Genomic DNA, 288,358 nt, shown 5'->3' with positions numbered 1-288,358 from the left:
ACATCCTCTCCATATCTCTATCCAGGCCTTTATATCTGACAGGTATAAAGGACACGTGGCCAAGTGGTTAAGGCATTCGACTAGCGATCTGAAGGTCGTGAGTTCGAGACCCAGTCGAGGCTGCGTGTTGTGTCCTTGAGCAAGGAACTTAACCACATAGTGCTCTGCAATGACACTGGTGCCAAGCTGTATTGGCCCTTGCTCTTCCCTTGGACAACATCGGTGTCGTGGAGAGGGGTGACTTGCAGCATGGGCAACTGCAGGTCTTCCATATAACCTTGCCTAGACCTGCACCCTGGAGAGTGAGGACTTTCCAGGCGCAGATCCATGGTCTCGCAAGACTAACGGATGCCTTTATTTATTATATCTGACAGATAGTGATCAAACATCCTCTCCATATCTCTATCCAGGTCTTTATATCTGACAGATTAATGATCAGGAAACGGATTCTAACTCATCATGGCCAAATGGGGAAATCTGCACCAGAGTCCTCAGCATCAAAACTTAAATGTGGACAATGGCTTGGTTTTTATTCTTTTGCTCTTGAACCATGGCCTTGTCTATTTGGAAGCACAGAGAGCCAGTGATAGGCTTGTGATGAGCGATGGAGGAAAAGTAAACCATGAGTGCTGCCAGGAGTGAGGGGCGAGGGGTGAGGGTCAGGAATTGATACTCCACCTTATGTTATACACTGAAAACAACCAAGGAGGCTACTTGGTCCATTTGGGCCCATTCCAGCTCCTAGAGGAGAGTAACCTCATCAGTTCCACCCATTCACTTTATTCTCTCCCACACAGAGAACTGCACTCATACAACACCTTATATTCCATCTGGGTAGCCTCCAACCTGATGGCATGAACATCGACTTCTCTAACTTCCGCTAGGCCCCACCTCCCCCTCGTACCCCATCTGTTACTTATTTTTATGCACACATTCTTTCTCTCACTCTCCTTTTTCTCCCTTTGTCCCTCTGAATATACCTCTTGCCCATCCTCTGGGTCCCCCCCACTTGTCTTTCTTCCCGGACCTCCTGTCCCATGATCCTCTCGTATCCCCTTTTGCCTATCACCTGTCCAGCTCTCGGCTCTATCCCTCCCCCTCCTGTCTTCTCCTATCATTTTGGATCTCCCCCTCCCCCTCCAACTTTCAAATCTCTTACTCACTCTTCCTTCAGTTAGTCCTGACGAAGGGTCTCGGCCTGAAACGTCGACTGTACCTCTTCCTAGAGATGCTGCCTGGCCTGCTGCGTTCACCAGCAACTTTGATGTGTGTTGCACTCATACATATAGCTAGGGTGCTTAAAACTTTTGCACAATACTGTAGTAATTTTGTGTATTGCATACTGCCGCCACAAAAAAAAAACAGATTTCATGCCATATGTGAGTTATGATAAGCCTGATCCTGATATGGGTCTCTGCTGCTGACCGAAAGTAGGAAGGGGGCAGGGAGAAGGGAATCGTGGTTGGGAAAAGGTGAAGGGAGACGGGAGGGAGTGAGAAGCATTCTCTAATGATCAATAAAGCAATTGTTTGGAATCAAATGGCCTTGTCTGATGTCTCATGGCTGGGTGTGTCTGTACTCGCTCCTCCCTGCCACCCCGGCACTCCTTTTCGTCTACATGCCTCACGCCACTCCCATGGCACTCCACCATCGCTATTCCCAGCTTCCTTTGCTCCCACCAGGTTTATGGACTCGCTGTCTGCTCCATGTTCATAAATACAGTTCTGTGTAAAAGTTATAAGCTATATATATGTGCCTAAGTGTTTTGTACAGTACTGCAGGCCCACCAGCTCCCTTTGTTTTCTTTTTGCCTTTGACCTGTGGACCTGTGGTGTGTCATTGGGACAGAGGAGGAAACTGGAAGTTCCAAAGGAAGCCCAAACACTGATATACAAACCTCACACAGACAGCACCCAAGGTCAGAATTGAATCTGAGTCACTGGAACTGTGAGGGAACATCACCAACTGCTGTTCCAACATGCCTTTCTAGATGCCCTTAGATACAAAGGTATCAGCCCCACACCAGTCATGGGCATAAAACTCAATGGCAAATATTGTCTCTTTCCAAGGGTTTAAATTTATGAAGCAACATACACAAATTGCTGGAAGAACTCAGCAGGTCAGGCAGCATCTATGGAAATGAATAGATAGTTGATGATTTGGGGTGAGGCTCTTCAACAGTACTGGAAAGGAAGGGGGAAGATGCCAGAATAAAAAAGTGGGGGAAGAGGAAGAAAGATTCGCTAGAAGTTGATAGGTGAAGTCAGGTGGGTAGGAAAGATAAGGGCTGGAAGTAGGAGGGGACCCAGAGGGAAATGTGATAGGCTGGTGAGAAGAAGTACGAGGCCAGAGTGGGGAATAGAAGAGGTGGGTGGGTGGGGGGGGGGGGGAGAAAGGACATTTTCTTTTGCTGCAAGAGGAAATCCATATTCATGCCATCAGGTTAGAGGTTACCCAGACAGAATATACAATGTTACTTCTCCACCCTGAGGGTGGCCTCACCTCGGCACAAGAGGAGGCCATGGGCTGACATGTTGGAACTGGAATGGAAATAAAATGTTTGGCCACCAGGAAGTTTGGCTTTTGCCAGATGGAGCGGAGGTGCCTATACAATGAGTTACAGTAGGTGGCTACTGACACTGTTGTGTGTTGCTAAAAGGACAGAGAGAGAGAGAGAGGGGGAAGTGATCATCATGGTTTGAGAGAAGAGTTTGACACAGTTTAATTGCCAGTTCCATGTGAAAGCTCTGAGATGTGGCTGGAAGCCTTGGAGCAGTGGGGAGTGAATGACCCATCCAGACTAAGAAGATATTGGTAGGGAGTGTTGGGATGTGGAGCAGTAGACAGTGACTGGTGGGAGTGCCACCAGTAGGTGGGATATATCATTCCTAGGAGCACTCATTGACTTTGATCACATGAGTGAGGTCAATTGACTTCTTGTGGCACTCTGTTCAAGACCTTGCTTTCTTTCAAATGGTTCAAATGGTTCAATTTAATATCAGAGAACATATAAAGCATACAACCTGAAATTCTTCTCTTCACAGACATGCACGAAACAAGAAACCCCACAGAATGAAGGATAACAACATCAGAACCATGAAGCTCCCCTCCCCCTCCTATTGCACAAGCATCGACTCTCCCCCTTTCCCTCCCACCACTTGTGCCAGCAGAAGCACTGACCCCCACCACACTGCTAACGTAATTGTCTGTCTGTAGAAGCAATGTTTGGGTTATGGTTAGAGATAACGGGTGCTTTGGAATGTGAGGTGTCCAATGAGGGGAGTGTGTTTTTCTGTTATGTGCCCGATACCGGTGTGAGCTGTGTCCTTTCGTTTGGCAGGAGATGAAGAAAGAAGACACTGGAGAGAACCGGTCATAGGATTGGACCCGGTGGGGGCCGTGATTCAATGGTGTGAGGGTCTACTGAAGATTTGTAAATATGACTTTTGGAAGAATTGAGCTCCAACGTGCACATTGACTGCTTAATTATAATGAGTCCTTTTTGTTTTTTTTTCCTTTCTTTTCTTTACTAACCCTTTAGTTAAGATTCATATTTATAATTCCTTTAATCTTATGCAGTGTGTTGTCTGTTATTTCTGAGCTCTGAGTTGTAACAGGGTACCAGGTTACCCAGCATTCACATAAAAAGGGGTTTAGGGGCGGGAGAGCCGTTTCAATCTCATGAGTTTAGTGGGCCTGGGCTGTGTATTCACTAGACTTACGCAGCCAAGGAAAACAGGTGGTTTCGTAAGCAACAGCAAAAGCCCCCCCAAAGAGACCTTGATCTAGAGTCCATCAAAAACTACAGTCCATAACCCAGCACCGGCATCTCAGACAGGTTCTCTTTCAGCTTCTTAGCTGTTTCTTTTCATTGTTTTCCCCCTGTGCACATATAGGGCAGCTCACTTCTTCTCTGGTACAGAAACTAGGGGGGGCCTGCACTGTCCCCTGTTCAAGTCCAGCTGCAGTCAACTCAGCCATAAGCACCCTCCATTTAAGCGGGGCAAGGAGTCAGCCAGCCTGCACAGGTACCAGGTAAAGTGTCAGCACTTCATAAAGGTGCCAGGTCAAAGCACCAAGCAACTCTAAATGGTACCAGGGTAAGGCATCAACAAGTGGCACCACTCACCAGTCTGGAAGTGTTATGGTAATCAGTGCCTACAGGACAATATAACCACGGCAATAAGCAGACAACACAAGCTCCTATGCATCAACTCCAGAAGGATGCAGATGCTTGGTACATTGTGAATCGACCTCCCATTCCACAGCCCTGCTCGTATTAACCATCAGGTCTTTCCATTATTCCTGCACCTGGGGCAACATTTTGAATTAAATTGTCACTCTACTTCCACATTAAACTGCAAAAAAAATAATGTTTTCTTCATTTGTTTTATAATTTCCTTTCAGTGACTGTTCCGAATGCACTGATGCGTACTTGTACTGCCAGATCCTCCAGCCGCATAATCTGTTTTTGATGCATGTTTAAGTGAAATGTGCCGAAAATATCGACCTTTTAAAAGAACGACTTTATAGATGACTGAGTTCATTTCAAAATAATACAAACAAACTCTCGTGTAGGGAAGAGCAATTCCATTTAACAAATAAATAAGTGGGAAACTGATTTTGTCATCAGTTAATTCTTGCATTTAGAGTTCATTTGTTTGGCACCAATCTCTCTAATTATTGACTGAGTCACTTGAAGGCACATTGAACACTCAGTAAACTAAGCAACAGCATTTCTTTCCAGGTTATTAGTGTAGGTGACTTTTCTCCTGGTTGCCCACTGTCAAGTCTTCCCAGCTGTTGAGCATATCTACACAGAGCATTGTCGCAGGAAAGCAGTATCCATCATCAGGGACCCCTACCACCCAGGGCATGGTTTCTTCTCACTGCTGTCATCAGGAAAAAGTTACAGGAGCCTCAGGACTCACACACCACCATGTTTAGGAAAAGCTATTACCCCTCAACCATCAGGCTCTTGGACCAAAGGGGTTAGCATCACTCAACTTCACTTGCCCCATCATTGAGATGTTCCCACGACCTATGAACGCACTTTCAAGGACTCTTCATCTCATGTTCTTGATTTGTATCGCTTATTTATTTATTTATTATTATTCCTTTCCTTTTGTATTTGCAGAGTTTGTTGTCTTCTGCACTCTGGTTAAACGCCCAAGTTAGTGCGGTCTTTCATTGATTCTGCTATGGTTATTATTCTAAAGATTTAGTTTGAGTATGCCCACAGGAAAATAAACTTCAGTGTTGTATATGGTGACATATAGTACTTTGATAATAAAATTTATTTTGAACTTTGAACTTTGTTAAATTAGTGAAATATGATGGTGATTTCTCACCACTCATAGCTTTCATCCTTTAGATGTTCTCATTTGTACTCCTACAGTAAGATCAGTAATTGTGGCCAATTAGAAAAGTAGTGTAAGAATTATTCCATCGCCTTTTTCACAACCACTTGCAATTAAAATGTGAAGAACCAGCTGCATATGGCATGCATACATATGTGAATGGAATCTGCCTGCTAAACATGGTAGAACAGTAGTGGATAACGGTGCCAACAAACGATGGGGCTTCAGTCTGTTTGAGGCACATTTAACAGCTTTGTGAGAAAGTGATCAGAAGAACTTCAATTCCTACAGTCAGGCCGACAAGTCCCCCAGACAGAGGTAAAATTATATTTGCATTTCCATTCCTCACAGGCTGATATGAAGATCCTGGCTGAAGCAATCTCAGGTCTGCAGCGTTTCATCGGAGCAACACACACAAAATGCTGGAGGAACTCAGCTGGCCAGGCAGCATCGATGGAAAAAAAGTGCTGTCGACATTTTGGGCTGAGACCCTTTGGCCGGACTGGAGAAATAAAGCTGAGGAGCAGATTTAAAAGGTGGGGGGAGGATTGAGAGGAACACAAAGTGATCGGTGAAACCTGGAGGGGGAGGGATGAAGCAAAGAGCTGGGAGGTTGATTGGTGAAAGAGACAGAAGGCCATGGAAGAAAGGAAAGGGGGGAAGAGCACCAGAGGGAGGCAATGGGTGGGCAAACAGAGGGAAAAGGGGATGGGAAATGGGGAAGGGGGATGGGGGGCATTACTGGAGAAATCAATGTTCATGCCATCAGGTTGAAGGCTACCCAAATGGAATATAAAGTGTTTTGAATCCAACCTAAGTGTGGCCTCATCACAATGAAGGATAGACATATTGGAATGGGAATGGGAAGTGGAATTAAAATGGGCGGCCACTGGGAAATCCCGCTTGTTTTGCAAGACTGAGTGTAGGTGATCAGGCGAAGCGACCTCCCAATCTACGTCGGGTCTTACCAATATACAGGAGGCTACACCAGGAGCACCAGATACAGTTTATGACCCCAACAGACTCACAGGTGAAGTGTTGCCTCATCAGACACACAGAGCCTCTCATGCTGAACCCATTTTCAGAATGAAAGACTAAAGTAGATTATAAACACAAGAAATTCTATAGATGCTGGAAATCCTAAGCAATACATACATAATGCTGAAGGAACTCATGCCATCATGTTGCCAGAGAAAGCAGGATCTCCCACTGGCCACACATTTTAATTCCACGTCCCATTCCCATTCTGATATGTCTATCCACAGCCTCCTCTACTGTAAAGATGAAGCCACACTCAGGTTGGAGGAACAAACTCTCAAACTTCCACTAATGCCCCACCTCCCCCTCGTTCCCCATCCGTTATTCATTTATATACATGCGCTCTTTTTCTCTCTCTCCTTTTTCTCCCTCTGTCCCCCTCGCTATACCCTTTGCCCATCCTCTGGGTTTTCCCCCCACTCCCCCTTTTCTTTCTCCCTAGGCCTCCTGTCCCATGATCCTCTCATATCCCCTTTGCCAATCACCTGTCCAGCTCTTGGCTCCATCCCTCCCCCTCCTGTCTTCTCCTATCATTTTGGATCTCCCCCTCCCCCTCCCACTTTCAAATCCCTTACTAGCTCTTCCTTGAGTTAGTCCTGACGAAGTGTCTCGGCCCGAAATGTCGACTGTACCTCTTCCTAGAGATGCTGCCTGGCCTGCTGCATTCACTGGCAACTTTTATGTGTGTTGCTTGAAATTCCAGCATCTGCAGATTTCCTCGTGATTGTGTTTTTAAACTTATTTCACTGTATGTTTCAATGTTTGGATGTATGCATGACAATTAAAGCACATCTTTATTTTAGATGGAAGATCACTGTCTTTTTCCCAGAGTAAAGGGGGGGAACTAGAGCGCATAGGTTTCAGGTGAGAGGGGAAAGATTTAAGAGGCAATTTTTCCACACGGAGTGTGGTGGATATAAATGAAGCGATGGAAATGGGTACAATTACATTTAAAAGAAATTTATTCACAGACAGAAGGGTATGGGTCAAATGCAGACAAATGAGAATTACTCTGGGTGATTTGAGCAGAAGGATCTGCTTTTGTGCTGTGTCTCTATTATGCCATCATAACTCCGTGGCTAGCAGGCTCCCTGTCAAGCTTTTATTCCACTTGATTCTGATAGTTAAAGGAAATAAATCCATTCAAGCCAATTGGATTGGCAGTCATTAACAATTACTACACTGTTAAACCGTCCTAACACTGTTAGACTGAACAATTCATGGTGGATTTAACGAGCAATTAATGTGCAAATGTAACAAATGAATGGAAATTCGAGAGGTTAAGAGAATAACACCATTCACTTCCACATAGACCGGATAATTTTGAAAACGCCGGTTTCACGTAAAAACAATAGGGGTCCACACCAGACATTTTTCAAAATACCTTCATCCATATTAGAATGGATATTTGGGCGAATCTCCTCCTACTGGGCATGCGCAGGACACACAGAAAACAAGCGAAGAGGAAACAGTATACTTGGTGCACACTTGTCCAGTTGCAGACTAGAAAAACTTAAAAGGAAATTGCCAATCGAAAGACTTGGTGCACATTTGTCCTGAAACATCTTCTACAGCCATAGTCTCTTCACTGATGAAAGGGACAACAGCTACAACTAAACGCAATAAGGCCTGTTACTGGGCAAAAGTGAAATTTGCTGTTACCTCATGTATTTGCCTTTACTTTTGCCATGTCTTTGCGTATTATTTTGCTGTACTTAACATGTGCAATAAAACGAGTTACTGGGCAAAAGTGACAATTGCAACTATTGAATATTTGCACAAACAATACATTAATAATGTTACACGAGCCTGGCGGTGGACGAACCCAAGTGCTGAACACGGGTGCGGGGGCAGAGTCGGGCGTGGAATCGGTTTCCAGGAGAGACTTTACCCAAAGTCTTGGGTTTGGAGAGAATCCAGGAGCGATGCAAGACTTAGAACTAACAGTCCTAAGAACCATGAAATGAGGTTTACGCACACTGGAGTCAACCAACAAATAGGCAGCTCCTTGTTGTGATCTCAGGGTCTTTATCCTGCATTTTCAGAGTAGTAGTTCGTAGAACCTGGGAATGATTGGAAATTAAACAAGGGGGTTGAATCCCAATTCTTGAGGTACATAGTAAAGTGGGGGATTGCCAGAAGGGACCATGACAAATAAAGCGCCTTGTTAAATGTATAAGTCATGTCTGTATCAGTGTTACCTTGTATTTCCATACAATGTTACATTAGGCTGTTACACATCTATTGTCAGTTATTGTTGTTGTGGTGTTGGAGGTTGCATTCAAGAAAACAATGAAATGCCACACTGCCACTACCATTTGCTCTGGCACGTCATGACAGCGTTTTTAAAATTAGCCGGTTACTCCATACACACTACAATGGCCAACCGGTGTTTTCAGTTTTATACACTCTGGAGAGTGTTTTAGAAAAGCTCCGTTTTCAGGGGAGGAAAACACCGTTTCAGTGTGGACAGAGGGTCAAAACAAAGAGAAAAAGCTTCGGTTACGGATTTATCCGGTCTAGTGTGGACGTGGCCTAAGTGCAGAGTGTCTAAATCTTGTACCAATTTACGATTCATTGATTCTTCACTATGTCTTCAGCCAATTCTTTTGTGAGTGGTTCCATGTGTCATTCATACACCATTACATTTCCAGTAAAATCTGCTTATACAAAAGTAAACTGAACACACCCAAATGTTAAACACGAGAGAGACCCTGCAGATGCTGGAAATCCACAGCGACACACACATAATGCTGGAGGAACTCAGCAGGTCAGGCAGCATCTATGGAAATGAATGAACAGTTGACGTTTCGGGCCGAGACCCTTCATCGGGAGTGCAGACATCCCACCATGCAAAAACTCATTTCAGGGAGGTAGATAGCAACACCACCCCCGCCCCCTGCAACCCCATATCCCCTCTGCCGGTCGACCTCCAAGGGTGTGTGTATACAGGACATTTGATTAAGAAAGAACACCATAATTTTGTTGGCATTCTCAATGCTAATACCTAAATGCTAATGCAAATAGCTTTTCTATTTCTTTTGCAAACTTTTCTTGTACTGTGATGTGGCTTGCTTGGCAGATTTGAGCATTTTGACAGAAGTCTCAACCTCAGCCATCTGTGTCAATGAATTTGTTAATTTTGCAAGACATCAGATTCACAAGTGTTTTTTGAGACAGATGACTTCTGAATTCTGTCTTAATGTGACGCACCATGCTGAATGCCCTTTCTATATCACAAATAGAATTTGGCAGCACCGAAAACAGCTTCATCAATTGTCAGAGCTCACTAGTTTAAATAATGTTAGCTATGCTAATGAACAAATGACATCTGTTAAACTCACCTCAACATGTCTTTTACAGTCATTTAACCCACCATGGGTAAACAGTGCAGCGAGCAACACTGTCATTATTTTTGACCCCTATTAGGCAGGGGTACACTTTAGTGTAGTCTGGGGGTGAGGTACGTCATATATTTTCTTTTTTTGGAATACTCTGCCACGGCGTTGCAGGATACTAAACTGAACTGATGGACAACAAAAGAGAGAGAGAGGTCAACTGTAAAGCCCACCCACAGAGAAAACTGATAGGTCTACTTAGCACAAAGAGAGACCAATCAAGATGTTCTCTCTGTCACTCGCTACATCTGTCACTCGCTCTCTCTGTCTGTCTCTCTCCCTCTCTCCCTCTCGCTCGCTATCAAAAAAATCCATTTCTGGGATATTGTATATAATTTGCGGGTGTCAGGGAGCCGCTAACAATATGAAGGAGACTCCCGGAACTTCCAAGAGGGTGGGATGTCTGGGAGTGGGTGTATCTGAATGTTACTATTTTGAGATATTGTCCTGCAATATAAACACAATTAGAGAGTGTCTTCAAGCAAAAATGTATTTCCAAGTGTACAGTATATCCAACCGCCTTCAAATTTTATAAGATCCATTGAATCGTCTTCTCTGATTGCATCACTGCCATATCAGCCTCTGACTTTAGCCAGATATCATAAATCTGTGCCCGTTGATTACGATTTCATCTGCCACTGGGAACAGTTCCTCTTTGCGCATTCTGTCAAATTATGTATAAAGTGAAGCAACCCATCTGGCTTTTAAGTGCTCCATCAGCTTGTACCATTAAGGTCAATAAATCTATGGATTCCTCCCCTCCTGCACCAACTTTTCTCTTTTCTCTCCATAGCTGCCACATTATATTCTATTCTGCATTCTGTTTTCCTTTTTATACCTCGATGTACTTAAGTATGGCATGATCTGCTTGAACGGCAGTCAAACAGAAGTTTTCCACCACATCTAGGTGTAGGTGACAATAATAAACCAATTCCAATGCCAACTTCAACATGAACTTGGGAAATTATTTTAAAATATCAAGAGAAAGCATACTGATTGGAAAAAATAATACTGCCCATGTCACCTGTCCCACACCCCTTCCATGGTACTCCACACTCACCATCCCCAATATCCTTTGCTCCTGCCAGACTTACGAACTTGCTCTCCATTCCAAGCTGACAAATGCAGTACTATGCAAAAGTCTAAGGTACCCTCGATATATATATGTGACCTAGACTTTTACACAGTTCTGTGCATGTAGACCAAATGATTTGCTTTCAGATGACTTCGCCATCTATACTTGCATGACTATAAAATTTTATGGATTCATTTCTCTGACAAACACTAACCTTTTTCTGTGTATTTTGTCAGCATGGATCACTGTGCAGTGAGTTCCACTCACAAAGGATCTTAACCCTAGCTTCATTTAAAGTACACTTTGCAGTGGATATTTTCAGAATCTAATATAAACAGTACTTGTAAGCACTTATGGAGTCCTGAACAGAATATATTGAGTTTGCTGCTCAATCATGCACTTTACAGAGAGATGAATCTTTTCTCTCAGACTGCTTGGTTTCCTAGTGTTCTCCACTGCCATGGTTTATTGAAGACAGCAGTGGAAAGAGTACAGGGAAGTGTGCGACCATTAAACAACTTTGCTTTAACCCAGGCGACCTGTTCGTATTCTATACCTTCACAGTATGGTCCGGGTCAATTTTGATCCAACCCAAGAATCCCCTCGTAACAAGTGTCTATACCAAATTTTGAACCACAGATCTATTTAGAATGTATAAATAGCCTAAGTGACATTAATAAATGGGTGATTAATCCTTAATTAATGTTTCAGAGATCTAAAATCCATTTCAATAGATATGGGTCAAATTTGACCCAGAACAGCCTCAATTTACAAAAATTTGTAGCACCTGTACAAAAGTATAAAATTTTAAAATATTTTTATTTTTGCGCATTTTGGGTCACTTTATGAAAAGTCATCACACTTCGGCTAAAAACATGGCATTTAGGGTGTTTTTACTGCTGTCAAATGTCAAAACAGGTCAAATTTAACCTGAACAATATGTAAGGGTTAGGCTACAATGAACCCAGCACACTTGTCCCCTGCGCTGTGTTAGGATATCAAAGGCTTGCTGTACTCTGCCTTGGATATCGTTGGGTGAAAGGAGGGCAGCAGAAGGACTTGTAGAGTAAGATTTGTGAGATGACGAAAACAAGCACCTCAAGAGGATAAGTAGCTCCTGGTACAGATATAGGTTGTGCTGGTGGGACATCGCAGACTTCAATATCAATGCATAAACGGTTGAAATATTTGAAGTATTTATAAGACCAGAATTGGAGTACTGTTTGTTGTTTTGGAATCAGACCACAGGGAAAATAGAGAGGGCCTAATGCAGATCCACACTGCAGGAAATGGCTATTCTGCCCATTACCTTCCTAGTGCCATTCAATAAAGACATGGATGACTAATTACCACTTTCATACCATTATCATATCTATAAATAAAATAGAACAAGCTTCCAGAGGAACTCAACAGGGGGTCAGGCAGCATCTGTGGAGGGAAATGGACAGTCAACAGTTCCGGTTAACTGTTCATCTCCGCAGATGCTGCCTGGCCCGGTGAAACCTCCAGCAGATCATTTTTTGCTCCAATTTACAGCACCTGCAATCCCTTGTGTCTCCAAAAATCTGCCCTTCTTAGCCCTTAATTGATTAAGCATCTGAGCCTCCTCCACCCACGTGAGAGAGAACTCTAAAGACTCAGTACACTGTGGGTGAAGACATTTCCTTTCATCCATTCTTACCCTTTATTCTGATACCTTGACTTCTAGCTGCAGACAAACTAGCCAGAAGAACTATCGTCCCACACCTGTTGTCATAGTGTGCACTGACAGATAACTGAACCCAGGTGTGGAGGAACGACAGACTCCCATGTTGAGACAGAAACAAGAGTTTATTCATAGGGATTCCAGCTTGTTTGTGGGTTTGACTGAGTGACACTGCGAGATGAATCATTCTCCAAACACATAAACAAGGACCCCGCAATCAGCACTAACTGGGAGTCTGCTTTAAATAATCACAGTACGTTGACAATTCATGATAGTCAAAATAAATTTGACAAGATTAAACAGAAAGCATGTGCTTAACAACTCTCAAGGAGCCAACAATTAACAAGTACAGGAGCACAGCTCCCCAGGGCTCATGTCACCTATCTCATCAAGCCTCTTAACCATTTTGTTTTAAATTATTCTTCAATACCCCAAAAAAAGATAGAGGGCTATGCTACTTAATATCTCCTCAAAGGACATAGTTCTCCTTTCCTAGGAATGAAACTGGTAAATTGTTAATAAATCCCCTCTTTTTTGTGTTATTTCCCTCCTTACGCTACATGCAGTATATATATCATAGCCAGGAGGCGTAAGACTTTTGCACAGTACTGTAATAATTTTATGAATTGCATTGTACAGCTGCTGCAATAATAAAAAAAAAACAAATTTCATGACATATGTGAGTGATGATAAATCTGACTCTGATATGGGTCTCTGTTGTGGACTAAGAGTGGGAAGGGGGCAGGGAGAGGGGATTCATGGTTGGGAAAAGGGGAAGGGAGAGGGGAGGGAACAGGAAGCACCAGAGAGACATCCTGTAATGATCAATAAAGCAATTGATTGGAATCAGATCAAATAACCTTGCTTGGTGTCTCAGGACTGGGTGTGTCTGCACTTGCACCACCTTCCCCTCCCCCCCCCGCCCCCCACCAATCCTGGCCTCCATTTCTGCCACCTATCCCATACTCCCCCTGCAGTGTTTCATCCTCACGTTTCCCCATATCCTTTCCTCCCAAGAGATTTTAAATGAGTCTGTCATTTCCTTAGTACCCAATATGATACCTCCATTCTCAGTGACCACATCATTTCTGTTCATTTTTTCTGGTGAAACTATCTACAGAAACTCTTATGTTTCTCTCTCCTCTCATCTTCTACTTTCAATTTTTTCATCAATGCCTTGATATGCCTTATTTAAAAAAGCTGAAGAAGAAACTGCTTTGATAAATTCTGAAATATTCCCAGTCTTTTTAGTACTATTGTAAGTTTTTTTTCCATTGATCAAGAGCAATCTTTAACTTCTCTTATCAGCTGTGACTGAACCTACTTTCCCATTATTTGCTGTAAACTGCATTCATTCTTTAAACATTCACCATTGATCATTTTCTGTCAATTTTTGTAATGCACTTTCCAAACCACCGCAGTTAATCCATGTCTCATCACTTCACATTTAATTTGTTTAGATTTAAGATCCTGATTTCATATTTTCCTCTATCACTTTCAATTTCTCTGTAAAGATTGTCACATCATTATTCTTTTCCAAAAACCTCTCAAGTGCTACATTATAAATTAAAATTTCTCATTGCACAATATTAAATCTAAAATAGTCAGTTAATCTTTTGCCTCCTCAACATGTTGATCATCTCCTGTACACTTCATAAATTCATATCCTAAACTATTAATAATTTTAATCTTCTGGTCCATTTGTAGATAAATATCACAGAGCTCACCAAGTCCATGCAGACCATTACATTTTACATTTTACATTAATCCTAAATGTTTGCTTTCCTGACATTCTCATTAACTTGTCCAACCCCTTCCTCCCCGCCCCCCTTCCCACCCAGCATTCTCCTAAACACGAAGAGCTACTAACCTGCACATCACTGGGATGGGAGAGGCAACTGGACTACCTGAAAGGAACCGATGCAATCACAGGAAGAACATGCAAACTCCACACAGACAGTCAGTGAGGTCAGGTCTGAAGCCAGGTCTCAAGTCCTGTGAGGTAGTGGTATACTCGATGTGCCACTCTGTTGCACAATGACTAATGCAGTTCCCTCATCACTAACACCATTCACTGAGGCCTCCGTCATCTTGGCTGTCTAGATACCCAAGCCTGGGCAGTACGGTAGGGAGAGCAAGCTGTTGTCCATTTAGCATGCTCCCCCTCTCCACGCATCTGGTGAACCCAACGGAACAGCAGAGACCGATAGAGTTTGATACCATCAGCATTGCAGGAGCTGTCAGTCAGTGTTGAATATGTTAGGGACTCCAGCTTTGAATTTTTCCCTTGGAGTTTACTCCTGAAGCCTTCCCCGTGAGTGGGTATAGCTGCAAGTCAGCGGAAGATTATCGATTTCTCAGTCCCTTCTTTTAAACATTCTAAGTGTCTCCTCTGCTGCATTTCCTCCCAGCTCTACCAGGAATACAAGTTATTGGCTCCTCTGGATACCCCGTTTCTATGGAACAGATCCCCTTTTCCACAGTACAGGTCCCAATGTACCATGAATGGAAACTCATTCATCCCACATCAATCTTGAAGCCATACATTACCTACCACACCATCACCCACACCCTCCTTTTTCTTGACTGATCTACTTCCTTTCACTGCCTCCTGGAACAAAAACATCCAGCTGAACCTCTCCCTCCCCGATGCACTACAGTCTCTCATCCTCAAGCTCCAGGTCACTCGAGCAATGTTCCTCAGGCTGCAATCACTTACTGCCAACCTGATTGCATGGACCACAATGGAGCACCTTCAGCTGCTATGTACTGAAACCACAATTCCATTTACTCTAGCATGTGTCCACGAGAGACTGCAGATGCAGGAGGTCAGCCAGCATCCGTGGAGGAAAATGGACCGTCACAGTTTTGGGTTAAGATTCAATCTGTACAGATGAAGGTTCTCAACCTGAAATGTTGTCTTGTCTATTTCTCTCCATAGATGCTGCCTAATCTATCTTGGCACATAGGCCTTGATTTAATTAATTTACGTAATGAATTTATTTTAAAATATAAAACTGCCTTGTTGTTCCTATCTTACCAAAGTGCCCTATTCCACAGACACAATTTCATGGTCATTGCATACAGCTCTTCTAGAAATTCAGACCCACAACCATATTTTCCCTTTTCTCACACATTCTGAATTAAATGTCAATTAGTTGAAAGGCTGGTAATCATAGAACAACTTTTTTGATCAGTGTAGATTGAAAAGTGATCTAACAGCAGTACTTAAAAAGACAGTAATGCAAAATACAATAGGATTATAATTCGATTGTATTTTACAAAAGAAGCAGAGGCAGCAGTGTAAACTGTTGAATTTCTGCCAAACAGTTTGGAGATTATTTAACAACAGGTTCATTCCAATGATTGATGTAATTACACTGACCGCTTTATTAGGTAAACCTGTACACTTGCTCATTACTTGCTCATTAATGTAAATATCTAATCAGCCAATCACATGGAAGCAACTCAATGAATACAAGCATACAAATATGGTCAAGAGGTTCAGTTGTCCAGATCTAAGTGACTTGGATTGTGGAGCGGTTGCTGGTGCCAGACAGGGGGGTTTAAGTATCTCAGAAATGGCTACTCTGAGATTTTCAAGCACAACAGTCTCCAGAGTTTACAGAGAATGGTGTGAAAAACAAAATGCACCCAGTGATGCCCTGTTCTGCCTGAAAAAATGCCTTGCTAATGGGAGAAGACGGATGAAAATGGCCAGACTGGTTCAAGCTGATAGGAAGATAACAGTAACTCAAATGACCATGCATAACCGTAGTAGTGTGCAGAAGAGCATCTCTGAATGCACACCATGTTGAACTTAGAAGTGGATGGGCTATGACAGCAACAGGTACTCCTATACCTAAGAAATTGGCCACTGAGTCTTTATGAAAAATTTAGAACAAGTGAGATGAACAATTCGCAACAGTATGATGTGGAGGATCTAAATCAGGAATGTGAGTGAGTAGTTAATTTTGATCTGGAGGATTTAAGTCAGGAACATGAGTGATTCATTTAGTTCCAGAGGGTCTAAATTGGGAACATCAGTAATTTATTTAGCCATTCAATATCATCAATTAGATTTTCTTTCCTCGCCTGTTGCAAAGCATCTTTCCTCAATAATATGGCTCCTTATCCTTCAAGTTTCCAAAGAGTATCAGCCTGGTATATCCTACAAGCCTCAAAAGTTTTGAGTAATTCTGCAAGAGAATACATCCCTCCAATGCTGTGTTCAACCATTGCTGCTCAAAGTATTCCAGCTGTGGTTAAAGCATAGACTTCATAGAGTTGTGTTAGGGGATCTAACGCCCAGATGGGAGGCTTTGACCTAAAACATCAACAGTTCCTCTCTTACCCTGCTTACCCTGCTTCCTCCAGTGGTTTATTGTTCCAGATTCCAGCGCTTGCTGTCTCTTGTGTCTCCATATCCAGTCTTCTGGGCATAAAGCCCACTTTCCATTAGCCTTTTCTGATTATTTTCTGCTAATCTGTGTACATACAATGAAATTGTCAGGATAGATCAATAGAAGGCATGAATCAAATGAGCAGAGATGGGAAGAAATTGTGCAGTAATGGTGCAAGTACATGAAATAAGAAATGGAATATTTTGCTTCACATCGGAAACAGATAATGAAATGTTAAGTCTATTTCTCTCTCAATAGAAACTGCTTGAGTATTTCCAAAATGTTTTGTTTTATTTCACATTTCTAGGACATGCAATATTTTGTTTTTGGCATGTAACTATGAGGCATGAATCTCTCTTCACATTAAATATAGGACCAGCTCTGTAAACCGTCTGGTTTAGCCTCAGGCCAGAGTAAGGGACATAATTGATTGCCAGGGAATGGGGTTACAGTGGGGACCATAGTTAATCATTTCCAGTATTTAATTGAAAGAAATTTCTGCTCATCTGATATCAAATATGTGAGAAGCACAGGGAAAATCTAGAAGCAGAGAATGTGATAACAGAACTGATAATGGCTGTCTTCAGCATGTGTGTACAGTGTGACAGATTGCTGAGAGGCAGTGTGTCATCGGGAACCAAGAGGGAGCCAAGGACAAATCCTGGGGGACAGCTGCAGTAAAACTGCGGCTATGAATAGATGTTAAAGACGTCCTCAACCTGCAAGGGGATGAAATGATGTCCAATCAATAGTCTCAAATGCTCAATGTCATTGGAGATACAATGAAGGAAGAACTTGTGGGCAGGAGATGTCTTCTGTGCATATGATGACATTTGGGATTTCTGCAAAAATCATTTTAGTAACCTGAAAGCTGATCCGTGAAATTTCAACAGGTTCAATGCATCCATACATAGACCATGCTCATCAGCCACAATAGCAATGGTTACTCTCCATTCGTAGATGTTCCTGAACTCAAGAGCCAGCCAATGTTAACCATGTTGGTAAGTAACAAGGGCTAGGCAAGGAGGGCACATTTCCATCCCAAAGGACATCAGTGAACCAGGTGGGTTTAGAGAATGATCTACTTGCACTCACAATATATCAAACAACCTATACTGCACACACACAAAATGCTGGAGGAACTCAACAGGCCAGGCAGCATCTATGGAAAAAGTACAGTTGACGTTTTGGGCCGAGACCCTTCATCAGGACTGCAGAAAATAAAAGATGAGGTCAGGATAAGAATCTGAGGGAAGAGGTGGAAGAAATACAAGACAAATACAAGTGGAAGAAACCAGGATGGGGGTATGTGAAGAGCTGGAATTTGATTGGTGCAAGAGATAAAGGGCTGGAGAAGGGGAAATCTAATAGGAGAGGACAGAAGGCCTTGGAAAAAAGAAAAGGAGGAGGAGCACCAGAGGGAGGTGATGGGCAGGTAAGGAGATAAAGCAAGAGAGGGAAATGGGAATGGGGAATGGTGAATGGTGAGGGGCATTACCAGAAGTTTTAGAAATCTATGTTCAATCCATCAGGGTGGAGACTACTCAGACAGAATATAGGGTGCTGCTACTCCAACCTGAGTGTGGCCCCATGGCGACAGTAGAGTAGGCCGTGGATGAACATGTCGGAATGGGAAGTGGAGTTAAAATGGCTGCCCACTGGAAGATCCCACTTTTTCTGGCGGTTGGAGCATAGGTGCTTAGTGAAGCAGTCTCCCAATCTACGTCGAGTCTCACCGATATACAGGAGGCCACACTGGGAGCACCGGATACAGTGGATGACCCCTACAGACTCACAGGTGAAGTGTCAGCTCACCTGGAAGAACTGTTTGGGGTTCTGAATGGTAATGAGGGGGGAGGTATAGGGGAAGCATAGCACTTGCTCCACTTGCAAGGATATGTGCCAGGAGGGAGATCAGTGGGGAGGGACGAATGGACAAGGGAGTCTCATAGGGAGCGAATCCTGTGAAAAGCTGAGAGCAGAGGAGGGAGAAAGATGAGTTTTGTGGTGGGATCACATTGGAGATGGCAGAAGTATCAGAGAATTCTATGCAGGACGTGGAGGCTGGTGGGGCGGTAGGTGAGGACAAGAGGAACTCTATCCCTGGTGGGGTGGTAGGAAGATGGGGTGAGGATAGATGTGCGTGAAATGGATCTCCAACAGGATCACACCACCAAGTACATTTTTCCTTGCCCCCACCCTCTGCTTTCCACAGGGATCGCTCCCTATGCGATGCCCTTGTCCATTGATCTGCCCGCCAGAAGAAGTGGGATATTGCAGTAGCCACCATTTTTAATTCCACTTCCCATTCCCACTCTGACATGTCAGTCCATGGGCTCCTCTACTGCTGTGATGAGGCCACACTCAGGTTGGAGGAGCAACACCTTATATTCCATCTGGGTAGCCTCCAACCTGACGGCATGAACATTGACTCCTCAAACTTCCAGTAATGCCCCCCCACTTCACCATTCCCCATTCCCATTTCCCTCTCCCACCTTACCTCCTTACCTGCCCATCAGCTCTCTCTCATGCTTTTCCTCCTTTTCTTTCTTCCACGTCCTTTTGTCCTCTCCTATCAAATTCCCCTTTCTCCAGCCCTGTATCTCTATCACTGATCAACTTCCCAGCTCTTTACTTCACCCTCCCCCCCCAGTTTCACTTATCACCTTGTGTTTCTTCCTCTCCTCTCCCCACCTTTTTACTCCGATTTCTCATCTTTTTTTTCCCTGCTTACCTCTTTCTATAGATGCTGCCTGGCCTGTTGAGTTCCTACAACATATTGAGTGTGTTGAGTGGACTTCCAGCATCTGCTGATTATCTCTTGTTTGTGATTGACTATACTACACTCCCACTGTAATTGTAACATTATATTCTGTATTCCTTTTTTCCTTTTGCGCTATCTTGCCATACCTGGGGCAAGCACAGGCAGAGGTCTTACGTAAGTTCTAGAATTTTTTTTTTGAGTACTACGTCGCTAGTGCACGGAGTATGGGTCTGGAGGTCTTTTCTTGTCTGAGATGTGGGGACTCACATCAGGCTGAAGCTCCTTAGGTACTGTGCTGAGGAACTGGAACTGCAGCTCGTTGACCTTCGCCTCATATAGGAGAATGAGGAGGTGACAGATAGGAGCTACAGGGACATAGTCACCACTAAGCCGCAGGAGGCAGGTATCTGAGTGACTGCCAGGAGAGAGAAAGGGAAAAGGAATCCTGTGTAGAGTATCCCTGTGGCCGTTCACCTCAATCATAGACATACTGCTTTTGATATTGTTGGTGTGCGGACAACCTGGCACTGAGCCTGGCTCTGTTGTTCAGAAGGGAATTGGGTGAAGAGGATTGCAGCAGTGATAGGGTATTGAACAGTTAGAAGATGAAAGAGACACCCAAGTACTAAGTTCAAGGATGTTTCTGGTTGGGTCCATGGCAGAGTCAAGGGATATGGGGAGAAGGCAGGAACGGGGTACTGATTGTAGATGATCAGCCATGATCACAGCGAATGGCAGTGCTGGCTCGAAGGACTGAATGGCCTACTCCTGCACCTATTGTCTATTGTCTATTGTCTATTGCCTTCTAAAGGGATAAGGAGAACAGCCAGAAGATTATAGCTGGGACCTTAATGTCCCAGGATACACATTGTATCGAAAGGACAGGCAAGTAGGCAGAGGAAGTGACATGGCTCTGCTGGTAACAAGTGAAATCAAATCATTGGACAGTGATGTCGGAAAGAAGGTGTTGAATCATTGTGGGTAGAGCTAAGGAACTGAAAGGATAAAAAGACCCCAATGGGAATTATTTACAGACCGCAAACATAATAAGGATGTATTCTACAAATTACAATAGGAGATAGAAAATTCATGCTAAAAGGGCAATGTTACAATAGTCATGGGTGATTTCAATATGCAAGTAGATTGGGAAAATCACTTTGGTGCTGGAATCCAAGAGGGTGAATATCTAGAATGTCTACAAGATACCTTTTTAGAGTAGCTAAAGGTTGAATCCACTAGGGGATCAACTATTCTGGATTAGGTATTGTGCAATGAACAGGAATTGACTAGAGAGCTTAAGGTAAAGGAATGCTTAGGGAAAGTGATCATAATGTGAACAGGCAGAGCAAAAGAGAGGGCATATAAAATAGAAAAAATTGTGTGAAGTTAGAGGTTTGAGAAACTTTTAAAAACCAACAGGAGGCAACTAAAAGAACCCTAAAGAGAAACGAGTTGAAATATAAAGGTTAGCTAGCCAATAGTATAAAAGAGGATACAAAAGGTTTTTTCAGATATATAAAGAGTAAAAGGAAATTAAGAGTGGATAACAGACCGTTGGAAAAGGATGTTGGAGAAGTAGTATTGGGGGACAAAGAAATGGCAGATGAACTGAATAAGTATTTTGTGTCAGTCTTCACTGTGGAAGACACTAGCAGGATGCCAGAAATATGGGAGTGTCAGAAGTGAGTGTCATTGTTATTAATACAGAGAAGGTGCTTGGGAAGCTGAAAAGTCTGAAGGTAGAAAAATCACGGGGACCAGAAGCACAGTGTTCCGCAAGGGGTAGCTAAAGAGATTGTGCAGGCATTATTAATGATCTTTCAAGAATCACTAGCTTCTAGGATGGTTCGTGAAATTGCAAATGTCACTCCACTCTTTAAGAAGGGAAGGAGGCAGGAATAAAGAAATTGCAGGTCAGTTAGCCTGACTTTAGTTGTTGGGAAGAGGTAGGGGTCCATTATTAAAGATGAGGTTTCAGGGCACTTGGAGATACATAATAAAACAGGCAAAGTCAACATGGTTTTTTCAAGGGGAAATCTTGGTTGACAAGTCTGTTGGAATTCTTTGAGGAAATAACAGGCCAGATAGCCAAAGGAGCGTTAGTGGATGTTGCCTATTTGGATATTCAGAAGGTGTTTGACAAAGGGCCGCACATGAGACTGCTTCACAAGATAAGAGCCCATGGTATTACAGGGAAATTTCTTGCATGGAGAGAAGATTGGCCAACAAGCATGAGGTAAAGAATGGGAACAAAGGAGGCCTATTCCGTTTGGCTGCTGATTGACTAGTGGTGTGCCTTTGAGGTCGGTTTTGGATCCATTTCTTTTCACATTATATTTCAATGATTTGGATGAAAAAATTGATGGCTTTGTGGCCAAGTTTGTGGATGATAAGAAGATAGCTGGAGGAGCAGGTGGCGTTGAGGAAGCAGTGTGTCTGCAGAACAAGTTGGACAGGTTGAGGAATGGGCAGAGAAGTGGCAGATGGAATATAGTGGGGGAAGTGAATGGTCATGCACTTTGACAGAAGAAATAACGGCGTAGATTACTTTCTATTTGGGGAAAAAATTCCAAAATCAGAGGTGCAGAGGGGGACTTGGGAGTCCTCGTGCAGGATTTCCTAAAGGTTAATTTATAAGTTCAGTTGGTAGTAAGGAGGTCAAATGAAATGTTAGAATTCATTTCGAGTGGACTAGAATATAAAAGCAAGGCTGTAATGTTAAGGCTTGATAAGGCATTGGTCAGACAGCACTTGGAGTATTGTGAGCAGTTTTGGGCCCCTTATCGAAGAAAAGATGTGCTGGCACTGGAGTCAGTCCTGAGGCAGTTCACAAGAATGATATCAGGAGTGAAACGGTTAACATATGATGAGCTTTTGATAGCTGTGGGCCTGTACTCGCTGGAGTTTAGAAGAATAAAGAGGTATCTCATTGAAACCTATCGGATGTTGAAAAGCCTAGCTGGAGGAGATGTGGAGGGAATGTTTTCTTTTGTGAGGGAGTCTAGGAACAGAGGACACAGCCTTAGAATTGAGAGATATCTGTTTGGAACAGAGATGAGGAAAAAATTGCTTTGGCTACAGGGTGGTGAACCAGTGGAAATCATCGCCTCAGACAGGAGTGCATGCCAAATCATTAGGTATATTTAAGGTGGAGATTCATAGGTTCTTGATTATCAGGGCATCAAAAAGTTATGGTGAAAAGGCAGGAGAATGGGTTTGAAAGGGATAATAATTCAGCTAAGATGAAATGGCAGAGCAGACTCAATAGACCAAATGGCCTAATTCTGCCCCTATTTCTTATGGTCTGGTCTTATGGAATTATCTGTCTAGATAGCATGCAAACATAAGCTTGTTACTATATCTTAGTATACATAGCAATAATAAACCAATAGTGTTCTATAAAATCCATCGATATTTATTGGGGATCACTACTGCCATTTCTTCACCCTATCCATTCAAGTCACCTCCCTTGGTTTTGTGAGCACCAACATGATAAACCCTGATCAGAATAGGAGAGAGTTAAAAGTTTTAATGGGAGCCAATACACTGGAGGAGATGTGATGTAGTAGATCAAAGTTTGCAAAATAAGATGGTGAGTGGGAGGTCAGGCATCCAATAATGACAATCACCGTCAATGAACAAATTACCATCTATTCCTATCACATCTGACATCTTTACTGATGTATTTGCCTTGCATTATGCAATTCATTTCTTTTTCCCTAAAGCTTGAAAAAATTCATTGCCACTTGGCATGAAGTTAAATCAGCTATGAAGAAGACAATGTTTTTTCTCTTTCTCTATCATTTGCCGCTTATTTTATGCATTGTCGTGATTTCTCAAATCAGAGTGCAAGCCAGAAACTGTGCTCCAATGTATACATAATTGTAAATATTCCTTTACTTCAATAAAGAAAGGACAATACACCCTTTTCAAAACCTCGGGACACTTGAAAAACATGTCTTAATCACCTACAGTACTGTGCAAAAGTCTTACGTGTGTATTTTCTAGCTAGGTTGTCAAAGACTTTTGCACAGTTCTGTAGTAATTTTATGGATCTCATTGTACTGCTGTCGCAAAAAAAGAGGCAATTACAACATGTGTGAGTGATGATAAACCCTATCCTGTCATGGGTCTCTACTGTGGGCTGAGAGTTGGAAGGGGACAAGGAGAGGGGAATCATGGTTGGGAATAGGGGAAGGGAGAGGGGAGGGAGCAGGAAGCATTAGAGAGACATTCTGTAATGATCAAGAAACCAAATGCTTAGAATCAAATGACCTTGCCTGGTGTCTCAGGGCTGGGTGTGTCTGCACCTGCACCACCCCCCACCCCCCCCAACACTCCTTCTCTGCCACCTGTCCCAGACCCATCCCACAGCGCTCCACCCTCACCATTCCCAACGTTTTTTGCTCCTGCCAGATTTACAAACCTGCTCTCCACTGCACGTTTCCAAATGCAGTACTGTGCAAAGAGCTGGTAGGTTAACTGACCGTTTAATATGTTGGTGAAGGGCAAAATCGCTGTGGGCAGTTGATGAGTATTTCGGGAAAATAAAAAATGATGTTAACATTAATAAAATTAGGATTGATGGTTGGACAATGATCAGCGTGGACTCAGTGAGCACAAGGGTTGTATCTCCTCGTGACGTTACTGTAATGCCTGGATCTAATTTTAGAGCAATGACCCCCCCACCCCCACACTTAGCAAGTATAATTGAAGTATATTACAGTATCATCTGGAATACAATAGATCTGTCCAGAGTAAAACTGAAAATGGAGCTGGATTCAGGGTCAGCTTTGTCCATAACTCCAGAGGCTGACTACAACAGACTGTTTTCTAAGTTTTCTAAGTGATGCTAAAGACCTACAGAGGTGAAGAAGTGTCTCGCAAAGGCAAACTGACAGTAAGTGAGATGTATGGAGGCCAGACACAACAGTTGGAGCTTTATGTATTCAAAAGTGGAGGGCCAGTGCTATTCAGGTGTGAATGGTTGAGGAAAGTCCAACTAGATTGGTACTCAAACCTCTCAATGTGTCATTAACAGGCAACTACAGTCCAAATGGTAGCACTAACCTGAGTCTGTCACAGTTGCTTAATGTTAACAAGAAGATGTCTGAGGAGGGGATTGGTAAACTCAAAGGAATCAAGGCCAGAATTGAACTGGATGAAACAGCAACACCAATATTCCATAAGGTGCATCCAGTGCCTTACGCACTATGTCCTAAAGTAGATGCTGATCTGCAGAGCTTGAAAGCATCTGGAATTCTCTTCAAGGTTGAGTGGAGCAATTGGGCCACACTCATTGTCCCCGTGCTGAAGAAAGGGAAGGCTAGATTTGTTTGCATATGTGGGAACTTCAATGTGAGCATCAACCCTGTGCTGCCTACTGTGCAGTATCCCCTGCTGTGCATCTTTGGCAGGCGGGGAAAGGTTTTCAAAGATTGACTTGTAACAAGTCTATCTGCAAATGGAGATTGAGGAGTCAATCAGGAAGTTCCTCACAATCAACACTCACAAAGGATTGTTCCAGTATAATCATCTCGTCTTTGGCATTGCATCAGCTCCAGAGCAATGGACCAATTGCTCCAATGTATCCCAGGAATACAATGTTACCTTGAAGACATCATTGTGACTGGCAAAAATGATGAAGAGCAACCTCCAGAATGTTGGCAAAGTGCTTACCAGGCTGAGTGAGTATGGTCTGGATGCAAAGAGAGAGAAACATGAGTTTTTCCAGAATGGAATCTGATATTGTGGACATGTCATTGACAAGCATAGTTTATATAAATCACAAGAGAAAACTGAAGCAGTGCTACAGGTACCCAAACTAAAAAATGTGTCACAACTCAGGTTATACATGGGCCTTGTAAACTACTCCCACTGGTTTCTCCCAAACATTGCTGGAGTACTGCACCCATTGAATGCATTGTTATAGCAGGAGCCAAGTGGAATAGTCAGAATGATGTGAAAAAGCATTCAGGGAAAGAAAGAGACTAATTACAGCTGATCAACTGTTCACCCATTATGACCCATCCCTGCCCATCAGACAGGTGTACAATGTGTCCCTTAAGGCATTGGAGCTGTTTTGTCACATATTATGAAAGATGGATCTGAATGTCCAATTGTGTTTGCTTCAAGACCTCTGACGAGTGCAGAATGCAGCTATGCCCAGATCGTCTGCGAGGCCCTTAGTCTAGTATGGGGAGTAAAGAAGTTCCACCACTACCTCTACAGACAAAAGTTTAAGCTAGTGACAGATCACCAGCCCCTTGTGTCTATTTTCAATCCCAGGAAGGGAATTCCAGTGATGTCTGCCACATGGTTACAATGTTGGGCACTATTCCTAGGAGCCCGTTCTTATGACATAGAGTTCAAGGGTACCAAACAACACAGCAACGCTGATGGCTTGTTGTGTCTTCCACTACTGGCAACTGAAGAAGGAAAGTCTTCATACCCTGACCCAGCAGAAATGTTCCACACCACAATGGTGGACCAGTCAGCGGTAACAAATTCTGAAACACAAAGGGAAACATGGAATGACTCAACATTGTCAAAAGTCTATGAAATCACCATGCAGGGATGGCCTGCTCATGGTAACCCTATGTTTCCAGAGTTCTCAGCAAGACAAGATCAGCTGTCAATATGTTAAAGAACACTGATGTGTGGATCTCGTGCTGTAGTTCCCTCTAAACTTCACACCAGAATGTTAGAAAATCTGCATGAAGGGCACGTGGGTACAATCAAGATGGAGGATCTTGCCTGGAGCTACATGTGGTGGCCAGGAATACGTAAACAGATTGAAGGCTTGGCCAAAAGCTGTTCAGGGTGCCAAAAAGTTCAAAATGCATCCCCAGTGGCAGCGTTACACCCATGGGAGTGGTTGTCTTCACTATCACAAAGGGTACATATTGACTTTTCTGGGGCATTCATGGACTCCATGTTTCTGATTGCTGTGGATGCTCATTCAAAGTGGCCAGAGGTTATACAAATGAAGTCAACAAACTCAGCAAAGACTGTCTCTGCTCTGAGGACTACCTTCACCAGAAACAGTTTACCAGAACAAACTGTGAGTGACAACGGACCACAATACACAGCAGAAAAATTCCGACTGTTCATGAAGGAAAATAGCATCAGATATTTCAAGTCAGTTCCTCACCACCCAGCAACAACTGAGTTAGCTGAAAGGTTTAACCGAACCTTCAAGAAGCCCATTAAAGTGATGGACAAGGTGGACAATTCTCTACAGCACAAGGTGGACAACTTACTCTTTGTATATCGGAACTCTACTCAAGCAATGACAGATCAAACAGGAATCTAAATTTCGCATAGACCTCCTGAAACCATACCTACAGAAGGAAGTTACAGAATAAACATTTCAGTGAGTTGCCAAGTGAATCAGCGAGGACCTTCAAAGTTGGACAGGAAGTACGAGTGTGTGTATACTAAGAGGACAAGTGGACACCCGGTAGGATAGCTACAAGAACTGAACCACTGATGTACACAGTGGATGTTGGAGATCAGACATGGAGATGTCATGTGGATCAGATACTGGATGCTCAACCAAAGAACACACCTGAGTCAACTGCATCCAACAAGACGGACACATTACAGTCACCGACTTACCTTTCAGTGATGATCATGTCACTGACAGCAACGTGACATGGGAAACTGAGAGCGTTGTCTTAGACACCAATTCAGGAGGGTGACAAGAACGTTGTCATTGACAAGGTACCTGCCAAACCTGATGCCACTCCGCAGGTCCAGAGGCGCTATCCTGAAAGAAACAGAGAGCCACCCAAAAAGACTGAACCTTTAGAACTGTGAAGTTAGTTATGGACTGTGATTGTGAAAGCATGTTTATTTGAAATGTGAGTTTCTGAAAGGGAAATTGAATGTTTTGTACATATAGTTTTATGTCACATTAATCTAAAGGGAAGGAAGCGTAAGCATGGATCTATTTCTTTTAGAGCAATGACCACCCCCCCCCCAGCACTGCATTTTGATCTGTTGTCTGTGCATGCACATTGTTCTCTCTCTCTCTCACTGCAATGTGAATACATCAGTTTAAGCCATCTATTGTGTGCGTGCTTTTATTTAATTGATATGTAGTTGTGCAAAAACACAGCAGTTATGATCATGATAAGATTCTAATCTCATAATCCATCATCAGTACAGAAAGAAAATCAACATGTTAGTGACAAGAAACAGCACGGGAACTACAGCATTGCAGAGTATTTTGCACTGGAAGTGACTGACCATCTCGCCAGCAACATTAGCACATTTCTATGCATTCAGATGCCCGTGGTAATGACATAGATAAATCTTACTGGCCTCCGAGCAGAGCGTTTAATATCTTGTTTGCAATTTTCTGTGCACCATAACATGTTCAATTTAATTACCTGCCAACGTCATTTTAACTGGCCAGACCCTATTAGAAACAATTGTGTTAAATTGCACAAGCTGGAATTTAAAATGAACGTGCTCATTAATCGTGACAAATGCTATGTTTTCCTCAATGGTTAGAACTTTATATAATGAGGGAATTAGACAAGGATAGTGTCTGCTTTGAAAACATATTTCCTCCCACCATCCCAGAGTTGAAATCTTGACATAGTGCCCTGTTTCCCTTTCCAAAAATGCTCAAGTGGATATTGAGAATCAGAATTAAAATCAGCATAAGTTTTAATATCACTGGCATATATGTCATGAAATTTGTTGTTTTGCAGTAGCAGTATATTGCAATACAAAATAATAACACAACACAAAATAAAAAAACTATCAATTACAATGTATGTATGTGTGTGTATGTATATATATATATATATATATATATATATATATACACACACACACACATATATATATAGAGAGAGAGAGAGTAAAAAGAGAGCAAAAAGTAATGAGTTTATTGTCAATTTAGAAATATGACAATGGAGAGGAAGAAGCTTTTGCTGAACGTTATGTGTGCGTTTTCAGTCCCATGTACCACTTTTTTTGATGGTACCAATGAGAAGAAGTCATGTCCTGGATAACGGGCATCCTTAATGATGGATACAGCCTTTTGGAGGCATCGCATTTTGAAGGAGTCTTTGATGCTGGGGAGGCTAGTGTCTAGAATGGAACTGACTGAGTTAACAATTTTCTGCAGCTTTTTCCTGTCCTGTGAGGTGGCCCCTCCATAGCAGATGGTGATCCAACCATGAGAATGCCCTCCACAGTACATCTGCAGAGATTTGCAAGAGTCTTTGATGACATGCAAAGTCTCTCAAATTCCTCATGAAACATAGCCATTGTCGTGCCTTCTTTGTAATTGCACAAGTATGCTGCGCCAAGGATAGATCTTCAGCGATGTTGACACCAAACAGCTTGAAATGGCTCACCCTTTCCACTGCTGATCCCTCACTGAAGACTGATGTGGTTTCCCTGACTTCCACAATAAATGGTTGTTGATGGAACACCAATCACCCAGTAGATCTATTTCACTCCTGTGTGCCTCCTTGTCACGATCCAAAATTCCTGCCAACAATAGTTGTGTTGCTGGTAAATTTCTACTGTAGATGGCATTGAGACAGTTCACCCTGCTCTTCTTGGACTTTGGTATCATTGATGCTTTTGAAGCAGGTGGGAACTTTTGACTATAGCAGTGAGAGATTGAAGATGTCCTTGTACACTCTCACCAGTCTGTTGGCACAGGTTTTCAGAGTTCTACCAGATATACCATCAGAGCCTGATGCCATGCGAATGTTTAACTTTTTGAAAGATGTTCATACGTTGGCTTCTAAGACAGAGATCACTGGGTCACCAGATGCTGCATGGATTCACACAGGTGTAGTTTTATTCTCTCTTTCAAAGGGTGTATAAAAGGCATTGAGCTCGTTTGGTAGTGAAGGATCACGACCATTCATGATGTTAGCTTTCTCTTTATAGGAAGTGATTGCCTGCAAACCCTCCCAGAGTTGCTCTGCATCTGATTCTATCTCTAACTTCAATCAGAATTGTTTTTCACTCTTAATATTGCCTACTATAGGCCATATCTGGACTTCTTTTACAGTTCTGGATCAGCAGTCTTGAATGCCACAGATCTAGCCCTCAGCAGAATGTTAATCTCTGGTACATCCACAGCTTTTGGTTTGGGTTTGTCTAGTATGTTCACAAAGGTACATACTCATTTACACAGGTCTTGATGAAGCCAGTGACAACTGTGACATATTCCACGATAACCATTATAATAGTCCAGATCCAAAATTGGTACCCGTAGTTAGAGATTCTAAAACCCTCATGTCTACACAAACTGCTCGGCAACATTTTGGCAATATAGTTATTCCCTCCTTGTCTGGCATTGGGAGAAAATCAGAAATTGCTATCCTAGGTGTTCTGCACTATAATCTAGAATTTAACTCCATAAATTCTCTAACTAATCTCTATTGGATCTCCAGAGCTACCATAGCATCTGTCCCATCTTCCTGTTCCTTGACTGATCTACTTGAACTTAAGGAGTACAGCTGTCTCTTGGAACAAAGCATGTCCAGGTAAACTTTTCCTTCCCAGATGCCCCACGGGATCTGAGCCTCGAACCCCAGGTCACACAAGCAATGTTCCTTGGGCTACAGTCCCTTACTGAAAATGTGGATGTATGGATCACAATGGTCTCCATCAGCTCCAATGTACTGCAGTCACAACACACCAGCTACCCTGCCACATAGAGACAAGGTGCTGCATATGCTGAAACCTGAAAGAACACACAAAATGCTGGAGAAACTCAACAGGTCAGGCAGCATCTGTGGAGAAAAATGAATGGGCACGGTTTGGGTTGGGATTCATTCTGTCTAGAACATTAAGAAAGGATACAAGTAAGCAGTATGGAAATGTATTTAATTGGGTGAGGTCAAATTATGATGCTATGGGGCAGGAACTTGGGAGCGTAAATGGGGAAAGAATGCACTCAGAGAAATGCACAATGAAAACACGGAGGCTGTTTCGGGAGTGCTTGCATAGGGTTTTGGATAAGTTCGTCCCACTGACTGAGGCATGGAAAGGATGATAAGGTGAAGGAACCACAGTTTAAAAGAGATGTGGAACATCTTGAAAAGAGGAAGAAAGAAGCTTACTTAGGTTTAGGAAATAAGGATCAGAAAAGGTGCTTGAGATTTAAAAGGTAGCCAGGAATGAGCTTCAGGAGGGACTTAGACAGCTAAAAGAGGATATGAGAAGAGTTTTCTGGGTAGTATTTAGAAAAACAGAGGAGTCAGAGGAGATAGGGGAGGCCTTTATGAATACATTGCTTCAGTATTCAGTAGTGAGAGGGACCTAGACAAATATGAGGACAGTGTAGAAGAGACTAATATGCAGGAAATGTCGACGTTAACAAAGAGGATGTGCTGGAACTTCTGAAAATCATTAGGATAGATTTGTCCCTAGGGCCAGATGGGATATAGCCTAGGTTACTACAGAGAGAGAAAGAAGAGATTGTTGTGCCTTTGGCAATGATCTTTGCCTCCACACTTGCCACAGGAGTAACACCAAATGATTGGAAGGTAGAAAATGCTATTCCTTTATTCAAAAAAGGGAATAGAGGTAATCCTGGGAATTATGGGAAAGAAAGCCTTATGTCAGTGGTGGGCAAACTATTGGAGAGGATTCTTAGAAGAAGGATTCATGAGCTTTTGGAGATGCATATTCTGATTAGGGTTAGTCAGCATGGCTTTGTGAAGGGCAGGTCATGCCTCATAAGCCTGATTAAGTTCTTTGAGGAAGTGACAAAGCAAAATGGATTTTAGTAAGATGGCAACAAGGATCCCTGTGGTAGGCTCATTCAGTAGGTCAGGAAGCATGGGATACAGGGAATTAGCTGTGTGTGCTTAGAATTGACTTACTCACAGAAGGCAAAGGGTAGTAGCAGATGGAGCATATTCTGCCTGGAGCTCAGTGACCAATGGTGCTCCATGAGGATGTGTTCTGGGACCCATGCTCTTTCTTATTTATATAAATGACTTAGATGAGGAAGTGGAGGGGTGAGTAATAAGTTTACAGATGACACAAAGATTGATGGTATTGTGAATAGTGTAGAAGATTGACATAGGATACAATGGGACGTTGATAGTTTGTAGAGCTGGCTGAGAGGTGCCAGATGGAGTTTAATCTGGGAAACTGTGATGTGATTCACTTTGGAAGATTGAACTTGAAGGCAGAGTACAGGGTTACTGACAGGACTCTTAGAAATGTGGAGGAACAGACGGATCTTGGGCTTCATGCCAATAGACCCTCAAAGTTGCCACACAAGTTGATAGGGTGATTAAGAGGGCATCTGGTGTGTTGGCCTTCCTTAGTCAGGGCATTGAGTTCAAGAGGCCTGATGTAATGTTGCAGCTCTATAAAACTCTGGTTAGACCACACTTAGAATATTGTGTTCAGTTCTGATCACCTCATTACAGGAAGAATGTGAAAGCTTCAGAATGATTGCAGAGGAGATTTACCAAGATGCTGCCTTGATAAGAAAGCATATTTTATATGGAAAGGTTGAGCGATTTCAGGCTTTTTCCTTTGAAGTGAAGGAGTATCAGATGTGACTTGATAGAGGTGTATAAGATGATAGAAGCAGAGACAGAGTCGACAACCAGCACCTTTTTGCCAGGGTAGAAATGGATAACACAAGATGGCATCATTTTAAGGTGATTAGAGGAAAGTATAGGGAGGAGTGTTATTTGAGATAGTTTTTTTTTCTTTACACAGAAAGTGATAGGAACATGTTGCAGGGGTAATGATAGAGGAAAATACATTAAGGACATTTTAGAGACTCTTAGATAGGCATATGGATGAAATGAAAATAGAAGGCTTCATTGGAAGAAAGTGTTAGAATGATCTTGGAGTAGGTTAAAAGCCCAGCACAACATCATGGGCTAAAAGGGTTACATTATGCTGTATTGTTGTATGTTGGATGTTCTAATAAGTCCATTCGATGTTATTGGCTCTCACACAAACCTTGGCCTCTGGTTGCTTGCATTCCTTTCTAAAATCTTTTGCATTCACATTGTGTATGTCTAGATACTTGTCTCTTGGAAGGCATCCAACCTATGGATCAAGCCTCATTTCCCCCTCCAGTTCCCCCTGCATCAACATTCTAACTACTTATTCCCCAGCCTAGACCCAGTGTAAAGGACTTTGAGCTAGGAATAGAAATGCACTTGCATCAAGGATTTTCTCAGGAAACACTGTCGAAAGTGCATTAAACCTCTACACCTCCAACCATCCAAAAACGTTGTAATTCTGAAACGTAGAAAACCATGTACTAAATTAAATAAACTTTCACCTGGCTGACTTGTTTCTTTTGGGTTAGTTTGCATTTCAGTGCCCTATGTATTGTCGGAAGTATTGTAACTACTCCAGCTACAGCGTATTCAGTGAAGGTAACAGACTGGCATCTTTATTGCTCACCTATGGGCTGATAACTGAATTACTGTCTGTTATACAGAAATCCTGTCTTGGAAATTGATGAATATCAAGAGACAAGAAATCTTTATTGTGCAGTGAAATATTTTCTCTCGAGATTGAAGATTCCGATAGACTTAAAATAAAAAGACACCACCATAGCTCTTTTCTCATCTGTACTATAAATGAAGCCTTGTGTACTCAGATCACTCTTCCACTCAGTGCTACAAACAGAGTCCTGTGCGTGCAGGCATTAAATGAAACCGAAGGGATAAGGCACAACCTCTGGTGACTAACTAGATCACCTTTCCCCCAGCTGCTGCACTATTATAGCTGAGGGATTTCATTTCTAAAGTTAAAACCGCACCAGGCATTCACAGTTGTTAATTGCAAATGTCCTTTTGATCTAATGCTGATTTTGCACTCCCCCTTCCTTCCTGAGTTCAGTAAATAGGACTGAAACACCTTCCTCCTCTCCAAGCTAATATATGTATCAACTATTTGATGCAATTTTAAACAGTCACAATGTCATGATTTTGAAATGTATTCCAGTTGCTTGAGCACAATTTGTCATGAGCTCTTTGACCTTCTGCAGGATGCTGAAGAGCATAGCTCTCCAAGGCTTTTAGAACACATAAATTGGTTAATTGTTGTTTACTGAGAGTCTTTAATGGTCTGGAGTGCCTTGTGTTTTTCTGGAGCAGTTCGTTCTTGGTGCTCTCTATTTAAACTTGTTAAGTTTATTTTGATTGGCTCAGGAATTCTATGTCACCTGTATTATTTAAGAGGACACCCAATTAGTGATAATCGCAGGGTCCTAGTTTTGGGAATGTTACTTCTTGTGGTGTTGCTCAGCTGAGTCAGCGATGTTCTTTTGGATTATTATGAATAAACTCTGATGGCTGTCTTTACATTGGAGTCTGTCTTTCCTCCATACTTTGGGTTATGATTTTGCCAGTGCAGTTCGTGGCACAATTTCAATAATTACAATGCATTTGCACTTACAGTCCAAAATGTAACCCAAAAATTTTGGGGATATCAACATGTCAGCAGCATTAGTGAAAATAAAAACAGGTACCTGAAGACATAAATGCAGTAGATTTACAGTCAAGAATCTGGTTGTAGTGAAACTAGTTATTCACATTTGGGCTGTATTTTAAATGGAAAACGAAAACTTCCGAATTTCTCTACATGCATCTCTGTTGGAGGACCCAGCTAAACAAATCCTGACATAAAATGCTACCAGCAAACAATGAAGTCCTTTGATTGAATTAATTTCCAATTGCCACCACTATACTTGTCTACCTAGCTGAAAAGCTCCTTCTGGAGGTTTTGTAATTCAATGCTTTGACTATGCGTATGATGGATATTCACTAACCAGGGGTCTTGATTTCTGCCAAGTTCAGCTTTCCGAACACAACAGCTGACACCTGTGAAGATTAGAGTATTTGTTTTTAGATAAGTTAAGCTGCCAACCAATATATTTTGATTAGCTTCTGGTCGTAAACAGGAAGAGCCAGTCTTCAGTTCTTAATGTAAATGGAAAGCACAATCACTTTGGAGTTAAAAAGACAGCTTTGCAAATAGAAGCACTGTTTATAAAACAGGATTCTGGCCACAACATCTGGTCTAACTGTTGAAGAGTTGTAGTGTAAGACAATGGCTTATTTAAATTGGCTTATTTCAACCAGACAGTACCAGCTAAGTTATTTAGTTCAAGGAAGCTTGCAGACCAGATGGATAACATCACTTAGCATGTCAATTGCTGATCTTTTAATAGTTGGAAGATTTATGTTGTCATGGAAACTGCTTCACAGCATGAATTGTTGGAATATGGGAACTGTGTTTCCAAGAAGCTTTTAGACTGTTCGTGTTAAAAGGTATCTGAAAAATATATCACCTGTGTGAAGTCATCCAAGTAGCAGAGAAAGTCAGTATAAATGTAGACAGAAGTTCAGGCTTAATAGGAACTCCATTCCGTTCTCACAGCTTGCACGTTGACAGCACCTTTGCCATCCTTGTGGAAAGGCCTCAGTCTATTCCATCAGATTTTCAATGACGTTAGGAGGCATTTCTCTCACAGCAAAGCAGCACAAGTTAATGCTGAACACTACAAAAAAAATCGAGATTTGACACTATTCTTTGCCAGATACACTCTGCAGAACATAACTCACTCATAACGAGGAATGCACAACAGATCATTAGTGAGGTCCTGTTTGGATTATTCTGTGAAGTTTTGGCTCCTGCCTATAGGAAGGATGTCAATAACGTTGAAAGAGTACAGAGAAAATTTATAAGGATGTTGCTGGGTCTAGAAGACCTGAGATATAAAGAAAGAATGAAAAGTTTAGGACTTTATCCCTTGGAATGTAGAACAGTGGCCCCCAACCACCGGGCCGCGGACCGGTAGCGGGCTGCAAAGCATGTGCTACCGGGCCATGAGGAAACGATATGATTTGGTGATATGAGTCAGCTGCACCTTTCCTCATTCTCTGTCACGCCCACTGTTGAGCTTGAACGCACGCTAGGTCATTACCCGCGCGTCATCCATGTCAGTGCGGGAAGGAGATCAACTCCTCGAGCTTGCAAATGACGGCAGGCTGAAAAGTATGTTTGACATAACATCTCTGCTGGCATTCTGGATCAAAGTCAAGGCTGAATATCTTAAGATAGCCACGAAAGCACTGAAAACATTGCTTCCATTTCCAACATATCTCTGCAATGAATGCAACAAAAAATAAATTGCGGAATAGACTGGACATAAGGAACCCCCTTCGAGTATTGCTGTCTCCCATCACCCCTCGATAGGACCATCTTTCTGCAGAGAAACAAGCCCAGGGCTCCCACTGATTAAGCGATATTGGTGTGTTCCAATGATTTTATATGTTCATACGGGGAAAATATGTGCTGTGTGTTTAATATCCAAACGTTACTTTAACTGTTATGATGCTATTGACTTATAAGTGACTTATATAACCATATAACAATTACAGCACGGAAACAGGCCATCTCTGCCCTTCTAGTCCGTGCCGAACGCTACTCTCACCTAGTCCCACCGACCTGCACTCAGCCCATAACCCTCCATTCCTTTCCTGTCCATAAACCTATCCAATTTTTCTTTAAATGATAATATTGAAGCTGCCTCTGCCACTTCTACTGGAAGTTCGTTCAATACTTACTTCAAGCTCCCCTGTCCTCCCCGATAATTGACTTATCACTATATTCATGCGAGGAAAATATGCGTTGTGTGTTTAATATTAAATTCGTTAGATAAACACTTTTAGAAACAATATTGAGTGTATTAGCCACTTATCACAGATATTCCGGTTGTGATTAACACCACACCCCCCACCCCTCCGAACAGAATCGCCAAAAAGGATTTGTAGGAAAAAAATGGGCACATACACACATGCACAGGTCACGCATGTGCACACAGGTGCCCGTGCAAGGCTTCATGGTCACTGTAGTCTTTCTAGGGGTAAACACAACGTATTTGACTGCTACTCTTGTCCGGTGGCAACCCTACCCCTGCCCTCTCCCCCCACCACCACCAGGTCCGCAAGAATATTGTCAATGTGAAACCGGTCCACAGTGCTAAAAAGGTTGGGGACCTCTGATGTAGAAGATTGAGAGGAGATTTGATAGAGGTATACTAAATTATGAGGGGTATAGATAAGCTAAACGCAAGCTGACTTTTTCCATTGAGGTTGAGTGGGACTACAAGTAGAGGTTATGGTTTAAGGGTGAAAGGTCAACAGTTAAGGGGGAACATGATGGAAAACATCAGCACTCAGAGGGTCGTGGGAGTGTGGAATGAACTACCAGCACAAGTGGTGCATGTGAGCTCGATTTCAACGTTTAAGGATAGGTACATGGATATTAGGAGTATGGAGGGCTATGTTCTGGGTGCAGGTGGATGGGACTAGGCAGTTTAAATGATTCAGCACGGACTAGATGGGCCGAAGGACCTGTAGCTGCTTCAGTAGAAAAACAAATGGTAGACTCAAGATTTACACTGGAACTGTATGAGAAGAAGGGTTTATATCACTAACTATAATAAACAAAATAATGACAGCACAACACTGCTCACTGGTCAAGAACTTCATTGTGCAACTAAGATGTGATGAATGGATTTAATCATATGTTGTGGGATTCACAGATTCACAACACAAGACTCAGTGGTGTCATTAAAGGATCCATATGATATGAAGATAATCCTGAGAAAGTCTTAGTGGAGACACAGAAGATACAAACTGAAGCATGTGAATGCCAGATCCAGTAGCAAATCTGTGGAGGTGGCAGAAGTCAGAAATCATCAGTGTTATTGTTCAGATTTGAGTTATTTATAAATCCTCAGCCCAGGAACTAATCTGTTTTTCAACGTGAGCATGCATCCATTGTCAAATTTGTATTGACATAACCAAGTATGACTTTTTCAGATTTATCTTTCGCAGACCTATTGAAGCTCTCCAGACCTTTCCGTTTCTAACTTGTATATTATTATCTTCATCCCAGCCCCTTTGTGCTCATAAGCATGCTGATTGGTAGGGCAAGCAATCGGATTGCATTTATAAGCAATGGTAGCATAAACCTCTGTCAGTATTTGAGCATCAGAGCCAGGTCACCATTACCTTGACAACTTCACTCCAGGTTATCAGTTGCCCAGTGATGGGGCTCCAGAGTTAAAGGGAGTCATAGATTCTGCCACTGGCAATAGACCAGACCGACAGCAATTTGTTTTTTTCAGGCTTTCAGCAAAAGTTAATGAGCTTTACAAAAAAAAATCTAAGCAATTTCTTCTTCACGGTTATCTGCTGCAAACAAATCTCACCAGTTAAAACAAAGCCTTACTCTCCAGCTCTTACTCACCTTTAACTCTAAACCTGGCTAGAGTCTTGACTGTCAGTGTTAAACAATGTTTCTGTGTGTGAAGAGTGATTTAAAAAGCACATCTGGTTGTTTTTGTTTGCTGGAAATCTGGACCAAGCATTCATGGATGTAAACCCCAGCAGGACTCGAGATGACCCTGCTCCTGAGCAAATCCTCTGTTGAAATACTGCAAGTGTATTTGAAAATTATTGTCTTAAATACGTCTGTCATTCCCTACTCTGGGAAAGACAGTCTTTACTACTACAGTAAATCCTGCTCCTTAATCCAAGTGCAGCAACCCCATCCAACAAAATACTCTGCAATCCTCAGCTCCACAAATCCACAATCAATGTCCGTCCCCTCTCATCTGCAAACCAATGACAACATCCAATGCCTCATACCTTTCCCCTACACAGGAAATTACACTTAACTCTCTATTGCTTCTTATCTGCCCACTGTTAAAATTGAATTGAATTAAATTGAATTGAATGATCTTTATTGTCATTATACATGGGTACAATGAAACTCTATTTGGCTTCCTCTCAGGCAATTAAATAAAGTGGTAGATGAAAACAAGACAGTAATAGAAAAACAGTATTAAATAGATAAGTAGCACAAAATAAGTTGCAGCAGCACCAGAATATCACAGTAATGCACAAAGTGCCATTAGTGCAAGTATTTGAGTCCTTGTGTCTGCATGTGTGTGCTCACTGTTTCAGTCATTGTTCTGTGGGAGTGGTGTGATGGAGGCCACAGCTCTGGGATAGAAGCCGTTCCTCGGTCTATTTGTTCTGGCTTTCAGTGTCCTGAACCTTTTGCTGGACGGCAGCGGGTCAAACAGGGAGTGGCTGGGGTGTGTGGTGTCTCTGGTTATGCTGATTGCTTTCCTCCTGAGTCTGCTGGAGTAGATGGTGTCCAGTCCTGGGAGCTCCATCCTGACAATTCGCTGGGCCGCCTCCACCACGCGTTGCAGGTCTTGTCGCTCAGCGGCTGTGCAGCTGGCATACCACACTGTGGCACTATTGGTCAGGATGGTTTCAATTGAGCTTCTGTAGAAGTTAAGCAACAGCTTTTGTGGGAGTTTGGCCTGTTTCAGCTTTCTGAGGAAGAAGAGTCTTTGTTCTGCCTTTTTTGCAAGCAGTGAGGTGTTGGTGGTCCATGTCAACTGTTTTGACAACATAACTCCAAAGAACTTTAGGTTTTCCACACTTTCCACTACCTCTCCATGTATATGGGGGAGGGGGTGCACTCTCTCCTTTGGTCCTTTGACCTCCTGAAGTCAATGATCATCTCTTTTGTTATAGAAGTGTTAAGGACCAGGTCATTGTCCTTACACCACTCCGTCAGATGATCCACCTCAAGCCTGTAAGCTTTTTCATCCTCGTCCGAGATCAGGCCAACCACTGTGGTATCGTCCGCAAATTTAATTATGGAGTTGCAGGTGTAGATGAGGGTGCAGTCATGTGTGAAGAGTGTGTAAAGCATAGGGCTCAGCACACAGCCCTGCGGGGTGCCTATTTTTAAGATAAGGGTGGTGGAGGTGTGCTGACCAATTCTGACTTGCTGTGGTCGGTCTGTGAGGAAGTCCATGACCCATGAGCACAGGGAGGAACCAAAGCCAAGAGAGTTCAGTTTGCTGACCAGTTTATGGGGGATGACTGTGTTAGATGCAGAACTGAAGTCCACAGATAACATCCTCACATAAGTGTTCGGTTCCTCTAAGTGAGTCAGAGCAATATGGAGGGCTGTTGTGATTGCATCCTCTGTGGAGTGGTTTGCCCGGTAGGCAGACTGGTGTTTGTCCAGATCAGGTGGGATTATAGCCTTAATGTGTGAGAGCACAAGTCTCTCAAAGCGCCTCATGGCTATGGGTGTCAGCGCTACAGGGCCATAGTCATTCAGGCACTTCACAGCTGATTTTTTGGGCACTGGGATGATGGTGGAGGTGTTAAGGCATGTTGGAACAACAGCTTGTTGCAGTGAGAGGTTAAATATACTTGTAAACACCTCAGCAAGCTGGTCGGCCCATGCTTTCAATACCTGGCCGGGCACTCCGTCTGGGCCAGCTGCCTTACTCGCATTCTCTTTCCTCGGGGTGGATCTCACCTGATGTTGCTTAAGGACCAGTGTGGACTCATCGTCAGGTGGGTTGATGAGTGGAGCAGCCTCCTCTCTCTGAGTATCAAAGCGGGCAAAGAACTGGTTTAGGACATCAGGCAGTGTGGCCTCATCATCTGGCAGCAGATTGTTGGTTTTGTAGTCTGTCAGCGCCTTGATGCCTTTCCACATACTGTGGGGGTTTTTGTTATCAAACCAATTTTCAATGCGCAATTTGTATTTGTGCTTTGCATCCCTGATGCGCCTGCGGAGATTCCCCTGTGCTTCACTGCAGGCTTGTTTGTCTCCTGACCCGAAGGCTGTATCGCGCTCCCTGAGTAGTGCCTTCACATTGCTGTTAATCCATGGCTTTTGATTGGGAAACAACTTAATTGTCTTTTGTGTTATTACATCTACTGTGCAAAACTTAATATATCCTAGGACTCTACCAGCATATTCCTCCAGGTCTGCTCCCTTTGCAAACAAGCCCCAATCTGTGTTGTCAAAACAGTCCTGTAGCATTGAGGTGGCTTCTTCAGACCACACATGTACTGTCTTGATAGTTGGTTTTACTCTGCAGATCCGTGGTTTGTAAGCTGGAGTCAGTGTGAGGGAGATATGGTCTGATTGTCCTAGGTGTGCAGATGGGGTCACTTTGAATGCTCCTGGAATATTTGTGTAGACCTGGTCTAGTATGTTATTTTTCTCGTGTTGAGAAATACATGTTTTTGTAAAATTTGGGCATGACCAGTTTAAGATCTGTGTGATTGAAGTCCCCTGCTACAATGATTACTCCATCCGGGTGAGCCATGAGCTGTTCGTTGGCGCTATCATGTCGCTTTTCCAATGCTAACTTAGCTTTAGCTTGCAGGGGGACATATACAGCCATAATTATTATCGTCGTGAATTCCCTTGGGAGAAAGAACAGTCTACATCTTACCGCGAGGAGCTCCAAGTCTGTGCAGCAGTGTTTATCCACAGTGTTCACAGCTGTGCACCAATTACTGTTTACATAGACATAGACTCCTCCCGGAGTCCTTCGTGCAGTCGGCCCTGTGAACAGAGCAGCCGGCCAGCTCGATAACAGCGTCAGGTACGTTTGTGTTCAGCCAGGTCTCCGTGATGATAGTCACACAGTGAGGAATGGTTCTCACTCTGATCTCATCCATCTTGTTAGAGAGGGATCTGGCGTTAGCGAGAAACAGGCTTGGTAGTGCTGGTCTGTACAGGTTAGCCTTTAGCCTAGCCCATAGCCCAGCCCGCTTTCCCCGCTTCTGTTTCCTCTCCCTCCACCGCCTGCGCCGCCTCGCCGACGGGCTGGTAATTCCAAAGGGCTTCAGGGTGCGTAGAATCTCCAGCGGGAAAAGAGTTGTGTTAACTGTGTAGTGTTCTCCAATGAACAGTAGCTGGGATTGATCGTAACTGGTGAGAGCTGCTACTATACTTAGGGTACTTAGCAGAAAAATAAAAGGTGGAGAGTGAGCTGAGTTGCTACTGCATTCGCAAGTGCTGCCAACCAGCGAGATAAATGGAAACAATAGGCTTTAATCATAATTCAGCAAGAAATTTTATCTTCTGAGCTTTAGTACTTCACGCTATATGTGTTTCTGGTTTCTAGCTACTCCTTTTATATTGCTATTTGGTGTGATTTTGATCAGGGCCGACTGGCTCTGCGGCCTACACTCAATGAACGATACAGTGATAAATTGAACTGAGCTGAACATGCCTAGACTGCTTCAATGTGGTTTGATGTTTTATATTCTGTGTTTTTTGCTCGTTTTTTTACCATTTGTGCAATTTGTTCCTTTTTTTACACGTTGGGTGTTTGGTGTTTTTCTTTAAACAGGTTCCATGGTGTTTCTTTGATTCGTGGTTGCCGGGGAAAAGACAAATAAGCAAATATCAAGGTTATACACTGCATACGTATTTTGATTATAAATGTGCTTTGAATCTTTGAATCTATAAGTATTGATAAGACACACTAGGACCATCTGCAAATGGAAAAAGTGATCAACACGGATTGGAATTGGAAGCATAAAAGAGGAAGGTTTGTTTCATTCAAGTAAAAAATCTCAGTGTCACTGAAGAAGCTAAGCTTATGTCATCATTGAATCATCTAATGAGCCTCATAACCTCTCAAAGAAAAAGTATCACTACCACTGAGAAAATGTGAGATGGTTTGAGTGAGAAAGCTGACTTAAAGTTTAAATTGTTTTAATTAACAAAAGCAGATAGATCTAGTGATTGAGCTGAGAACTGAATTCTGGTCACTGTTCATTCTGGAGGTATATCAGCTCCAAGTTACGACATCAAAAGTTTCAACATTTCAAAGTACGTTGACTATCTAAGTATATATGTAATGCCCAACCCTGGGATTCGTCTTCCCACAGACAGCCACGAGACAAAGAAAAAAAACCATGCAGCACATTCAAAGAAAAACATCAAATTCCCAAAGCACAATAAAAGAACAAATCATGCAAATGGCTACAATATGGTCTCATTGCTGAGAACTGTAAGCTAATTGTAAGTCATAAAAGTACAGGAAGAGCAGGAGGGCAGCCATGACAGGAGAGAAAGCAGGCATGGCGGTATTGGCTGCCAATGAGCCTCGATGGCTCCAGGAGGAAGTAGGTGAGACTGCTCAGCACTCCCAGCTCAATCTGGCTCAACAATAGACACTGGTTTTTGCAGTTTAGTTGGTGGGGAGTGTGGAGAGAAGGTGCATGGAAGAGCACCCCCTTTCGACTGGATGTCTGCAGCCAGCCCGCAGCTGGAAAATCCATCTCCAACCTTTCCGCTGGTCCCTCAAACACTCATGTGTATGCCCTAGATGTTGATAAGTCAGGGGTTTCTAACATAGGTAAATGTATAATAGTAAATCACATGAGACCATAAGACCCTAAGGCATATGAGCAGACTTTGGCCTTCAAGTCTGATCCACCATCCCATGATCTAGGCACGAATAGACCAAAGTGTAGAGAGCAATGAAAATTCTGGCACACTGCAGAAGAGCAAAGAATTCAACATATTGGAAGGAGCTGAGATTGCAAACTGAGCCAACCTTGAAGCATTTTCCCCTTTTGCTTTCATTTTTAGTGTCCGCTCTAAGCCTAGAATAACCTGCATTTTATTTGTTAAACTATGTCTCAAAGCTTCTGAATCCATAATGACTTTATTACAGTTTGAGCTTTCCACAGACAAGGGAGAACTGGCTTTCAGTCTGCACAGCAGCAAACATGTCCTGATTGATGGAAGCAGGCTTCTATATTCTGTTGTCTTGGTGATAATTACTTTACGCACTAGCTACTGGTACAGACTCATAAAAGATTTATTGCTGTTAGGAAATGCATCGCTTTTATCAGAATATTGCAGTACTGCTTCAGGTAAATGCAGCTCACATTAGTCCAGTTATCTCACAGTCAACAGCAAACTCAAGGCTTTTGGAATTACCCATTTAAGTAATTCATCAAAAGTGGTCCTGTTTGAGGGAAGGGGAGACGATGTTAGCCCTAGCAAGTAACATTTTAAAATTCAGGCCTCTGTGGCTGACAGAAGGGGAATGTCCCAGAAGTGTAAGCCTTGAACTAGATTTGTAGACCCCAGATTCAGAATCAAAATCAGATTTATTATCACTCGAATATGTCATGAAATTTATTGTTTTCCCAGCAGCGGTACGTTGCAACACGTACAGAAATTACTATAAGTTACAATGAGAAATATAAACAATCAATAAGTAGTGCAAAGAAAAAGAGAAAAATAGTGTGGTAGTGTTCATGGGTTCATTGTCCATTCAGGAATTGGATGGTGGAGAGGAAGAAGCTGTTCCTAAAACACTGAGTGTACATCTTCAGGCTCCTGACACTCTTACATGATCACAGTAGTGAGAAGGTGATATGCCCTGGTGGTGAGGGTCCTTAACGATGGATGCGATATTCTTGAGGTATTGTCTTTTGAGTAGGCCCTCGATGGTGGGAGGACCAGTGCCCAGGATGGAGCTAGCTCAGTTTACAATCTTTTCCAGCTTTTTCTGATCCTGACAACTTCTGCAACCATTTCCAATCTTAACAATTCTCTTCGGCTATTTCCAGCACTAGAGAATTAGACCATAAGTTACAGGACACAGCAGAACTAGGCTGTTCATCCCATGCAGTCTACTCTGACATTTCAACATGGCTGCTTCATTTCCCTCTCAACCCCTTTATCCTTCCTCTTCCGCATAACCTTCCACGTCCTGACTAATCAAGAAACCAGCAACCAAAACCTTAAATGCACGCAATGACCTGGTTTCCACCTGTGGCAACAATTCACCACCCTCTGGCTGAAGAAATTCCTCCTCATCTCCATTCTAAATAGACGTCCCCCTACTCTGAAGCTGTGCTCTCTGTTTCAAGACTACCCCACCAAAGGAAACATCCTTTCTACATCCACTCTATCTAGGCCCTTCAATATTCAATAGGTTTCTACGAGATCCTCCCACATTCTTCTAAATTTCAATGAGTACAGTCCCAGAACCATCAATAGCTCCTCATATGATAACCCTTTCATTTCTGGAATCATTCTCGAGAACCTCCTCTGAACCCTCTTCAATGTCAGAATGTCCTTTCTTAAATAAGAGGCCAAAAACTGCTCTCAATATTCTTGTGAGGCCTTATCAGTGCTATAAAAAGGTTGGCAGGTGGCCAAGTGGTTAAGGCATTCTTCTAGTGATCTGAAGGTCACTAGTTCGAGCCTTGGCTGAGGCAGCGTGTGTTCCTTAAGCAAGGCACTTAATCACACATTGCTCTGCAATGACACCGGTGTCAAGCTGTATCGGCCCTAGTGCCCTTCCCTTGGACAACATCGGTGGAGTAGAGAGCGGAGACTTGCAGCATGGGCATCTGCTGGTCTTCCATACAACCTCACCCAGGTCTGTGCCCTGGAAATCTTCCAAAGCGCAAATCCATGAGACTACTGGATGCCTATAAATAAAGCCTCAGAATTACATCTTTGCTTTTATATTCTAGTCCTCTTGCAACAAATGCTGACATTGCATTTGCCTCCCTCGCCACAGACTCAACCTGCAAATTAACCTTCAGCGTGTTCTGCACAAAGACTCCCAAGTCACTTTGTACCTCAGATTTTTGAATTTTCTCCCCACTTAGGAAATAGACTAGGCTTTTATTCCTTCTACCAAAGTGCAGGATGTACACTTCCCAACACTGTATCCCATCTGCCACTTCTTTGCCCAATCTCCTAAACTGTCTAAGTCCTTCTGCAGCCTTCATGCTTTCTCAACACTACCTGCACCTCCACTGATCTTCATATTGTTCATAATCTTGGCAACAAAACCATCAATTCCATCATCCACATCATTGACATACATCATAAAAAGTATCTGTCCCAACATAGACCCCCAGCGGAACCCCACTAGTCACCAGCAGCCAATCAGAAAACGCTCCCTTTATTCCCAACCTTTGCCTCCTGCCAATCAGCCAATGCTCAATCCATGTTAGTGTCTTTCCTGTAATACCATGGGCTCTTACCTTGTGAAGCAGCCTCGTATGCGGCACCTTGTCAAAGGCTTTCTGAAAATCCAAGTACACAACTTCCATCAATTTTCCTTTGTCTATCCTGCTTGTTATTTCCTCAGAGAGTTCCAACAGGTTTGACAGGCAAGATTTACCCTTAAGGAAACCATGCTGGCTTTGGCCTATTTTATTATGTGCCTCCAAGTATCCCGAAGCCATATCCTTAACAATGATTTCCAACATCTTCACAACCACTGAGGTCAGGCTAACTGGCCTATAATTTCCTTTCTTCTGCCTCTCTCTCTTCTTGAAGAGTGGAGTGATAATTACAATTTTCCAGTGCTCTGGAACGATGCCAGAATCTATTGATTCTTGAAAGATCTTTATTAATGCCTCAACAATCTTTTCAGCTACCTCTTTGAGAACCATGAGGTGTAGTCTATATGGTCCATGTGACTTACCTTCAGACCTTTCGGTTTCCCAAGCACCTTCTCCTTGAGTGCAACTGCACTCAATTCTTCCCCCCAAACACTTTCAAACTTCCGGCATACTGCTAGTGCCTTCCACAGTGAAGGCTGTTGCAAAATACTTATTCAGTTCTTTTGCCATTTACCCCTCTCCCGTGACTATCTTTCCAGCATCATTTTCCAGTGGTCCAATGCCTACTTTCACCTCTCTTTTATTCTTTATATATCTGAGAAAAAACATTTGGTATCCTCTTTGATATTATTGGCTAGCTTACCTTTATATGTCATTTTTTTAACCTTATGGCTTTCTAGTTGCCTTCTGTTTGGTTTCGATTGGAACCTCCAGTTAGCCCTCTTGTAACCAAATGCACATGCCTTTTAAACATTCTTAATGTATCTGCCTCAACCACTTTCTACAGCAGACAATTCCATATCCTCTGGGTGAAAAAGTATCCAGAATTTAAAGTTTCACAATGATCAGAGGGGATAAAGTCTGAGCAGTAACTCCCTTACTTTGAAGCCCTGCCCAGTAAAATGAAGGCCTTTATTTGCCATTTAGAAATAGACCAAAGAGGGTTACTAACTGAGCTTAATCAAGCTGGCTTTAATTTTACTTTACACAATAAGTGAAGATTTTAATAAGAATTGAAGACTAAGAATCAGCCTTTCAAGTCTTGAAATAGACACATCTTTAAATTAACACTTTAATATACTTTTGACCACACAATTGTGTCACAGCCTCGGGTTGTTACTGGAGTATTCTGAGGGCTCTGAGTTTTTTGCTGTTTTTTTTTCTGTATTCTCTGTATTTTATTAATTATGTTTATCTGTAATGTTGCACTTTGGTTTTTTTTAATGTATTATTAGGTCTTCTTCTAGTTTACACTTACAGTGCCTATAAAAGGTATTCACCCTCCCTTGGAAGTTTTCATGATTTTTATTTTACAACGTTGAATCACAGGTGGATTAAATTTAGCTTTTTTAACACTGATCAACAGAAAAACACTCTTTTGTGTCATAGTGAAAACAGATGACTACAAAGTGATCTAAGTTAATTACAAATATGAAAAACAAAGTAAATGCTTGCATAAGTATTCAACCCCCTTTAATATGACACACCAAATCATCACTGGTACAGCCAATTGGTTTTAGAAGTCACATTATTAGTTAAATGGAGATCATCGGTGTGCAGTCAAGGTGTATGGAATGATTGTAGTAAAAATATTCCGGTATCTGGAAGGCCTAGCTGCCAGCAAGTCAGTATCCTGGCAAAAACTACACCATGAAGACAAAATAATACTCCAAACAATTCTACAAAAAGGGTTATTGAGAAGCACAAGTCAGAAAATGGATACAAGAACATTTCCAGGTCACTGACTATCCCTTGGAGTACTGTTAAGTCAATCATCAAGAAATGGAAGGAAAATGGCACGGCTGTAAATCTGTCCAGGGCAGACCATGCTCAAAAACTGAGTGACCGTGCAAGATGGACTGGCGAGGGGGGCCACCAAAGACCTATGACAGCTCTGGAGGAGTTACAAGCTTCACTGGCTGAGATGGGAGAGACTGTGCATACAGCAGCTGTTGCCTGGTTGCTTCACCAGTCACAGCTTTATGGGAGAGTAGCAAAGAGAAAGCTACTATTGGGGAAAAAAAACCTCATGAGATCTTGGCTAGAGTTTGCCAGAAGGTACGTGGGAGACTCTGAAGTCAACTGGGTGAAGGTTCCGTGGTGTGATGAAACCAAAATTGAGCTTTTTAGCCATAAGACTAAACGTTATGTTTGGCTTAAGCCAAACACCGCACATCAAAAACACACCAAACTACTGTGAAGCATGGTAGTGGCTGTATCATGCTGTGGGTGTGCTTCACTGCAGCAGGCCCTGGAAGGCTTATGAAGGTAGAGGGTAAAATGAATGCAGCAAAGTACAGGGAAATCCAGAAGGAAAACCTGATGCAGTCTGCAAGAGAACTGTGACTCGGAAGAAGATTTGATTTCCAGCAAAACAATGACCCCAAGCATAAAGTCAAAGCTGCAGAGGAATGGCTTGAAAACAAAGTTAATGTCCTGGAGTGGCCAAGTCAGACTCCAGACCTCAATCCATTTGAGAATTTGTGGCTGGACTTGAAAAGGGCTGTTCACTCACAATCCTCCTGCAGTCTGACAGAGTTTGAGTAATTTTGTAATTGCTGCCAAAGGTGCATTTACTAAATACTGACTTGAAGCAGATGAACACTTATGGAATCAATTAGTTGTGTTTTATATTTGTAAGTAATTAGTTACACTTTGTAGAGATCTGTTTGCACTTTGACATGAAAGAGTCTTTTTCTATTGATCAGTGTTAAAAAAGCCAAACTAAATCCATTGTGATTAAATGCTGTAAAAACAATAAAACATGAAAACTTCCAAGGGGATGAATACTTTTTATAAACACTGTAAGTTGCAATTGTCCTTGAACACTTCCAATTAATTCTCTGAGAATGTCCGTGCTCTGTATTGTTGCAATTCAGGTTTTTTATCTGTTATTGTTGGGTCTCCTCTATTTTACATTTAAGTTGCAATTGTCCTTGATACATTCATTTAAGACTATACAGGTGTTCAATTAAGTATCCCTGGATTGTTTTCTCTTGTTAGAATAGTTAATTGTTAGCTTGTAATTAGTCTGGAGTATAATGAAAGGGGCAGTACTAGTTCGTATCGGCCTATAGCTTTAACGTCAGTGCTTTGTAAAATTATGGAATAAATGGTCACCAACAGACTTGTTTATTTTTTTGGAAAATGAGGGACATTTTGCTGCCTATCAAAATGGTTTTAGAACTGGAAGACCAACAATGGAATCTGTTGCCCTTTTAGACCATGATATTAAAAAAGCGTTTCAAAATAGAGAAGTAATGGTAAGTGTATTTCTAGATATTGAAAGAGCATATGACTCACTATGGAAGGATGGCTTATTAATTAAACTCTATGATGCAGGAATTAGAGGTAGAATGTTTAATTGGATCAAAGATTTCCTTAAGGAAAGGACAATTCAAGTAAGAATAGGCGGAACAAGCTCCAAGTCAGTTAAAATAGGTAATAGTGCTCCTCAAGGAAGTGTCATTAGTGTCATGTCATGATAAATGATATCTTTGATCAGGTAGGGACAGGATTTGGCAAATCATTATTTGCAGATGATGGTGCAATCTGGAAAAGAGGAAGAAACATCAAATATATATTAAGGCAGGTACAAAAGGCTTTAAGATCAGTTGAAAACTGGGCTAATAAATGGGGTTTCAGGATTTCTGCTTCTAAGTCCAAATATATGATTTTTGGCTTTCGAAGAAAGATTCCTGGTTGTGAATTGTGTCTATATGATTCTCCACTAGAAAAAGTCAAGGTATTCAAGTTTTTAGGTGTCTGGTTTGATGAAAGACTTACTTGGAGGGTTCATATAGATAAAACAATTGAAAGTGTGAGAAAGTTTTAAATGTTATGAGAAGTATTGCTGGATGCGACTGGGGAGCAGGGCGGGAAACTATGCACTTAATATATCTAGCTATGATTAGATCAGTTATAGATTATGGTTGTATTGCTTATGGTTCCGCTGCTATGGCAGTGCTTGGAAAACTAGACACTGTGCAGTCCAAAGCACTTAGACTCTGTTGTGGAGCTTTTAGAACAACATCAGTCCCGGCATTATGTGTAGAGATGGGAGAAGTGCCTCTACATTTAAGACAAATTCATTTGGGCCTGCAGTATTGGGCAAAACTAAATGGCTTCAATCACAGCTATCTGCTGTGACAAAAGTGTCTTTTGCAGGGGAAGTCAGAGCGCCAAAGTAAAATTAAAAGATATCCATTTTTAGATTTGGTTAATAACTGGGCTGTGAAATAGAAACTGACTGAGGAAGACATAGTTGACCAAATTTGCTTGCCACCTGTCCCCCTTTGGCTCTTGTCAGAACCAGAAGTAGACCTATTCCTCCTTTTTCAGCTTCAAGGAAGCAGTGCAATTTCATCACCATTGATCACAAATAAATATTTAAATAATAAATAGGGATCTTATCTGAAGATTTTTACTGATGGCTCAGTGGACCCAGAGAGCAGTGGGACAGGATTTAGGATGTATGTGTCTCAGCTTGGAGTTAAGATTGGTCATCAGGTTTCAGATGGTGTTTCTGTCTTTGCAACAGAATTATTAGCAATCCACTGGGCCTTATGGTGGATAGAAGACTCTCGACCATGTAGGGTTATCATCTATTCAGATTTTGCTGCTGCCTTAGAGTTTATAAAAGGGAATAAATCAAAAGCTCATCCTGACATAGTTATTGAGATTCTCTTAGTGTTGTTTAGAGTGGGGAAGATGGGTTGTGCAGTTAGATTTTCATGGATACCTGGGCATGCTGGGGTGGAGGGAAATGAAATTGTGGATGACATTGCAAAGTCTTCCTTACAGAGCAGGCAAGTAGAAATTAGAGTTCCCCTAGGCAGAGCAGAATTGAGAAGTAGGATTAAAAAAGGTATAGAGAAGAAGTGGCAGGAGGATTGGAAAAATGAATTAAGGGGCAGGCATTATCTTTCTAGTCACTCACTAGATAAAAAGGTCTCAGACTGTTACCTTTTAAATCGTAGAGATATGGTGAAATTAACAAGACTTAGGCTGGGGCATTGTGGGCTAAACTATTATTTAAAGATAATAGGAAAACATCCTACTGGATTATGTGACTGTGGTAGTCCAGAGACAGTCCAGCATGTTTTGCTGAGCTGTAATCGATACAAAATTGAAAGAAGCATGTTGTTCAAGAAGCTATCTGGCTTAAATGTATTTTGGTTTTCTATTAAATCTTGTTTGGCCATCAAGAGAACCAACATCTGATTGAAAAGTTTATTATTCAGTTTAAATGTGAGACTAGGTTGTATTCGAGAATTTGAGTTCCTTGAAGTTCTATAATTAATTATACGTCCTGAAGAGGGCAGTGATACGCCTAGTTGCATCTAAACTAGAAGAAGAAGAGGAAGAAGAAGAAGAAGAAGAAACCCTTCTTCTGCTTGGTTGTTCTGATCCTTACCTGGTGAGTTTCTGGCTGAGTTACCCAAGACCTTGTAAATTCAACTGGTTGTTAATTTAAAACTCCTAGTTTTGTTTAACCCTTCCAAGTCTCTGTGTGATCCTGTGCTCGGGTCTGAAGGTACAGCATGACACAATTGTATGTTTCATTTCGGACAGCTCTTTCCCCAACTGATGTATTGTGCTTACATAGGAAGAACACCACCCTGGAAGAGTACCATGATTTTGCCACTGCTTAGATCCACACTTCTGAGAATTGCATGAAGGCTTGATTTATATGAATGGTTGTATTACTTATCATGGAGTACAACATCATTGACAGAGTCTTGTGAAACACCAACAGTGCTGAAGTGCTGAGCTGGACGTGTCATCTTCAGAAGCTCCACAACTAATGCTGTGAGATGATGCAATGCAGAAGGCAGTGGTGGAGTAATGTGGAATGAACATTAGCTCGCAGAGCAGGCTGGTGAAAGCAGCTAAGATTTTTTTTAAATTCATTATTCAAAATAAATTTGTGATCAAAGTACATGTACTTCACTATATACGATCTTCGGAAAGATTTTCTTGGGGGCATACTCAATAAATCTACAGAAAATAAACATAACAAAATCAGTGAAAGACTGCATCAACTTCACCATTCAACCAGTGTGCAAAAGACAACAAACTGTAAGTACTAAAATAAAGAAGTGATACTAATAAATAAATAAGCAATAAATATTGAGAACATGAGATGAAGAAAGGGAGTCTATTGGTTATGGGAACATTTCAATGATGGGGCAAGTGAAGTTATCTCCTTTAGTTCAGAGCCTGATAGTTGGGGGGTAACAACTGTTCCTGAACCTTTTCATGTGAGTCCTGAGGTTCCTGTACCGCCTTCCTGATGGCAGCAGCAAGAAGAGAGCATGTCCTGGATGGTGGGGGTCCCTGATGATAGATATTGCTTTCCTGCAACAATGTTTCATGTAGATGTGCTCAATGAGGGCTTTACCGGTAATGGACTGGGCTGTATCTACTATTTTTTCTAGGACCTTTGGAGCGGCCTCAGGTGAGATCTGCTATAACCTTAGTAGGAAAGGAATCACCTGAAGAAGTTAATTACAGTGGGCATTCTCTCAAACAAATTAGCTACTTAGAAGTGAAGATATTGTTCACATCTGGATCTCCATCAGCATAGGTGCACCACAAGGCAGTGTGCTTAGTCTCCTGTTCTACTCATTTTATAGTTGTGTGGCTAAGCACAGCTCCAATGCCATATTCACGTTTGCTGATGACATTGCTGTCACAAGAAGGGGGCATGAGAAGGCCTTGGCGAGTAGGATAAAGGAAAACCCCAAGGCATTCTTCAATTACGTGAAGAAAAAAAGGATGACAGGAGTGAAGGTAGGACCGATTAGAGATAAAGGTGGGAAGATGTGCCTGGAGGCTGTGGATGTGAGCGAGGTCCTCAATGAATACTTCTCTTCGGTATTCACCAATGAGAGGGAACTTGATGACGGTGAGGACAATATGAGTGAGGTTGATGTTCTGGAGCATGTTAATATTAAGGGAGAGGAGGTGGTGGAGTTGTTAAAATACATCAGGATGGATAAGTCCCCGGGGCCTGACGGTATACTCCCCAGGCTGCTCCAAAGGGCGAGAGAAGAGATTGCTGAGCCTCTGGCTAGGATCTTTATGTCCTCGTTGTCCACTGGAATGGTACCGGAGGATTGGAGGGAGGCGAATGTTGTCCCCTTGTACAAAAAAGGTAGTAGGGATAGTCCGGGTAATTATAGACCAGTGAGCCTTATGTCTGTGGTGGGAAAGCTGTTGGAAAAGATTCTTAGAGATAGGATCTATGGGCATTTAGAGAATCATGGTCTGATCAGGGACAGTCAGCATGGCTTTGTGAAGGGCAGATCATGTCTAACAAGCCTGATAGAGTTTTTTGAGGAGCAGTCCAGGCATATAGATGAGGGTAGTGCAGTGGATGTGATCTACATGGATTTTAGGCATTTGACAAGGTTGCACACGGTAGGCTTATTCAGAAAGTCAGAAGGCGTGGGATCCAGGGAAGCTTGGCCAGGTGGATTCGGAATTGGCTTGCCTGCAGAAAGCAGAGGCTCATGGTGGAGGGAGTACATTCAGATTGGAGGATTGTGACTAGTGGTGTCCCACAAGAATCTGTTCTGGGACCTCCACTTTTCATGACTTTTATTAACGACCTGGATGTGGGGGTAGACAGGTGGGTTGGCAAGTTTGCAGATGACACAAAGGTTGGTGATGTTGTGGATAGTGTAGGGGATTGTCGAGGATTGCAGGGAGGCATTGATAGGATGCAGAAGTGGGCTGAGAAGTGGCAGATGGAGTTCAACTCGGAGAAGTGTGAGGTGGTATACTTCAGAAGGACAAACTCCAAGGCAGAGTACAAAGTAAATGTCAGGATACTTGGTAGTGTGGAGGAGCAGAGGGATCTGGGGGTAGTTGTCCACAGATCCTTGAAAATTGCCTCACAGGTAGATAGGGTAGTTAAGAAAGCTTATGAGGTGTTAGCTTTCATAAGGCGAGGTATAGAGTTTAAGAGTCGCGAGGTAATGATGCAGCTCTATAAAACTCTGGTTAGGCCACACTTGGAGTACTGTCTCCAGTTCTGGTCGCCTCACTATAGGAAGGATGTGGAAGCATTGGAAAGGGTACAGAGGAGATTTACCAGGATGCTGCCTGGTTTAGAGAGTATGTATTATGATCAGAGATTAAGGGAGCTAGGGCTTTACTCTTTGGAGAGAAGGAGGATGAGAGGAGACATGATAGAGGTATACAAGATATTAAGAGCAATAGATAGAGTTGTCAGCCAGTGCCCCTTCCACTGCTCAGTACAAGAAGACATGGCTATAAGGTAAGGGGTGGGAAGTTCAAGGGGGATATTGAACAAAGGGGCGGGAGGACAAGATGACAGCACGACGCAGCTCACAGCGGCTACTCCGGCGGTGATGTCTGTTATTTGTCAAGTAGGGTGCCATGCGCAATCCTGATTTGATGGAGACGGACGTGAGAGCACGGTGGAACATCTGGTGAAACTTCCAAAATACCTGCTTTTCTGCAGCTGCTGCTGTGTGGTCCAGAATCTCCAGAGGAAAAGGCCCCGAGTCCTCGGCTTTGCTTGTTGCTCAGTGACCGGGATGGGGTTGAAGCGGTCGGCAGAGGATGGTACTCAGAGAGGCTGGTCGGAGGCTCTAAGTTTTTGGATGAACTCAGGGTCCGCTGCAGTCGGGTGCTTCCAGTGGTGCTGCATCGGCAAGTTGGCGGCGCTTGGAGGTTCATGGCGGGGAGAGTTTCTCCTTTCGGCCGCCTGCGTGAGATGATGAGTCTATCAGGACTTTGAGACTTTTTTTTACCGTGCCCATCGTCTGCTCTTTATCAAATTTTGGTATTGCTTTGCACTGTTGTAACTATATGTTATATTTCTGTGGTTTTGTCAGTTTTAGTCTTGGTTTGTCCTGTGTTTTCTTGTGATATTATTCTGGAGGAACGCTGTATCATTTTTTAATGCATGCATTTCTAAATGACAATAAACGAGGACTGAGAGTCCTCATGGTCTAATCTAATCTAATCTAATATTAGGGGAAGGTTTTTTACTCAGAGAGTGGTTGGTGTGTGGAATTCACTGCCTGAGTCAGTGGTGGAGGCAGATACAGTAGTGAAATTTAAGAGACTACTAGACAGGTATATGGAGGAAGTTAAAGTGGGGGGGTTATATGGGAGACAGGGTTTAAGGGTCAGCATAACATTGTGGGCTGAAGGGCCTGTACTGTGCTGTACTATTCTATGTTCTATGCCAAATTAAAGGTGGTGATGAATCAGAGGGAGGTTGAAAATCTGGCAGAGTGGTGCCATAACAACAACCTCTTACTCAATATCAGCAAGACCAAGGAGCTGATTATTGACTTCAGAAGAAGGAAACCAGAGGTCCATGAGCCAATCTCTTATGAGGACCAGAGGTGGAAGGAGCCTACAACTTCAAATTCCTAGGTGTTATTTCGGAGGACTTGTCCTGGGCCCAGCACATAAATGTAATTACAAAGAAAGCAAAGCCACACCTCAACTTCCTTAGGAGATTGCAGAGTTTTGTCATGACATATGAAACTTTGACAAACTTCTATAGTGTGTAGTGGACAGTATATTGATTGTCTGCAGTGACAGCCTGGTATGGGAACAGCATATCAGGAAAATCCAACAAAAAGTAGTGGATATGGCCCAGTCCATCATGGGTAAAGCCCTCCCCACCATTGAGCACATCTACATGACACGCTGTCACAGGAAAGCAACATCCATCATCTGGGACCCTCCACTATCCAGGACATATTCCCTTTTTGCTGCTACCATTAGGAAGAAGGTACCAGAGCCTCAGGACTCACATTATCAAGTTCAGGAACAGTTATTACCCCTCATCTATCTGGTTCTTGAACCAGAGGAGATAATTTCTCTCAACATCACTTGCCCCGTTATTGAAATGTTTTCACAACCAATGTTCTATATATTATTGCTCATTTATTTATTATTATTACTGTTTCGTCTTTTTGTATTTGCAGTTTTTTTTCTTCCGCACTCTTGATGAATGCCCAAGCTGGGTGGTCTTTCATTGATTTTATTATGGCTATTAATCTATAGATTTATTGAGTATTCCCACAATAAAATGAAACTCAGACTTGTAGATGGTGACGTATATGTGCTTTCATAATAAAATTTACTTTGAACTTTGAACATTTGACTTAAAAAGCAGAGAAAATTAGAAGGATCTTGATGTGCTAGTAAGTCACATTGTCACATGGTGGGGCACTGTAGCACAGCTACTGTGCTGTGTTTCAAAGTTCCTGTGAGCCATGTTTAATCTCAAGCTCCAGTTCATCTGTGTGGAGTTCGCAGGCTCTTCTTGTGACAACGTGGGCTTCCACCGGATGCCTGTTTCCTCCTACACTCCATAAGCAAGCAGATAGTAGGTTCATTGGCCTCTGTAAATTGCTCAAGGTGTGAATGTGCATGGTAAGATGTGGGCAGAGATGTTAGGAACCTGGGGAACTAAAACAGAACGGGCATAGGATTAGTGTGAATGGTTGCTTAACGGGCAGTACATACTCAATGTGTCAAAGAGCCTGTTACCATGTGTGTGCCTCTAGAGCTCTATAACTACACAACTCTAATCTGGAATGAGATCCTTTATGAATGTCTCCCATCTACCTATTCTGACATTTGCTTCCCAATCACAGACTTTGACATTTAATGCTGAAATCTCCCACTCCTGAAAATAAAGAGCACCCTGCCCTTATCGAAGTAGCCGAGAGGCTTTGGCAAACATGCTGTCCTTGTCTGTAAGGAGCACATATTAATTGATTTCTAAATAGTCCGTTTGCAATGGAACTAATAAATCTGTTGTTATCAGATTTCCTCCATGGTTACTGTCAACACCAAGTGCTGTTATCCCAGTGACCTTATCTCTGCCCTCAATCACATAGAAGTGTATTTTTAATAACCAGGTTCTTCACATTGGCTAGGAGTGACAGTTCTACTCTGTAACATTAAACAGGAAGATAATGCGTGACATGATTTCTATGCTTTGATCACCTGAAGAAAACTCAACCTCTCATCTTAACTCCTCCCATCCCAAGGGTACAGCAAAACCCCGGTTCCAAAACAGAGAACCATTATCTCCAGCTCTCTTGCCGGCCTCACGATTATATGGTTCCTAAACAGTTTGAGAAATTCCTTAAAGTTGTTTTAGCTGTGGGTGGTAACAGAGACAAGCTCCTTCTACCTATTAAATGCTTCCAGTGGCGTGCACCTCAAACAACCTCTGACAACCAAGTCCAGCTCCTGGACTTCATGTGTGGCTTAGCTACTAAACCCGGTGGAACTGTTACTACTGACAGCAGAAGGGGCAAAGGTGGGTTACTGGTGCCTTAAAAGCAGTCACTTCAGGCAGATGGAGCACATTAGTCGTAGTTGGCAGCTCATCTAGGAGAAGGAAAACTCTGAGCTCAAACCTCTGCTGCCTTGCGGCTGTACCCACTGATGGGGAAGTCTTTGGGGGTAAACCGCGTGTGGAAATTCCTGAGCTGGGGTCCTTAAGGCACTCCTGCACTGAGTTCAACGCTGACTGCCAACTCCTGCGATGCTCTAGAGCCAAACTGTATCGGTCTCTGCCGTTCCTTTGAGTTCATCAGATGTGTGGAGAGAGGGAGCTTGCTACATGGGCAACAGCTCCATATCTAGACAGCTAGGACACAACATCCATGGTCGACTGTGACTAATGGAGGCCTCGAAATAATTGGAGAATACTTGACCACAAACAGGAATGGGGGTGGGGGGATGGGGGAAAAGGGCACATTCTGAAACTCTAACATTATCTTAGCCTGAGCATATCAACTACAGAGGGTTTTTTTTAGATGCATGTTCCAATAAATTTTTATGCCTTTTGGCTCTGTTCCAGAAGGCTTGTTGTAAATCTGTAAGTATTCTTTGTTGTAAATCTGTAAATATTCATGCCAATATTGTTATGTAGGTATCTTAGCAACAAGTCTCTTATCAGTCTGTATCTTGACCTGCGTATTTACTAAGCATAAATTTTCAAAGTTCAAGGTGCAGAGTAGATCTATTGTCAAAGTACATATATGTCACCATATACAACTCTGAGATTCATTTTCTTGCAAGCATACTCAATAAATCCATAATAGAATAATAACCATGCTAGAATCAATGAAAGGCAACACCGACTTGGGCATTCAACCAGTGTGCAAAAGACAACAAAGTGTACAAACACAAAAAGAAAGAAATAATAATAATAAATAAATCAGCAATAGATATTAAGAAAGTGAGATGAAGAATCGTGAAAGTGAGTCCATAGGTTGTGGGAACACTTCAATAATGGGGCAAGTGAAGTTGAGTGAAGTTATCCCCTTTGGTTCAAGAGCCTGATGGCTGAGGAGTAATAACTGTTCCTGAACCTGATGGTGTGTGTCGTATGGCTCCTGTACCTTCTTCCTGATGGCAGCAGTGAGAAGAGAGCATAGCCTGGTTGGAGGGGTCACTGATGATCGATGCTACTTTCCTGTGACAACACTTTATGTAGATGTGCTCCATGGTGGAGAGGGCTTCTATTTGCAAAGAGGAACTAATGAGGTAATAAGGACTGAAGTATACTGGAAAAGCTTGGTATATTTTATGCATGATATGTTCCTTGTCTAGACACATTCAGCTAAGCACAATCAAGATTAGTTTCTTCAAATTTAGTTGATAGTTTTAATGTGTATTCTTGACTAGAAATCACTGAACAGCACCTATTCTCTTTGGTATCTGCCACCTCCACTAATGAAAATATGACAAAGCTGGAAGCATAAAGAGGAATTATTCCCATCAGAGAATTAGTTCTTCAAACTCTTTAATCTCTGGCAATCAGGTAGAAATTATAACACTTTTTGAATAATAACTGAGTTACAAAAAGTACTATGGTTGTGTTTTAGGTAGCTCATGATAAATTCCATGCCATGCCTGCACACTCTCAACAGGAAGAAGTCACGGTAGTTTTCATGGATGTAACAGTATCCTTTCTTTCCAGCAAGATGGCAGAACATGCAGTTGCAGTGGCTTCTACAGAGTGCTACCATCGTATCTGAATGTATTTTTAATGATTGCAAGATCCTGCTGAATATTAAAAACTTAATGACCTGCAGGTCCACCTCACTAGTGAGCTGCTAGCCGACGGAGAGAATGATGGAGCTGTGCAATGTGGTCACACTTGCTTCATATTTACTTGCACAAACATCGGGTGTGCACAATGGCTGCCATCACAGTCTCCACAATGGAAATAATTCACTACATCTGAAAAATAACACATTTTATCAAAACGATGAGAAGCTGATGGGAGCAAATCTTTCCTTCAAGTCATTGTCCAGGTGCATTGTGCAATTGGGAATACCCTTGGGCAGTTGTCAGTCTTATAAAACTCTGATGAATTGAGATGTAACATGGAAACAGGTTCAAGGATCCAGTGAGTGGAACAGAAGACACTGATTACAAGTACGTACATTAAACATTTATTTACAGACAAACAGTAAAACTTTTGACCAAACATCCAAGTCAAATAAATATTCATCAAAGCCACCCTAAGTTACAAAAATGATGACACTGAGCATTCAGTACCACTTCAAACTCGACAGGTACTTCTTTAAGTCTCTCCAAGTTACACAGCTCCAGAACAAAACATTCAACAAACAGCTATTTAGCTAAGTGTGCATGTGGGGACTCCTATATCTGCAGCATGCTTTCCCAGTGGTTCTTCAGCACTTGTCGTGATCTCAGTGTGAAGGGGAGCCCCTGGAGACAAAGGAAAGCCCACAAGTCTCTTGCATGTGCTATTCTTATAGCACTGAGGTACCCGGAACTGGAAACTGGTGCCATGGTATGCATTGGGAAAGATCTGCTGCATCCCGCGAATGGATCAATAAATGACTAGCACGGCAGAAGTGACTTTCGACCAGCAAGTAAATTAACCCTTCACATTACATAAGATTGTGTCTCTCACCTCTGGAGCACAAGAAATACTATATTGTTAGGGCTTGGCAGCAGAAAGACTTGATTTCATGTACACTGTAAGGTAACAGCATACGTGGCAATCAATTTCAAAGAGACTGCGCCAATTATGTGTTGCATGAGAACAAAAGCTGTTCTACATGCACTGAGCATCTGGTTCATCGGTGTGATTAAAAGTCAAATGTGATCAATTTTACACAGTAATTCAATCGCATTACATAGAAAAATATTTTAGATGATTGAATTTCTTCACCAGTGAGAGTAATAGTGCACAGACGAAAGATCAATGGCTTGATTAGAACTCCATCCAGCACCCAAACAATTTTCTCTCTCTTTCACACTGCTTTTGCATTGTTGCAGTGCGTGCCAAAGTGTACTTCGGAAACTCACCAGGGCGGTCATCGGCAAGTTCAGGAACTCCACCAACTGGAACAAAAAGAGCAGTGGATGCATGTCACTGCCACCTCCCACGGGTTCCGCTCCAAGCTGCACACTATCCTGACTGGGAAATGGATTGCTAGTCCTTCATCACGACTGGGTACTGGGTCAAAACCCTGCAAGCCTCTGCATCATGACGTTGTTGAACACAAGAACACTCGTGGCTCCAGAGAGGTGCTTTGCCTTCACAAAGGCTGCCGGGAATAGGCAATAAATTAGCCCATGTCCACATCCCGTAAATGAAATGCATCTCTTAGAGCAATCCATTGATTAAAACATTGATTAAAGTTGAAATATGGAAGATCCCCAACTGCAGAGATAAGAACCAGGTTAATGTTTCAAGTCAGTGACACTTTTATTAGAATTGGAAGAGTGATATTACAGAAGAATAGGAGGTCTAGAGACAAGAGAGAGAATCAAAACATTTTTGTTCTTTCCACCTCTGCCCTTCAAATTAAAACATAATTTCCCTAAATTTGAAAAACCCCTGAACCATTAACTCATTTTCTTCCAGTGGTAAATGTATATTTACCTGCATATGGTTCAATGCTTCAATTTGATATCAGAGAGTGTATACAGTATACAACCTGAAATTCTTACTCTTTGCAGACATCCACGAAGCAGGAAAAAAAAACAAAGAATGAATGACAGAAAACATTAGAACCACAAATTTTCCCACCCCTCCCACGCACAAGGTCTCCCTCCCCTCCCATGCACAAGCAGCAGCAGAAACATCAACCCTCCCCCCTTCCCCTCCCCCTCTCCCAACAGTCACCAACCCCCCACCACCTATCACGAAGAAATAGCAAAGCCCCCAGAGACCATGATCTGGAGACTATCAAAAACTACTGTCCATCCCAACATTTTGACATCTCAGACAGACGCTCTGTCTCACTAGCGAGGGAGAGAGAGAGATATACCTCCTGAAACAATGACAGGGGAGACTAACAGCTCACTGTTTTGATGTTACAATCTGCCGCGATGCTCTTCCAAGTTCCCCGACTCAAGGACCAGCAGACTATCACTCACGAGAGAGACAAACAGAGAGGTAGCAGAGAGAGAGAGAGAGAGAGAGAGAGCCTTCTTTCAACAATCAATGACATTGGTGGGGAATCGAGGTGTTCACAGGGCTGCATGTCTTGCAGGCAGCTGGATACCAAACCACCAGGCCACTTGGAGTGTCCAAGAGTGATAACCCACCTCTGTGAAGAACTGTGGTTTAAGTTGCAGCTGCCGATCACGGACTCCAACAGGACCCCAGCCACCTTGAAAAGAAAAGACAGACTTGAGAAAAAAAGAATAAGCTATTTCGTGGACAAACTGGAAGAGGTCGCCTGGGTCTACAAAAACCTCTGGCGCCATGAAAAGTTAAGAATTTAGGATGATAAAAGATGGTTTAAGGTACACGTTGGAGTTTAGTGTTGAATAAAGAAATAAACATTGGCAGGATATGTCTCTAACTCTTCCATGAAAAGTTGCAAGGTATCCTTAACATTTGCCTGAGGCATGTTAATATCTTCCCCACATGATGGCACGTTCAATAATGCAGTGCACCTTTCAACCAGGAGTTCACAGTGAAATGTCAGAGACAGAGGGTTAAAGTCCCACAACTAATGAGTCCTGGTCTGGCAAGTTGTGCCACTGTCCGGAGGATTTGGACAGCAGAGGATGGCAGGCAACATCAGTGAAGCTGGTTGTTTCTGAACATAAAAGGATGGTTTCTTAAATGAACAATTTTCTTTATGGTGCCATGTTCGACAGCAATTCATTTGGGAATTCAGTGCTTCAAAACACACGGTATCTTTAAAAGGTGTTGCAATAAGTTAACCAAGAATAACTTAGGTTCTACTCTCTTTGCATTAAATCAGCCCGTCTTTTATTCAGCACTCACTAATCAACCCCATCCAGGACAGACAGGTATGTTTAAATCCTCCTGAGATCATGGCCCATCATCAGCCTCATATCATGAACAGCCCAATTTTACCTGTTCCAAGGTTCTAACCTTCAGGACGGAAAGCAAGTTAGTTTTTCAGTCAGTTTTGTAACTTTCCTTAGCGGAATTTCCTGAGGCACACTATCTAAATATGCCTTGTTAATTAAATAATATTAATAGGAATCTAAATTCCAGTCAGAAAATCTCTAAAGATTTGAATTTTGAAACCATTTTATACATGCTTTTTTATTGTGTGTCAGTACACTTCTGTACATCTGTACAGGTTGAATATGCCTGATCTGAAAATCCAACAACACAGATCCTCCAAAATCTGATTTTTTTTTAGTGCTGATGTAATGCCACAAGACACTGGGAAGATTCCCAGCTGATGTGCAGGTCTCTGCACACCACAGACAGTTCTGAGCAGTGACTGGTGGTGTGGGTCCTGAGTCTCCTGTACCTTTTTCCTGATGCCAGCAATCTGGGCAGTGGGGGTCTCTGATGATGGATGTTGCTTTCCAGCAACAATGCTTTATGCAGATATTCTCCATGGTGCGGTGGGCTTTATTTGTGATGGACTGCCGTATCCACTCCGAAGTTACCGAGTGTTTTGTGCTCATTCTCTGCTCAGTGCTGTGAAGATGTTGTAGAAAATGTCAAAAAAGAAGTTGCAGTTACCCCTACAAGTAATTGTGAAATTCAAGCAATGAAGCATTTTTGTTCATCTGTAATGCTGAAAGTGAAATTGTTGAAAAAACTTGAGAGCGGTGTAAGAGTGAAGCTTCTGACAGAGGGGAATGGTGTTGGAACAACCATCATCTATGACCTAAAGAAACAGAAGGACAAATTGTTTAAGTCCTGTGCTGAAAGTAATGAACAGAAGCTAATAAAAAAAATTGAAAAACACTGCATAAAGTGAAAAATGAAGATCTCAAACTTGTTTTGAAAGATTGGCTTCGTTGGCATCAGAGTGAACATATGCCACTTAGCAGTATACTGATCATGAAACAAAGATCGATCACAATGAACTGAAAACTGAAGATAACTGTGAATACTCAGCAGGCTGGTTGCAGAAATTTAAGAAAAGTCACAGCATTAAATTTTTAAAGATTTGTTGTGATAAAGCATCTGCAGATCAAGAAGCAGCAGAGAAATTCATTTGTGAGTTTACCAAGATAGCCGCTGATGAAAATCTAACACCAGCACAAGTCTGCAATGCTGATGAAACATTGTTGTTCTGGTGTTAATACCCAGGGTGGCACTGACTACAGCTGATGAGAAAGAGCCCACAGGAATTAAGGATGCCAAGGAGAGAATAACTGTGACGTGCTAATACAGCTGCTATTGACAACGGTGATGCACCCTCTCCCTTACGTTTCTCAGACCTGATGTGGTTGTAATGTTTGGTGCTGTATTCATCTTCTTTTGTAAGCAGAGATCATCATGGTTGTTTGGGTAACTACAAAACATATTATTTTTGCATGAAATCAGAATTTCATCTCCAGCTAAAATCCTTTGTTTGAGTGCAACATGACCTGCATCATTATTGCGTTCACAGAATTCATTACATTTACCTGTAATTAAATTCGATCTTTATTTTTATACCTTGCATAAAACCGAAAGAAAGGAGAAAGAAACAAATAGTAACCTTTTAATCAAAACACGGTAATGTAAGTGGAGACTGGAGCCATGTCATTGTTCATTGTCATTCAATAACATATTCAGATATTCTTCTCTCTGAGGCAGCTGTGCTACCTTTGTTACCCTGCACACATCATATCTTCAATATATTCATGGTTTGTAATGATTTTTACTGATAAGTACACATATATCGGTGATGTGGAGGGGGGAACCTGCTGCATGGGTAACAGCCAGTTCCTCAAATCTTTCCACCCAGGCTTGCACCCTGGAGAGGACACAGTCCACCAGAGGTGTAAACCCATGATTCCCAGGAATCCACAGCTGCCATATGTGTTGAATAAGCGTAAGACAGGAACAGCTTACTGATAGCACTTCAGGTCAGAGTTGTACATGATAGTGATCAGAATCAGATTTAATATCACTGGCATATGTCATGAAATATTTTAAGTTAGCAATGGCAGTACAAGGCTAGTACCCATGAAGCAGCTGATTAAGTTTACAATATTCTGTAGCTTCCTTCGATCCTGCGCAGTTGCAACAACCCACTGCCCCCCAAACCAGATGGTGATGCAGCCTGTCAGAACGCTCTTCACGGTACATTTGTAGAAGTTTGAGTGTTTCAGGTGACAAACCAAATCTCCTCATAGTCCTAATGCAATACAACTGCTGTCTTGCCCAGCAGCCACTGACTGTCCACCCGGGTGGCTGAGGTACTGGTAGCTTGCCTATCTTATAGTTTCATGTACAAAATTATTTCTAAAAATATATATAACTTGCTTTAGAGTATATGTATCAGCTGTATATGTAATGTGAATGGATTTTGTGTTTAGACTTGGCTCCCATCTGAAGATGTAAATATTTCAAAGTCCAAAAATTCTGAAATTCAAAATACTTCCAGCCCCAAGTATTTCAGATAAGGGGTGCTCACTGTTAAAATATCCCAAATGTACATCCACAGTTAATAGTCTTCAGTTGGGAAAACAATTTGAAAATTGACAAAGAAAAAAGACATTGAGAAAAACTGCTCGGAGGAGCAAAGAAGAACAGAATATTTGGTTCAACAATTTTTTTTTTAGCTTTCTGCAGTGTGGACAGACTGCAGTGTGACTCTTCAGCCAAATAAACCAAATAGAATTATTCTACTGAAGCATTCATAAGTGAATGCATTTTCCCTCTCTGTTATATGAGATCTATTTCTTTCACCCTCCAGTCCTGTGGTCTGTGTGTGAAATTGCCCATCAGCTCAACTAAGTCCTATAGAGTCATACCTGTTATTAACCTTTAAGATTGATTAGTGGCCTTCCATGTTGTGTCTTCTGTAAATAAACTCATTCAAAGTCTGCTGCCTGTATCCTAATTTATACAAACTCCTATCACCTAAGTTAGTTCCTGGCCCACCAATGATTCAGTTTTAAGATCTTTGCATTTACATATCTTCCTTTGTCTCACCCAAATTTCTATGATAACCCCAACCATCATCCAAAGATCTCTGCAGTCCACCATTTCAAAGCTTTCATGTAACAACAAACTCGTGTACCTTTGAGAATGTACTGGATATATCCAAACTAAAAACAGTGGACCAACCAGGAGATTCTTCATCTGCTGAGGGCTAGATCAGTGGCATTCAAAGATCCAGAACTATACAAGAAGTTCAGACACAACCCATGGAGGCTATATTAAAAGCCAAGGAACAATTACAGTTGAAATTAGAGATGGAAACGGATGCATTTTAGCTCCAGTAGGGTTTACAGGCCATTACTTCCTACAAGGTAAAACCGAACTTCATAACTGGCTGTGATGCTTCACTCCTAGATGAGCTCAACGTCTCTTATACTGTACACGCTTTGAAAGGGAGAATAAAACTACACCCGTGCGAATCCCTGCAGCATCTGGTGACCCTGTAATCTCCATCTTGGAGGCTGACGTCAGAACATCTTTCAAGGAGATGAGGCCTCGCAAGACATCAGACCCCGATGGTGTGCCTTGTAGGGCACTGAAAACCTGTGCCAACCAAATGGCTGGAGTGCTCAAGGATATCTGCAATCTCTCAGTGATGCAGTCGGAGGTTCCCACTTGCTTCAAAATGGCAACAGTCATACCAGTGCCCAAGAAGAGCAGGGTGAGTCCCCTCAGTGACTATCGCCCAGTTGCGTTCACATCCGTCGGTCTTGGGTGGAATCGTTTCCTGCCTAAACAAGTACTTGGATCCTCTGCAGTTTGCCTATCACCACAATAGGTCTACAGTGAATGCAATCTCACTGGCTCTCCGTTCAGCCTTGGGTCACCTGGATAATCCCAATACCTACATCAGGCTGTTGTTTATTGATTACAGCTCAGCGTTCAACACAATCATACCCCCAGTACCAATGTCCAAAACCTGGGCCTCTGTACTTCTCACTGCAAATGGATCCTTGACTTCCTCACTGGGAGACCGCAGTCAGTGCAGATCAGAAATAACTTCTCCTCCTCGCTGCCAATCAACACTGGTGCACCTCAAGGATGGGTGCTTAGCCCATTGCACTACTGTCTTGACACCCATGACTGTGCGGCTAGGCACAACTCAAACACCATCTATAAATTTGCCAATGACAAAATTACGAGTGGCAAAACTTCAGATGGTGACAAGGAGGTGCACAGGAGCTGGTTGAGTGGTGTTGAAACGACAGTCTTGCACTCAACATCTTTAAGACCAAGAAATTAATTGTGGACTTCAGGAAGAGGAAGTCAAGGGAGCACACATCTGTCTTCATTGAGGAATCAGTGGTGGAAATAGTGAGCAGTTTCAAGTTCCCTGGTGTCAAGATCTCTGAGGATCTACCTTGGACCCAACATATTGATGTAATTACAAAGAAGCCATGACTGCTGCTATATTTCATTAGGAGTTTGATAAAGCTTAGTATGTATGCCATCAAAGATTGGGAAAAGCTGCAGAGAGCTGTGAACTCAGCCAGCTCCATCATGAGCACTAGCCTCCCCAGCATCGAGGACATCTTCATAAAGTGATGCCTCAGAAAGGCGGCATCCATCATTAAGCACCACACTCACCCAGAGCATGAACTCTTCTCATTGACTACCACCAAAGAGGACGTACAGGAGCCTGAAGACACTTACACAATGTTTTAAGAGCAGCTTCTCCCCACCACCAAGGAATTTATGAATGGACAATGAGCCTAGGTACACCAACTCAATGTTTTATCTTTTTGCTCTCTTGTTGCACTACTATGTATTTCTTATTGTCATTTATTATTCATCGTCATTATGTGGACTGTCATGTGACATCATCATTCTCATTACGTCCCGTGTCGTATGACGTGGCTGATCATGGCTTTATCGCCATGATTGTTCTGGAAAATTCTTCTACAAAACTGTTTTGCCATTGCCTTCTTCTGGGCAGTGTCTTTACAAGAAGGGTGACCGCAGCCATTATCAATTCTCTTCAGAGATTATCTGCTTGGCATCAGTGGTCGCATGACCAGGACCTGTGCTGTGCACCAGCTAATCATACAAACATCCACCTCCTGCTCCCACGGCTTCACGTGACCCTGATCAGGAGGGGAGAGCGGTGCTAAGCAGGTGCTACATCTTGCCCAAGGGTGGCCTGCAGGCTACCGGTGGGAAGGAGCACCTTACACCTCGTTTTGTAGAGATGCCCCGACATCCAATTTTTAATATTATGTATTGCAATGTACTGCAAAACAAGATATTTCCTGACATATGCCAGTGATATTAAACCTGATTCTGATTCTCCTTCCCTGGCAGCTCTGCCTACCATTCCATGGGACTCAAGTCTGAAATTCCCTCCATATAATTTTCCATCTCTCTACCTCTTTAGGATGTTTGATAAAACTTCTCTCATCGGTCAGCCTTTGGTCACATGTACTACTTCCAAATCTAGTTTGAAAATAATCCTCTGCTTTGAGTCAAAGGTGTTATTTAAATGCAAGATACCGTTGCTCAGATGGCATAAAATTTTTTTTCACGTCAGGTTCTTATTCTTGGATGGAAGATGTTTCTGACATGTTAACTTTCACTAAGTCCTAGCTGTAAAAGGAGAACAAGAGTTTCTTTACAAGCCAGTGGTGCATGTTGTGTTACAGAGCAAATATTAAACTACCTCTCATATGTCCACCTATTCTACACTTAATCTATTTGTTTCAGAACTAAGGGCTGCAGTTTAAATGGTTTTATCTCTGATGACTGATGCATTTGTTTGAATAAATCTCTCATTTTCAGATACTCCTAAAGGGGATAATATCCCTACAGAAATATTTTATAAAGATGAAAGCATAATGACACAAAGTCTTCATTATTTCTGCAATTTAGATTATTCCCAGAGATCTGCTGGAATAAGTGATTAAGTGGAAAAAAGTCACAGCTTGCTTCGTCAACAAAATCTAAAAGTATCTGAGCAAGTGTTAATCCTCACAGATTGTTAATGTTAAGTGTCATTTGAAGTGGAAACATTGCAGTATTTATCATAAAAGTAATGGGAGAAAGCTTGTTTGATAATTTAAAAAGTCTATGGCTGAAATTCAACCTAATTGCATAGAATACTAGCTTTTCATCAATCCTTCAATATTCTGGTCAGCTGAAATCTATCAATCGCAAAAATAAAATTATGAATTAAGCAAGCATCAAGTGACATTCAGGGAGGAGATTTCCAACAATCTGCCATCTTCCTAATGTCATCATAGAAGTCCAGCAGTGTCCACTGTACATGACACCAGAGAAAAGGGGCTGAGCTCGCTTCAGGGACTGACTGCTGAGGTCATGCACACAAAGTGCTGAAGGAACTCAGCAGGCCAGGCAGCACCTAAGCAGGGAAATGAACAACTGACATTTCGGGCTGAGATCCTCCATCGGAATTCAATATCATGTTGAGGTGTCCTCGGGACACAATCAACTGCATCCTCATCTCTTAAAGGAAGTATCTGCACAGATCGCGGGTGCACTGGCTGTCTTCTTCCAAAGTTCCTAAGATTCCAATGTATTGCAAAGGTCCAAAGAGATTTAAAACCCTCCCAGCGAAGGCAGAAAGCCAGAACCTGCATGCTGGCTGGCTGGCCTGGTATTCATCACTTGGAAAATGCTGGCAACCATAATTAAGAAAGCAGTAGGAGACCCATAATACAATCAGACCAGGTTGTGCTTCATTAAAGGAAAATGGTGATGGACAAATTTGTTAAGGGCCTCTCCAGGACATAAGGAGAATGGTAGAGAGGAACCAACGCATGCAGTTCTTCTGATTTCTAGGAAGCATTTAAGTAAAGTGTTATATAAAATACTACTGTATGGTATTCCAGTTTTGGGGTGGAGATACGTCTCGACCAAAAGAGGCGTAAGGTGCTCCTTCCCTCTGCCAGCCTGCAGGTCACCCTTGGGCAAGGTGTAATGCCAGCTTCACCCCCCATCAGCGTCACATGAAGTCAGGGGAGCAGGTGGTGGGTGGTCGTATGAGCAGCTGGTGCACAAGTCCTGGCTATGCGACAACTAACACCAGACTCTGAGGAATATTGAGAATGACTGGGGTCACCGGTCTTTCAAAGACACTGCCAAGAAGAAGGAAAGACCATGATCGCTCATGTCATATGACACAGCGTATAATGATGGTGATGATGACTGCAACCTGCAACCTGGCCATCTCTGAGGCTAAGGTACGCGGATGTTTCCAACAGGTGGACAGCCGCAAGTCTGATCCAGACAGAATCCCAGGGCGGGTATTCAGGATGTGCACAGCACAACTGGCAGGTGTGTTTACAGTTATTTTTAATCTCTTCCTCTCCCAGTGTAGAGTGCCCTCCTGCTTCAAAGCATCCACCATTGTCCCTGTACCAAAAAAGACCAAGGCAACATGTCTGAATGACTGACATCCTGTCGCACTCACCTCAATAACAAGAAATGCTTTGAGAGGCTGGTCAAGGACTACATCTGCAGCTTGCTCCCACCCACACTGGACCCCTACAATTCACCTATAGACACAAACAGTCGACAGACGACACAGTGGCCACTGCTTTACATACCATTCTTACACATCTGGAGAAGAAGGATGTTTATGTTCTTAGACTGCAGTTCAGCATTCAACATCATAATTTCATCCAGGTTCGACAGGTAGCTCAGAGACCTGGCCTTCACCCTGCCTTGTGCAGCTGGATCCTGGACTTCCTGTCAGATCACCAGCAGGTAGTAAGAGTGGGTTCCTTCAACTCTAACTCTCTGACTCTCAATACAGGTGCCCCTCAGGACTGTGTACTAAGTCCCCTCCTTTACTCCCTGTACACTCATGACTGTGTCGCCACCCACAGCTATAATCTGCTAATTAAATTTTGCCAACAACACTACATTGATTGGCCTAATCTCAAACAATAACAAGGTGGACAACAGGGAAGAAGTAATCTCTCTGACACAGTGGTGTCAAGAAAACAACCTCTCCCTCAATGTCACAAAAACAAAGGAGCTATTTGTAGATTACAGGAGGAACGGAGACAGGTTAACCCCTATTGACATCAATGGATCTGGGGTTGAGAGGGTAAACAGCTTTAAGTTCCTCAACATCCACATCACTGAGGACCTCATGTGATCTGTACACACCAGTTGTGTGGTGGAAAAGGCACAACTGCGCCTCTTTCACCTCAGACAGTTGAGGAGGTTTGGTATGGGCCTCCAGACCCTAAAAACTTTCAACAGGGGCACAATTGAGAGCATCCTGACTGGCTGCATCACTGCCTGGTATGGGAACTGTACCTCCCTTAATCACAGCATTCTGCAGAGAGTGGTGCGGACAGCCCAGAGCATCTGTAGTTGTGAACTTCCCATGATCCAGGACATTTACAAAGACAGGTGTGAGAAAAGTGCACGAAGGATCATTAGGACGTAAGTCACCCCCAACCACAATCTATTCCAGCTGCTACCATCCGGGAAACGGTACCGAAGCATAAAAGCCAGGACCAACAGGCTCTGGACCAGCTTCTTCCACTGGGCCGTCAGACTGATTAACTCACGCTGATTTGAGTGTATTTCTATGTTACATTGACTGTTCTATTTATTATAAATTATTATGATTGCTCATTGCACATTTAGAAGGAGAATGTAACATGAAGATTTTTACTCCTTATGTATGTGAAGGATGTGAGAAATAAAATGAATTGAATTCAATTCATAATATAAGAGTTCCTGATACTAATAGAAAACAAAAAGTTGGGATAGATAGATAGATAGTTTCCAAATTGTCTACTTCTAATGAGCAATTTGCCACAGAGATCAGTGCTGAGACTTCAACTATTCATAATCTAAATATATTGCAGCCAAATTTGAAGAAAATATGAAGTTACAGGATGTGGAGAGGGAATTTGTGATGAAGATGCAAAGAGACAACAATGACTAACAAACGTACATATAGGATTTTAAATAGGCAAAATATGGACCCTATTAGCTTATTTATCACCTTTGGTAGGAAGAAAAGAAAAGCAGAATATTATACAAATAATCAGAGACTACAGAATTCTGCAATACAGCCTTATTTGCACCCAGAGTTAACATGCTGGTATGGTGTAATTGAGAAGTTATCTGGAATGTGGACAGTTATTTCAAAGGGAATGGGGTATAAAATGAGGGAAGTCTTGCTTCAACAATGCATTGTATTGATAAAGGTATCACTTTTAACATTTTATAACTTGAGTAACATTTTAGACTTCTCTTGTAAAAAGGGATATACTGGTGTTGGAGGTTTCACAGGGAATATGGACAAGGTTGAATCCTAAGATGAAAAGTTGGTTTTCCAATGAAAAGTTGAGTGAATTGGACATACTATATGTTACGTGAAGTTTAAAAAGAACAAGAAGTGATTGGATTGGAAGATATAAGATTTTGAGAGGATTGACAAGGCAGATAATGAGAGGATGATTCTCCTCACTGAGAAATCTAGAAGCCGGGAAGGGGTCAGTGTTTGAAAACAAAACTGATGAGAAGGAATTTCTTCCTGTGATATGTTGTAACTCTGTAGAATTGTTTACCCCACACAGATGTTGAGCTAAAATCATTGAACATATTCAAGATTTGTAGAACTAATTTTGTCCTTAAGATCCACGTGGGGAGGCAAGGGTTATGGGAATCTGAAACTGAGGTCAGATTATCTTGAAACTATTTAAAGAGAGCACAAGCTTGAGGGGCTGAATGGCCGACTCCACTCCTATTCCTCACACTCTGTTTCACATCAGACACTTGACATCACAGCCACCTCCCTCTGACTGAATAAAAAATGCACAGATGTTGAGAAAAAATTATTCTGCCAAAGGCATGCTAATCACAACCTCAAAGAAGCACCTCCTGATGTTCCACCAGGGTTCTCAGCAAGTGTTGAATTAAGCACATTTCATGATGCACAGATTCACCCTTTAAAATTGATGTAAGGGACAAATTCTTTTGATGCAAAAGACAGCTAACAGGGAGACTTTCATCTGCTAAGTTTAATGCAGATTTTGGAACTAGTTCTCAAGATCTCCATTTTCCTTCTCCTGTATCCCAGATCTGAGGAACACATCTATAAAACAGGAGTCCATACCATTAGCAGAATGAATGCAAGGAACTCGCATGTTAAAAATGTAAATAAATACTGCTTCATGCTAACAAAGGAGCTGGTTGTGGACTACAGGAGGATTGGAGACAGGTTCACCCTTATTGACATCAATGGATCTGAGGTTGAGAGGGTGAACAGTTTTAAATTCCTCTGCATACACATCACCGAGGACCTCACGTGGTCTGTACATACTGGCTGTGTGGTGAGAAAAGCACAACAGCGTCTCTTTCACCTCAGACGGTTGAAGAAGTTTGGCACAAGTCCCCAAATCCTAAGGACTTTCTACAGGAGCACAATTGAGAGCATCCTGACTGGCTGTATCACTGCCTGGTATGGGAACTACTTCAGGAGATTTACAGCGACAGGTGCGTAAAAAGGGTCCAAAGGATTATTGGGGACCCAAGTCACCCCAACCACAAACTGTTCCAGCTTCTACCATCCAGGAAACGGTACCACAGCATAAAAGCCAGAACCAACAGGCTCCAGGACAGCTTCTTCCACCAGGCTATCAGACTGATTAATTCACGCTGACAAAATTATATCTCTAAGCTATATTGACCGTCCTGCTGTACATATGATTTATTACAAACTACTATAAATTGCACATTGCACAATTAGACGGAGACATAATGTAAAGATTTTTGCTCCTCGGGTATGTGAAGGATATAAGAATTAAAGTCAATTCAATTCTATTCAATCTCTCACAAGCTGAATAGCAGCTAATTAAAAAATGACAAGAGCTTATTCTATAGTGTTGGTGCTTGTCCATCGTGCCCAATGATGACAGGAAACCTCTGTGGGAGAGTTTTTAAAGTGGAAATGCTGATGATCTGGGGCAGTTCCACTCTCTTGACCGCAGAAGTCCAGGCCCAGTTGTGCGAATAGGCATCTCAGCTGGGGTCTTCCTGGGTTGCAATGGATGATCATTGCATCTTCCGTGCCTTGCCGTGCCCTTCACTCTCCACAGAGCATCACACTACCTCCGTCCTGGCCACTGGAACTCACTGTAATCTCATCTGCCCAGACGGCTGGGACAGGCATGTCCCTGCCTCACTGGGGAATGAGGCATCTGGCTGCCCTCACCTGGTTAGCCCGCCTATCCAAGCGGTGCACCAGGGTGCAGCCGCTGTTGTGTGCAAGCTGCTAACTGGAGCCACAGGTGAGATCTGAGAATCCGGTGGGGACCAAAGGTGAGCCAGCAGTCCCGGAATGGGCACAACAAGCCTCTTCACCAGGACTGCTACCTTCTCCTGGACACCCCATACACCCCAATCTATAGTAAGGCTATAGATATGTTTTAAAGATGGGTTTCACTCAAATGCATGCCCTGAGTGACAATTTTATATCTCGGTCATGAATGCAATAATTAGTTGTCTGGCTGACAGCCAATAAAACTTTATACAAGATAATTACTTACTGGTAGTTGAATAAATGTGTGTTAAATGCCTGTTCATGTCAAAAACTGATTCTGTTTGCTGTCAAATGTCAAAAGCAAACAGATCGTTGAGTGGCAGAGAGGTATACAGATCTCATCGTATGCACTTAAGTGATGGCTTGTTAATGCAGCAATTAGTACGGCTGACTCACCATTCCAGGAACCTTGGTTCAATCCTCTCTTACGATGATATCTGTGGAGTTTGTATATTCTCGCCCTGACAGTGTCACTTCTTCCAGATTCCAAAAGTGCTCTGGAGGATTGAATGCTTGCAGCTATGTATCCATTTAGATAGTGGAGATTAGAGACAGAGGAATTAAAAGAGATCTCCAGGAATAAATTGGTTAATTATCAAGCGGGGAATTTTATCACAAGTAACTGCAGCCATGCAGTTGAGGACCATGTTCCATTCCTCCCGTTCCTCCACTTTCCAGGGTCCAGACAGAAGAAGTCATCTTCTTCTAATACTGACGTGTTGGGAGCAAAGGAGTAGTAGAGTCAGACAACACCTCGGTTATAAAATCTCACGTATTAAAATGCCTCATAGTCCATAAGATCGTAAGATATAGGAGCAGCATTAAGCCATTTGGTCCATCGAGTCTGTTCCACCATTTTATCATCATTGATCCATTTCTCTCTCTCAGCCCCAATCTCCTACCTTCTCCCCATATCCCTTCATGTCCTGACTAATCAAGAATCTATCAACCACACCTTAAATACACCCTATATACTGGGCGTATCTATTATGGCCCTGAGGGAATGCCCGCAGAAATATCAATGACAAAAGCCCAAAAAGGACGATTTGAAATGGGTGAGTCAGCACCTCATATCACTACTGCGGTAAAGTCAACACTAACCCCAAGTTGCTTGGGCCTATACTAAAGGCATTGCAAGCTAAAAAAAAAACCTATACAGTATGTTCTCCTACCTAATAGTAATATGGCTTTACAGCTCTTTACTGACCAGACAGGGTGCTTGCTTGGTACCTCATTTTCTAGTCCAGCTTAATTGCTATATACTCCTCCTCCTTCCTCAAAATACTCAATTCCACTTTTGTTAACTAGGGTACGCTCTTCCCTCTAGGCATTGCATAGGAATTATATTGGCCTTGTTCACTCTGCCCTGCTGCATAAAGTCTATCTAAAAAATAATTCAGTATTACCATTCACAAGGCAAAGTAATTGTCACCTGATGCTGTGGAAGGTACTCGGCCAGTTATAGAAGCCCGCTTAGAATGAGGAGTTCTGGTCTCTACTAGTGGCCTCTGTAGCATTCCTATATTACCAATTGCAAAAACGAGAAGGAATAATTGAAAGGAGGTTTGTGCAGGATCTCCAAGCCATCAATAAGATAGTTGCTCCTCTTTTCCCATGGTTCCAGATACCAATGTTATTCTTTCCAGCCTGTCCCCCGCCAAATGCTAATCTGTAATAGACCTCTGTTTTCCATCCTTCTCCATTCCATTAAATGAATACAGTCAGTGATTGCATTTACAGTACGTACAGCGGCAGACAATATACCTGGACCAGGCTACACTGACAGCCCCTCGGTTTATGCCACTGCTGTGAGACAAGACTTAAATACACTCCAGCTACCAGGAAGCAGCCGGATCCTGCAATATGCAGATGATTTGCTTGTTGCAGCCCCCACGATTATTGACTGTGAAGAACACGACACCGTCGCTCTGATGGTACACCCGGGCGAGAAAGGACATAAAGTGTCCCGTAGTAAGTTGCCACTTGGCCAATCTACAATGTGGCATTTGGGGCGGATACTTTCATGAGGGACATAGAAGTTGGGCCAGGACACCCTCAATGCTCCCCGGCCACAAACATAACTGAAATGTTATCCTTTTGAGCATTAGATCCCTGAATATCGAATGACGGACTAGCCATTAAGATAAGCCTCATTGCCAAGTATGCCTAATGAAACACAGTGGTCACGAGAAATGCAGACTGCCTTTACAGATCTGAAAACTGCTCATGCATTGGCCATGCCGGACTATCCAGTACCTTTTCAGCTCTTTGTAAATGAAAAACAAATGTGCAAGCGGCATCTTGACTGGAGAGCATGGGGGTCCCAGCAGACCTGGTGCCCATTATTCGGTACGATTACCGCCAGTTGCAAGGGCAAGCCTGGATGCCTACAATCTGTTGCTGCCACTGCAATTATGGTCGAAAAATCCCACCTATCGTGTTAGATCACCCTTGTACCATTCTGGCTCCCCATGCAGTCTTACTGCTTCTAAATTCAGCTGCCACACAGCACTTTATGGCAGTGAGAAGAACGAGATGTGAGGTCACGTTACTCTCTAAGCCCAATCTCTCTTTCCAGAGAACCCCTGCCTTAAACCCTATCTCCCTAATGTCCCTTACAGACCCTGGCAGTATTTCTGTTCATGAATGTGTAGATAACCCTGACTTAGTGCTATTTACTGATGGCTCCTCCTTCTACTCGTTAGATGCTCAATTCCTTTCTGGTTATGCTACTGTATCTCCATCTGAAACTTTGGAAACTTATGTGCTCCCTCCTGGAACACCTGCATGGGCAGCAGAGCTGTTTGCACTTACATGGGCTTGTATTTTAGAAATCGGTCACTGTTTATACCGATTCTCCTTATCCCTTTGAAGTAACCTATGATTTTGGTACCCTATGGAAATGGTTTTATTACCTCTTCCAAAATTAGGAGAGCCAGAAGCGGCCATGAGAAGGTCTTCGTGGACAGGATTAAGGAAAACCCCAAGGCAATCTACAAGTATGTGAAGAGCAAGAGGATAAGACGTGAGAGAATAGGACCAATCAAGTGTGACAGTGGAAAAGTGTGTATGGAACTGGAGGAGATAGCAGAGGTACTTAATGAATACTTTGCTTCAGTACTCACTATGGAAAAGGATCTTGCCGATTGTAGGGATGACTTGCAGCAGACTGAAAAGCTTGAGATGTAGATATTAAGGAAGAGGATGTGCTGGAGCTTTTGGAAAGCATCAAGTTGGATAAGTCACCGGGACTGGATGAGATGTACCACAGGCTACTGTGGGAGGAGATTGCTGAGCCTCTGGCGATTATCTTTTCATCATCAATGGGGACAGGAGAGGTTCCAGAGGATTGGAGGGTTTCTGATGTTGTTCCCTTATTCAAGAAAGGGAAGAGAGATGGCCCAGGAAATTATAGATCAGTGAGTCTTACTTCAGTGGTTGGTAAAATGATGGAAAAGACCCTGAGAAGGCAGGAATTATGAACATTTGGACAGGCATAACATGATTAGAAATAGTCAGCATGGCTTTGTCAAAGGCAAGTCATGCTTTATGAGCCTGATTGAATTTTTTGAGGATGTGACTGAACACATTGATGAAGGAAGAGCAGTAGATGTAGTGTATATGGATTTCAGTAAGGCAATTAATAAAGTACCCCATGCCAGGCTTATGGAGAAAGTAAGAAGGCATGGGGTCCAAGAGGACATTGCTTTGTGGATCCAGAATTTGCTTGCCCACAGAAGGCAAACAGTGATTGTAGAAGGGTCATATTCTACATGGAGGTCAGCGACCAGTGGTGTGCCTCGGGAATCCGTTCTGGGACCCTTACTCTTCATGATTTTTGAAAATGACCTGGATGAGGAAGTGGAGGGATGGGTTAGTAAATTTGCTGATGACACAGCATTTGGGGGAGTTGTGGATAGTGTGGAGAGCTGTCAAAGGTTACAGCGGGACATCAAAATGATGCAAAACAGGGCTGAGAAGTGGCAGATGGAGTTCAACCCAGTTAAGTATGAGGTGGTTCATTTTGGTAGGTCATATGATGGCAGAATATAGTATTAATGGTAAGACTCTTGGCAGTGTGGAAGATCAGAGGGATCTTGGAGTCCGAGTCCATAGGATACTCAAAGCTGCTACGCAGGTTGACTCTACGGTTAAGAAGGAATACAATGCATTGGCCTTTATCAATCGGGGGATTGAGTTTAGGAGCTGAGAGGTAATGTTGCAACTATGTAGGACCTTTGTCAGACTCCACTTGGAGTTCTGTGCTCCGTTCTGGTTGCCTCACTACAAGAAGAATGTGGAAACCATAGAGAAGGTGCAGAGGAGATTTACACAAGGATGTTGCCTGGATTGGGGAGCATGCCTGATGAGAATAGATTGACTGAACTCAGCCATTTCTCCTTTGAGCGACGGAGTATGTGAGGTGACCTGATAGAGGTGTATAACATGATGAGAAGCATTGATCATGTGGATAGTCAGAGGCTTTTCCCCAGGGATGAAATGGCTAACGTGAGAGGGCACAGTTTTAAGGTGCTTGGTAGTAGGTACAGAAGAGATGTCAGGGGCATGTTTTTACATAGAGAGTGGTGAGTGCGTGGAATGGGCTGCTGGCAGCAGTGATGGAGGAAGATACGATAGGGTCTTTTGAGAGACTCCTGGATGGGTACATGGAGGTTAGAAAAATAGAGGGCTATGGGTAACCCTAGGTAATTTCTATAGTAAGGACATGTTCGGCACAGCTTTGTGGGAATTGTATATTGTGCTGTAGGCTTTCTATGTTTCTAAAACCTGTCCGGCACTCCCAAAGGATTATTAATCTGTTACAGGCTGTTCTCCTGCCCTCTCGCCTTGCTATTGTCAAATGCAGGAGAAGAGGATGCTATTTCCCGTGCCTATGCAGCAACAAACACTGTTGCAAAACAAACAGCAATGGCTCAGGAGGCTGTAGTTAAAATTATGACCTGGCAATGGCCACACTAATGTGCCTTTCCATTTGAAGATCTCCGTGCAGCCCAGGCCCAGGCAAACACTGCAGAATGCGGCCAATGGGTTTGTCATGGCTGCCATCAAAGGGAGTCTGGGTTGCAGATACACGTGTAGTGTGACCAAAGGAGTTCCTGTATGCCCTCACCAAGTTGGGCAAAGCAAGGCCATGCGGAAGAAGAATGATCACCCACGCCACCACAGGGCAATGGGTTACCTTGGGATTGTCAGCGGCTGCCCAGCTGTGTAAAACCTGTCCGATTTGTTTGCAGAACAATAGAGGTAAAAGAGCAGCTGAAGTTTGACCATTTGGTAATTGTGGACATCTTCTCCAAATGGGTTGAGGCATTTGCTACTAGAAAGGAGAATGTCTGAACTGTGGTAAAATGTCTTGGGAGAGATATCATCCCCAAATTTGGAGTTCTCAGTAATATCAACAGTGATAGAGGAACTCATTTCACAGCCCAAGTCATTAAAGCACTTAGTCAGGCGTTAGGATTCAATTGGTAATTACAAATCCCATACCAGCCTCAGTCATCTAGAGTAGTGGAATGCATGAATGCGGCATTAAAAAAAACATTTATGAAGGTCTGCCAGGAGATGGGATTATAATAACCTGAGGCATTTCCTATAGCACTGTATAACCTACAAAATCACGGCCCCCACTGGCACCCACTCAGAGTGGGCTCATCTGGATTGGTAAGAATACTTCACAGTACACCCAAGCTCCTTGTGAGGCAATGTGGACTGATCATGGGAAGGTGGTACAGGTGCTGCCCAGGCCAGGGCTAAGTAATACTCACCCTTTTACAATAGGAGGTTATATGTTTGTTAAATCACCAGAAAAAAGACACTTCCTCCTCGGTGGAAAGGCCCTTACCAAGTGCTGTTGATCACCAGAACAGTGCTGAAGGTGGCTGGCAAATCTGATTTAGTGCAAGCTGGGAACACCGCCCCTCCTGAAGGCCGAACACGAAAGCAAAAAGAAGAAGCTACAAGAAGAAGAATTTAGTGAATGTTGTGATGGGACAAATCCTTATCCTCACTTTAGTAAGGAAGGGAAACAAACAAATACCATCTTGAAAATGGTTTATAAGCATGCTAATCACACTAATGTGTTTTGCTGATGGATATGCTTAGGCATTTTCCATCATGGAGAAGGAGGAATCTCTTTGATCGCTGTACTCTTTCATAGAGCTGAATTTACCTGCTGGAGAAACCTTACACACCCGGGTTCAGTAAGAGATGAAGCAGTGGCAAGAAGCAAATATTTTACAGGATGCTACTTCCACATTTACAGCAGATCTCACCAACTTAATCCCAAATTTGAAGTCTGAGGGCCATTGGGCAGAGGTCCTGAATGTTGGGAAAGAATAACAATTGACAGAAAAAGCCCTGCAGAACAGAGCTCCTGTGATCAGGTGTTAATTTCAGGATAGTATAAGGGAATGAATGAACGAAGAAAAATCTGCAGATGCTGGAAATCCACGTAACACATACAAAATGCTGGAGAAACTCAACAGCATCTATGGAAAAGAGTACAGTGATGTTTTGGGCCGAAGAGTGTTTGTGTTATGTATAACCATTTATGCATCATACTCACAATTTGGATCATGAGCTTCATCATAAAAGAGACTTTGGATGACTTGGATTGCAACCTTTCCTATGTATGGAGTGGGGTGGATAAAGGGAGAATTGATTATAATAGCTTCTGCATTAGAGAAAGTAGCAAATGAAACATCATACGCTTTTGGTGAAACTAGAGAACCCTTTTCAGAACTATCAGCCGAGTTAGTAGCAGTAAGAACTGTAGCATAACAAAACAGAATGGCCCTAGACTTTATGTTGTCTGAAAAAAGAGGTACTTGTGCCATAATAGGACAAGAATGTTGCACTTTTACCCCCAATAACTCATCTAACTGATCACATTAGGCAAGCTGTGAAAAAAAAAATCAAGGAAGTAGGGGATCAGTTTCATAATTACATCCCTCTCTGAGGATGGTGGCCTTTGGAAACCTGAGGGGATGGTGGGCTATACTCGTTCTCTTTGGTATAATACTGGGCAGAATACTTATATTGGTAATCATACTTCAATGCAATACCCACGCAGGGAGTCAATGGGCCTCTTATTTCTGTATATTGTGGAGAAGGAAGAGCTCTGGAGGATAAGGAAAATAAAGAGGAGGATTATTTAGCTATGAGCCCTTTACCTCCAGGGTATGAAGCCCCTTGTACTGACATGGACCTTCAAAGGCTGATCTTTCAATCAAAATGGAGTGAATTGTGGAAGAAGAGTCAGCTTGTATTTTTCTATTTGAACTTTGTAACCTAATGAACTTTTGAAACTTAATGTCCTCAGCTTATTCTTACAGCAATCTTTCATAATCAGAAGGCAACAGAGAGTGCAGAAAAGAGGAACATATGACTTTGTTGCTGTCTGGTCTACTTGCTACTGGTTACATATATATTCTTGTGTAACAGAATAACTTGCATGCCAGTAGTAGTTTATATGTTTAGAGTATAACTACAGTATATGGCAAAATTTGTCTGTAACTTAGACCCTTGCACTCTGCTGCAGGCTCTCCATGACATTATGCTGAATAAAAATATCACTGCTTGGTCTGGTCTCTAGAGTTGTTTTTTTTTTACGCTGGATTGGATAATAATCCTGTGAATTGTCTTTGGAGTCTTTGCTATGTTAAAGCGCAAATCAGAGGTTTCCAAGCTGGGGTCCATGGACCCCTCAGTTAATGGTAAGGCTCCATGGCATTAAAAGGGTAGAGAACGCCTGCACTAAACAAACTCACGGAGAGGAACAGACTATTTAACCCTTGACCTTGTACCATCTCTCAGTACCATTCTGGCAGGACTATAACAGTTGCCTTTTCCCATCTTTCTTAAAACAGTTCATTGGTATAATCATTTATGAGTCCTCATTTTAAGTTCAACAACAAATGTGCATGAATCACCAAATGCAAAAGTTACAAATCTCTACCACTCTTTGCAGGTATACATTCCCTGAAATCATATCATCAATCCTAGGGCTAATTCCTAAACTTTGTCCCACTGGGATATGCCAACCAGCAGAAATAATTTATTGATCATATAAGTCTCTTTAATGATTTTGAATCCCTCTTTAAACTTTTAACCGGGAACTGGAGGGTGGCAGCAATGGCAGCATGGATGCCATGCCCAGTACTGACTCCGACACCTCTCTCCTTGACAGCTGCAGGCAGGTGACATCACAGCCTGAGGCCTAGTCATCACGATGACCAAAGCCGTGCAGCTGCCCCACCATCAGCCCTGCCAATAAACCAGTGAAATAGACTTGCAACATCCACATTACTAATGTTCAACAGGGTCTTGCAGTCACAGGAACAGCAACTAAGACAATCACTTACTGTTAGACTATACAACACCTTTGTACACTGCCTCCTCTGACGCCTCTCTGATGCAGGCAGCAGCATGATCCACACCAAGTCTAGAACCTTCTGATTCACCGCCAACAAGCAACTCTCTGATGTGATAGACCTGCAGTACGTTAAGTCCAGCAAGGTCCTCTCATCATAAAAATTACATTTAAAAAAGACAATAACACCTTTGGTTTGTCCCACAGAAGACATTGGGTCTGAGTGCCTGCCATCTTACTGAGTGCACGTCCATCTAGATTGGTTTATTTTTTTATATGTGAGAACAATAAACCAATGGCAATATTGTAGGGAGAAAACGAAAAGGAGTTAGTGTAGGATTGGTGTTCATGGGTGTTTAATGGTCAGCTGTGGAACTATCTCCATTGTTACTCAATAGCTCCATGTTTATTGTCCTGTGCTCAGATCCTGTTCCTGGTGGAATTGAACAGGGATCTGTATAGCTTTTGGATACAGTTCATATCTCTTACTCTCAGCTTTCTTTAGCTAAGGCCAACATTCTACCAGCTTTTCTGATTATATTCTGCACTTAATATTAAAACTAACCATGTTCAAACTCTGATTTATCTTTGGAACTCTACTCACTTTACTTTCACACCAGTAAGTAATGTGCAGGCCTTTTCCATTCAAAGTGATCCATGTTCAATTATTTTGCCGACTCACATATCATGTTGTGATCAATGCTTCCACCTATATTTTTTCTGATAATGTGTTTTGCCAAACATGGATATATGTTTATGTCTTTTAGAGTTACTTACAAGTGAATAGCTATATCCCCTCACACAGTTCCCTTTGGAACATTGCCAGTCATGAATCTCCTCTTTATCCTTGCACATCTTTTCCCGCTTTTGATTCAATTCCCCAGCTATGTCAATAAGTTGATATTATCTCCATGAATGTGAAATTTACCTATTGATATGTTCTTCTCAATTTCACCCAATGAATGACACAAACAGTCCCCTTTCCACACCTGCCTCTGAAAACCGTTGCACCAGTTAGTCAGAGATGACCTCACTTTTACAAATGCATGCTGGCTCTGTCTGATCAGCTGATATACTCTCAAGATTTCCCATCATGCTATTCTTTAATATATTGTTGTTTATTCTGAATTTGCTCCTTTACCTGAAAGTAGTGTATAATTTAAAGTAAAAACATTATATTGTTCTATAACTTCAGGGTGAATCAAAGCACAATAAGTTCTTCTGAAGTGCACCAGATATTGTTACAGAAGCAATATTTCTTGAAGCCTATTTTCCTCTTCAATTATCAGTTATCACAAATGCTTTTCTCTGTCGAACATGCTCTTACTGAGAGAGGGAGAGAGAATGAGAGAGGGTGAGGAAGGGAGGGAGAGGGAGTGAAAGGGTAAGTGGGAGGGAAGAGAGTGGAGAAAGGGAGGAGGAGAGAGGGGAGAGGGAGAGGGAGGAAGAGGATGAGAGAGAAAGGGAGGGAGAAAGGGAGAGAGGGAGAGAGAAAGGGAGAAAGGGGGAGAGGGAGGACTTACTAGCACTAAAGTTTGCTACAAGTAGTTTTCACTTCTAAATATGTACTGTGCGTGTCACATTCTGTATAAAGCGTACTTACGCATTTCCTTGCATTCTACTAAAATACAGTTTTCTTTCTCCTTTACCTGTACTGGACATTTTTTCTTCATTACCTGATGATATATAGAATGCAATGGCTCAAAACTGGCTGCGTTATGAGATTGGCTAGAATTAAACAAGGCAAAATAATTCAATTGTAGGGTGCATGACTTCAAAGCTCTACCCCCCCTCCCACCCACCAATGCGTTAGTTAACTTAATAGAACATGACCACAGTTGCTGCTCTTATTGCATAAACCGTACTCAGATTCAGCTGTTTTTATGGGTTTCCTCTGCTCCACTGTTTCATGCTTCACTTGTCTACTGTAGAAGCGATATTTTGGTAATAGTTCAAGATTTAGCAGTCCAGTTTGCCTCTTTTCATTTGACCTAGTTCTTACAGGTGAGCATCTATCTGTAGATTATTACTAAAATGAGGTTCATCCAAGCGTCAGTCAACCTCACTCACTTCACATCATGGATGCAGATCAACATTGTAATGTTATGGTCACATTTAAAAACATTATAAACACCATTTAAAAATCATTTGAGTTTAATATTCAGTCCTTTTGCTCAGACCCATATCCTTTCTTTGCTCCATTGTTAACTCCATCCCAAATGCTACCTAAGCTCCTTTAATTCCTGGATACAATGAGTTGCCTCGATGTCCTTCTCTGAGTTGGACTAGCAATCAATCACTTGTTTGCAATCTTAGATGACTTGAATCAACAATGGTAAATACTAGTTGCATCACGGTAAAATATGATAAATTGTAAAATCAGACTTGAAAAATAAGTGTGGCATTATGACAAAAAGTAAGGTGATAAATGAATCTGCATCCTATCATTTGCACTGCTCTCAATTGTTTTCTGTAATGCCAACCAGCTGACATTTTATAAGCATTTAGGAAGAAAAAACCTATTTACTGTACATTTAATCAGAACTATCTTTCATGTTTCAAATGAACCAAAATCACTTTAACCTTTTGTGGATGATAGGTTGTACTTCTGGATTTCTGAGAAACAAAATCTTGCTTTCCATCAGTTCAAAAAATTGAATAGCAAATCGTCTGTGATATTCCAGAACATAATGGCATCAAGTAGTGACGAATATGCCTTTTATTTCTCCTCCCTCCCCACCCCTCGAATGCTCGTAGCACATCAGCAGATGATGTTTAATGGTAAATAGACCTTTGTATTTCCATGGGAAAGCAAATGCTTATCCAGAGTAGATGTTGACCATAGACACCATCCATCAAAGTACTATAATCCAAGCACTCCACGGGAGCATTATCAAACAAAGTTCATGCACATTTAACTGCAGATCAGGTAGTTGCTTAAAGCATGTTGGAAATGCATAAGACACCTCATTGTATTCAGGTCTGCAAGGACACTAGACAGCATTTGGGATAGGGTTGAACATGGAAGACAAGGGCCTGAGCAAAAGGACCGAGTATTAAACAAAGCATTTCTCGGTCAGAAGCCAATGTACAGGGCATGAGTTGAGAGCATCCTGAGCAGCTGCATCACGGCCTGGTTCGGAAGCTGTACCATTTCAGATCGCAAGACCCTGCAGCGGATAGTGATGTCAGCTGAGAAGATCATCGGGATCTCTCTTCCCGCCATCTCAGATACTTACACCACACGCTGCATCCGCAAAGCAAAGAGTATTATGAAGGACCCCACGCACCCCTCATATAAACTCTTCTTCCTCCTGCCACCTGCAAAAAGGCACCAAAGCATTTGGGCTTTCACGACCAGACTATGTAACAGTTTCTTCCCCCAAGCCATCAGACTCCTCAATACCCAGAGCCTGGACTGACACCAGCCTACTGCCCTCTACTGTGGTAGTACTGTCTTGTTTATTATTTATTGTAATGCCTGCACTGTTTTGTGCACTTTATGCAGTCCTGGGTAGGTCTGTAGTCTAGTGTAGTTTTTGTGTTCTTACTTACATAGTTCAGTGTAGTTTTTGTATTGTCTCATATAGCACCATGGTCCTGGAAAACGTTGTCTCATTTTTATTATGTTCTGTACCAGCAGTTATGGTTGAAATGACAATAAAAAGTGACGACTTGATAAAAGCAGAAGGATACTTTGATGACCTTCAGTAAAGGAGAAGCTGGCTAAGCACCTGAGGAGAAACGTGGTTCATAAGGAACACAAAGAGCAAAATACACTGTCTCAATGAATGTCTTGTTACAGTGCTATGAATTCCAGTTAATTCTATCCAGGTATACAGAAGATGAGCAGAGAGCAATCATACCACAGCTCATTACTGTAGCTTGACAGATCGTCATGCTTGTAAGTCATGATTTTGGGGTCTCTCTCTGGAGACATGAATAAAAAAACTGGGACTGATACTCCAAGGCAATTTTAGAGCCTGCTATACTGAAGAAGGAGCTGTAAGTTAGGTGATCTCTCAGGCAGACCTAGAGATTCCATCAGACTACCTAGTAGAAGAGCAAGGTCCCGTCCTCGGGGGTTTGCTTTCTAGTTATCTCTTATTCAACATTTCTAAAAAAAAAATTGTCACAAAATATATGTACAATGATGGTTATGTGCACTATATTACTAAACACAAATACCACTGGTAGGTACTTTTCTGAAATCTGATCCAAATTCGTTGCATCCAACTTCTTATTCATCTCCCCTTCCCCACCTTTTTAAGGGACCGTGCTCCCTCCATTCAAGGCCCCTAAGAGTCCTTGCAGATGAGACAACATTTCATCTGCAAATCTGCTGGGGTTGTCCATTGTGTCCAGTGCTCCCAATGTGGTGTCCTCAATCCTGAGGGTGGTCTCATCTTGGCACAAAAGGAGGAGTACTGCTTTTGGTGGCCGGAGCAGCGGTGTTTGATGAAGCTGTCCCCCAATTTGCATCATTTGCACCCGTCATAAGTTGGAGGGCCGCTTCACCGAGCACCTCCACTCCATCCGCCAAAACCAGAACTCCTCCTCTTGTGCCAAGATGAGACCATCCTAAGGCTGGAGGAGAAACACTTTATATTGTGCCTAGGTAGGCTCCAACCCGATGGCATGAAGATTGATTTCTCCTCCCGCTTAAAAGAAATTCCTTCCCCCCTCCTCTTTCCTTCTATTTCCCACTCTGGCCTTTTATCCCTTCTCACCTGCCTATCACCTCACCCTGGGTCCCCTGCTCCTTCCCTTTCTCCTATGGTCCACTATCCTCTCCTATCAGATTCCCTCTTCTCCAGCCCTTTTATCTTTCCCATTGACCTGGCTTCACCAATCACCTTCTAGCTATCCTCCTTCGCCTCCCCCACCTTTTCACTCTGGCATCTTTCTCCTTCCTTTCTAGTCCTGAAGAAAAGTCTTGGCTGGAATTGTCAACTGTTGATTCATTTCTATAGATGCTGCCAGACCTGCTGAGCTCCTCCAGCATTTTGTATGTGTTGCCATGCTCTATTTTCTTTCCTATAGCTTTGACACTTTAGCTGAGGTCCTAAGTAAAGTAAAGGTTTGCAATGTTTAATCACTTCTGTTGCTTGGAATAGATAAATCTAAAATGGCAGCACAGTACATTGCCGCAGTTAGCTGTTACTTCCTGTATGCTTGTACTGCCTCCCAGTGGCCAAAGGTACTTTATGAAATTTCCACTTACACTCTGTGTTTGGGGCAAGCATTGTGTCTATTTTACAACATTTTCCATACAGTTTGTTTTTGTGACTATTCTTGATAACAGAGATAATCTTTAAACAAGTAAAATATTAGGAAAATTAAGTGTGGCGTTTGCGAGCATAGATCTAGGGTTCCCTGGCAAGTAATAATCAAAATGGTCAGTGGAATAAGGGAAGTTATTTGAGAAAACATTAAGGAAGTTGCTGAAGAATGGCAAGTAATATTCACATCCGATTCGTATTAGGAAATGACCATCTCCAGCAATAATCTAATATTCAATGGTATTAACAATGTTGCATATTTGAGCATCAATATTCTAGGAGTTGTGGGTGGTCATAATCAATGAGAAATTCAAGTGGGTTATCCACATAAATTCTGTGGTTCCTAGAGCATGTTAAAGGCTGTTCATCTTGTGATACATATATCCTTCCTGATATCCGAAGTCCTTTCCTCCATTGGAAAACTCTCCGCTTACCAGGATGAGCACAGTGCCAACAGCTCTCAAGAAGTTTAGTGGCACCCTGGACAAGGCATGATCACCAGCAGGTACCTTTTCTAGTCACACATCAGTCCAACCTGGAAAATTGTCATCTGTCTTTCAGCATTGCTGGGTTTAAATCCTGGAACACCACCTCCAAAATCACTTGGCAGAATCATCACCACTGGATTAGGAAGGTCAATCACCTCCACCTTCCTAAAGCCATTTAGGGCTAGGAAATAACTGTCAGCTTTCATCCAGATCCTGTATATCAGAACAATAGCATCTGCAACGAAGGCGTTGAGATCTCTTGCTGGTATTTGATTAATAATGCGAACAAGCACCACATTAACTTGACAAAAGCTTGCATTATCTTTATTTCTTGTCCATTATTTTTAACATGACTTCCCTGTTGTCACCACATAACACTGAAGAGGGAGAAAAGGATACTTACAAGGATGTTGCCGAGACGTGTAGTTGTGGTGAAAGACTGGATAAGTTATGGCTATTAACCTGGAACAACAGAAGATTAGGGGAGACTTAATTGACAGGCTTGGACGGAATAAATAGGAGGGCCCTATTTCAATCAGCAGGAAGATCAAAAATAGTGGACATGAATTTAAAGTAATTGGTAGAAGGATTGTAGAGACAAGAAAAGATATTTTTTTCGCAGGAGGTGGCAGAGATGTGGTACTCATTGCATGAAAGAGTGACTGAGGTAGAAACCCTCTTCACATTTAAATAATACTTGAAGACATGTGACCTGCAGAGCTGAAATATTATACTGTGTAAATCTCTCTGAACTAACACAGATTCCATCGACCAAATGGGCTCCTGTACTGTGCCATTTCTGTGGTTTCTTGTTGCTAATCCAGTGTCAGTTAAAAGTATGAAGGAGACAGGAAAACTGGGAAATTAAAATGGAGCCCTTGCAGGAAGCAAATTTGGAGGATGTATAGTCAAGGTCTCTGTGTGACTCTGCATTCGAGAGAATATCATTCACTAATCTATTAAGGTTGTTAAAGCTAGTGGAGGTAATAGGGATAAGTTCACACTAGCTATTAAATACTCCCAATGGCATGCACCTCAATAGCCTCTGACAACCAACTCCAGCTCCTGGCCTTTACCTGTGGCTTAGCTACTAGGCCCGGCACAACCACTTCTACTGATAAGAGAAGGGGTAAAGGCGCGTCACTGACAACTTAAAACCAGCCATTTTGGGCAGATGGGGCTTATCAGCCATGATTGGCAGCTCACCTAGGCGAAGGAAAACTCTGATCTCAAACCTTCGCTGCCTTGCAGTTATACCCACTCATGGGGAAGGCTTCGGGAGCAAACCCCAAGAGAAAATCCAGAGTTGGCATCCCTTAAGGCAGTCACACATTAAGTTCAACACTGACTGGCAACACCTGTAATACTGTATCAGTCTCTGCGTTCCTTTGGGTTCATCAGATGCGTGGAGAGAGGGGCTTGCTACATGGGCCAACAGCATCCTTTCCATATTGTATGGCTTGCATATCTAGACAGCTAGGACACAACATCCATGGTCGACCCTGACCAGTGGAGGTCTACCTCTAATCTATCACCTGAAATGTAGAGAAGACGAGGAAATAAAGCAAAGAGTTAGAGATAGACTTTGTAGATTGCTAAAACAATCAAATGTCTAATTCAAAAATTGAGTTTCATGCTTGCACCAGATATTTCAGATGGAGCTGAAGATTAGTAAACAACAGTGAATGGAACCCATTTCAGTGACAGACTATGACCAGTGCTGGTTGTCCTGCAAAGGAGGAGGTGAGGTTTTATTACCTGTTATGTGGGCTCTCTCGCACAATTATTGGTGGACTATGTTGGTGCTAGGATTTAAGGGTGAATAAGAAATTGTCAGACATTCTAATGGAAACAGTGCAGAGAAATGCATGATCCAATTTCCTATTTTCTATATTTTGTACTGACATTGAGGAACACCATTTATCTTCCCAGGTCTGTACGGGATCAGCAAGCAATTCTATTCCCCCACTAATTATCCCTGCACACATTCTCCTCACAGTCTTAACAGTTCTACCAATTGCCACCACACTAGGGATAGCAAGGTAGCATCACAGTTAGCACAGCACTTCACAGTACAGGCAACCAGAGTTCAATTCCCACCACTGCCTGTAAGGAGTTTGTATGTTCTTCCCATGGGTTTCCTCCAGGTGCTTCGGTTTCCTCCTACAGTCCAGAGACATACTGGGCATTAGGTTAATTGGTTATTGTGAATTGTCCCGTGATTAGGCAACAGTTTAAATCAAGGGATTGCTGGGCAGTGTAGCTCGAGGGGCCGGACGAGCCTATCCTGAGCTGTATCTCAATCAATCAATGAATAAATAAATAAATAAATACATACATACATAAGAACATGGAATTGTTCAGTAATTAAATAATCTATGAATCTGCGTGTCTTTGGGATGTGGGAGGAAACTAGAACACCTGAGGTCATGGAGGGAATGTGCCTACTCCCACAGACACTCCTGAAGATTTCACTGGGGCTGTGAGGGAACAACTGTATGAGCTTCATCACTGGGCACACCCCACTGTGTACTCATTGTCTAGATGCATAATGGATAAAAATAGATCGAAATCTTCTCAGATTAGATATGGAAAATAGATGTAAATCCCCTCAAGGAAAAAAACATACAAAGAAGATCTATTTCCCATTCTTGTGGTTGGTTCCTTACTAATGCATTTGTAACTTATTTATTTATTGAGATAAAGCATGGAATAGGCCCTTCTGCGTTGGGGCGTGGCCAGGTGGTTAAGGCGTTGGTCTAGTGATCTGAAGGTCACTAGTTCGAGCCTCAGCTGAGGCAACGTGTTGTGTCCTTGAGCAAGGCACTTAACCACACATCGCTCTGCGACGACACTGGTGCCAAGCTGTATCGGCCCTTGCCCTTCCCTTGGACAACATCGGTGGCGTGGAGAGGAGAGACTTGCAGTATGGGAAACTGCCGGTCTTCCATACAATCTTGCCCAGGCCTGCACCCTGGAAACTTTCCAAGGCGCAAATCCATGGTCTCACGAGACTAATGGATGCCTATAAAAAAAAAGGCCCTTCTGGCCTTTCAAGCCACGGCGCCCACAATCTGTGATTTAACCCTAGCCTAATCATGAGACAATTTATAATGACCAATTAACCTACCGACCAGCTTGTCTTTCGACTGTGGGAGGAAACCAGAATGCTCGGAGGAAACCCACGTGGTCAAGGGGAGAACAAACAAACTTTTTACAGATGGCAGTGGACTATTTGAGGGACTATCTGCTGAAAACTAACAAATTTATTTGAGATTTTAATGGTATTATGACATGAAGCAGACAGTGTCTAGTTAGCACTTTGTTTTGTATCTCGATTTTTTTCTCTTTAATGTAATTAAAATTTATGAAGAATCATAAACTGGCCATTGATTTACTGCTGACCATTTCACATTACCCACAAGCAAAATCTACCCCATTCCTTCCGCTGATTTCACTAACCGATGGTTCTGAATTGTTATTCTGAGATCTAACTAAATTTAAAGGTTCTTGATATTAATTTATAGATTTTATTAAGATGTAATAATCTTTCACACCTATTTGACTTTTGAGAATTTCTTAAAGGATGCTTGAATTTAAAGTCTAAAATAATTAAAGGCAGTGGAAAAAAAAACCTCGGTAGACTTTTTGTTTTCTTTATTGCATCAACAATCATGCTGAAAATAAATTTGTCCTCAAGAAGGCTGTAAGGAGTTTGTATGTTCTCCCATTGACCGTGTGAGTTTCTTCCAGGTGCTCTAGTTGCCTGCCACCATCCAAAGATGTATGTAAGTAGGTTAACTGGTCATTGTAAATTGTCCTGTGATTAGGCTAGGATTAAATCGAGGGTTGATAGGCAGCACAGCTCGAAGGGACAGAAGGGCCAATTGCACGCTGTATCTCTAAATAACTAATAAGTAAATTAAAAAAATGGCTTCATCAAAAATTAATTTGCTGAAGGATCAAGATATTTGATGCCTCAAAGTATTTAATTTATTCTTAAAAGATTTTCTTTACTCCTTATATTGTTAGGATGTCAAAGACCAGGATTTATAAAGGGATGAGGTTATTAGCATTTATTAACACCTCAGAATACAAGGATATCCCTTTAGAATAGAAGTAAGGAGGAATTTCTTCAGCCAGAAGGTAGTCAAATCGTGGAATCCAGTGTCATGGGCCGCAGTGGAGCCCAAGTCATTGAATATATTTAAAGTGGAGGTTGACAGGTTCTTGTTTAGTAAGGGGGCCAAAGGTTCCAGGGAGAAGGCAACAGAATGGGGTTGAAGGGGATAATAAATCAGCCGTGATCAAATGATGGAGCAGATTTAATAAGACGAATGGCCTAATTCTGTTCCTCTGACATGTTCTTATGATTTATATTTGTCAGCTTTGAGCTGCAAAGCCATCAAGGTTAGTTTTGTACAAGTAGGGGATTAGTGGATGCAGACAGTTGTGGGATTAGGACAGCGAGGTGTGATGAGTGTGATTCGGTGGCAGAACCAGATAAGTAGCAGCTCTGGGAATGCCTAAGGCGATGAAAGCAGAAATGATAGACCACCAAGGGCTTCTTTTACAGTTCATCATGTCGAAATATTACAAGCTTATTGAAAAATAAGAGTTCCAGATACAAAGATAACATAATGCAATCCTGAACTTCCTGTGTCAATCCATTATCCTGACATTTACAACTGCATTAAGTAGTTATTCAAAGAGGTTTATATATGAGCAATAATTCCAAATCAAAAAGGGCCTGTGACACATTCTTCCAATTTTTGTTGAATTTATTGATGACTTTGCAGAATTGCTCACCAAATGTAATAAACTGAAAGATATCCTTGTTGCTTTTAAAGGATGTTTTATAAGGTGATTCACAAAACAATCCATTCTGATAAAAAGAATATTGTAAATAGCATTATACATTGACTAAGAGTGAGACACAGTGAAGCAGCAAATGTTATTGGTTTCATAGAATAGAGGGAACATGAGCGCTCATCCCTAACCCACAAGTCCAGGTGAGTTATTGTTGATCAAGTAGGAAACCACATTGTAGGTGTAACACCCTGGGAAAGGATTCACTGCTAACATCATGTTCTTTCTGTAGAAGCAGTGTTTGGGTTATGGTTAGAGATAACGGGTGCTTTGGAATGTGAGCTTTCCAATGAAGGGAGTGTGCTTTTCGTGTTGTGTGCCTGACACTGGTGTGAGCGGAGTCTTTCGTTCGGTGTGAGATGAAGGGAGAAGACGCCGGAGAGAAGAGGCTCATAGGAATCGACCCGGAGCGGGGCCATGATTCGATGAAGCTCAGGGAGATCAAAGGAGGATCAGCGAATGAGAAACCATGAGCTCCAACTTGTGCACATTAGACTGTTTCATTAAAATGGTCCTTTATCATTTTTTGCTCTTTCTTTACGAACACTTTAGTCAAATTAGTCAAGTACTGTCTGTTTTTTCATGGTACTGTTTTGTAACAGGGTAACAAATCACACAGCATCCACACAAACAGGGGGTTTCGGGGGTGGGGGGCTTATATCTGAATCTCACACATTTGGCGGGGCTGGAGATTGTCTTCCCTCGACTTGCACAGCTGACGGAACCAGGGTGTTTCATAGGATTTGGTGAATAAAGCACACGAGAGTCAATTTATATGCTTTACAAAAGTCACATCCCTTAACTCCCATTACAGGCAAACCAAAAGTAGTTACCTTAATAAACCTGATTTTGATTCTGATGTAATTATGTCAGGTACCACCTCTTTAAGTGAACACAATGACTCAGCGATGGTGTTTGTGAAATATATAGAAGTTTCCAATATGAATGACATATGTCATCTGTCACCTATTTCAGTACCCTATGTTACGTACCCCGTAACTGGGTTGCCAAACCAGCAGAAATGGATCACTCAGTTGGAGTCTGGATTACTAGAACTAAGAAAGTTTTATTAAAGAAACAAGCAACACAGTAATCGAAAGGATAATAAATGCAACAGTTCAGCAATGATAAACACACATGTGCACAGAATTAAGATAACAGGATCAACCAAGCTCTATCGTTGTCTAGGAGTAAACAACCAATTTCAAAGTGACACAAAGTCCAGTTCAATTTAGTTCAGTTCGCAGTAATCGTTGCCATGGCGATGGACAACGTGGGGGGAGGGAGAGAGAGAACGGGAACGACTGATCATTCAGAAACGGCTTCCACTCACAGACCGGCGATATTGTTCACCAGCAGCTTTCAGGCGAGTCCTTTGTGATGTCACCTGGGGTCACCGACTGTGACCCCTCCTCCAGATGCGGTCGATCCCCTGCAGTGAACCCGGCACCCAAGCAAGGGTGGACACACACCGGGTTCCCGCTGATCGTACCTTTCCACCCTGTGTGTTTATGGCCCGATACTTTCCACCGACTTGTGAGAGGCGCACTGCTTCCAGGGTCTTGTTACCTCGGGTGTCGTGTGTGTCCTGCCTTAGCGAACCTGTCCCTTTTTATCCCCCTGCTGGGGTATCGTCTGTCCATCACTTCAAACAGTTCAGGGTTCAAAGGGGGAGCCGCTCTAGACAATACCCAGACTGATGGCTCCTTCATTAACACCTCCAAATGCTGCTTCGTTGTGTGCCTTATCTCTCCCTCCCCTGAGGACAGGTGGCAGACCAACTGCTGATGCCACTGGTGCTAGCCCAGGCCAGCAAACATCTTAATTTATGTGTATTCTCGTCACACCTACAATATCCCTTCAACTTGGCCCATTCTATACTCTAAAGATGGGAGGCATCCAGTCTCAATCCTGTAAGTCCTTGAATCGAGCAGGCCTTTCAATATCACAACAGGGATAACCAAGTCTCCTAGCTGGGTCAGCTGCTCGAAGTTCTGACATTCTACCAACCATTCAACAAGATGCCAATAGAGAGCTGATAATATAAAGCCATAAGACAATAAGTTACAGGAGCAGATTTAGGCCGTTTGGTTCATCGAGACTGCTCCACCATTCCATTATGGCTGACCTAATTCTCCATTCAGCCCCAATCTCCCTGCCTTCCCCCTGTATTCCTACATGACCTGACCAATCAAGAATCCATCAATCTATGTCTTAAATATATATAAAGACTTGGCCTCCACAGCTGCCTGCGGCAAAGAATTCCACAGATTCGCTCTGGCTAAATAAATTCCTCCTCCTCTCCAGTCTAAAAGGACACTCCTCTATTCTAAGGCTGTGTCCTCTGGTTTTAGACTCTCCCACCACAGGAAACATCTCTCCACAACTACTCTATCAAGGCCTTTCAATATTTGATATGTTTTAATGAGGTCACCATTCATTCTTCTGAATTGCAGTGAATACAGACATAAAGCCATCAAACATTCTTCATAGGGCAAGACATTCATTCCTGGAATCACTTTCATGAACTTCCTTTGAATCCTCTCCAGTTTCAGCACATCTTCTCTAAGATAAAGGGCCCCAAAATGCTCACAATACTCTAGGTATTTAAAAAGTCTTAAATTACATACTTTCATATTCTAGTTTTCTTGAAATGAATACTAACATTGCATTTTCCTTCCTCACCACAGACTCAACCTGCAAATTAACCTTTAGGGAATCCTGCACAAGGACTCTCAAGTCCCTTCGCACTTCAGTTTTTTGAATTTTCTCTTCATTTATGATTTCTTCAACTAAAGTGGATGACCATACATTTCCCAAGACTGTACTCCATCTATCATTTCTTTGCTGATTCTCCTAATCTGTCTAAGTTCTTCTGCAGCCTCTCTACCTCTTCAAAACTTCCTGCCCCTCCACCTATCTTCATATTGTCTGCAAACTTTGCAACAAGGCCATCAATTCCATCATCTAAATTATTGACATCTAACATTAAAAGAATCGGTCCCAATACAGACCCCTGTGGAATACCACTAGTCACCGACAATCAACTAGAAAAGGTTCCTTTTATTTCCACTCTTTGCCTCCTGCCAATCAACCAATGCTTTATCTATGCAAGAAACTTTCCTGTAATACCCTGGGCCCATAGCTTGGTAAGCAGCCTCATGTGTGGCACCTTGTCAAAAGCCCTCTGAAAATCCAAGTACACAACATCAATTCATTGCCCTTTGTTTATCCTGCGTGCTATTTCTTCAAAGAATTTCAACAGATTTGTCAGGCAAGGTTTTCTCTTGAGGAAACCATGCTACTACAACCCATTTTTTCATGTGCCTCCAAGTATCCTGAGCACTCATCCTTAATAGTCAACTCCAACATCTTCCCAAACGTTGAGGGTCAGACTTACTGGCCTGTAGTTTCCTTTCTTCTGCTTCTCTCCCTCCTTGAAGAGTGGAGTGACATTGCAATTTTCCAGAGTTTCAGAACCATTCCAGAATCTAGCGATTCTTGAAAGGTCATTACTAATGGCTCCATGATCTCTTCATCCACCTCTTTCAGAACTCTGGTGGGTACACCATCTGGTCCAGGTGACTTATCTACCTTCAGACCATTCGGTTTCCCAAGAACTTTCTCTCTAGTTATGATAACTTCACACAATTCATGCCCCCAGGCACCGGGAGCTTCCTCCATACTGCTAGTGTCTTCCACAGTGAAGACCGATGTAAAACACTTATTCAGTTCACCTTCTCGTTCATTGTACCCCCCTTACTACTTCTCCAGAATCGTTTTCCAGTAGTCTGATATCCACTCTCACCTCTCTTTTGCACTTTATGTATCTGAAGAAACTTTTAGTATCCTTTTTAAAGATTATTGGCTAGCTTAATTTCATATTCCATTTTTACCTTCTGAATGACTTTTTAGTTGGCTTCTGTTGCCTTTTAAAAGCTTCCCAATCCTCTAGCTTCCCACTAATTTTTGCTCTATTATATGCTTTTTCCTTGGCTTTTATGTTGAATTTGACTTCTCTTGTTTGCCACAGTTGTGTCATCTTTCCTTTAGACTACTTCTTCCTCTTTGGGATGTATATATCCCGGCCCAAATTGCTCCAGAAATTCCAGCCATTGCTGCTCTGTTGTTATCCCTGCCAGCATTCTCTTACAATCAATTCTGGCCAACTCCTCCCTCGTGCCTCTGTAATTCCCTTTACTCCACTGTAATACTGATACATCTGATTTTAGCTTCTCCTTCTCAAATTTCAGGGGAATTCAATCATGTTATAATCACTTGCCTTTAAGGGTTCTTTACCCTTGAGCTCTCCAATCAATTCTGGTTCATTGCACAACACCCAATTCAGAATAGCTGATCCCCTAGTGGGCTCAACCATAAACTGCTCTGAAAAGCCATCCCATAGGCATTCTAGAAACTCCCCCTTCTGTAGTTCGGCACCAACTTGAATTTTCCCAATCTACCTTCAAGTCCCCATGACTACTGTGACATTGATCTTTTGGTATGCATTTTCTACCTCCCATTGTGGATTGTAGGTCACATCTTTACTACTGTTTGGGGAGGGTCTGTATACAACTCCCATCAGGGTCTTTTCACCCTTGCAGTTCCTTAGCTCTATTCACAATTATTCAACACCTTCCGATCCTATGTCACCTCTTTCTAATGATTTGAGTTTATTTTTTTAGCAACAGAGCAACACCGCCCCCTCTGCCTTTCTGCCTGTCCTTTTGATACAATGTGCATCTCTGGACATGAAGCTCCCAGCTATCATGTTCTTTCAGCTATGATTCAGTGTTGCCTACAACATCATACCTGCCAATCTGTAACTGTGCTGCAAATTTACCTGACTTATTCCATATACTGCACGCATTCAGATATAACATCTTCAGCCGTGTATTCACATTTTTTGATTTTGTCTGCCTTTTACATTGCAACTCATTTTGTTGACTGCAATTTTGCCCTAGCAACAGATTCTCCTCACTACACATTGTCTCTGTTTGCAAACCAGCAATCTCATTCTCACCCATGTAATCTTCTGTCCGTTTCCCTAACTAATGAATCCCCTATCACCATAGCACGCCTCTTCTCTCCCCTTCCCTTCTCAGTCACAGAGGCAGTTTTATTGCCAGAAACCCAAGCAATGTGACTTTCCTCTGCTAGGTCATTCCACCCCACCCCCAACAGTATCCAACCTGGTGTTGATGAGAATGGCCACAGAGGTACTGGACACTAGCTCCTCGACCCCTTTCCCTTCCTGTCACCCAGTTTCTTGTGTCCTGCACCTTGGGTGTAACTACCTCTCTATTTGTCCTATCTATCACCCCTTCAGACTCCCGAATGATCCGGAGTTCAACCAGTTCCAGCTCCAACTCCTGAATGTGGTTTGTTTGAAGCTGTGGCTGCACTTCTCACAGTTGTAGTTGTCAAGGACACTGGAGGTCTCCCTGCCTTCCCACATCCCGCAAGAGGGGCATTCCACTATCCTGCCTGGCATCTCTACTGCCCTAGCTGAGCAGATATAGAGACAAGAAGGAAAAAGCTTGAGCTTTTCTTTCCTTTGCTTCCTCTGAGTGAAGCCTCTCTTCACGGAAGCCTTGAAGAGCTAAAGCCTTAAGAATCACCGTTCTGTGTCCACTCAGACAATGGCCGCTGTGCTAGCCCCACCTTCCTTTAAATTTCTGGTACTAATCAATCCCAAATGCCGATTGGTCACTGGCCAAAGCTGTATTATGCTCCTGCGACCAGCTCCTGCCTTATATCCCTGGGCAGTGGACATGATTAAAGTCCTCTCCAAACTTCCAATATCCCTGTAAATATGACGTGCTATCAATAAAGTATTAGAAAATAGCATGGAAAAGGAAATAACAGAATATCTAAGAATAAGGTCCAATCTAGAAAACCTATTGGAACATTTGAAGAGATAAAGAGAATGAGATGCATTAATCCACAGATCTATTGGCTCATTAAAATACAGTGAAGGTTTTGAAATGCTGTGACTGGGTTTGCAATTGGATAAATTTACATCAGAAACCAAAACAATGCATTGGGATTGCTGCTAATGCTGTTATTATTTGTATCAGGCTTTATTGGTTAAACAAGAGTAAAACTGGTTCAATTTATTTTCAATACAAATGTGCAGGAGGTTCAGATGCAGGGAAGTGTGAATGCATTGACCTGTGAGAACATATTTAATTTGACCAAACGTTAGTGAAAACAATGAAGATGACAAACAAGAACAAATAGGCAGTCAAGTCTATTACCCTCTACATTCTGACTGCAACAGGGACAGGAGCCAAACGTTCGTTCCTTGAGACTGCTCTGCCAATCAGTTGGGCTATCACTGATCTCTGTCTCAGATTTGGTAAGTGTGATGAGCTCCTGACTTATCCTTATGAACTGTGCTTTTCAAAAAGAGAGAGTATTGTGCAACACAAACACCTTGTTATTAAGAGAGAGAGAGGCGAAGACTGCTTTGAGATGGTGTTATGGTTTCTCTGCAGTGTGCTTACTTTTTACAAGGACAGTGACAGACACAGAGAAACACATGCTCAGAGTGAGGTCTGGTTTAAACTTTCAGTAGCCGAAAAGGGGTGAGTTGCACCCCTGTGGCAAATCACTTTTGGAGTTATTTCGTATGTCATGGAACTGGCTAAGTGGCTATCACGTTGTGTATTTGGGGTTGGTTCCCTTGAAGAGGGTCCCCTTAGTGATAAGCTACTGTTGGTGATAATCCATATGTGGGTTCTGTTTGAGTATCCTGTGGCCACCACTTTGGAATGACCCGGAGCTGAATTCAGGTGTGGTACCACTTGTGTTGAAAGGACATTCATTGAAGATCACTATCGGTGATACTTCGTATGTGGAGTGGAACAACTTTAGAGATAAAACCTACTACTATTGTTACTTTGTATTACTGTCGTGGAATCTGTGGAATATCGACGTAATTGCCTTCTTTTGACATTTACCCTGGATTACAAATATCTCTCTCTCCATCACTACCCAACTCAATACCACGAATTGAACTGAACTTTACTTATCACCGTAAGACTGTATCCATTTACCCCTAGGCTTGAAGAAGCTTAGTTTTCATATTTCCACACTTATATATATTTAATCATTGCTAACCTGTTTGATTTATCTGAATTATATTACTGAATTGCATAGCTACTAATAAATACCATTAGTTAATAGCAATACCAGACTCCAAAGGTGTCTTCCATTTCTGCTGGTTCTTTAACCCGTGACAGTGAGAATCTGCAGGAGCAATCAAATCCAACTGCAGATGCAACAACCTGCATTTACGTGTTAAGAAGTACCCATATTGCTTGACATGAACATTGTCAGACAAAGACTGGCACCAAGAGAGTGCCACATTAGCAGAACTCTCTGCTATGGTTGAATATTGTGTGATGATAAATCACACAGAGTAGCGTAGCAGCCAGCACAATGCTTTACAGTACCAGCAGCCCAGGTTTATTTCCTGCCTTTGACTGTAAGGAGTTTGCATGTTCTCCCCAAGATCACGTGCGTTTCCTCCACTCTGGTTTCCTCCCACAGCCCAAAGACCTACCGCTTGATCATTGTAAGTTGTCCCATGACTGGGCTAGGATTAAATCAGGGGATCGCTGGGGTGGCACGGCTTGAAGGTCCAGAAAGGCCTATTCCATGCTGTATCTAAATGATAAATGAAAATCAAAATTATTTGTACACATCGTATGATTAATGTCACATTGCAAATATAGAACCAAAGCAATTTATGATACCTCACACATTTGAGACACCCATGTTCAATCGCAAACAAGAAAATCAGCAGATGCTGGAAATGCAAGAAACTTGCTCAGAATACTGGAGACACTCAGCTGGCCAGGCAGCATATATGGAAAAGGGTAAACAGTTGACATTTCAGGCCAAGAATGATGAATGGTCTTAGCCTGAAGTATCGACTGTTTACTCTTTTCCATAGATGCTGCCTGGCCTGCTGATTTCCTCTAGCATTTTGTGTGCGTTACATCTAGGTTCAATATTTGTTTTTTTCTGAGATTTTGTCATTTATCCTTTAAATAGCCTTCAGTTTTAATTCCTGCTTGGAGATATAGTTTTAGAATAACAAAAATTGTACTTTATCTTCAACAAGTGCAACTGGGTTTTTACTGTAAGTCATCATAAATACAATGTGGCAAGAATGCTATATTACTATTACAACATAAAGCCCAAAATAAATAAGATCTTGTCAAGCACTTTATTAAAACAATACATCATTCCCAATATAATCAATCATATTTAGCTATGTGGAATATTATTGAGATAACTAGCATTTCAATCTGTTTAAGCGTGTGTGTTTTAAATTAGATAACTACTAATTGAGGGTAGTTGTGCATCTTTAACCCACAGTACAATGCATTGCATACAGCATATAAAAATAGTTCTTAATGCTCCTTGCATTGTCCAGTGTCCAATGTTCCCTCTAAATTGTCATGACCAGTGTGCGCAAAAATCTTGAGCAATTTTTTCCCCTGTAACAACAAAATATATGCACTGAATAATTCCTTCAATAAAAACAGTATAAGTAAGCCAGTTCTAAAATCTCCAGACAAATCATCACAAACTCCATGTTGTCAACACGGTCTGCATCAGAAACCGGAAAAGGAAATGTGATTGTGTGTGATCGTGAAATATACTTAACATGCCAACGAGGTAGAGGGTGACAACCTTTTGTGTGCAGTTTAAATTCCTCCGTGCACTAGTAGCAAAAGATACATGTGCGTGCACACGCACACACCTTAGAGGAAACATTGCCCGTGTCCAAAAGCAGCTGTAGTTATCTATGTGCAACTTGGCTGCAGTATGTTCTGTTTATAGTGGAGTGCATATAAGACTGATTTAGATGACAATGCATGTGACGTGATTAGTACAGTTTGTTTACAGATGAATCCAACATCAGTAGTGTGGCAGACAATGAAGAGGATTTGCCTAAGGTTACAACAGGATTTAAACCAACTGGGAAAGCAGGCAAGGGAATTGCAGATAGATTTAACTTGGATAAATGTAAAGTAATATATTTTGAGAAGTTAAACCAAGGCAGAACATACATAGTGAATGACAGAGCTCTGGAGACAGTTGTAGAACCAAGACAGGACATACACAGTGAATGATAGGGCTCTGGAGACAGTTATAGAACAAAGGGTACTAGGAAGGTACAAGTGCCTGGACTTCTAAACTATCTATCCAGTCTTTCCTTCTATTCCAAGCTCTCCAGGACAATTCAATTGTTTGTCTACATAAGTAAACGAGGTAGTGAAGGAGGCAAATAGCATGCTTGCTTTTATTGGTCAGGGCACTGAGTGTAAGAGTTGTGACATCATGTTACTATTGTACAATACTTTGGTGGGACTAGATCTGCAACATTGTGAAGTTCTAGTTGCAATACTATCGGAACGACGTGATTAAGCTGGAGGGATTGCAGGAAAGATTCATAAGGAATTCACAAGAAAGATTCACAAAGATTCACAAAGAATCTTGATTAGTCAGGGTGTGGAAGTTCGCAGGGAGAAGGGAGGAGAATGGAGTTGAGCGAAAAATGGATCATCCATTTTCGAACAATTGCAGCAGTGTGTACTATATACAAGATGTACTGCAGCAACACACCAAAGTTCCTAAGGTAAAGCCTTCCAGACCCATGACCACTACCATCTAGAAGGACGAGAACAGCAGATACCTGGGAACACCACCGCTTGGATATCCCCCTCCAAGTCACTCACCATCCTGACTTGGAAACATATCACCGTTCCTTCGTTGTCACTGAGTCAGTCATGGAATTCCCTCCCTAACAGCACTGTGGGTGTACCTACACCTCAAGTACTGCAGCCATTCAAGAAGGCAGCTCATCACCATCTGCTCAAGGGCAACTAGGGATGGGCAATAAATGCTGGCTTAGTTGGCAACGCCCGCATCCCGTAAATGAATAAATTTTTAAAAATCTATGATGAAATGGCAGAGCCAAATGGCCTAATTCAGCTCCTGTGTCTTATGAACTTATGGAATTGGATGGACCTGGAAGGCTTGCGTTAAAGGAAATACTGGATAAATTGGAACTGTTTTCCCTGGAGTGAAGGAGGCTGAGTTGTGACCTTATGGAAGCTTATGGAATTTTTTAGGGGGCTAGGTTAGATGAATTCTCACAACTTTTTCCCCCAGATATGAGAAGGCGTTGGTTTTCAATGAGAGGGGAAAAATCTTAATGGGGACCTGAGGGGAAGTTTTTCACAGAGCAGGTGATAGGTATATGGAATGAAGTGCCAGAGGAAGTGGTTAAGGCATGTACAATTCCAATGTTTAAAATACATCTTGGACAGGTTTGTAGATAGAAAATGTTTATAGGGATATGGGCCCAATACAGGTAGATGGCGCTAGCTCAGGAAGGTACCTTGGTAGGCATGGCAAAATTGGACCAAGGTGCCGGTTTCCATGTTGCGACTCCTTGTGACTGGCATCAGCAGGGAAATTATTTCAAAAGTAGATCTGTGATATGATATTTAACAGGCTTATTAATCAGCCAGGTTTCTTTTATCAGGCATGGAATAAATTGCCTTTTTAAGCTCCTCTTGGTCATATCTTTGCTTCTTTCTGCCTGGAGCATTTGGAAACATGTTAAATATAAAATAGAGCATGCACAGTTGTACATGACATGTCTTGGTGCCAAACACAGAACATGGAGACATCTTCTATACATAAAAGACAGAAGGCACACCAAGCAGATAATCAAGAGGCAATGAGAAAAATGAGCAGCAGAAGGTAATGTCAGTGATGATGTGCGAGAGACATGGATACAGTTGGGAAGACCAGACAAAAACATCAAGGTCAGTGAGAAAAATGTCAAAGCACAATTTGAATTGAATTGACTTTATTACTTACATTCCTCATATCCATGAGGAATAAACATCTTTATGTTACACCCCTGTCTAAATGTACAATGTGCAATTTATAGCAATTTATAATAAATAGCATGTTCAACAGGACAGACAATATAACATTTAAATACAATGGTTTTGGGGTGAATTAATCAGTCTGATGACCTGGTGCAAGAAGCTGCGATACCGTTTCCGGGATGGGAGCAGCTGGAACAGCTTGTGGTTGAGGTGACTTGGGTCCCCAATGATCCTTTGAGCCCTTTTTACGCACCTGTCTTTGTAAATGTCCTGAATAGTGGGAAGTTCACACCTACAGATGTGCTGGGCTGACCGCACCACTCTCTGCAAAGTCATGTGATTGTGGGAAGTATGGTTCCCATACCAATTTGCAACTTTACCAGCATTCACAGTTCAAATCACTACATGGCTAGCACCCATCGACCAACTAGTTCTCATACTGGTGTACTCATGCCTTGAATTTGAACCACGAATTCACAGAAATAACCCATCAGCACATCAATTCTGCACTAACCCTTAACCACCCATTTCTACTGATCCCACATTAATCACATGTTTCACACATCAAAGTTGCTGGTGAACGCAGCAGGCCAGGCAGCATCTCTAGGAAGAGGTGCAGTCGACGTTTCAGGCCGAGACCCTTCGTCAGGACTAACTGAAGGAAGAGTGATTAGCGGAAGTTAGAGAAGTCGATGTTCATGCCATCAGGTTGGAGACTACCCAGACGGAATATAAGGTGTTGTTCCTCCAACCTGAGTGTGGCTTCATCTTTACAGTAGAGGAGGCCGTGGATAGACATGTCAGAATGGGAATGGGATGTGGAATTAAAATGTGTGGCCACTGGGAGATCCTGCTTTCTCTGGCGGACAGAGCATAGATGTTCAGCAAAGCGATCTCCCAGTCTGCGTCGGGTCTCGCCAATATATAAAAGGCCACATCGGGAGCACCGGACGCAGTATATCACCCCAGTCGACTCACAGGTGAAGTGTTGCCTCACCTGGAAGGACTGTTTGGGGCCCTGAATGGTGGTAAGGGAGGAAGTGTAAGGGCATGTGTAGCACTTGTTCCGCTTACACGGATAAGTGCCAGGAGGGAGATCAGTGAGGAGGGATGGGGGGGACGAATGGACAAGGGAGTTGCGTAGGGAGCGATCCCTGTGGAATGCAGAGAGAGGGGGGGAGGGAAAGACGTGCTTAGTGGTGGGATCCCGTTGGAGGTGGCGGAAGTTACGGAGAATAATATGTTGGACCCGGAGGCTGGTGGGGTGGTAGGTGAGGACCAGGGGAACCCTATTCCTAGTGGGGTGGCGGGAGGATGGAGTGAGAGCAGATGTACGTGAAATGGGGGAGATGCGTTTAAGAGCAGAGTTGATAGTGGAGGAAGGGAAGCCCCTTTCTTTAAAAAAGGAAGACATCTCCCTCGTCCTATAATGAAAAGCCTCATCCCGAGAGCAGATGCGGCGGAGACAGAGGAATTGCGAGAAGGGGATGGCGTTTTTGCAAGAGACAGGGTGAGAAGAGGAATAGTCCAGATAGCTGTGAGAGTCAGTAGGCTTATAGTAGACATCAGTGGATAAGCTGTCTCCAGAGGCAGAGACAGAAAGATCCAGAAAGGGGAGGGAGGTGTCGGAAATGGACCAGGTAAACTTGAGGGCAGGGTGAAAGTTGGAGGCAAAGTTAATAAAGGCAACGAGCTCAGCATGCGTGCAGGAAGCAGCGCCAATGCAGTCGTCGATGTAGCGAAGGAAAAGTGGGGGACAGATACCAGAATAGGCACGGAACATAGATTGTTCCACAAAGCCAACAAAACGGCAGGCATAGCTTGGACCCATACGGGTGCCCATAGCTACACCTTTAGTTTGGAGGAAGTGGGAGGAGCCAAAGGAGAAATTATGAAGAGTAAGGACTAATTCCGCTAGACGGAGCAGAGTGGTGGTAGAGGGGAACTGATTAGGTCTGGAATCCAAAAAGAAGCGTAGAGCTTTGAGACCTTCCTGATGGGGGATGGAAGTATATAGGGACTGGACATCCATGGTGAAAATAAAGTGGTGGGGGCCAGGGAACTTAAAATCATCGAAAAGTTTAAGAGCGTGAGAAGTGTCACGAACATAGGTCCGAAGGGATTGAACAAGGGGGAATAAAACCGTGTAGAGGTATGCAGAAACGAGTTCGGTGGGGCAGGAGCAAGCTGAGACAATAGGTCGGCCAGGACAGGCAGGTTTGTGGATCTTGGGTAGGAGGTAGAAACGGGGAGTGCGAGGTGTGGGAACTATCAGGTTGGTAGCAGTGGATGAGAGATCCCCTGAGCGGATAAAGTCGGAGATGGTGTGGGAGACAATGGCCTGGTGCTCCTTAGTGGGGTCACGATCGAGGGGTAAATAAGAGGAGGTATCCTCGAGTTGTCGCTGTGCCTCGGCAAGGTAGAGTCAGTACGCCAGACTACAACAGCACCCCCCTTATCGGCGGGTTTAATAATGTTAGGATTAGTGCGGAGGGAGTGGAGAGCAGAGCGTTCGGAAGGAGTGAGGTTGGAATGGGGACAAGGTGTGGTGAATTCGAGACGGTTGATGTCCCGTCGGCAGTTAGCGATAAAGAGATCCAGAGCAGGCAGAAGACCAGAGCGGGGCATCCATGAAGAAGAGGAGAGTTGAAGACGGGAGAAGGGGTCATCGGTGGGGGTGGGAGAGTCCTTGCCGAAGAAGTAGGCTCGGAGACGGAGACGGCGGAAGAAAAGTTCCGCATCATGGCGAACACGGAACTCGCTGAGGTGTGGGCGAAGGGGGACAAACGTGAGGCCCTTACTGAGAACAGAGCGTTCTGCCTCCAACAGTTGAAGGTCGGAGGGGATGGTAAAGACCCGGTACGGATGAGAGCTGGGATCAGAGGAGGGAGGGGGGAGGCTGGGGGTGTCAGTGGAGAGGGGAGTGTTGGGGTGGGAGGAAGATGGAGCCTCTGAGGGCCCAGGAGCTGACGGTGGGATCTGAGGAAGACGGGGCTGCGGAGTGGTGGTGGGGGAAGGGGAGACGGGAGTCACAACAGCAGCACATAAAGACCCGGCCTGGAGTTCAAGGCTGGAGTCGCAGTTGGTGGTTGCGTAATCACTTCGAATGTGTCCATGGTCGTTGCTGGAGTCCAGGTTTTGAATATGTCCTGAGGTGTTGGAGCCGCCGAGATCAATGGCAGGGCCGCAATTGAAAGTTCATGCCTGCTAGCGTCGGGGCCGGCAGGCTCTGGAGTCCGTAGATGTAGGATCTTGCGATCTTTGCCTAACATGACAAAGTCAAAAAAACGGCGATTGCAGGCGTGAATCCGACGGAGGATGAAATAACGGGTAGGACCATTACAGACGGCGAAGAAAGTATCCCGAAGGTGTGGAAGGGTCTGGGATAGGGACACCAAGTACCTCCTCATGGCGGAGAGAGCCGCTTTCAGAGCTTGACGGGAGAAGCGGCGAGAGGCAGAGTCAATCAAATGTGAGTACCTGGGATCCTCAGAAGGTCCAAATTGAGAGGCTTGGAAACGAATCCTAAAGCCAACTGGAGTAAGTTGGCGACGGAGGCACGTTCCAAGAAAGGATATATGGCTGTGATGGCGAGTCTGAGTCAAAGTGTGGTCGAAAAGTTGAAGAGCCGAAGAAATTACAGATGGCGAGCAGTGAGAGGTGGTTTCACTGAACTCCCGTCGAAGAGAGGATCTAAACTTCTTCGGTGTAGGCATCACCGGAAGAGGCTTCGCAGTAGTGAATTTAAAAACGCAAACAACAGGAAATTCAAGCAACACACATCAAAGTTGCTGGTGAATGCAGCAGGCCAGGCAGCATCTCTAGGAAGAGGTGCAGTCGACGTTTCAGGCCGAGACCCTTTTTAATCACATGTTTACTCTCCCCTCGTTGTTATTAACTCTCCCCAGATTCTACACCTCACACATGGCCTGATATCTGGCCATTCTGCATCTTTGCATCTCTTTGGGACGTCAGGGTGGAGGGGGGAGGTTGGTGGAATGGGAACCAGACCACTCAGATATGCCCAACACTCTCACATCACTCCTGGGATTCAGATCCTCACTCCATGATTGCTCCAACTCTGTAATCTGACCAGGAGCCAGATGATCTTGATGCGGGGGTTCCCAACCATGTTTATGTCACGGACCCCTACCATAAACTGAATGGATGTGTTATGGCATTTTTTTTGCTGCCCTTGATGGTTTAGTCAGATCTTCCCAAGTTACATCCATGTTCTTTGAGCAACATTCCTAGTATTAACTTGTGCTGCTCATCTTCCTCGTTGACCCTTGATTATACCTTCTGTCTCATATGGATAGAGGATGTCTCTGTGTTCTGTGTTTGGCACCAAGATGTGTAATGTACTGTCCTGGTGGAATTTTAGGGAGCGTTGGCACATAATTTTTTGATTAGTCTCATTGCATAGCATTGTTCATGAATACGGATATTTTGACAAGGAAACAGGTGACTCGTCCTGTTAAGTTTTGACCAGAGTCTGCTAGACAATCCACAACTTTGTTGGATAGATACTGGAATTGCAGTTGTACTGAGGTAACTTGGCTAAAGTTATAATGGGTTCTAGAATGCAATTCTTCAGCACTTCAGTTAGTCTGCTATTGGAATCAATTGATACCACATCTAATGCACAGTTATTTCTTAAAAAAACATTTAGAACAGGGGTTCCCAATCTTTTTATACCATGGATCAGTATCATTAAGGAAGGGGACTGTGGGCCTCAAGTTGTGAACCCCTGACATAGAAGGTTAGCCGTTTAGGACCGAGATTAGGAAAAACCTCTTCACACAGAGAGTGGTGAATCTGTGGAATTCTCTGCCACAGGAAACAGTTGAGGCCAGTTCATTGGCTATATTTAAGAGGGAGTTAGATATGGCCCTTGTGGCTAAAGGGATCAGGGGGTATGGAGAGAAGGCAGGTACAGGGTTCTGAGTTGGATGATCAGCCATGATCATACTGAATGGCGGTGCAGGCTCGAAGGGCCGAATGGCCTACTCCTGCACCTATTTTCTATGTTTCTATGTTCCTATGTATGAATTGCCTGCCAACTGTTCTGATTTGTTGAATTTTTCTTGCTGAATGTGATTGTAGAAATGTTGGTCATACACCTTGCACCACATACAGGGTCTGTCAGTATTCATTAAGCCTCCTTCTCTCATGAGTTATTGAATTGTTGACCACTGTTCTCAACTGAATGTAATAAAACTGGGGAGCTTTGATCTGATCATTCAGTTTTGAGATTGTTTGGCTCTGCCTATGATTCTGCTCTCTAACATGTTTCTTGTGTTAGCTTCAGGAGTAAATGACAAGGAAAAAATCCAGAGCTGGAGACTCTAAAGCAGTCCTACATTAAGTTCAATGCTGACTGGCAACTCCTGCAATGCTGCTGGTGCCAAACTGTATCAGTCTCTGCTGTTCTTTTAGGTTCATCAGGTGCATGGAGAGGGGGAGCTTGCTACATGGACAATGGCTTCCTCTCCATGTTTTACTACCCTGGCTTGTACTTCTAGACAGCTAGGACACAACATCCATGGTCGATCCTGACTGACAGAGGCCGATGCTGATGATGTATTAGTTTCAGCAGGATGGTGTTTCATTTTAATATGTGTTCTGCTCTTGGCATGTTCTTATTCCTTACTGCACAGTAGATGGAGCAGAGGACAATACAATACAGGAACAGGCCCTGCAGCTCACAATGTGTGCACCAAACATGATACTGGATTAAGCTAAATCTCTTCAGCCTCTATATGATCCATACCCACATTCTGTAAATGTCCATCTGTCTATCTAAAAGAACCTTAAACACCACAATGACAGAGTCATCAAGCACAGAAACAGGGCATTCAGCCCGTCTGGTCAATATGAACAGGGTGCCCACCCAAGCTAGGCCATTTACCATATAACCTTCTAAACATTTCCTATCCAGGTACATAACTGTTCAGAAGTCTAATGTGCACACACGCGCGCACGCGCGCGCACACACACACACACACACACACCCATATAGCTAGGGGGCCTAAGACTTTTGCACAGTACTGCATTTGTCAACATGGAGTGGAGAGCGAGTTTGTAAATCTGGCGGATGCAAAAAGTGCCGGGGTAGGGGGTCGGGGTGGATGAATGCAGACAGATCCTGCTCTGAGACACCAGGCAAGGTCATTAGATTCCAAACAATAAGTTTATTGATTATTGCAGAATGTCTCTCTGGTGTTTCCCGCTCCGTCCCTCTCCCTTCCCCTTTTTCCAGCCATGATTCCCCTCTCCCTGTCCACAATAGAGTCCCTTATTACACTTTTTTACGGCAGTACAGTGCAATACATAGCTATATACATGTGCCGAAGACTGTTATGCAATACTCCACATGTCCATTTGACCATTAAAAGTTTATGTTGTACCTGCCTCAGTCATTTCCCAGGCAGCTCATTCCACATAACTCCACACTGGTGTAAGAAGCGTGTCCCTCAAATTCCTATTATTTCCATTTCAGCTTAAACATCCCCCTCTTGATTTTCCTATCCTGGGGAAAAAAAAATAAGTGCAGTCACCCTATCTGTACCCCTCATCCTTTTATAAGATCACTACTCTGTCAGAAGGTGGTGGCTGGGAACGGACCCAAGTGCAAGACACAGACACTGAAGTACTAGGGACAGGACTAGGATACAGGGTGAGGGCAAGGACATGGATACAAAAACTGGGAATCTGGAACAGGACTGAACAAGAGAGCTAGGAGCCCCGGCTTGGACTCCGAGCCAGAGACTGAACAAGGACCCAGAACCTGGGTCTTGCCTCTAGTTCAGACCCCAGAACTAGGCAAGGACGTGACTTGGCTAGCAGGCAGGATGAGGCTGGAGTCTTCAGACTTGAGGCGAGGCTTGAGACCAGAGACTTGAAGCGAGGCTTGAGACCAGAGATTTGAGGCAAGGCTTGAGACCAGGCACTTGAGGCTTAGGGTCTTGAAGCTTAGCTTGGGGTGAGGCTAAAGGCTTGGGGTCTTGAAGCTTGGCTTGGGGTGAGGCTAAAGGCTTGGGTTGGATTGAGGCTTGAGGCTTGGGGTCTTGCAGCTTGGCTTGGGGTGAGTCTTGAGTCTTGGGGACGTGAAGCTTCTCCTGGGCAGGGCATGGTACTCCCGGGCAGGACGCGGATCTCCACCTGATGGAGGCGAGGGACAGGAAGGGACAAAACCCACCGCAGGGTAACGGCAATCTGGCCTGGCTTACCCGACCGAGGCAAGGGACAGGACCTACTACAGAGTAATGGCAATCTGGCCTGGCTTACCCGACCGAGGCAAGGGACAGGACCTACTACAGAGTAATGGCAATCTGGCCTGGCTTACCCGACAGAGGCAAGGGACAGGAAGGGAGCTAGGTCCAGGGTGGCTCCAAGACAAGATTTCAGGTGAGACAGGGCGAGAGTTACCAACAAGAGAAGGCAAGGCTTCAAGCAATGCAAGGCAAGACAAGAACTTCAGGCAAGGCGAGAGTTACTGGCAAGGCAAGGCAAGGCTTCAGGCGAGGAAACAGAAGGCAAGGGAAGAGATACAAAGGAGTAAGGACAAGAACAATCCAGCAGCCACGCCCTGGTCTCTGAAGGTATTTATGCAGCCAGCCCCAACCAGCATCAGCTGCCTCAATTAGCTCAACAAGAACAGAAACAGGGTAGACAGGAAAGCCCGGAGCAAGGGTTGATGGACCGGACCATGAACCAGAATGCAGACTTCACGGACCGGACCATGACAGTAACCCCCTCTCCTACAGGATCCTCCTGCCGACCAAACAGCGTATCCAAACTATGGACAACCCTGGCGGGTGGGAGCGTATTTAACAGAAGGGAACCCCGGTGGCAAGAGGAAAACAACAGTGTCTGTGTGGCTGGGTCCATGGTTGGCTGGATTGTTCTGTCATAAGGCGGTGTCTGGGAACAGACCCAAGTGCAAGACACATACACTGAAGTACTAGGGACAGGACTAGGATACAGGATGAGGGCTAGGACATGGACATGAAAACCGGGAACCCGGAACAGGACTGGACAAGAGAGCTAGGAGCCCCGGCTTGGACTCCGATTCAGAGACTGGACAAGGACCCAGAACTTGGGTCTTGCCTCTGGCTCGGACCCCAGAACTAGGCAAGGACGTGACTTAGCTGGCAGGCAGTATGAGGCTGGAGTATTCAAACTTGAGGCAAGGCTTGAGACCAGAGACTTGAGGCTTGGAGTGTTGAAGCTTGGCTTGGGGTGAGGCTTGAGGTCTTGAAGCTCCTCCTGAGCATGGCACGGTACTCCTGGGCAGGGCGCGGATCGCCTGGGCAGGGCGCGGATCTCCACCCGATGGAGGCAAGGGACAGGAAGGGACAGAACCCACCACAGGGTAATGGCAATCTAGACTGGCTTACCTGACTGAAGCAAGGGACAGGAAGGGACAGGATCCATTGCAGGGTAACGGCAATCTGGCCTGGCTTACCCGACAAAGGCAAGGGACAGGACAGGTTCAGGGTGACTCCAAGACAAGACTTCAGACGAGACGAGGCGAGAGTTACCAGCAAGAGAAGGCAAGGCTTCAGGCAATGCAAGGCAAGACAAGAACTTCAGGTGAGGCGAGAGTTACTGGCAAGACAAGGCGAGGCGTCAGGCAAGGAAACGGAAGGCAGGGGAAAGGATACAAGGAGTAAAGACAAGAACAATCTAGCAGCCATGCCCTGGTCTCTGGAGGTATTTATGCAGCCAGCCCGAACGAGAATCAGCTGTCTCAATTAGTGCTCAACAGGAACAGAAACAGGGTAGACAGGAAAACCTGGAGCAAGGGTCGTTGGACCAGACCGTGAAACAGAATGCGGATTTCACGGACCGGACTATGACATACTCAGCCTCGTTTGCTACAAGGAGTGTAGTCCTAGCCTGTCCAGCCTCCCCTGATAAGTCAATCCCTCAGGTCCTGGCAACATCCTTGAAAATCTTTTCCATCTGCTTCCACTGCTACTGCTGGCAGTTCATTCCAGGCATGTCCTCTAGTATTCAATGTCTCTACTCTGGAATAAAGATGCTGGCTCTCTACTTCATCTATGCCTCCTTATAATTTTATAAGCTTCTGTCAGGTCTACCCTCAGCCTCTCCTGCTACAGAGAAAAACACACATTTGTCCTACCACCCCTTATAGCTCATAATATCTAATCCAGAGAGTATCCTGGTAAACCTCTTCTTCACTCCTTCCAAATCCTCCACATTCTTTGTGTAATGGGGCAATCAGAAGTGTGCATCATTAGGGCCTCCATCACCCTTGACATGACCACTTCTCACTGCTACCAGCAGGAAGGAGGAGCCTGAAGGCACACACTCAGCGATCCAGGAACAGCTTCTTCCCCTCTGCCATCCGATTTCTGAATGGACATTGAACCCATTAACATCACCTCACTTTTTTATCTTTTTGCACTATTTATTTATCTTTTTTTAAATATATACTTACTGTAATTTACAGATTTTGTTATTGTGTATTGCAATGTATTGCTGCTGCATAACAACATATTTCATGACATCTTCCATTCATGATAAACCTGATTCTGATTCTGATTCCAGAACAGCTGATCAAAGACTTATTAATTAGATAATTATCACTTAAAATGCCTGGCTACTAAAAATATTGTAAGGCAAGTTGGTGGCTAACATTCCTGATGTTGTTTCTAAACAGTGAGCAGACTAATATAGGGCCTCTTCCTTCTCTTCCTTCCCCTCTAACCTCTACCAGCTGGTTAGGCTGTGTACAGACTCTATCAGTCTCCCAATTAGACTTAAACCCCATTAACTGCAGTACCAGGTAACCCATGCCTGGAAACAAATTCCTTCTGCACAGTTTGATGAAGGAGAATGAAAGAAGTGTTTCAAATCCAGTTAGCAAACATCCTATAGAGTAAAGAGCCAATTAAAGGATGGCTCCAACCATGTAAACAGTTGCAATGCCAGACAGATAAGAAAATCCAAACAGTGATTTGTCTGCCAAATTGTGCAAGGAGGTCAAGTTTATTCACTTCACTTAACTTAAAATTCGCTGAGTAAATTTAAGGCAGGAAGTGGCCTAGAGTGTTGAGCTGTAAGGTGGTGAAAACAATATACAAATGAAGGAAACACACAATAGATCTGGTGGCATATGATGAAAAAGGAAGAATTAACCCTTTGTTCAAAGCTCTATAGTCAAAGCAAACTGGCACACAAATTCGTTTTAGAATGGCGTTTAGCACACTGCTTGTTGAAAATATCCATGTGCATCCAGCCCAATATAGCTAAGTGACATCTGGAAATTTTATGTTACTGACCAATTGGTGTTTTAAGGAAACACACAGCTACATGACAAATTAACCGGTACGTCTTTGGACTGTGGGAAGAAACCAGAGCACCCAGAGGAAACTTACATAGAGATGGAAGAATGTACAAACTCCTTACAGGAGTGATGGGAATTGAATCCGGGTCAAGTGTTGTGGTTACCACTATACTACCATGATGTCCTAACCTGCATTTTACAGCAAGAGACCCAGATAAATGTAAAATGCTTTATGAATTATTATGAGCTGCTATTCAAAATCAACATTGGAAGTAAACTATTCACTCTAATGAGTGCTCAGTGTCTTAGAGATTTTCCGAAGGAAGGATAGCTAAGCCTAATTTTCTATGCAGTACCTCATGTCAATTTTCGAGCTTAACTGCTGAAACACATTATTTTCTTCTCATCAACATTGTAAAGCATGCCAATCAAAAGATAATCCACCACTGAGTCAAATAAACTTTGTATCTTTCCATAGCTGCTTTCAATATCCTATGTAAAATTTCTTCCCATTTTTACCCTTCCATTTTGCAATTTAATCCACTTTAAACAACTACTGTTAAAGTGCAGACTATCTTTCCACACTCCCATGATGAGGCTCAATTAGATCATTATTCTGGTTTCTTCTTTATTACATTGCTTTTGAACTGTAAATATGTAATTCCCATAACCCAAACTTGGATATTTAAGCTGCTGAAAATAGATCTGAATGCAAACTAGCTCTTTAACAGAAAGCAGTAAATGGGAACAGTTTACATTTATTGTTTGGTCTCATAATTTTCTTCTTATTTGGAAGTCAGAATTTATTACAGGATCTGATAATTTAGCAGATATATTAGCAGCTATTGTTTCAAAAATGAATGGAAATTTATTCAGTGGTAAATGCATGAGCATAAACTATGATTAATGGATAGAAATGAATATTCAATGATACATAAATAAATATATATGGAAGTGATATTTCTTTACTACAACCAGGTATAAACATATATATTTACTAATGAATAGAATTGAATTATTATACGATGAAAAACAATGTGTAATATAAAACTAAATGCTGATTTCTAATGAATGAAAATAGTAATAGTTTAATTTATTGAGGAGAAAGCTTGACTTCTTATTCAATATTGTCCAGTATACAAAAATAAGGCCATAGCTGGATATCAATGAACAAAGTTCATTGAACACCCCAGCCCTCATCCCCACCATCTACAATCTGATAACACTCATGTGAAGATGGATTACTTGTGCTGTCCCACCCCTGGAACTGGAATGCAAGGGTTGCAAGAGGGAAAGGAAGGAGACTGAAGTGGGAAAAATACTGGGAAAGCATGAAACAAGCTGGAATGAACATAACAAACTGCACAGCGGTTTGCTGTATGAGAAAGCTAAGCATGAGTGGCTGAGTCGAATGTCCTTCAAAGTGTCGTACAGAATTCATCGTCTAAGCAAATTAAAATTACTTTCCAGTGATGACGGGAGCATTGTTATCATATTGTTGCATTCAAACTTTCTTCTCATTTGGAAGTCTGTATCCGTTACAAGTACTGATTCCATAAGCATTGTCTCCAAGTCCATCTATACCTACCCCAGCTCCAATCCCAAATAATTAATGGCCAACCTGCCCATTCTTGCAAAGTTTCTATCTATACCCCTCAATCCTCATTAATAATCTGATAATATATCCATGATTTCAATTAAAATGATAAATTCAAATGTGAGTTCGTTATTGAATGCACAGGTATTTTATTGTATATATTGGACTGGTACATAAATAAGTCTTAAGAGGATATGGGCCAAATGCAAGAAAATGGGACAAGCTCCGGTAGGGACCTTGGTCAACATCAATGGGTTGGGCTGAAGAGCCCACTTCCAATCTGGATAACTCCATGAATCTATATTTGAGCTCCTTGGGCTTTCAACAAATAGTGTACAGTATATGGAATTGTCCAAGGTGCTGAAATACATAGCTCTGTCTTCCATGGTGTTCCAATGCTGTGAACAGATAGTAATCTAAACCGTTTGCAATGTGAAATGTGGTCATAAGCAAAGTGCCTACATGGCAGAAATTGCCCATAACCCCTCAGCAGCCAGCAAATACTCCCAGTCTCCCAAACACTCACTCCTATCTACGGGTGATGTTTATGTTAGATTTTCATCAGCTGGGGAGGATCTGTAAATATTTTATACAATGCCCAGAAATCTGTTTTATTTTAACTGGCAAGGCAGCAATTTTTTTATATATAGGCATCCGTTAGTCTCATGAGACCATGGATTTGCGCCTTGGAAAGTTTCCAAGATGCAGGCTTGGGCAAGGTTGTATGGAAGACCAACAGTTGCCTATGCTGCAAGTCTCCCCTCTCCATGCCACCAATGTTGTCCAAGGGAAGGGCATTAGGACCCATACAGCTTGGCACCGACGTTGTCACAGAGCAATGTGTGGTAAAGTGCCTTGCTCAAGGTCACACACGCTGCCTCAGGCAAGGTTCGAATTAACAACCTTTGAATCACTAGATGAACACCTTAACCACTTGGCCACGCGCCAACACAAGGCAGCAATAGATACTCTGCAAAAGACCTGATGAAAGACTGTAGGATGTGAAGGTAAAACTGCAGGCCTTTTTGATACTTTTTGGCTATCTTTTCTCAGTTTCACCTGACAGTTCACAATCAGGCTCATCATTGCTACTCTCTCATAAACTGATGATCCATTGAAACCCAAGGTTATACTTTACCAATCCCCACCTCCCACTATGATCTGGATGTTCTGAGTCAGTGGAGACATTTCAATTAAATGTGGAAATAATTAAGTATTAATTGCATGTCCAAAAATAATTTTGAAATGATTGAATTAAATTCAAAGAAGTTGTTCAGGATGATTGCTTTCCTCCTGCACACTGCATCAAGTAAGCATAAAGTAATTTGTCCCTCTGACACTACTATGTACCTATCACTATACAATTGTCGGTAGCCTAATCTTCTCGTCTCTCTTTTCCCTTTCTCACTCGAGGGCACTGACACCTGATCCATAGATGCCAACATCCTTCTTCCACCTTGTAAGGGAAGCCATTGATTCTGTCAGACCATGTCTGTCATTCACGTGTACATTCTCCAACCTGACAGCATGTCCCATCATTGTCTATTGATCACAGTCACATTACAGTAGGACTTTAGGTGGAGAGATGGAATGACTGACAGTGAATGAGGCAGAGCAGATGTATCCCCAGATATTAGAAACAAGACCTAATTATTTCCCATCATCCTAGATGAGCTTACTCTAAATAAGAGCTGACATATCCAAGAACATTGTGACACCATGGTAAAGTAGCTGTTAGCATGATGTTATTACAACTTGGTGCATCGGAGTTCAGAGTTCAATTCTGGTGCCATCTGTAAAGAGTTTGTATGTTCCTCCCCTTGACCATGTAAGTTTCGTCCAAGTGCTTCAGTTTCTTCCCATTTTCCAAAGACATGCCCATTAGTAGATTTGGCTGGTGATTAGGCTGGTGCTAAATAGGTGTATCTCTGTGTGGTGCAGCTCGTTGGGCTGGAAAGGCCTGCTCTGAGCTGTATCCCTAATTTTTAAAAATATGAACATTCAACCTTTCCCAAAATGTCTTTCAAATACTGACACACTTTTTTTTACTAGGTTGACCTGGCACAATGAAAATAATGGAGACGTTTAGTTACCCACGTTTTTAGAATGCCTCAGATCTAGGCACTACTAAAATATTATTTGTCACAACGTTTTCATATTTCGTGTTTTCATATAGTGCATATTTTCATGGTCTTTAAGAAAGTAATTTTCAGAAACAGAAAGTAGAGAACATTTTCCTTTCACTCTTCTCAAAAGTTATCCGATATTGAATACTTTCAGGTCAGTCACTAGAAACTAGGAGGAGCATTCCCTCCTATCTGATTACAGAAATTAAAGGATGTGCCAATGATAGTGAAGTCTGATGTCCTTCCCCATCAGGCTCCAGAGTACTATTGACTCAGCCTTTAATTTCTGTGATTGTGGCTCCAATTAAAAATTCATCATTTGCATAGAATCCAATCAAAACATTCCTCATGAAGGACATAATAGAACAAAAGCCATTTCACCACAAGAACAAAAAACATATGACAGAACTAACAACATTCAAGTTATTAAATTATTCATCCTGGAACTTATCCCCAGTGTATTTCCTGTGAGCGTTTTTTCCTATCTCTGAAGTTTCTCCAGTGTAATTCATGTAGCTTCAGCACATGAGGTGGACGTCTGATGAGAATCTAAAGTTCCTGAGAATTCACTAAGAGGCTGTGAGCTGGAATCACTCTGGACCATCCAAATGATGGAAAACTGCAAGGGCAATGGTGGAGTAGCAAAGGGACCAGGAAATCTGGCATCCAGCCAGATGCTAACAGATTCATGCTTTAATTTTGCCAGATCCATAATTGTGGGATCTACTTATCCCACTGAGTAATCTGTTGGATGAATAGATAGAACTAGGAAAGTCAGCAAACCCCTTTCATCTAGAACCACAGATCTACCATGCCAACACTTTGCAGTTTGCATTATAAGTTGTCATGACTGCAGGGCAAGTTGTGACTTCAGTTATTTGATATGATCCACAGGTTATTGCTGTTCCTTTCCATGCTTTGAGGTGCATCAGGCAGCAACTTTGCCATTTCCTTAGCATTTTTGCCCATTTTTTATGAGGCCAATTTGCTAGCTCGATACTGAACGCAGCACAGATGAATAGCTTATAAGGAGCTGGCTGGATTCAAACCTGGGACCACTCACCTCGAAGTCCTGTGTGGATGACACTACGTCACCGGCCAGCTAATGCCGTTGGCCTGCGGGGGGATCTGTCTTGTCTTGTCCTCGCCTTCGTGGGTAGGTCAGGCCATTCTGCCGTTGCCCTGCAGGGGGACCTGTCTTGTCTTGTCTTTGCCTCTGTTGGGTAAGTCCGGCCATTCTGCCGTTACCCGACGGATAGACCTGTCCCACCTTGGTGTGGAGATAAAATTGAGTCCCGGCTTGTCTAAGGATAAGTCCTGGCTCATTGCTGATGTACAGTTCCCAGCCTGTCTCTAAGCTCAAGCCTCAAGACCCCAGCCTGTCTCCAAGCTCAAGCCTCAAGACCCCAGCCTGTCTCCAAGCTCAAGCCTCAAGACTCCAGCCTGTCTCCAAGCTCAAGACCCAAGACCCCAGCCTGTCTCCAAACTCAAGACCCAAGACCATAGCCTGTCTCCAAGCTCAAGACCCAAGACCCCAGCCTCATCCTATCCTTTACTCATGTCATGTCCTTGCCTAGTTCTGGGGTCCGAGCCCAAGGCAAGACCCAAGTTCTGCGTCCCTGTCCAGTCTTTGGCTCGGAGTCCAAGCACAGGCTCCTAGTTCATGGTTCCTAGTCCTGGTCCCGCTTCCTCCGAGCCCAGGCTCCTAGTTTATGGTTCCTTGTCCAGTTTCCCTGTTTCTTGTCCATGTCCTAGCCCAAGTATGCCTTCTTGTCCCTGCTCCTTGTCTGTATCCAGTCACGTCCCTACTCTAGTCAAGTCCTGGTCCTTGTACTTCAGTGCCTGTGTCTTGCATTTGGGTCCATTCCCAAATCCCCCAATGTGACAAATAGATATAGTGAAAGAGGATTCATTGCTTAGGGGAACAGACAGGAGTTTCTGTAGATGAAAAAGACTCGTGGATGGTATGTTGCCACTCAAGTGCCAGGGTCAGGGACATCTCAGATCCAGTCCATAGCAACACTAAAGGGGGAAGGTGAATAGCTGGAAGTCATGGCACACATTGAGAGAGAGAGAGACTGTATGTCACAGGTGTATGTTAGTACCTGACCTTTTTCACCAGTAATGTGATACCAATCGTGTAGCCACTAATGTCTGGAGTGTCTCAGTGTGTGGACCTTAGGACCATAAGGCATATGAGCAGAATTAGGCCATAGAGTCTGCTGTACCATTTGATTTTGGCTGATGTACTTTCCCTCTCAATCCCATTATCCTACCTTCTCCCCATAACCTTTGACACAAATCAAGTATCTATCAATCTCTGTTTTAATTATACCCAATGACTTTGGCTCCACAGCCACCTGTGGCAATGAATTCCACAGATGCACCACCTTCTGGCTGGAGAAGTTGCTCCTCTCCTCCATTCTATTCTGAAGGTCCAAGATTCTCTTTCTATTGAAAACATTCTCCCCATATCCACTCTAAAGTTTGTTTAATGTTTGGTAGGTTTCAATAAGATCCTCCCTTATTCTTATAAACCCAAGTGAGTACAAGTCAAAAGTCATCAAATACCCCTCATATGTTAACCCTTTCGTTCCTAGGGTTATTCTTGCAATCTTTCACTGGACCCTCTCCAATGCCAAAACATCCTTTCTTAGATATGGGCCCAAAACTTCTCACGATACTTCAAATGTGTTTTGACCAATGCCTTGAACAGCCTGAGCATTACCTCCTTCCTTTATACTCTAGCCCTCTCAAAATGAATGCTAATATTGCATTTGCTTTCCTTTCTATCGACACAACCCGCAGAAGTCCTCCTCTTTCTCTACAAAGTGAAGTGATGTTATGCTTTGGTCTGACCACCTGGATGCGCCAGAGTCCTCCAGGCTCTGATGCTTCTCCTCCCCTATTACTAGTTGAATATTTTCATCTGTGTCTCATTTTAGTTATCAGTGTATTTATACCTTGTTTTGTTTCTCTAAGTTTCCTCTGTTTTGTTTGTCTTTGCTCTGTCTTGAAACCTACCCCGTGTGTAGTCCTAGCATGTGTTCTCTACAAACCAATCCTCAAATAAAGATTCTTTGTTCATCTCCATCCTCATCTTCTGGTCTCCTCTGTACTTGGGTCCACTTGGTCTAATGCTCTTCTAGTAGTCCATTGGTTGAAGATACAGAATTTCACCATAATGACTCCAGATCAAACACAGCCTAGCAAACAGCCCTGTTACAAATGACTTGACTTTGTCTTTCATTTCCTCCAGATGATGAGGTTGAGTACATGGAGCTTGGAAGTATGTTAATGTTGAGGAAATAACCTTAAGAATATGTGTGGATATGCAACGAAGCTGGAGTAGCCAAGTAACAGATGATTAGTCCTTAGCTCTGCATTTTAGCCACGGTGATAGCTATTCCCCCAAGAGGTGTGATGGTATGAAGTCTAGATTCCCTGTGTCCAATTAGGTCTTGGTGGAGCCTTTCATGTGCTAGCCTGGCTTAGGAGACAAAGAGATGTAAAGATGGTAGCTTTAGTGGTTATATTTATTTATTGTTTATTTACCTCGTGATACAGCATGTAGTAGGCCCTTCTGGCCCTTCGAAACTTGCCATCACAACAACTCCCAAAAATCCAATTAACCTTAACTTAAACACAAGACCATTTACAGTGACCAATTAACCTACTCGGATGTCTTTAGTCTGCCGGAGGAAACGGGAGACTCTAGGGAAAACCTGTCTGTTCCACGGAGAGGGCATACAGAAGCTCTTTACAGAACAGCACCTGCATTGAACTCTGAACACTGGAATGCCCCACGTGTCATGCTAACCACTATGCTGCCATGGGACCCAATAGTGAATAGACTCTGCTGAGGTTTTGTCCCAGTGAAGATATAGTTATTCAATTCTGAGCAGATGTTTAACCTTGACCTTTTGCAGAAAACTGTTACTTACTTGGCACCTAAATAATTCCTCGGACCTAACTCTCCTGGTTGTACCCTCCTCAAAAATGTTTTCCTATATATGCTGCATTTGTTGTCTTCTTCACCTTTTTTGTGTGGCCTTCTTCACTCTTTTTGGCTCCAGAGTTTCCCATATCCACATTACGTCCTATACTAAGATCTTCATGCCACATCCTATGACTCTTGCTCCCCCTCTATCCCCAAACCACTGTCCTGCCAGTATACCACACCTTCTGCAGAGCAGGGTATGTGAAAGTCCCATGATAAAAAGCTTAAGCAGTACTTGAATGCAGAACTTGCAGCTCTGCATTTTAGAACCTCCAGGATGTTAAAATTGTGGTTATTACCAATAAGTCCCAAAACTCTGGGCTAAAACCAAAGTTTTCAATAGGTGTATTTTATTAACACAATATCCACAGGGCCTTTTTGTATTGAAGTACAGGCAGGTAGACGGAGGGGGTGAAGTGGCTCTGTTGGTAAAAAATGAAATCAAATCCTTAGAAAGAGGCAACATTGGACTGGAAGATGTATAGTGCTTGTGGGTAGAGTTAAGAAACTGCAAGGGTAAGAAGACCCTGACAGGAGTTATATACAGGCTTCCAAACAGTTGCCAGGATGTGGGGTAAAAATTACAATGGGAGATAGAAAAGGCATGTAAAAAGATCAATGTTATGATAGTTATGGGGGATAGATTGGGAAAATCAGGTTGGTGCTGGACCCCAAGAGAATGAAATTGTAGAATGCATATGAGTGCTTTAGAGCAGTTTATGGTTGAGCCCACTGGAGAAAAAGGTAATCCTGGACTGGGTGTTCTGTAATTAACCTCAGTTAATTAAGGAGCTTAAGGTAAAGTAACTCTTAGGAAGAAGTGAACATAATATGATAGAATTCACCCTGCAGTCTGAAAGGAAGATTAGATTAGATTATGAGGACACGCAGTCCTCTTTTATTGTCATTTAGTAATGCATGCATTAAGAAATGATACAATGCTTTTCCAGAATGATATCATGGAAACACATGACAAACCGACTTAAAGACTAACAAAAACCATATAATTATAACATATACAACAGGAATTCTGCAGATGCTGGAAATTCAAGCAACACACATCAAAGTTGCTGGTGAACGCAGCAGGTCAGGCAGCATCTCTAGGAAGAGGTGCAGTCGACGTTTCAGGCCAAGACCCTTCGTCAGGACTAACTGAAGGAAGAGTGAGTAAGGGATTTGAAAGTTGGTGGGGGGGGAGATCCAAAATGATAGGAGAAGACAGGAGGGGGAGGGATGGAGCCGAGAGCTGGACAGGTGATTGGCAAAAGGGGATACGAGAGGATCATGGGACAGGAGGTCCGGGAAGAAAGACAAGGGGGGGGGACCCAGAGGATGGGCAAGAGGTATATTCAGAGGGACAGAGGGAGAAAAAGGAGAGTGAGAGGAAGAATGTGTGCATAAAAATAAGTAACAGATGGGGTACGAGGGGGAGGTGGGGCCTTAGCGGAACTTAGAGAAGTCGATATTCATGCCATCAGGTTGGAGGCTACCCAGATGGAATATAAGGTGTTGTTCCTCCAACCTGAGTGTGGCTTCATCTTTACAGTAGAGGAGGCCGTGGATAGACATGTCAGAATGGATGTGGAATTAAAATGTGTGGCCACTGAGAGATCCTGCTTTCTCTGGCGGGCAGAGCGTAGATGTTCAGCAAAGCGGTCTCCCAGTCTGTGTCGGGTCTCGCCAATATATAAAAGGCCACATCGGGAGCACCGGACGCAGTATATCACCCCAGTCGACTCACAGGTGAAGTGTTGCCTCACCTGGAAGGACTGCTTGGGGCCCTGAATGGTGGTAAGGGAGGAAGTTTAAGGGCATGTGTAGCACTTGTTCCGCTTACACGGATAAGTGCCAGGAGGGAGATCAGTGGGGAGGGATGGGGGGGACGAATGGACAAGGGAGTTGCGTAGGGAGCGATCCCTGCAGAATGCAGAGGGGGGGGGAGGGAAAAATGTGCTTAGTGGTGGGATCCCGTTGGAGGTGGCGGAAGTTACAGAGAATAATATGTTGGACCCGGAGGCTGGTGGGGTGGTAGGTGAGGACCAGGGGAACCCTATTCCTAGTGGGGTGGCGGGAGGATGGAGTGAGAACAGATGTACGTGAAATGGGAGAGATGCGTTTAAGAGCAGAGTTGATAGTGGAGGAAGGGAAGCCCCTTTCTTTAAAAAAGGAAGACATCTCCCTCGTCCTAGAATGAAAAGCCTCATCCTGAGAGCAGATGCGGCGGAGACGGAGGAATTGCGAGAAGGGGATGGCGTTTTTGCAAGAGACAGGGTGAGAAGAGGAATAGTCCAGATAGCTGTGAGAGTCAGTAGGCTTATCGTAGACATCAGTGGATAAGCTGTCTCCAGAGACAGAAACAGAAAGATCTAGAAAGGGGAGGGAGGTGTCGGAAATGGACCAGGTAAACTTGAGGGCAGGGTGAAAGTTGGAGGCAAAGTTAATAAAGTCAACGAGTTCTGCATGCGTGCAGGAAGCAGCGCCAATGCAGTCTCCCTCCTGGCACTTATCCGTGTAAGCAGAACAAGTACTACACATGCCCTTACACTTCCTCCCTTACCACCATTCAGGGCCCCAAACAATCCTTCCAGGTGAGGCAACACTTCACCTGTGAGTCGACTGGGGTGATATACTGCGTCCGGTGCTCCCGATGTGACCTTTTATATATTGGCGAGACCCGATGCAGACTGGGAGACCGCTTTGCTGAACATCTACACTCTGTCCGCCAGAGAAAGCAGGATCTCCCAGTGGCCACACATTTTAATTCCACATCCCATTCCCATTCTGACATGTCTATCCACAGCCTCCTCTACTGTAAAGATGAAGCCACACTCAGGTTGGAGGAACAACACCTTATATTCCGTCTGGGTAGCCTCCAACCTGATGGCATGAACATCGACTTCTCTAAGTTCCGCTAAGGCCCCACCTCCCCCTCGTACCCCATCTGTTACTTATTTTTATGCACACATTCTTTCTCTCACTCTCCTTTTTCTCCCTCTGTCCCTCTGAATATACCTCTTGCCCATCCTCTGGGTCCCCCCCCCCGTCTTTCTTCCCGGACCTCCTGTCCCATGATCCTCTCGTATCTTCTTTTGCCTATCACCTGTCCAGCTCTTGGCTCTATCCCTCCCACTCCTGTCTTCTCAAATTATAACATATAGTTACAACAGTGCAAAGCAATACCGTAATTTAATAAGAACAGACCATGGCACGGTAAAAGGCTTAAAGTCCCTCAAAAGTCCCATCATCTCACGCAGACGGTGAACCTCCAGCGCCGCCAACTTGCCGATGCAGCATACTGGAAGCCTCCGACCACAGTCCAACTCCGAGTCCGTCCGAAAACTCCAAGCCTCCGACCAGCTCTCCACACCGAGCACCGAGCACCATCTCTGCCGAGTTCTTCGACCCCGGCCCCGGCAACAGGCAATAGGCAGAGCCGAGGATTTGGGGCCTTCCCCTCCAGAGATTCTCGATCGCACAGTAGCAGCGGCAGCGAAGCGGGCATTTCAGAAGTTACTTCAGGTGTTCCTCCGTGCTTCTCACGGCTGTCTCCATCAAATCCGGTTGTGCACGACCCCCTAGTTAACACAGACAATATTCATTCGGAACGGCTGCGCGCGCTGCGTCGCGCCGCCATCTTCTCAGGCTACAATCATCAGTACTACAGTGGAATAAAGGGAATTGCAGAGGCATGAGAGCGGAGCTGGCCAAAGTTGATTGGAGTGGAATGCTAGCAGGGATGACAGCAGAGCAGCAAATGCTGTAATCTCTGGGAAAAATTCAGAAGGTGCAGGATAAATACATCCCAAAGAAGTATTCTAAAGGGAGGATAAGGCAACCATGGGTGACAAGGGAAGTCAAAGGCAACATGAATGGCTGACTGACAGAAGGCAAGGGATAGGAATAAAGGGTGTGGGGAGCTTTTCTGGTGGGCTGCCAGTGACTAGTAGTGTTATGCAAGTGTCTGCTCATTTTCATGTTATATGTCAGTGATTTGGATGAAAAAATTGATTCCTTTGTGGCCAAATTTGCGAACAATACAAAGATAGGTGGAGCAGCAGATAGTATTGAGGAAGCAGAGAGTCTGCAGAAAGACTTATACAAATTAGGCGAATTGTATGGTCGTGCTCGTTGGTAGAAGGAATGGACTATTTTCTAACTAAGGAGAAAATTCAGAAATCGGAGGTGCAAAGGAGTTGTTGTGCAGTATTCCCTAAAGTTAACTTACAAGTTGAATCGGTGGTAAGGAAGGCAAATGCAATGTTAGCATTCATTTTGGGAGGACTGAAATATATAAAGCCTTAACATTACATCCTTGCTTTTAAGGCATTATACAGTGCTTGAAGTATTGTGAGCAGTTTTGGACACCTTATCTGAGAATGAATATCCTGGTATTGGAGAGAGTCCAGAGGAGGTTCGCGAGAATGATCCTGGGAATGAAATTGTTAACATATGAAAAGTGTTTGATGGCTCTGGCCCATTACTCATTCACATTTAGAAGAATGATGGGAAGATCTCATTGAAGCCTACTGACCATTGAAAGGTCCAGACAGAGTGGAGAGGATGTTTCCTATAAGTAGAAGGACATCCATTGAGAACAGAGATGAGGAGCAGTTTCTCGAGCCAGAGGATGATGAATATATGGAATTCATTGTCACAGCCAGCTGTGGAGGCCATCATTGGAGGTGGAGGTTGATAGGGTTTTGATTAGTTAGGGTTTCCAAGATTACAGGTTGAAAGCAGGAGAAGGGAGTTGAGAGGGATAATAAATCAGCCATGATTGAAATGGCGAAGCAGACATGATGGGCCAAATGGCCTAATTCAGCTCCTATGTCTTATGGTCCATTGAATGATATTTATGCAAGTCCATGTCTCACTAAACTCCCTTGTGTTATACTCCAGAGCAGTGCTAATTCTTCAGACTGCCTCTTATCAGATATCCTAGAATGCCCCCAGGAACCTCACTGGTTAATATGCAGTCACTGATAGTTCTGCAGAATCCATCACACAGAAACTAACATTTGGAAAACCAAGGTTTGTCATGTATAATTACATCATTGCGTAATTTATGCATGAACCTCTCTCCTTCCTTAACATTTATTCAGATGAATTTAAGATTAATCTATGTATCATAATAGCTACTAATACTAAGTGATGACCACTTCGCTTCAGTAATCATTGTAAATTGATCTTTTGGCTCAATGTATTTGGCATAACACATTTAAGAGTACATATGACTGGGCACTGCATAATAATTTATTTATTTCAAAATTGTTGGTTTTGCTATTGAGTCAAAAAATTATTGGTACCAGGAGAGTCATTAAAAATGATTGTTGAGTGTGTCACCTCTTATTGTCCACTCTGGAGCCCATTGCAGCAAGGGCTAGGATGGCAATGTGGACTAGGAAACAATATAAGTATCACAGATAACTCATACAACATGCTTAGCAACTTAGATGCTAAAAAACATCCGCTGAAAATTGGATTCTCGGCATCTGCAGAAAAATGGATTTCCATCATCTGCAGAAAACTCTTGTGTTTATGATATGGATATATATCAGGATATCGCCAAGATGCTAGAGGATCTCAGCAAATCGGGCAGCATCTGTCCAAGAACATTGACAGTTGATAATTAATATCTGCACTGAAAGATAGAGGCGAACTAGCCGGTATAAAGAGGTGAAGGGAAGGGGCGGAGCAAGAGCTAGCAAGCAATGGAAAGGTAGGAGGAGCAGATAGGAACAGTGGGGAAGAGGAACCAATGGAAATTACGTATTGGTGATGGACAGATGGAGTAGGTGTTGGGACGTGGGGGGGTGAAGAAACAGGACAATGAAATTGAATTCAAAGGGAAACAGGACATTAATAACACACACAAAATGCTGGAGGGACTCAGCAAGTCAGGCAGTATCTATGAAGGGAGAAAGACAGTTGATGTTTCAGGCCGAGACCTTTCATTGGGATTTGGTTGATGACTCAGTTCCTCCAGCATTTTGTGTGGTTTGCTCGAGGTTAACATCACACACAGAATCGCTTGTGTCCATGATATTGGCAGATGGGAGAGGAGGTTAACACTGTGACTGGCATTTGGGCAATGTCAGTGTTAATGAAGAGGAGGGTGTAAGTAAAGGAACTGTGTTAATCGGCCTTCCAACTTTAGGCTGGAAGCTGATGGGGACCAGAACAGCAGCAGAGGGGTCGATACATAAAAGCTATGTTCTCCAGTGTGAAATGGAGGACAGTGTATATAATCTTCAAATCCACCTACGCTGGTATTTTTACCATACCTTTCTGCTTGTTGGCATCAGTTACTTTGTTACCTGAGGTATTGACAATGAAATGGAATATCGTACATTCTTCTGAGCACAGATTGCAATTCAAGGTGTGTGACAAAGAGGAGCTCATTAGTGGTTGAGCCTTGGGATACAATCCTGGCAAACATCTGCAGCATTGCCCATAACCACAGCCTCTTTCTTGTGATAGCTATGACTTTGATATGACTATCAATAGTTTTCCTATCGATGTGTCTGACTTCTGTTTTCCCAGTGTTCTTTGATGCTAAATGCCTTCAGTTAAACGCCTTCAAGGTGAAGAGTCACATCTACCTCATTTCTAAACCATGTTTTGTATATGGCTGCAATAAAGCTGGAGCTGAAAGATATTGGGCAAACCCAAATACTTCAGTGGGATTTAGTGAATAGATTCTGCCTGGTGGCGTAGTTGAAACCACTTTCTATCACTTTTACGTGATTAAGAACAGACTGTTCATAATTGGGATATTACTAAGTAGATTTGTTCTGCTGTTACTTTTGTGGACAGGGTGTATGTAGCTTTTCAGCTTTTGCACTGTAAGATAGCTACCAGTTTTGCAATGGACTTGGATAACTTGACTGGAGCTAAGACTAGTTTGAAAGTGTTACGTACCCCATAACTGGGTTGCCAAACCAGCAGAAATGGAACGCTCATTGGAGTCTGCAATTACTAGGAACTAATAAAGTTTTATTAAAGAAATAAGTAATACAGTACTCTAATCATAAGGATATAACTGTAACAGGTTAGCAACGATAATACACACATATACACAGAACTAGGGTAATAGGAATCAATCAAGCTCTGTCGCAGTCTAGGGGTAAAATGACCAGTCTTAAGTGAAGCAGAGTTCAGTTCAGTTTAGTGCAGTTCGAAGTAATCGCTGTTGTTGTACCGTTGGAGAGAGAGATAGTGGGAGATGCAATTGGTTCCAGGCAGACCTTTTGATGTCTTCGCAGTTGGTTTCGGGCAGACCTTTTGATGTCTTCTAATCCCGCTGTGGTCACCGAATGTGACCCCTCCATTCTGGATACGATCGTTCTTCCACAGTGAACCCGGCACCCAGGCAAGGGCGGACACACACCCCAGGTTCCCACCGATCGTACCTTTACACCCTATGAGCCTCTGATCGGTTCCCGTGAACCGGTCCTCCAAACTCTCACCACTTGTGGGGGCGCACTGCTCTTTCCAGGGTCTCGTGGTGTGTCTCGTGCCTTAGCAAACCTGCTCCTTTTATCCCCCTGCTGGGGTATCACCTGTCCATCAAACTTCAAACAGTTCAGGTTCAAAGCAACTGGTCTGTCAATATCTGAATTGTGTTTCCTTCCCGTTAATCCCTCTCTTCTCTCTCATTAGCATTTTGAATGTTTCTCCATTGTCTTACGTTATCTCTCTCATTAGCATCATCCGTCCGATAACTCTGCTTGGCGTCACTCATGACAAAAGCATAAGCCCACAACTATACAGTTAGCATGTTATAGGTCTCAAAGTCTTTGCTGTACTCAATAGTTACTGGATAATGCATGAGGCAATTAGTTTGGTGGGGATGAAGAGCTCAAGAGAAGTCATAAGCTTATTCACTGGTATCTCCTGCCAAAGATGACTACAAACACTTTTGGCACTTATGTGCTGGGGACTGGTGGAGACTCCTTTTCCTACTTATTGTCTTTTTGTCCATTGCCAATGGGAGATGGTAGAGATATAAATCTTTGAACTAAGTCTTTGTTGCTAATTTCTATCTATTTGGCTCTTACATGCTGCTCCCACTATTGACTATGCGCATAGTCCTGGGTTCTAACTTGGCTAAGTTAACATCTAAAATTTTTAGGTACATCTGCTGTTGCAGCCATTCTTAACTGGCATTCTGCACTCCATAATACACTGGCATTTGTTTCTTGCTTCAAGAGTGAAGGAAATGAGAAGTGGGTGACAAGGCAGTGTATTAGTAAGCGTAACACTATTGCAGTACCTGTGATCACCAATCAGTTCAATTCCTGCCACTTTCTGGAATGAGTTTGTATGATCTCACCATGATTGCATGGGTTTCCTCCGGGTGCTCCAGTGTCCTCCCACTTTCCATAGACATACGGTAAGGTTAGTGGATTGTGGGCATGCTATTTTGGCACTAGATGCATTGTGTCACTTCCAGGTTGCCCAGCACAATTCTCAATTTCTTAATACAAATAATGCATTTCACAGCTTGTTTTGATGTTCATGTGACTGCTGAACGAAGTCACCAGAGAAACTCAGCTGGTAGATATACAATAGTGTTTTATTGGACTAAAATGAAACACTCCCTGAAGGAAGAGGTGTCCTCAACCCAATATTACGTGATGTTCTATATGCTAAGGATCAAAGGACAGTTCTATCTTTGCAATGTACCTATAATGCTTCCTATGAATTACACATAACTTTTAGACCCACATTTCAAACACCCAAAATGAATGTTAATCAGCATGGTCCGATTTTTTTAATTAACTGCTGTCCACAGCTCCAGGGTTGCATTTTAAATTTAATCTACAATTCACATTCAGGTCTAAAGATTGATTGCTGGAGGTAATATTTTGCTATATAACCGAACTCCAGAATACTCCCTAATAGTGACAAATAAAGCTGATCTCTTTAATCTGTCTTTGAAATGCTAAACCTTGAGGTTACCATGCAGTTGAATGCTGAGAGCTGGATAACCCACAGTAATCTGACGTCCTTTCTCCTTTAGATTGCTGCTGTCAGGTCTATTTCTGTCAAGTTCTTTACCTCTGACTCTTTCACCTGGATTGTGATTAGTTGGTGCCGATTGCTCGTGCGGATGAGTTCTGCTAATGGCTTGCAATGGACTCTCATTCAGCGGGTCAAATCCAGAAAGTTTACTCAAATATCTGTGTGCATCGTTTTCTTCATTCTGGTTTGTGCAAACTTCTTCTGCCTTGTTTCATTAAGTGCATTACATAGCCCAGTTTGTCAGGAAGAACATCAAATCAATGCAATACAAGAATAATGCCAGCAACTCTCCTGTCTTCGTACTTTCAGCAACGGTGCATGTACATTCACAAGTAGCACAGGAGACAAGAGTGTTGCAATCCTAATCCACAATCAAGGTTCTGACCAATTCAGGAACTGTAATTTTGATAAAACTACTGCACAAAGCTAAATTACAAAGCCATTCTGCATATGCTTCAATACATTCCGGTTTACTCATGAACACATTTGAGCGCAAATGAAATTTCAATTTATCCATCTGAATTTTACTGTAAACCACACCCAAGACTTTTGCCATATAATGCACAGTCCAATAAGTAGTATTCTTCTAAGTATCCAAAATTCCAATTACTCTATTAAATTTAAGTTATTTTAGTGGAATGGGCAGGCCAGCAATATCATGAAAGATCCCACCAACTCTCCTCATGGACCACTTGTCTCACTGCCTTCATGGACGAGGCTATACAACATCTACACCAGGACCTCCAGACTCAAAAGCACTTACTTCCCACAAGCTGTCAGGCTGATCAACACCTCCGCCCTCTAACATATCCCTCCACATTACTTTATCATTTCCTGTCAGAGTTACCTTGCGTATAGATGCTCCTGTACCTAGCATCGCTGTAGGTTCATACAGTTAGTCTATGTGTAATGTGAATAAGATCAAAAATTTAAAAGAATGTTGCCAAGACTGGAGAACCTGAGTTATGAGGAAAGATTGAAAAGGATAGAAATTTATTTCCTAGACTGTTGAAGATTGAAGGGAGATTTGATAAAGTGTCTTTACAAGATGGGTGCCCCCAGCCATTATCAATACTCTTCAGAGACTGTCTGCCTGGCATCAGTGGTCACATAACCAGGACTTGTGATCTGCACCAGCTGCTCATACGACCGTCCACCACCTGCTCCCATGGTCACGTGACCCTGATCAGGGGGGCTAAGCAGGTGCTGCACCTCGCCCAAGGGTGACCTGCAGGCTAATGGAGGGAAGGAGTGCCTTACACCTCCTTTAATAGAGACATATCTTCAACCCACCACCCAATAGATTTATGGTGTACATAATTTTGTGTTGGTGAGACATGGCGATGCTTTGCAGCTAGCCAATAAAGCTAATAATTCTACTAAATATACTTTTTCAGGACTATGGTCACTGCAGTCCGCAGCCTGTAATTTCCTGCTGGGAGGTGTGCTTTAGAACTATCTGTTGGATCGGGTGTTTTTGTAGTATCCTAAAATATGTGACAAATTGGACTCTCGAGAATGCAGGTGTGAGCACGGCAACACCACTGGAGCAGACATGGGGTCAGACTGCATCTTGAAGCTGGAATGAAGCGGCTGGACTCGGGTGCGAGAGCGGATAACAAACGGATGTTTGGACAATTCAAGCGCCAAGCCAGTTTTAAAAGATTAAGGCAATGACATTGAGATTGGAAGACGAACCAGTATTCAGCTCACTACCCTGAAAGGCTTTACTCTCCTCAGGACTGGACTGACTCTACAACCGAAGCCATCAGCACTTACCCTACCATTGGGCTCCTTGACCGGCCACAGTGCTGAACTGGCTACGTGGCTCTGGTCAATGGTGTGCACCTCAAATAGCCTCTGACAGCCAAGTCCAGCTCCTGGTCTTCACATGTGGCTTAGCTACTAAGCCTGGAAGAACTGTTTGGATGACCGAAGAAAGGGCAAATGTGGGTTTCTGGTACCTTATAACCAGTTGTTTCAGGTAGCTGGAGCTGGTCTGCCATGGTTGGCAGCTGATCTAAGAGAAAGAAAAGTCTGATCTCAAACTTCCTCTGTCTTGCAGCTATACCCACGCATGGGAAAGGCTTTGGGAGTAAACCCCAAGGGAAAGTTCCGGAGCTGCAGTCCTACGCTGACTGGCAGCTCCTGTGACCCTGCTGGTACCAAACTGTAACAGTCTCTGCCATTCCTTTGGGTTCATCAGATGCATGGAAAGGGGGATCTTGCTACATGGACAACAGCTCACTCTCCATACCGTACTGCCCAGGACTGCGTATCTAGACAGCAAAGACACAACATCCATGATTGACCCTGACCAACTGAGGCCTTTGAGAAGAGACAAAACAAAGCTCTGTTGTAACCAGAATGGGCTCCTTGACATCTCTGCTTAAGGCCAGGAAGTATCCGAAGGAAAGCAGCACAGTGAATGAGCAGAAATGTCACAACACTACATGCTGTGGTTAATCCATAGCCATGAGTCAATATGCTGATTACCTTCTACAATTGAAAACCCAAGGCCATTTTATTTGGACATTGCTCTTCCGATTTGATTGAACTGTCTCCTTGCATTAATCACACCTCGTCAGGATTTCATTGCTCAGGCCTCTGTTAAAATTGACCTGCTGAAGCAGAACCCCAAACAAGTGTCCTGTGTATGTGAGCACCTCAGTTCAACGCAGGGTCTAATTAGCTAAAGTTGGAAATACAATAAAATGGTTGAGTGGATAATCAACTTGGCCCATATTCATTAAGCTTGACAGAATTACAAATGAATCTTAAATATTTCTTGTAAGTGGATACAAGTGCCCACCTGTCCACCTACGGTATGTTGCGGTAAAGAGGTAACCCCACATAGGCAGTGTAGCTGAACTTTGTCTTTCTTTGCAATAGATTTCATGTACATTTAGGTCAAGTTCCTGAAGGTGTCATCTCTCAGATGATCACATTTCCTCCTAAGCGGCATCCAGGTAGACCTAAAGATTCTGTGCTTGCTAGTTTCCCTGTGGAAGTGCATCTCAGGCTCTGTGAGCCCACCTTAGCTGAGCCTTTCTCCACTTGATGCCATGTATATTTATTTGAATGAGTCCTGATTACTGTTTATTCATTTCTTACTTTTTCTAGGTCACTTCTCATTCAGGCCAAGAGTGAGTGGCTCCCAGCGTTGCATGACACTGATTTCAGAGTGTCAAGGAACAATAGTTGGTGTGGTACAAATATTTCCAGAGACATTGTAACCTAACAAACTTGTGGTATTTGAACCAAATCCATCTTGTAAATGAAGATGCACTGTAATCAAATATAAGCATTAAAAGTGTACAAGATGGCCCTAAAGTGCTGTCATAAAGTAGTTCGAAAAGGCCTTCTTTCACACCCCACAAGTCACCGTGGCTTTAGAAATGAGCAGACTGCCTTAGATCATGTATTTTTATAGCTGTCACTATCTATTTTCAGTCAAGCAGCAGGAAACTGGATTGTGTTCCTTCATATTGTCAAATAGACCAGCAAAGTTACAAATCAATGCTTGTTTTAGCTCACAGTTCTAAGGAATCAGGTTCTGTCCTGAATTTGGAAGTAGTCAATGTAGAATTCACACGATCACCTTCTTAATCTGTGGGTCCTCTGGTTCTGTCAGATATCGCAAAGAGCTGATAGGTTAATTGGCAACTGAAAGTTGCCCTTGATGGGGGAGTGTCTGTGAGAGAGGATCTGTGGTAGGTGTGGTAAAGGGGAGTTAATGGGTGTGTGTGTGTATGTGTGTTAGAGAGAGAGGATCTGTGGTAGGTGTGAAGGGGAGTTAATGGGGGTGTGTGTTTGTGTGTGTGAGAGAGGATCTGTGGTAAGTGTGAAGGGGTGCCAGAGCTGACAGTGTGGCTGGGGTGAAAATAAATTATGTTGAAAGTTTAAGCAAATCCGCTGATAGAAAGGTTGTGAGTGGTGGTAAAAATCTTCTGAGGTGTATATATTTCAATGCTAGGAGTATTGCGGGGAAGGCGGATGAGTTGAGGGCGTGGATTGACACGTGGAATTATGATGTTGTAGCAATTAGTGAAACTTGCCTACAAGAGGGGCAGGACTGGCAGCTTAATATTCCAGAGTTCCGATGTTTCAGATGTGATCGAGGCAGAGGAATGGTGAGGGAGTAGCATTGCTTGTTAGGGATAATTTTACAGCAGTGCTCAGGCAGGACAGATTAGAGGGCTTGTCTACTGAGTCCTTGTGGGTGGAGTTGAGAAACAGGAAAGGTACGGCCACATTAGTGGGATTGTATTACAGACCACCCAATAGTCAACGAGACTTGGAAGAGCAAATCTGCAGAGAGATAGCAGACAACTGCAGGAAACATAAAGTTGTGGTGGTAGGGGATTTTAATTTTCCATACGTTGATTGGGACTCCCATACTGTTAGGGGTCTAGATGGTTTAGAGTTTGTAAAATGTGTTCAGGAAAGTTTTCTAAATCAGTTTATAGAGGGACCAACGAGAGGGGATGCAATATTGGATCTCCTGTTAGGGAACGAATTAGGGCAAGTGACGGAAGTCTGTGTAGGGGAGCACTTTGGTTCCAGTGATCATAACGCCATTAGTTTCAATTTGATCATGGACAAGGATAGATCTGGTCCTAGGGTTGAGGTTCTGAACTGGAAGAAGGCCAAATTTGAAGAAATGAGAAAGGATCTAAAAAGCGTGGATTGGGACAGGTTGTTCTCTGGCAGAGATGTGATTGGTAGGTGGGAAGCCTTCAAAGGGGAAATTTTGAGAGTGCACAGTTTGTATGTTCCTGTCAGGATTAAAGGCAAATTGAATAGGAATAAGGAACCTTGGTTCTCAAGGGATATTGCAACTCTGATAAAGAAGAAGAGGGAGTTGTATGAAATGTATAGGAAACAGGGGGTAAATCAGGTGCTTGAGGAGTATAAGAAGTGCAAGAAAATACTTAAGAAAGAAATCAGGAGGGCAAAAAGAAGACATGAGGTTGCCTTGGCAGTCAAAGTGAAGGATAATCCAAAGAGCTTTTACAAGTATATTAAGAGCAAAAGGATTGTAAGGGATAAAATTGGTCCTCTTGAAGATCAGAGTGGTCGGCTTTGTGCGGAACCAAAGGAAATGGGGGAGATCTTAAATAGGTTTTTTGCGTCTGTATTTACTAAGGAAGTTGGCATGAAATCTATGGAATTGAGGGAATCAAGTAGTGAGACCATGGCAACTGTACAGATTGAAAAGGAGGAGGTGCTTGCTGTCTTGAGGAAAATTAAAGTGGATAAATCCCCGGGACCTGACAGGATGTTCCCTCAGACCTTGAAGGAGACTAGTGTTGAAATTGCGGGGGCCCTGGCAGAAATATTTAAAATGTCGCTGTCTACGGGTGAAGTGCCGGAGGATTGGAGAGTGGCTCATGTTGTTCCGTTTTTTAAAAAAGGATCGAAAAGTAATCCGGGAAATTATAGGCCGGTGAGTTTAACGTCAGTAGTAGGTAAGTTATTGGAGGGAGTACTAAGAGACAGAATCTACAAGCATTTGGATAGGCAGTGGCTTATTAGGGAGAGTCAACATGGCTTTGTGCGTGGTATGTCATGTTTGACCAATCTGTTGGAGTTTTTAGAGGAGGTTACCAGGAAAGTGGATGAAGGGAAGGCAGTGGATATTGTCTACATGGACTTCAGTAAGGCCTTTGACAACGTCCCGCAGAGGAGGTTAGTTAGGAAAATTCAGTCGCTAGGTATACATGGAGAGGTGGTAAATTGGATTGGACATTGGCTCGATGGAAGAAGCCAGAGAGTGGTGGTAGAAAGTTGCTTCTCTGAGTGGAGGCCTGTGACTAGTGGTGTGCCACAGGGATCAGTGCTGGTTCCATTGTTATTTGTCATCTATATCAATGATCTGGATGATAATGTGGTAAATTGGATCAGCAAGTTTGCTGATGATACAAAGATTGGAGGTGTAGTAGACAGTGAGGAAGGTTTTCAGAGCCTGCAGAGGGACTTGGACCAGCTGAAAAAATGGGCTGAAAAATGGCAGATGGAGTTTAATACTGACAAGTGTGAGGTATTACACGTTGGAAGGACAAACCAAGGTAGAACATACAGGGTTAATGGTAAGGCACTGAGGAGTGCAATGGAACAGAGGGATCTGGGAATACAGATACAAAATTCCCTAGAAGTGTCGTCACAGGTAGATAGGGTCGTAAAGAGAGCTTTTGATACATTGGCCTTTATTAATCAAAGTATTGAGTATAAGAGCTGGAATGTTATGATGAGGTTGTATAAGGCATTGGTGAGGCCGAATCTGGAGTATTGTGTTCAGTTTTGGTCACCAAATTACAGGAAGGATATAAATAAGGTTGAAAGAGTGCAGAGAAGGTTTACACGGATGTTGCCGGGACTTGAGAAACTCAGTTACAGAGAAAGGTTGAATAGGTTAGGACTTTATTCCCTGGAGCGTAGAAGAATGAGGGGAGATTTGATAGAGGTATATAAAATTATGATAGGTATAGATAGAGTGAATGCAAGCAGGCTTTTTCCACTGAGGCAAGGGGAGGGAAAAACCGGAGGACATGGTTTAAGGGTGAGGGGGGAAAAGTTTAAAGGGAACATTAGGCGGGGCTTCTTCACACAGAGAGTGGTGGGAGTATGGAATGAGCTGCCAGACGAGGTGGTAAATGTGGGTTCTTTTTTAACATTTAAGAATAAATTGGACAGATACATGGATGGGAGGTGTATGGAGGGATATGGTCCGTGTGCAGGTCAGTGGGACTAGGCAGAAAATGGTTCAGCACAGCCAAGAAAGGCCAAAGGGCCTGTTTCTGTGCTGTAGTTTCTATGGTTCTATGGGAGTTAATGGGTGTGTGTGTATGTGTGAGAGAGGATCTGTGGTAGGTGTGGTAAAGGGGAGTTAATGGGTGTGTGTGTGTGTGTGTGTGTGTGTGTGTGTGTGTGAGAGAGGATCTGTGGTAGGTGTGAAGGGGAGTTAATGGGTGTGTGTGTGTGTGTGTGTGAGAGAGAGAGAGGATCTGTGGTAGGTGTGGTAAAGGGGAGTTAATGGGTGTGTGTGTGTGTGAGAGCGGATCTGTGGTTGGTGTGAAGGGGAGTTAATGGGTGTGTGTGTGTGTGTGAGAGAGAGGATCTGTGGTGGGTGTGAAGGGGAGTTAATGGGTGTGTGTGTGAGAGAGGATCTGTGGTGGGTGTGGTAAAGGGGAGTTAATGGAAGTGTGTGAGAAAGGAACTGTTGTAAGACCAGCAAGATAAGGAGTGGAGAATGAGAATAACTGGATTGCTCCAGGAAATAGCATGGGCTTGATGACCTGAATGGCCTCCTTCTGTGTTATAAATAAAGACAGGTATATGGGAGTTGATAAGAGAAATCGATACATGTCAAGAAAAATAATTGCAACTTAACAGCAATACCTGACACCTTTTTCGTGAAATCTAAATATAGTGAGAAGCTGGCAGTTAGATAATTTTGTTTTGAAAAAGCCTTGTTCTTGAGCCCACTGTGGTCCGTGTGTATATTTCCCTGAAATGCGATTCCACCTGCAAAAATTCCCTCCATCTTGGGATCATTTGCTCTATTTGTAAATTACAGCTTTTCCCCCACTCAGTGACATGCTGTTTTCAGCAGTATCGTATATTTCAACATTTTAGTGCAGAGTGTACCGTTTAAGCTGATTAACCAAAGATAACAAACACAAGAGGTAGATTTATTGAAGTACTTGCATCATGGTTACCAGCTTTAAATTAATGATCATTCCGACCAAGCAGCTGTCTTGTCCGACGGAGCTGGAGCCTTTGGCAATATGCACAATCTTGGAAAGAACGACGGGCTACATGACAGTAGATCTGAACTGCTCTCTAATCTTATTCCTAGGCCAGTTCCATGGCCACATGAGCATTTTGTAGCCACAGGGCTGAAATTGCTGGCCTGTTCTGTAAACATCCTGGCCGCAGTGGCAACCGGACTTCCTGAGACAGCCCCCGAGCATTGCCCTGACAGGCTGTCAAAAGCTTGCTTCACTGTTCTTATATTTCTTTGGTTATCATACAAAAAGAGTGAAAGAACTGGTAACAGCACAAAGGAGACCATTTTGTCCATTGAAACCAGACTGCATTCTTTGTAAAGAAAAGCCACAACACTTTTCCCAAAGTACTCACCTATCCAATTCTCTTTCGAAAGCCCTCTTTGATTCACTTTCAATCAAAGTTCAAAGCAAAAGTAAACTTAATACCTACATACATACATGTCACCATGTACAACCCTGAGATTCATTTTCTTGAAAGCACACTCAATAAATCCATAACGAAATAATAAGCACGATAGAATCAATGAAAGACCGCATCAACTTCCGCGTACAAGACAACAAACTGTGCAAATACAAAAGAAAGAAAGAACGATAAGGTATACATTGTTCCAATGGTGATATCTACATTTTATCATCCCAAAGTCACTACACAGTAGCATTGAACAATTAGGGCTACAAAGCAATACCTATGTAAATTTTCAGGATGTCACGATACTAAACATCACTAGAATAGTCTATAAGTTCCAAGCAATTGACAAAAGAGTGTGCTTAGCTCAGGTTTTACCAGCTTGAGCTGAGAAAAAAACAAATAATGATAATAATAATAATAATAAATAAGGAATAACTATTGAGAACTTGAGATGAAGAGTCCTTGAAAGTGAGTCCATAAATTATGGGAACACTTCAATGATGTGGTAACTAAAGTTGAGTGAAGTTATCCCATTTGGTTCAAGGGTCTGATGGTTGAGGTACAATTCCAAACGAAATGAATTCTTAATCATAAACATGTGAAATTCTGCAGATGCTGGTTATCTAGAGTATACACACAAAATGCTGAAGGAACTCAGCAGGTCAGATACCATCTATGGAAATGAATAAACAGTCAACATTTCAAGACAAGACCCTTCTTCAGGATTGTTAATCATAATCACTTTCTGTATATAATAGATTCCTTTCCAGCAGTTTTCCTGACATCTTTGGCCTATCACTATAAAGTTATGCCTTTGGTTCTTTAACCATAAGCACATGGAAACAGCTTCACCATTTCCACTTTGCCTAAGCCCCAAATGATCCTATAAAGTTTGTCTTCTGGCTCTTTAACTGTAAGAGGGAGAGCCAGAATTCTATTCTGCATGTCTAAGACTACAATGATGCTGAGCTATTACTGAAAACCTTGGGTTTTTTAGTTTAACTTTGCAGCTGAAATCCCTTACCAATCTAGACAACATTTTCTGTAATCTCTGTAGGATCCTCTTGTGCGTTCTAAACTCCTAAAGTCAAGTTTGGACAAAATAATCTGGATAAAACCTGTGAGTTTTTTCATAAAAATTCAGCATAACCTCCTGAGTTTCTTCTGCTCAGTGCCTCTGATTATAAATTATGAAATCCCTAAAGTATCATAATTCATCTTTCAATATGACTAGCCTGTCTCAAGGATCACTGCACTTGTACAACTGGGTGTTTCTGTTCCCACACACCCATTATATTTGTGCTCTTTAGTTTATTCTTGTTCTTATTAAATTACATTACTTCTTTGCTTTAAATTGTCTGGCCAGTCATCTATACTTTCTAAACCCCTTGCAGTGCATTAGCATCCTCCTCAAATTACCCCTTACCTGAATTTGTTAATATACATTGCCCCCACAATTCACCCTTCAACTCAAATTTAAAATTCAAAATCTAATCCTTGTTTAAATCCAAATGTTAATCTCTCTCTTTGCCCTTCTCCACCTAGGCAAACCTCTTCCTCAGCCGTTTGCTTTCCACTATCTCCATTCTGTTATTACTTTACTTTATACTTTATACTTTATTGTCGCCAAACAATTGGTACTAGAACGCACAATCATCACAGCGATATTGGATTCTGTGCATCCCACTCCCTGGATTACAAATATTAAATATTAAAAATAGTAAAAATTAGTAAATATTAAAAATTTAAATTATAAATCATAAATAGAAAATAGAAAAATGGAAAGCAAGGTAGTGCAAAAAAACTGAGAGGCAGGTCCGGATATTTGGAGGGTATGGCCCAGATCCGGGTCAGGAACCGTTCAGCAGTCTTATCATAGTTGGAAAGAAGCTGTTCCTAAATCTGGCCATATGAGTCTTCAAGCTCCTGAGCCTTCTCCCGGAGGGAAGAGGGACTAAAAGTGTGTTGGCTGGTGGGTCATGTCCTTGATTATACTGGCAGCACTGCTCCGACAGCGTGTGGTGTAAAATGAGTCCACGGATGGAAGATTGGTTTGTGTGATGTGCTGCGCCGTGTTCAAGATCTTCTGCAGTTTCTTTCGGTCTTGGACAGGACAACTTCCATACCAGGTTGTGATGCACCCCAGAAGAATGCTTTCCACGGTGCATCTATAAAAATTAGTGAGGGTTTTAGGGGACAGGCCAAATTTCTTTAGTTTTCTCAGGAAGTAAAGGTGCTGTTGGGCCTTCTTGGCAGTGAACTCTGCTTGGTAGGACCAAGTCAGGTCAGTTGTGATATTGACCCTGTGGAACTTAAAGTTTTTAACCTGTTCCACTAGCGCACCACCGATGTAAATTGGGTCGTGCGGTCTGCTACTCCTTCTGAAGTCAACAACCAATTCTTTCGTCTTTCTGACGTTGAGGGATAGGTTATTGTCTTTGACCATGCCACCAGTTTCTTAATTTCCTCTGTACTCAAACTCATCATTACCCGAGATACGACCTATAATTGTTGTGTCATCAGCAAATTTATATATTGAGTTTGATGGAAACTTGGCTACACAGTCATGGGTGTACAGTAAATACAGCAGGGGGCTGAGTACACAGCCTTGTGGGGCACCGGTGCTCAGAGTGATTGCAGAGGAGAGCTTGTCCCCTATTTTTACAGCCTGGGTCCTGTCTGTAAGAGACTATTGCAGTCTCTCTTCTTTTGCCTCATCATTATGGGCATGGTCTCTTCTCTCTGGGATTCCTTTCCAAGTCTCTATGGCAGCCCACCCTGCTCAGTTTGACCATCCTTAAAAACCCCCAGTTTGACCAGCTTTTGATTATATTCAGTATTTCCTTCTCAGATTGGACATCCGTTCATGTAAGGAACTAGAAAAGATAAAAAAATTGGCAAGATTGAATCAAAACAGATATAGTTCAACATCATTATCATCATCAGTATAGAAACATAGAAACATAGAAAATAGGTGCAGGAGTAGGCCATTCGACCCTTCAAGCCTGCACCGCCATTTATTATGATCATGGCTGATCATCCAACTCAGAACCCCGCCCCAGCCTTCCCTCCATACCCCCTGACCCCCCGTAGCCACAAGGGCCATATCTAACTCCCTCTTAAATATAGCCAATGAACTGGCCTCAACTGTTTCCTGTGGCAGAGAATTCCACAGATTCACCACTCTCTGTGTGAAGAAGTTTTTCCTAATCTCGGTCCTAAAAGGCTTCCCCTCTATCCTCAAACTGTGGCCCCTCGTTCTGGACTTCCCCAACATCGGGAACAATCTTCCTGCATCTAACCTGTCCAATCCCTTTAGGATCTTATACGTTTCAATCAGATCCCCCCTCAATCTTCTAAATTCCAATGAGTACAAGCCCAGTTCATCCAGTCTTTCTTCATATGAAAGTCCTGCCATCCCAGGAATCAATCTGGTGAACCTTCTTTGTACTCCCTCTATGGCAAGGATGTCTTTCCTCAGATTAGGGGACCAAAACTGCACACAATACTCCAGGTGTGGTCTCACCAAGGCCTTGTACAACTGCAGTAGTACCTCCCTGCTCCTGTACTCGAATCCTCTCGATATAAATGCCAGCATACCATTCGCCTTTTTCACCGCCTGCTGTACCTGCATGCCCACTTTCAATGACTGGTGTATAATGACACCCAGGTCTCGTTGCACCTCCCCTTTTCCTAATCAGCCACCATTCAGATAATAATCTGTTTTCCTATTTTTGCCACCAAAGTGGATAACTTCACATTTATCCACATTAAATTGCATCTGCCATGAATTTGCCCACTCACCCAACCTATCCAAGTCACCCTGCATCCTCTTAGCATCCTCCTCACAGCTAACACTGCCACCCAGCTTCGTGTCATCCGCAAACTTGGAGATGCTGCATTTAATTCCCTCATCCAAGTCATTAATATATATTGTAAACAACTGGAGTCCCAGCACTGAGCCTTGCGGTACCCCACTAGTCACCGCCTGCCATTCTGAAAAGGTTCCGTTTATTCCCACTCTTTGCTTCCTGTCTGCTAACCAATTCTCCACCCACACCAATACCTTACCCCCAATACTGTGTGCTTTAAGTTTGCACACTAATCTCCTGTGTGGGACCTTGTCAAAAGCCTTTTGAAAATCCAAATATACCACATCCACTGGTTCTCCCCTATCCACTCTACTAGTTACATCCTCAAAAAATTCTATGAGATTCGTCAGACATGACTTTCCTTTCACAAATCCATGCTGACTTTGTCCAATGATTTCACCGCTTTCCAAATGTGCTGTTATCACATCCTTGATAACTGACTCCAGCAGTTTCCCCACCACCGACGTCAGGCTAACCGGTCTATAATTCCCCGGTTTCTCTCTCCCTCCTTTTTTAAAAAGTGGAGTTACATTAGCCACCCTCCAATCCTCAGGAACTAGTCCGGAATCTAACGAGTTTTGAAAAATTATCACTAATGCATCCACTATTTCTTGGGCTACTTCCTTAAGCACTCTAGAATGCAGACCATCTGGCCCTGGGAATTTATCTGCCTTCAATCCCTTCAATTTACCTAACACCACTTCCCTACTTACATGTATTTCGCTCAGTTCCTCCATCTCACTGGATCCTCTGTCCCCTACTATTTCTGGAAGATTATTTATGTCCTCCTTAGTGAAGACAGAACCAAAGTAATTATTCAATTGGTCTGCCATGTCCTTGCTCCCCATAATCAATTCACCTGTTTCTGTCTGCAGGGGACCTACATTTGTCTTTACCAGTCTTTTCCTTTTTACATATCTATAAAAGCTTTTACAGTCTGTTTTTATGTTCCCTGCCAGTTTTCTCTCATAATCTTTTTTCCCCTCCCTAATTAAGCCCTTTGTCCTCCTCTGCTGAACTCTGAATTTCTCCCAGTCCTCAGGTGAGCCACTTTCTCTGGCTAATTTGTATGCTTCTTCTTTGGAATTGATACTATCCCTAATTTCTCTTGTCAGCCACGGGTGCACTACCTTCCTTGATTTATTCTTTTGCCAAACTGGGATGAACAATTGTTGTAGTTCATCCATGCAACCTTTAAATGCTTGCCATTGCATATCCACCGTCAATCCTTTAAGTGTCATTTGCCAGTCTATCTTAGCTAATTCACGTCTCATACCTTCAAAGTTACCCCTCTTCAAGTTCAGAACTTTTGTTTCTGAATTAACTATGTCACTCTCCATCTTAATGAAGAATTCCACCATATTATGGTCACTCTTACCCAAGGGGCCTCTCACGACAAGATCGCTAATTAACCCTTCCTCATTGCTCAAAACCCAGTCCAGAATAGCCTGCTCGCTAGTTGGTTCCTCGACATGTTGGTTCAAAAAACCATCCCGCATACATTCCAAGAAATCCTCTTCCTCAGCACCTTTACCAATTTGGTTCACCCAATCTACATGTAGATTGAAGTCACCCATTATAACTGCTGTTCCTTTATTGCACACATTTCTAATTTCCTGTTTAATACCATCTCCGACCTCACTACTACTGTTAGGTGGCCTGTACACAACTCCCACCAGCGTCTTCTGCCCCTTAGTGTTACGCAGCTCTGCCCATATCGATTCCACATCTTCCCGGCTTATGTCCTTCCTTTCTATTGCATTAATCTCTTCTTTAACCAACAACGCCACCCCACCTCCCCTTCCTTCATGTCTATCCCTCCTGAATATTGAATATCCCTGAACGTTGAGCTCCCATCCCTGGTCAACCTGGAGCCATGTCTCTGTGATCCCAACTATATCATAATCATTAATAACAATCTGCACTTTCAATTCATCCACCTTATTACGAATGCTCCTTGCATTGACACACAAAGCCTTCAGGCGCTCTTTTACAACTCTCTTAGCCCTTATACAATTATGTTAAAAAGTGGCCCTTTTTAATGATTGCCCTGGATTTGTCGGCCTGCCACTTTTACTTTTCTCCTTAGTACTTTTTGCTTCTACCCTCACTTTACACCCCTCTGTCTCTCTGCACTGGTTCCCATCCCCCTGTTGTGAACTAACCTCCTCATGCCTAGCCTCTTTAATTTGATTCCCACCCCCCAACCATTCTAGTTTAAAGTCACCTCAGTAGCCCCTGCTAATCTCCCTGCCAGGATATTGGTCCCCCTAGGATTCAAGTGTAACCCGTCCTTTTTGTACAGGTTACACCTGCGCCAAAAGAGGTCCCAGTGATCCAAAAACTTGAATCCCTGCCCCCTCTTCCAATCCCTCAGCCACGCATTTATCCTCCACCTCATCGCATCCCTACTCTCACTGTCGCGTGGCACAGGCGGTAATCCCGAGATTACTACCTTTGCGGTCCTTTTTCTCAACTCCCTTCCTAGCTCCCTATATTCTCCTTTCAGGTCCTCATCCCTTTTCCTACCTATGTCATTGGTACCTATATGTACCACGACCTCTGGCTCCTCACCCTCCCACTTCAGGATATCTTGGACACGATCAGAAATATCCCGGACCCTGGCACCAGGGAGGCAAACTACCATCCGGGTCTCTGGACTACGTCCACAGAATCACCTATCTGACCCCCTTACTATCGAGTCCCCTATCACAACTACCCTCCTCTTCCTTGCCCTACCCTTCTGAGCTACAGGGCCAGACTCTGTGCCGGAGGCACGGCCACTGTCGCTTCCCCTGGGTAAGCTGTCCCCCCCAACAGTACTCAAACAGGAGTACCTATTGTTAAGGGGCACAGCCACCAGGGTACTCCCTATTACCTGACTCTTCCCCTTCCCCCTCCTAACCGTGACCCACATGTATGTGCCACATTGTATTACATTGGCGATCATGGTCTTTCCATGGCCATGGTTGTTCTTGGCAAAATTTTCTACAGAAGTGGTTTGCCAAGTGGTTGTAGAAATGTAGTGTCTTTACAAGATAGGTAACCCCAGACATTATCAATACTCTTCAGAGATTGTCTACCTGGTGTCAGTGGTGACAAACCAGGACTTGTGATCTGCACCAGCTACTCATACGACCATCCACCACCTGCTCCCATGGCTTCACATGAACTTGATCGGGGGCTAAGCAGGTGCTACACCTTGCCCAAGGGTGACCTGCAGGTGGGCGGAGTGAAGGGGTGCATTACATCTTCTTTGGTGGAGATGTATCTCCACCTTGGCACCCAAATATAACTTGTGTAAATGCACTCAGCTGGTAATTCTGCTCTCTAGAGGTGCAACACGAGCTACAGATAAGAACATAAGGAACAAGCAAAAAAGACTCATAAACTGGTTCTACCATTTAATGCTAGCATTATCAAGGCAGGTCCCTGTATCTGTATCTTGACCACATCCTGACAATCCTATACTCTCAAATGTCTTAGTTCCCAATCTCATCCTTAAGTATATTCAGTAACCTGACTACCCACAGCCCGGAATGTACAGAATTTTGAATTTTTCTTATTTGCTAACCAATGAAATGTTTCCATATTTTTACACAGAATGTGGTAAGGGCCTGGAACTTTGAAGAGACCTTAAGATAGGCATATGTATGAGAGAAATATGGAGGGATATAGGCTGTTTAGGAAGGAAGGATTAGATTGATCATGGAGTAGGTTTAAAAGTCAGTATAACATCTTGGGCAGAAGGGCCTGAACTGTGGTGTTCTCTTCTATCTTCATACTTCATCCTAAAATGCCAATCTATTATCCAGGGTCCATGCTGTCATTAATGAATACATTGGCCTCTGAGTCGCTACCCTATCAATCTCTCTCATTACCTTCTATGTTCTGCTGAGATTTCCTTCCTCTTCTTTACCCCAGTGAGAACAATTCAATGATCTCTGTACATGGAGCAGCTCTACATCTTGCACTGACTTTAGGGGAAGGAAATCCTTTATTAAAATTAAAAACATGTCTTCTGCCATGGTCCTACCATACCCAGTATGACTGCAGAAAGAATTTCATAGCATTACACGCCAATGTCTTGCAACGAACTTTAAGTTTTTCAAGTTTAATAGTCATTCAACCATGCATGAATATAGTCAAACAAAACAGTGTTCATCCAGGGACAAGGTGCCAAACACAGGACCAACAGTCATACACACCACAAGGCACATATAAGATAGCAGTAAACATATGATATATATACAGTACATTTATATATAGCCCAAGTCCTTGAGTGACATATCCTGCAAACTGATGGTGCATGGGTGATATTGTGAAAGACAAATTGTTCTCAGCAGTTCGCAGATGAACATACACATGCACATATGCAGTCCAGATTGTCTGCCACCAAAAGAGCAGCATACCACTTTCTAATTGCATGTTGTACTTGTAGACTTACTTCTTTCATTTCACAAAGCAGTTTATTAAGATTCTGCTGTGGACCAACATTTGCTAAACTCTCAGCATTGAAAAAATACAAACAACAGGAATTCTGCAGATGCTGGAAATTCAAGCAACACACATCAAAGTTGCTGGTGAACACAGCAGGTCAGGCAGCATCTGTAGGAAGAGGTACAGTCGACGTTTCAGGCCGAGACCCTTCGTCAGGACTAACTGAAGGAAGAGTGAGTAAGGGATTTGAAAGTTGGAGGGGGAGGGGGAGATCCAAAATGATAGGAGAAGACAAGAGGGGGAGGGATAGAGCCAAGAGCTGGACAGGTGATAGGCAAAAGGGGATACGAGAGGATCATGGGACAGGAGGTCCAGGAATTAAGACGGGGAGGGGGGACCCAGAGGATGGGCAAGAGGTATATTCAGAGGGACAGAGGGAGAAAAAGGAGAGTGAGAGAAAGAATGTGTGCATAAAAATAAGTAACAGATGGGGTACGAGGGGGAGGTGGGGCCTTAGTGGAAGTTAGAGAAGTCGATGTTCATGCCATCAGGTTGGAGACTACCCAGACGGAATATAAGGTGTTGTTCCTCCAACCTGAGTGTGGCTTCATCTTTACAGCAGAGGAGGCCGTGGATAGGCATGTCAGAATGGGAATGGGATGTGGAATTAAAATGTGTGGCCACTGGGAGATCCTGCTTTCTCTGGTGGACAGAGCGTAGATGTTCAGCAAAGCGGTCTCCCAGTCTGCGTCGGGTCTCGCCAATATATAAAAGGCCACATCGGGAGCACTGGACGCAGTATATCACCCCAGTTGACTCACAGGTAAAGTGTTGCCTCACTTGGAAGGACTGTTTGGGGCCCTGAATGGTGGTAAGGGAGGAAGTGTAAGGGCATGTGTAGCACTTGTTCCGCTTACACGGATAAGTGCCAGGAGGGAGATCAGTGGGGAGGGATGGGGGGGACGAATGGACAAGGCAGTTGCGTAGGGAGCGATCCCTGCGAAATGCAGAGAGAGTGGGGGAGGGAAAGATGTGCTTAGTGGTGGGATCCCGTTGGAGGTGGCGGAAGTTATGGAGAATAATATGTTGGACCCGGAGGCTGGTGGGGTGGTAGGTGAGGACCAGGGGAACCCTATTCCTAGTGGGGTGGCGGGAGGATGGAGTGAGAGCAGATGTACGTGAAATGGGGGAGATGCGTTTAAGAGCAGAGTTGATAGTGGAGGAAGGGAAGCCCCTTTCTTTAAAAAAGGAAGACATCTCCCTCGTCCTAGAATGAAAAGCCTCATCCTGAGAGCAGATGTGGCGGAGACGGAGGAATTGCGAGAAGGGGATGGCGTTTTTGCAAGAGACAGGGTGAGAAGAGGAATAGTCCAGATAGCTGTGAGAGTCAGTAGGCTTATAGTAGACATCAGTGGATAAGCTGTCTCCAGAGACAGAGACAGAAAGATCTAGAAAGGGGAGGGAGGTGTCGGAAATGGACCAGGTAAACTTGAGGGCAGGGTGAAAGTTGGAGGCAAAGTTAATAAAGTCAACGAGTTCTGCATGCGTGCAGGAAGCAGCGCCAATGCAGTCGTTGATGTAGCGAAGGAAAAGTGGGGGACAGATACCAGAATAGGCACGGAACATAGATTGTTCCACAAAGCCAACAAAAAGGCAGGCATAGCTAGGACCCATACGGGTGCCCATAGCTACACCTTTAGTTTGGAGGAAGTGGGAGGAGCCAAAGGAGAAATTATTAAGAGTAAGGACTAATTCCGCTAGATGGAGCAGAGCGGTGGTAGAGGGGAACTGATTAGGTCTGGAATCCAAAAAGAAGCGTAGAGCTTTGAGACCTTCCTGATGGGGGATGGAAGTATATAAGGACTGGACATCCATGATGAAAATAAAGCGGTGGGGGCCAGGGAACTTAAAATCATCGAAAAGTTTAAGAGCGTGAGAAGTGTCACGAACATAGGTCGGAAGGGATTGAACAAGGGGTGAAAAAACCGTGTCGAGGTATGCAGAAATGAGTTCGGTGGGGCAGGAGCAAGCTGAGACAATAGGTCGGCCAGGACAGGCAGGTTTGTGGATCTTGGGTAGGAGGTAGAAACGGGAAGTGCGAGGTGTGGGAACTATAAGGTTGGTAGCAGTGTATGGGAGATCCCCTGAGCGGATAAAGTCGGTGATGGTGTGGGAGACAATGGCAGGGTGCTTCTTAGTGGGGTCACAATCGAGAGGTAAATAAGAGGAGGTATCCGCGAGTTGTCGCTGTGCCTTGGCAAGGTAGAGGTCAGTACGCCAGACTACAACAGCACCCCCCTTATCGGCGGGTTTAATAATAAGGTTAGGATTAGTGCGGAGGGAGTGGAGAGCACAGTGTTCCGTAGGAGTGAGGTTGGAATGGGGACAAGGTGTGTTGAAGTTGAGACGATTTAAAAAATACCCTGTGTTTCCCCACACTGTGCATAGTTATGCAGTTTCAGAATCAGGTTTAGTATGTATCACTGAAATAGAGTATGTCTTGAAATTTGTTGTTTTGCTGCACTATTACATTGCAATGCATACAAGTAAAAAGACTGTAAATTACAATCAGAAATTGTCAGGAAATATAGTGGAGGCTTGACCCAAAAGCAGAGCAGCAGAGGTAACGTAGCAAGAAATGATAATACCAATAATGAACTACAAAGTAGCATGCCAGGAGGGAGCACAAAACAAGAGAAAACAGGTACTAAACATCACAAGCAACAAGATATCTGAAGGTCAACTTGAGGCTGACTTGCCCATTGAGTGACAGGGCTGTGAATGAGAGATGGGTTTAAATAGGCTGCAGGTGATGAGTTGAAAATGAATGGCAGGTGGTTCCCATTAGCTGGGTGGAGACTGGGAGGTGCCTGCCTGTGCAGCCCTGACAGGACCCCCTCCAATTGTCAGCACCCAACAGCCCAGGGAAATCCGGATGGTTCTAGTGGAAATCCTCAATGAGTAAAGAATCGAAGATGAAACAGGACAGCATCAAAGAATTTTCCTCTAGACCGTACCCTTCCCAGTTGACCAGGTACTGAACACTCTGTCCATGATGATGTGAGTCCCTCAAATAGTGAACTGTGAATGCAAGACCATCTTCTACCATTGTATGTTCCAGAAGTGTAGACACAGGTGGGTTGAGTTGTCCAGGGGCAGCAGACTTGAGGCAGGGCATATGAAGGTAGATGTGATCCTGAAGGATGGCGGCTGCTGTAGTTGGTAAGTGACTGGGTTGATGCAATGAGCAATCTTGAAGGGATCAATGCAGGAGTCAATGTGCAAAGGCAGATCTCGGGTGGATAACCAGACACGGTCCCCATCTTGGAGCAGTTTAGCTAGGCACCATCAGCAGCTCACCTGGCAACAGTAGGCACAGTTGGCAGCTGGAAGGTGGTCTGTGCCCTCTTCCAAGCATTTTGTCAGCAGTAAACCAGAGCCCTGGTGAACAGGACCTCCACCGTTGACTCCTCTGTGAAAACAAGTGGAGCTGTTGGCCATGAAGTATTTCAAAGCGTGACATATCCGTGTCAGAGGAGGTGTGTAGACTGTGGGACAGCTCAGCCCAGAGCAGATACCTCTTCCATGTGGAAGGGTTAGAGGTGGCAAAGCATTGTAGAAACTTCTCCACTTGCTGATTGGCTCCTCCTCACTGCCCATCGGTCTGCGGAGGATAACTCAAGGACAAACTCTCTGAGGTGCAAGGGAGGGAACAGAAGGCTTGCCAGAAACGGGAAATGAAATGTGGACCCTGGTCTGGCACGATGTCCCGAGGGAAGTTGTGGAGGCGAACTACATGTTGGAGAAACAGATCTGCCATCTCAGCCGCTGACGGAAGTTTGGAGAGAGCAATGAAGTAGATTGCCTTGAAGTACTGGTGCACTATTGTCATGATCACCAAGGCCCAATTGGAAGGTGGAAAACCCCATGATGATATCCATGGCAGTATGGGACCACAGGTGTCAAGGGACCGGTAGGGTCTGCAGGAGCCCAGATGACCTCTGGCTGGAGGAATTGGACTGGGCACATTGACAGCAAGCAGCAACAAACTGACCTATATCTGACCACGGTGGGCCAGCAGAAGTGGCATCACAGAAAATTCAGAGTCTGTCATGAGCCTGGATGGCCACAAAGGGTGAGTAGTGGGCCCACTGGAGTGGCTCAGAGCACATGGCCACCAGTACATACATTCAGTAGTCAGGGGTGTTGGCCAGAGCAGGCTCATTCGGGTTCTCAAGGTCCCAGCAGATCTGGTTCTCAAGGTCCCAGACGATCACAGCAAGGATCTGGGAGGATAGTCTGAGGGTTGAACTGTCATGACATTTAGTGTTCTTGGAGCTGGTCAGTGGGAGACGGTGAAGTTGAATCGCCCGGCGAGCCTGACGTGGCTTGAGTTGAGGGGTTTATTGTCTGGATATAAGATCCTGGTGGTCAGTCCAGACCAGGAAGGGGTCAGTGTTTCCCATCAGCCAATGTCTCTATTCCTCCAAGGCCCACTTACTGGTGAGCAGCTCCTTGTCGGCACTGTGTAGAGCTGAACTTGCGTGAGAAGAAGGCTCGAGGGGGTATCTTCCCGTCCGGTCCTCACTGGAAGAGAATGGCCCAAGTGCTCACTGATGCATCCACCTCTACCACAAAAGATCCAGTCTGATTCTGCTAGCAGAGAATGAGGACGGTGATAAAGTGCCTCTTGAGCTTCTGAAAAGCATGGTGCATGACAGCAGACCAGGTTATCCGCGAGGGGAGGTGATTTGGTGAGGGAGGTGAGAGGAGTGGCGATTTGTCTGTAATTCCTGAAGAAACGGGTAGAAGTTAGAGAAGCCCAAGAAGTGCTTTTGCTCTTTCAGGGAGTCCAGTTGGGGCCATTCAACAATGCCACACATTTTCTCTGGGTCCATGGTTATGCCTTGGGGTAAATGGGCATAACGCAGGAAGGAAATTACTGGGGCGTGGAAATGGCATTTCTCTAACTTGCAGTACATTTGGTTTATAAGGAGACACTACAGGACTGAATGGATGTGACAGATGTGATCTTGGGGGTCCTTGGAAAAGGTGAGGATGTCATCGAGGTAGATGAACACATAGCTGTGCAGCATGTCTTGGAGAATCTCATAAGTGAAGGTTTGGAAATGGCTGGACTGTTGGAAAGTCCGAATGTGGTATCACCAAGTATTCATAGTGGGCAGTGAGTGTTATGAACACTGTCTTCCTTTCATCCCCCGGTGGATGCAGATCAAGTTGTACGCACTCTGTAGATCCAATTTGGTGAAGGTAGGGACCCTGCAGACTGTTTTAAGGGTACACTCCATCAAGGGAAAAGTGTAGTGGTTCTTAACAGTGATTTTTTTGAGTCCATGGTAGTCAAAGCAGGGGCGAAGATCCCCTCTTCCCTGTTGACAAAGAAGAATCCTCCACTGGCCGGGAACTGGGATGGTTGAATGAAGCCATGGTGTAGTGCTTCAGCGATGTAGTCATTCATGGCTTGGGTTTCAGGAGGGGAGAGAAAATCAGGGAAGGGATGTGCCCGGGAGGAGGTCGATGGCACAGTCTTGTTGTCTGTCAGGTTTCAGGCTGCTAGCATTCCACTTAATGAAGGTGATGGCAAGGTTCTGGTATACCTGTGAGTGTCTGGTAGGTCAAAGGTTCAGCATGCAATCTGCCAAGGACCAGGTCAAATCATTCATATCTGCCAACCAAGAAGGTTACAAGAGGGCTAGGTACGATCTCTAAAAAACCATCTCATTGGTGAAGAGGCAATTCCAGACTAAGCTTGAATCAATGAAGGATGCTGGACAGTTGTGGCAAGCTGCAATACTATTACCTCTTATAAGGTTAGATCAAGTGACATAAGCGACAACAGAGCTTCACTTCCAGATAAGTTCAATGCCTTCTATGGTCGCTTTGAGTGTCAAATCATGGAGGAATCATCATAAACTCCCACAGCATACTGTGATGTCAGTCTCTGAGGCCGACGTGAGAGCATCCTCAGAAAGGTGAACCCACGGAAAGAAACCAGTTCGGGTGGGGTACTTGGCCAAGTACTAGAGACCTGTGCAGACCAACTGGCTAAGGTATCACTGATACCTTTAACCTCTTAGTCTGGCAGTCTGAGGTACCCACCTGCTTCAAGCAGGCTTCAAGTGACTAAGGAGAATGTGGTAACTTGCCTCAAAGTTTATTTTCCGGTAGCACTTAAATCTACAGCAATGAAGTGTTTTGAAAGATTGATGATGAAATATCTCAATGACTGCATGAGAAGTAACTTGGATCCACCTCAATTTGCCCACCAGCCCAACAGGTCCACAGCAGATGGCATTCCATTACCTTTCCACTCAACCCTGGAATATCTAGACAGCAAAGACGCATACATCAGGGTGCTCTTTATCAACTGCAACTTGGCATTCAATACTATCGTCTCCTCAAAACTAATCAATAACCTTCAAATTCTTTGCCTCAATACCTCTTTGTGCAATTGTATCCTCGATTTTCATGAGTGATAATAAACCTGATTTTGATTTTGATTTTAATTCAATGGGAGATGGGATTAGCTGAATGGCATCATGGTGGGGGCAGGCATGATAGGCTGATGGGATTGTTCCTAGGCCGCTCTGTTCTAATAATTTCTAATGCCCTAGCAGTTACATAATTTAAAAAAAACTCCATGACATTTTTTCAAAATAATTTTTTTTTGTGATACCATGTTGACTCTGTCAAATCACATTATGACTTTTTAAGCATTCTTGTTAATATAGTCGAACATTTTGCTGCCAACAGATGTCACATTAACTGGCCCTAAATTGCCTATTTTCACTCTACCTCCTTTCTTATGTTGCAGACTTACCTCTGCTACCTTCTACCCTGCTGGTTGTGCTTCAAAATTTAGGGAATCTTGGAAGGACGTCATTAATTTCTGCAGTCATTACTTCTATAACATGTCCAGGGGGGATTATTAGATTTTAGACATTAATTTCTCCAATGCTCCAGTACTTACACTAAATGTTATTAATTACATTATATTCCATTATTGTTATATCCTTGACTTATTTCTATTTCTCGTAAGTTTATTTTGTCATCCACACTAAAGAAAGACATTAAATAATTATTTTATGCTTCAGATATTTCTTTATTCCGTATCATAATTTCACTATTCTTCACCTCTAGGAGATGCTTTAATTTTATCTTAAAGTAAAACTATATACAATATATTTTTTTATTCTTCTTTATATTTTGCTAATTTGTCCTCATCAGAAAGTTTATGGTTCAGACCATGGCTTGTGCTGAGACAACTAATACCAATGAGAATAAATTAGCTAACTATAGAATTGCTAAGGTGAGACAGTGAACAGATCAATAAGATATTCTAAACTTGGTGTGAAATTACTTTACTTAATTGTCACCAAACAATTGATGCTAGAGCACACAATCATCACAGCGATATTTGATTCTGTGCTTCGCGCTCCCTGGATTACAAATCAATAGTACATATTAAAAATTTAAATTATAAATCATAAATAGAAAATAGAAAAGGGAAAGTAAGGTAGTGCAAAAAAAAACCGAGAGGCAGGTCCGGGTAGTTGGAGGGTACAGCCCAGATCCGGGTCAGGATCCGTTCAGCAGTCTTATCACAGTTGGAAAGAAGCTGTTCCCAAATCTGGCCGTACAAGTTTTCAAGCTCCTGAGTCTTCTCCCCGAGGGAAGAGGGACGAAAAGTGTGTTGGCTGGGTGGGTCGTGTCCTTGATTATCCTGGCAGCACTGCTCCAACAGCGTGCGGTGTAAAGTGAGTCCACGGACGGAAGATTGGTTTGTGTGATGTGCTGCGCCGTGTTCACGATCTTCTGCAGCTTCTTCCAGTCTTGGACAGGACAACTTCCATACCAGGTTGTGATGCACCCTAGAAGAATGCTTTCTACGGTGCATCTATAAAAATTAGTGAGGGTTTTAGGGGACAGGCCAAATTTCTTTAGTTTTCTCAGGAAGTAAAGGCGCTGGTGGGCCTTCTTGGCAGTGGACTCTGCTTGGTTGGACCAAGTCAAGTCATTTGTGATATTGACCCCGAGGAACTTAAAGCTTTTGACCTGTTCTACTTGCGCACCACTGATGTAAATTGGGTCATGCGGAACGCTACTCTTTCTGAAGTCAACAACCAATTCCTTCATCTTGCTGACGTTGACGGATAGGTTATTGTCTTCACACCATGTCACCAGTTTCTTAATTTCCTCTCTGTACTCAAACTCATCATCGCCCGAGATACGGCCTACAATTGTTGTGTCATCAGCAAACATATATATTGAGTTTGATGGAAACTTGGCTACACAATCATGGGTGTACAGCGAGTACAGCAGGGGGCTGAGTATACAGCCTTGTGGGGCACCGGTGCTCAGAGTGATTGTAGAGGAGAACTTGTTCCCTATTTTTACAGCCTGGGTCCTGTCTGTGAGGAAGTTGAAGATCCAGCTGCAGATTTGAGTGCTAAGGCCCATGTTCCGGAGCTTAGGAATCAGTTTATGTGGAATGATGGTATTAAAGGCTGAGTTGTAGTCAATGAAAAGGAGCCTTACATATACGTCTTTATTCTCCAGGTGTTCTAAGGAGGAAAGTAGGGCCAGAGAGATGGCATCTGCCGTTGATCTGTTGCTCCGGTAGGTGAATTGCAAAACATCGAGGTTGACCGGTAGGCTGTGGTTGATGTGTGCCATAACCAATCGCTCGAGGCACTTCATAGCAATTGATGTCAGAGCCACACGTCAATAGTCATTCAGGCATGCCACCTTGCTCTTCTTCGGCATCGGGATTATCGTTGCCTTCTTAAAACACGAGAGGATCTTAGACTGAAGCAAGGAGCAGTTGAAAATGTCAGCAAACACTCCAACTAGCTCGCTTGCACAGGCCGGAGAACCCGTCCCGGGACGCCATCTGGGTCCGTCGCCTTCCTTGGATTTATCTTCAGGAAGGCCCTTCTAACATCCTCCTCGGTGACGATGAATCTCGATGCCACCAGGTCTGGTTCATCTGGAGGGAACTGGATGCTCCTCTTCTGTTCGAATCTTGCGTAGAATACGTTAAGTTCGTCAGGAAGAGAAGCGTCACAGTTATTGATACTCCCAGCCTTTTCTTTGCGCCCAGTGATCTCATTTAGACCCTGCCATAGTCTACTGGCATCCCTTTGGTTAGCCTGGGCTTCCAACTTGGCTCGATATTGCCTCTTGGTGCCCTTAATGGCTTTCCGGAGTTCACGCCTGGATTCCATGTAGTGACTGGTATCCCCAGGCCTAAAAGCCACAGCTCTAGCCTTCAAAAGGGACTTGAACTCATAATGCATCCAAGGTTTCCGGTTAGGGAATACTCGGATTGTCTAGCAAGACACACAGTCCTCTGTGCATTTCCAAATAAAGTCCGTGACAGCTGAGGCATACTCATTGAGGTTAGCTGCCGAGTCCTTGAATACTAACCAGTCCACTGATTCAAAGCAGTCACGGAGGACCTCATCCGTTTCCTCCATCCAACGCGACACCACTTTTGACACCGTGACCTCCTGCTTCAGTTTCTGTTTGTAAGTGGGGAGAAGGAGTATGGCTTGATGGTCCGATTTTCCGAAGTGAGGTCATGGGACAGAACGGTAGGCATCCTTGACTGCAGTGGTCAAGTATATTCGGGCCTCTAGTAGGGCAGGAGACATGTTGGTATAACTTTGGCAGCACCTTTCTGAGGTTGGCCTGGTTAAAGTCCCTGGCTGTAATGAGCAAAGCCTCTGGATACCTGGTCTCAAGTTCACTGATGTTGACATACAGTATGTCCACCTGGTGGGGAATGTAGACCGCTGTCAGTATGACCGAGGTGAATTCCCGTGGCAGATAGTATGGACGACACTTCACCGACAGGTGTACCAGGTCCGGGCTGCAGGAGCTTGTCAGTGCCATTGTGTCCGAGCACCACGCAGTGTTGATCAGTAGGCAGACACCATCTCCCCTCGTCTTGCCCGAAGACGCCGTGCAGTCCATCCAATGGATCGCAAATCTCTCCAGTCAGATGGCACAGTCAGGGGTGACAGGGGAGATCCAGGTCTCGGTGAAACAGAATACACAGCTGTTCTGCATCTCCCTACAGTAGGTGAGTCTCCCTTTAAGATCATCCACCTTGTTCTCTATGGCTTGCACATTAGCTAGTAGGATGGTGGGCATAGGGACCCTGAAGCCCCTCAGCTTCAATCTGACCAGCAGCCCAGCTCTTTTCCCACACTTCCTTGGTAAATAGTGCATCTTTCCAGGTTTCCATTGAAATTGTTTATTTGTAGACACCAGAGGCTGGAAATCTAAAATTATAGTGAGGACCAGCAATACATGGAGAGAACTTCAACATTTTCAGGGTTATGTTTTATTATCTTTCCTACCATATGTGGGTAGCTGGGTGGAGATACGTCTCTACCAAAGGAGGTGTAAGGCGCTCCTTCCCTCTGCCAGCCTGCAGGTCACCCTTGGGCAAAGTTTAGCACCTGCTAAGCCCCACCAACGCCACCACTCCCACCCGATCAGGGTCACGTGAAACCCTGGGCGCAGGTGGTGGATGTTCATATAAGCTGACCACTGATTCCAGGCAGACAATTTCTAAAGAGTTTTGATATTGACTGGGGTCACCCATCTTGTAAAGACACTGCCAAGAAGAAGGCAATGGCAAACCATGTATGAAGAAAAATTTGCCAAGAACAATTATGGTCACAGAAAGACCATGATTGCCCATGTCATACAACACGGCACATGACGAATAAACAAAATGCAGTCTGTTAAAAGAGGTAAATGGAAAGAAGATACACAGATAACGGAATTGTGGAGATAATAGGGTACAGGGAGTATTAATAGAGAATGGGATTGGTCTGTCTGGATGGGATTGTAGAGAGAATAGGATACAAGGAGTATTAGTCGGGAATGGGACTGGTCTAAGTGCAGACATAGACTTTGGTGAGCTAACGTTGCCTCCTGTTTGGTAAGGAAATGTGGGAAAATTCAGTGTGTAGTGATTCGAAGAGATCAGCTTGTTATTTGAATTATAAAGTTGCATTAAAGATCCTGCAGGTGAGTAGGAAGTCAAATAATATTGACCTTTGTGACAACTTAATCATAATAATACAGAAATAGACCATTTGGCCTATCAGACCCATGCTATTTCTCATTGGTACTAACCCATCAGTCCCATCTCTTCTCTCCTTAGTTCCCTAAACTTCTTCTCTCTCACACTTACCTATTAGTTCTCCTCCTTTGATTCTTTTTTTTGACTCCATTTGCCATTAACCTGCACCAGGGGCAATCTTTGGAATGTGGGAAGAAGACAGAGCACGTTGAGAAGGACAGACAGTCATTGAGAGAAACTGCAAACATTAGACAAAAAAACACCCAAGGTCAGGATCGAACCTTTGCCACTGGCACTTATAAACAGCAGAGTTACTGGTATACCACATTGCTGATTTATTTATTGCAAAGGAGGTGGAGTAGAACGTTCAAAATTTGTTGCTATACTGTATGTTGTTTTGGGGTACTTGGAGGCACATGATAAAATAGGTTTGGTCAGCATGGTTTCCTCAAAGGAAAATCTTGCTTGACAAATCTATTGGAATTCTTTAAAGAAATAACAAGCCAGATAGACAAAGGAGAATCAGTTGATATTGTGTACTTGGATTTTCAGAAGGTCTTTGCCTGTTGCTTCGCGGCCGGGGCCAGGGTCGAAGCACTTGGCAGAGATGGTGCTCAGTGCTCGGTGTCGGAGGCTCGAAGTTTTCGGACAGACTCAGAGTCGGACTGTGGTCAGGTGCTTCCAGGATGCTGCATCGGCAAGTTTGCGGCGCTGGAAGCTCATGGCAGAGAGAGTTTCTCCCTTCAACCGTCTGCGTGAGATGATGGGGCTAGCGGGTCTTTGAGACTTTTTTTACCGTGCCCATGGTCTGCTCTTCATCAAATTACGGTATTGTTTTGCACTGTTGTAACTATATGTTATAATTATGTGGATTTTGTCAGTTTTAGTCTTGGTCTGTCTTGTGTTTCTGTGATATCATACCGGAAGAACATTGTATAATTTTTTAATGCATGTATTTCTAAATGACAATAAATGAGGACTGAGTGTCCTCATAACCTAATCTAATCTTTGACAAGGTACCACAGATGAGGATGCTTAACAAGCTATGACCCTATGGTATTACAGGAAAGATTTTGGCATAGATAAAGCAGTGGCCGATTGGAAGGAGGCAAATAGTGAACCTTTTCTGGTTGGCTGCAGGTGACTGGTAGTGTTCCACAGGGGTCTGTGTTGGGACTGGTTCTTCTTACATTACAAGTCAATAACTTGGATGATGGAATTGATGGCTTTGTTGCAAAGTTTGAAAACAATATGAAAATAAGTGGAGGGGCAGGTAGTTTTGAGGAAGTAGAGAGGCTGCAGGAGGGCTTAGACAGCTTAGGCAAATGGAGAAAGAAGAGAGAAAATACAAAAATCAGAGGTGTGAAGGGACTTGCGCAGGATTTCCTAAAGGTTAATTTGCAGATTGAGTCTGTGGTGAGGAAGGCAAATGTGATATTACCATTCCTTTCAAGAGGACTAAAATAAAAAAAGCAAGTATGTAATGTTGAGACTCTGTAGTTCAGAAGGCCTTCATCAACCATGGGATTGAGTTCAAGAGCTGAGACGTAATGTTGCAGCTATATAGAAACCTGGTCAGACCCCACTTGGAGTACTGTGCTCAGTTCTGGTCACCTCACTACAGGAAAGATGTGGAAACTATAGTAAGGGTGCAGAGGAGATTTACAAGGATGTTGCCTGGATTGGGAAGCATGCCTGATGAGAATAGGTTGGGTGAACTCGGCCTTTTCTCCTTGGAGCGGTGGAGGATAAGAGGTGACCCAATAGAGGTGCATAAGATGATGAGAGGCATTGATCATGTAGATAGTTAGAGGCTTTTCCCCAGGGCTGAAATAGCTGGCACGAGAGGGCACAGTTTTAAGGTGCTTGGAAGAAGGTATAGAGGAGATGTCAGGGGTAAGTGAGAGTGGTGAGTGTGTGGAATGGGCTGCTGGTGGTGGTGGTGGAGGCGGGTATGATAGGGTCTTTTAAGAGACTCCTGGATAGATACATGGAGCTTAGAAAAATAGAGGGCTAGGGTAATCCTAGGTAATTTCTAAGTAAGTACATGTTCGGAACAGTATTGTGGGCCAAAGGGCCTCTAGGGTGCTGTAGGTTTTCTATGTTTCTATGTTTCTATGAGACGTTATAAAGCGCTGGTGCAACCTCACTTGGAGAATCGGGAGCAGTTTTGGGCCCCCTATCTTAGAAACGATGTGTTGGAACTGGAGAGCCTTCAAAAGAGGTTCACGAAAATGATTCCAGGATTAAACAGCTTGCCATATGAAGAATGTTATATGAAGATAGCTCTGGGCCTGTACTCATTGGATTTCAGAAGAATGAGTGGTGACCTCATTGAAACCTATCAAATAGTGAATGAGTTTGATAGAGTAGATGTAAGGAGGGTGTTTCCTACGGAGGGAGTGTCTAAGACCAATGGACATAGCCACAAATAGAGGGGTGTCCTTTTGGAATGGAGAGGAGGAGGAATTTCTTTAGATGACAGTGGTGAATCTGTGGAATTTGTTGCCACAGTCAGCAGTCGGGGCCAAGTCTTTATGTATAGGCCAAGGCTGATAGATCCTTGATGGGTCAGGACATGAAGGGATAAGAAGGGAAGGCAGGGGTTGGGGCTGAGACGACAAATGGATCAGCCATGATGAAATGGCTGAGCAGACTAGATGGGCCAAATGGCCTGATTCTGCTCCTATATCTTATGGTCTTACACAATTTCCAGGGTCTAATGAGATTACACCCGCAGTACAGCATTCTGTCTTGGTCTCTTTATTTACAGAGAAATATATTTATGTTGGAAACAGTTCAGAGAATCTTCATTCGGATGCTTCCTAGTATGAATGAATTGTCTCAAGTAAAATACAGGTCAGAAAGACACTACCATCGTTGGAGTACAGAAGAATGGAAGACAATTTTCCCAAAGCACATACAATTCAGAGGAACTTGATAGGGTAGATGCTAAAAGGACTATCTTCTTGCCGAGGAATCAAACACTAGGGATCGTAGTTTCAGAAAAAGAATTCCACCGTTAATGATGGTGATGGGAAATTTCTTCTCTCAGAGCTGTGACATTTTGGAATTTACTTTCCTAGAGATTGTGAAAGTTGAACTGCTGAATATATTTAAGGCAGAGACAGGCAGAATTTTGAAATGGGGAGTCAAGGTTTGTGACAAAGAGGCAGGAGAATGGTGCTGAGGTCAAGATGAGATCACCTTGATCTTGACTGTGTTGCTAGACACCGTTCACATAGTATCAATAAATTTGCCAATAACATAACGATTATTGGCAGAATTTCAGATGGTGGTGAGCAGGCATATGGAAGCAAGATAGAAGATCGGTCAACCGGTTGAGTGGTGTCGTAGCAACCATTCTTTAGGGTTAGGGTTAACCCGTACCTTAATCTTGTACTCACCATCTCCCCTCTCACTGAGAAACGGGGACACCTCTTTTTTGCTTATTAGGGAGAGAGAGCTTGCAGTATGTCAAATGAGTGGGTGAATGAGTAGTTTTTGGGGTACTGCAAGTCTGTGTCTTTATTGATGCTTTGCTGCATGCTTGAGTGCCTGATAGGGGGTGCTAATGCTTTTTTACTGGTGGGGGAGAGTGTCGTTGCCTTGCTGTTGCTTGTGCATGGAGGGGGGAGCTGGGGGGAGGCTTTGGGGTTCTAATGTTTAACTGTCATTCATTCTTTGGAACATTCCTCTATTTTCATGGATGTTTGCGAAGAAAAAGAATTTCAGGGTGTATATTGTATATATTTCTCTGACATTAAATGTACCTATTGAATCATCAGTAAGACCAAGGAATTGATTGTGTACTTCAGGAAGGGGAAGTTGAGGGAACAAACACCAGTGGAATCAGTAGTGGAAAGGGTGAGCAGTTCCAAATTCCTGGATGTCAACGTCTCTGAAGATCTATCCTGTGAGCAATATATTGGTGCAGTTACAAAGAAGGTAAAACAGCAACCTCATTAGGCATCTGAGGAGTTATTGTACGTCACCAAAGACCCTCACAAGTTTCTACAGATGTACCGTGGAGAGCATTTTAATTGGCTTCATCACCGTTTGGTATGGAGGGGGAGAAAGTTGTAAACTCTTCTAGATCCATCATGCACACTAGCATCCCAAGTATCCGAGGACATCTTCAAAAGGCGGTATCCATCATTAAGGACCCCTATCATCCATGAAATGCCTTCTTCTCATTGCTACCATCAAGGAGGTACAGGAGCTGGAAGACACACATTCAATTTTTCAGGAACAGTTTCTTCCCCTCCACCATCAGGTTTCTGAATGAAACCACTTCCCTATTATTTTTATTCTCTTTTTGCACTAATTATTTAAGTTTTATATATACATCTTTCTGTAATTTATAGTTATTATTATGTATTGTAATGAGCTGCTGCCACTAAACAACAGATTTCATGACATCTACCAGTGATGTTAAAGCTGATTCTGATTCTGATTATAATGTCACATAACTGAAGAGCAGGTCTTAGAGACTGGCCTCCTCACGCTCACTGTACTAAACTTTATTGGACGCTTGGTTGCATTCGTCACCATCAGTGGATATGGTAGTCTGCATTAGTAATCCAGACATCAGCAGTTCAAACCACTGCAAAACAGTATGAGAATTTAAATTCGGCTGGAGGAATCTATAGGTATAAAAGTCAGAAATGTTGAAGCCTGTCCCTCTCATCTAGTCCGTCTCATTTGTCATCCCAGTGCTACAAGCGTTTGAAATAGTCATGGAAACCATTCCATTTCAAAACAATCTCCTCAACGAAACTGGGAATGGATAGTCATCATCATCATTATGTGCCGTACGACGTGGCTGCCCCATGCCCATGCTTGTTCTGGGTGAATATTTCTGCAGAAGTGGTTTACCATTGCCTTCTTATGGGCAGTGTCTTTACAAGATGGGTGACCCCAGCCATTATCAGTCCACTTCAGAGATTGTCTGTCTGGTGTCAGTGGTGGAAATATTAGGGCTTGTGATATACATTAGCTGCTCATACGACCATCGACCTCCTGCTCCCATGGCTTCACACAACCCTGATCAGGGTGCTAAGCAGGTGCTACACCTTGCTTAAGGGTGCCCTGCGCGCTAGTGGTGTTATGAGACACTCCCAACCATGCCAGCTTCTGAGATTTAAAACGCTCTAATTCTCTGGAGTACGGATAGCTGGCAGGACCTTTTTAAAGGCTTAGGACATTCTGTTAATTGATAATCATGTTTTGGGCACCAAGAATTGATTACTTAAGGAACGTAGACAAACAGGAGAAAATCTGCAGATGCTGGAAATCCAAGATTGTTGAAGGGTCTCGGCCCAAAACGTCGACTGTACTTTTTTCCAGAGATGCTGCCTGGCCTGCTAGGTTCCTCCAGCATTTTGTGTGTGTTACCTGAACATAGATTCAGTGCTCAGTCGTAGGCCTACCAGTGACTTTGTCTAGCATTTTCTTCATGCTCAAATTCTTGATCCCATTTGAGAATGTGTCTTATTCTATAAGGTGAAATTAAAGGTACCTTGATTAAGCTCAGTTAGTGACCCTTTTTGGCCTATTTCTAAATGGCAAATAGAGGCCTTCATTTTACTGAGGCAGGGCTTCAAAGTAAGGGAGTTACTGCTCTGCCCTGATCTCCCCTGATCATTGTGAAACTTTAAATTCTGGATACTTTTTCACCCAAATGATATGGAATTGGCTGCTGTATAAAGTGGTTGAGGCAGATACATTAAGAATGCTTAAAAGGCATGTGCATTTGCTCACAAACGGAATATGCAACCTGGAGAATCCAATGAAAACCAAGCTGCAGAAACTGTGAGACACCTGAACTACCTGGAGCAACTCACCAGATTCAGTAAGGGGCAGCAATATCTCCACTCTTATAGTACGTGTTGGTAATGCCTTCACCTTGAGATCGAATCAGATAAAAGACGACCAAGAGCAAAAGAATGACAGCTTCCAGCTTTGCTTTGTTAAGCAGATGAAGCACACCGCTGTCAGAATCTGGCTGGACTTGCACTCTATGGGAGGTACTCATCATCATACAAAACCTGCCATCGCTTTGGCTTACTGACCTCCGGTGGATTGTACAGCAAGCCGTCCACTGTCATTAAGAAGACAGCTTCTCACAGAAGTGACAGGAAGATTGCGGCATTTCATTTTGAAATACAAATTGTATGAAGACTTACTCAGGCATCTAGAGATTGTATTGCTGTGGATCTCGCGCTTCACTGGACCCAATTATACTTTAGGGCCTCTTGTTTTCTCAGAGCCTTCATCTGCTAAAAAATGTTACAGGTTACAGGACGCTGGATGACAAACAGACAACTCTGATCAATACGTTTCTTTTGTCTGACTTCTGTTGAGAAGCTGCATGGATTGAGCTAGTTGTGATTATTAGATGAAACAACAATATGAGTAGCATGTGGAGAATGTATGAGCACCTCTCACAGAGGCTTATCCTGAATTACTATTGCTTTGGGACATGTTTCAGCTGGCTGGCATTCCCAGTAACCTGGGTTTCACATTATCTAAAGGCCGAATCAGGTTCAGGGGGAATTGCTCCTGCACTCCCATAACAGCATCACAAGAATGGGCAGTACATTAGGCACCTGAACTGCCCTGCCGCACACTGACTACACCTCAGGTTCAATCCTCACCTCAGATGTTCTCTGTGTGGAGTTTGGACATTCTCCCTATGACTGAGTGAGCTTCCCGTTCTCTGTGGATTTGAACGTTGTCCCTGGGACTGCGTGACCTTCACGTTCTATGGATTTGAATGTTGTCCCTGGGACTGGGTGAGCTTCCCATTCTCTGTGTGGAGTTTGGACATTCTCCCTATGACTGAGTGAGCTTCCCATTCTCTGTGGATTTGAACGTTGTCCCTGGGACTGGATGAGCTTCCCATTCTCTGTGGATTTGAAGGTTGTCCCTGGGACTGGGTGAGCTTCCCGTTCTCTTTGTGGAGTTTGGACATTCTCCCTATGACTGAGTGAGCTTCCCGTTCTCTGTGGATTTGAACAGTGTCCCTGGGACTGGGTGAGCTTCCCATTCTCTGTGTGGAGTTTGGACATTCTCCCTATGACTGAGTGAGCTTCCCGTTCTCTGTGGATTTGAACAGTGTCCCTGGGACTGTGTGACCTTCCCGTTCTGTGGATTTGAACGTTGTCCCTGGGACTGGATGAGCTTCCCATTCTCTGTGGATTTGAACGTTGTCCCTGGGACTGGATGAGCTTCCCATTCTCTGTGGATTTGAACGTTGTCCCTGGGACTGGATGAGCTTCCCATTCTCTGTGGATTTGAAGGTTGTCCCTGGGACTGGGTGAGCTTCCCGTTCTCTTTGTGGAGTTTGGACATTCTCCCTATGACTGAGTGAGCTTCCCGTTCTCTGTGGATTTGAACAGTGTCCCTGGGACTGAGTGAGCTTCCCGTTCTCTGTGGATTTGAACGTTGTCCCTGGGACTGGATGAGCTTCCCATTCTCTGTGTGGAGTTTGGACATTCTCCCTATGACTGAGTGAGCTTCCCGTTCTCTGTGGATTTGAAGGTTGTCCCTGGGACTGGGTGAGCTTCCCGTTCTCTTTGTGGAGTTTGGACATTCTCCCTATGACTGAGTGAGCTTCCCGTTCTCTGTGGATTTGAACAGTGTCCCTGGGACTGTGTGACCTTCCCGTTCCCTGTGGATTTGAACGTTGTCCCTGGAACTGGGTGAGCTTCCCGTTCTCTGTGGATTTGAACGTTGTCCCTGGAACTGGGTGAGCTTCCCATTCTCTGTGGATTTGAACGTCATCCCTGGGACTGGGTGACCTTCCTGGTCTCTGTGGACTTGAACGTTGTCCCTGGGACTGGGTGACTTTCCCGTTCTGTGTGGATTTGAACGTTGTCCCTGGGACTGGGTGACCTTCCCGTGGTTCCTCTGGTTTCCTCCCACTGGTGTGCTTGTTGTCAGGCTATTTGCCTGCTCTAGCATATCCCAGTGTAGATGGTCGCAGCTGAATCCATGGGGGACTGATGGCTGAATGAGAGAGAGCAAGCTACAAGGAGATGTGGAGGTATGGAGTTGAGACCTTGCATTCACTTGATGGGCTGAATGGCATCCAATGTTTCAATGGAATCACATCTTATTCTTTTAAACTGCAAAAAACGGGGCCATTCTACTTATCTTTTGCCATTAAACATTCCATAAATCCATCTAATGAACCTTCACTGTGCCCACTTTGAAGCACTCACATCCATTTTAAATACCAACTGACCATTGAATACAGTCCGATGCACATGGTTACAATGAAGCCCATTACAGCTGTAGCAAGACTCCCCTCACCCTTATGCTGAATTTTTCTTGTAATGAAGACCAACATTCCATTACTTAACCAAACAAGAAGTTTTATTTCTGTGTTTCTTGTCAGAGACCCTCAAGTCTCTCTGAAAAGTAGTATCTAATAAACCTATAGTATTTAAGTAATTCACCACTTTTCTATTTCTATGCACCAATCACCTCATTATGTTCCATCTGCATTCCTTTTCTTTAGTGATAGGCCCTCTGACCAATGAGCCCAAGGCGCTCATTTACAATTGAAACTCCTTCTCATTGGGTGTCTTTAGAAATGTATCTCATTAGCCCCTCATTAATAGCTGCTAGACTCCACGGCGAGAAACCCTCCTTTCTCAGGCTTTGTATGTCTAGGGTATAGACAACTTTGGTCCACGCCAAATCCCTGAGGTTGCAATGTCTCGCCCATCCAAACCCTGGTTTGTGTGAATGCTGTGTGATTTACTGCTCCTGGCAACTGCCGATCAGCAAGAAATAACAGATTGTACACTGCATACAATTATGAAGAAGTATATTTAAGAATGTTAACTAGGCAAATAGTTATTAAAGGAAAGAAAGAAAAAAAATCAAAAATGGTCCATTATTCTTCAGGAGTTAAATGTGCACTTCAGTTGGAGCTCATCTTGAACTTGCCGACCCTCGGTCTGGGTGAAAGCACTCACCAGCTTCCGAATGTCACTCAAAATCCATCTCGAACAAATGGGTCTCCCACGGGAGTACTGGTCCTTCCCTCTGAAAGTCACTCATCTGCACAAAGCACTTCATACAACAGGGACAGCATCCTCAGCCACATTCCCTTCTGTCTTCTCCCAGCTCCCAGCAAAAAAAGACCTTGGCCCACACCAGTACCCCACAAAAAAAAACTTCTCTGCCCAGCGTTCTCCAGAACCTTCTCCCAAGTCCACTACATTCCTAAATTGAACAACAAAGTCTCTTAGCTCAGCTCAAACCCAAACAGGGTGAAGCAGAACAGACTGTTCTTATAAAACTGTTAAAACGAAATACCTACAGCACAGCAATAAAAATCTTCACCAAGGCATTACACAATTAACCTATTAACTTGTACACCTTTAGAACTGGGGAGGAAACCGAGCACCTGGAGGAAGCCCACACAATCACATGGACAACTTACCAACTCCTTACAGACAGTGGTGGGAATTGAACTCATGTCGCTGTTGCTGTAATAGGTTACTGTGACTACTTTGCTACTGTACTGCCCAATTTATGGCCACTTAACTTGCAGACAGCTGTCCTCCTGAACTCCAACAAGCCTCCCACATTCAAAACATATGTTCTGGAGTAATAGGCAAATACCTGTGCATGATATTATGAACTATGTTTCCTCATTGTAATCTCTAGATCTGATGGTTCTCCATCATGTCCAATGATGACAGGAAACCAAGGTAGGAGAGTTTTTAAAGTGGAAAAGCCGTTGCGCAGAGCAGTTCCAATCTCTCAACCTCAGAGGTCTGGGTCCAGTGGTATGAGCAAGCATTACAAAAATGGGGTCTTCTTTGGTTGCAGAGGATGACCATAACGCCTTCTATGCCTTGCCATGCCTTTCGCTCTCCATGGATCACTACAGTGCTGCCTTCTTGGCCATTGGATCTCACCGTCCGCCCATTACACTGGAGTTAACTTCACATGCTAGGACAGGCATGTCTCTAACTCTCCGGGGTATAAGGCTACCCTTACCTGTGAAAGGGGAGTACCGAGGTGTAGCTGCTGTCCCATGTAAATGGCTGCTTAGAGCCACAGGTGAGAGCTGAGTGTCCAGTGGGGACCAAAGGTGAGCGAGCTGCCCCAGAATGGACACGACAAGCCCCTTCAACAGAGATGCTACCTTTCCCTGGAGACTCTATACACCTCACCTTCTCTAGATCTACACTAAACAGAGTTTATTGAATTTTCCTTCAATGTTTCTTCTCTCTCTCCCTTGTTCCATAAATATAGAGATCCTGCATTTTATTAGCAGACCAGAGGGATAGAATGGAATCGAAGTATGAGGACATGAGTTCAGTAGGGCAAGAGCAGGCAAAGACAATGGGCCTAGCCGGACAGTCTGGTTTTTGGATTTTGGGTAGGAAGTAGAAGCTAGCAGTGTGGGGTAAGGGAATTATGAGTCCGGTGACAGTGGTTGGGAGTTCTCCATAGTGGATGGGGTCAGTGATTGTATTTGAAGCAATTTTCTGATGGTGTGGAGGCCCTCCTCAAGGGATAGATATGAGGAGGTGTCCAAGAGTTGTCACTTGGTACCTGTCACAATACAACAGCACTCATTTTGACTGCAGGTTTGATGGTAGGGTTGGGACTGGTGCAGAGGGGGTAAAGGGTGGTGAGTTGGCAAAGGGTAATGTTCGAGGAGGACATAAGAGAGTTGAAATCGAGCTGTTTACTATCTCATCGGCAATTCAAGATGAAAATATCCAGAGCAGGCAGAGAACCAAAAAATGGAGTGTTGAAGAAGAGGAGGAGGGTTGGAGATCGGAAAAGAGGCCATCAGCGCAGGGTGTGGAATCCTTATCGAAGAAGTGCGCTTGGAGATGGCGACGACAAAAGAAGAGCTCAACGTAGCAAAGGGTATGGAACTCACTGAGGTGTGTGTGAAGGGGGACAAAGGTAAGGCCATTGCTAAGGACAGAACTTTCTGCCTCAGAGAGGAGGAGATCAGAAGAAATAGTGAAGACCTGGTGTGTATGAGAGCTGGGGTCAGAGGGGAGAAGAGGGGAGAGGAATGTTGGGGTATTCAGGGAAAGCGAGGAGGGAGGAATATGGAGGCCCTGAGGACCCATGAACTGAGGAGGGGGGGCTTGAGAGACACAGGATTGCAGAGTGGTGCTGGGGAAAAGGGAGACTGGGGGTCCACCAGGCAGTAGGGTAAAGTTTCAGCCTGAAGGTGCTGATGATCACTGTAGGAACTTCTCAGCAAACTGTCCTACACCCTGTGATTATCAATTGCCTTTTCAATGACCTACCCTCCAAGATAACATTAAAAGTGGATGAATATTCAATACCAATATACAGTACAAGATCCTGATTATTGGTATTTTTGCGAATATGGAAGAATCTGGAATGAGGGAGTTGCAAGTATGAGCCCTCAACAATAATGATCAGTTAGCCACAGATAAAATCTGTATTTATTAATAAGTACATTTATTGGCTCAGTTCACACTCAGTAAGCACGTGAACTTACAAAACTAAGTACTGTATGCTCACTCACTAGGATTCCCTGACCCTCCATAAACAGCCAAAGAATAGAAAGGTAATTCCCAAGAAAATGGTCTCGGTCTCAGTGTTAGCAGTTTATCAGCAGAAAGTTCATTGTGTTTGTGTCAAGATGCTCTGACTAAGTTATCCGTGAGCAAGAGCCAGTTCATCAAACAGTTCACAAAATGGTGGCTGCAAGAACAATCTCACAAAATGGCCTCCTCTATTCCTGCAACCACATGGTAAGAACTAAAGCATTCATTTGTTTTTTTTTTGTTGTTTCCACTGCCTTTTCCTCATTCTTGTTCCCTGATTTGCAGCTTGTAGCTCTTTCTGGCCAAATGAGAATGCAGAGTTGCAATTATAATGTAATCAGACATGATCTTATTAAATGGCAGAGCAGACAAGAAGATGTCTTCTCCTGCTTATAATGTGTGTTCATATTCTCGGAAAACGAAACAGCTTCTCAGCAAGACCGGGACAATGACCAGACAAAGACTGAGAAGCAGCAGGTAATACTTGTCAGAATCAGAATCAGGTTTAACATCACCAGCATATGCCATGAAACCTGTGCGACTAAAGAGTCAGACAATGTCCGTCTCCATCAAGGAAGACAACACAAGAAAATAGGAGTTGGAGTAGATCACTAGGTTCCTTGATCTTGCCCTGCTATTCAAAGCAACACACACACAAAATGCTGGAGGAACTCAGCAGATCAGGTAGCATTTATGGAAATGAATAAACAGTTGGCATTTTGGGCTCAGGCTTTTCTTCTGGACTAAGAAGGAAGGAGGAAGACACCAGAATAGAAGGGTGATGGAGGAGAAGGAGGAGAGCTGGAGGTGATAGGTGAAGCCAGGTGGGTAGGAAAGGTAAAGGGTTGGCGAGGAAGGAATCTGATAAGAGAGGATAGTGGACCATAGGGGAAAGGGAAGGAGGAGGAGTCCCTGGGGAAAGTGATAGGCAGATGAGAAGAGGTAAAAGGCCAGAATGGGAAATAGAAGGGAGGGGGAAGGATTTTTTTAACTGGTAGGAGAAATTGATATTCATTTAATCAGGCTGGAGGCTACCCAAATGGAAAATGAGATGTTGCTCCTCATCTTGGCAGAAGAGGAGACCATGGAAGGGGAATGTGAATTGGAATTTAAATATTTGCCGACCAGGAAGCCCCACCTGTGGCAGATGCTGCGGAAGTGCTCGATGAAGCTGTCCCCCAATTTACAATAGGTCTCACCAATGTAGAGGAGATGCATCAGGAGCATCAGAACTACTTGTGGCCCTAAATGGAGGTGAGGGAGGAGGTGAATGGGCAGATGTAGCACTTGGGCTGCTTGTAGGGGAAAGTGCCAGGAGGGACAAATGGGCAAACGGATCACAACTGGCGCGAACCTAGCAGAAAGCAGAGATGGAATCCTTTCGGAGATAGCGGAAGTTGCGGAGGATGATGTGTTGGATGCGGAGGCTCATGTGGTGGGAGGTAAAGACAAGAGGAATTCTATCACTGTAAACACTGTAAAGGCAGTGGGAAGATGGGAAATGGAGGGGCGAGGGCAGCATCAATGGTGGAGTGAGGGAAACTCCTTTTCTTTGAAGGAGGACATCTCTGATGTTCTGGAACAGAAAACCACGTCCTGGGAACAGATGCAGCAGAGGTGAAGGAACTGAGAAAGGGGAATAGCATTTTTACAGGAGATAGGGTGGCAAGAGGTATAGTTTAGATAACTGTGGAAATCAGTAGGTTTATAAATGATGTTTGTTGGCGGACTGTCTCCAAAAATGAAGACAGAGAAATCAAGGAAGGGGACAGAGGTGTCAAAGATCGACCAAGTGAGTTTAAGGGCAGGGTGGAAGTTAGAGGCAAAGTTGGTGAAAATGGTGAGATCAGCGTTGGTGCATGAAGCAGCATCAATGCAGTTATCGATGTAGTGGAGGAAGAACTGGTGGGCATTACTGTGAAAAGTTTGGAACATGGACTGATCTACATAGCCAACGAAGAGGCAAGTCTAGCTGGAGCCCATGCAGGTGCCCATGGCTACCCTTCAACTCTGGAAAAATGATTGTTCTAATCCGGCCTCAACTCATTTTCTGTGCCAATTCTCCATAACCATCAATTCCTCAATTTTTTTTAAATGCTTACCTATCTCCACCTTAAATATATCCAAGGATCTGACCTCATGTGCCCTAAGAGACAGGGAATTCCGAGATTCACTGCCCTCTCAGTGGACAAACTAACCACCTACTCTTGACATTCAATCTCATTACCAAAACCAAATTCCCCACAGTTAACATCTGAGGAGTCACCATCAACAAGGCCAGTCATATTAATTTTGTGCCTACACCAGCAAGGTCAGAACCAGATATTGTAAGGCAAAGTGACTCGATGTCTGACTCCCCCACATTTTTCGGCCACCTACGAGGTCAAATCAGGAACATGCTGGAATACTCTCCATTTGTCTGGATGACTGCAGCTCAAACATCACTTGAGAAGCCCAGCAACATCCAAGTTGTCTGACCCTCTCCCCTGTCCACCAGCCAAAACATTCCACCCCCCCCCCCCCATCACCAGCACACTGTAACTGCAGTGTGTACAATCTACAAAATCCATTACAGTTCCGCGTCCTGGTTACTCGAACAACACCTATCAAACTACAGTCCCTACCAGCAAATGGAACCAGGGCAACAAACAAACAAGAACATCAGTGCGTCCACATCTCCACTGTAATAATAGAACTGCATTTAGCCTGAACACATGGATATAATTGAATATGTTCACCATCATCATTATGTGCCGTGTTGTATGGAGTAGGCTGTCATGATGTCATGATCATGATTGGTCTTGAGAACTTTTGCTACAGAATTAGTTTGCAATTGGCTTCTTCTGGGCCGTACTTTTACAAGACGGGTGACCCCAGCCATTATCAATACTCATCAAAGATTGTCTGCCTGTCGTCAGTGGTCGCATAACAAAGATGTGATATGCACCAACTGCTCATATGACCTTCCACCACCTGCTCCCGTGGCTTAACGTGACCCTGATCGGGGGGCTAAGCAGGTGCTATACCTTGCCCAAGGGTAACCTACAGGCTAGTGGAGGGAAGGAGCACCTTACATCTCCTTTAGTAGAGACCTTACCTCGTATGTTCGTATTGTTTAGCATGGTATTTACATCAATTGTTTTAACACCAGTTACTGACAGAAGAGCAGTATATTGTTTAATCAAGGAGTGGTCTAGGTAATGACTATTTGAAGGAGAAACAGAGGAGTCAGTGGAGCTGAACTGAACAATCATTGAAATGTTTCCACAGCCAGTGAGCTCACTTTCAAGGACTCTTCATCTCATGTTCTTGTTATTTATTGCTACTTACCTATAATAGCACTTGCACAGTTTGTTGTTTTCTGCACTCTGGTTGGGCAATCTTTCATTGATACTGTTATAGTTATACTCTTCCATAGATTTGTTGAGTATACCACAAGAAAATAATCCTCAGGGTTGTATATGGTGACATGTATGTACTTTGAGAGTAAAATTTACTTTGAACTTTGAACAATGAGTACTGAGAGAAGATAAAGTTGATGCATTTAGTGGTAAAATGATTGAATTTGTCAAGTGGTGGCCAAATTGATTTAATTGCTTAAAGGTAAAGAACATTTGCGAAAAGTGAAGTGTATTGAAATCGAGCATAGAACATCACGACACAGTATAGGCCTTCAGCCTGCAATGTTGTGCTGTCCCAACAGCCTACTTTACGGTCAATCTTACCTTTTTCTCCCACATAACCCTCCATTTTTCTATCATCCTTGTGCTTATCTAAGAGTTTTTTAAATGTCCCTAATGTATCTGTCGCTGCACCACCTTTGGCAGAGCGTTCCATACACTCACCACTCTCTGTGTAAAAAAACGTACCTCTGATATCCCCTGTATTTTCCTCCAATCATCTTAAAATTATGCCCACTATATTAGCCATTTCTACATGGGAAAATGTCTCTGTCTGTCCTCTCTATCTATGCCTCTTATCATATTGTACACCTCTATCATGTCACCTCTCATCCTCCTTCACTCCAAAGAGAAAAGCCTTAGTTCGTTCAACCTATCCTCATAAGACACGCAGCAGCAGCCTGGTAAATCTCCTCTGCACCCTCTCTAAAGCTTCCACATCCTTGAAGCGAGCAGAAATGAACAGATTATGCCAAATGAGGTCTAACCAGGGTTTTATAAGAGCTGCAATATAACCTCGCAGAATAGTTGAAACTTTGCTTCACTGAAGATTTCAAAACAAAGAAGCAGGGACAGACGGAGCTTGGAGCCACTTGCTTCTTTGCACTAGCCCATCTGTCTGTAAATAAGGTGCCGGAAATCCCTCAAGGTCAGAGCTTCTATCAGCACCATGATGTACCTTCCAGCAAATACCTGTGAGGACTGCCATCCAGGATCAGAAAATATCTGTAACCTCAGGTAACCTGGGGTGATAACTATAAGGTCAGTTAGGTTGATATAACTTTGCTATAACTTGATTTGAAAACAGCATTTCCCTTGGGAATTTGTTACGCAATTAAGTCAAAAACCATCCTGACTTGGAAGTGCTTCACCATGCTGCTGTGTCTAAATCCTGGGATTCCCTTCCCAGCAGAACTATTAGAATACCTTCACCATTTGGAGTGGCATGGTAGCGTTATTGGTTAGCACAATGCTTTGCGGTACAACGACCTGGGTTCAATTCTTGCCACTGCCTGAAAGGAACTTGTGTCTTCTCCCCGTGACTGCATGGCCTTTCTCCGGGTGCTCTGGTTTCTATCACGGTCCAAAGTCATCCTGGTCAGTAGGTTAATTGCTCTTTGTAAATTGTCCCGTGATCACTTAGGGTTGAATCAGGGGATTGCTGGGCAGTGTAGCTCAAAGGGCCAGAAGAACCTATTCTGCGCTGTATCTCAATAACTGAAATATGAACGGTATCATTTGAGGAGGTGTCTTTCTCAAGAGCAGTAATAGATGGACAACGTACGTTGGCTTTGCCAGTGATGCCCACATCATAGCGCGGTGCCAGCCATCATCCAGTGGTGTTTATGCGTTCTCACCGTGACGGCATGGGTTTCCTCAGGATCCTCTGGCTTCCTCCCACATTTCCAAAAGATGTATGGTTAGGATTAGTGTGTTGTGGTCATACAACATTGCTGCCTGAAGTGAAATGGCCCTTGTGGTCTACCCAGCACAATCTTCGCTACACACATCAAAGTTGCTGGTGAACGCAGCAGACCAGGCAGCATCTCTAGGAAGAGGTACAGTCGACGTTTCAGGCCGAGACCATTCCTGTTGTTTGCGTTTTACAATCCTCGCTAATTGATTTGATGCAAATGTTGCATTTCACTGTGTGGGTTGATGTTTCAATGCATCAAAGCTAATCTTTATCGTTAAAGAAAACAGTTAGTTATTGACTGATGCAGACCTTGTCAAACTGAGCAGGCAGCATGAAAGTAGCACTTGCCCACCTTTGTCAACTAACACAGCTTCACTGTGTGTTGTTGCATTCAGCCTGCCCGTTTTCTAGGGCCTTTCTGAAAGATTTTATTCTGAGTTTGGGTAATAAGCTGACAGAGAATTTCCTCATTAAACAAGTGTTTACAGAAACACCATGTCAGCATTTCCAATAAAGGTCAGATGAACTGAGCCCTGGGTAAGATTCATTTGCTATTGATCTGTCTGTAATGAAAATTCCTGTTGCTAGATTAAAAGACCGATCACAGAATGAGAAGCCATGACTGATGTATAATTGATCGGCTGAAATCATCAGATAATAGCGGGCTGCGGCATGCTTTGAGAACTAAAGGCAAAGTAATTATTTTCATGACCATGGCAGAGAAAGGCATAGAAACAAACTACACTTTTATTGCCTTAACACTCCCCCTCCTTTAAAATATCTGAAGGTCATTTCAGAGAAACATGGATTTAATTGTTTTATCTGTCTCTGGGGGTGTTGGGGTGGTTGGGTCCTGACTAAATATCAGGAAATGCCAACAGCAATTATATAGCTTCTACCACCCAGGAAAACTCTGTCTTCATGTAGGACTTGGGTGTGGGTGCACCCTGTCTCACTGAAGGAGCTCTGTCTACAGCGAGTGTTTGGTGCCAGAAAAATACCCAGACCACTGGCGGTGCTGTCACCTAATATCACTGAAGTCTCCGGCAGCAGGGAGATGGACTCCAAGCTTTGGTGGAGGATTGTCTTTGTACAACAACGGCAAAGGTTGGGCGACGTCTAGTGTATGATTCCCAATTGGGAGCACCAGTAGAGGTCAAATGCTCTAGTTAGATGAGCACTACGGCAACAGAAGGCAACGGCAAACCACTGTTGAAATTTCTGCCTCGTCAATCATGGAAAGAAACAAAAGAAGGAAACCAGACAACAGCGTAAATGGGGTTGATTCTAATCAACAGAACAACACCTCGCTCGGTAGGGGTAGTCATGTGCTGCAGGTGACACCAGACCGTCATCCAGAGACTGTAAGCAATAGGGAAAGGCTAAGGGGAGCAACATGGAACATCCGTACACTTTACCAGAAAGGAAAGTTGGACAACACATTAAATGAAATGAAAAGGTTGGAAGTTGATAACTCAGGCATGTCAGAAATTAGGTGGACTGACAGTGGCAAATTCACTAAGAATAGTTCTCTGATAATGTATTTTGGAGGTCAACAGCATATGTATGGAGTTGGAATTATTTTAAAGAAACAAGTATCAAAATGTCTTATGGGATATTGGGCGATATCCGACCGGCTGCTTTCAGTTAAATTAAGGGGGACGCCTTTTAATATTAGCATAATCCAAGCCAATGCGCCAACAAATGATGCAGATGAAGAGGATATCAACAAGTTTTATGAAGATTTCAACAGTGCTTATGAGCAATGTAAATCTCAGGATATAAAACAAGTCATGGGAGATTTTAACTCCGAAGTTGGACAGGAAAGGGTTGATAACATCAGAGGACCTTTTGGATTAGGAGAGAAAAATGAAAATAGAGTACGGTTTACTGATTGGTGTGTCAGAAACAACCAAGTGATCACAATACTTGCTATAAAAACCATCCACGTAGATTGTGTACTTGGATTAGCCCTGGAGATAGAACACGGAATCAAATAGATTTCATTACCATCAATGAACGCTTTAGAAATAATATCACAAATTCTAAAGCCTACCCAGGAGCAGACGGTGGTTCAGATCACCATCCAGTAATAGCTACCATCAAAACAAAATTAAAGAAACTGAAAAGTGGAAGAAAGAGAAGGAAGTATATGTTGGGAGAACTTAAAAATGATAGCGTACTTAAGCAACAATTCAAAACAGCTGTAGAAGAACACCTCAATGAAAACAAAACAACACCTATTTGGGACAGATTTAAATATGCTATACAGCAATCAGCAGAGGAGATAATCCCAGTACAAGAAATCCAACACACCAACAAGGGGTGGATATCCCAAGAAATTCTAGATCTGATGGAACAAAGACGGTTAGTGAAGAATAATGAAGTGCAATACAGAGAGCTAGACAGACAGATCAGACAGTTGTGCAATTTTGCAAAGGAAGAATGGCTGAATCAAAAATGCAATGAAGTGGAAGGCCATATTATCAACAGCAAAGAAATGCACAAGAAAATTAAGGAAATCACTGGAATTAAGAAAACCTTCTCTACAGGATGCATAAGATCAGCAGACGGATCCATACTAACTGATCCAGATAAAGTATGTGAGAGGTGGATTCAGTATATAGAGCAGCTTTTTGAAGATAATAGAGGGGAACCCCCAGGTACTAAACACCCTAATTCTGACCCACCTATTACCAAAGAAGAAATAACTAAAACAATGAGAAGCATGAAACACGGTAAAGCCACTGGACCTGATGAAATTTCAGTGGAAATGATACAAGCCCTAGAAGATCTGGGCATAGATATTCTTTCTGAACCGTTTAAAGGCATATATGAGTCTGGTGTATTGCCTGACGATCTCGTGAAATCAGTATTTATGACTCTGCCAAAAATTCCTGGAACTATTGACTGTGAAAATTATAGAACAATCAGTCGTATGAGTCACATAATAAAGATTTTGTTGAGAATTTTAGAAAATGTTAAGGCCAGAAACTTCTAAACTGCAATATGGGTTTATTGAGGATAGAGGAACTAGGAATGCAATTTTCATAGTATGACTGCTTTCAGAAAGGGCCATTGAATATCAAAATGATGCCTTTTTATGTTTTATTGATTTCACTAAAGCATTCGACAAAGTGCAACATGAAAAGTTATTTCAAATTCTCGCTAAACTAAACATTGATGGAAGGGACCAACAACTGCTTCAAAATTTATATTGGAATCAAATGGCAACAGTAAAAATTGATGATAATATAAGCAGTTGGACTAAAATTCAAAGAGGATTTAGACAGGGATGCGTTGCCTCACTGGAATTATTCAATATCGATAGTAAAATGCTTCTCAGAGAAATAGAAGACCTAGATGGGATAAAAATTGGAGGTGTTAAGTCATAGTCATAGTCATACTTTATTGATCCCGGGGGAAATTGGTTTTCGTTACAGTTGCACCATAAATAATAAGTAGTAATAGAATCATAAATAGTTAAATAGTAATATGTAAATTACGGCCATAAATTATGAAATAAGTCCAGGACCAGCCTATTGGCTCAGGGTGTCTGACCCTCCAAGGGAGGAGTTGTAAAGTTTGATGGCCACAGGCAGGAATGACTTCCTATGACGCTCTGTGTTGCATCTCGGTGGAATGAGCCTCTGGCTGATTGTACCCCTGTGCCCAACCAGTACATTATGTAGTGGATGGGAGACATTGTCCAAGATGGCATGAAACTTAGACAGCATCCTCTTTTCAGACACCACCGTGAGAGAGTCCAGTTCCATCCCCACAACATCACTGGCCTTCCGAATGAGTTTGTTGATTCTATTGGCGTCTGCTACCCTCAGCCTGCTGCCCCAGCACACAACAGCAAACATGATAGCACTGGCCACCACAGACTCGTAGAACATCCTCAGCATCGTCTGGCAATATAAGATATGCAGACGATACCACCCTAATAGCAAGTGCTGCAGAAGGCCTACAAATCCTCCTAGACAAAGTAGTACAAACAAGTGCAGATTTTGGTCTAGCCATCAACTGTAAAAAAACAAAATGTATAGTAACATCAAAACAGCAGGATACTCCGAACTGCCAATTGTACATCAGTAACCAAGAGATTGAATAAAAGACCAGCTTTAACTGTTGTAACTATATGTTATGATTATGTGGTTTTTGTCAGTTCTTTTAGTCTTGGTTTGTCTTGTGTTTCTGAGATATCATTTTGGAGGAACATTGTATCATTTCTTAATGCATGCATTACTAAATGACAATAAAAGAGAACTGTGTGTCCTCATGATCTAATTTAATCTAATTACCTTAGTAGTTTTATATCACAAGATGCTAGAGGTAAAGTAGAAATAAAAAGAAGAATTGCCACTGCCAAAACCAACTTCCAAAAACTGAAATCTATTTTTACCAACAACCACATTTCTATGACAACAAAGCTTAGGCTACTAAAATGTTACATCTAGTCAATCTTGCTGTATGTTTCCGAAACATGGACTATAACACCAGAACTGCAAAGAAACTTAGAAGCAACAAAAATGTGGTTTCTTGGAAGAATGCTGAAAATATCATATAGAGATAGGGTAACTAATGAGACAGTACTCCAACGTGCCCATATAAAGAGATCTTTAATGAGAACATTAACTGAGAGGAAACTTAAATTCCTGGGCCATATTATCAGAAAGGGAGAAATAGAATGCCTTACGTTACAAGGCCGTATGCCTGGGAAACGCTGTAGAGGAAGGCAAAGAAGAAAATATATGGACACTGTGTAGAACAGATCTAAATATGTGAGATACCAATGACGCTGCAAGGGATCGTTTGATGTGGAGAGCCATGATTATCCAAGCGTGTGACGCGCAAGGCACATGAAGAGAGAGAGATCTGTCTCTGATGAAAATGTATTGTTGCACTAAGAGAATGGGAGGTATTGAGCTGGATTCCATACCATACATCAAAGTGTTAAACTTCCTGCAAAATTTGCGTTAAACAGATTCTTCACTTAAACTGATGCCTTCATCCTTTGCAATCATTCTAGCTAATAAATTACCAATGGACATGGTAGAGCATCCAGTGTAAGATGGTATTCTATTCACCTTCATTGAAACTGTTCCACTGATCTTGGAAATTAAATCTGTTACAAATTTCAAAGTCAAAATAATTAGTTAGTATTTAAAAACATTATATAAATGTATAGATCTGAAGTTCCCAAACTTCTGTTCTGCCATGGACTGATACCATTAAGCAAAAGGGGTCTGTGGACCCCGGGATGGGAACCCCTGCTTTATATGATCAACTTTCTTTAATTAAGAATCGAAATTGAAATGGGTGTTAATTTTATTCTGTCATAAGTTGGATCCAATTATTTTGGATTCAGCATCATCAGTTGGTCTGTATATAAAATGATGACTTTACTATTATGAAGCACTTCCAGGAAGATGGCGGCACTTTCAGACCCAATTGCCTTTTGGGGGCTAACCAAAGGTGCTTTTATGTTTTTTAAATGTCTTTTTATGATTACAGGACAATGTTGAACATAAAGAACTTTGGGTACTATGGGTGTACCTCATCAGCGAGCTGCTCATTAGCAGAGTAACTGGAGGCAATGGCCTTGGTGCGGACTGCAACAGGAAAGCTTCAGGATCAGTGCACAAAGGTGGTGGTCAGATTAACAGCGAATGATTAGTTTCTCTTGTGATTGCAAAACTCTGTTTGACATTCATAATGTAAAATGCGGCAATCTATTTCCCTTGCTTGTTGATGAAACAGATGGTGGGGAGCCACTTGCCCTCGGCCTCAAACCGCAGGCTTGCCTGTTGCAGCAGTGTTCAGGAGAGGAGATGGCAGAGGCTGTGTAGCACAGCGTCCATCTTAGGTTGAGGGCTGGCCTCTTCTGTCAGTGCTGCCTGGGTTCCATCAGTGGAATGAGGAGCCGGATTGCGTGCACACATATGTTTGCCCGCGGACTGCTGAGAACTGCTTGTTCTTGCCGATAACACCCATGCACCATTAACTTACAGGACATGTCACTCAGGGACTTGGGCTATATATTTTTTTATGTGACTATATGTTTATGTGCTATCTTACAGTATATGTGCTATTTGCACCTGTGTATGACTATTGGCAATGTGTTATGCACTTGACCCTGGAAGAACACTTCTCCGTTTGGCCGTATTCGTGGGCATTCATGCACCGTTGAGTGGCAATTAACTTGAACTTGAACTTGAAAATCAGATCTCATTGGTAGAATTTCAACAGAGTGGTCTGTAGATGTAATAACACCATCCACTTGTGACCTTAACTGGACATTCAAAGATCCAAAAGATTCAAAGATTTAAAGTATCTATGCAGTATACAGCCCTAAGATTCATCTTCTCACAGAAAGCCATAAAACAAAGAGAGAAACATCATGGAACCCCACCTCCTTCCCCTCTCCATACAAGGATAACATCCCATTCCTGCTAAGCAACAAACTGTCAGATTTTCAGGGTGAAGGGTAATAACTGCTGGAAGTCCCACACCACCTGGTTCAGTAACAGTTATTACTCTGCAAAGATCAAGCTCCTGAACCAAAGTCACAGACCCAGAGTACATTTAATATCAAAGTATGTATGCAGTATACAACCCTGAGATTTGTCACCCTACAGACAGCCACAAAACAAAGGAAGAAAAACCACAGAAACTATACATAGAAAAACATCAATATCATTACTATTGGACATGAATTTCTGAACTTTCAATGAAGGTAACCCAATCAAGTGCCTGATGAGGCATGGTTTGATTTAAATCATTGAACTTATTAACTTCATACTGTGTGAAGGTATGAAAACTCCTTTACACAACTCCAAATAAAACAATTTTGCACAGCGGAACATTGATTTTGAGTACAGCAACATTGTATGAGTCTCCAAGTTTATTAGAACTCATCAGATGCAGTTTATTCTGCTGTTGTTTTAGCTTGTACACGCTCAATGCACTGTTTAATGAATCAATCTGTACAAATGGTAGGTAGTGACAATCTTTTCCGTGTATTTCAGTACATGTGACAATAATAAACCAATTCCAATTCTAATAGTAAACCGATTTTAATTCTTTTGTTTTTTTTGGCACTGATCGCAGAGCGATAATGGGTGACTGCAAGCAGGGAATATTTCAGGTCTTTATCCATGCATCCAGAGATGGGAATGTTGATTTTTTAAAAAATAATATGGATTCAGGGGAACCGGGACTAGTGAAAGCTGGAGACGCAAGGGTCTGCTGATGCTAGAACCTGGAGGAAAAAATAAACTGCTGGACTAAGTTTGTACCTAGGCAGTGTCTGTGGAGGCAGAGTAGATGATGTTTTAAGTCAGGACCCTTCAACCATAGATGCTACCTGAACCATTGAGTTCATCCAGTATTTTTTTTTCACTAGTAAAAACTGGCAGTTGAATTTGAATTGACTTTATTACTTACGTCCTTCATATATATGAGGAGTAAAAATCTTTATGTTACATCTCCATCTAAATGTGCAATGTGCAATTTACAGTAATTTATAATAAATAGTATGTACAGCAGGACAGACAATATAACGTATAAATGCAATTGTATCAGTATGAGTTAATCAGTCTGATGGCCTGGTGGAAGAAGTTGTCGCAGAGCCTGTTGGTCCTGGCTTTTCTGCTGAAGTACCATTTCCCAGATGGTAACAGTTGGAACAGTTTGTGGTTGGGGTGACTCGGGTCCCCAATGATCCTTTGGGCCCTTTTTACACACCTGTCTTTGTAAATGTCCTGAATAGTGGGAAATTCACATCGACAGACACATTGAGCTGTCCACACCACTCTCTGCAGAGTCCAGTGATTGAGGAAAGTACAGTTCCCGTACCTGGCAGAGATGTAGCCAGTCAAGATGCTCTCAATTGTGCGCCTGTAGAAAGTTCTTAGGAATTGAAGTCCCATACCAAACTTCTTCAACCATCTGAGGTGAAAGAGGCACTGTTGTGCCTTTATCACCACACAGCCCGTATGTACAGTCCACGTGAGATCCTCCGTGATATGTACGCTGAGGAATTTAAAGCTGTTCACCTTCTCAGTCCCAGATCCATTGATGTCAATCGGGGTTAGCCCGTCTCTATTCCTCCTGTAATCCACAACCAGAACCTTTGTTTATGCCATGTTGAGGGAGAGGTAATTTTCTTGACACCACTGTGCCATGCTAATGACCTCTTCTCTGTAGGCTGCCTCATTTTTATTTGAGATTAGGCCAATCAGTGTGATGTCATCAGCAAATTTAATTAACAGATTGGAGCTGTGGGTTGCGACATAGTTGTGGGTATACAGAGAGTAAAGGCGGGGTCTTAGGAGGCCGCCCTGAGGGACACCTGTGTCAAGGGTCAGAGGGGCAGAGGTGAGGGAGCCCACTCTTACCATCTGCCAGCAATCTAACAGAATGTTACCTGGGTTTCATCACCTAAGTTACAGAGAAAGGTTGAACAAGTGGGGTCTTTATTCTTTGGAACGTAGAAGGTTGAGGGGAGACTTGATAGAGGTATTTAAAATTATGAGGGGGATAGATAGAGTTGATGTGGATAGGCTTTTTCCATTGAGAGTGGGGGAGATTCAAACAAGAGGACATGAGTTGAGAGTTAAAGGGCGAAAGTTTAGGTAACATGAGGGGGAACTTCTTTACTCAGAGAGTGGTAGCTGTGTGGAACGAGCTTCCAGCAGAAGTGGTTGAGGCAGGTTCGATGTTGTCATTTAAAGTTAAATTGGACAGCTACATGGACAGGAAAGGAATGGAGGGTTATGGTCTGAGTGCAGGTCAGTGGGACTAAGTGAGAGTAAGAGTTCGGCATGGACTAGAAGGGCCGAGATGGCCTGTTTCCATGCTTGTAATTGTTATATGGGTTATACCTGTTCCTCAATGTCCCATTGGCTATTGGGGGAGGGGGTCCTATTAGTGCGACTACACACTTCCTATTCCTGAGTTCTACCTAAGCAGACTCAGTGTCTGACCCCTCCATTGTGTCTACCTTCAGTGCAGCTGTGATATTGTCCCTGATTAAGAGTGTAACTTCCCCACCCCCACCTCTTTTACCTCCTTCTCTATCTCTTCTAAAACTTCAGAAACCTGGTACACTAATCACCTATTCCTGCCCCTCTTTCAACCGAGTTTCAGTGATGGCTACAACATCGTAGTTCCATGTACTAATCCATCCTCTTAAGTTCATACTTCAAACTGTCCGACCTATCATACTTGTTATTTTCATTTTGCCTTTCAGTACTTACCCTGACATTTACCTTCCTGTCCGATCCTTCCCTTACTGACCTGCAGCCCCAATTCCCAGTTCTCTGCAAAACTAGCTTAAAGTCTCCCGAGTTCCATTAGCAAGCCTCTCGGCCAGGATATTGGTTCTTCTCCAGATCAGGTGCAACCTGTCCCTCTTGTACAGATCACCTCTTCCCCAGAAAAAGGTTCCAATGATCCAAGAACTTGAAACCCTGTCCCCTGCACCACCTCCTCAGCCACTCATTCATCCATGCTATCACCCCATTCCTACCTGAACTAGTTCATGGCACAGGGAGTAATCCCTAGATTACAATCTTGGAGGTCCTTCTCTTCAGCATCTTTCCTAACTCTATATTCTCACTGTGTAGGACCTCTTCCCTTTTTCTGCCTATGTCATTGGTGCCAATCTGCACCATGACCTCTAGCTGTTCCCCCTCCCCCTTGCCGTTGCTTGGATACATCATGGACGCTTGCACCCAGGAGGCAACACTCCACCCTGATGTCTCTTTTTGCAGCCACAGAATCCCTTTTCTGTCCCCCTAACTATCGAGTCCCCTATAACTACTGCACTGCCTGACCTTATCCTTTCTTGTTGAGTGTATTCAACTTCCTATCAAGATGCCTGGCTGCTCACAGACAGTCATCATTACACATGCTCCATTGCTGTTCACTCTCTTCATCAGGGGCTGTGGATGTAGATTTTGTGATTCCAGACATTAGACTTTCTCTTATCATTCTGCTTTGCCTGAATCAGGTATGTACCATTGAATAAAGATGACTTTGGTCTGTGCTACAAGATTGTAGTTAGAATATATTAAGTCAGTGGAGGATAAAAGCACAGCCAATGGATGTTTAAGTTACAAGATTCTCGTCTTTTCTTACACCTTTAGAGTAATGGAAGAGCTTTAGGACTACTTAGCTAACTTCACTATTTTACATTTAACCAATCCCAACAGGAATAATTGGTCAGGAATGCAAAACTGCATCGAGGTCCATTTTTGTGACATAAGCAACAGGTCTCAGAATGAATGGACGGCCCACAGCTTGAATTTTGAACAAGTTCCAGCATAAATACCCCTATGAAGAGTGTTTCATGCAGGGCTAATGCCAGGTAGGGGACAACCTGTTATCATAGGCTGCTTGCCCTGACTCTGCCATCCTTAAACACCATGCTAACCAGCTGTTTATAATCTGCAGATATGTTCAATTAGTCTCTTGAACTGCGTGCTGTTCCAGCTTATTTCAAGAATCCTGTTTTCCTTCCAAACCCCAAAAAGATCAAAGATCTTTTGACTACAGGCCAGTTGCTCTCATATCAGTCATTATGAAGACTTCTGAAAGGCTGGTCATGTCATTTCTCAAATCCATAACTCACATTTTCTTGATCTGCCTGCAGAGCTAACAGATCTGTAGATGATGCAGTTAACATTGAAATGTCGAGGAGGTAAAGATGGCTCCAGAGAGCGACTATTTCCAGTTTATCTACAAAACAGTTTAATCTCTTCTCTTTAATGCCCTTCCTTTTCAAAGTGACTGGGCTCCTGTTGGAGTCCGTGATCTACAGCTGCACTCAAACTCTGGTTCCTCAGGGTGGTGGGTTCTCACTCTCAGAGCTTACCGGGCTGCCTAGGGTCTTCAAAATCTCCAGAAGTGGTCTGGAAGAGATACGCTTCAGGGTGCAGCACTATGAATGGCCTGATTCCTCACCAGTGTCGCAGGAGATTGAAACATCAAGACAGCAGTATATGCTGCTGTCTATAAAAGCGACACTCAGATTGTAACCGTGGAAACAGCGAGCTGTTGCTCTCCCCTCTCGCTGTGGCAGGAGCAATACCTCACACTCCCCCTAAAGAGACAGCCTGTGGGATGTCAAAGTGGTGGGATAGATGGTGTTTTTTTTGGTGGACTATATCATGTTCTCTGAGGGGTTTGCTATTGTATGGTGGTGGATGCTTTTGCTGAAGCAAGTGGGGGGAGGAGGGATGGAGGAGGGTTGATACTTTAGCTGTTGCGTGAGTGTGGGATGGGAGGAGGTGGCTTTCGGGTTCTAACATTCTCCTGTCATTCATTCTTTGGGGATTTTATTTTGTTTCGTGGATGTCTGTGAAGAGTAAGGATTTCAGGTTGTGTGCTGTACACATTCTCAAATGTTAAATTGAACTATTGGACATCAGTCTGGACTTCATAGTACAGTACCTCTACTCCTCGGGTACATATGTCAGGATTCTCTTTGTAGATTTCAGTTCAGCCTTCAATGCCAACATCCCTGGGCTTCTCCAGGAGACACTGTCCAAACTCAACATGCCAGGTGCTGTCTGTAGGTGGATCACAAACTTCCTGTCTGAGACTAGACAGGCACATCTCCACATGCTGCACACTCAGTGCTGGTGCGCCAGAGGGCTGTGTTCTCTCCGCTCTCCTCTTTTCTCTCTACACCAATGACTACATCTCCAGTGATCCATTGGTTAAACTGATAAAGTTTGCAGACAAATCACCAGAGGTGACAAATACAAGTACCACCGTGTCCTGGTGGAATCACGGCAGCTTGGAGCTGAATACCCTCAAAACCATGGAGATGCATATCAACTGGAGCAGAAATGAGTCAGCTCTCCACTCACTCATCATTAACAACTCTAAAGTTAGCACTGGTTCAACATTGGGCAGCACTTCATGTGGGAGAACCATAGCTCCTTCATTAACAAAAAAAAAAGCTCGGTGGAGGATGTACTTCTTGACGCAGTTGGTAAAATTCTATCTTACCCAAGCATACTGGTGCAGTTCCATACTGTCATCCTAGAGAGCATCCTCACATCAGCCATTACTGTCTAGTTCAGTGATTTCATTTTCTCCAGAACACAGCAGTGCAATTCTACATTGCTATCATAGACAGCATCCTCGCATCAGCCTTCTCTTCAGCTACTTCCTTCAGAACCTGAGGGTGCATTCCATCAGGTCTAGGAGATATATCTACCCTCAGATCATTAAGCTTCCTGATCACCTTCTCAGTTGTAATTTTCACTGCACATACTTCATTTCCCTGACACTCTTGAATGTCTGGTATACTGCAGATGTCTTCCACTGTGATGACTGATGCAAAATATGCATTCAGTTCCTCTGCCATCTTTGTGTCTCTCATTACAATAGCTCCACTGTCATTTTCTATTGGTCCTGTATCTACCCTCAACTCTCTTTTATCCTTTATATACTTAAAAAAGCTTTTAGTATCTTCTTTGATATTAGTTGCCAGTTTCCTTGCATAATTCATCTTTTCCTTCCTAATGACCTTCTTAGTTTCCTTCTGCAGGTTTCTGAAAGCTTCCCAATGCTCTATCTTCTCACAAGCTTTGGCTTCCTTGTATGCCCTTTCTTTTGGAATTTACGTAATGTATTTCCCTCCATGACCGTACCAAGCAGCGCATTCAGCCATCCACCACTGAGTAAAAAACTTACCCCTCATATCCCCTTTGAACCTACACCCTCTCACCATCAATGCATGCCATCTGGTAGCAAACATTTCTACCTTGGGGAAAAAGATACTCCCTCTCTACTCTATCTGTGCTTCTCATAATCTTATAAAGCTCTATCAGATCTCCCCTCAGCCTCCAATGCCTCCAGAGAAAATCTTCCTGTTCATCAGTTCAAGTCTCTGATATGGGACTTTATTCCATAATCTTCTGATACAGAAACTACACTCCTAGTCCTCATTAGCACCTATTGCCTCCTTGCAGTCCTTTCTTGCCTCTACCTATCATCCCTCAGCCTCCATCACTATTCCTACCCTTCCCTCCTCTATCTGCCAAACAATCCTCCTCATCTGTATCTACCTATAACTTGATAGCTTTTTTCCCCACCCTTACCCTCTCATCACTTTATACTGGGTATCCCCAATGCTCCCCTCAACTCGTTTAGCATAGATGAAGGGTCTCAACCCAAAACATCAACTATGCATTTCTCTTTACAGATGTGGCCTGACCTGTTGAGTTCCTTCCTGGATAGTTTTTAGTGCCTCTTGTAGGTCAGATCTCAAACAGCCTAAGGCATAACTCTATTCTGCCATGATAAACTTAATGTCCATTTTCCAGAATGCCTAATGTCAAGTACAAAAAAAGGACACTCATGATCAATCGAAGATTTGAGCATGAATCTTGGTAGAAGATTTCTTTGCTGAAATCTAAGATATTTTGCAGGAATCCTCTCGAGAGTTTTTTTTCAATATGGGATTGTCTTGTCACCAATACAGCTCTGATAGCAGCCTTCAGCAGGTATCTTGCAATCCACCCGTTGATGTATCACACCTTTACTCTGTACTCATCATGTTAATAGCAATGTTTCCTTTTAGTCCAGAGGTTATGAGTTCATATCTACCCTGAGGAGCATAAGCAAGTAATCCAGGCCAAGGTTCCATGGGTTTATTCCGGAGTTGGAATTCTGTTCTACAAAAAAGCTTGCCATTGATGAAAACAAAATACCCCATCATGTGGTTTTAATGATGAGAAGTATTCCATGTTGGATGGCAGGGTGGAGACATGTCTCTAGCAAAGGAGGTGTAAGGCACTCCGTCCCTTTGCTAGCCTGCAGATCATCCTGGGGCAAGGTGTATCACCTGCTTAGCTACCCTCCCCCCCCCCCCACAGATCAGGGTCACGTGAAACCATGGGAGCAGGCGGTGGATGGTCACAAGTACTGGCGCAGATCACAAGTACTGGTTATGTGACCACTAACGCCAGGCAGACAGTCTCTGAAGAATATTGATAATGGCTGCAGTCCCCTGTTTTGTACAGGCACTGTGCAGAAGAAGGCAATAGCAAACCGCTTTGTAGAAAAATTTGCCTTGTACAATCATGGTCATGGAAAGACCATGATCGCCCACATCATACAACATGGCACACACTGACGCCAATGATTCCACATTTGGGATTTGCAGTTGGGCCGATGCTGCCTACAAATTATTATTATTTAACTTTTGCAATTATGACAACAATTCAAAGCTTTGCATTGGCTACCTCACTTTAAGGCTTACTGAGATTGTTTAGATCATTTTATAAATGTAAGTTCATTTTTATTGCATAATGATAAGTAAGATGTAAAATATCCATCGTGTGTTCTTAAAAAAACATCTACATGATGCTAAGCTAGGGCACATCATCAGTGATGTTACCTGGGGTCGTCAGGTGTTTCAGGTCTTTCAACATCATACACCCTCGCCCAGGCAACCTGACCGGGGTTGATCAGACCCCGGCCTGTGCCCTAGCAGCAACCCACTGATCTGCCCTCTTTATCCAGAGCCATTTTGCCACTTTCTCTGCTGCATCTGTGGTGGTAGAAATGGCTCTCCTTTTTCGCTCTGCCATGATTCCAAGTGCAATGTATACTTTTCAGAGCGACTGGCCTACAAAGCCATGACACCCGACCTCCACGGGCCAACACCGTGCTCTCCAGCCTCTTCTTTGGCAGTTGTTCTTCAGATCTTCATACTTGGTTCTTCTCCGCTCGTAGGCCTCCTCCATGCATTCTTCCCATGACACAGTAAGCTCAAGCATAAGAACGTGCTTCGATGAGTCGGACCACAACACAATGTCAGGCCGTAATGCAGTCTCCATGATGTGGGGAGGAAACTGCAGCTGTTTTCCCAGGTCTGCTTTTAGCTTCCAGTCCTGTTCAGTGAAGAGCAACCCGTTTGCTTTCTGGTGTTCTGTTGGTCTTTCCCCCCTTTGACAAAGCAGATGGTATTCTTGTCCAGACTTGTTGTCCAGCAGATGTTAAGCGTGCTTCAGATTGTCTCAGCAATTGCCTGGAGGACCTGGTCATGCCGTCATCGATAACAACCATCGGCAAGAGCTCTGGGGCAGCAGCTCAGAATATACTCGAGCGGACCGGTCTTCTCACAGAGGGGGCCAGGTGGTCATTCTGCAAGGCCCCAGCATTGCAGGTTGGATAGGCTAGGAAGGACGTCATAAACAGCCTGGTTAACGAACTTGATGCGGTGTGGATCCACCTTCCAGAGATCGTTCCACGTGATCTTTTGCTTGATCGCCTGCTCCCATTTGGTCCAGGCTCCTTGCTGTTTCATTGCCACCGCTCTGCTGGTCCTCTCCTCCTCCATAGCTGTCCTTACTTCATTCTGGACCAGTTCTCGTCGCTCTTTCCCTTGTACTTTGTCAAAGGCTTCCAAGTCCAACTCTTCCGTTGGCGACTGCCCCCACCAGCACTTTGTGGTGCAGACGTGCCTCAGCTTCTTCCACTGCAGCCTCTGCTCTCCACTCTCTTCCAGTTCTCACTGCCACTCTTGCTCCAGCAACCTTTGGATCTGAAGATTTCTGGAACTGCAACACCTCTCTTGCTTGCAAAACTTTGAGCCTCAGTTTTCAGTTATTCCCGTACAGAACGATGCTGCTGATGTAAGTAAATTGGCAAATCTGTTTATCGTGGTCACATGTCCCAATGTGCAGTGAAAAGCTTGCCTTGCTGGCTATTCATATGGATCAATTCTTTACAACAGTGTATAGAGGTAGTGCAATAACAGGATGCAGAATAAAATGTTACAATTACAGACAAAGTACACTGCAGGGAGATTATAAGCTGAAGTAGACTGTGAGGCCAAATGTCCATATCATTGAACCAGTGAACTGTTCACTAGTCTTACAACTGCAGGATAAAAGCTGTCCCTGAGTCTGGGAGTAAGTATTTGCTTTCAGGCTTTTGTATCTGCTGTCCAAGTGATTGGTGGAATCTGAGAATAAAATTGAGTTCAAGGTTCAAATTAAATTTTATTATCGAAGTGCATATATGACACCATATACTGGTCTGAGATTTATCTTCTTCTGGGCATACTCAACAAATCTGCAGAATATTAAGCATAAAAATGAAAGACCGTCCAACTAGGGCATTCAACCAGAATGCAGAAGGTAACAAACTGTGCAAATACAGAAATAAAGAAATAATAATAATAAATAAATAAGCAATAAATATTGAGAACATGAGATGAAGAGTCCTTGAAAGTGAGTCCATAGCTTGAGGGAACATTTCAGTGATGGGGCAAGTGAAGTGAGTGAAGCTTTGGTTCACTCATTGGTTCACTTTGGTTCAAGAGCCTGATGGTTGACGAGTAATAACTGTTCCTGAAGCTGGTGGTGTGACTCCTCAGGCTCCTGCACCTTTTTCCTGATGGTAGCAGTGTTGGCGCGTGGCCAAATGGTTAAGGCATTCATCTAGTGATCTGAAGTTCGTTAGTTTGAGCCTTGGCTGAGGCAGCGTGTTGTGTCCTTGAGCAAGGCACTTAACCACTCATTGCTCTCCGACAACACTGGTGCCAAGCTGTATGAGACCTAATGCCCTTCCCTTGGACAACAACTGTGGCGTGGAGAAGGGAGACTTGCAGCATGGGCAACTGCCAGTTTTCCATACAACTTTGCCCAGGCCTGCACCTGGAAACCTTCCAAGGCAGAAATCCATGGTCTCACGAGACTAACAGATGCCTAGCAGTGAAAAGAGAGCAAGTTGTGGGTGGCGGGGCCTCCCAGCACCCAGTTAACATGGGACCAATGTCTGTACCTGCTTGATGGTCAGTGCAGACTCGATGAGTTCATGGGCCCGTTTTCCTGCACCATGGCAATGACTTTAATCTTATTAAAGTTCAGATAAAACCATTTCAATTGTCTTTTCACTAACAGAAAATTAGGTGGACTCGCTGCTCAGATTTCAGAATGGGAGTAATAACTGAATTTTCTATGAAAGTAACCACATGGAACAGAATGATGAATGGGACTATACACACAAAATGCTGGAGCAACTCAGTAAGTCAGGCAGCATCTATGGAAATTAATAGGTAGTCAACATTTCGGGCTGAGATCCCTCTTCAGGACTGAGATGGAAGGGGAAAATCCCAGAATAAATAGGCAAGGGGAGGGGAAGGAGGAAAGCTGGAAGATGATCAGTGAAGCCAGGCGGATAGGAAAGGTAAAGGGCTGGAGAAGAAGGAATCTGACAGGAGAGGAGAGTGGACCTTAGGAGAATGGGAAGCAGAAGGGGAAGTGATAGGCAGGTGGGAAGAAGCAAAAGGTCAGAGCGGGTAATAGAGGAAGAGGGGGGATTTGTTTACTGGAAAGAGAAATCGATGTTCATGCCACCAAGTCGGAGGCTTCCCAGACGGAATATAAGGTGTTGATCCTCCATCCTGAGGGTAGACTCATCTTGGCACGAGAGGAGGCTATGGGCTGACAGGTCAGAATGAGAATAGGAATCCAAATTAAATTGTTTGGGCACTGGAAAGTTCCATTTGTGGTGGATGGAGCGGAGAAGCTCAACAAAGCAATCCCCCAATTTACGACGAGTCTCATCAGTGTGGAGGAGGCCACATCAAAAGCACCATACATAACAGGAAATGCCAGCAGATTGGCAGGTGAAATAGGCCAAATGATCAATGAAGTTATCAAGGGCGAATATTACTAAACAGACGCATGTTATTGATGTGAAGTTACGAGGGAAGTTTTTACTTGTCATTCATGCTCATTGGCATTAATTGAATCTTTACAGAGCCTGAACTACAGCAAGATCTGGGGAGATTTAATGTTAATCTGAATATTAATAACTAATTGATAATAAAACTAAAGACAGCACATTGTTAAACTGTAAGAAATATCTTACAGAAATGAGCAGAGCAGAGAATTGCAAGTACTGACATTTGAATTATAATCTATTTTGGATGATTATTTCATGGATAGAAAAATTGAAAAATCATGTATTTTAATGAATGCAGGAGACTGCAGATGCTGAAAATCCACACACATAACGCTGGAGGATCTAACCAGGACAGGCAGTATCTATAGAGAAGAATAAAACACTTCATCGGGACTGGAAAGGAAGGGGAAAGGAGCCAGAATAAGAAGGTGGTGGAGGGGAAGGATTTCAAGCAGGTGGAATCAGGTGAGGGAGAAGGTAGGAGGGTCAGGGAGAGGTGTGAGGTGAAAAGCTGGGAGGTGATAGGTGGAGGAGGCAAAGGGCTGAAGAAGGGATCTGATAGGAGAGTTGACAATAGGAGAAAAGTGAAGGAGACAGGACACCAGAGGGAGGTGATGTGCAGGTGAGGAAAAGAAAAGGGAAAAGAGGGAATCCAGATTGTGGACTCAACAAAGACATAAAAGGGAGGGGGCAGAAATGACCAGAAGTTAGAGAAATCGATGTTCTAGCTGTTATGTTGAAGGCTACCCAGACAGAATGAGGTGTTGCTCCACATACCTGAGAGAAGCCTTACTGTGGCAATGGAGGAGACTGCACTGCACTGCGAGCAGCAGATACAGTAGACTTTCAGAGACTATTGTGATAGTGTTTCCTAGCTCTGTAATAAGTCTGACAGGACACTAAAGAAGGCTGGAAGAAGTGAAATATTTTAAGCCTGGCAGAAGGGAAATGACTCAATTGTGTCTTAAAATATACCAGCATTAAGTCCTAATTTCCCTGATGTACAAAGCATCAGTTGTCAGGATGTGCACTGACAATATCGAAATCTAAGTGCGAAGGAAAGACAGACTCTGATGTAGAGCCAGTGATGAGGGTTTATTCACAATAATTCCAAAAGAACATCAATGGCTCGGCTGAGTGACACCACAAGAAGTAACATTCTCAAAACCCCGACCCCGAGGTTAGGACTAATAAGGTATCTGCTTAAATAATACAAGTAGCACAGAATCCCTGAGTCAATCAAAATAAATTTAACATGTTTAAACAGAAGGCATCAGCAGACCACATTACAAAGAGAGAGTCACTCGAGAAGAACACAAACCTAGATGATTAAGACCATAGGACCATAAGACCATAAGACATAGGAGCAGAAGTAGGCCTTTCGGCCCATTGAGTCTGCTCCACCATTCAATCATAGGCTGATTCAATTCTTCCAGTCATCCCCAGTCCCCTGCCTTCTCCCCATACCCTTTAATGCCCTGGCTAATCAAGAAGCTATCTATATCTGCCTTAAATACACCTAATGACTTGGCCTCCACAGACTTACCACCCTCTGACTAAAGTAATTTCTCTACATCTCTGTTCTAAATGGACGTCCTTCAATTCTGATGTCGTTCCCTCTTGGCCTAGACTCCTCCACCATGGAAATAACTTTGCCATATTTAATCTGTCCAGGTTTTTAACATTCAGAATGTTTCTATGAGATCCCCCCTCATTCTCCTGAACTCCAGGGAATACAGCCCAAGAGCTGCCAGACGTTCCTCATACGGTAACCCTTTCATTCCTGGAATAATTCTCGTGAATCTTCTCTGAACCCTCTCCAATGTCAGTATATCCTTTCTAAAATAATGAGCCCAAAACTGCACACAATAATAAAACAATGATTAATTGAGCCCAGGAGAAATATACTTCTCCAAAAACTCCAAGTGGAGTCTCACAAGTGCCTTATAGAGCCTCAACATCACATTCCTGCACTTATATTCTAAACCTCTAGGAATTAATGCCAACATTGCATTCGCCTTCTTCACCACCGACTCAACCTGGAGTTTAACCTTTAGGGTATCCTGCAAAAGGGCTCCCAAGTGCCTTTGCACCTCCGCATTTTGAATTTTCTCCACATCTAAATAATAGTCTGCCCGTTTATTTCTTCCACCAAAGTGCATGACCATACACTTTCTAACATTGTATTTCATTTGCTACGTCTTTGCCCATTCCCCTAAACTATCTAATTCTCTCTGCAGCCTCTCTTTTTCCTCAACACTACTGCTCCTCAACCTATCTTTGTATTATCGGCAAATTTAGCCAGGGATCTGTTAATCCCATAGTCCAAATCAAGAACATACATTGTAAAAGGCAGTAGTCCCAACACTCCACTGGTAACCGGCAGCCAGCCAGGAATAGGATCTCTTTATTCCCACTCTCTGTTTTCTGCTGATCAGCCAATGCTCCACTCATGCCAGTAACTCCCCTGTAATTCCATGAGATCTTATCTTGCTAAGCAGCCTCACGTGTGGCACCTTGTCAAAAGCCTTATGATAATCCAAGTACACCACATCTACTACATCTCCTTTATCTACCCTGCTTGTAATTTCCTCAAAAAATTGCAGTAGATTAGTCAAGTAGGATTTTCCTTTCAGAAAACCATGCTGGCTTTGGCCTATCTTGTCATGTGCATCCAGGTACTCCGTAATCTCATCCCTAACAATCGATTCCAACAACTTCCCAACCACTGATGTCAGGCTAACAGGTCTATAGTTCATTTACTGCTGCCTCTCAACCTTCTTAATTAGTAGAGTAACATTTGCAATTTTCCAGTCATCCAGTACAATGCCAGAACCTATCAATTCTTGAAGAATCATTGTTAATGCCTCCACAATCTCTCCAGCTACTTCCTTCAGAACCCGAGGGTGAATTCCATCAGGTCCAGGAGATTTATCGAGCCTCAGACCATTAAGCTTCCTGAGCACCTTCTCAGTCGTAATTTTCACTGCATACACTTCACTTCCTGACACTCTAGAATGTCTGGTATACAGCAGATGTCTTCCACTGTGAAGACCGATGTAAAATACGCATTCAGTTCCTCTGCAATCTTTGCGTTCTCCATTAGAATACCTCCAGCATCATTTTCAATTGGTCCTATATCTACCTTCATCTCTCTTTTACCATTCATATAATTAAAAACCTTCTAGCATCTTCTTTGATATTAGTCCCCAGCTTCCTTTCATAATTCATCTTTTCCTTCCTCATGACCTTTTTAGTTTCCTTCTGCAAGTTTTTAAAAGCTTCCCAATCTTCTACCTTCCCACTAGCCTTTTCTTCCTTATATGCTCTTTTCTTTGCTTTTACTTTGGCTCTGACTGCACTTGTCAGTGATGGTTGTGTCCTTCTTCCATTTGAAAATTTCTTCTTATTTGGAATATATCTGTCTTGCACTTCGCTCATTTTTCACAGAAACTCCAGCCATTGCTGCTCTGCTGTCCTTCCTGTTAGTGCCCCTTTCCAGTCAACTTTGGTCAGCCCCTCTCTCATACTATTGTGTCACATGATCGGCAACAATGAATATATCAAGTCAGAATTTATAAACATACCAGCATTTATTAAACTCTGATAAACAATGAAATAAAAAACGAAAACCCTAACCAGAAGTAAACTGCTAGGCGGCCATTCATTAAATCGCTACTCAGTACTAGTTCTTAAAGCAATAAATGCGAAATCAGTTCTTAAAGTGATAAACTCAAACAGAGTTCCTCGAATGGTGAATTTTAAAGTCCAAGAGATTTATATAGTCAATTAGGAGAGACTTTCATGAAGTAACAAATTCCTCGAAGACTCGACGTCACTGCCACTTCCAGCTGGATCCTGCCTTGTCCACAGAATTCACGACAACGGAAATAAAACTGTTTTAAAGGCACTGAACTTCCTCCTCCATAGAATAGATCCTGTACAGCCTATTCTACCACTTTTAGCAGAGGTATCTCATGTAGATCACTCTTTCTTCAACAAATTCAATAATGGTCGATCCTTTCCAAACCTGTTGAACATCTCCTTCAGGGTCCCATCTTCACTCTCCAATGTTACTGAAAAGATACATTAACAAACTGGCAGCGATTGGTCAAACTGCCGGCCCAGACTTCCTTACCTTACAATAGAACATAAAACTCTGTTTAAAAATCATAACTGTGTCATAATGCAAATAAGCAGCGGAGCGGAGTATCTCACTGACGTTCTAACTGGAAAACTAACTGCGTCACCAGTGGTCTTCCCTTTTATACCCGTGGTGAACATGTCACCACGTGACCTCACATCGGCAGGAAAATTACAACAGGTGACCTCCAAAAGACCATTACATCATTCTCACAAGAAAGTCACAAGATCTCCATGAGGTATGTAACAATTGTCATTTCCTTAATTCCACTGAAATACCGACACATTGGAATTTAGTTTCTGCTTCTCAAATTTCAAAGTGAACTTGATCATATTGTGATCACTATTCCCTAAGGTTTCCTTAACCTTAAGCTCTCTTATCACCTCCGGATCATTGCACAACACCAAATCCAGCACAGCCGATCCCCTAGTGGGCTCAACAACAAGTTGTTCTAAAAAGCCATCCCTTAGACATTCTACAAATTCTCTCTCTTGAGGTCCAGTACTGGCTTGGTTTTCCCAACCCACTTTCATGTTAAAATCCCCAACAATTATCATGAGATTACCCGTCTGACATGCCTTTTCTATCTCCTGCTGTAATTTGTAATCCACATTCTGGCTGCTGTTTGGAGCCCCACATATAACTGCCATTAGGGTCTTTTTACCCTTGCCATTTCTTAACTCAACCCATAGAGGCTCTATGCCTTCTGATCCTATGTCGTCCCTTTCTAATGATATATTATTATTTGTTATACACAGGGCCGCACCACTTCCTCTGCCTACTAATCTATATTTCCAATTCATCACATATCCTTGAATGTTCAGCTCCCAATGGCAGCCATCCTTTAGCCAAGTTTCAGAAATGGCCACAGCATCATAACTTGCCAATCTGCAGTTGAATTTCAAGATCGTCAATTTTATTTCTTATGCTGTGTGCCTTCAAATAGAACACTTTTAGTCCAGTATTTGTTGCTTTCTGTTTCAACTGCACCATGCCTCTATTGCTCTGTAACTCATCCCACTGGCTGTGATTATGCCTCATCTCCTACCTGTCCTTTCTATCATCTCTGTTGCATGCTATCTTTGATTTATTTCTGTTTTCACCTTCCTCAGCCCTATCACTCCAGTTCCCATCACCCTGCTAAATTAGTTTAAACCCTCCCTAACAGCTCTATTAAATCTGCCTGCTCGGATATTGGACCCTTTTGGGTTCAGGTGTAACCCCCCCTTTTTGTACAGATCATACCTCCCCCAGAAGAGGCCCCAATGATCCAGGCACCTGAAGCCCTGTCCCATACACCAGTCTCTCAGCCACACATTTATATGCCAGATCATGATATTCTTGTGCTCGTTAGCACGTGGCACAGGCAGCAATCCTGAAATGACTACCCTGGAGGTCCTGCTTTTCACCTTCCTACCCAACTCCCTGAATTTTCTTTTCAGGACCTCCTCCCTTTTTCTACCTACGTCATCGCTACCAATGTGTACCAAGACTTCTGGCATGTCACCCTCTTCCTTCAGAATACCCTGCACCCGATCTGAGATATCCCGTACCCTGGCACCTGGGAGGCAACACAACATGCAGCTATCTCTATCAAGCTGATAGAACCTCCTTTCTGTTCCCCTCACTATGGAATCCCCTATGACTACCGCATTCCTCATTTTTTTCTCTCCTTTCTGCACCACGGATCCAGGCTCAGTGCCGGAGACCCGATCGCCCTGGTCATCTTCTGTCAGGTCAATTCCCTCAACAGCACCTAAAACAAAATAACGATTACTGAGGGGGATGGCCACAGGGGTGCTATCTGAGCTCTTCCCTTCCCTGACAGTCACTCACATATCTAACTCCTGCAGCCTTGGGGTGACTAACTCCTTGTAGCTCCTCGCTATCTCCCACTCACTCTCCCGAATAAGTTGTAGGTCATCGAGCCGCAGCTGCAGATCCCTAACACAGTCTCTCAGGAGCTGCATCTCGGTGCACCTGGCACAGATGTGGCCATCTGGGAGATTGGAAGATTCCCAGGACTCCCACATCTGACACCCAGAGAAAAATACTAACCCTAAAGACATGCTCTCTATTCCTCAAAAAAAAATGCAAGAAAAAGAAACAAAGTCCACTTACCCACTTACCTCGCCAAAGCCCTACCACTCTGCCTCAGATCACTCCGTCGATGACCGCTGCTGTGACTGCTCCTTTGATGACCCGACCTCTAGGCAGTGTCTCCCATTTATGCCTGAACCTCCCCTGCTCTCCAACTCATGATTGGTGCTCCAGTTATAGCCGAGTTCCCGTTTTTTCCTTTAAAACTTCGCCCTGGGCCGGTGCACCGCCTCCTCTCTCGTAGCTCTCCAATTCACAATCGGTGCTCCAGTTATTAATGACTTTCGTTAAACAGTAATTAAACAATTCAGATTCTCTAAACACCTCAGAGTTCCTCCAGTATTTTGTGTGTGTTGTTGTGGTGGCTAACGTTGTGTGGGGATGCACCCAGCTCTCCACCCCAACTGTGAGTCCACTCATTCCTGGGAGGTTTATGAAGATCACTTTGGGATGAATACAAACCAGTAACTAGATTGAATATGTTGAGATTCAGCAATCAGACATCCAAGGAGACTGGACTGTCTGGCCAACGTTCATCCATACTAAGGTGCACAATGTAACACATAAAGTTCAAGTACATTGATTATCAAAGATTATAAATTATACAACCTTGAGATTTGCTTGCTCACAGGCAGCCACAAAGCAAGAAACCTGAAAGAACCCAATTAAAAGGAAAAAAAAGAGTAACGATGAAAATAAAAGACCAACCCTTGATGTGCAAGAGAAAGAAAAAAAATTACAAGTCATGCCAACATTTGAAGCAAACAGCAACATTCCAAACCAAAATAAAGTCCTCAGATCTGAACCCTGGAGCAGCCCAGAGCAGGCCCAAAGCCTCAGTTATCAGTTCATCATATTAGCGGGCACGTAGCGCAGCAGTCAGGGCAGTCTTCATAGCTTCAGCGCTATAAAGATGACCATCATGGAGAATGAGCGTAACTGGCTGTCATCTCGACCAACTACTGTCTTTTCAGTCTATCTGGACCGGTGTTTAAATTGACCCATTGACGGAACAGCGAAAAGCTCCACTCCCTGAAGAGTGGAGTGAAGGTTGCGGCGACCAGGCTAAATTGGCTCTCACCTCTGATCTGGGCCAATGTTTAAATTGTCTGAACAGGTCCATTGTACCTCACACTAGGGCCCAAGTACCACTGCTGTGAGAGGCCCCGGGCCTAGACCACGCTCCCCAGTGACTCGCTCCAGCCCAGATCTTGTCACCCAGCCCAAAGCTGCTCTCAAGCTCTTCAAATCAGCTCAGCGCCCAGAGAGGTCAACTTTGCACCCAGGCCTGTTGTATGAGCATTGAAATCAAATTTCCTCTGACCAGGCATTGACTTCTTACAGTGCCAAGGGAGATCCACCCAGACCACTTGTACAGGCATCCGAACTCCATCAGCATCGATTCAGCCCCGGAAATCACTTTGCCATCGTTTGTTCCTTCACTGCCTACAGCAATAATTTAACACAATTAACCTCAGAATAGATAACTTTAGTGTAGTTTATGGTCAAATTTCCTAGATTTTTGACTACCAGGAAGCAGTTGCACACGTTCTAGTGCCATCTTAACCAGAAGTAATATTACCATAAATAAGTTGACAAATAATAGGTTGCATATATGATACAAGGTAGAAAGTAAGTTAGCAAGTAAGCACGAAGTATCATAGGAGAGAGGGATGAGCTCAAGGCATGGGTCAACTCCTGAAATTACAACATTGTGGCCATTAGTGAGACTTGGTTGCAGGAGGAACAGGACTGGCAGCTCAATATTCTGGGCTTCCATTGTTATAGACGTGACAGAGTGGGAAGGATTGAAGGAGTAGGGGTGGCGTAACTAGTCAGGGAAAATGTCACAGCAGTGCTCCATCAGGACAGACTGGAGAACTCGACTAGTGAGACATTATAGGTGGAACTGAGAAATAAGAATGGTATGACCATGTCAGTGGGGCTATATTACAGACCATCCGACAGTCCTAGGGATTTAGAGGAACAAATTTATAAACAGATTGCAGAGTGCTGCAAGGAAACATAAGGCTGTTATCGTAAATGATTTTAACTTTCCACATATTGACTGGAGCTCCCTTACTATAAAAGGACTATATGGGATAGAGTTTGTCAAATGTGTTCCGGAAAGTTACCTTCATCGGTACTTAGAAGTACCAATGAGAGAGCATGCAATATTGGATTTACTATTAGGGAATGTGACAGGGCAGGTGACAGAAGTTTGTGTCAGGGAACACTTTGCATCCTGCGACCACAATGCCATTAGCTTCAAAGTACATATGCAAGGAGATAGGACTGGTCCCAGGGTTGAGATTGTAAACTGCAGAAAGGCCAATTTTGATGGTTTCAGCACTGATCTGGCAAGTGTGGATTGGGACGGGCTGTTCTCTGGCAAAGGTGTACTTGGAAAGTGGGAGGCCTTCAAAAATGAAATTTTGGGAGTACAAAGCTTGCATGTGCCTATCAGAATAAAAAGTAAAAATAACAAGAGTAGGAAACCTTGGTTTTCTAGAGATATTGAGGCCATGGTTAAGAGAAAGAAGGAGGTGCAAGGTAAGAAAACAGGAACAAATGAGGTACTTATGGAGTACAAGAAATGCAAGAGATCACTCAGGAAAGAAATCAGGAAACCTAAAAGAAGGCATGGAGCTGCTTTAGCAGACAAGGTGAAAGAGAATCACAAGGAATTCTACAGGTATGTTAAGAGCAAAAGGACTGTTAGGAACAAGATCGGTCCTCTGGAAGACTAGAATGGTAATCCATGTGTGGATCCAAAACAGATGGAGAGATCGTGAGTGCATTCTTTGCATCTGTACTTACTCAGGAAATGGATAGAGAGTCTATAGAACTGAAGCAAAGCAGCATCATTGACCCTATACAGATTACAGAAGAGAAGGAAGTGTTTGCTACCCTGAAGCAAATCAAGCTGGACAAACCCCCAGGGCCTGACAAGATGCTCTCTCCCTCCGGGAGGCATGTACAGAAATCACCGGGCCCCAGCAGAGATATTTAAAGCATCATTTGCGACAGGAAAGGTATCGGAGGATTGGAGGAGAGCAAATGTCGTTCTGCTGTTTAAAAAAGGCTCTAAACTGAAACTAAGAAATTTTCAGCCAGTCTGACATCAGTTGTGGGAAGTTTATTGGAAGGTATTCTAAAGGACCAGATATATATGTATTTGGATAGACATGGGTTGTCTAAGGATAGTCAGCATGGCTTCGTGCATGGGTAGATTATGTCTAACCAATCTTATAGAGGCTTTCGAGGAAGTTACCAGGAAAGTGGATGAAGGCAAGGCAGTGGATGTTGTCTACATGGACTTTAGCAAGGCATTTGACAAGGTCCCACATGGGAGGCTGGTCAAGATGGTTCAGTTGCTTGGCATTGTGGATGAGGTAATAAATTGGATTAGACATTGGCTTTGTGGGAGAGGTCAAAGAGTGGTAGTAGATGGTTGCCTCTCTGACCGGAGGCCTGTGACTAGTGGTGTGCCACAGGAACTGGTGCTGGGTGTGTTGTTGTTTGTCATCTATATCAATGATCTGGAAGATAATGTGGTTAATTGGATCAGCAAATTTGCATATGACCCCAAAATTGGGGGTGTAGTGGTCAGTGAGGAAGACTGTCATGCCTTGCAGAGGGATCTGCATCAGTTGGAAAAATAGGCTGAAAAATGGCAGATGGGATGTAATGCAAACAAGTGTGAGGTTTCGCACATCAGTGGGACCAACCAGTGAGCCCTAGGGCACTGAGGAGTGTGGTAGAAAAAATGCATCTGGGAATACAGGTACATAATTCATTGAAGATGGTGTCACAGGTAGATTGGATCATGACAAAAGCTTTTGCTGCATTGACCTTCATAAATCAGTATATGGAGTACAGAAGATGGGATGTCATGGTGAAATTGTATAAGATATTGATGAGGCCTAATTTGGAGTATAGTGTGTAGGTTTGGTCACCTACCTACAGGAAAGATGTAAACAAGGTTGAAAGCGTGCAGAGAAACTTACAAGGATGTTGCTGGGTCTGGAGGACCTGACTTATAAGGAAAGATTGAATAGCTTCGTACTTCATTCCTTAGAACATAGAAGACCGAGAGGAGATTCAAAAGTTATACAAAACTCTGAGAGGTATAGGTAGTCATGGGCTAAGGGTGAAAAGTGAGAAGTTTAGCGGAAACATGAGGGGAAACATTTGCACTCAGAGGGTCATGAGAGTGTGGAATGAGCTGCCAGAACATGGTCCATGCAAGCTCGATTTCAACGTTTAAGAGAAGTTTGGATAGGTACAAAGATAGCAGGGATATGAATGGCTATGGTCCTGGTGCAGGTCGATGGGAGTAAGCAGTTTAAATGGTTTCTGCATGAACTAGATGGGTCAAAGTGCCTGATTCTGTGCTGTACGTCTCTGTGACTCTATGACTAAACATTATGATGCTTCATACATGATAAAACCTGGGAGGTGGCAGGGTGTTCAGTAGTCTTATGGCCTGGGGGAAAGAAGATATTTCCCATCCCCACAGTTCTTGTCCTAATACTATGTTATCTCATGCTGATGGTAAGGGAGTCAAAGAGATTGTTAGGTTGACCGGAGGGATCATTGACAATGCCAAGGGCCCTGCATATACAGTGCTCCTAATACTGTAAATATCTCAAATGGGTGGAAGAAAGACCCCGCTCATCCTCTCAGTAGTCCTCACAATCCTTTTTTTAGGGTCTTGTGGTCAGAGGAGGCACCTTACTGCTTCTCCTTCCTAAGGTTCACATCCAGTCACATTACTCACATTTCTACTGTATCGAACCCTGACACACAGTGCTGTGCAAAATGTGTATTAGGCACACATATATATATTTATAGCTGGGGTGCCTAAGACTTTTGCACAATACCATATTTGTCAACTTGGAGCGAAGGAGTGAGTTTATAAATCTGGCAGGAGCAAAGGATGTTGGGAATGGTGAGGGTGGAGCACCATGGGAGGGGTGTGGGACAGATGGCAGAGAAGGAGTGCCAGGGGCAGGAGGTGGAGCAGGTACAGGCACACCCAGCCCTGAGACTTCAGACAAGGGTCATTTGATTCCAAACGATTGGTTTATTGATCATTACAGAATGTCTCTCCGGAGCTTCTTGCTCCTTCCCCTCTCCCTTCCCCTTTTCCCAAACACCAGTCCACTCTCCTTGTCCCCATCTTATTCTCAGTTCACAATAGAGACCCATATCAGAAACAAATTTATCATCACTCACATCGGCCATGAAGTTTGTTTTTTTATTGCGGCAGTACTGTGCAATACTACAGTACAGTACTGTGCAAAAGTCTTAGGTACCCTAGTTATATATATGTGCCTAACAATTTTGCACAGTACTGTATGTACTCCACCATTATTTCATTCCCAGGTTTAAAAAAAACTAAGAGCTCATAGTTTCCAAAGTCCTTATCCTATCACTGCTTAATTTTGAGGTCTCAACCCAATCGCATTTTGAAGTACATCCCCCAATCACCTTTCCCTGCTGGGATATTAATTCAATTACTTCTCACTTTGGTGGTGTAAACCTGTGTGACAAGGTGACTAGATTTGGTATGTGTATCATGCATCATTGTACAACTAAATCAATCCGCTCTCTTCAAGAAACTAATGCAGTTTGATTAAATTATCAATTCAAACTGAATCTGATTTTGAAAACTAACATGCAGATACACTTGTTTGTTTTCTTATTAAAAATAATTGATGGCATTTGAAATTAGATGGAAGCTTCAATCCAATTAGACAAAATTTGGGGCAATATTAAGAAACATCTTCTTACATTCTGCTTCCATATGCTATAAAAACAATACCTGTGTTTGCTTGGTGAAATTAGGTTTGAAAGCAGCTCACAAAGCTATCAGGTGGTGGGATGGTGATGCGTCTCTACCAAAGGAGGTGTAAGGTGCTCCTTCGCTCCGCTAGCCTGCAGGTCACCCTTGGGCAAGCTGTAGCACCTACTTAGTCCCCCACCCCGATTAGGGTCAAGTCCTGGTTATGTGACAATCTCTGAAGAGTATTGATAATGGCTGGGGTCACCATCTTCTAAGAAACTGCCCAGAAGGCAGCAATGGCAAACTGCTTCTGTAGAAAATTTTCCAAATACCAATCATGGTCATGGAAAGGTCATGATCGCTCTTGTCAAAATGACATGGCACGTAACGAAAGACCGAACAGAAAGCAAAGAGAGTAAATGTACTGCTAAGGAGCACTTCCTGATTAGTGTTCGCTAATAGTTCTATCCTCTTTTGGCAATGATCACAGGGAAGAAAATGTTGGTTATGGGTGCCAGGTTGGGGAGTGAATGAGATGCTGTGAGCCAGGATCTGTACCACAGAGGCACAGAGCCCAGAGCAACTGAGAGCAGGATGTCAGAGCCCAGCTTTTAGTGTGTTCGGACTGTCAAATCTAGAGGTAACAAGGATGCAGATAGGTCATCAAATTTCTCAGAGTGCTGTACACCACCCTGAGATTGGCATTACCCTGTCCTTCCAAAATCCAGTCCACCTGCAGTTTCTGCTGACTTTCCTTTGATGTTGCAGTGGTCGAACAGGAAAAATCCCAGAAAATGACACCGGGTGACCCAGCCTGGACACACCTATCGGAGGGTTCCAGTTGAAACTAAAATCCCCTGCCTCGTTTCTGAACATTATAGCACTAAGTTAAAAGCAGAAAGTTGTGGAAATGCAAATGTTTAGAAATTAAAAGAGACCTTTTAGCAAGAATTAAACAGTCAGCCCAAGGAGTACAGTACTGTGCAAAAGTCTTTGGCACCCTAAGTGTTTGATATGGTTTCAGACAATATGGCTTCCACAGAGCCCTGAAATTAACATCATCAAGGCTGTCCGGAATTACCTGGAGAGACAGAATGAAACAAGGCAGCCAAAGTCTGCAGAAGAACCATGCCAAGTTTGCCAAGATGCTTGGAACATTCTACCAGCTGATATTCTTATAAAACTGCACAACACTGAACTTCTGCAGTTTTAAAGGCAAAGGGCAGTCACAATAAATACTGATTTGATATAGTTTTTTACTGTTTATTGCTCATGACAGTAAATTTTTGATATCCCCTATTACTTTCTCTCCAGTGTCATTTTCTTGGGATCAAGTATCTACTCTTGCCTCTCTTTTAATCTTTATATATCTGAAAAAAACTTCTGTATCATTTTTGGTATTATTACCTAGCTTACCCTCATATTTCATCTTTCATTCCGTATGTTTTTTTAGTTAATTTCAGTCGGCTTTTAAACATTTCCCAATCCTCTAACTTCCCACTAATTTTTGCTCTATTATATGCCTTAACCTTTTCTTTTATTCTGCTTTGACTTCCCTTGTCAGCCACGATTACATCATCCAGCATAGAATACTTCCTGTTCTTTGGGATATATCTATTTTGTCCCTAAATTGCTCCCAGAAACTCCAGCAGCACTGCCCTCATCCTTGCTAGTGTCCCCTTCTAATCAGCTTTGGCCAGCATCTCTCTATATGTCAGTAATTCCCTTAACTCCACTGTAATACTGATACACCTGAATTTAGCTCCTATCTCTCAAATTGCAGGGTGAATTCTAACATATTATGATCACTGTTTCCAAGGGTTCCTTTACCTTAAGCTCCCTAATCATATCTGGTTCATTGCACAACACCCAATCCAGAATTGCTGATCCCCTAGTGGGCTCAACTACAACCTGCTCCAGAAGTCCATCTCAGAGGCTTTCCACAAATTCTCTCTTAGGGTCCAGTCTGATTTTCCCAATCTGATTTTCCCAATCTTTCTGCATATTGGAATCCCCCATAATTAACATAATATTGCCTTTTGACATGCTTTTTCTCGCTCCTGTTGTAATTTGAAGACCACATCCTGGCTACCTTTTGGAGGCCTGTAAATAACTCTCACCAGGTCCTTCTTACCCTTGCAATTTCTAAACAAGGATTTTACATCTTCTGATCTTCTGTCACCTCTTTCTAAAGATTTGATTTCATACTTTTACAAGCAGAGCTATTCCTCCTACTCAGCCCACCTGCCTGTCCTTTCAAGAATTGTGTGTCCTTGGATATTAAGCTCCCAACTACAATCATCTTTCAGCCATGACTCTGTTATACCCACAACATCATACCTGCCAATCTCAAACTACACTACCAGATCATCTACCTTTTTTTCACATACTGTGTGCATTCAAATATAACACCTTCAGTCACGCTTTTCAATTTTGTCTCCCTTTTACATTCCACTGACTGCAATTTTGCCCTATCATCTGCCTGTCCTTCAAACTACACACACAAAATGCTGGAGGAATTCAGCAGGCCAGGCAGCATCTATGGAAAAGAGTAAACAGTAGAAGTTATGGGCCAAGACCCTTCACTAGGTACCTCATGTACACCTGCTTGCTAGTGAAATATCTAATCAGCAACTCAATGCGTAAAAGTATGCAGACATGGTCAAGAGGATCAGTTTTTGTTCAGACCGAATATCAGAATGGAGAAGAGATTTGATCTAAGTGACTTTGACTGTGGAATGATTGTTGGTGCCAGATGGGGTGGTTTGACTACCTCAGAAACTGCTGATCTCCTGGGATTTTTACACACAACGGTCTCTGGAGATTACAGAGAATGGTGCAAAAATAAAAAAAATCCAGTGAGTGGCAATTCTGTGGCAAAAACAGCTCGTTAATGAGAGACGTCAGAGGGGAATGGCCAGAGACTGGTTCAAGCTGTCAGGAAGGTGTCAGTAACTCTAGACACACAAAAAAACAAACCTTGAAGCAGATGGGCTACAGCAGCTGAAGACCATGAACATACACTCAGTGGCCAATTTTTTAACTACAGAGCTACAGAATAAAGTTACCACTATTGGTATATTCTTCTTTTGAAGAAGGGATTCCAAAGAAAACTCTTTCAGAGATAGAAAAATGTCATCCCTCTCTTAATTAGGTGATGCCTTTTGTTAATTCAGTAATTCTTGGTTCTGTATTCTCCCACATCTGGAAACTTCCTCTTCATATCCGCCCACTGCCCAACACCTTGTCTCCCTGAGATCATGAATGTTTCAATCAAGTCCCATCTCACTCCACTAAACTTCAGTGGATGCAAGTATAGCTTGTGCAACTTCTCCTCTCAAGTCAACTTATTATTCAAAATCGTTAAAATAAGCTGGTTCCTTAAGGTTTTCAGAGCCAGGGGAGGTAGTAGGGATAAGCTCTTACTACTTACTAAATGCTCCCAATAGTATCTCAAATAGTCTCTCACAACCAAGTTCAGCTCCTGGCCTTCATGTGTGGTTTAGCTACAAAGCCCGACAGAACTATTTCTACTGACAGGAGAAGAGGCAAAGGTATGTTACTGGCACTTTAAAACCAGTCACCTTGGGAAGATGGGGCTCGTCAGCTGTGGTTGTCAGCTCTTCCAGGACAAGGAAATCTCTGATCTCAAACCCCCACTGCCTTGCTGTACCCACTCTTGGGGAAGGCTTCAAGAATAAATCCCAAGGGAAAACCCAGAGCTTGAGTCTCTAAGACAGTCCAATGTTCAGTTCAACACTGACTGGCAGCTCCTGCAATGCTGCTGGTGCCAAACTCTATCTGTCTCTGCCGTTTCTTTGGTTTCATCAGCTGCATGGAGAAGAGGAGCCTGCTACACAGGCAACAGCTTACTCTCCAGATGACATTGTCCTGGCTTGCGTACCAGCTTCGGTATCATAAAGACAGCTAGACCCCAAACAATGGAGTGCCTCATGAAATAAGAGGACCCTGACTAGCTGTGACAGATGCAGGCAAGAACTCTGAAAGTTTACCTCACTGCCTTTCAGTATTATTCACCTCTCCTATTCTCACTGGGTAGCAGGATTGTAAAATCAGTTGTTTAAACACCTGCTGAGCAAACTGCATTGCACTGACTCTCTGATGTTATGGACAAAACTGTGAATATGCTCCCATTGGTAAATTTGGACAAAAGGGTATTATTTTGTCTAGAGAAATCTCATTATACTTCTTCCTTGGCTGTACCTCTGAATTATATACCTTGTACATTTAGCTAACTGTGCAAAATAACCTATTTAACTCCAGCAGCCATGAAATGTAAAAATATTCTCAATGCAATTCCCTCCAAAAGAGGGGAAGCCTTTTAGGACCGAGGTTAGGAAAAACTTCTTCACACAGAGAGTGGTGAATCTGTGGAATTCTCTGCCACAGGAAACAGTTGAGGCCAGTTCATTGGCTATGTTTAAGAGGGAGTTAGATATGGCCCTTGTGGCTACGGGGGTCAGGGGGTATGGAGGGAAGGCTGGGGCGGGGTTCTGAGTTGGATGATCAGCCATGATCATAATAGATGGCGGTGCAGGCTCGAAGGGCCGAATGGCCTACTCCTGCACCTATTTTCTATGTTTCTATGTTTCTAAAAGCCTGTGAGATTAACATCCTAATAGGAAAATCACAATAGGAGTTGTCAAATTTGACAGCACAGCATGAGATGAGGGGTAGCACCTCTGGTGAAGGGCTCGTCCTGTCCGTTCCAGGGCAGCTCACTCTCCTTTAGTCCTCTCTGGACACTCAGCTCTCACCTGTGGCTCCAAGTAGCTGTTTGTATGTGACAGCGGCCACACCCTGGTACACCGTCCCTACAGGCGTCCCTACAAGTGAGGGTAGCTGGCAGCCTCATACCCCAGTGAGATGGCGTCAAGCCTGTCCTTGTATGCAAAGTCATCTCCAGCGGACTGGCTGGATGAGATCTACAGTGAGATCCAATGATCAGATGGGTGGTTCTTCAACACTCGGGGGAGAGCAAAGGGCATGACAAGGCGGAGATTACATTGTCATCCACTGCAACCGAGGGAGGCACCCGTTTATGACGCTTGTTTGTACAACTACACCTGGACTTCTGAGGTTGAGAGAGTGGAACCACCCCAGGACAATGGCTTTTCTACTTTAAAAGCTCTCCCACACAGCTCTCCTGTCATCGTCGGACACGATGGGCAATCACCAGATGGGAGATGCTATAAGACCTTTCCTTTTAACATTCTTTCTTGTTTAGTAGTTTAATATTTTTAAACTCACGAAGAGAAATACAGGAGCAACATACAAAGTGTTGGAGGAACTCAACGGGTCAGTCAGCAGCTTTGGAAGGAAATGGACAGCCGACATTATGGGTCGAGACCCTTCATCTGGAATGAAAGGGAGACAACCAGTATGAAAATTTGGAGGGAAGGAATTGCAACATAGTAATAGTTTCTGAAGAATGGTCACACTGCACATGCCAGCCCTCCCTTGGTATGAACTGGAGGGCCAGTTATGAAGTCTTTTCACCCTAACTTTGGGACACTATGATACCCTTCCTGATTTCTCTTTTGCCATACACGATATGTATATCAGAAGTGAGCTGACTCTGAAATGGGACAGGCTGGCAGCTCTCCATGGAACCGCTGGCAAAAGTTGAGTTGGTTTCAGGACATTACAGATATTCTTATATTTCCAGACCTAACCTTGAAATTTTCTATACTCGGTCTATTGCATAACAGGGATTCAGAATTTTAAAAAGCCATGTCTAATCTCCAATATTTCAATCATTCCGTTTTATATCAAAGAATGTATACAATATACAAGTTGCTGGAACAACTCATCGAGGGGCGCTGGCAACCCCTGGCGTTCTTCAGCAGGCACCTACGGCCACCCGAACTCAAGTACAGTGCCTTCGACCGGGAGCTGTTGGCGCTATATATGGCAATTCGGCATTTCAGGTACTTCTTAGAAGGCAGGCCGTTCACCACGTTCATGGACCACAAACCATTGACCTTCACGTTCACGAAGGTGCCTGATCCCTGGTCGGCCCGCCAGCAGCGACATCTGTCCTACGTCTCCGAGTACACGACGGAAATCCAGCATGTCTCGGGAAAGGACAACATCGTCGCGGAAGCACTATCCAGACCAGCTATCCAGGCCTTGTCCCAAGGGGTGGACTATGCAGCACTGGCGGAGGTGCAGCAGGCAAATGACGAGATGCCCAGCTACAGAACCGTAGTCTCGGGTTTGCAGCTGCAAGACTTCCTCGTAGGCCCAGGTGAGAGGACCCTCCTGTGTGACGCGGCTACCGGCCAACCTCGCCCCATCATCCCGGCAGCCTGGCGGTGGCGAGTTTTCGACTCCATACATGGCTTGGCGCACCCATCTATCAGGTCAGCCTTCCGGATGGTCTCCAGCAAGTCTGTGTGGCACAGACTTCGCAAACAGGTCAGCGAATGGGCCAAAACGTGCAGGCAGTGCCAAACAGCCAAGGTGCAGCGGCACACCAAAGTCCCGCCACAGCAGTTCGAACCCACCCGCCGGAGGTTCGCCCACATTCATGTGGATATCGTGGGGCCCCTGCCAGTGTCGCGAGGAGCGCGGTACCTCCTAACTATGGTAGACCAGTTCACGACATGGCCAGAGGCAGTCCTGCTCACCGACACCACCGCCGATTCCTGCACCCGAGCGCTGATTGCAAACTGGGTAGCCCGCTTCGGGATACCGGCCCACATTACCTCCGACAGAAGCGTCCAGTTCACCTCCAGCCTGTGGTCAGCTGTGGCCAGCCTGTTGGGAACACAGCTACACCACACAACTGCCTACCACCCACAGTCAAACGGACTAGTGGAACACTTCCAACATCACTTGACGTCGGTTCTCATGGCCCGCCTGAAAGGGCCTAACTGGGTGGACGAACTTCCCTGGGTCCTGCTTAGAATTTGCACAGCACCCAAAGAGGATCTGCACACCTCGTCGGCCAAGCTGGAGTACGGCGCACCCCTGGTCGTCCCAGGAGAGTTCATACCGGCCTCAAGGGGGCAAGAGGAAGAACCCGCAGCAGTCCTGGACAGACTACGCGAAAGGCTCAGCAAACTAGCCCCCATACTGACTTCACAGCACGGACAGATCCCAAACTGCGTACCCAAAGACCTGCAGAACTGTAAGTTTGTATTCGTACATAGGGGCGCACACTGGGCACCGCTACAGCGGCCACACGAGGGGCCGTTCGAGGTGATCAGGAACAACGGGTCCACGTTCGTGCTGGACATTGGGGGGAAAGACGAGGTTTTCACGGTGGACCGACTCAAACCGGCCCATGTGGACTTGGTGCAGCCAGTCGAGGTTCAGGCACCGCGGCGCAGAGGCAGACCACCCAAACGGAGACTGATCCAGACTGTGGACATTAGGGGTTGTATTGCTGGTTCTGGGGGGCGGGGGGGGTCGTTATGTGGCAACCCCCTTTCTACACAAGCAAACCGGCTCACAAAATGATGTGCGAACGGGTAGAGACTTTTATAATGCACCTCTGACGTCATTTCCGCCCTGAGAGGGCTGAAAGAGAACTGCTTAAAAGCCAGTGCTGCGAAGTTTGAATAAATTAGTCTCGAGTATGACTTACAGACTGTGTGTCGTTATTTCTAGCTCTGTGTGTAGCACATCGCTACAACGTATGAATAACTGTTACAATAAATACATTGAAGCAAAAGTCTTGTCTCCCCTCCGGAGATCAAGTTTGTTTCAAATATTTTTGGATACCAAAACCACCTCACCTGAACTCTCAACACGTCATTCTAACCCACCGTCCTGCACTGGCAGCAGCTTGTGAAGTAAATGAAAATCAACAGAACTACAAATACTACAAATTGAAAATAAAAACAGGAAGTGCTGTAAGTAGCCCGCAAGTCAGGAGCACAGGTGCAGCCTGGCCTGCTGTGTATTTGGTTTTTACCTTGTGAAGTGATTGTGCTGTCTAAATGCCTTCACTTGACATTTTTCCTCATCTTTTTTACTGTAACTGGCATGAAATCAATGAATATATTTCTTCAAAATAACAAATCAATCAGTGATACTGTGTGTAGTTCCAATCTGCCCCCACAGACTGTTCTATGGGCATAAAGCTGATGAAGGACGTTTTTATGCCTTTGTCTAACATATTGATTGCTTTTCTTTACATTCAGGCAATGAGGTGAAAATCTGATATTTTCATCACATTTGTTATTAATAACTATAATAACAAAGATACTAGAATAGTCCGAAAGTTCCTAGCAATTGAGAAATGAGTGTACTTGGCTATGCCCGTACATTGGGTTTTACCAGCCTGAGCTGAGAAAAAATAAAAATACAACAATGATAATAATAATAATTTAGAAACAGAATCAAAATCAGGTTTAAAATTACTGTCATATGTAGTGAAATTTGTTGACTTTATGGAAGCGGTACATTGCAATGTATAATAATAGAGAAAAAAGCACATGAGTTACAGTAAATATATATATTAAACAGTTAAATTAAATAATAGTGTACTAATGGAAATTAACGAGTAGTGGTGGGTTCAATGTCCATTTGGAAATTGGACAGCTGAGGGGAAGAATTTGTTCCTGAATCATTGAATGAGGTTTTTCTACCTCCTTCTTGGTGGTAGCAATGACAACAAATCATGACCTGGGTGTTGGGGGTTCTTAATGATGGATGCCCCCTTTTTGAGGCATCGCTCCTTGAAGATGTCCTGAATACTATGGAGGCTAGTGCCCATGATGGAGCTGACTAAGTTTACAACTCTCTGCAGCTTACTTCGATCCTATGCAGTAGCTCCCCACAATCCGCCCTCCCACACCATACCAGACTGTGATGCAACCTGTCAGAATGCTCTCCACAATATATCTGTAGAAATTTGTGAGCGTTTTTGTGACATACCAAATCTCCTCAAACTCATAATGAAATATAGCCACTATCATGCCCTCTTGGTAGTTGCGTCGATATATTGGGTCCAGGTTAGATCCTCAGAGATATTGACACCCAACAACCTGAAATTTCTCTCTCTCACCACTTCTGATCCCTCAGTGAGGACTGGTGTTGTTCGCTTGTCCTACTCTTTATGAGCTCCACAATCAGTTCTTTGGTTTTAGTGACGTTGAGAATGATAATTTACAATGGGATAAAGTCCAAACATGAAAATAAAATAAAATTTAAAAATAAAAATGAACATGAAAATAAAAGACAAGGGGATGTCAGTTAAAAGCAAGGATAAATAAATATGTTTTGAGTTGATGTTTAAAACTAAGATTATAAAACAAAAATAATTCTGTGATGTACTCTGGTCCCAAGACATTGAGAGATTTAAAAACAAGTAAAAAAACCTTTAAAATCAATTCTAAGAGATACAGGAAGCCAATGGAGAGAAGCTATTATGGGAGAGACATGTTCCCTCATCTTGGTTTTAGTGAACAGTCTAGCAGCAACATTCTGAATGAGTTGAAGTTTGCCAATAGACTGCTTTGGGAAGCCAGTAAAAAGTGCATTGCAGTAATCTACTCTATTCGATATAAATACAGTATATTGTATACATTTCTCTGACATTCAATGTACCTATTGAAACCTACTAAAATAATATTTAACCCTTTTGTCATCCCTAAGTCAAGTGTATTTTCAAGTCAATGGACGGGCTCAGTGACATGCTAGGTAAGAACTAGATTGTCTGGTCAGCTCATAAATTCAACTGGCATAGAGTTTGCATTTGAGAGACAATAAGTGATAATGCAGACAGCAGGATCTGTACCACAAATTTTAAACATACGTACCTCAAAACATGAAAAATTGTTGACAGACCGGAGGTAATACCTAAAATCTTTCTGCACACAATAGCAAGATGTGCTACCTCATCCACTAGGCCTTGGTACACTGAAATTGTCCAAGTCAGTGGGGGCACAGTACAGATAACTGGCTGTATTCATTTAAATTTAACCAGGTCTCTGTTAAGAACATAAAATCAAGGTTTGAAGGTTTGGAGCTTGATTTGAAAGGGATTTACAAGGAATATGTAATTGTTCAGAGCTAACCACTTGCTTTCAAGCTACATGCACTATCATATTGAATCCAGTCCTCATGAATTAGTGCTCATTTCTTAGAAGAGATTTTCCCTTTTCTGTTTTGGAATAGATCAGACCATAAGACCATAAGAGATAGGAGAAGAATTAGGCCATTTAGCCCATTGAGTCTGCTCCATCATTCCACCATGGCTGATCCCAGATCCCATTCAACCCTATACACCTGCCTTCTCAGCATATCCTTTGATGCGCTGACTGATTAAGAAACTATCAACATCCACCTTAAATATACACACGCACTTGGCCTCCACCACAGTCTAAGGCAGAGCATTCCACAGATTCACTACTCTCTGGCTAAACAAATTCCTTCTTACCTCTGTTCTAAAAGGTTGCCCCTCAATTTTGAGCTGTGTCCTCTAGATCTAGATAACCCTACCATAGGAAACATTGTCTTCACATCCACCCAATCTAGTCCTTTTAACATTCAGCAGGTTTCAATGAGATCCCCATGGCATTCTTCTAAATTCCAGTGAGTACAGGCCCAAAGCCGCCAAATGTTCTTCATATGTTATCCCTTTATTCCCAGAATCATCCTTGTGAACCTCCTCTGGACTCTGTGCAATGAAAACTCATCCGTTCTGAGGTATGGGGAACAGAACTGTTGACAATACTCTAAGTGCGGCCTGACTAGTGTCTTATAAAAGCTCAGCATTATCTTGTTTTTATATTCTACTCCTCTTGAAATGAATGCCAACGTTGCATTTGCCTTCTTTACCACAGACTCAACCTGTAAATTAATCTTCTGGGAGCCTTGCACGAGGACTCCTAAGTTTCTCTGCACCTCTGATGTTTGAATCTGCACTCCATTTAGATAATAGTTCGCACTATTGTTCCTTGTACTATCATTATCATACATTTTCCAACACTGTATTCCATCTGCCACCTTTTTTGTCCATTCTTTCAATTTGTCTAAGTCCTGCTACAATCACATTGCTTCCTCAGCACCACCTACCCCTCCACTTATCTTTATGTCATGCACAAACTTTGCCACAAAGCCATCAATTCAATTATCCAAATTATTGACAAACAATGTGAATAGCAGCGGTCCCAATACTGACCTCTGAGGAATACAAGTAGTTACTGGCAGCCAACCAGAAAAGGCCTCTTTTAATCCCACTCACGGCCTCCTGCCTGTCAGTCATTCCACTATCTATGCCAGTATATTTCCTGTAACACCACAGGACTTTATCTTGTTAAGCAGCTTCATGTATGGCACCTTATCAAATGCCTTCTGAAGATCCAAGTAAGTGACAGTCACTGCCTCTCCTTTGTCCACCCTGCTTGTTACTTCCTCGAAGAACTCTAGCAGATTTGCCAGGCAACATTTCCCTTTACAGAAACCATGCTGACTTTGACTTATTTTGTCATTAGTCTCCAAGAACCCCGAAACTTTATCCTTAATAATAGTCTCCAAAACTTTCCCAACCACTGTGACGTTAGGCTAACTGGCTAATAATTTCATTTCTTTTGCCTTCCCCTTCTTAAAGAGTGGAGTGACATTTGCAGTCTTCCAGTCCTCTGGGACCATGCTAGAATCAAGTGATTCTTGAAAGATCATGACCAATGCATCCATTATCTCTTCAGCAACCTCTCTCAGGACTCTGGGATGTAGTCGATCTGGTCCAGGTGACTTATCCACATTAAGGCCTTTGAGTTTTCCTTGCACTTTTTCCTTTGTAATAGGAAGAATGCTCACTCCTGCTCCCTGACACTCATGGACCTCTGGCACACTGCTAGTGTCTTCCACAGTGAAGACAGCTGCAAAGTACCTGTTAAGTTCATCCGTCATTTCTTTAACCCCCATTACTACCTCACCAGCATCATTTTCCAGTGGTCCAATATTAACTCTCACCTTTCTTTTACCCCTTATATAACTGAAAAAACTTTTGGTATTGTTCTTTACATTATTGGTTAATTTGCCCTCATATTTAATCTTCTCCCATCTTATAGCTTTTTTAGTTGCCTTTTGTTGGATTTTAAAGATTTCCAATCATCCAACTTCCCACTAAATTTTGCTGCCTTATATGCCCTTTCCTTGGCTTTTATACAGTCCTTAACTTCCCTTGTCAGCCACGGTTCCTCAGCCCTGCCATTTGAGAACTTTTTTTTCTGTGGGACATATCTATCCTGCGCCCTGTGAACTATTCCCAGAAACTTCAGCCTACCCTACTCTGCCATCATCTCCCACTAGTATCCTCCTCCAATCTACCTGGGCAAGTTCCTCTCTCATGCCTCTGTAATTCCCTTTATTCCATTATGATACAGATACAAGTGAGTGATGCTCCTCCCTCTCACACTGCAGTATGAATTCAATTATATTATGATCACTGCCTCCTAAAGGTTTATTTACATTAAGCTCCCGAATAAGATCTGGGTTATTACACAACACCCAATCTAGAATAGCCTTTCCCCAAGTAGGCTCCAGCACCAGCTGTTCTAACAAGCCATCCTGTAGGCATTCAACAAATTCCCTCTTTTGCAGTCCAACACCAACCTGATTTTCCCATCCCTTTGCATATTGAAGTCCTCCATTACAATTGTGACATTATCCTTATTACATGCCTTTACCAGCTCCCTTTGCAATCCCAACACCACAACTTGGCTGCTATTTGAAGACCTATATATGATTCCCATAATAGTTTTTATTACCCTTGTAGTTTTTTAAATCTACCCACAAAGATTCGACATTCTCTGACCCTATGTCACCTCTTTCTAAAGATGTAGTTCCATCTCTTACCAACAGAGCCACATCACTGACTATGCCTTCCTGCCTGTCCTTTCAGTACAAAGTATATCCCTTGATGTTAAGCTTCCAGCTATGGCCTTCTTTCAGCCACGACTCAGTGATGCCCATGGCGTCCTACCAACCAATCTCTAATTGCGCCATGAGTTTGTCCACATTATTCTGAATGTTACACACATTTAAATACAGCACCTTCAATCCTGAATTCTTCACCCTTTTGAATTTTGCCTCTGTGATACAATTTAAGTCTTTGCTTTGTCTGCATTTTTACCCAATCATTGGCTTATTCATCCTTACATTCATGTTACATCCATCATCTGCTTGTACACCTGCTGGCTCATCCTGTTTTATTATACTGGTTCCCATCCCTATCCCCTGTTCTAATTCTTCAGCCATGCGTTTATCTGCCACCTCATTCTATTCCTATCCTCACTTCACTTGGCACAGGCAGCAATCCCAAGATTACTACCATGAGGTCCTGCTTCTCATCTTCCTTTCTAACACCTTGTATTCTGTTATGAGGACCTCCTCCTTTTTTCTACCCATGTCACTGGTACCACTATGTACCATCATTTTTAGCTGCTCACCTTCCCTTTTCAGGATGTTGTGGACACATTCAGAATCATCACAGACCCTAGCACCTGGGAGGCAAACTACCATCCACGTTTCTTTTTCACATCCACAGAATCACCGATCTGTCCCCCGAACTATAGAGTCCCCTATTATTGTTGCCATCTTCTTCAGTTCTTCTGAGCCACAGGGCTAGACTCAGTGCCTGAAGCATGGTTGCCGTTGCTTCCCCCAGGTAGGTCGACCCCTCAGTAGTACTCAAAATGGAGTACTTATTGTTGTGAGGCTTGGCCACAGAGGTGCTCTCCACTGTGTTGCAGCTCCAGTTCCCCAAAATCCTACCTCCTCACAAAAAAAGAACAAAAACGGAACAGGCATATCAACCACCAGATAGCTCCTCCTGAGCAAGAATTGAACAAAACAGATTAAGCACGTTGTCTCCCAAATCGCTCCTCCCGCACAGAAGAAACGAGAAAAATGGACCAGGCACATCAATCCCCAAATCCTTCTTCCCACACAAAATAACTAACAAAATAGATCAAGCAGGTTGACCCCCATATCCCCCTCCCAGCACAAAAAAGGGTGAGAAGATCAGGCAAAAAAACACAGAATATAAAAGCTAGAAAACTGAAAAAAATAGTCTATAGTCCAAGTCCACTTACAAGATGTAAAAAAAAACCTGGGCAACACTCTTCGGGCACGGGGGCTGGCTCTCCCCTCTCTGGCACAGTGCAACTGATCAAGAGGCGAGCAGACAGTGCTCACCCTCTGCACTCGCTTCGATGCTTCAGTCTTCCTCATCGCATGCTGCCTCTACCTTCCAGAGACCTCTCAGAGACCACACCCAAACAATATCCAAACTTCCACACGTGCCTTGATGTTCCAAGCACCATCGTCATATCATTATTCCAAGATCCCTCTGTTCTACTGCATTCCTCAATGCCCTACCATTTACCATGTACATCCTATTTTGATTAGTCCTACCAAAGTGTAGCACCTCACACTTATCAGCATTAAATTCCATCTGCCATCTTTCAGCCCACTCTCCTAACTGGCCCAAATCTCTCGGCAAGCTTTGAAAACCTACTTCATTATCCACAACACCACCTATCTTAGTATCATCTGCATACTTACTAATCCAATTTACCACCCCATCATCCAGATCTTTAATGTATATGACAAACAACATTGGACCCAGTACAGATCCCTGACGCACACCACTAGTCACTAGCCTCCAACCTGACAAGCAGTTATCCACCACTACTCTCTGGCGTCTCCCATCCAGCCATTGCTGAATCCACTTTACTACTTCAATATTAATGCCTAACGATTGAACTTTCCTAACTAACCTTCCGTGTGGAACCTTGTCAAAGGCCTTATTGAAGTCCATATAGACAATATCCACCACTTTACCCTCGCCAATTTTCCTAGTAACCTCTTCAAAAAATTCAATAAGATTTGTCAAACATGACCTTCCACGTACAAATCCATGTAGACTATTCCTAATGAGACCCTGTCTATCCAGATAATTATATATACCTTCTCTAAGAATACTTTCCATTAATTTACCCACCACAATGGTACCACATGAGCAATATGCCAATCCCCCAGCACCATCCCCATTTCCAATGACATTTGAAATATTTCTGTCAGAGCCCCTGCTTTTTCTACACTAACTTCCCTCAAGGTCCTAGGGAATATCCTGTAAGGAACCGGAGACTTATCCACTTTTATATTCCTTAAAAGTGCCAGTACTTCTTTAATCATCATAGTTTCCATAACTACCCTACTTGTTTCCCTTACCTTATACAATTCAATATCCTTCTCCTTAGTGAATACCGAAGAAAAGAAACTGTTCAAAATCTCCCCCATCTCTTTTGGCTCCACATATAGCTGTCCACTCTGATTCTCTAAGGAACCAATTTTATCCCTCACTTTTTTTTGCTATTTATATAATGGTAGAAACCCTTTGGATTTATTTTCACCTTACTTGCCAAAGCAACCTCATTTCTTTGAGCTTTTCTAATCTCTTTCTTAAGATTCTTTTTATATTCTTTATATTCCTCGAGCACCTCATTTACGCCATGCTTCCTATATCTATTGTAGATCTCCCTCTCTTTTCGAACCAATTTTCCAATATCCCTTGAAAACCATGGCTCTCTCAAACTTTTAACCTTTCCTTTCAACCTAACAGGAACATAAAGATTCTGTACCCTCAAAATTTCAACTTTAAATGACCTCCATTTCTCTATTACAAAGACATCTTTGCCATAGAGGGAGTACAAAGAAGGTTCACCAGATTGATTCCTGGGATGGCAGGTCTTTCATATGAAGAAAGACTGGATGAACTGGGCTTGTACTCGTTGGAATTTAGAAGATTGAGGGGGGATCTGATTGAAACGTATAAGATCCTAAAGGGATTGGACAGGCTAGATGCGGGAAGATTGTTCCCGATGTTGGGGAGGTCCAGAACGAGGGGTCACAGTTTGAGGATAGAGGGGAAGCCTTTTAGGACCGAGATTAGGAAAAACTTCTTCACACAGAGAGTGGTGAATCTGTGGAATTCTCTGCCACAGCAAACTGTTGAGGCCAGTTCATTGGCTATGTTTAAGAGGGAGTTAGATATGGCCCTTGTGGCTACAGGGGTCAGGGGGTATGGAGGGAAGGCTGGGGCGGGGTTCTGAGTTGGATGATCAGCCATGATCATAATAAATGGCGGTGCAGGCTCGAAGGGCCGAATGGCCTACTCCTGCACCTATTTTCTATGTTTCTATGTTTCTATTACATTGTTCCCATAAAACAAATTGTCCCAATCCACTCCTTCTAAGTCCTTTCGCATCTCCTCAAAGTTAGCCTTTCTCCACTCAAAAATCTCAACCCTGGGTCCAGTCCTATCCTCCAGTCCTATTCTTCTCAACTAATTTTGCGGAAGAAATTCCCAGTGGGGTATTATGGGACACTTTTAAAGTATATATCCGTGCGCAAATTATTTCATATTCTGCTGGATTGAAAAAATGAATTAATAATGAAATACGTATTTTGGTTGATAAGATTAAAGAAATTGATAAAAAATATTCTGTTGCTCCTAATTTGGAGCTTTACAAAAAGAGAGTTGAACTTCAGATGCAACACAGTTTGTTATTAACATCCCCAGTTGAAAATCAATTACTTAAACCTAAGAGTCAATTTTATATACATGGTGATAAATCGGATAAATTACTGGCCAACCAATTGAAAGCTGCTTCGGCTCAATGTCAGATTGCTAAAGTTCGTAAACAGGATGTTACTTTGACAGTTGATCACGATGAAATTGATAAATCTTTTCAAGAATTCTATACCTCTTTATACCAATCAGAATTTCCTGATGATTCTACTGTAATGCATGAATTTCTAAGAAAATTGAATATTCTGACATTACCACTTATTGAATGTTTAACATTAGATGCACCCATTATGGAAGAAGAAATAAAGAAAACAATTTCTTTGATGAATTCTGGTAAAGCACCCGGCCTGGATGGGTATACAGTAGAATTTTTAAAATCTTTTTCAAGTCTACTTTCTCCTTGGTTATGTAAAATTTTTAAGGATGCCTTATTTGTAGGTAAATTACCATAATCTTTTTTATGAAGCATCTATTTCTTTAATTCCTAAAAATGATAAAGACCCCACTGAATGTGCATCATATAGACCTATATCCTTGTTAAATGTGGACTCCAAATTTTTTTCCAAAGTATTTGCGATTAGATTGGAAAACATATTGCCACAAATTGTTTCTGATGACCAGACAGGATTTATTAAAAATCATTATTCGTATTTTAATGTTAGGAGGTTGATGAACATTGTATATACTTCTTCGCCTAAAACTCCAGACTGTGTTATTTCACTTGACACCAAGAAGGCATTTGATAGAGTCGAATGGGAATATTTATTTAACATCCTTGAGAAATTTAATTTTAGCCCAAAATTCATATCTTGGATTAAATTGATATATCATATACCTTTGGCTTATGTACTTACTAATAATCAAAGATCCCACTTTTTTAGGCTTTTTCGAGGTACTAGACAGAGCTTTCCTTTAAGCCCTTTACTATTTGATATTGCCTTGGAGCCCTTGGCAATCGCTCTTCGTGATTCACCCAATATACTTGGCATTATTCGTGGGAATGAGACGCATAAGGTATCATTATATGCAGATGATGACCTGTTGCTATATATCTCTAATCCAGAGAAGTCCATCCCTGCAGTAATATTATTACTTGTTCAGTTTAGTAGTTTTTCTGGTTATAAATTGAAACTTAATAAGAGTGAACTTTTTCCATTAAATATGCAAGTTCCAATCTATAGACAATCACCATTTAGCCTGGTTACTGATTATCTTATTTATTTGGGTGTTAAAATTACCAAGGAGCATAAGGATCTATTTAAAGTTAACTTTTTACCTTTAATTGATCATGTTAAACAACTGCTTACTGAATGGTCCCCATTGACCCTATCATTGATTGGTCGAATCAATGTTATTAAGATGATTACTTTACCTAAATTTCTGTATCTATTTCAGGTGGTACCAATCTTCATCTCTAAATCCTTTTTTGATATTATTGATTCTAAAATTTCTTCATATACATGGCAGAATAAAAATCCTAGATTAAGTAAGAAATATTTACAGAAATCAAAAAAGGATGGCAGTTTAGTATTGCCGAAATTTAGATTCTATTTTTGGGCAATTAATATTCGATAACTAATGTTCTGGACACAAGATTTGGATGAAATTCAATGTCCACGATGGGTGAACCTCAAGTGTGAGTCTGTACAGGAATTCTCATTGGCTTCTATTTTAGGGGCTCCGCTAACTTTTGCACTTACTAAACAGAATAAACAAATAATTAATCCAATAATTAAACATAGAATACGAATAATGTTTTAATTTCGTAAATTTTTTGGATTGAATAAATTTGTCCTATCAAGTCCTATTATATCTAAATTTTCTTCCAACCATCCAGAACTGATTAAGCTTTTCTTTTATGGAAAATGAAGGGAATAATATGTTTTTGTGATTTATTCATGGATAATTGTCTCATGTTCTTTGAACAGTTGTCTATTTATTAACTGTTTATTAAATATAATTTGCCTAGATCACATTTTTTCAGATATTTACAGATTAGAAACCTTTTGAAGGTTATTTTACCTACTTTTCCGATATCACATCATACTGAAATTACAGAAAAATTTTTAGGTTTAAACCCCTATCAGATGAGTTTAATAGCAATTGTTTATGATTTAATTACGAAAATACGTTTAGGTATGTCTGATAAAATTAAGAATGAATGGGAAAGAGAACTTCAGGTATCTTTACCTATAAAGAAATGGGAGAAAATTCTCCAACTAGTTAACGCTTCTTCAATGTGTGCTAGACACGCTTTGATACAATTTAAGGTGGTTCATAGGGCCCGTATGTCTACGGATAAGTTAGCTCGTTTTTATGGTCACATAAATCCTGTCTGTGACAGATGTAATTCTGAGGTAGCTTCCTTGACGCATATGTTCTGATCTCTTGCCCGCTTTTGGAAAAAATATTGGAAAGACATTTCTGATATTATTTCAGTAGTTTTATGTATTGATTTACAACCTCATCCTATTACTGCAATTTTCGGATTACCAATGACAGACTTTAGTCATTTATCCCCTTCAGCTTGCTGTTTGATTGCATTTGTTACATTAATAGCCAGAAGATCCATCTTATTTAAATGGAAACATTCTAATACCCCTACTACATTTCAATAGTTTTCCCAAACTACAACATGTTTAAATTTGGAAAAAATTAGGAGTGGTACCACTGATCCTTCAGTTAAATTTGAAGAAACTTGGAGGCCATTTATTCAATATTTTCATACGATGTAAGCTGACTTTTTCCGAATCCTTTTTAATAACTTTTTGTTTGTGTATAGAGGAGCGGAGTTAATGACAGATAATGATCTTAACCGATGAAATCTGGCAGCCCAGTTTTTGTTTTTTTTTAGTGTAGGGGGTAAAAACTATTTTTTTTACCCATGTTCATGTTCAGTTATTAAGAGATTGGGAGGTTTAAACTAAATATGTTACTTGGAGTCTGTGTCTGTATACGTTAACTGTTATTAATGTAATCCCGATCTCTTTGTATCATTATCATTGTTATGTTTATCAATTTGAAACTCAATAAGAAAGACTGAAAAAGAAAGAAAGAGGAACTGAGAGAAGAAGATGGAATCTTAACAAGTAACAAGGTGGGAAGAAGTATGGTCCAGGTAGCTGTGAGATTCTGTGGGTAATACATTATATATAGAAATAATCTATTTAAAAGGATTCATATTATGGAAATGTACAACAGATAAAGAGAGAATCGCACTTCCTAACTCTCAGCCCATAGCTAATTAGTTACAACTCTTCATGTGTTTGGAATAATTTAACAAGTAGAAGTTTCAGAGATATCGCGAGTATTATGTAAATGTATCAAAAGGCTGAATGATTGAACTGGATATCTATTCTTTGTTTTTGAAACACTAGACGATAAGAAACCAAATCAAACTAAACTCCACATAAAGTGCTGGAGGACTCGGGAGTCCTGAGGAAGGGTCTTGGACCCAAACATTGACCATTTATTTCCCTCCATAGATGCTGCCTGACCCACTGAGTTCCTCCAGCATTTTGTATGGGTATCTCTTGATTTCTAGCATCTGCAGAATCTCTTGTGTCAAGCTGAATCCCTTCTGCCCTGCACTCCCAGCCCCTCACATGTCATCAAACCGAACCCCCACACTCCCAGGCCAAGAAATCAATGGCAAATAGATCGTAAGTGTTACAATGCTGAGGCCCTACCCCAGAATGCTCTGACAGCCTTTCAAAAGATGGTGCCTCACAATCCTTAGGTTCTACCAAGCCCTTCCCTGCCCCATGACTCAAATCAGGTCAATTTTCTAAATGTTCCTAGTTCTGATGAAAGATGATCAATATGGGACATCAACTCTCTTTTATTTCTCCAGAGCTGCCACCTGACCTCATGAGTATTTCCAGCATTTTCATTTATTTTATGGTGGAGCCTTAAGTCCTATGTAAAAACTGGGATATATATTGAATCATCTTCATTATGTGCTGTGTCATATTACGTGGGTGATCACGGTCTTTGACCATGATTTCTCTTTGCAAATTTTTCCACAGAAGTGGTTTGCCATTGCCTCCTTCTGGGCAATGTATATAGCTTTGGATATTCATGGCCATTTACCAAATTTAGATCAGTGCTGAATTAAAAACCCATTAAAATTGAAGAATAGTTGAATCATTAAAGTACCCAAAAATAAATAATTGAACTTATTTTGCTTACCTTCTCCTATCTAATGTGCAACATCTACAAAACTCCTCAGACAGCCGATCCAACAACCCAGAACTATACCTCATAATGAAATGGAGCAGAGAGCACTTTGGAACATCACTATCTACAGGTTCCCCTCCAAGATGCTTATCATTCTGACTCTGAAAGGTAACACTGGTCCTTCATCATTACTGGATTAAACCCTGCAGTTACCTAACCAGCAATGCAGGAGTATCTTCAACTGAGGACTACAGCAGTTTTACATGGTGAATTTGTCATCGCTGATTAAATGAACTCTGAAAACTCACACTCATTCCTCAATTGCACTTTATTTACTTGAACAGTATGGTCCCTGTCACTGTTCAGAGGATTCAACATAGAAATTCCATTTTTGTACAGAAATTAACCAGCGGATACAGATACTGACCGATTGGTAGCCTTGTGTATGTTCAAATTCCTTACTTGCACATCAATCACCAATCACACTGTGAAAATACAGGTATTAAGAGCCAAGAGAATATCCACTTTAAAGGTCAATTATACTTCAGAATTGGCATAGAAACTAACCAATAGTAAGTTTCACACTAGAATCATTCATTTGCATCCTTGTCTAGTCTTGGTCTGCCAAAAAGTCTCCAGTCCCCTGCTGTGAGAGAGAAGCTATGCACTTCAAAGGCAAGGCTTCGCTTGCTTGGGCTGACTGCAAATTATCTGTAAACTATCCTTGTCTGGACATTTTAACCCAAAACTTGCTGCAACTTTCACTTATTCATAAAAGGAATTGGGAGGACTTTATTCTCTACTTTGGAAGACCTTGGCTTTGCAGATCACCTCTCATTACTGTCAAATACACACGAGCACATGCCAGAGAGAAGTCCACACCTGTGTAACTTTGGTGGATGGGTTGGACAGAGTCAGCAGGAGGAAGGCTGAGACCAGGACCCTCAACGTAGAGTTTCCTCCACCCCCTCAAGGTATATGGCGTTGACTTACCCAGCACTGGCAGATTCACCTACCTGGGCAGCAAAATTCGGCAGAATGGTGGGACCAAGGACGACGTCCATTGCAGACTCAGCAAAGGTAGAACAGTCTTCAGATCAATGAGCAACATATGACGATCAACCAAGTACAGTCTCCACACCAAGGTGAAGCTGTACTAGAATTGTGTTCTGTCCACACTCTTGTATAGGTCAGAATGCTATAGCACATGACAGAGAACGACCTTGCCAAGCTGCCGTCATTCCACACCATGAGCCTCTGGAAGATCCTCTGTATTTTCTGGCCAAGAAAGATCTCCAACCACACCCTACTCCTTCCATGTCATCAAGAGGACATGCCACAATCATTATGAGGAAACACTGAAGGTGGATTGGGCACTTGATGAGAAGAGAGGCCAACTCCATCATCAAGTTAGCACTTCCTTGGGCCCCTGAAGGGCAGAGGAGACAGGAGAGTTCAAGGACAACTTGGCGCTGTACAACAGAGGTGGTAATGAGGATCTTCAAATACACCTGGAGCACACTAGGGAAAATGGCCAAGAACTGACAGAGCTCAAATCAGATCAATAGCTACATATTGTAGGTACAGCCATATATACAGCTAAATTTGACAGTGCTCCTCTGGGGCGAAGGTGAAAAGCATTCAAAATAGCAAGCAAACATTCAAAAACAGTGAGTAACATCATTCAGAATATCCAGCAAAGAAGCATATTCAGTCCTGATGAAGGGTCTCGGCCTGAAACGTCGATTGTACCTCTTCCTAGGGATGCTACCTGGCCTGCTGCGTTCACCAGCAACTTTGATGTGTGTTGCTTCACTCAAAGACCCTGGGCGATAATGTCCAGCAAACGACGGTACAGTCAGTAGAGGTGGAGGACCATCATTGCTGCCCTAAGTGCCAGTGGCATAATGGGCAACAAGTAAGTACCAAGAGCTGGGAATCAACCATGAGGTCATGAGGAAACCCTTCTCTTTCTAATTGGTGCAGGAAGCCATGTACCTGAGGAGAGGGCATTGAGCAACCAATGGCTGAGCAGCGGGGTGGGGAGGTGGTATGAAACTCTACTGCACAGTGCAATAGTTTATTATATTCATCCTGGAATACCATTTAAAAACTATTCCCTAAACACAATAGTGACTCTGGTAGAGACACCAGAAATAATTTTTTTAATGTACAGGGAATATAGCTTATGTCAGTCTTATGCCAGGCCTGGATCATGTAGGATTAGAGAAGCAGATTCCCTAGCATGTGCTGGAGAATCTCAACTTGATTAGGTTCTCTAAGGCACTTATGTGACATTGCAGACTTAGAGTATTTACTGCAGACAACTGATTACTGGCAACTTCCTTCTGAGCGATGTCTGGCTCAAATGGAATGTCCCCATCAGACAATACAGCTGGTTGGTGCTACTAAAGGTCTAGAGTTCCATACAGTAATTGAGACTTCAGATGATGCATAAACTCCTCAAATATCTATTGTTGCCAAAAGATCCTGCAGGGAAGGGAGCTATTTTAAAGTTAGAAGCTAAGTCAAAGGCCATAACACAACCTTGGGTTTGAAAAGAATGAGAAAGGAATGAAGTAAACGAAAGAGCACGAATCAGTTTTAAAGACTTCAGGGTGAAAGAGAAAATTAATGAGAAGGGCTGTAGATGTCCTGGAAAATAAGTTGAAGTAAAATCAATTTCAATCGGTCTTGATTTCTGCAATCTATTGAGCTAATTTAAATTTTAAAACTGAGCTGAAAATCATTCCTTAATGTGCAGGATGAAAAATTTGAAGTTTATGAGGATCAGGAGAGGCCAGTTTGTGAAAACACCCTTCTCTGAACTGAAGAGTTCTGTTCTTGTTGTTCAGTGGCAGTGTGTGGTGGGACAATTAATATTTTGCTTCAGGGTTACCAGAGAAATCACTTGCACATGAGGCCCATGGCTCCTTATTTTACCTGTAAGACCTTACCCACTGAATGGCCTTTCCTTTGTGCACTCTACTATGACTCAAAGCACTCTTTGCCTGGGACATGTCAAGACTGTGAAGATCTGGGCAAAGTTCCACAGGATCAACATTGAATTTGGACAGAGATGGGTACTTTCCATGGGACTGTCTCACTGCCAACGAGAAAACAATTATGTATTAAAAAATGGAAACAGTGACCATTCTGGCGGGAGGAGGCGATAGCAGCGCGCCGCGCGGGCGCAGCTCTCCAGTGAAAATGATATCTTATCCGTTAAATAGGGGCCGTGGACAATTCTGATTTGGTGGAGACAGACGTGAAAGCACAGAGAAACATCTGGAGAAATTCCTGAAAAGCCGGTTCGCTGCCACTGTTACTGAGCGATTGAGAATCTTTCCGAGGGAAGGCCTCAAAATCCCCGGCTTTGCCTGCTGCTGGCAACCGAGATTGAGGTCGAATCGTTCGGATAGAGATGGTGCTCGGTACTTGGTGTCGGAGGGCTGATCAGAGGCTTGAAGTTTTCGGACGACTCAGAGTTGGACTGTGGTCGAGCATGGCAGGGAGAGTTTTCTTCCTTCTCCCGTCTGCATGAGATGTGGGACATTCAAGAGACTTTGAACTCTTTTACTGTGCCGTGGACTGTTCTTCATCAAGTTATGGTATTGTTGCACTGTTGTAATTATATGTTATAATTATGTGGTTTTGTTAGTTTTTTCAGTCTTGCTCTGTCCTGTGTTTTCTGATATCACACCGGAGGAATATTGCATCATTTCTTAATGCATGCATTACTAAATGACAATAAAAGAGGACTGCATGCCCTCATAATCTAAAATCAATAGAAGATGGAGAAGCAATATAAATTGCAAAGAAGAATGATCAAAGATGGTCCATCCAATGATATAACCTACCCTATATCTTACGCTATGCAACATGATGGAAAAAGCACTTAGTACTGTGGATGGCACACTCACGTAACTTACAGTGCAGGCAACCCAGGTTCAATTCCCACTGGAGTTTAAATGTTCTCCCCGTGACCGCTTGGGTTTCCTCCAGGTGCTCCAGTTTCCTCCCACAGTCCAAAGGCATACAGGTTGATAAGTTAATGGGTCATTGTAAATTGTCCCATGACTAGGCTGGGATTAAATCAGGGGAATTACTGGGCAGTGTGGCTCGAAGGGCCAGAAGGGACTATTTCAAGATGAATTAATAAAATATATCCTCAGCTGTGCAATGCGGTGGAAGAAGCACTTCATATAAGAGAGGACAGCCTTCCATGGATAACAAATAATGGAGGACACAACAGCAGTGTGCTGGAATACCATCTGACTGTTCTAATTTCTTTCCCAGGTCACAGTGAAACTGAAGAGCGGGGTGAGTGGGGAAGATGTAATAACTGTGAAGACGTGGATATGATAAGTAGCTGTACAAGGGGAACTTCCCCCCATCATTACTTAAGGTACATATTCCAGTTGTTATGAGTGATCAATACCTTCATTGCAGCTCAGTCAATGTTCCCCTTGAGTAAAATTGAATAAATAGACTTCACAATACACTTCTCTGTGCCATTAATAGTGAAACAGTGTTCCCCAGACTATGGCAGGATTGTTTAGTGAACAATTAAGTCTTTGACTTCAGGCACTATGCTGAAATGTGATGTTTTGACACGGTTCCTGCTGCCGTCAGGGCAGGCTTCGCGTTAGGAGTGAAACTCAGTGAGAGGAGTGTGATAACACAAAGCAGTGGGACTGCTCGCGGATGAGTTCCTGCTGCTTCCCATTCCCCCGTAGCAGATCGGCTGTGTTTGACTTCAGGGACCCTGTGTATTCAGAAGCTTATCTCACACAGGAAATGGGCTGGCCGAGCCTCAGCTCTGGGATCGCAGGCTTTAACTTCCAAAGCTGGGTACAGTGATGTTAAGCATAATGCTTCTCCTATTGAGAGGTCACATCTCATTGACATAAGCACAGCAGAGGTCCTGTAATGTGGAGAAGGGCAAAGGAAATTAGTTGGTTCCTATGTTGAGTTAGGGGCAGTTGATATTGGAGATTTGGGATAATTGAAGCTTCACCACTGTAAGCCCAGATGAATCAATGTTGCTTAGTAACCAGCATCGTCATCATTAGGTGCCATGTAGTATGATGTGGGCGATCATGGTCCCATGACCATGATTGTTCTTGGCAAATTTTTCTACAGAATTGGTACGCCATTGCTTTCTTCTGTACAGTGTCTTTACAAGATGGGGCCTCCAGCCATTATCAATACTCTTCAGAGATTGCCTGCCTGGCATCAGTGGTTGCATAACCAGGGCTTGTGATATGCACCAGCTGCTCATACAACCATCCACCACCTGCTCCCATGGCTTTACATGACCCTGACTGGTGTCTAATCAGGTGCTACACCTTACCCAAGGGGCACCAGCAAGTGAGTGGAGGAAAGGAGCTCCTTACAGCTCCTTCAGTAGAGATGTATCTCCACCCTGCCACCCATTAGCGACCACCAGTAACATTTTAAGCCTTGATGATGAAGACACACTTTTTTGTCTGCCTAGTTGCATTGCAAAGTGGTAATTGGATATAACACAGGAACCGCTAAGACAGACAAGCTTTCAGAATTCACTCACTGGGAACTACATCCTCAGACATTGGGCACCCAGAATCAACCATTTCCTCCCAACCTCCTCCATAACGTATCATTTCCCTACTGCAATTCAGATGGAAAGCCACAAAGTAGCTTCCAAGTAGAAATAAAGCCAATTGTAGTCTGGTTTTAAGATAGCTACAGTTTCTTTGATAATTTGCAAAGATAGGTTTCTTCTGCTACTGGAGAGAGAGGGGCTGGAGTTGGATGAGGAAGTCCCTCAATGGTTATAGCAGGATACCACCCCAGGGGATCGCGTAAGTGGCAGCAGTGTTGTTGGGGAGTAGAAACACAATAGAGCAGTTCACAAAATATTAACTGCAAAAGTAAGTTGTTTATTCTTGTAAATTTTTTTTCTTTGTTCTTACCAGAGGGCCACATGAGAGTCAGCAGTGCTGCTGGTGTGTAGAAATGTGATAGAACAGCACTGAAAGCATTGACCATGAATGTAAGAATGAAAAGGCTCACTCGGTTCATTATTGTAAATAATTTTAATAGTGAATCAAGTTGGTTTTGATGTTAAAAAACTTCAGAAATATGAGAGGCAAAAATATTTCACCTGCAACTCAGACTTCCCAATTCATAATGGTACGCCTTATCCTGCTTTTCTGTAAGTCGCACTCCTGAACCTTGTGCAAAAGGATCCACGTTCAAGATGCAGTGTGAGAGTGAAGTGCCTGTGGCAATTTATTTAGTGAGACATTAAATGAAGCCCAGTCTGCCTGTCATGTAGAGGCAGTCTGATCTTTCATTCAACCTAAATTGAAGAAAATCATGAAGTCCCCTCATGGCAGTTTCCAGAAATTATTTCCAGGACACTGAGTTGAAGAATAGTGCCAATAAACAAGAGTACTTTTAAAAGAAAACAATAATCACTTCTAATTATTAGCTATGTTAACTTAATGGAATAAAGAATAAATCCCCTCTAGCTGCTGGAAATCAACCATTAGGTCATGAGGAGAACGTTTTCTTTCCAATTGGTGCAGGAAGAAATGCACCATGAGGAAGGGACATTGAAAAGCCGATGCCTGAACAGACTGCAGGGAACTGTACTGCACTCTGCAATATCTTATCTGAAACATCCCAGAGTATCATTTAAAAACTAATCACCTTACCTGACATATACACTTTATATGCACAAAGTAAATATGGATATTTAATTGTTGCCCAGTGTATATGATACCCTTGTGTACAGACACAGTTAGGAGCCTGTGGGCGGTGACAAGTGCCATGTATGGTTGCCGTCATTCTTGCAAAGTATAACATAGCTATGCAAACTAACCAGGTAAGAAAGCCTTCTCCTGAACCTTAAAGGATCCAAACTCCACTGATGCTCAACCTGGAAGTTAATTTTACATGAGAATGGACACTAGGTAATTTTTTTCCCTTGGATTCTTGTGGAGTGGGAAGTGTCTCAGCTCAGGTGCCCATCACCCAAGAAAGATGTCCCATCTAGACCCACACTCTCTAACATAGCAGTGCTACTAGGACTGTAATCCTCTACTTGAGATATCAGGCACAAGCCAGATAAGGACTAGAAACATGTAGGCAAAGCAGTACAGCTGTTGCCTGACAGTTCCAGTGATCCAGATTCAATTCTGGATGCTGATGTCGTCTGTCTAATTCTCCCTGTCACCACATTGCCTTCCTCTGGGTATCCTGATTGCCTCCTACATCTCAAAAACCTGTGGTTTGTTGGGTTAACTGGCTACTGTAAATTTCCTCTGGTGTGTGGAGAAGTGCTAGAACATGGGATTGGGATGGGAATGTGGGGGGAATAAAATGGTTAAGTAGAATTAGTGTAAAAATGTACATTTGATAGCGCAATCTCATCATCATCACGGTGTGCCGTGTCATGTGACATTGGCGATCATGGTCTATGGCCATGATTGCTCTTCACAAACTTTTCTACACAAGTGGTTTGCCATTGCCTTCTTCTGGACAGTGTCTTTACAAGACGGGTGACCCCAGACATTATCAATTATCTGCAGATATTGTCTGCCTGGCAACAGTAGGTGCATAACCAGGACCTGTGATCTGCAACCGTTGCTCATACGACCATCCACCACCTGCTCCCATGGCCTCACGTTATCCTGATTGAGGAGCTAAGCAGGTGCTACATCTTGTCCAAGGGTGACCTGCAGGCTAGCAGGAGAAAGGAGTGCCTTACACCTCCTTCAGTAGAGATGTATCTCGATCTTACCACCCAGCGCAGTCTAGTCAAGCCAAAGAGCCTGTTCTCCTCCTGTATGATACATGAACAAGCAGAGAACAGAGAGATCCACACCGTGTGTTGGCAGATGAGATTAGTCAGATTGGCATCTCAGATGTCAAGAACATGGTGGTTTGAAGGGACTGTTCCTTTGTTTATGTTCTATGACTCTCTGAAAGCAGGCACTCTAAAGATAGAACAGAGGTTTAAACTGCTGATTGATTCCTCGGTGAGATGCTCGCTCTGCTATTGCTATAATTTGTAATTCTGCTAAATCACTCGCTGATGGAGCTTGCCATTGTTTTGTCAGCCAACCCTCACTCTCTTGTCAAAGTGTCATGTGAGTGAGTAATCTCTATCATTAGAACTGTTCCACTCATTGAGCTGATAAAAACGATTTGGGGCACAACAGTTCATCTTACTCGTGTGTGTAAAGTGTTATTAATGCAGCACCGCCTCACTCTTTAACCATGTAGTTTGCCAGCATACAGCACTGTCAGGCTACCAGGTGCATCACACAAGAGGCTATGGGCTAAATTTCTTACCACTCTGTTGCCACTCTGGTTCTAATTTCTGCAGCCTTATATTAACAGAGGAATTTTTGTCACCATGTCCCCACACTACTCAGATCTGACTTACTGAAGTTCTGCTCATCTGAATGATATGGGTTGGTTTTGAACTCCAAGTACTGAAAAAAAAACTTACTGGAAAGAAAATCAGAATCATTTTACAAAATGTAGTTCAAGATCATCTAGAACAGTAGTGTAACAAGCATGGACTCCGCTACAGGGCTTATGTGCCCCCGGTAGGCGAGCTGCAGAACAGGTTCGGCAATCGTGTGCATTAGTACTCACATTCCAGCTAATTACTCTTTCATTATGGTGGTACTTAATTCCTTTCTTATTGTTCTAGTCATGTCAAGACTTGACCAAAAGCACAGCAACATTTACACTCCCTGCTTACCCTTGTCCTTGTTTGGGAAAGAGGACTACCTTTTCGGCAGACACTGGAAAACAGCTGTATTCATTTAATATTTATTTATTGCTTCCAGCCACAGAGTTGGCATTTAACTTTCAGTCTGAGGGTTTTAGTTAACGGCCCTGTTGGCCTAGCGTTTATTGGTTTTCTTTTCCTTTAAATTCTGCATCAGCTCTCATTAAAGTCAGTGAACTGTTGGCCCATTTCAGTGTTTCTCTCTCTGTGCTAGGGCCATATCGGAGCATTCTGACAAGTGGTGTAAGATCTGTGCACTCCACGCATGGAAAACGTTGCATGCCTGTTCTCGCATGAGGTTGAAGTGAGATTCCTGCACTGTGCAGTATGGGAACAGGGTAGTAAACGGCCAGTTTTCAAACATCACCGCACACAAGTGTTTAACAGGTAGTTTTTAACCTTTATTTTGTTCATTATCCATGGGACGTCCCCACAGTTTACAGTCATTGAGTTATGGAGCCATTAAGTAGGCTCTTTGACCCACTACATCCATGCAACCATCATGTCCATCTATACCAGGGGTTCCCAAACTGGGGTCCAAGGACCTCTTGCTTGGTGATATTGTTCCATGCCATAAAAAAGGATGGGAACCCCTAATTTATACCAGTTCCATTTGCCTACATTAATTCTATGTTCTTCTGTTCCTTGCTCTTTCACTTTAACCATCCAGGTGCTTCCTGGATGGTAGCTGTTCCTGCCTCCACAACCTTCTCTGACAGCTCATTCTAGATACCGACCACCCTTTGTGTGAAAAATTTACCCTTCAGAACCCCTCTAAACTTTCTCCCTCTCACCTCTAGTTTTAGATTTCCCTACCATGGGAAATAAATCCTGACTACCTTTGCCTCTCATAATTTTATATGCCTCTGTCATGTTAACACTCAGCCTGCTCGGCTCCAGGGAACACGAACCCAGCTGTCCAACCTCTCCTTACAACCCAAACCCTTCAGTCCTGCCAGTATCATCGTGAATCTCTTCTCCGCTCTCTCGCTTCATCACATTCTTCCCATTGTGCGCTGACGAGAACGGAACGCAGTACTCCAGGTACAGCCTAACAACGTTTTGGACAGTTGTAATGTGACATCCCAACTCATACTCAATGAAAGCATACACACCAAGCTCCATCCTCACTGCCCTGCCTACTTGTGTAGCCACTTTCAGGAACATACACTCAAGTGACCACGTTACTGGGAATAGAAGGCAACTAATAAAGTGGCCTCTTTATGCTCAGGCCTTCTGCTGCTGTAGCCTATCCTCTTCAAGGTTCGACATGTTTTGTGTTCAGAGATGCTCTCCTGCACACCACTATCGCAACACATGGTTATTTGAGTTATTGTCGCCTTCCTATTGGATTGAACCAGTCTGCCTATTTTCCTCTGACCTCTCTCTTTCAACAAAGTATTTTCACCCCCAGAACTGGTGCTCACTGGAAGTTTTTTTTTGCACCGTTCTCTGTAAACTGTAGAGACTGTTATGTGTGAAAATCCCAGAAGATCAGTAGTTTCTGACATACTCAAACCATCCCGTCCAGCATCAACAATCATTCCACAGGCAAAATCACTTAGATCACATTTCTTCCGAATTCTGATGTCTGGTCTGAACAGCAACTGAGCCTCTTGACCATGCCTGTGTTCTTTTATGTATTGAGTTGCTGCCACACGATTGGCTGATTAGATTATGTATTACCAAGTAGATAAACCTAATAAAGCAGCCACTGAGTCTATGTACCTGTAATTCAAAGTCTCTTTGTTCAACAACACTTCCCAAGCCCTGCCTTTCATTGGGTAACCCAAACAGTTTGAAAGTCAGGAATATTAATCCCCACACAGAGGAAGATGACTGCAGCTCTACTTGGCTGGAAAATCCATCCACCCTTCTCCCAAACATTCACTTGTATGTACATAAACTGGAGGAACTGTGCAAAGGCCTTTCTACTTTACTCAACATGAACTCAAATCATTGAAATCATGAGGGTGTCTGTTGTTCCATGAATTAAGAAACACACAGAGCAGCTGGGTTATGATCAAAGCTAAAGCAAAAGCCGAGTCTACAGTACACAAATAGCCAAAGGTAACCGAGTCATAAAAGTGAAACCAATCTTATTAAAAGACTGCTTTCTCTGACAGAATGCAAACAGTACATACAGCTGGGTCCTGCTCTGCTCCTGGCTATTGACAGATTCCAGTCTGGCTTGTACCAGTGGTACATTGAGAAAGGAATGTCTGGAGCACAAAAACAATTTTGAAGAATGACCATCTTTATTTCCATTAAACCTACTGTCTGTCTGTCTAGGTACCATATCTGATGCAGACTTTGGTGACCATGGTTTTCCATATAGATCTATCCTTCATTTTTTGCATGACTTCCATTTCAAGATGTCTGAATTTGTTGGCTTGTTTGATGTTTGTATTTCTGATCTTGATCACACATTGTGGGATGTTTGTCTTTCTGGAGATAACAATGCTTTCTGTCTTCTTGATGTTGATTGAGAGGCCTCTGCGATTACTTTCTGCTGCCACTATAGTGAGTAGTTCTTGAATTTTTGTTTCTGAGTCAGCTATTAGTACGATGTCATCAGCATATCTGATGTTATATATATAATGGTCTCCAATTGTGAATCCTTTGATGTCTTAGATACTTCTCAAGATATTTTCACTATACAGGTTGAATAAGTCCAGTGAAAAGACACATCCTTGCCTGGCTCCTCTCATGGTATTCTCATACTCACTCACTTCTTCTATTCCGATGGATGCTGTCAGGTCCCAGTATAAGAAACGTATATCTTTCCCATCTATGTCAAGGTCTTGAAGCACTTCCAGAAGAACTTGCTGTCTGACAGTGTCAAAAACTTACAGCTTGTAAAATTGCAGATCATGGAAGGAAAGTAAAAAATCAAATAGCCAAGGAGTTAACTAATAGGAGATAAAAAATAAAGTGGCCACTGAGTGTATTTCTGTATGCTCAGGTCTTCTGCTGCTGTAACCTATCCACTTTGAGGTTCAACGTGTTGTGTGTTCAAAGATGCTCTTCTGCACACCACAGTTGTAACGTGTGGTTATCTGAGTTACTGTCACCTTCCTGTCAGCTTGAACCATTCCGGCTATTTTCCACGGCATCAAAAGTAAAAATTGGGAAAGGCTGAAAATATAAGTTCTATCAGGAACCTTTTGATCAAGGGTCAAACATCAGCATTTCACCTCTGAAAGAATCTTCAAATAATTAACTTCATCAAATTAAATAAAGAATAGAAGAAATTGCTCCGTATTCTGCGCAAAGATTTTACCAAGTTTGCCAGTTTGCCTGTGGTGGTCAAATATCCTGCCTCCATTAAAATAGTGTCAATGCTCCTTTACAGTAGATTGGATCTGCTTTTCTACCTCTCAGCTCCTAGCTCTGACAACCAGTGTGACCTGTCAGCAGGAAACCAATTATGCCATTGACCACACAGTCCATAGTTAAGTAATTTCTTAAATCTCTGATGACCAAGACTTGCAGTAAGAATATCTCATGCCCAACTCAGGAGCCCCTTTTCCTCCAGGATTTTCTGACTGGGGCTGTGTCCTATCCAGAAAATGTCTTTCTCTGGCACCAGTAATACCTAACAGAGCTGACTTTAATTCTATTTGCACGTCCAGATGTTGCTTCCACTACCCACACCAGCTTCGCTTCTCCCCATCAAATCCTATCCAAAATACAATGGGTCTTGCCCAAACTTTACAGTTACTGCAACAGGGTTGCTAAGAATTGCGTCATGAGAACATCCTTCTTCATCGAATATTGAACCAGATGTGGAGGAACTAGCATTAAGCTGTTGCCAGATGGAATTTTGCACAGATGGGTTGCTGTTGTTTAAAAAAACTTTGGAGATCAGTGTTGTTGTTGGCCAAACCTCAGCCCAAGGCAAAACCCATGACAGGAGTAGCAGGCAAGCAGAATGCAAGTACTTTGGAAATGGCAGCCGTCAAGGTTCGTAGCACTTCATGTACAGTCCTGTGCAGAGGTCTAAGGTAAGTGTGCCTAACACTTTTACACAATACTGTGTTTGTCAACATGGAGCAGAGAGCCAGTTTCTAAATCTAAACAGGAGCAAAGGATGTTGGTAATGGTGAGGGTGGAGCACCGCGAGAGTGGTACGGGACAGGTGGCAGAGAAGGAACGCCAGAGGCAGGGGGTGGCAAGGGTGCAGACACAGCCAGCCCTGAGACACCAGGGTAGGTCATTTGATTCCAAACAATTGGTTATTGATCATTGCAGAATGTCTCTCTGGTGCTTCCCACTCCCTCCCCTCTCCTTTCCCCTTTTCCCAACAGTGATTCCCCTCTCCCTGCCCCCTTCCCACTCTCAGTCCACAACAGAGACCTATATCAGAATCAGGTTTATCATCACTCACATGCGTCACGAAATTTGCAATTTTTTTTGCAGCAACACAGGATATTATAAACCGGCAAACTTGGTAAAATTTTCCACAGAATACGGAGCAATTTCTTCTACTCTTTATCTAATTTTATGAAGTTAATTATGAAGTACAGGGCAATACATAAAATTACTATAGCACTGTGCAAAAGTCTACATATGCATGCCTAAGACTTTTGCACAGCACTACAGTTCTTGATCAAGTTGATGATGTGCAGATTGTTGAAACTCACAGATATGGATTAAGTGCTCACTGGTGTTTGTGAGATCTCACTCTGCACAGCTTGGCTTTGACCACTTACCTACAAACCATCTTCAAAGTATGTCAGTGGCTGTACAATATTTTGGGAAATTCTAATGATGTTGAAGGAGCATAGAGTACATAACTGGGAGTCTTGCTTAGGAACTCCTCATCGGTAGCTGTACAACCACAGAATTTTCACACCAAACACCAAGGGGAAATTTTTATACCTTTGCCCAAAACACAGCAAGACAAGCCCAATCCAATCCTTTTCTCACAGAACAAATGTTGTTGTTCCTCTGCACCCCTGTGGTGCTTCGGGTGGCAACTTTGCTGTTTCTTTTGCCGTTTCTGTTTTTTTTTACAAGGCCGGGTTACTAACTTGACACTTAAACCAGCACGGATAGAAAGCGTGTAAGAAGCAGGCCAGATTCAAACCCGGGACCACTATATTTCTAGAAATTTGATGTTTTGTGGCAACAGTGCTGTGAAAACCATTAAAAAAATACAATAAGTTAGAGTAAATAAGAAGTGCAGAGGGAGAATAGTGAGGTAGTGCCAATGAACTTACGGAGTGTTACAAAATCTGATGGCAGAGCGGAAGAAGCTGCTTCTAAAACATAGCATCAACTACATCACAGGCCTCTCCACACAACATTAATCAAAGAACTCAGTCTGAAAAGAAACTTCATTTCCCTTCAGTAGATCTATGAAACAATTGGGTTTAAAATTATAACCCAAACAGCCCCAGTCCAACTGCAACCAATCCCAACCTAAAGTTGCAAAAAGAAGAAGGAAGTCCTTAACTCCGAGTGGAGTCATCGGGACACCGTCATGACAGCGTTTTTTTTAGCAGGCTTTCTTACTTTTACGAGGCCAAGTTGCTAGCTCGACACTCAACCCAGCACGGATGGGACACGTGCAAGGGAGCCGGCTGGATTTGAACTCGGGGGCCTTCGCTCCGAAGTCCGGCCTGATGCCACTATGCCACCAGCCGGCAGAAGTTACAACCTAGTTCTTTTTAATATGTGACCCCACCCAAGCCAAACAGCCATCCTCCTTCCTCTCACTCTACCTTTTCATTCTGGTGTTTTCTCACTTCCTTTCCAGTCCTGATGAAAGATCTCAGGCTGAAACGTCGACTGTTTATTCACTTGCATAGGTGCTGTCTGACCTGCTGAGTTCTTCCAGCATTTTGTGCGTGTTGCTTTGGATTTTTGGCATCTGCAGAAGCTCTTGTGTTCAGATTGGATCAGGTTGGGATCTGGTCCCTGTGCTCTCTGCAGACTTACCTGAACAGGCTCCATAGTACTGAATCTCGATGTATCTATGTCTCTGGAGCCAGCCCAACCCAATCTGATCTGGACATAGGAGATACAATGTTCTCTTAGACATCCTGCCAGATCCAATCTGGTAGATTGGAGCAAGGATCAAAATAAACCCATATATCTGTGATCAAGGCAGGTGCAATTGCAACAATTATGAGGGATTTTGGATAGGTATATGGAGGGCAGAGATTGAAGGGTTATGGGCAAATGCAGGCAACTGGGATGAGCAAGGAGGGTGCTATGGTTAGCACAAGCTCATAAGACATAGTAGCAGAATTTGGCCATTTGGCCCATCGAGTCTGTTCTGCCATTTCATCAATACCTCTCAACCGCATTCTCCTGTCTTCTTCTTGTAACCTTTGAAGCCCTAGCAAACCAAGAGCCTATCAGCCTTTGCCTTAACTGCACCCAGTAACCTGGTCCCCACAGCCACCTGTGGGAATGAATTTCACAGATTCACTATCCTCTGGCTAAAGAAATTCCTCCTTATCTCTGTTCTAAATGGACATCCCACTATTTTAAGGGCTGTGTCCTCTGGTCCTAGACTCGCCCACCAAAGGAAACATCCTCTTCACATCCACACTATCTAGGCCTTTCAACATTTGATAGGTTTCAATGAGATCCCCCCTCATTCTTCTAAATTCCAGTGAGTACAGGCCCAGAACCTTTACTCGCTGCTGATAAGATAATCATTTCATTTCCAGAATCATTCTTGTGAACCTCCTCTGAACCCTCTCCAATGTCAGCACATCCTTTCTTAAATAAGGGACCCAAAACTGCTCACAATATTCAAAGTGAGGCCTCACCAGTGCCTTATACAGACTTGATATTTCATCCTTGCTTTTGTATTCTAGTCCTCTCAAAATGAACGCTAACATTGCATTCACCTTCCTCACCACTGATTCAATCTGCAAATTAATTTAGAGAGTCCTGCACAAGGACTCCCAAATCCCTTTGCACCTTAGATTTTTGAATTCTCTCCCCATTTAGAAAATAGTCCACCCTTTTATTCCTTCAACCAAAGTACATGACCAGACACTTCCCGACACCTCTTTGCCCATTTTCCTAATCTGTCGAAGTTCTTCTGCAGACTCCCTGCTTCCTCAACACTACCTGCCCCTCCACCTATCTTCATATTGTCCACAAACTTAGCCAAAAAGCCATCAATTTCTTTATCCGAATCATTGACATGTAACATAAACAAAGCAGTCCCAACACCGACCCCTGAAGAACACCACTGGTCACTGACAGCCAATCAGAAACCCACTTTTTGCCTTCTGCCAGTCTGCCAATGCTCTATCCATTTTAGTATCTTCCCTGTAATACACCAGGCTCTTATCTTATTTGGCAGCCTCATGTGCAGCATCTTTCCAAGCACTTTCTGAAAATCCAAGTACACATCATCCACTGATTCTCATTAGTCTATCCAACTTGCCATTTCTTCAAAGAATTTCAACAGATTGGTTTGGCAAGATTTTCCTTTAAGGAAACCATGCTGACTTTGGGTTATTTTGCCATGTGCCTCCAAGTATCCCAAAACCACATCCTTAACAATCGACACCAACTTCTCAACCACCGAAATCAAGCTAACTGGACTATAATTTCTTCTGCCTCCCTCCCTTCTTGGCGAATGGAGTGATATTTGCAATTTTCCAGTCCTGCGGAACTATGCCAGAATCTACTGATTATTGAAAGATCGTTACTAATCTCTTCAGCTACCTCTTTCAGAACCCCGGGGGTGTAGCCCAACAGATCCAGGAGACATTCAGACCTTCCTGTTTCGCAAGCGCCATCTCCCTGGTCATAGCAACCACACTCACTTCTGCCCCTTGACACTCCCAAACATCTCGCATGTCACTAGTGACTTCTCTATTGAAGATGGATGCAAGATACTTATTCAATTTGTACTCCATTTCCTTGTTCCCCATTACTATCTCTCCAGCATCAGTTTCCAGTGGTCCAGTATCTACTCTCACCTCTCTTTTACTCTTTATATATCTGATAAGTAAACTTTTCGTATTATTTTTGATATCATTGGCTACCTTACCATCATATTTCATCTTTTATCTTTTTCCCCCTTTCTGTTTTTTTTGATTGCCTTCTGTTGATTTTTTAAAAAATTCTCAAGCCTCTAACTTCCCACTAATATTTGCTGTATTATATACTCTCTCTTTTTCTTTTATATTGGCTTTGGCTTCCCTTATCAGCCACGGTTGTATCATTCTGCCTTCAGAATACTTCCTCCTTTTTGAGATGTATCAATCCTGAGCCTTCCAAATTGCTCCCAGAAACTCCAGCCATTGCTGTTCTGTTGTCAACCCTACTAGTGTTCCCGTCTAATCGACTTTGGGCAGCTCCTCTCTCAAGCTTCTGTAATTCCCTTTACTCCACTGTAATACTGATACATTTGAATTTAGCTTCTCCCTCTAAAACTGCAGGTTATGATCACTAAGGACCAGCTGAGCTGAAGGGCCTGTTTCTGTCTTGTATTTACTCTGTCTATTTATAAACCCAAACTTTTCAAGTGCCAATGAAAATGTTTTTGTTGTTTCTGAACTTTTCTTCCTCTCCAATCTACATTTGCAAAGCTCAGCTCTTTTCCTGTTAAACAAGCATATGATCGAATGCGCTGAGAGTAGCAAAAGGCCACACAGTCCCATTTGCCGGTATTCTTTCACCACTTGTTTATCTGACTCTGCCTTAAAAATATTCAAAGACGCTGTTTCCGCACACATTGAGGAAAATATTTCGAGAAGTTCCAGGCCCTTTAAGAGAAAATATTTTGCCTCATCTATATCTTAATTGAATGTACACAAAGACCCCTCAGGATCTTATATGGACCAATCAAGTCCTGTCTGCCTATTCTTTACACCAGCAGATACAAGCCAACAATCCTGAGTCATATCACTGCTTGGTCTGGGGGCACAGGAATGGTCAACTATTGAACTACTGGATCAAAGTGGTACAGGGTCAGAGCACTACAGGGTGAGGGCACTACAGGGTGAGGGGACTACAGGGTGAGGGCATTACAGGGTGAGGGCGCTACAAGGTCAGAGGACTACAGGATGAGGGCATTACAGGGTCAGAGCACTACAGGATGAGGGCACTACAGGGTGAGGGCACTACAGAGTCAGAGGACTACAGGGTCAGAAAACTACAGGGTGAGGGCAATACAGGGTCAGAGCACTACAGGGTGAGGGCATTACAGGGTCAGAGCACTACGGGATGAGGGCACTACAGGGTGAGGGCACTACAGAGTCAGAGGACTACAGGGTCAGAAAACTACAGGGTGAGGGCAATACAGGGTCAGAGCACTACAGGGTGAGGGCATTACAGGGTCAGAGCACTACGGGATGAGGGCACTACAGGGTGAAGGCACTACAGAGTCAGAGGACTACAGGGTCAGAAAACTGCAGGGTGAGGGCAATACAGGGTCAGAGCACTACAGGGTGAGGGCACAACAGGGTTGGGCACTACAGGGTGAGGGCATAACAGGGTCAGGGCACTACAGAGTCAGAGCACTGCAGGGTGAGGGTGCTACAGGGTGAGGGTACTACAGGGTAAAGGGACTACAGGGTGAGGGCACTACAGGGTGAGGGGACTACAGGGTCAGAGCACTACAGGGTTAGGGCACTACAGGGTGAGGGCACGACTGGGGCAGGGCACTACAGGTTCAGAACACTACAGAGTGAGGGCACTACAGGGTCAGAACACTATAGGGTGAGGGGACTACAGGGTGAGGGCACTACAGGGTCAGAGCAGTACAGGGTGAGGACACTACAAGGTGAGAACACTACAGGGTGAGGGCACTACTGGGTCAGGGCACTACAGGGTCGAGGTGTTACTGGGTAAAAGAACTACTGAGTCAGCATGATACTGGCTCAAATAGCCTACTGATTCAAATCACAATTTGGCCCGGGCATTAATGAGATGGGGTGCTCCTGGGTCTGAGCCCAATGGTGTCAGATAAATAATTGAAGCCGTTCATTGAAGGTTCAAAATAAATTTATTGTTAAAGTATGTATATGTCATCATGTACTGTCTTGAGACTTGAGATTCATTTTCTTACAGGCATTCACAGTAGAATCAATGAAGAACTATGCACAAAAGCTGATAAATGACCAATGTACAAAAAGATGATAAACTGTTCAAATAAAAAATAAATAAGTAAACAGAGAAATAATACTGAGAACATGAGTTGCAGAGTCTTTGACAGTGAGTCTGTCAGTCATGGAATCAGTTCAGAGTTGATGTGTGTGAAGTTCTCCTCGCTGGTTCAGGAGCCTGATAGTTGGAGAGTAATCTTTCTCTTCTCTGCTTCCAGTGCACAACGACCTCAATTATATCACAAGGCCAATACTGTGCACAGTACTCCTAATGTAATCCCAGAGGTGCCCAGTATGACTAAAACATAACCTCTTTGTTCTTGTGTTAGTTTGTTCTCATAACAGTGAAGGGAAATACTGTGTTAGCTCACTATACCTGCATGTTAACCTTTTGCAAGTCATCCAACATGTCTCTAATATTAAAACTCTGCCATCTCAGTATTTACATTATATGTTTTCTTATTGCTCACGGCAAACTGGACATCATATTTTCCTTTAACTCCATTTTCCAGATCTTTGCCCACTTACTTAACCTGCTCCATCTCTTTGTAACCTCTGCATCCCCATGCCACAACATACTTTCCTCCCTACCCTTGTGTCCTCAGTAGAAGACGATTGACCATCGGAGCTGGTCGATCTGAAACCATGCTTTATTTTTCCAGAATTTAAAACACTGTAGTTGTTATCCTGTATTCCAAAGTTTTAACTCGAAGTTGCTGCCAGCTATTTTTTTTCAATCTCACAGAAAGTGTTTGCGGATTTTTTTCCCACATAATTTAAGGACCTTTTCCAGCTCAAATATTAAACAAAAGTCTTACCCAATGCCTGGGCAGACAAAGGTTGCAATTCTTTGGAGCTGAAGTAGGGAACATTAAGGTTGTAGGGTCACCAGCGCCCTCTGCTGGTCAGATTTTCTATTGTCACTCCGACCAGCAATAGAAGCAAATGGTGCATAACTGAACGACTTCCTCATGGTTGCACAGACAGAGTAGCACTTCAACGACATTGGCAACAGATGATAAAGTAAGTTCATTTATCAGGACGATTATATGATTAAGTATTGCTTATCTCTTGAGAGATTTTAGATTTTGTTTCGTCTGGAACAGTGGAGAAGTTTAGTTTGTTAAGACCATGTTAGATTTTACAGATTTCACAGATCTATAAAACAGAAGATCAGAGGAATTGATAACAACAGAAAGCAGAATAGCCTTACACACATTCAAAAAGTTCCATCAACCGTTCTATAGCGTTTTTTAAAAATTTTATTTATTTATTGAGATACAGCACACAAAAGGCCTTTCTGGCCCTTCAAGCCACACCACCCAGCAATCCCCCGATTTGACCCTAGTCTAATCATGGGACAATTTACAATGACCAATTAACCTACCAACCAGTATGTCTTTGGACTGTGGGAGGAAACTGGAGCACCTCGAGGAAACCCGCACATGCCACGCCAGTATTATTTAAATATTGTTGTGAAATATCTTCACCAAATACATCTTCAGTTCTTTAATCCAGTCTTTCTCAAATAGAGTTGGTCTCTTTGTGTGTTTACTGCTATGATCAGTTGCATCATTTTGTACCTTTATGAGAAACAACACGTTGCAACTGGCCTTGAGTTTTCAATTTCTCACTCAAGACCAAGGAGACGATTATTGACTTACAGATGAGGAAACCAGAGGACCATGAGCCAGTCCTCATTGGAGGATGAGAGGTGGAGAGAGTTAGCAACTTTAAAATCTTTGGTGTTAATATTTCAGAGATCTCTCCTGAGCCCAGAATGCAAGTGCAATTACAAAGGAAGCACAGTAGCACCTCTACCTTAGGAGTTTGTGAAGATTCAACACGACATCTAAAACTTTGACAAACTTCTTTAGATGTGTAGCTGAGAGTATATTGACTGGCTGCATCACAGCCTAGTATGGAAACACCAATGCCTTGAATGGAAAATCCTACAAAAAGTAGTGGATACGGCCCAGTACACCATGGGGTAAACCCCTCCCCACTATTGAGCACATCTACAGGAAAGCAGCATCCATCATCAGGGACTCCCACCACCCAGGCCAGCTCTCTTCTCACTGCTGCCATCAGGAAGAAGATACAGGAGCCTCAGGACTCACACCACCAGGTTCAGGGACAGTTACTACCTCTCAACCATCAGGCTCCTGAACCAGAGGGGATAACTTCACTCAACTTCACTTGCCCCATCAGTGAAATGTTCCCACAACCTATGGGTTCATTTTCAAGGTCTCTTCATCTCATGTTCTCGATATTTATTGCTTATTTATTTATCATAATTATTTCTTTCTTTTTGTATTTGCACAGTTTGTTGTCTTTTGCACTCTGGTTGAAGGCCCAAGTTGGTGTGGTCTTTCATTGATTCTATAATGGTTATTATTCTATTAAGGATTTAACTGAGTATGCCCACGAGAATATGAATCTCAGGGTTGTATATGGTGACATATATGTACTTTGATAATAAATTTATTTGGAACTTTGAACTGTTAGACAAGTTACTCTGTGGCTTCTGGTGATTGCATCACTTTACACTCAGAAGCTAACTTACTGACATACTCTGACGTGCCATTCTGGCTCTAACCTCATGAAATTTGCCCCTCCCTTTGTACAATTAAACCATATTGGGTGACAATTTCTTTGAGGACCTAACCTGGATGCTACATATCATTGCAGCTTTAAAGAAGGCAAGGTAGCAGCTGAATTTTATTCAGAGTTTGTGGAGATTTGGTTTGTCACATAAAACACTTGAATACTTCTGCAATTGTACTGTGGAGAGCATTCTGACAGGTTGTATCACTGTCTGGTACGGCTGGTGGGGGAGTGACTACTGCACAAGATCAAAATAAGTTAAAGAAACTTGTAAAATTAGTCCAGCTCTGTCATGGTACCAGCTTTCATAGTATCCAAGACATGTTCAAGGAGTGCAGCCTTAGGAAGGAGGTGTCCATCATTAAGGGTCCCCACCACCCAGGGCATGCCCTCTTCACATGATTATCATCGGGAAGGAGGTACAGGAGCCTGAAGGTACATGCTCAGCTATTCAGGAACAGCTTCTTCCCCTGTGCCATCCAAATTCCTAAATGGACATTGAACCCACAGACACTACCTTGTTACTTTTTATTTCTGTTATTTTGTACTACTTATTTTAACTTCACTATTTAATAGGCATTTGTATACTTAATGTAATTCAGTTTTTTTCCTCTGTATTTATTTATCATGTGTGGCATTGTACAGCTGCCATAAGTTAACAAATTTCGGTGATATTACACTGGATTCTGATTCTGCTTCTTGCAACCTCAGACAGAACAGTTACCATACCAATCTGTGCTGAATCCACATAAGATAAGTTCTATGGTGCCTCAGTTAAAATCGGCGAGGATCAATAGGGAGATGAATAGCTTCTTTATCTGCCTAAGGAAGTAGAAACGCTGTGTGGCTTCTTGGCCCTGATGTCTATGTGGTTGCAAACAGGATAGATTATTAATGATGTTTACTAAGGAAGTAGAAGCACTTTGTGGTTTCTTGGCCCTGGTATTGCTATGGTTGGAATAGGATAGATTATTAGTACTGCTTACTTCACTCTGAGAAACATGAAGTTCTCAACTATGTCAACTTCAATGTCATAGTCAAAGTAAATGTATTATCAAGTATGTATATGTCACCATTTACTACCATGAGTCCATGACGGGGTGGAGATACGTCTCTACTTAAAGGGATGTAAGGAGCTCCTTCCCTCCGCTAGCCTGGAGGTCACCTTTGGGCAAGATGTAGCACCTGATTAACCCCTCGATCAAGGTCATGTGAACCCATGGGAGTAGGTGGTAGATGGTTGTATGAACAGCTGGTGCATATCACAAGTCTTGGTTAAGCTACTACTGACACCAGGCAGACAATCTCTAAAGACTATTGATAAACCCTCTGCAACTGGATCATCAACTTCCTAACCAGAAGACCACAATCTGTGCGCATTGGAAATATCATGTCCATCTTGCTGACAATCAACACAGGCAAACAACAGGGATGTGTGCTTAGCCGACTGCTCTACTCTCTCTATACCCATGACAGTGTGGCTAGGCACAGCTCAAATGCCATCTATAAATTTGCTGATACAAGCGTTGTTGGCAGAAACTCAGATGGTGATGAGAGGGCACAGAGGAGTGAGATATACCAGCTATTTGAGTGGTGTCATCGCAACCACCTTGCAGTCAATGTTAGTAAGACCAAAGAGCTGATTGTGAACTTCTGAATGAGTAGAATGAGAGAATACAGACCAATCCTCATAGAGTGTTCGGAGGTAGAGAGCGAGCAATTTCAAATTCCTGAGTGTCAGTATTTCTGAGAACCTAACCTGATCCGAACATAATAATGCAGCTATAAAGAAGGCAAGACAGTAACTATATTAGGAGCTTGAGGAGATTTGTTTTGTCACCTAAAACACTGGAAAACTTCTGCAGATGTACTCTGGAAAGCATTCTGACTGGCTGCATCGCCATCTGGTTTGAAGGGGTTACAGCACAAGATTGAAGTAAGTTGCAGAAATTTGCAAAAGTAGTCAGCTCTATCATGGGTACTAGACTCCGCAGTATTCGAGGCACTTTCCCCTCTGCCGTCCGAGTTCTAAATGGACATTGAACCCATAAACACTCCCTCACTACATTTTTCATTTATTTGCTGAGAAGTGGCAGATGGAGTTCAACCCGGAGAAATGTGAGGTGGTACACTTTGGAAGGACAAACTCAAGGCAGAGTACAAAGTAAATGGCAGGATACTTGGTAGTGTGAAGGAGCAGAGGAATCTGGGGATACATGTCCACAGATCCCTGAAAGTTGCCTCACAGGTAGGTAGGGTAGTTAAGAAAGCTTATGGGGTGTTAGCTTTCATAAGTCGAGGGATAGAGTTTAAGAGTCGCGATGTAATGATGCAGCTCTATAAAACTCTGGTTAGGCCACACTTGGAGTACTGTGTCCAGTTCTGGTCGCCTCACTATAGGAAGGATGTGGAAGCACTGGAAAGGGTACAGAGGAGATTTACCAGGATGCTGCCTGGTTTAGAGAGTATGCATTATGATCAGAGATTAAGGGAGCTAGGGCTTTACTCTTTGGAGAGAAGGAGGAAGAGAGGAGACATGATAGAGGTGTACAAGATATTAAGAGGAATAGATAGAGTGGATAGCCAGCGCCTCTTCCCCAGGGCACCACTGCTCAATACAAGAGGACATAAGATAAGGGGTGGGAGGTTCAAGGGGGATATTAGGGGAAGGTTTTTTACTCAGAGAGTGGTTGGTGCGTGGAATGCACTGCCTGAGTCAGTGGTAGAGGCAGATACACTAGTGAAGGTTAAGAGACTACTAGACAGGTATATGGAGGAATTTAAGGTCGGGGGTTATATGGGAGGCAGGGTTTGAGGGTTGGCACAACATTGTGGGCCGAAGGGCCTGTAATGTGCTGTATTATTCTGTGTTCTATGTTCTATGTTTATTTTAACTTAATTATTTACTCTATATATATAGTAAATAAATTATATATGATTCTAATATATATTGTTATGTACCCCTAGGGTTCATGTTTTCTGCGGACTGTCACTTTAAAACGTCGGGAGAATGAGACTGACATTTGGATACTGTTTGAGCTGCTCCACAGAGAGAGGTGGAGTTATTTGATGGACAATTGATGTTATGGTTTCTCTGCAGCTTGTTTTGAATATACAAGGACACACAGACACACACAGTTAGAGTCAAGATGGATTCGGTCAATGGAAGACACTAGTGAGTCGGTCGCTGGTTTAAACTTTCAGTAGCCCAAAAGGAGTAAGTTGAGATCGATCCTGAGTACTGATAAATGATTCTCACAAGTTTTCTGCAACTAGAACAAGTTTGCAGGAAGAGAAAAGAGGAGAGGTAGGTTTGAAACAAAAGAAACCTAGTGACAAAGAGATCACTGTTTGGACTCTCTCTCTAAGTAGCCCGTGAGGGTGAGTTTGTTACCATTCGACTACAAAAGTGTGATTGTCACTTAGTTAGTCCACAGGAGTGGGTTCTCTGGTGAGGAGAAAGCCTTTGTGAATACCACATGTGTATTTCCCCTTTGTCTGGGTGTGGTAGATCACTGAAGAAAGGCACCCCAGTGGCAAATCACTGTTGCAGTTATTTCGTATATCGTGGAACTGGATAAGTGGCTATCACGTTGTGTGTTTGGGGTAACCTTGTGGAATCTACCAGTGTGTCGACCCTTGCCTGGGTGGTGGTTCACTTGAAGAGGGTCCCCTTTGTGGTAAGCTACTGATGGTGATAATCCATATGTGGATTCTGTTGGAGTATCCTGTGGCCACCACTTTGTGATGTCCTGTAGCTGAATTCGGGTGTGGTACCACTTGTGTTGAAAGGATATTCGTTGAAGATCACTGTCGATGATATTTCATGTGTGGAGTGGAACAACTTCAGAGATAAAACCTACTACTATGGTTATTTTGTATTCGTTGTCGTCGTCTGAACCCTTAGTGCCTAGGTGGCACATGGGGCCTCCACAAGGGTCTTCCATTTCTGCCGGTTTTTCATCCTGCTGCTGCCATTACCCAGTTCACGCCTACTTCTTTCAGTTCTGCTTCCACAGATCTTCGCCATGGCATCTTGGGCCTGCCCCTACTTCACTTTCCCTGTGGGGTCCACCTTAGTGCTACTCTTGCTAGTTGATCATTTGGCATTCTCATCACATGGCCCAGCCATCTCCATTGTCTTCTTTTCACACAAACTGAGATTGATTCCATATTGCAAGATGTAAGTAAGTCTTGATTTCTGATTTTCTGAGGCCAGAAGATCTTCTTGATACGTCGTAGACATTTTGTCTGGAACGTGTCAAGTTTCTTGCAGATGTTTTTCGTCATCTTCCAGCATTCACTTCCATAAAGTAGCACACTTAGGACATTGCTTTCAAAAATTCTGTTTTTGGTGTTAAGTTTGAGTTGTGTGAATTTCCAAACTGCATTGAGGCTGCCAAAAGCTTGATTTGCTTTAGATAGTCTTGCTAATACGAACTTACCATTATCTCCATCAGTGCTGACTTTACTCCCAAGGTAGGTGAACTCATCTACCTCTTCTACCTCTTCCACTTGCTGATTATTGATGATTACTGGTTGGAGGTTGGAAGCGTTCATCTTCATGATCTTTGTTTTTCTCACTTAAATGTTCATCCCAAGTTGCGATGCAAATGATGTAAGTCTGTCTGATTTCTCCTGAATGTCACAATGATGACTCGCTAGCAGACTGATATCGTCAGCAAAAACTAGGTCTTCAAGTGTTGAGGTAAGTGTCCATTGAATACTCCGTTTCTTTTCTGTGATTGTTTCCCTCATAAGCCAATCCATTGCTAAAATGAAGAGAAAAGGTGATAGTATACATCCCTGTTTAACTCCTGTGCATAGCCTGAAGCTTCCTATCAGTTGTTTTCCACATATCACCTTGCACTGAAAGTCACTGTACATCATTTGGATGATGTTTACAATTTTTTGGGGAAATCCGTACCTTCTTAAAATTTGCCAGAGTGTTTCTCGGTGGATACTGTCAAATGCTTTCTCGAAGTCCACAAATAGTACATAAAGATTGCTGTTCCACTCTGCAGGTTGTTCGAGAATTTGTCTCAGTACGAATATATGGTCTATGCAAGATCGACCTCTTCTAAAGCCAGCTTGTTCTTTACGGATGATATCTTTCACAGCCTCTGAGAGCCGATTTAACAAGATGCGACTGAAAACTTTGCTTGTAATTGAGAGGAGTGTAACAGCTCTCCAGTTGTTGCATATACTTAAATCTCCTTTCTTTGGCAGTTTTACAACAAGTCCAGGTTTCCACTCCTCGGGCATTTCTTCACTTTTTCAGATGGTGTTAAAGATTTGACACAGCACACGGCACATTTCTCTGCCACCTCCCTTAAGCATTTCTGCATTTATCTCATCTTCTCCAGGTGCCTTTCCTGATTTCATTTTCTTGATGGCTTGCTGGACTTCTTCAACTGTAGGTGGTTCCATGGAGATATCAAGGTCTTCATTACTCTCACAAGTCTCAGGGGTTTCTCAAGGTGTTGGTCTATTCAAAATTGCTTCAAAATGTTCTTTCCATCCGGTGGTTATTACTTTCTCATTTTTGATAATATTGCCATCCTTTGCTTTTATAGCGATATCATGTTTATTTCCATAGTTCCCCTTCATGCACTAGGTTATTTTGTAGAATGTTCTCATATCCATATTTTTTGCAGCTTCTTCAGCTTTTGAGGCAAGCGTCTCAAAATACTGTCGCTTGTCCTTTCTGCAGCTTCGTTTAACATCTTTCTCATTCTCGGCATATTCAGCAGCAAGTCTCTCCTTCAGGCGACGGGAAGTTGTACTCAGCATTCTTTTCTTAGTTTCTTTCCTTTTCGTTATTTTCATCCAGGTTGTCTCACTAATCCATTCTTCTTTTCATTTCTTTTGGTATCCCAGGATCTCTTTACTAGTCTCCTTCATCACATTATTAAAGTCGTGGATTGTCATGGTCAGTATCTTTGCCAAGTATGCTAAATCTGTTTGTAAGTTTGAGTGTAAGTTTTCCGTGTATCTCGAAGTTTTGAAGTTTGCTGGAATCGAAGTGTCGGCCTCTGCCTAAGCCCATTCTCACTTTCCCCAATTTTAGTTTCACTTTTGCTACAAGGAGATGGTGATGGCTACCAACATTCACTAGCCTTTTTACCCGAACATCGTTGAGAGATCTCCTCCATTTGTTGTTGATAATGATATGGTCAATCTGACTTTCAGTTTTCCCATCTGAGGATTTCCACATAAGTTTATGGATATCTCTATGCTGGAAAATGGTGCCTCCTACTGTAAGACGGTCATTTCACAAAAGTGACGAAGTCTTTCACCATTGTCATTCATGACTCCAACACCATGCCTTCCAATAGTACTTTCGCGATTGCTGTTTTCGCTCCCAACTCTTGCACTAGGGTCCCCCATTATATATACATAATGCGGGAGGCAGGAGGAGAAGATGGTGACGCAACGCAGTGCACGCAGCTCTCCGGTGAAATGATATCATATTTGTAAGTAGGATGCCGTGCACAATTCTGATTTGATGGAGACAGACATGAGAAGCACAGAGGAACATTTGGAGAAACTACTGAAATGCCAGGTTCACTGCTGCTGCTACTGTGCAATCAAGAATCTCCAGAGGGAAGGCCCCAAAATCCTTGGCTTTGCCTGCTGCTGGCAGCCGGGGCTGGAGTCGAAGCGCTCGGCAGAGATGGTGCTTGATATCGGAGGGCTGGTCGGAGGCTCGAAGTTTTCGGACGACTCAGAGTCGGACTGTGGTCGGGCATGGTAGGGAGAGCTTTCTTCCTTCTCCCGTCTGCGTAAGATGTGGGACTTCTGAGAGGCTTTGAATCTTTTTTTACCGTGCCCATGGCCTGTTCTTCATCAAGTTATGGTATTGCTTGCACTGTTGTAACTATATGTTATAATTATGTGCTTTTTGTCAGTTTTTCAGTCTGGTCTGTCCTGTGATTCTGTGATATCACACCAGAGGAATACTGTATCATTTCTTAACGCATGCATTACTAAATGACAATAAAAGAGGACTGCGTGTCCTCATAATCTAATCTAATCTAATCTAATATATATATATGTATGTGTGTGTGTGTGTATGAGCTTTGGCTTTTGGTCCTGAAATTGTAACTTTCACAATGTCCAACTCTCCTGATTTACATTAATTCCATGAACCCTCCACCAGCTCATGAACAAAACATCTTTCATCTAGCATGGGACTAAGAGAACTGAGACCAAAGAGTCTGAACTTTGCTCTATAGTAATACTCATTCCTTATTTTCTCATTATTCCATGTTGCTTCCAGGAGACCTGCTTGAAGGACTTGACAGTGCCACCATCTTTGCCTCTTTGATCACTAGAAAGAGCATTGAAGAAGCTTCTCCCTTGACAGTTTAAAACTACTGCCAGGGATGGGAGGGAATTGAGACGGGTGGGGGAGAACAGTCTTCTCCTGCATGACAAGGCAATCCTCATGTAATGACCTGCCCCAGCAGTGATCCATACGACAAATGGTGCTCAATTTCATTCTGAGCACACTTCAATTCACCCTTGATTTGCACAGTATATTTTACCAGGATAAAATCCTCATTCTGTTTCGGATCTGAAAGGCCCCCAATCTTTATCATTGATCCTAAAGTTCCAGACTTTTCCACATAGTCTCTAACCTGTCAGCTAGCTCTTTGGCATCCCAGACACTCCAACCAAATAAAAGAATTTGACTGCTGTTCAAAGTTCAAAGTTTATTTTATTAATTTTAATTTTAGTTATACAACATGGTAACAGACCCTCCCAGCGCAACGAGCCCACACCGCCCAAGTACAGCATTGTGACCAAACAACCTGCAAACCCGTATGTCTTTGGAATGTGGGTGGAAACCAGAGCACTCAGTGGAAACCTGCATAGTCATGTGGAGAATGTACAAATTCCTTACAGACAGTGGCAGAATTGAACCTGGGTCACTGGTGCTGTAATAGTACTACACTAATCGCAATGCTAAAGTAAAGTTACCATAATAACACTTTGAGATTCATTTTCTTGCAGGCCTTTACAGGAAAAAATAATTTTACAAAACACAGTACACTAGCAGGCTAACTAACAACCAACGTGCAAAAGAAGACAAAGTTTGCAAATAAAAATAATACCGAAAACATGAGTTGTAAGAGTCCTGGAAAGTGAGTCTGGAGATGGTAAAATCAGTTCAGTGCAGTGCATGCTGGCTCAGGAATCTAATGGTTGTAGGGTAATAAATGTTCCCCAGCCTGGTGGTGTGGCACCTAAGGCTTTTGTGCCTGCTGCCTGATGGATGGTGGGTGTCCTTGATGAAAGGCTGCGTTCCTGTGGCAGTGCTCCACGTAAACCTGTTCAATGAGATGGACCGGCCCATATCTGACACTTTCTGTAGCCTTCTCCATTCCTGAGTATTTGTGTTTCCATACCAAGCTGTGATACAAACAGTTCAGATGCTCTCCACTGGGCATCTATAAAAGTTTGTAAAAGTTTTTGGTTACGTGCTGAGTTGGCCACAAAGCCACACATAGGAAATTTGCAGAGATGTTATTGAAAGGGATAACATGCAATAAATCTTTATTTGCTTTATCAGTGAGGTTAGTCCAACCACTTTGAATAAGATATTGTCTGTTCATATATTTGATCTATAAAGGCATTTACTGGCTCTAAGCCCCTGTTTATCCAATTCGCAGTTCAACAAGAGAAAGCTCACGATGTGGACTTTGTCCTTTGCCATACGTCCACGTTGCTTGTCTTTGAGCACGGAGCAAAGGCCCAGGCTCTGGCCTGAGCTCTAACTCCCCGACACTCCCTCAGTTAACTCAGATATTTAAGGTCCACTTTTCTGTCTCTAATCACATTGTTATAAGGCTAATTAAATTTTTGTATACCCAAATATCATTGAAGCAATTTAAAGATTAAAATTTGGGTGCAATTCTCTCTCCTCACCTTAGGTCTGCCTCTGCTCAGTCCTCCTTCCTAATCTTACACGTGACAATATAAATACAGCTGATTGCACATACTGCTGTCATCCAAAGTCACAAGTCGGATTAAATTCATAAAACAGCAATTCCGTGCTGGCTTGTTTAATGCCATTCCCTGGAGTCCTCAATTGGATTTCTACCTTATAATTCATTTAGAGCAATTCATTATCTTCCAAGCAATATCTTTGTGTCAATCAATATATTCACTGATTATATCACAGATGGGATGGTGCTGCAATACGCCTTGCGTGTGTTACACAATCCAATCAACTGCACACACACTGTGCCCAGCGTGAGCTGACAGCAACTGAACATTCGAATGTTCCTTTTCATTCTTACAAGCCAATCTACACAGTAAGAAAATACAGCAACACGGGGAATTAAGATTTGAAACGACATCCTTAAGGCTTCCGGTGTAATCAGAGTACTCCAGTAGTTCAGAAATAGCCTTTCTATTTCTTAACAGCCATTATTTTTAGAACTCATCCCACCACCTGTATCACCTTACCACAATTTCTTTCTAAAATGCCATTTTTTCTCAGCTGTATTTGTGTCTTTTGTATCGGACTCACCCATCCTTACAATATACCCACAGATGTGGACGTCTTGCAGGTGCATACATGCATAATGACTAAGATGAATCTCCTACAAAAGCCACAAGCCCCCAAATTCCTCGATCAGGAAGACAACTTGGGTTGCATGAGCAAGTCGGAGAGTCAGAATTCAGGTGAAGACCTGGTCCTGCATGATTCCTGTTAGTCAAGAAGAATGAGGGAGGTGCTTCTTTCATTTTTCATCTGTCCCTTCCCACCTCCCAATCCGACACCCCAAACATCAGGCAGAATGAGCTAATCCGTTAGTTTCACTTCCTGTGCGATGAACTGAGCAGGAGAAGAACTCATCCCAATTGTAAGAAGATGACTGCTGTGAAATGGGTTTAGCTCAAAAATCCATCCGTTTTACAACTTATCGTTAATTTATGAGGACAAAATGCATTATTTATAGATTTACACAACCAACGTAAGCTCATAAAATAGCTAAGTAAAGTCTTTTTGCACCTCATAGCAAATTCCCACGACCCGTTTACATGAAGAGCCATTGACTTGAAAACATTAACCGTGTTTCTTTTTCCACAGATGCTGTCTGACCTGCTGAGTGTTTCCTGTATTTTCTGGTTTACATTTCAGATTCCTGCCATCTGCATCATATTGATTTTCACCACCGTTTGTGGGGAAGAAGTCCTCATTCCCTCTATCTTTTGCTTGAAGAACAGCTTCGATGTGATTTCATAATGCCCCATGACTTGCTCAAAACCACCTCCAGAGAAATATTCTTCCATAGGGAATTGTTGATCACAATCTGACGTGCAGCAGAAATATTATGTGCACACCTATAACGTCCAATTAGATCCCTCAATTACACATACCTCAGTCAGATCCCATCCAGAATACAGCATACAGTTCAGAATATTGCACCTTACAAACAATATATATTGGAGTTCAAAGTACTTCACCAGGAATCTAAGAGTTGGAGAAGTGTTTATATAAAGTATGCTCCCGTTTCCTGAAATACAGCTGGCCAGAAGCTGATACGATGGAGGAATTATGGATTTTGAATGAAATTGATTAGATAAGAGTGCATTGGGCCAAAGGACCGGTTTCTGTGCTTTATTTCTCAAAGTCATGGGTGAGTTGAATCTTTGATTATATAGGCTGCTTTGCCAAGGTAGCTAGAAGTGTAGACAGAACCCATGGAGGGGAGACTTGTTTTGTGACATGCTGAGCTGCAGTTTCTTGTGGTCTTGTGAAACTTTTTGGTTTTAAATGGGGTATAATATTTGCTCAAACATTTTCAATCAAGTATTGCCACTTGCCAACAAGTGAGAAGCTGTACTTGTTGAACCTTTTGCTTCATAAATTGGTGTAAAAGGAAACAAACTAGAAAATTGTTTCAAGTTAAACAGGATTACGCAAGTGAACATCATAATCCTAATAAGAATTATTTCTTCATTAGAGACATACTGCAAAGCTTATGCAATAATCTCACAATGATTCTTGCTTTACATCGAACAGTACTGACGAATTGAGTTATATGTGCAAGAAACCAATTGGATTGGATTGGGCTGAAATGGCTAAAATGAGAGGATACAGTTTTAAGGTGCTTGGAAGCAGGTACAGAGGAGATGTCAGGGGTAAGTTTTTTACACAGAGAGTGGTGAGTGCATGGAATGGGCTGCCGGCAATGGTGGTGGAGGCGAATACGATAGGGTCTTTTAAGAGACTGCTGGATAGATGCATGGAGCTTAGAAAAATAGAGGGCTATGGGTAACCCTAGGTAAATTCTAAAGTACGTACATGTTCAAAACAGCATTGTGGGCCGAAGGGCCTGTATTGTGCTGTAGGTTTTCTATGTTTCTATAAAGAAAAGACTAGAAATTGAATCAGTTTGCTCAGACTGGTTACTTTACCCACATTACATTCAGAGGCTCTCCATTGGTTGGGGTCAACCATGGGTGCTGCACGCCAACTCTCTTTGCGATACGCAAGCCAGGACAGTACGATATGACAGTATACCTATGCAGCAGGCTCCCACTCTCCACACACCTGATGAATTCAGAGGAATGGCAGAGACCGATACAACTTGGCACCAGGAACTCCAGCTCTGGATTTTTCCTCAAGGTTTACTCCGGAAGCCTTCCCTGTAAATGGGTACAGGCACAAGCTAGCAGAGGTTTGAAGTCAGATGAGCTGCCAACCACGGCTGACGAGCCCCAGCTGCCCAAAGTACTGATTTCAAGGTGACTGTAACTTGCTTTTCCTCTTCACCTTGTCAGTCAGAATGGTTCTGCTGGCTAAGCCATGTTGTGAAGGCCAAGAGCTGGACTTGCTTGTCAGAGGCTATTTGAGGCACACACCATTTAATAGATAATGGGAGCTTACCCTCACTCCCTCTCCGCAATGACAACCTTAAGGAACCCAGGGTCAAATTGCACTCAACCATGCTCAATTGTCCTTTGTGTGCTTGATAGTTTCCAGGTATCAGTTATGCTCCTCATGGCACCATGAGGCATACCGCATTTCCTTCCCTGTCTGGTAAAATGGAGTTTCTAGTTGCAACCCAGCACCTTCACTGAACACCCACTGAAAGAAAAATTATGAATACCACACTCTGAAGTTAGAATGAAGCCATCAATCAAATGGTCTCCACGCTGACGTCAATGTCCTGCAAACAGCAACTACCTTACTCGGTCTCCAGTCATAATCACAGCTGAGCTGTAAGATGTGATCCCTGCCCCTAATCATCCAACACCCTTATACACATAATGGAACCATTTGCAGCATGAATCAGTGCTCTGGCAGATCATTACATGAGGATTACCTTGTCATGCAGGAGAAAATTGGTCTCTACTCTTCTCACTCCCTCCCATCCCTGGCAGTAGTTTTAAACTGTCAAAGAAGGAGCTTCTTCAATGCTCTTTCTAGTGATCAATGAGGCAAAGATGGATGCAGTAGCAAGTCCTTCAAGCAAGTCTCTTGAAAGCAACATGGAATTTCAAATCCACATAGTCCTCAGCTATCAGCAGTACAATTAAATAGTGGCTGACAAATTCTATTTAAAATAAAGACAAGGAAAGGATTTATACTGGTAAGTTTAACACTACTCTTTTTTCCACCATCTGCAACTAGATTGCTTCACCTATCATATTGTGTCTCTGCCCCTTTTCACCTTCTAGAGGCACCAAAAACCACCCCCACCCCCACCCCGGTCTGTTCACTCCTCCCTACCCACCATAAATCCCAACCCTGGGCACTTTCCCCTGCAATTGCAGGAGTTGTACCACTTGTTCTGAACAAGAAGAAACTACCATTTGTCTAAAAAAGCTATCAATCTAGCCCTTCTTTCACCAAAAATACATCCAATTTTCCATTGAATGCACTTGCACAGTACACAGGGCATTCTATTTAACCTGTCCTAGGTTCAGAAGGATGAGTTTTCAGGATAACAGCTCATGAGTAGGTTTGAAATCTACTATTAGATTTACGAAGTGTCCAATGAAGCTGCATTTATGAAAGCCTCTGGTCCAATTCTTGGCGAAAATCCCAAACTTGGTGGTAAGTACTTAACATGAAAAATGGGTTGATGAGGAATGCACACAAAATGCTGCACGAACTCAACAGGTCAGGCGGCATCTACGGAAAAGAGTGAACAGTCGATGTTTTGGGCCAAGACCCTTCATTAAGACTGAGAAAAAAAGAGAAGTTAGAGTAAGAAGGTGGACTTAATCAGACTTCTCATCTTTTCTTCCAGTCCGATGTCCTGTCAAAGGGTCTTGGCCCGAAAAGTTGATTGTACTCTTTTCCATAGATGCTGCCTGTCCCGTTGAGTTCGTCCAGCAGTTTGTGTGTGTTGCTAAGATTTCCAGCATCTGCAGATTTTCTCTTGTTTATGATTTACTCAACTATGTTGTTTTTAATGATTTATAAAGTTAGTAATAAAATTATAAAGCTACAGTAATCTGTAGAGTATTGATCATGGCTGGGGTTACACATCTTGTAAAGACACTGCCCAGAAGAAGGTAATGGCAAACCACTTCTCTAGAAAAATTTTCCAAGAACAATCATGGTTTTGAGACCATGATTGTCCACGTCATACGACACAGCACATAATGATGATGATGACTACTTATTAGATTCACTTTCTTGATGCATTTACAAGAAAATAAAGAAATAGAATAGAAAAACCATAGAAAACCATAGAAACTACAGCACAGAAACAGGCCTTTTGGCCCTTCTTGGCTGTGCCGAACCATTTTCTACCTAGTCCCACTGACCTGCACACGGACCATATCCCTCCATACACCTCTCATCCATGTATCTGTCCAATTTATTCTTAAATGTTAAAAAAGAAACCGCATTTACCACCTCGTCTGGCAGCTCATTCCATATTCCCACCACTCTTTGTGTGAAAGAGCCCCCCCAATGTTCCCCTTAAACTTTCCCCCCCTCACCCTTAACCCATGTCCTCTGGTTTTTTTCTCCCCTTGCCTCAGTGGAAAAAGCCTGCTTGCATTCACTCTATCTATACCCATCATAATTTTATATACCTCTATCAAATCTCCCCTCATTCTTCTACGCTCCAGGGAATAAAGTCCTAACCTATTCAACCTTTCTCTGTAAAATTGATGAAAAGTTATACATAAACAAAGACTGACAAGCAAGCAAGGTGTAAAAGCAAACAGATCTTGCAAATAAACAAAGTAATCGAATAATACTGAGACCATTGATGTAAATAAGACCTCATGCACAGCCCTGCTTCCTGAAGACAATGCTGACATTGACCAAAAGGTTATGTGGTGACATCATCACTGTAGGTTCTCCACCTTCTTCCTCTACTTCGACACATCATTATTTCAGATACGGCCAATTACAGTTGTGTCATCTCCAAACCTGTGGAAAGAGTTAGAGCAGCGTCTGGACACACAGTCATGATTAGATTAGATTAGATTCAACTTTATTGTAATTGTGCCGAGTACAGATACAAAGTCAATGAAATGCATTTAGCATCTGACCAGAAATGTAAAGAATAGTGTTAGTTACAAAATAACTGAGAATAAAAAAAGTGCTACAGCACACAAATATAAAAGTACTGAGACAGTACAATACGGATGCAATACTGCTTAGCGCTGTGTTGGGAGGTTCAGCAGTGTCACAGCCTCAGGGAAGAAGCTCTTCCTATGCCTGCTGGTGCGGGAGCGGAGGCTCCTGTAGCGCCTACCGGATGGGAGGAGAGTAAAAAGTCCATGGTTAGGGTGAGATGCATCTCTGATAATGCTTTTCGCCCTGCGCAGGCAGCGTTTATGAGAGATCATGTAGTCCAGCTACACTGCAGAGAGATCCTAGCAGATTCAGAAAACAAAACAAATGTTACAACATTCTAGAAAGGAAGAAGACCAGAAGCAGGAAATTCTAAGATAATTTGCCTAACATTTGTCATTGGGAAATGCTGGAATTCATCTTTATAGTAAAAGAGGGATACGGGTATTTAGAAAATCGTAAGACAATCACACAGAGTCAGCACTGTATGAAAAATAAACTGTATTCTACAAATATTCTGGAGTTCATTGTGGATGTAACAAAAAGGAAGAGCGCACTTAGTTCTGATTCTTCCTTATAGGAAAGACACCCCGGTCCTGGTTTGAATCTGGTGAGTTATTTTTGCTCCATTTCTGGCATCTCTACACCTGCTAAATAACATGGAGACTGAAAGAATCATGGTCCAAGAGGAATAAATATCATAGAGATTGCGCTAGAGCAATGGTTTTGTCACTGGGCTAGCTGATTATAAAAAATGTTGGTAACAGAAACATGAGAATTTAAATTTACTTTCTAAAATCTGATGTCAGTGAAATTGACCATGAAGCTGTCATTTTGTCAAAACAATCTATTACTACACCCACGTTTTTTTCCAGGTGTGTATTAGCTAGTCTGGTCTAAAATGATATCTAAACCACCCTCTGAAATACAGCCATAAGTTTTGAAGGTGCAAATACAAATGGATAATATTGCAGAAGCTAGAAAACTGAGATAAATACATCCTGACAAGTCCTGACGAAGGGTCTCGGCCTGAAACGTCGACTGCGCCTCTTCCTATAGATGCTGCTTGGCCTGCTGCGTTCACCAGCAACTTTGATGTATGTTGCTTGAGATAAATACAGAGCAGTTTTGGGCCCCTTATCGGAAAGGAGGAGGTTCTCAAGAATGATTCTGCGAATTAAGGGTTTATAGTATGAGCAGCAATTGATGGCTCTGGGTCTGTGCTTGCTGGAATCTAGAAGAATGAGCATGGTCTCATTGAAAACTATCAGATGTTGAAAGGCCCAGATAGAGTGGATGTGTAGAGGATGTTTCCTGTAGTGGCGGAGTCTAGAACAGAGAGCATATCCTCAGAACAGAGGGATGTCCGTTTAGAATGGAGACGAGGAGGAATTTCTTTAGCCAGAGGGTGGTGAACTTGTGGAATTCATTGCCACAGGCGGCTTTGGAGGCCAAGTTATTGGGTGTAATTAAGGTGGAGGTTGATAGATTCTTGATTAGTCAAGGTGTGTAAGGTTACAGGGAGAAGGGGTTAGACTGGGTTTGAGAGGGAATGGATCAGCCATGATGAAATGGCAGAGCAGACTCGATGGGCCGAATGGCCTAATTCTGCTCCTATAACTTATAGTCTTAATACCTTGGAAATACTCCCAGATCAAGCAAGATTGGTGTTGAGAGCAATGGTGGGTATGATGAAAGGCCATTGACCTGGAACACTAACTTCACAGATGCTGCCTGATCTGCAGAGTGCTTCCAGCACATGTTGTTTTAATTCAGCTGTTAACATTTCCTCAGGCTAAGATGTGATAAACAATGAACACAGGGCTCACTAGTGATGCACAGAATCCAAAGATGAACTGCATCATTTCCCACTTCAAAGTATTTTATTAAATGTGAAGTAGTTCGATGTGTTTCTGAGTTATGCACTTTCAAAGCTGTTCAGCATAAAATATTCAACTTGGTTGACATGCAGAGAGGCGGGAATAGAAATGACAGGTGATGTTTGACAGGTAATTGGTCGAATAGGATACTCAAGGAAAATAGACATTTCTATAAGTATTATGTCCAATTTGGCAAGCATCTTTTCAATTCCTCTCTGACAACCAAAGGAAAATTACATGAATGTTTGAAGGTATATTTGTCAGTGCATCAAATGTAAAGATTACCTGACATCATTATAAATAGGGACAAGTATTGAATGAATTAGTGGGGCCCAGAGCTGGCCCTCTCACTCTTATGATGTGGAGAGCATTGTTAGAACAGTTGTAGGAAGCTTATTTCCCCTACACCACACTGTCATCTCTCATTATGCAGAAAATAGAGTGAATTTTGAAGAGGAGCCACAGGAAGGTCATAAAGAACTTCCCATGCACCTCACATAAATCAGGTAGGTTGACACAGTAAGCTTTAACACTTACCACGGAGCAACTATCTCAGCGAGCTTTGTTCTTCATGGAAGGTTATTCTTCAAACAAAAAGGCTTTGTGGTCTCTATAGCCAGTCACCTATACCCTTTGACAACATCAGATCCTCTTTGCTCTCTCCCCTCAAAAATGTTTGAGTCGAGTGGTGGAGAATTCCATTTCGAGGTCACCTCCACTCCCTTACCCCAAGGAATGGACTTTCGCCTCTGAGTTTCAAGTTAAAAACTAAATTTTATTACCAAAGTACATGTATGTCACCATACACAACCCTGGGATTTATTTTCTTGTGGGCATACTCAGCAAACCTGGAGAAAAGTAACGATAACAGGATCAATGAAAGATCAACCAGAGTGCAGAAGACAACAAACCATGCAAATGAAAATATAAATAAATAGCAACAAATAACAAGAACATGAACTAAAGAAATAAATACTCCTGAAAGTGAGATTATTGGTTGTGGGAACATGTCAATAATGGGGCAAGTGAGTGCAGTTATCCCCTTGTATTCAGAAGTCTGATGGTTGAAGAGTAGTAACTGTTTGGACAAAAGGGCTGAGGATTTTCCTGTACCAATGATCTTAATTCCATCAAAAATAAATTTAAAAGTAAATGGCTATTGGTCTAAACATGACATTGATGTCAAAATTGGTTAATGAATCAGAATCAGAATCAGGTTTATTAACACCGGCATGTGACAAGAAATTTGCTAACTTAGCAGCAACAGTTCAATGCAATACATAATCTAGCAGAGAGAGAAAAAATAATAATAAATAAAATAAAACATAATCATAAATAAACAAGTAAATCAATTACATATATTGAATAGATTATTGAAAAATATGTATCACATGTACTAAGGTACAGGGAAAATCTTCATTTTGCATGTCTCCCATACCAATTATTTCAATCTTTCAATGCAGTACAAGGGCAAACAGTAACAGAATGACAAGTAAAGCATTACAGCTTACTGATCACTGAAATGAATAGCCTGTAACTTCCCATTTGGAGTTGAGCTACTGAACCACCTGTACCACCTGCCATTTTTGCTGTCTGAGCTGAAGTCGCCAAGGTGCAGGACTGTAGCAAGTATGGGCCGAATTGAGGTGGCAGGGCCTGGGTCCAGGCCCAAGAGTGGGGATCAAGCCAACGTTTGGTCATTGCTGGAGGAAACAGAGCTGATTCGAAGCAGCAGGGCCCAGGTCCGAGTCCAAGAGTGAGGAACAACACACTATTTTCCAGATTTAAATGCCGGGCCTGATTGGAAAGGTCAGATACAGGCTAAATCAAGGTGGAGGGTTCTGGGCCCAAAAAGATGCCGAAGTGGCAGGGCCAGGGTCAAGAGTAAGGAATGAGCTGATGCTTAGCCGATTGAAGCACCAGTCCAGATTGAAAAGCTCAGCATGTTAGGGCTGGAGACGAGTGATGGGCCAGTGCTCAGCTCACTGCTCATGAGGTTTACTCATGTCTGCACTGAACTGAGGCTGTACCCTACAACAAACAGGCTGTGACAGGCTTCGTGGCTGGTTGAGTTTGACAGCCTTCTTTTTAATGGGTTCTACTGGGTTTCTTTGTTTTGTGGCTGCCTGTAAGGAGACGAATCACAAGAATGTATATAATGCACAAATTGATAATAAATGTACTTTGAACTTTGAACAGTTACAGAGAAATTACAATGCAGACAGACAATAGGTGTAAGACCATAGCGAGAACTGTGATGCCAAGAAGCCTTCTTATTGTACTCAGAAGTGTTACAGTAGCAGGTTAGAAATATATTTATATGTGGGCTTCTTCATCCTTATCTATCCCAGTTGATAATAAGTGTCACAGTGAGTGCTGGCAAAGACTGAACTCAAGTGTGGAGGAAAGGTTGACTTCCATGGAGAGACAATGGCCAAGGTATATTGATAAGCAAAACATCGGTGACTCGGCTGAGCGACACCACGAGATGCAATATTCTGAAAGCTAGGACCCTGTGATAAGCGCTAATCAAGCGTCCACTTAAATAATAGCAGAACATGGAATACCCATGCCAGTCAGAATAAATTTAACAAGATTAAACAGAAAACACCAGGGATTAATGACTCTCATTCACATAACAATTAACCAATTCAGGTGCTCTAAAAACCTAAGGCCTGATGATAGATCTGGGCCCAAAACCCCAGCTATTTACTCTTTTCCATAGATGCTGCCTGGACTGCTAAGTTCCCTCAGCATTTTGTGTGTGTTGTCCTAAAAGCCTCGGAGCCCAACACTCTCTGGCTCTCCGCAAAGGCCCAGAAAGCTAATTGCAAATTAGACTGGCATATTTTGCATTATCAATCATTACGTAGTAGTCACAGTGGGGCGTAGCCTGAAAATTTCTGGATTTGGAAAGCAAATGCCAGATTCCAATTCCTGCTTCACCACTGTATCTGAATTGGTTCAAGGAAAGGCCATCAGTTAAGGCTTATTGCTGATCTTTCAGCTCCTTCCAGGAACTGAGCATGCTGCTGAACAAAGACTTTGTTAGTAGGTCTGCATCCTGACTTGGGTGTGGATCTAATAATGGAAATAAATAGGAACAAGACTAACTTGCACAGCTGTTGAATTGGATGGCAGCTGATTTGTACTGCCTCTATTTATCCATACACCAGTTTTAATTATTCTGACAAAGACCTATGGATTTTTAATGCTCTGTTTGTCTGCCCATATCGATAACATGTTGGTAGCATTGCAGTTTCCGTGCACATGCCATTAGTCACAGCAGATCCACTAATACAATGTTTTGCACTTGTTTGTGCACAATAGAAGTTGCTGCTATGCTTGAAAGTGGAGCTTAAGTGTTATTGCTGCCATGGCTTTCCACATACATTTCTCCTCAAGCACCTTCATATTACTCATTGTGGTTTCCCCTCTTCATCCATTACTCAGAAATAGTGACCCTCATTTTGTCCTGTGGGATGGGAGGGGGTGGTGGTAAGGCTTATTCTGATTGTCAAAAGTTGCTTCCATCATGATTGGTTAGTTTAGAAACTGCAGCTGCTTTTCCCTTTGGTTGGCTGCATGGTGTCTAGTTTCAAATGTCCCAGGTATAAAACAGCCCATGGAAAGGGTTTGTTCTTTCTTCCCTTGATTAAGACAAGCGGCACACATAACCATTGGGAAGGTATGCTCTGTGTGTGCTTTTAGCTAAGTATGTTTGTTGAACATTCAGCTTTGTAGTGTCTGTAACTTGGCGAACATAAATGTTTGGTCGAATTCTTACCTTTCGTTAAATAAATGATTAATATACTTATTCACAGTCAGTGTTTTCTGTCTCACTCACCAGGCTCACAAACCTGATTCAACGTTACATTTTGGCACTGCAAGCAGGGTATGGTTATTTGAACAGGAATGCATTTCATTTAATGGGCATTTAAAAGAGAGGACCCCCTGTTTGAGAGATAGAGAGTTCCAAGATGGACAGATAATCGCCAGGCTTTGGAAGGCTCACTAACCTACTGATGGGTTATGGAATGCTGATAGATTGGCTAGTCTAGTTTATTTCTCCAGGGTTGAAATGGGACACCACATTGTTTCTATACTTACCATCACTGGGTTTTCCCAGCAGAAAGGAAGTCGGTGGAATGCTTTCTGGATGTTTGCAGTGATTGTAAGTCATCAGTGTAAAACAATTTAAGAATGGGTTGAGGGCCTAAGTTAGTACTGTATTATACTGGAAAAATCACTGTTGATGGCTCAGACTCAGGCTGCATATTTAGAAGATACGAACATAGAGATAGCTTGTTAGCTACTGAAGGTACAGAATTTAGAGGCAGCTCAAAGAGCTAATGGGCAACGAGATCCTGCTAAGGTTTGAGCTATGTAAGGAGGTGCGATGATCTCAACACGTGGATGGGGAATGGGGATGTCTAGCTAGAAGGCGAGGATGGGGAAGAAGGGATAGAGTGAAATTTCGGAATGCCCTTTCGAAATGATTGCTCTCTCCCCTATGTACCCAAAACAGGATGGGCAAGGCCAGTGATCATGCACTCTCACACCCGCCATGGAGGACATCAGCCTGCAGCTTCTTCCTCTCAGGAGGTGAGGGGGGGAGATGATCAGGAATTTGTGGGGGCTGGCACAATGGGCACCTTCAAGACAACAAAGATCAAGGAGTTCTCCCCTAAGGTATTAGCAAGTTTAAATGGAATAGGTACAGACAAAATTCTGGGGAGTCTTTGGCTACATGGTTGTTGAGGATATGGAATGAGGAGGTACCACAGTGATCCTATCTAACAGAGAGATGGGTGCTTCAGGGAGCCTAGCGTCTCAATAATAATGCTGCTTACCTCCCCTAAGCATATTGCATCGCTATGGTACCAGCAGCAGTTAAATTTAGGTTTCATACTCTTACTGAATGGAATTTAAAACCATAAATGGAATGGACCACAGGCACTAAGGTCCTTTGCTAATGGGCTCTCATTACAGAATTATACAACATTAGTGATAACCTGCCAGAGGATGTTGATTTACCCTCTACTATGATCAGATATGTGGTTCCTGCAACAACTTCTCCAATGAAAGGAATAGTGCCGTCTTTAATAGTACAGGCTGTTGGTCATCCTGTAAGTACGTGATTCAATGATTACAAGGTTTAGAGTATGTAGAAGAATGTGTGCGTAGCTATGTATGGAAGTTGGATAAGCAGTTGGGAAGTGGGGGATCCCGCATGTCCCGTTTAGCATTGACCAAAGCTGGGGTCCTGGAACAGCAGGTAAGTGTGGTTCCCACCCCCACTCTCAATGCATTGTGGGGAAGTGAGAAAGAAAGTCTGTTGAGGGGAAGGGTCACTCTTCAAGCCCTCTGCAGGTAAGGGCTGCTTTTGTCCTCTGTTAAATTCCTCACATTCCATTCAGGGTTCCCCACAAATGGCCTTGGCTAATGTTCAGCAGAAGTGGCAATCAGTGGGTAGTTAGCATATTCGTGCCTGTTATGTACCCCTAGGGTTCATATTTTCTGTGGACTGTCACTTTAAAACACCTGGAGAATGAGACTGAATTTTGGACAATGTTTGAGCTGCTCCAGAGAGAGAGAGAGAAAGAGAGAGGGGAAGAGAGGGAGTTATTTGATGGACAATTGATGTTATGGTTTCTTTGCAGCTTGTTTTGAATATACAAGGACACACAGACACACGCAGTTAGAATCAAGATGGATTCGGTCAATGGAAAACACCAGTGAGTCGGTCGCTGGTTTAAATTTTCAGTAGCCCAAAAGGGGTGAGTTGAGATCGATCCTGGGTATTGATAAATGATTCTCACAAGTTTTCTGCAACTAAGACAAGTTTGCAGGAAGAGAAGAGAGGAGAGATAGGTTTGAAACAGAAGAAATCTAGTGACAAAGAGATCACTGTTTGGACTCTCTCTCTAAGTAGCCCATGAGGGTAAATTTCAAACAATTTTAAAATGGCTCCAAACAATTTGTTCAGATCCCAGACGCAGGCCCCAATTTTGTTATGTACCCCATAACGGGTTAAAAGAACCAGCAAAAATGGCACACGTGGAGTCTGGTTTTGCTGTTAACTAATTCATTTTATTAGTAACTACATAATAAAGTAACATAAAACCAGATAAATCAAACAGGTTAGCAGAATTTATGTATATATATAGGTGTGTAAATACAAAACCCAAACTTCTTCAAACCTAGGAGGTAATTGATATGGTCTTACTATGGTATATATATAAAAAAAGTTCAGTTCAGATGCACAGGTTGGTTAATGCGAACTGTTTGTAATCCAAAGGCGAATGTTGTGAGAAGGCAATTACATCGGTATTCCACAGATTCCACGACAGCAGTACAAAATAACAATAGTAGTAGGTTTTATCTCTGAAGTTGTTCCACTCCACACGCCAAATATAACCGACAGTGATCGTCAACGAATATCCTTTCAGCACAAGTGGCACCACACCCAAATTTAGCTACGGGATATCTCAAAGTGGTAGCCACAGGATACTCCAACAGAATCCATATATGGATTATCACCAACAGTAGCTTATTACTAAGGGGGCCCTCTTCAAGGGAACCACCACCCAGGCAAGGGTCGACACACTGGTAGATTCCACAAGGTTACCCCAAACACACAACGTGATAGCCACTTATCCAGTTCCGTGACATATGAAATAACTCCAACAGTGATTCGCCACTGGGGAGCCTTTCTTCAGTGATCTACCACACCCAGACAAAGGGGAAATACACATGTGGTATTCACAAAGGTTTCCCCCTCACCAGAGAACCTACTCCTGTGGATTAACTAAGTGACAATCACACTTTCATAGTCAAATGGAAACAAACTCACTCTCACGGGCTACTTAGAGAGAAAGTCCCAACAGTGATTTCTTTGTCACTAGGTTTCTTCTGTTTCAAATCTATCTCTCCTCTCTTCTCTTCCTGCAAACTTGTTCTAGTTGCAGAAAACTTGTGAGAGTCATTTATCAATACTCAGGATTTATCTCAACTCACTCCTTTTGGGCTACTGAAATTTTAAACCAGTGACCGACTCACTGGTACCTTCCATTGACTGAATCCATCTTGTCTCTAACTGTATGTGTCTGTATGTCCTTATATATTCAAAACAAGCTGCAAAGAAACCATAACATCCATTGTCCATCAAATAACTCTACCTCTCTCTCTCTCTCTCTCTGGAGCAGCTCAAACAGTATCCAAAAGTCAGTCTCATTCTCCCAACGTTTTAAAGTGACAGTCCACAGAAAATATGAACCCCAGGGTTACATAACAGTGCCTCATTGATATAGGGATGGGATGTTATTCGAACTGCATCCCACTTCCCTCTAAATCTTATGAATGATTTGAATGCGGAGAAATGTGAGGAGTGGCCACATGCATCAGTTTGCCTTTGTGTGTGTGTGTGTGTGTGGACTTTGCCTTTAAGAGACTGTGAATGTGTTGGGCCCTGCCCAGTTGCTTTTTCCATATCAGTTGTACTATAATGAGTGTGCTATTCCTCTATGAGAAATTAACTAACTGTTTTAAGTTTTTGCAATTTCATGCAAAGCTTTAAAGAAGAGGAGTACAGCCTGGATTTTGTGTTTTTGTGTTCTAATCTGTTACTTTGTTGCTTGTGTTTTAGTCAGTTATTTTGTTTCTTGTTTTGTTAATCTGTTATGTGTTCCTTGTATCTTAAACTGTTTCTTTGTTACTTGTTTCTCCATGCAATTGGTTTTAGGTATGACACACATTTCATACTGGCCATGTGAAATTTGAGTTGTTGGTATAGAAATTTGAGTAACATTTATTCTGAATATGAGATACCCTCATTTCAGAGGGACATGAGCATTTGGGGAACAATTCTGGTAGTTCCTTTATTTTTGTGTTTTCTATATACCCAGTGACTAACCTGCAGCAAGCGTGTTTATATATCCCACATTACAAAATGGCAAAGAGATGGATCTTGACTTATGGTGTGCAATCCTGTGGTACATTCCTGGTGAGACATTTGAATTTTCACACTGGGTCAGATTGCTGAATTTGTATGATGACCCTTTACTACACTAATATTGATCCCTTTGATGACAAAGAGACTGTTCGGGGAAATTATCTAGTTTCTTGGGCTTTGCCATTCTGTTTTGGAGGATCTAGGATGAAGTAGTCTATTCCAGCTAAGCTCGATCCAGATAATGGTAACAGCCTTAAGGGACTTAAGCCTTAATAGCCCTGCTGGAGTAAGTATTTTAAGGACCGGTATTACCCTATGTAGCATTTGCTTAATTGGAAGGTCCTGACTCTTGGAGTGTTGAGTACAGGTACAAGGTGCAAGGTAGATGGCAAGTGTGAGCAGGAACAGTATCCTGAGATGGCTGTGCCTATGCCAAATGGTGTTGTGAAGGTGGGCACTTGCTGGACGCTGAATGGCACTTAGTGGGTATGCAGTTCTAAGCCTACCTGTGGTGGTGCAGTTGATACGTGGTGCCATATTTATACCTACCCCAGTCCCCTCGATGAGCACCTTGCCCATGCTGGTTGGCATAGGAAGAGTTATGACAAAGGAAGGAAGGTTTTGAATGACAGCCTTTCTCAGCGTGGTATGGCCAGACTGTCCCAGGAACTGATTTTGAAGGATTCCCTACTCACGAAGAAAGGTGGCACTTGTACTGTTATTGGTCAAGAATGCTGCACCTACATTCCTGATGGGTCAGGCGACATCACTCACCTGGTTGGTCACATCTCAGAATCAGTGTATAAGATTAAGTGGGGACCGGGTCATTGGCTATTACACTCCCAGATGGGGCTGGTGGCCCTTTGGGACACGGGAGGCTAGTGGACTACTGTAGAATACTGGGGGCTGACTATTGGGTTTACAGTATTGTGTTATTGTACTCATGTTTTGTATGTAACTTAGAGAGTTTGTGAGGCTCATACAAGTCTGAGGGTTGGACTATCACAGTGTGACAACTTCCAAGGGGTGAAGTGTCCTGTAGCAGGGGAGTGAGGCTTATTCTGATTGTTTAAAGTCACTTCCATCGTGATTGGTTAGTTTAGAAACTGATGCTGCTTTTCCCATTGGTTAGCCACCTGGTGTCAAGTTTCAAATGTCCCAGGTATAAAATGGTACATGGAAGGGGTTTGTTCATCCATCACTGTCTGGTTTGGATCAGCTACCAAACAAGACAAGAATAGACTCCAAAGAACCGTCAGGGCTGTGGAAAGGATTATTGGTGTGAAGCTGCCCTCGATCCAGGACTTATATACATCTAGAGTCAGGAAGCGAGCAAGCAGCATCATTGTAGACCCATCACACCCTGGACATCACCTGTTCCAATTCCTTCCTTCTGGTGGGCGCTTTAGATCACTGTATGCCAGGACAAATAGGTACAAGAACAGTTTCTTTCCGTATGCCTTCAGTCTTATGAACACTTGAACTTTAGTCTATCATAAACCAAGTCCACCTGTACATACACAGGTATACCTCATTGTATATAGTTCATGATTATTTGCACTATTGTTTTGTTTGCTTTTTGATTCTGTACAGCAAGAGCTCAGGGAAACCGGCATCAAATTCCCTGTATGTGTCCACATACTTGGCGATAATAAAGGATTCGGATTCTGATTCTTTGTGTAAGGCAAGCGGTGCACATAACCATTGGGAAGGTATGCTCTGTGCATGCTTTTAGCTAAGTATGTTTGTTGAATATTCAGCTTTGTAGTCTCTGTAATTTGGGAAACACGAATGTTTGGTTGAATTCATACTGTTTGTAAATAAATGATTAGTATAGTTACTTGCAGTCAGCATTTTTTGTCTCATTCACCAGAACTGCGAAACTGATTCAACATTTCACCTTCTGAATCAGTACTTAGTGGATTCAACATCACATCAACAACTTAACACAAAATTATAGCTAAATTTTCAATACATTTCAGAGGGAATACATTGTTAGTGCACCGCCTTTCAAGTGAGACACTGAGGTCCTGTTTGCTTCACTAATAGACAGAAGTGCATGATTAGCTCTTTTGTGAAGGATATAGTTCTCCGGTTGCACAGCCTGATTTTCATCTCTCAACCATAGGACCCAAATAGTTCCCCTGAGAGTTGCCATTTATGTAAGCTACTTTACACATTGACTGATGCATTTCTTAGATTTCAAGAGAGATTAGACACTTAGTGGCCATTATATTCGGTAAAGGCAGAGAACCTGGTGTAGTCTTCTGTTGTTGTAACACATCCATTTCAAGGTTCAGCATGTGGTGTATTCGGAGATGCTCCTGTACACGACTGTTGTAATCTGCCATTATTTGAGTTACTGTTGCCTTCCTGTCAGCTTCAACCAGTCTGGTCATTCTCCTCTAACCGCTCTCAAAGTGCTTTCACCACAAAACTGCTGCGCAGTGGATTTCTTTTTTGCACCATTATCTGTAAACTCTAGAAGCTGTTGTGCATAACAATCCTGGGAGATCAGCACTTTCTGAGATAATCAAACCATCCGGTCTAGCACCAACAATCATTCCATGGCCAAAGTCACTTAGATCAAATTTCTTCCCTAGTCTGATGTTTGATCTGAGCAACAATTGAACCTCTTGATCATGCCTGCATGCTTTTATGCATTGAGTTGCCACCACATAATTCGATGATTAGATGTTTGTATTAACAAGCAAGTGTAAAGGTGCACCTAATAAGGTGGCCACTGCATGTATTTCTAAAATAAATCACTCTGTGAACCTAAGACGATGGAAAGCATCCTGTCACTGTCAAGGAAAATCTCTCCTTTTCGTTCTTTATTGTGTTCCCATATGTCTCTCACTCAGTCCTGTCTTCCCTAGGACTTCAAAACCATGGGACACTTTTTTTCCATCCAGCTTTCATTTTCTGCTAAACTTTTCAAGGTCACATTTGACATGGCTAGCAAGACATAAGACCATAAGATATAGGAGCAGAATTAGGCCATTTGGCCCATCGAGTCTACTCCACCATTTCATCTTAGCTGATCCATTTTCCCCTCAGCCTCAATCTCCTGCCTTCTCCCCAAATCCCATCATGCCCTGACTAATCAAGAATCATTCAGCCTCTGCCTTAAATATATCCAATGACTTGGCCTCCACAGCTATCTGTGGCAACAAATTCCACAGATTCACCACGCTCTGGCTAAAGAAGTTCCTTCTCATCTCCATTCCAAATGAACATCGCTCCATTCTGATATTTATCTGTTTTGTCTTTAATTCCTCTCTACATCTTCAAACACTGTTTCAACCTTGTTCTCCTCTACAAACCACCTTATCAATGGTTAACAAAGCACTCTTTGTTAATTGCTGCTGAAAATAATTCAAGAAAATGGAAAGTAATAGAAATTCCATTAAAGGACTTTTAAAATGCAGTTCACCAAGCTAACATATTCAAATATTAGATGTTGTGGACACTGATGTTGCTTGTTCTTCCTTCCTGTTCTACAAAGCAAGTCTTGCATTTAAAAGGTTGCTCCAGTAAATGCATATTTTAAATAGATAATTTACTTCATAATAAGCCTTTTTAATGCAAAATATTAAAAGGATGGTTTGTGATATTTTGCTCAGTGGATCAGTTTCAAAAAGAAAATGTTTTCTGTTGTAATTAATCAAAGAAGACCTTGATCTGCTATACTAGTTTCATCTGTGTACCATCTTGAAGCATCTTCTGATCCAAGTCATAGAGCAAAATTATACTGCCTGGTGGGCTTCATTACATTCCCAGAACTGTAATTGTGATGATATAACTTTGATTCCATATTCCCACAGGCTGCAATAGCCCTGTGGATATGATAGTTGGTTAGCAACATTGATATAGAATCCCAGCAGAGAAAAGCAAAACTTAAATCTAATTAATTCCTTGTGTATCCTACACTGCAGCCATTGATTTCTTCTGTGATTAATGGTTAGTGCCCATTGGCATGTCTTGGCATCTAGTACCAGAGCTCATTTGTTATAATTTCATTTTGTGGAAGGGTAGAGATACATCTTTACCAAAGGAGGTGTAGGGAGCTCCTTTTCTCCGCTAGACTGCAGATCAACCTTGGCCAACATGTTGCACCTGTCTAGCACACCCCTCCCCACAATCAGGGCCACGTGAAGTCACGGGAACAGGTGGTGGATGGTCGTATGAGCAGCTGGTGCATATTACAAGTCCTGGTTATGCGACCACTGACGCCAGGCAGAAAATCTCTGAAGACTATTGATAATGGCTGGGGTCACCCGTCTTGTGAAGACACTGCCCAGAAGAAGGCAATGGCAAAACATTTCTGTTGAAAAATTTGCCAAGAATAATCATGGTCATGGAAAGACCATAATCATCCACTTCATAAGACACAGCACATAATGAAAAAACTTCCACTTCCTGCACAGGTTGCTTGTATCTATGTACAGTCATAATCAGATCCAAAGTATCAAACAATCAAACCAGAAGAGCCAATGGAACAATGTTCCCACAGATCTCAACATGGCTGCTCATACCACAAGAGCCTTCCAAGCTAATCAGATTGCCCTCTCTTCATGACTCCCTGTCCCAGCATTTCTTGCTGACCCTCCACAGGAACATAGTAGAAAATGTTCAACTTAGCTGGCTCCGAGGCAGATGCAGAATATGTCCTCGAGTGCTGGCCAACATTGTTCACTTATTATCATTCCAACTTGACAGTGCACACTTTGGGCATTTTTCAAGCTGGATGTTGCTTACCAGAGCAATGGCCTGGCTCTCACACATTGCTCATTCCTTTACAGGAGTAGCCAACGATAGCCTTTGCAATATTTGGCTCAACAGTAAACAACCTCTCAGCACAGAGCAACTGATTTGGGCAAAGGTTAGAATCCTTCTCGTTCAAAAACAGGTTTATTCAAAGGAAGCTCTGAACATCATAAAGCAGAGAACTCTCCCAAAACTCAGTCCCTTGAGCAGACTCTGTCCCTTTCTTGAGTCTGAGAGGCTACCATGACCTGAAGGATGTGTAAAGAAGGCACAAGTCGCTTGAGAGGTAACTCACCCATTCAGCATCTGGGGTAAGCACCATGTTACCTCTCTGTTCACCAGACATTATTACAAGCAACTGTGTCATAATGGCTGGCATTTTCAAAGAAAGAACAATTGAAGACTGTGTAGTAAGATTGTTTTCAAGATAAGAAGATGAGTCTCTGAAATTCTCCTTTTTTTTTACCCAAAGACTTAATGAAGTGATCACTTGGCTCAGTGGCACTGAGCCAGTCATCATCAAGAGCTTTGAACAGCTGATAATGATACATATCACAAACTCCATTCCTGCCACACTGACACTCACCAATATGCTTACCGACAGAACCGCTCTACAACAGATGCCATAGCACCTGTCATTCAGCTGGCCCTGACACCCCTAGAAAACAAGGGCACTTATGTCAGAATGCTGCTTCTGGCAGTCAATACGTCAGTCCCACAGACCCACTGCTGTACACTCTGCTCACACATGACTGCATAGTGATACACTTGAGCAATCACATGGTCGAGTTCGCTGATGACACGACGGCGGTGGGGCTCATCGCCAGCAATGACGAGACAGCCTACAGAGAGGAGGTGGAAGAGCTCTAGGCTTGGTGCCAGGCAAATAACCTCTTCCTTAATGTCAACAAGATAAAGGAGATGGTTATTGACTTCAGGAGAACTTGCACCACTTTTTATATCAGTGGAAACTGAAAGCAATTTTAAACTCCTGGGAGTACACATCACAGACAACCTCTCATGGTCCTAAAACACTTCCTACACAGCCAAGAAAGCTCAACACCTCTACTTTCTGAGGAGAACGAAGAGAGATGAGATACACATCTTCACTCATGTCCTTCTACAGATAACCCTAACAAGCTGCATCACTGCTTGCTACGGAAACTGCACTGCGGCAAACAGGAATGCTCTGAAACAGGTAGTCAAAACTGCCCAGTGCCTCACTGGCACCTCCCTACCCACCATCAAGAAAATATATTGAGAAAGTTGCCGGAAAAGGGCCGGTGATATCATGAAGGATCCCATGCACACTGCTGATGGACGGTTTGTCCCACACCCAGCAGGGAGGAGGCTACGTAGCATCCACGCCAGGACCACCAGACTCATAAACAGTTACTTTCCCCAAGCAGTAAGGCTGATCAACACCTCCACCCACTAACTTCAACACTTCTTCGTTATTTCCCATCAGTCAGCTAAAGTACATATGGACATGTAATCAATCTATGTATATAAGCTATCTTACGTATTTATGTTTATTGTGTTTATTATTATTATTATTATTGTGCTCTTTAATTTCTTTAGTGTTTTTTTGTGCTGCATTGGTTCTGGAGTAACAATTATTTTGTTCTCCTTACACTTGTGTACAGGAAATGACATCAAACAATCATTTCAGTAGTTCATGTCTGACATCCTATGGATGCCAGGCAGTGTGTAGTCTGACCTCTAGAGACACAGTTCACTTTCCATGAATACTACTTCCTGTGTGCAAGCTGTTTTGTAATGAATACCACTTCCTGTGCAGATCTTTTATTCTGATTTGGAGCACAGGGAGGAATGACATTCATGCCTACCCACTCTTTATTTTCCCTTGAAACAGCAATATTGGAACTCTTAAGCTTGTGGCAGTAATGGTAAGCATTTAGCAGACATATTTTGAAGGAAGCATTATGTTTAAGTTTATCTTTGTGCCATGTGTTTACTCATGTTTATGCTGTATAGATATGGAATGCAACATGTGTGTACTGTTTAATTACTTGCCAGTGAAGATCGACAGCAGCAAATACCCATATCACCACCTTCTGCAGTTCCATGACAGCAAGGACTACAGTCAAGAGTTGCTACTGATGACAATCCCATCTGCACAAACATGGACAAACTGAACTTCCATTTATCCTGGGCCAGCTAGTCGGCAAACCAGTTTCCACAACACTCTCATTCAGGGGATGCAGGCGTTGCTCGGTATCTGGCTTATCAAGACCTAGTCATTGAAATTTTTTGACAATCGGTCTACCAGATAGCTGTCCTGGAAGTCAAGCTTTTGAAATGCCTTGCAACAACTATGTCCCAAACCTAGCAAGGAGCTAGAGCTTCTCTGTAAGTGGTTTGGTGGGGAGTCACTGTCACATGCAAGATTTAGGTAGGACAATTGGCATAAATGATCCAGCTATGAGTTTGCAAATGCTGTGGCTGGACAAGTGCCACGGAGGCAATCAAAGAATCTGTTCTGAGTAGACATGATAGTTTTCCAGAGTTGTCACACAAGAAACAACAGAAGGGTCAGGAACTTGTGGATCGGCTTCTGGAATTGCAAGCTGCGAAAAATGAGGTTTACTTACAAGGGCTGAGTTTCTTGGAGACTTCATAGTGGACAAACTGCCAAACAACATCCAAGAACAGCAGATAACTAAAGGTTTCAAGAAGAAAAATGAGCAGCATGACCCCCATCTACCATTTCCATTTTCAGTGGACACTGCGTGCCGCCAGATGGAAATGCGAAATGACCTCAACTTCCAGCGACACCTTATTTAAAGAGAGGTCTTCAGCAGAAGCATGGAAGGGCAAAACCCTAACACAGTAGGTAAAACTGAAGTAGAAAACTCTGTTATGAACCCTGTTTAGCTCACTACATAGCTGTTTCCACATGCACAGTGAGCGCAGTGGAAGGCGACCATGGCTAAGAAAATAAAACTGCCCTAACAGTATTGCCAATGTCACAGAAGCAAAATGCTTTGGTCTGATACGATCTCTGGTATGTACTTATAAAATGGCAAGGAACAGAAGCAAGACATGGTCATTCAGCTCCTCCATGCCTGTTCTACCATTCAATAAAATTATGGCTAATCTATCTCAATGCAACATTCCTACTTTGACCTCTTACTCCTTAATTCCTTTAATATCTAAAAGTCAACCTCTGCCTTGAATTTTCTCAGTGGCAAACTATTCTGTGAGGTAGAGAATCCAATAGATGCACCACTCTCTGGGTAAAGAACTCCCCCCTCATCTCATGGTCTTCCTCTCATTTTGAGAGTGAGAACCCTGAGGCAGTGGGAACATCATCCTTGCATCCACCCTGCCAAGCCTGATGAGAAGTCTGCGGAGGTTCACAGGTTTGGGGCCTCCAGTGATGTGCCTGCATTTACCCATTGACTTGCAATGGAAGGAATCTGTGGGGAGACACTGGTTATACTGTACTGAGCAAAAGTCTTAGGCACATATACTATCTATAGCTAGGGTGCCTTAGAATTTTGCACAGTATTGTATTTGTCAACGTGGAGCAGAGAGCGAGCTTGTAAATCTGATGGGAGCAAGGGACGTTGGGAATGGTGAGCGTAGAGTGCCGCGGGAGGGGAGTGGGGCAGGTGGCAGAGAAGGAGTGCCAGAGGTAGGGGGTGGCGCGGGTGCAGACACACCCAGCCCTGGGACACCAGGCAATGTCATTTGATTCTAAACAATTGGATTATTGATTATTCCAGAATGAATCTCTGGTGCTTCCCATTCCCTTCCTATTTTCCCAACCAAGTTTCCTCTCCCCCTGCCCCCTTCCCTCTCTCAGTCCACAACAGAGGCCTAAATCAGAAACAGGTTTGCTATCACTCACACATGTCATGAAATTTGTTGTTTTTTTGTGTGGCAGGAGTACAGTGCAAAACATAGAATTACAACAGTACTGTGCAAAAGTCTTAGCCACCCTGGCTATATATATATATGTGTGTGTGTGTGTGTGTGTGTGTGTCTGTGTGCGTATGTGCTTAATACTTGTGCAGAGTACTGTGTGTGGGAGAGTAGAAGGTGTAAGGCTACAGAGAAGTAAGGAGAATGGGTGGAATTGATGAGATTGCTCTCCTCTAGGAACTGGAATGGGCCCACTGGTGTCCTTCAGTGTATGAGATAAGGTGCGATATCAATTCCTGACCACCATCCCTCACCCCTCGCCCCTCGCTCTTGGCAGCACACATGGTTTACTTTTCCTCCATCGCTCATCACAAGCCTATCACTGGCTCTCTATGCTTCCAAATGGACAAGGCCAGGCAAGGCCGTGGTTCAAGAGCAAAAGAATAAAAAGCAAGCCATAGTCAACATGTAACTTTTGATGCTGAGGAGTCTGACGCAGATTTCCCCATCTGGCCATGACATGTTAGAATCCATTTCTTGATCATTAGTCAGTCAGATATAAAGGCCTGGATAGAGCGGATATGGAGAGGATGTTTGATCATTAATCAGTCAGATATAAAGGCCTGGATAGAGCGGATATGGAGAGGATGTTTGATCATTAATCTGTCATACATATAAAGGCCTGGATAGAGCGGATATGAAGGGGATGTTTGATCATTAATCTGTCATACATATAAAGGCCTGGATAGAGCGGATATGAAGGGGATGTTTGATCATTAATCTGTCATACATATAAAGGCCTGGATAAAGCGGATATGGAGAGAATGTTTACAGTCTTGGGGGGTGGTCTAGGACCAGAGAACACCATCTCAGAATTAAAGGGCATCCCTTTATAACAAATATGAGGAGGGATTTCTTTAGGTAGATGGTGGCGAATCTGTGGAATTCTTTCCCAGAGGTGGTTGTAGAGGCCAAGTCATTGCGTATATAGATATAAAGTGGAGGTTGATGGGTTCTCAGAACGTGTGTCAAAGGTTGTGGGAAAAGGCAGGAGAACAGGGTTGAGAGGGAATAATAAATCACCATTGATCAAATGGCAGACAAAACACAATGGGCCGAATGGCCTGATTCTGCTCCTGTGTTTGATAGTCTTATGATTGATAATATAAGCAAATATAATATAAGTTTATAATATAAGCAAAACACACTGGAAACATACATCAGATCAGGCAGGTTCTGTGGAGGAATGCAGGTACTGGGAATATTTCTGATTGGATGTTATCCTGAACAGTTACCATTCACTGTACAGAGACTGCCTGCCCGGCACCACAGCAGTTTCTGTTTGTATTTCAGCTTCTGTCATCTGCAGCAACTGGTATCTGGATTCCCGGTCCAGAAACATCACCACAAAGTTACCCGGCCCACAAGCACGCTCCTATAAAGCACTGCAAGGGATTACATTGTGATTGCTTTCTTGCTGAATCTTGTTGTAGACTTCATTACAAAAGAAACAAGTTGTCACAAATAATTGGAAAATCCTGATGTCGACAAAGGCTCTATTAGTCTTCCCTTGTTCTTTTTAAGAGGATCAGTTGATTTTGTTAATGTGGGAACTGAGACGTACAAAGCTTCTCTCCCATATAAAACAGATTGAACTTAATGACTCAGTGCCTCTTCTGCTGTTTACCCTGTATTTATCAGACATAAAGCCCAAGATAGAAGAAATGACCATGTATATCTTCTTTAAATTGTCAATATTGTCCCTGTGTTCTTAAAAGGCAGAATGCATAAAACTCCGAATTTCCAAATCTGGGTTTATTAATCATCCATATTAAGCTCAGAGTGAGTTTGAAAATCTGACGGGACGAAAGGATGTTGGGAATGGCAAGGTGGAGCAATGTGGAAGGGGTGTGGGACAGATGGCAGAAAAGGAGTGCCAGGGGCCGGGCGGGTGGGGGGGGGTGGTTATGCAGTTGGCACAGGTGCAGACACACCCGTCCCTGAGAGACCAGACAAGGAGGTCATTTGATTCCAAACAATTGGTTTATTGATCATTACAGGATGTCTCCCTGATGCTTCCCACTCCCTCCCCCTTCTCTCAACCATGATTCCACTCTCCCTACCCCCTTCCCATTCTCACTCTACAGTAGAGACCCATCTCTGGATCAGGTTTATCATCACTCACATATGTCATAAAATTTGTTTTTTTTTGCAGTAGCAGTACAGTGCAATACATAAAATTACTACAATACTGAGGAAAAGTCTTACGCACCTAGCTATATATACATATATGTGCCTAAGACTTCTGCACATTACTGTATGTGCCATGACACTGCCCTGAGTTCAACAAGGTCTCCTACAAGATAAAAGCTATCAAGTGCAGGATGCAGTTAACCTACCCATAGAACTGATGAATGATCTTTGACAGCCAGCCAAGCCATGGTCACAGGCTAACAATAGTATTCTAATGGCAGATCAAGCAGCATCTGTATAGAGGAATTGGTGATGTTTCGGGCTGAGACCCTTCATCAGGACTCATCAAGTCCTTATGATGTGTCTCAGCCTGAAAAGTCAACTATTTATTTCTCTCTATCGATGCTGCCTGACCTGTGGAGTTCCTCTAAATTTTGTGTGTGTTTCTCTGGATTTCTGATAGCTGTGGTCTCTTGTGTTTACTCTTCTCAAGGGATTGAAAGAGTGGCTGCAAAGCTAATACTTCTGTTACGGGGATTTGCTCCTTAATAATAATGATCAGTTAGGCACAGAGACAATCTGCATTTACTGACATACACCTTTATTGGCTCATATCACAAGCACGTGAAACTATACAACCAAGTACCTGTGTGCACACCTACTAAGTTTCCCTGACTGTCCATGAACAGTCAAAGAATAGAAAGCGTAATACCTGGGAAAGGTGTCTATACTGGCCAGGCACTTGTTGACCAACTTAATCTCCAGATTTTCAATGTGAGGTTCTCCACATCTACAATAGCTGGTCTCTGAAGAATTGTCCCTGTCTTGCTTTTAAGCACTTCTTATCAGTTCAAATGTTGCATTTCAATCTCGTTGGCTCAAGGTCAGTTCTCACTGGATGTAGCCCATGGCTACAAGCAGCATTGCTCTATGGCCTTTACCTTCACCTTCCCCTTCGTGCCTTAGGTGACAGCTTCTGTTCTATTCAACTCTCACTGGTTCAAACCAGTTAAACCAGGTCACACAGCCATTGGGCTCAGGTAATGAGATTACTTCAGCAAACTTGCCATTTCACACTATAAGCAGCTTCTTATCTGAGAATGGTCTCAGGTTTAGCAGATCATTTGGAGAAACTCCTTGTGCCCATGTTCAGTTGTTGTGATTAAGTTATCCCAGAGCAAGAATCAGTTCATCAAACAGTTCACAAAATGGAGGCTGAAAGGACAGTCTTACAAAATGGCCACCTCCATTCCTGTTCACTGATTGCCAGTCTTTCCGGACAGCATTCCCTTAACTGTAGTATCTAGAACTACAAGTGTTTGTAGATATCACATTCTCAAAATAAGAAATGGCCACATAGAATAAATAGATGTCCACAAATCTGTCAGCACTCCCTCACTCTTACCTCTATTACCATCCATGGAAATTCCATGGATACAGACAGTTATGTAAAGTGATGTCAACAGAACTGCATGGATCTACTGGCATCTGCTGAACAACCTATGCTATAGAACGATATCTCACAGAACAAACCCATTTCACTCATCATGCCTACACCTACTCTCTGAAAGACCAATGTAGTTAGTCTCATACCCAGATGTACTTTCCATGTTTTCCCTCTGTTTCCCTCAATGGGGTGACATGGTAGTGTAGTGGTTAGCGCAATCGCTTTACAGTGCAGCAACCAACAATTAGGGTTCGATTGCCACACCTGTCTGTAAGGAATTTGCAAGGGTTTCCTCCGGGCGCTCTGTATTACTCCCACATTCCAAAAGCTGTATGGGTTGGGCTAGTGTTAGTAAGATGTGGGCATGCTGTGTTGCACCAGAAGCATGGTGACATTTGCTGGCCACCCCAGTACTAATTGGAATTGATGTAAACGATGCATTTCACCATATGTTTCAGTTTTCCAATGTACACATGACAAATAAAGCAAACCTTACTTTATAACTCTTAATAATTCCTCTTTTGAAAATTATTATTGAATCTGCTTCACCGCGCCGTCAGGCAAGCTATTGTAAATCATATCAAATAACGTGTAAAAGCTATTTATTCACATCCCTCTGGAAGGGTATCCAGTTACCTTAAAGCTGGTTGATGAATCAGCCATCATGGAAATCCTTAGTTCACTGCTTTTAAGTTATAAGTTTTTTAAAACACCCTACTTAACTTTTTCATTCTCTTACTTCCTTGCTCATGCATTATTTCTCCATGTTACCCCACCACAGTGTCATGAGTTGTCCAGACTTTGCATTCTGTGACTCATTCACTTAATTCCTGCACCTTTCTACCTCCTCACCTACTTCTGGTTAACTGTCCCAACATGAACTAAGACCACAGCTGCACAACTCAGAGGGAAAGAGGAAAGAGATGCTACAGTAATAATGGCAATGAGGTTTAAAGACAAGTAGAACGATAGACAGGGAAATTAAAGGCTAGATTTGCCTTATTTGTCACAAGTACATCTAAACACTTACATCAAGTCAAATCAGTGAGGATTGTGCTGGGCCACAGTTCTAGTGCCAATAGCATGCCCACAATTCACTAACCCTAACCCATACATCTTCGGAATGTGGGAGGAAACCCACACGGTCACGGGGAGAACACACACATTTCTTACAGGCAATGGCAGGAATCGAACCATGATCTTACAGCTGGCTGCTCAAAGCGTTGCACTGACAGCTGGTAAAGAACAGAGTTACAGCAGTGAGGATGGATGACTTACTAGAGATATCAATTAAACCATATGGATTAGATTGAAGAACAATAACAGGTAACCACATTGATGGGAATGATCTATGAGCACAGAAAAGTCACGGAATGTGGTACATTTGAGGAAAGTTTAAACACTATGAAATAGTAGTAGCAGATTTTGTTCACTGAATTGACTGTAATTGGGAATGAAACAGTTGACAGCATAGCTAGATTACCACTTCAAATGCAATCAGGGGAATTATGTTGTCTAATCAGTACATAGAAAGCCCATCCAGCACTTAGAGAATTAGTCCGTGCAAGCAGTTATGGAAAGAGTATTGGGGGGCATCAGTTTGGAGACAATCATTCAGTTAGATTTAACATAATTATGGAAATGTACACCAGGAGTAAAAATAGTATTATTAACCTGAGATATCATTTCGTAAAAGTGTTCCATAAGCTACTGATTGACTGTAACAAGGGCAGCTCAGTACTGAATTGCTGGTATGAAATCCCAAGGGAAGGTTCATGAACAGTGCTGTCAATCTCCTCGCATGCTGACAAGCTGCTCACCAATAATTAATGTGGGCTCCATTAGGACCATTTGTTTCTAAACCTCTTTAAGGCCTTGGTCCAACCGTGGTTGCACAGCTGATGCAAGGTAAGAATGACCCAACTTGATTTCAATGGAACATTTACTTAGATGTCTAAGAGTAAAATAAAGTCGATGAGAATCAGGGGGATATAATGAAGTCACACTTTTCAAAATGAATGATCCTACCACTAAACATATCTTTACCTCCCCCCAGCCCACGGTCCACAAAGATCACCCCTTCCGTGATTCCCTTGTCTATTTGTCCCTCCCCACTAAACTCCCTCCTGGCATTTAACCCTGCAAGTGACCAAAGTGCTACACCTGCCATTACAATTCCTCCCTCACCTCCATTCAGGGACCCAAACAGTCCTTCCAGGTGAGGCAACACTTCACCTGTGAATCAGCTGCAGTTGCCTTTTGTGTCCCGAGCTCCCAATGTGGCCACCTCTACATTGGTGAGATGCATTATAAATTGGGGCACGGCTTCATCGAGCACCTCCGCATCATCCACCACAAACGGGACTTCTCGGTGGCCAATCATTTTAATTCCCATTCCTAATGTCGATCCATGGTCTCTTCTTGTACCAACCTGTCATTTCTCCTGACCTCCTGACCTTTCACTTCTTCTCGCCTGCTTATTTCTTCCCCCTGGGTCCCCTCCTCCTTCCCTTTCGCTTATTGTCCACTATCTTCTCTTATCAGGTTCTCCCTTCTCCAGCCCTTGACTTTTCATACCCACCTGGCTTCATCTATCACTTTTCAGCCAGCCTCCTTGCTTCCCCCCCCCCCATACCTTTTCATTGTGTCATCTTCCCCCCTCCTTCTCAGTCCTGAAGAAGGGTCTCAGGACAGTTTACTCGTTTCCATAGATGCTACCTGACCTGCTGAGTTTCTCCAGCATTTTGCGCCTGTTGCTTTGGAAGATGTTTGTTGAAAGTTAGCCATCTCATTCTCCGGATACGGATGGAAGGATGATGCATTGGGCCCAGCCATCTCCAGAAGTTTCACTAATAAACTTATTTTTAAGTTAACTTCAGACAATGTTCATTTGTTTGTTAAATTTGTATGACTTGGATATTCATGGTCTTCCCATGACCATGACTGTTCTTGGCAAATTTTTGCCATTGTTTTCTTCTTGGCAATGTCTTTACAAAACAGGTGACCCCAACCATTATCAATACTCTTCAGAGATTGTCTGCCTGGCATCATTGCTCGCATAACCAGGACTTGTGATATTCTCCAGCACCTGGTCCCATGGCTTCACATGGCCCTGATTTGGCGGGGGGGGGGGGATCTAAACAGGTGCTACACCTTGCCCAAGGGTGACCTGCAGGTTAGCAGAGGAAAGGAGCACCTTACACCTCCTTTGGTAGAGACGTATGCCATCCTGACACTCTTATTCATCCAGAGAATGAGTGAACTCTAAGGTAATGGTGCTGAGTTTCTCAGCTTTATTGGAACAGCATGTGGTTGAACAAATGCAGTGTATTCCAACATAGCCTGTACTGCGTCTTGCGGTGCCAGGTGTTAGATCACACTTGTAGCTAGAGTATTTATGTGGCTGGAATAGTTGAGGTTTTGGTCAGGCATGGTCTCCTCACTGCCTCGATACTGATAACTCAGTATTTCATGCAGCTAAGGTTGATAAATGGCACAGAAAAATTATTAGGGTCCCATGAAAGAAAGTGATCAATGCTAGGCACGTGTGTATTGATGCATCTGTAGGTCAAACATGGAGACTGACCTGACAGAAACAACGGCATCTCAGGCCAACAAGACATTGATACTGAGTATGAATCAGGTACCAGGAAAAACATATTTCATGTTTAGAATCCACTCAATTACTAGTTGTAAATAAAAGACACAATTTTCAAAACTTCAGTCTGTTTCTATCTTGGAAGATCATATCGTTGTTTTATGTAATATAAGAAAACTAAAGATTGCAGAAACAAAGGTAAAGAATTAGAGTAGGAGTCAGTCATCTGTCCCATCGAGCCTGCTCCGCCATTCAATAAGATCATAGGTGATCTGACCACGGACTCAGCTCCACCTAGCTGCCTTCTCCCCATCACCTTTAATTTCCCCGCTAGGCAAACATCGATCTGTGCCTTAAGTACATTTAATGAGGTAGCTTCCACTGCTTCCCTGGGCAGAGGATTCCCACCGATTCACTAACCTCTGGGAAAGACAGTTTCTGGTATCACAGAGACCCTCCCTGGCTACACAACATGAATGCTAGCACTTTGAGGAAGCTTGCAGAGCCAGTAATTCTGGTGTGCAGATGGCTGTTATGAAGAACTAGCTTCAAATTATAAACTATCTTCATTCCTCTTTCCACAGATGGCACCCATCCTGCTGATGACCATAGCTCCGGCTCAGTCTATTTATGTTTTTTGCATTTCCTCTCCATCAGATATAGTTCAGTTGACAAAAACAAATATTGAAAATAAATATGTCTTTCTCAAATCCATACTTCTTCACTTCAATACAAAATATATCACAATATCTGAAAGAATCCAATGAGTGAAGTGCAGGACATCTCTCCACTTCAAAAAGATGAGCAACAATTGTAAATAACTGAAAAGAACAATTGACTTGCTCTCAGTTATTTGAAGCCAAGTGGGCATCTAAATAACCCTAAACATCCAATCACAAAACTCTAATTGTGTTGAGTTAAACTTGTAATTTCCCTCTTCTTCTATTCCCTACTCTGGCCTCTCACCTCTTCTCTCCTGCCTATTACCTCCCCCGGGTCCCTTTCTCCTGTGGTCCACAGTCCTCTCCCATCAGCTCTTTATCTTTCCTACCCACCTGGCTTCACCTATCACTTTCTAGTAACCCTCCTTCCACCACCACCTCCCCCTCCCCCCACACACACGCCTTTTTATTTTGGCCTCTTACACCTTCCTGTCCAGTCCTAAAAAAGGTTCTCGGCCCAAACCCTTCACTGTTTATTCATTTCCATAGATGCTGCTGAGTTTGTGCGTGTTGCTTTGGATTTC

Source organism: Mobula hypostoma, chromosome 3 (genome assembly GCF_963921235.1).
Source record: "Mobula hypostoma chromosome 3, sMobHyp1.1, whole genome shotgun sequence".
In the NCBI taxonomy this organism is placed as follows: Eukaryota; Metazoa; Chordata; class Chondrichthyes; order Myliobatiformes; family Myliobatidae; genus Mobula; species Mobula hypostoma.
Note: the sequence above shows the minus strand (reverse complement) of the source record.